The sequence below is a fragment of the Cygnus atratus genome, chromosome 4 (genome assembly GCF_013377495.2).
Source record: "Cygnus atratus isolate AKBS03 ecotype Queensland, Australia chromosome 4, CAtr_DNAZoo_HiC_assembly, whole genome shotgun sequence".
NCBI classification, from domain to species: Eukaryota; Metazoa; Chordata; class Aves; order Anseriformes; family Anatidae; genus Cygnus; species Cygnus atratus.
Genome location: NC_066365.1, coordinates 6222251 through 6466043, shown reverse-complemented (window position 1 = coordinate 6466043; position 243793 = coordinate 6222251). Strand labels below are relative to the sequence as shown.

Sequence of the window (243793 nt, the reverse complement as noted above, 5' to 3'; positions counted from 1 at the left end):
CTAAATGCCAAAGCTATGACACATCTTTGCTATTCACCTTCACAAGTCTGTCAGGAGGAAACGGTTATATACTCATGCTAAGCTCTGTACACAAGATTGCACCTTGCAGTTCCTGACTTAGATGGCAATAGGGCCTGGGCTGTGCAATAAAAAGTAAAGTCACATTCCAGAAAGTTGCCTTAAAACTCAAGACAGGACTCATGACTACATGAGTGCGGTTTTCTTTCAGACTTGAATCAAATGTTGTAAGGTAAGAAATGCTGAGGCTTACTCTGGTCAGAAAAAAAAAAGAAAAAGGCTTGATTTAGAAACAAGCATCAGCTTCTCTTTTCCTCAGCACAAATTAAATTATCCCACTCAGTGCCCCCCTATTAATCAGGTACAACCACAGATCAAGGATCAGTCAAAAGCAACCTTGCAGAAACTGTTGTCGAAAAACACATTCTGATCAATGTTACAGGTCTCCTGATGAAGCTTCCTTCCCTCATATAAAAGCTTGCCTGCTTGCATACAACATTGAATTCTCCCAGTCAAGCTTTCCCAATGGACAGGAGAGAGGGAGGAATAATAAAAAAGACAGCAGCTTGTGAACTATTGCATACACACCTGCAACAGCTCATCTGTCTACACCCTGAGTTATTCTTACTAAGACAGGTCTGCACTGGCATTCTTCAGCAGGCTAACTTGGACACTTAAAGTAACAACTTACCAGCTATCTTATTGCAGGTTATTTTGAAGCCAGTGGACTTTACCCTACATCCCGCTGAGTTCTGACAGCAACACATTTTCACCTCACAGTAACATGGGCAGCACATCTTTACCTTATGTATCTTCTCGTTACATTTCCGCAGTTTTTTTTCCTGCTTTACCATCCTTTCTCTGCATTGCCCCTGCACTGTTCCCAGTGGATAAGCCCTCAGCCTTATACTCTAAATACTTTAGCCATAATTTCAACTACCATTTAAACAAGCAATCGCCTATTGAGGTCAGAATCCAACACTTCTCCAACTTATTTCTATTCTAGGTTTGTGTTAAAGGCACTGGGGTAAAATACCATCCTTTCAATTACACCAAGAACCACAGAGCACAAAACAAGCAGGTTATTCCTACCAGCAGCAGGGGGGTTGTTTTTGCTTTTTTTTTTTTTTTTTGGGGGGGGGGGGGGTCGGGGGATTGTTCAGGCTCTGGGGATTACAGTATAGTCTATGTTCTAATGAAACCTTTATACCTTAAGATCCTTTATTGATCATGGATTATTTCTCTCATTTCATTGTTCTTGTGCCAATTTGCTTCACTTAACTCACTAAAGGAGACAGTTCCCTTTGCTTCCCTAGTCTTAATGGATAAAAATTAAATGCTTTTTTATTTTTGATGTTCTAACGCCTATAAACACAGCAAGAAATCTTCAGCTGCATTCCGGCTTTTACCATGTGTTAAGCGTTATTAAGGACTTGCAGTCTGGAGATTTCCTTTGAATCACTAGCCACACATCTGATGTACCTATTGAATCTGCTTCAGATTACGATGCTTTTAAGACTTTTTTTGAACAATGAAGAATTTGAAGTAAAATTACTAGAGAACAACAAATGGAGGTTGCAAAAAATAATACAATAAGTTATTTAGACTGCTTCTGCTTGTGACTGCTTAAGTCATTAAATTCTTTTTGTTAACGCTATTTCTTTTTTACATAAGCAGTTATCAAATCTAACAGTATGTCTGCACACTTATATATTAACCTGTTGTCTTTTAATCATTTGCCAGGCTGCAGTTCCATCCCTCCTCTGAAATCAAACCTCACTGTCGTGGTCTGCTTAAAACCAGACTTTTGTTTCAGAGCTAACATCTACAATCTTTGTATAAAATAAACCATGCAAGGTGCAACTACATGTTTTTATACAAACATGTAAAAATGTACTTACACTCATTTTCAACCAAGACAGACAAAGATGCTGTATGCAACAATACACAGGGAAAGAAAACGAACCTCTCTAATCAATTTTACAGATCAAATTTTTCTGCAACTCTGAGAAGACTCAGGAATATGCTTGAAATCACTAAAAGTTTTTCAAGTAAAATTTGAGTAACTGACTGGAGCCATGTTGTCAAATTCAAACTCCATTTAAACATAGCAAGAACTCTTCAAAAAAAAAAAAAGAACACTGATGTACAACTTTCTTTCCTTGTTACATGCTTTTAAACTTAAGTACCTTGGCTTAACTTGTTTTCTATGAATACCCTCAAATAAAAGCCATTTAAAAATTTAGATTTCCATTTCAAGACTTTAGGGTGAACCTAGTTCCTGCATTATGAAGCTATTATCGTATTTATCATCCTAAAATAAGTCTTTTAATTAAGAACTGGACAGGGCAACTCACTTCAATGCTTTCCACAACCTTCAGTTTTCAGAAGTTCAAATTGTTTGTTCCTCCGTATGTTTCACTAAAATCAAGACCTACTATGTACTTCCTAGACTTTCAGTAGGTAGATTACTCATTGAGGTAATCACTAATTAACCTTTCTGTTTTGGTAGAAGCTCTTAACTTCTTTCATCTCCTCACAGGCCCACACTAACCAGCTTCTTCCCTCAAGCCCCCTGCCTCCTTCAAGAGTGAGGCCCAAACACAACTTCCACAGACAGCCTGCGTGTGATGCTACCCAGGACCACTTCAAGTAGAAAACACTTGCTATGTCACCTCACAAACATAAGATTTAAGTCTTAGCATGACCTCCGGCACGGAGTTATAACATCTACAATTCACCCATCATTTTTTCATCAAAAAACATGTTTTCCAGTTACAGAAAATTACCACAGAAGTACCATCACAGAAGTACAAGAGAAATACATAGTGGTCCAAAGAACACTTCCATGTAATATTTTACTATCTTCCCCTTCCTTCACCCTCCCTCATCCACACCCCTTTTAGTTTTACAAAGTCCGGTGCCTTACATCTCACAGAACACCTTCCTAGTTGACCACATAGGTGATTTCAGTGGCTATGGCTCCAAGACAAAGCAATAAGCATTAGATTAACACAATTCCCCAAAAGGTAAGAACAACATGTTCACCAGCTTAAAAATATAAGCTTTCACCTCAGTAGCAATGCTATTGGCAGCTGTATTTCAAGTATATCCAATTCCAGCAAAACGGTGCAAGTAAAATCCTTTGGTTAGCATGGCAGAAATGCTGCATGAACTGCAGCTTCATCAACAAATCTACAAACACATCATTTCAGTGAGGCATGCACTGTTAAATACAGCCCAAGTTTCTTAACTTCAAGCCAACTAGTTCACTCTCATATTTTAAAACCAGAACAAACCATGTCCAAACTACATGTGCAAATTTTTATAAAAATTAAGGTTTAACATTTATTTTACATCTAGCTTTCCACATCCATGTGGGGACAAGGAATCAGAATGTACATAACTATAAGCAGTGCAAAAGTGGTGCCAGTGTGAAGTCACAGATGCACAATAAACTGATAGTACAGGACTACAGAAAATGAAGCTATGGATGTTAAGAATGGAGACCAAAAAAATTAAACAAGGAAAAATATGAAGAGGGCAGGAAAGAGGAGAGCCGGATGTTTAATAATGCCCTTGTTGCTGCAAAGATAAACTAATGGCACAAGACAATGTTTCTTGTAGAACAAAAATCCAATAGCAATGAGTCTTTATTCACGTTTAGTCACCTGACATGAGGAAAGTGTCTGTTGCATTAAAATAGTCATTAATGTAAATGGCAGCATGGCTGAACAAGTCCTTTTCAACGGTAACGAACATCCCACATAGTAAAGTCACTTCAACACAGCCTCATGACAATTCCCACATCAAAACAGTACTTTATTTTATATTTTTTTTTGCCTCATCATTACTCCCACATTAAGATCTTTCAGCTGTCAAGTGTACAAGGTGAAGAAAAAGGTTCTCAGTCAGCAAACACAGGTGCATCAGGAAGTGTCTCCACAATACACCACTTCAGATCTGCTGGGTCCCCAGTCCATCCTTGAACGCTGGGCTCCCAGCACCATGTGTAGCACACTACTAAGGCTACACTACTAGGTTAGCTTATTAATTCTGCATACATCAGGCCGAACAATGTGTCAACCTGCAACAGACTGAGCATTATAACTGAAAATGGCAAAAGATTCACTCTATTGAACTTCACATCATTATTTGATGTTAAACAATGAGGCAAATCCCAACAGTATATACAAAAACCAGCTTTGCTTTTACAAAAGATTTTGTTTCCCATATTGATTAATCCAGGCAGCTAACTCATTGGTTTATGCAACTTTATTGAAGAAAATAAATCAATTACTAGTAGAGCTATTAGTTGATCACTCATCCATTGACAACTTGCATCATTTATTCAGTGCTATATTAAACAGTGTTTTGGAAGACAGATTAACTAATAGCTCCAAGCCTCCTAACAAAATTTAAATGAATTACAAAAATGTTCTTAGACCCTATTTTGGAATACAAGGGATGTTTGACTTCCAATTTCCATTCTCTGTAAAACAAGAACTGGTCATTCCTTTATTGACATGCATAAGATACATCACATTTTCTGTTCTGCTGATGCTATAGATTCAGTACCAATTCTCCAGACACATCAGTTATGAGCAAAAATATATAATAAAACCTCAGTTCTCTAACACTGGAAGGTTTGGAACAAGATGGATGTTGCTACAGCGAAGTTACTTCTTTGATGGGTGAAAACTGAACATCCATCTCCCCTCCCCCCTTTCAGGTGGTATCTTCAGTATCTGTTAGAGCAGTGAGGAATGTTTGTTTTTTAATCTCATAACCAAGTTAGAATGAAGACATTGGCCACATAATACACATGCTCCATTAAAAAAAAATATTCAGAATCTTGGGCAATCGTTCTTGTGTAACTACTTTACAGATTCTAAAAGCAGTTATTGTCCAAAGCTGGAAGAACTAAAGTCTTCTCAGATGAGCATGTGCATGAATGGAAGGAGGTAAACAAAAAAATAAAAAAGATGAGGTCTGATAGGGGAGCAGCCGGATAAGAAAATCAAAAAAGGAACAGTAATTTAAAGTTTATTCCAGCTATAATGCAGGTTATTCTGACTTTAAGGTAGCATCACATGGCATACTTCTGAGTCCATTCCCGAGATATTCTGTTGTACCTGCAAAGAACAACAGGAACTGAGTTAGTGCCATCACGAAAATAACAATTTCCTAGAAGGTTAACGATCAGGTATTAAGTTATTCCCATCTCCCTAATCTCTTCACACTAACAGAAGTCTTTCTGTAATAACATTTAGTTAAACTGAAAAAAAAAAAAACTTGAAAAAATCCCTCCCTAGACTAACCAGGGTGTTCTTAAGTTTATTTGAAACAGTTTGGCTTCAAGGCAAGCAGATTTGCTAGAAACCTCCTGTGAAAAACTACCCAAGGGGAAGAAACAGAGACCACTTGGAGTAGGAGGGGCAAGGGGAGCGTTTTGTTTAAATATTGTTCTTAGATAAAGATTACAGGGGATCACATGCCATAAGTAAAGATTACTTGGTTAATAATATCATTGGATACAGAATTTATGTCAAAATTCTCATTTTAGAGTAAAACAACAGTTAACTTTCTTCATACTTAATATTCTCTTTCCACATGAACACATCACTGAAACATTTTTTTAAAAAAGATCGTAATATCTTTATGTACACTACTTCCACAGGAATTGAGCTGAATTAGTTTATACTTAACTCCATGCTTGTCAGTAAGAAGTTAATTTTCAACTATACAAGCAGAACATAATCCCCATACATTTTCCTAGCTTAGATGTAGAAGATGGACACTACTGAATAATGAACAGTTGAAATTTGGATTGTCCAAATTCATGCATGTGGTCTGATTACAAAGTATTGCTTCCAGGGCATCACTTTTAATGAAATTCTGGCAAAATGTGTGTAAATACTTACCAGAACAGGATGACAAGCTCGCTCAACCTTGGTAATTATTTCATACTATCTTTTTTTTTCCCCCCACCATGCAAGAGCGGTATCTGTGAGAAAGTAACTAGCCAATACATTTCACACTAACCACAGAACAAGCTGTTAAATATTCAGGTTCAGTAACTGGTACATCCATTATCTGTTAGTTAATCCAGTGCCTTAAAGCATGCAGCACTCAAGTGCTGACAAGCCTCCATTTTGTTAAATGCACCATAATGTGCAGATATTCTTACCCTACAGCATAGCGTATTTCTCTGTCCACTCTCTTGCTAACCTATTGTACCTAATTGGACAAGTATATTTAGCATTAATATATATATATATATATATGTACACACATATATATATAACAAACAAGGGCTACTTCATATAGCTATCTGTGCAAAATGTTAAAAACACGTAAGGAACAAAAACAGTTGTTTCAACACAGATAGGAAAAAAAGTTACAAAGCCTTTTTCAAGGGGAGCTCCAAAATTAAAGTCCAGGCTGCTTCTAAAAAGAAAAAAGCACTGAAATAACAAAGCTGTCTTTTCCTCAATCTAAATATATCCTATTTATGCATAGTAAGCCAATAAATGGGCAACACGTACTTTCAAATATTGTCACACTTTGGGAAAAAGATGAAGTTTCCTTCCCCCTGAACTTCAAAGATACTAAGCCTCGTTGTTTTTAAGTTATGCACTACCAAGAATAGGTACTTGACACACAACTTCTCTCCATCCCAGATTTTCACAAAAGGCTCACTCAATACAATTGCAGTCTGACAAAGCACTCTTCATGAAGTTTGTTAAAATATTGGTCTTATGCAACTCCGTACTTACTTGTCTCTGTCTGTTTTATAGATACGTGCAATCTCTGGCACTAGCGGGTCATCTGGATTTGGATCACATAACAGTGAACAAATGGATAAGAGAACTGTAAAAAAAAAATTCTCAATAGCAAAACAGGAGCAATGATCTTGGAAACAATGGAGCACAGTTCTCTGCATTAGCACGTCAGCACACTAGAGAGTCCAAATAACCTTTTCCTGACACATGGCCAAAATAATTTTGTAGCCCACTTGAAATTAAAAAACAAAAACAACAAGAAAAACCCCACAGAATAAGTTAAAAGTTCCTAAGAACTATTTCCCAATACTCACAACGTTCAGTAAGCATACATGAGAACAGCACTGTTGTTTCTCCCCTGCATTATGATGCAAGGTAGCAGGCAACTAAAGCATATTATTATGCATTCTAATGACCAGCATATTTGATAATTTTAATTATTAAAACCAGCATTTATTTATTTATTTTTGATCGGGCTGAATTTTTTCTCTGTAGTATGTAAGATGGTATACCCTGATCTGCATTGATTAAACTACATATGTTATAAGTAAAGGAGTAACGCTCCTGCGGGCAGCTGGAAAGTCTGCATCCTCTACTCTCACAGCCGCTTTAAAAGAAAAACATAGTAACAACATTAAAATGTAGGGAATCCACATTCAGATCACAAGCCTACTCCTCACACAGACAGGAATTACAGGTTCTATGGACAAAGCAGCACTTTGATGGATCATTTTGAAGCCACAGTGACCAGCAGCTTCGAGGAAAAACAAAATTTGATCATCATGAAAACATTTGAGAATTAAATGTTATTTACTATACTAAAATGAAGAAAGCAACAAAGCTCGTATTGCAGGACAACATCAACTTATCTTGAAGTATATAATCAGTAAGCTGAGTTCAGGAAGTTAATGTAATACAATGCCAGGGCAGGGCAGCAAAAAGCAACATGTATCAACAACCATTTTCTTTTGTTTACCGCAGCCATGTGCCAATATAATTTTCCATGGAATTCTGGACAGACTCGGTAAAAAAAACAACCAACAACATGAAGACTTCACTACTAAAAACGGAAGTCATCTTCAAATTGATATGCAAGAGTATTTTTACATGGAAAACAGCAAACAGGCAATTCCTCAGCCTTAGGTAGTTTCACAGGCCTGCTTCAGTCCAAATGCTGGCGGTTTGCTCTAGGACCAAGCTAGTAAGCTCTCCATGAATACCGGAGCAAATAAGCAGCCAGATAAGGTTGGCTGCTACAGCCATGTAGCAGAAGGTATTTGAAAAAACAAACTTCCATTAAAAAATGCCGTAAGATATTATTATCAAATTGGCAAAAACACAGGCTAGATTGAGTAAGGGAAAATTCAAGAGATGGGCAGAAGCTCAAGACAATCAAAGCTAAAAGCACAGTATTCAACACCAGATGGAAACATTTCTCCTTCACAAAAGTTACCTTTAGAAATAGTTAAAGCAGGAGACCACTGTGATCTTAGAATATCGAGACAAATGCTGCCATTACTGTTAATATTTGGATGATAGATTCTTGTTGTAAATGCAACCTGCAACAACAAAAAAACAATACTAAGAACGTGTTTCGGTTTATAGCCACAATGATGTCACCCTCTCTCTTCAGTCAAGCTATTAGTCAACTCCTTTTGCTCTGAAAGAAAAGAATTAAGCAGTTCTACTCCATCGCGGATTCATGGAAAAGCAGCCGAGCCACAACCTCTCCATTTCCAACAACCAGGCATTCTACTTCAAACAGAGAGAGGGCAAGTAGGAAGCTGCAATTTAATCACAGGTGTCTGCACCATGATGAAGACACTTAACACAAGTGTTTGAACCATGGCAACACAGCCATCGCAGGGCTAAAGAATATCAAAAATTATAGTTACTGCCAGTGTGCACCTTCACATTGCCTGAAATTTGGAAGACAGGCTTTTGTTGTAGTTTTACTAGCTGCTTGTCTTATTTTGTAACTACTGCCAAATTCTAACAGGTACTATCACCTCTGATTTCAGGCACTCAGTAAATTAATCTCTGTCCATGGGGTCACATTTTTACAGAACCCAAACAGCTGTACTGAGAGACCTGACAGCCCCCTTCGCAAGAATTCTGTTACAATAGCACAAATCTATTGAGTTTTCCTAACAATCAAGAAAAACAGAAATAAAAACAAACATAATTCCAAGACAATCAGAATTCACATGTATGAATTTGCTCCTAAGAATATATGCCAACACACTCATTTTGGTGATAGGAAGGCATATAAGATATTGTAAGCACATGAAAGAAGCGAGACCTTGACAATATTTGAACACAGATGTTGGCATTTTCTGTCCTGTATTTGGTTCCTTAAAGAGTGCTAATATCACAAATGAGAAATCAATACTTACCTTAGGTGGTTTGAAAGGGTAGTCTGTAGGAAAGTGAATTGTCAAGAAGAATACACCACCCTGATATGGACTGTCATTCTGCCAAAGTAAACAAATAATTCTCCTATTACCATCTTTATTAGGACAAATTTCATTGAAAATATTGCTTTTAAATAATGAAACTTATTTAAGTGACCAAACTGTTTATTCCACCAATGTAATGGACACAGTAAAAACTCAATTACTACTTCCTCAGGTGAGTGATACTGAACAGACACAGGTCACTTTCTGGATGGACCTCTGAGTTGATACTTCAGAGAAAACTTCTCTACCAATCTGAACGGGGCAATGTGACAAAAGCATCCAAGCCTCTCTGAGGTGGCTCCAAGAAGTAATGGTAACAGAGTGGAAGTCCTCTCTAACAAGTTCAAAAATGTGAAGTTCTGCATTTGGAGCTTATTTGTTATCACCACCCAACTTGATAGTGGCCAAGGGCCTCCCTCTAAGTTCTATCCTTCGCCTAGGTGTTGCTTAGCCCTCCAAAAAACCTACCAATACACAGCTAGCTCCTTGTTCCTCGGGGTGGGGGGCACAGAAAAAGAAAAAACATCAAGATTGAAGTGAATCCTTCCTCCCTTTCTCTAATAAAAATTCACCATGATCAGATATAGGGGGAATACGTTCCCCTGCCCCATAGAAATAGCTAAAGGGATAATTCACTCAGGCTTTAACTATTAGCAGTAAAACAACATTTGGATTTTTGGAAAAAGCTGATAGGAAGCATGGGATAAACGTGGTGACTAAAGACTAAATATGGACTGCCTATGTTACTAATTACAAGAAGAAATACGTAAGAAGTTTTTACTTGAAACTACAATTAAATTTCCAAGATGAAGCAAATATTTTGTTGTTTAACCTGAAGACTACAACACTCTTAATTCCACGCTCATGGCTATGAAAAATGTATCTGAGACAGAGTACACTTCTGAATTATTTGTAAATTCAATCTTCGTATTCCTTGTAAGAACATCTCACCAATGTAAGCCGAAAATAAATCTTTCTTAGCTAAATAACAGCAAATTAAATTCTGCAACACAAGACAAGGGACTGAAACCTGGAAACACGTAGGGCATATCCTACGCAATCTCTACCTGAAACCTAGCAAAAAAGATGTAACTTCTTGCAGTTGGTCAAGGAATACTCCGTGAGGATGCATTTTAGCAATTGCAGGAGCAAACTCCTCCCAGAATCTGTTAAAACTGAAGATAAACTAATGCAAGCACCCTTACATCTTACGAAGAAAATCACAGCCTGTATAATATTATATTGCAGAAGGGGAATGCTAAATGATTGGGTACTGCAACCCTCGTCTTTTATTAAAGGCACTAAGCAACACCACGGGAGCACTAGAGCTACTAACACCACACTGTCAGGATATTTCCAAGGCCTGGTTTTGAAACAGGAAAGCAGGCCTTTTTGACTGGCACCACAAAAACCACATGGGGAAAGAAAGGAGCTGTACATTGTTGAACCAGAAGAAGCAGCTAAAAATAATAATCCCATTTTTAAATTTGACTGATGTTTTAATACCTTACAACCCCACGGACACATAAAATCAAACTCAGTACAGCACAGAAAATACCTTGTATTTCAAACATGAATACAGCTGTTAAACAATTTTATCTTTGAGACACCTAGTTACAATCAATGAGGACCAGGGACTTGGGAACAGAAAGCCATTTTTCCAGTCAGGTGAACCTCTAATACACAAACTTTCAGTGATCTACTTAAACCCTACTTGCAGATATATATAGAGAGAGTCTGGGCGATGCTGCATCACCAATATTTAATTCCTGCTCTGTAGCCTCACCAGAAGCATCACTTAGGGGCTCCAGACCTACTGGCATCTCGTATTGGACTCCTCAAGTTACAAAACGTTTTGTTTCCTAAATATAAATAATCAGCCCTGAGAACTCCAGATGTCAAGTGTTTGTCTTCACTAAAAGCATAAATGGAAACATTTGCCTTCTTTAACACGGAAATGGCCTTGTTCAGGTTTCAGATATGTGCCGTACATTTAACACACACTCTTCTCTTCAGTCATAACCGGAACCTCACATTTCAGTGACTTACCCTCTACTCCCAAAAGCACTCAAGATCTCAGTACATGACACTAGATCAAATAGATTCCCTCATCTGCTCCAAAATCTCCACAAAAGCAACCCAAGTAATTACTAAAACCAGGATGAGCTCTTACTACAAGCAAAATCCACGCTAGATTCAAATAGCAGAAACAGTTAAACACAAAGTTTCTAAGTAAAGTGATAACAGCTTACATTGTTCTAGAGATTATTTCAGCTCAAATACATGTCCTGGTAAAACATCACAGCAATGCAATAATCAGACTCATTTTTTTTCCCTCCTTCATTCTGTGTTACTGTAAAGAGTATCTCTAGAGCTAAAGCCTGATAATGGGAGTTGAAAAAAAGCAAAGCAAAACAAAAAAACACACAAGTTCTTCCTGAATCAGAACTACTAGTTCAATATTACATCACAAGAATTAGAATACTTACAGGTCCCATAATTGTGGCTTGCCAATGAAACACTACAAAAGAAAAACTCCGCATTATTATCTAGGCATGGTATGCTTTGAGTTAGTAGAGCAAAACATAAAACTTAAGATTACTTACTGTCATCTCCAACGGGACCTGCTGAACACTGTGCTGGAGGATCACGGGCTAAGTCACTAAGTTCCTTTAAAAAAAAAAGAAAAAAATCTGTTCAGAGAGGGAACACTAATGAATTCAACAGCCATTTTCACTTGATATCCAACAAAAAACTTTAACAGTTTTTCCATAAACAAACACAGAAGAACATACAGTAACAACTATTAGCGCCAACAGATCAGTATCAGAAACATCTTTGTAAAAGATGACGATTCCCAAAACTGGCTATGAAGCTGAACAGTTACAAGGACTGCTTTTCCAAATAAATGTCATTACTTTTTGTTCCTGTCAAGACAACCCTGCTGGAGAAGGGACAGAGACAACAGGAGGACACAGCCTGAAGAGGGCTAAGTCTAACCAGTTTCTGATCAAGATTTTTAATGATCAAGTCTTAGCTAGAGAAGCCTTAAGCTGGAATTGAGAAAGCTACTGATAAGTCAGTCTTCATGGCATAAGAAGCATGAAGTGTATAAAATCCGGTACTAAAATTCAAAACGATGACAACAAGAACAGAACAATGCCAGAAACTCAGTTTCTTTTTCTCCACTACCTCCAGCAGAGATAAATCTTGTGTATAAATCTTGTATATATTAAAGAAGACAAGAAAGCTGGTAAGTATTGGAACCAGGCAAAATATCTGCATTTTTTAATTTTAAACTTTATATTTATGATAATTATGCCTTTAAAATTCTGAATTAACTGAAATGCAGAAACCAGTCCCCTCCCTCCCTGTTACAGGGGGAATGAAAACAGAAACTTAGAATGGAGGATTCCTTGTCTAGGATCAAGATTCTGGTGATGAATCACTCAAACACATCATTAATTTGTTTAAACACTCTGCAGTTTACTTGATTGGATGGTGTCCTTTAAAATGAAATGTATGCTTTCAGTTGAAGAATGTAAGAGATACCTTCCTTCTTCCCTGCTCAGTTTTGAATCTAAAAATGGCTTCAGGAACTTCTATAAATCTGCACTTGTCAAGGCATCTAGAAGTCACAAGAAAGGGGAAAATCTTCAGTTCCTCTCCCATATATTAACAGTCGCACACAAGTTATTTTACTACAAGTCCACACAAGCCACTAAAACAAGAACTTTCCATTACATTCTCAGACATTTAAGAAACCCAGGCATCCCTGTTATGCTGGAAATATGCACATTTGGACCAGACAGCTAACAACTCAGCCTAGGAAGAGCCTGATGTATATCCTCTGCATTTGACAAATTCCACAGTTGATAAAAATGTAGTATATGTAAGCCAACGCAAAACGAGAAGAAAAATACATTACTTGGAGCTTGAACACCTTTGTTCTTGCAAACACAGAAAGAGAAGAGAACACTATTTCAACGTGTAGAAGTCCATAGGTTATATATAAAAACCCTTCGTTTTTAGAAGTCCTTGAGCACACAGGTTTTTAGACCCTCATTTCACCACCCTACACAGGCCAATTTTCATCACCTTCCCAGTTAACCAGATCTGACTTTTGCACTGGAATGAGACTATACTGCAAATTTGAATTGTACCAGTTTTCAAAAGCAATAGCACAGTGAAATTACTATTATGGTCCATTTCACTGCTGCTGTTACTTTCAAGGGCGGAGAACGGCTCTTTCCAGACCACAGTACATCTCTTTACAGGGCATTCCTCTACCATATAGCACTCCCCACCTATTACTGGTGTTCCCTGTGAAATCCTTATTTCTGCAAGTAAATATCACTTATTAGGTCCATATATTGTTCAGTAGATTTGCTAAGTTAGACTGGTATCACTCATGTAAAGGCAAAGAAGAAATGTGAAAGAACTTTCAGATTGAAAGTGGTTTTTTTTGTTGTTTTGTTTTGTTTTTTTAATTTTCAGGGTCCCCAGTTCCTGCACTTGGCAAATCAAAAAGTCCTGTTAATCAGGCTTACTTCTCATCTAAAAGCCTTTCCATTACAAGAATGATCAGTCAATTATTTCCAATACCTGGAAGCAAGAAGTTCCACTGGATTTTTTGTCCCTTAAAGTAAATTGTAGCAATAGAATGAGCAGAAGGACAAGTGTTTGTATTTTAATGTAGCTGTGTAGTTATTACTGGATTATTTGATTTAATCAGGGAAGAAGATTGGATCCTATTTTTGGAAAATTGTCATGGGGACTAAGAAGTATGAAAAGGCTCTTCATGCAGTTTATCAAAATTATTAAAATGAGTAGTATGAAGAAGGGCAAGAGAAGACCAGCATAAAAGCGTACTGTTGAAGATATGTGCAACAGCCTTGAGAGCTCCTCTAAAGGTACTACGATCTTCAGAGAAACAAGAAGTCAGTACTCACGATAAAAAACAGTTGACAAATAAGGTATTTTAACATGTCAGGAAAAAAAATTAACAAGAGTATGTCAATAATCCAAGAAGGAAAGGCAAATAAGTAGAATTTCAAGTGTAAGAAAAATATTTAAGAAGTCCCAGTGAAAAAAATCATGGGTAAAAAAAGAAAAAAGGTGTCAGTAACATTAAGAATAGTGTACAAGCTGAAACATATGAGTTTTAATATTCTGGTCATCCAGACTCAAAATATACGTCCATAGAGAGTTACCTCTCTGAAACATTTAAACTAGCCTGGAGAACAAGCAAGCAGTGACTTCAATGAGCTAAGGGGCTGAAGTTTTGTCTGGCCCAAAACACTTAAGTATAAAAACCCTGATGGTACTAAACAAAGCAATTCAAACTATAGGTAAGGCTAGGAGCACCCGATCCACCACCCAGCGCTTCAGCCACAGCACAAGTGATTTACCCACTAGTCAGAAACACAGGAGAGGCAGCACCCATTCTTCAATTCTCTTCTTGCACCCTTTGCTATTGCAGTCAGAGGAGTAAAATTTGTAGCAAAGCTCTTTGTTTCAGCAGAGTTTAAAATGCTGGGGAAGAACAGAGGCAGGGGCCAAACAAACACGGGCAGGTTCTTCCTGCTTACTGTAACACCGGGTCTATTTTTACCTCGCCGTTAACCGTGTGACACTCGGCATCTACACAAAAGGAGGGAGGCTTTTCTTCGCAGACAGGGAGCAGAAAGTTCTCCGTGTGGCTTCAAAAAGCGCCTGCTGCTGAATCCAAGGGGCGAACTGGAATAACTGGAAACTCGGCAAGCAGAGGCATATGGGCTGTGACATTCGGAGCGCAGCTGAAGCATTTCATGCAAGGAAAGGGAGGAGCCTCCCCCCCAAGTCAGCGGCGGAAAAACAGACTTGCCTTCTTAGCTTATAGAATAGCTGATCTTGATTGCTACCAGGCAAATGTTGCATCTGAAAGTATTTCTAGAAGCAGAACTAAGCTTGGTAATTGCCATGGGCTGATAGAAGTCAGCTCAGAATTGTTCCCCTGCTTTCACCATTTCTTACCAAGAAGGTAAGACCGTGTGAAGTTTGTTAGAATTTAAGTAAAACGGTAAAAAAAACAAGTCCCCGGCACTGTTCTGTAAAGTATCTAAGCATAAGGGCTTCATGCTGCTTGTGCTGCAGTCCCTCCACCTTTGCTCCTTCTTGTTCCCAGTCAGTCTCCGCAGTGCTTTCTTCTGTCAAAGGATCCCAAGCTACATCCCAAACTTCCTTAAAAATGCCCAAAGTAGAGCCCACGCTTTCCTGGAGTCAGCTGCTGTAGCTTTTCATTTTACAGGTGGCTTAGGAAAAAGAAAAAGCATTCCCAAGAAGCAAATTCCCAGGACTTCGCACAGAACCGACCGCACCAAGCTGGGTTCAGAGCGATGTGCTGCACGCCTATTGGGACAGATTAGTCTCGAATTACAACCGTGACTCCCAGGCTCTGGCTCTGCCGCAGGTTTCCGGTACAGCTCCGGCGTATCACCATTCCTGTGCCCCAGTTTCCAAATATAAAGTCGTGATAGTGCCTACCTCGCCACCGGGTGGATTAGTCACCCGGCATTTTACAGATTTAAGCACTATTTAAGGGCCGAGGACCAACGCTGCCGTCAGAGGACAACAGCAATGAAGCACGCAGAGGAAGGCATGCAGGTCCATCTTTGCACCAGTTTTGGAAAACCGGTAGAGAACTGGAAGTGCAGCCACTATACCTGCTCCTACAACAGACCAACCTGCTTCAACACAAATTCAGCACCACGGTATGCCGCCAGGTTCACATCAAGTATGCGGTACATGTAGTTTTTGTGGAAAAACAGATGTATTCTTGGCTCATCTGTCTCCTCTCTGTGAATTCAGCAAAACGCTAGCCAAAAAATAAACCAGTAACTTCAAGACAGATATAGTTTAAGAAGCTAAATGCTTGTTTTGCACATACGTAATCATAACTAACAGAATATATAGTACATGCTTCAACTGATGAAGTGAAACCTTGGCATGTGACTGTGAATGCAGGACTCTGATCCTGGGCAATATTATAAACCACCAAGTGCCTTTTGTTTTTTTCCTGACAGAAAAGCTGCTAAAGAACCCTCAAACAATTCCTCCCTGCCAGCTGTTTAGAAAGATTACAGCAGTCATCTGAAGGGTGAAGAACATTTAAAGAATGACGAAGGATGCCTCATCCAAATACACATGAGCAGGACCACGAAGGGAAGTACTGAAGGCAACTAGTTGCTCTCCTCACAGTTCTTCACAGCACTTCTTCACGTTTCCAGGCCTCAGCAAACCCAGTAGCAAACGGCAGCCTGCTGCCCAGGCAAGCTGCCTTCTTTCAAGGCACCGAGCAGAGCTGTCAGTGGCAGCAGCTCCTTTGCTTCCCATTTCTCAGAATTCATGTTCCCTGCAGCTCCACTGCTACATTTTTCTAGTTTAAGCTGGAAATAGCCAGGGCTTATTTTTAATGATAGTAGCAGCTGACTTAAATACAGAGTGGCAGAACATCACTCATCTTCACAGGCATAAATGCATAGCTAGATTTAATATTGGTTCGTAACACGATTACTTGTTAAAATCATAAATTGCAGCTTGCTGGTTTCTAGTCAAGAGAGCACAATGAAAAGAATGAAGTTTATTTGCTTTAAGTTTCCAGACACTGACTTGTTCTACACTGGAGGGAGGGAAAGGTGATATGCAGTTAAATCAGAAGCCTAAAAGAAAAGAAACACCACACATAACAAAACAAAATCACTAAGCCAAAAAAAAAACAGCATTTGAGTGCTTGTCTAATATAGTCTGTCATAAACAGGACAGCTCAAATAACTAAGCATCCAAAAATTCACTCCATTAGTCTTTACTCATTAGCTCACAGCTGAAAACAGCTTTAAAAAAGAAAGGATTGGAAGCAGCTATAAAGGGAGGGGAAGAACATTTAAGCCTGTTTGAAGATTAAGAAGTGTCAGCCAGCAAAGAACTACTGCTTTATCCCACACACCTGCATCTGCAACATTCGTTTCAGCATGAAAATTAATTATCCCTGGAAGCAGAAAATAACCATTTGAAAAAAAGAGTCTGTGGATTTTTAAGCTGAATAAGACAACACTGGCACAACACACAAGCGTAACCAACAGAAAACTGTCAATTTGAAACAAACGGACCTTATGGCTAACGCTTAAAAATATGGATACAAACTACGTATAATGACAGTGCATAATACAGAAGAATGTAGGCTGTTGTTTACAGAAAACCAAGGGCCAGAGAGCAGAGCGCTTCTTAACAAACCCAAGCTACTATGGCCAGGAATGTAAGACTTGGGATCATCTGCATCTTGATCATTTCGCTTGTTCTAATCTTCAGGATGTCATCTCCGTGGTATAAAAGCTTTCAGGCTACCCACTGCATCTAGGTTTTACAATGTCTAGCAACGATATCATGATGACGTATTAAAAAACGGACATTGAAGTATCCAGGTTTTAAACCTAGCAGTCGAAGGAAATGCCAAACTGCTGTGGAGCTGTAATTAAGTCACTTTGTGTGCCTAGACTGATGCAAACTACTCGGATGACTACATGCTATCTTGCCAGAGAACCTACCTTTCAATACCGAGACCTCTGTGAAAGGGGCTATTGTCTACAGCTCTTCTCACCTGTTCTGAAATTTGGAAGGTGTACAATGTAGGTAATGGTTTCCAGCAAATTTCACTGTTACAACAGCTAAAATATCACTCTATTCTACTCCAGCCTTTCCCAGAGCTCACCCCTGTAGCTGGACAGATCTGACTGGAAAAGGAGGTCACTCACCAAAAAGGCATTCAGAACAAACTCGAAAAAGGTGGCAGCAACTCCTACAGTTGTGCTTTGGACTCGGAAATATGGCTTGTTTCCCCACAAGTAACCAAAACCCACAGCAGCTGTCTTACTCAAGACGAATAAAATCTGACTGCTTTACACACACGAATTCTGGGCTATTACAACAACTACCATTCTCTGAAAATAACACGGTTACTAAAACACAAATGCACATCAGCACAGGATGAAGGCTGAACACTGCCTAAAATATTCTGAAGGGAAAAGTGTGGTGTGAAGTTTGGGTTAACTTCCTGTTCGTTCAGTGATAACTGGGGGTTTTAATTCTGCCATTCCCAAGCTTCTGAGTGCTGGATCCTGAAACTCGACATACTTTCACTTACAAGCTTCCCCTGTGAGAACCACAGATCATCAGTTCTGCAACCAGAGCAGCACTCAGACACGAAGGTACGCAGTGGAAACTGTCCACAAGAGAAGTGAGATGTACACAGCTAACTGAAACAGAACGGCTGCGGAAGGAAGGGGCAGATTAAATTCAACATAAACTCAAAATGATACACTTGGAAAAACAAAAACTAAAAAACTATATTCAAAGTGAGGCACCCTAGGCCAGACCACTCCTTGCTTATGAATCCCAAGACGAAGGCGAAAGCAGCTGAAATATACCATATGGGTATATTCCACGGTCGTGCCCCTGCGGTCACAGCCACGACAGTGATTACACTATCTTATCTACAGCTGTACCATTACGCTACCATATTATGCTATTGTGCACAGCCACCCTTCACAATGGACCTGTGTTCAGAACAGCTAGTGGCAGGGATGCAGAACGGAGGGCTGTAGGATTAGGTACAGTTAGGCACAAAATCAGCTCACGCTGAGCCAACGACGTAAAAAAATTCCCAAGCTGTTCCCGAGGTGAACTGCAGATGCTCGTACTGTTCAGTTTCACCTCAGCTACCTAGAGAATATTGGTGTCCAGAAGGGTCTTTAAGAGCAGAAGAGGAAAAACAAACAAACAAAAAACAAACAAGCAGCGTTTAAAAGAGTATTTATAAACAGACCGCGACCACCACATTGAAGTGGGGGAACAGAAGGGGGGCATTGTCTATCTGGCAAATCATCGTTCAGGAGATTCTCCTCTGCTACTCAGGGAAAGGACAAATTAAAACCAAGTCCAAAAGGAAAAACAAAGTTTGCAGTCATCCGATTTACAGTACTGGCTGGCATAATTACTCGGATAGGCGAGCAAAGGTTGGGAAACACAGCCTTAGAGCAGGGCACTCGTGTTTACCAGGAATCTGAAGATGACGGAAGCGATGAGCACCTGGCCAACCTAAGCCCAGGTCGGAGAGAAAACTCCCCATAAAATCAGCCGAGTGCTTAGCAGTCCTTGTGCCCCCCTCCACCAACATTGACCTACACCACTCGAGCATCCGCCCTCAGTTCAGCCTCAAGCTCTGGTGGCCAGATGCTCAGGGAAAGGATTAAACTTTCGTCTCCTTCCTTTTTTTTTTTTTGTTTGTGCTAGGCCCTAACATTTGCAAAGCAGCCTGAAATCCTCCCTTCTCTTTCTTAAAACCAGAATAAAAATTATCACAATTATAGTGAGACCTTGAAGATGCCTAACCTATCATGCATCTTACAGGAACAAGGTTCAGAACAAAGGCTTCCTATAATCAAAATTTTAATATTGAAGCTAACTTTTGATACGAATGCACTGAACAATGTTTAAAAAAAATCCTTTCCATTTAGCTTTCAGTCCTGAATCCTGCAATGCCCATTTTTCAGTAAACCCTGTCTACACTCAAGTGTTTGATGAATAGTTGCCAAAGGCATAAACGCTAATTTAAACTTGTGAATGTAATTTTAACTAATTTTTTGCATGGCTTCCCTCGCACAACCTACCACATTTAACGTAACGGATCAGTGCCCCATAAAAAGTCCACTGAAGAGAAAGTTTTGTTTTAAAATATTTCTTAAAAAAAAAAAAAAAAAAAAAAAAAAGGAAAGAGAGCCTTCAGTAGTTCCCGTTTAGAGTTTGAAGGATTAAATGTAGGTTCAAGAAGTTCCCAAAATTATCCAGCTTGTGCAACTCAACATCATCTAAGGCTCTCTACCGTTAAAGCCAACTTGACAGAAACAATTATGTTTAAGAACGCACTACTGACTGTGCTCCTATATACATTATCACAGCTGCTCTCATTTCTTACCCTGGCTAGTTTATTTCTTCCTGCACGTTGTACCGGCCGATTCCTACAGCATGTCAGTCACAGGAGAAAACACATGCCTGTAACTCAGCCGTTTCAATGCATAGTGTGTTAGCCTGAACTACCAACCAAAGTCAGCTTATACTGGGGTACCAGCCCGAATGTTGGAGCACTAGGCATGTGTTCCCACCTGCCAGCTCTGATGCACAGGGAGGGACCCACAGGAGAACAGAGGGCAGGCAGTTAAAGCAGCAAAAACCGTCCTATCTGCAGCAGAAAGATTTATCTGACATTGTGTATCGACACCCTAATCCGAATTACACAGAGGCGCTACCCCTTCCACTGCTCCTTACCAGCCGCCACCCCACATCTCAGACGAGGCCAAGGACCTCCATCCTCTCTCCCTCCTTACGCAGCTCAACCCAGGTCCGCTGGGAAGACACCCGCCAGCAGGGGAGCATGCCAGGCTGGAGGTGGCCTCCGCAAGGCACAGAGATGCCTTTGGCAGGAGGCAGTTCACTGCTGCGCGTTCAGCAGCTGTTGCTACAGCTGTTTGTATCCCCCCCCCGGCCACCCGTCCACGTAGCAGCGCGAAGGAAGGCATTAGCGCTTCGGAGCTGCTCAGAGAGCGGGGAGGCAGCTGAAGGGAGCTCATTTTGCAGAGCTGTGCATCGGCTCTCCTGCAGAAGAAGAAACTCGTGTAGGGAATAATACCAAAAGCGTTGGCTTACTTTCAAAAAACAGATCTTTAAAAGCTAGAATGATCGTAAAGAAAACGCTGGCTAGACAACCTTTTACCCGGTGCATTATCCCACCCAAATCCTTCAACATACCAGAGAAGTCTGTTTTTAAGGTATGCAAGAAGTACTCATCTAATGGACTATTGATCCCCGAAGTTCTGTAAATTACCTAAGCGAGATTACAACCCCGATTCCAGTGCACACACTTAAAGACCTACGCTGACCAGCAACTTGTTTCACAAGCGCAGAGCCCAATTAATGGGAGAAACCTTCAAGTTCCTGCAGCTTAAACTTCCTAGGTACGGAAGCATTCATTTTCCACTCTTAAAAAAAAAAAATTGACCAGTTCTTAGAGCACACTCAGGGCCTTCATAGGAAGCGCTGTACTTGAATGTGGCTGTCAAACCTACCCAATTAAGAAGCATTATTTCCATTTTACTAACATTCAGTTTGTAGGATAAATGTCACTTCTGACTATTCAAGTAAGCTGAATCCTAAACAGAATTTAAGCGATGACAGCTTCCAGGTGATGCTGAGTAATTTTGTTCTGTTTCTCAAATAAAACACCGAAGGTGTTCAACACTCTCTCCTCCCAAACGCTCCATCCTGAAATGTCATGACTCAAAATCCCCCACTGCCCTCTGGCTACCCATGACCCTTCTAACCACCAAGGCCACATGGCGTTACCTACTTGACACAAGACTTATCTATTTTGAGTACCCCTGGACAGGCTGAGGTGAATTAACAGAGGTATTAAAAAGGTAACGCAACACACAGAGTGCATTCACAAATGTTTAAAGCATTTAAACTAATCTTACAACTGCATTTCATCAGCTAATCCATCTCAACTTCCTGAGCCCCTAAACAAATTCAGACTTATTTCTAGACATTCACTCAAAGTGCAAGATCAATCACCTAACTTCAAGGTATTTAATGATTTTGAATGAGCCCAGCAAATTAAGACGGCCTGCAAAAATAAAGTAATGTAGGTTTCATACAGCAAAGCTTAATTCCAAACAGTTAGCTTTTCTCGTTAGGCTCACTTTTAATTTTTTGTCCTAAGCTGAAAACAAACTAGTGGTAATTTCAAATGAATGTAACAAGTAGGTTTTATAACATTTCAATTGAATCACCTCTACGCAAGTTACACCTTTGGTTCAAGTGATGCAAATTTTCATGCTGCCTTCATCCTTGCACATTGCATCCAATCTCCTAAAAATATTATGAATGCCTCCAGCGTTTGTAGCATTTCTTATTTTAAGCATTTAGAGGAGGGCAGTGGGGGGAGTGTAGTTGCAATTAAATATACATCTAGGAATAGTGCTGGAGGCTACAACCTTGAGGAAAATTGTTATTTAGTCTCCACTCTACTCCTACCAACAGGAGCCTCCTATCTGTACTTACGTAGCAGTAAAAGGTTTTGCCACCTTCAGCCTTCAGCTTCCAGGATGCCTGCTCCACTTAATTTTTCCTAACAACACCCCCTGACATCATGATGCTGGCTTGCACCGTGTTTAACCAAATGGACATGAAACACGACAGGCACAAGTTTTCCTAAGGATTTCACAGATGAGACATTCCATACACACATCCCCACCTCCTGTATTTATTCTATTTTTAGGCCTTTCATACCACTTCACCCTAACGGATGTATACAGCAGTGATAAAACGGATGCCTGCCAATGACGTCATCTCCCTGAGTTTTACCCGTTTTACGCACTCCCAGCCCCGTACTCCAATGTGAAAGTTTCTCCTCGACAGAGACGTGATGCCATTCGAACCCAAGTGCCAGCGCTGCAGCGATTATGGGATGCACATTTAGCAGCTACCGCTCAACGCTTCAGACTGAGACAACGTGCAACGAGCATGCATCGAGCATTTACATACAAGCTCATAAACAGATGCTCATTTGTTCCACTGCCCTTGTGCTTATTTGGGGAAAAAAAGTCATCATCCTCAGGAAAGGAACCTACGTCTTAATTTTAGCTGTTTCCCATTATTCCATGGCAAAAGCAGTTTATTGGTATAATAAAACAACTGCCACTCTTTTGCAAAGCGAGCCGTGTCAATAAAGCCGAGTTTTGCCAACCGAATGCAGGCCACCCTCAGGGCAGATGGCACAGATGTGAGGATGAGATCCAGCATAACGTCATCTTTCTGGGACTGGCTGTGTACCTGACGGCTCCTTCAGCTGGAAGAGCTTAATACAGCATGTTCCAGAAGCAGGTAACGCAACGCACAACACACGAGCACTCATGTGCTTTCGTTTCCAAGTCAGAAAGCAGACTTTGCTAGTTAGGCTTTAAGTGGGGGGCAGCAGCACTCTGAAGGTGCTACATACTTCAGATTACATTTACACACACTAACGCCATCTGAGTCTGATTTGCCATGTATAATGAAGGATTTTATTTTACTCAGAACACTAGTCCATAAAGAAGAAGTGGGTCAAAGACCCTGAAAACACCTTTCCAGTATGTTTGGGATGTCATCAGCTGCACAAGACAATTGAGTTCCAGCCCTGACAGGTAATGCCACGAGTCAGACTAAACCAGCTACATGTGATTACAATGTTGTGAGGTCCTGGTCTCTCTTTAGCCTGCTCTGATCTAGTGCCAACTACGTACTGCGAGGAAGCAGAGTTTCAAGGTCTGATCTGTGACCTTACTATTGGAAGACGGGGGATCCCAGATCACCAGTGACAGAGTGCCATTCCCTGGCTTTACAGGTCGGTAAGATTAAAATCCAAATTCAAAACAGCCTCGTCATAAAATTGGTCCTCCTATTTTTGGATTTCAGCCTCAATCTGAGTAAATGCTTTTATCAGAAACCGTGCTTCAGGAGAAAGCACCTCACAAGCACTGGTTTCAGTCTGGCTGCACATCACCATTTTGACTTTCCTGGTCAGCAAAAACAAAATCGAAACTGTAAACCCCATGTGAATTTGGAAGCGTATCTTGTAGCAGGGTGATGAAATAGATTAAAAATAGCACCCTTAAAAAAAAAAAAAAAGAACGACAACAACAAAAAAAAAACAAACAACCACCAATCCTAAACTCCAGAACCGGGTGAGGGAAGAAGCTCGCTGCTACACGCTGCCATAGAGCACAAGGATTAATACAGGCCCGGAGACCGCACACAACAGGCCCAAACCGTGAAGTCAGGCGGATGACTTATCGATTCAAAAGTTATGATGAATCGTTTCAAGGCTTCGACCGTCAGCCCGATAGTTGAAGGGAGGCAAACCCTCCCTCTACATAATAACAATCCGCTGGTTTTAACAATAAATTCTTACCTGCAGCGCCCGGCTGCGTTTCATAAGCATGAGTTGATGACAAAGCATACCAGGGAGTATCCTAGCCGTGCTTCAACCCAAGTGATATCACCCGCTCAACACAGGGGAACAAGTCCTGATGGCGTATTCGAAAGGGATCGTTTTGCGATCTGAGGACGATCCACTTGGCCACACGACCCCACAACACGTTTTGTGTTTCCCGAGCTAACAGGGAGCCATCCACCGACGCACGCCTGACGAAGCGGCTCGCTCCGACCGAAACAGCCCCGGAAGCACGGCCGGGGAGGGAGATCGAGCCCACGGCGGGGCCGTGGAAGGCAGCAGGCCCCCGGGGCGCCCCGAGGTGCCGGGACACGCCGACTTTCTGCCATCTTGCCGAGGGCACCGGGGGGGGCCGGGCTGCGGGGGCCGCGATCGCTCCCGGGAGGCAGCGCTGAAGCAGCCGGCGTGCCGAGGGGCCCTTCCCGTCAGCGGGCAGCGCTTTAAACTTCCCTCACCTCCGCCTTTTTTTTTTTCGTTTTTTTTTTTTTTTTTTTTTTTTCCTTCCCGAGCGCGCTGCGAAAGCCGCTCCGCCCGGCCACGATTGTGCAACGGCGCAGAGCCGGGGCCCGGCGCTTCCGCGGGGAGCCGGGGCGAGGCCGGCGGGGGGTGGGGGTGAGAGGGGCTCGGAGGGAGCCGCAGCGGAGCCTCCCCGGGCTGCGGGAGCCCGGCAAGGGCCCGGCCCGGCGGGGCCCCGCCGCCATCTTACGATGCGGGGAACAAGTTCCGCGCCGCGGGGGGGGGGGGAAGGGAGCCGGGCAGAGAGCGGGGCGCAGCTCCCCGGCCCCAGGGAGCCCCGGGCAGGGCTGACACCGGGGCGGCCCCGCCGCTGCTGCCTCGCCTCGGAGCCGGCCGGGTCGGGCCGAGCCGGGCCGGGATCCCCACAGCTCCGGGCCGAGCCGGGCTGGGTTCACCCCACCCCCCCAACCCCGGTCCTAGCCGTGCTGGGTGCCCGCCCCCCCCCCAGCCCCGGTCGCCGAGGGGAAGCCGGTGTGGCGCAGCCGCCACCCCCCAAAAAAGAAAAGGTTAATAATAATAATTAATTAAAAGGGGAGGGTGGGGAGGGGGCATGGCCTAGGGAACGGCCTCCTCACCTTGTTGATGCGTTTCAGCGCCATTGTGTGCGAGTGCCGCCGCCGCCGCCGCCGGGCCCGTCCGTGCGCCGCGGTGAGTCCGGAGCGAGGAGGAGGAGGAGAAGGAGGAGGAGGAGGAAGGCGGGGAGGGGGAGGGGGCAGCCGCGCCGCTCCTTCCTCCGGAAGCGGCCGAGGGGGGCGCCCGAGATGGAGCGCCCGGAGCCGGGGCTGCCTGCGGGCAGCGGGGCCGTGCGCCGGGAGGAGGCCGGGGACGGGGAGGAGGAGGACGAGGAGGGAGCCGCGAGGCGCCGCCCGCCCAACACCGAGCGCAGAGCCCGGCCGCGCACCGCCGCCGCTGAGCCAGGCCCGGCCGCCAGGAGGGGACGGGAGGGGAGGGGGCGGGAGGGGGCGGGGCCTTCCCCGGTGGCTCCGCCCCGCGGGCGGGGCGACGCGCGGCGCACGGCGAGAGGCGGGGAGGGGCGGGGCTGCCGAGGCGCTCGCTCCCCGCCCCCGCCCGCGGGGGTGGTCTCGCGAGAGTTCGCCCCGCACCCCGGCGCGGCTGATGACGGCGGGGCCCCGCCCGGCCGCCGCCCTGCCCCGGCGTGGCTGCGCGCACACAAAATGGCGGCCGCCGGGCCTACAGGGCTGCTCTGGGGTGGCCGCGCGGTATCCCTCCGCCTGACCGCGGCTTCCGTCTCCTTCCGCGGAGCGTGTCCTGAGCGCTGCCCCTGCGGAGGGGGCGACCGGGGGGCGCAGGGCCCCGAAGCAAAGGGGGGCTGCTGGGGAAAGCGGCAGTGTCACACTCAGCTAATCTGTGTTCTTCCTACGTTAGGAAATTTTGGAATTACTTCTTTTGTAAAATCTACATTTTCTGCTTATCGCTTTAATTGTATTAAACGCTATAGGCAGGAAATGTAGCCCCAACTATTGCATTAATGTTCTTATTGTCCTAATCAAGCATATTGCTGAAAAACACCTTACTGTTCCTTGCCCCAATTTGGGTTAGCGATATTATTACACTGCTCCAAATCTTCAGTATAACTTCCTTTCTGTCAAACATTTCCTCTCTCTTAAATTGCTTACAAACTTCCTGAACTTCTTTATTGTCATCTCAGGAAACTGGGGTATCTAGTAATATTTCAGTTCTACATGTTTTAATTATTATTTGAGATTAATGACCTCTATATTAAGACTCTAGATCTACCTTATAATTATCATTTTGCAGTACAATTTAAGGAATAAAGAACTGCACAAACGTGCTGCTGAGAGTGTGTAGTTTTCCCTGCTAATTTAAGACAATGGGTATTGTTCATTTGGTAAACCGGGTTTTGTTTACGTGCATTTCAGCAGTTACATGTTAAAATCAGTATCTCTGTAGTATAGTTCTTGGTTATAGCCATTTCTCAGAAATAGGTTTGCATAGATCACTTTAGTATACTTTTTTGGAGAAACACTTTGTGGTGCTTAATAGTCATTTTTTCAAATACATCAGTTTAAATACCATTAAATACAATTGGGAAAATGAATTAAAAATAACAATTTGTTTAGGTATGAAAAACAAGTGTAGTTACGGTGCTGGGACAATTTCTGCAAGTCACAGCACACAGCCCTGCCTGGAGAATGTTACACCCTCATCTCCTTTTCCTCAAACTGCAGGGTGAAAATCATGTGTTTTCCCCTCAGCTTTTGGATATTAATAAACTGAAATAAATATTTTACTTCAATAGGAATACCCATGCAAGAAAGGCCTTGTAACCGTAATACATTGATGTGCCACGCACACAAGTTTCTCACCTTTACCATATGCAGTAGGTGTACTGCATGGATACCTCATATTAGTAATATAAAATGCAAGAGGCACAGATAATGGTTGCTGAATATGGGCGTTGCAACTTACTGTGGAACTACCCGGTCCATTGGGGTTTGTTTCATTTTAATTTGATTTTTGAAGCTAATCCTCAGAAGTGACTGAATGGAGGTATTACAATGTCCAATCCTTATATGCCAGTGGAGCTGGGTTAGGTTTTCAGAGGTTTATTATGCAAAATAGCTCAGTAGATGTGGCATGGTAATGAATGGTTTGCAAAAATACCGGGAATAGGCTACTTGACTGGAATTCTCTCCCTAAATTGTATTTGTTTTTTAAGTACAGCATTACAGGGCCCTGTGCAGCCAAATGGTCAGTAACCTCTGAAGGCTGATTTTGCCAGTCCCTCTCAGCCGTTTCACGATGTTCCAGCAGTGCAAGCACGAACAGAGATCGCCTTGATATATTGTTATAGCACTTCTCTCAGCATAGAGGGGACTCAAGGGAAAAGCAGCCCAGCCTTAGTTAAGTGTAGCTGGCTTGCACATCAGTGTTAAATTTTCACTTCTGCTTGCTTTAGACCAGCCATTTTTACACTTATCCCATTCTACCTGTCTCCAAAACAGGTGGATCAACCGAGCACCCAAGGCTCCAAGCAGCACTCCATATGCAACACTTCATGTATCTGAGAGGAAAAAGGAAAATGTCTTCCTTTTCAGGAAAACAAAAAATTACTTTGAAAAAAGAAAGACACCCTTCTCATTAGTGCATCCAGTAGATCATTATTAGTTTCTGTTTGGAAGAGACAAAACACAACAGCTTCTGCTGCTGGAAAACAAAGCACTAAGAAGATGAAAAACAACAACAGCTTCTCCCTGTTTGCACGTATTACCAGGCCTCAATTTTCTCTTCAGCATCCTGTCCAACTTGTTTTTCCTTTAATTATCATAAATCGAGGTTGCAAGTCAAATCCCTCGTCAGTCTGAGCAAATCTCACCTTATTGGGGGCCCATTTGATTCAGTGGAGACCATGAGGAATAAGATCACAGGGGAAAGCTGATAAAATAAGATTGTTCGATCAATTATTTTTATTGCAACAAATCAAAAAAAGAAAAAAAAAGACTGAGCTTGCCAACCCGAGTGCCATTACATGACAGTGGAAGAAAAACAGGTTTGGGGATGTCACTGGCTTCCATCTGATCCGTGTTTTAAATACCAAAGGCCAGCAGCCCTTCCCGTATAGCTGGGGGCTTCTCCCCTTCAAGAAGGATGGCAAGGCACAGCTCCAGCCTTCGTAGCACGTGCTCAGCTCCCGGCTGCTACCTCCAGGGCCATTACTTCATTTTCTGTTGGGAAGACGTAGTAAAACCCTTTCCCATCTGGAGTCCAGCCCAAGGTCAATGTGTGAGGCAGCAGTTACCTTTCTAAGGAATATAAGATCAAAGATCCAGCTTGGCATCTCTTAATCTTCCATTGTTTCTTCAACAGCTTCTCTGACATCCTCACTGAAACAATTTCCAAGCTATCCCACATGTTCCCTTTGTATAGCAGGGCTTTCTGTCTCACTGCTAGGTCATGGGGCAAAGCACAATAATCTATTTTAAGGTTTTGCTGCTATATGCAGGGAGTTGTCAGATCTAACATTTAGGTCCACATACAAGTCTCGGTGAAAAGCTTGAGCGTTTTATTGAATAATAGCACGCTGAGGTTTCAGAGCTCGCACAACACCGTGTGGGATTCACAAGAATTTAAAATACTTCAGTAACTTACACCAATATCAACAGACCAACAATCTCCACAAAATCTTTTGGCCTTCAGGATTTTGCTTAGCGCTTCATAGTTCAGTACATTTTTAGTCTTGTAGTGACAACATATTTTTTTTCAGTTGAAGATTTTTCTCTTCTCCTGAAATCCTTAGGAAAAGCAAGAGCTATTTTACAAGAAGAAAGTTTTGACAACATAAAGTTCATTATGTTATTTTCACAGACCTAAACAACTGAATGTCTGAAAACTGCTACAGGATATTTATTAGTATTCACAGAATTTTCTTCTTTTTTTTTTTCCAGAAAAACTACCATTTGATCTAAATGAAAGAGATATTCCTTTCAAGTCAGCAGCAGTTTGTGTCAAAAGGAATGTTTATTTTCTGTGCTGATTCAGCTTATGGGTATTGAAGCATGAAACCTCATAGGTGGGCATATGCACGGTGCAATTACGATGCCCATTTGGAAAAAAAGTTGTGTTGCCATGTAGTTACTAACTACGTTAGGTTTCTCCTTTTGTATGAATTCTTTACATTCATGAGCAAGCACAAATTATACATATACATATATATATATGGCAAAATAGCATCCTAAAGTAGGGGTGTGAGGGGCTGAGAGGGTAGGCACAGTTGCTGAGATAAGCTAACGCAGGCTGAACTGAGCAGGTGAAACACCTCTCTGGAGCAAAGCAGCGTTATCAGCTCCAGTAGGCTGGGTTACATCACTTGGAGATCCGTTCAGAAAGGTGCTTAATGGTGACCTACTTTACCCCCTGACTTCGGAGTTGGTTGTTTTTCCTCGTTATACCTGCTTTTTGACCCCTCAGGCTGCCATCAGACTGAGTGCTAAGGCTGTAGCACTCTTACTGAAAATGACCGAGCTCTTACAGCAGCTGACAGCAGTACCTAATTTGGCCTATTGTGTTTACTAAAGGAGACATCAAAGGAGTCTCTGTTGCACTTTCAAGATATGTCTGGTTTTTTATTACTTTGAGGTAACTGATTACTAGTCAGATTCAGACCATCCTAATTTGGTTGCTCCTCCAATGCCTGTTCCAGGATGCAAACATACTGAGCAAACCACAGTCTTTGAGGAGCATTTGGGTTCGACAAATGCTTTGAACAGTTTGCCTAATACAAGGTAAAAGTCCAGATCAGATGATCAGGATGAAAGTTTATTATTCAGACAGGCTAGGTAACGTATTTCATGGGCTCCCTGGTATGTGTAAGGCAGGTCAGGCTTCACAACGTGCTGCATTGCTTGATCAGAAGCGTAGGCTTCAATTCACCTGGCTTGCTACATTCTGAGTTCAGTTTTCATTGTTTGGTTACTTACAGGCAATTAGTTAGCCCGTGCCAATCAGGACACTGATACTGTACTTTATACTTGTGTATTTAATGCCCTTCATCTTAGTTGAGACAGGAGGTTTTATACAAACTAATGCTGTTTCCCTGGCAGAATTATTACATAGCTTTGTACACTGCAGTGTTTTAATTGTCTGATGCTATATTGACATACTTCACTCTAATGATTTAAGTAAATAGGAAAGTCCACAGAAATACTTTAATGTTTCTTTGGTTTGTTTGGTTTGTCTTTGAACTGACAGAAGTATATGCCGTGTATTTGGACAATGGATCTAACTAGCCAAGTATTGTGTTACTACGACTCATTTTACTTTGTCCTTTTGAGCAACCTCATCTTTAAAGATTTGGCTGATCTTTTCAGGTTTTGGTATGTCCCAATTAAAATGTCCAAGAGGTTGCTTGGAGTTCAAATGCCCAGGTAATTACAGCCAAATATAGCTCTTGGAAGGAAGGAATATTATTCTAGTTTGCTGTCAGTGTAATTTGGGAAATATTGCTGATGACTCTAAATCACCGATACTGAAATTAGCCAGTTGTTACACGATTCATCATTATGGTTATGGGGATGGATCAGGGCAGTATTTCCGGGCGAGTGGGTTGTGACACACATGATAGTCATGAAACATGGTTGGCACGTTGTTGAAAATTTTGCAAAATAGAAAGCAAGGGTAACCTTGTTTCTCCACTCCTGAAAACTTTTTTTCTTCTAGGTCAAGCATGCTTTGCAGCCTCTCAAGAAAAAGTGACAAATCTTTTTTTTTTTTTTTTAGTAATGGGACTTCATCTGGAAAAAAATACCCCCAAACTGAAAAAAATACTGGTTTAAAGACTTGTTAGTGGCATCTAGAGATACTAATTTTCCCATCATAGCAATTTAAATTTCAAGTTAACTGGGAAAAAGAGAATTTATTAGTCCTTCCTGAATATTTGGTGGCCTTTGGTAAGTGATTTTGTGATCTCTGCATAGCTCCTGTATCAGAAAAACAAACACGGCTGCAATTAGGCATGGAGGACTCAGGTACTCTAAGACTAAATGATGTGCTCACCCTTACATAGTTTAGGATATTTGACAAACCAAGTCTTGTTGAACAGACATTCTGAGGGATGATGTGTGGCATTCATTTCTACTGTACCTGGTTTCTGAAAAATTAGAACATTTCTGTCCCTGAAGCTATCAAAATAACATCTTGTTCAGGCACCAAATGCACATAAAAGTGTAAAAAAAACGAAGAAAAATAATTCAATTCCTCCTGGGGAAACAGCTTAAAACATTCTCAAGTATCTTAATAAACCGAATATAGATACTTATGACAAGAATAATTTTCAATAAAAGACTTTTTTCTCTAAAAAGAAGGGGCACTAAATCTTTTTCTGTTTTCCAGGAGCACTCTCCTAGCATGTTGATCAAGACAAATGCCTCTTAATTACTGTGTATTTCTTTTTCATTTTCCATTTAATTTTTATCTTTCACAGTCATTAGGCTCACCTTTCCTGTAAAGTAAGTAAACCTTTTAAACTTTGATGTGATGTGATTATAGCCTACTTTTCGTGTTGGTTGCTTTCACTGATGATTAGAGGGGAAAAATAAACTGATTTTTACAAAATGCTTTTACTTTGCAGATGTTGTATCTCCCTGTACTGGGGTGATGTGCAGAACTGATACTAGATTCTGATGGTATCTCGAAGGGCAAGTGAGAAAGTGACTTAGAAATCTTCGAGGAAACAGCCAACTACCTAGATCTCGCACAGCTTAGCCTTGAGGAGGGAGGCAGGCTGAGAAATCTCCAGAGCGCTGCTGTTTCACAGCAGCCTGAGAAATGATCAAGTGCCGTTTTACTGCGGTGTCAGTGGGCAGCATGACACAGGAAGAAGTTAAGAGCAGAGTGCAGGCGTATTGCAGAGATCGTGTACTCTGTCCTCGGGAGGGGAAGCCGGTAGTTTTTCTGTGCTATAATTAGGCACTGCCAACAAATGCATGTTGCGTCACAGGAATCAGTCTTGTGGCACGCTCACCTTTGCCTTCCAAAATGAAGGAAATATCTTTCAGTGACAGCTATTACACCAGGGAGTAAAGTACTCAGGGGACAAAGACAGCCTTAGCTGTCTGGTCAAGGATACAGTCTTCCCTGACATCAGAGATCAATGCAGTTCGAAAGGGAATAGCGTGCAGTTGGTTCCCTGCTGAGAATGCACGGACACACGGTGCTTCTTTTCCCTGGAATTCCCATGCTAAGAGAGCTGGTTGTATTTTTTGGTAGTGGTGTTACTCACAGCTGTCCGTGTAGTAGTGTGCCGCTTATGTCGGCTTTGTCCTCTGTCGGTCCTTCAGCGCAGGGGAGGAGGTATCTGTTTTTCATCACTGCAGCTTCCTCCCAGGGGACAGTCTGGGGATTTTGTAGTCTGTTTTGTTGCAACAAACCAGGCAGAACCTGCCACAAATCAGTAACCTATCTGGTCTTTTTTGAAGTTATTTGTGTATCCTAAAGATACTTGTTCTGATATGAGTAAAAATTTGAATTAGCAACTCTCTGGAAACCAATAAAGTTCCAAACCTGTGCAATTCTTTACACAACCAGGGGTCGGCCTGGATCCTCGTGAGCTGTTATGTATTGGATCAACTTACTAATGCGGATGGAAAGATTGGATCAAAGTTTAAAACTCGTTGCAATGTTATATTTAGTAGTGCATCATTAGCACTACTTCACTGATGCTACCTACAATAGTGTCATGTCATACAACTTCAGTTACTTCCTCAGCTTTATTTAAAGGCAACAGGAATCAGTAACCTAGCATTTGGATAGTTTTATCCTGCGTTATTTTTGCAAATATTCTAGCGACTGTGAAAGCCACTGTTGTGGACTAATGCTAACCATTGCAAAAAAGACAGTCCTAGCTTGTAAAAATCTAACAATGTAAAAAGAGACAAACTGTACTTTATCTGGGGATATCTAGGAAATCAACACTGAAGACACCTATTCCTTCTTGGGTTGGGATTTTCTTCAGCTTTGTTTCATATCCTCAACCATAACTTATGCACAGCACTTCCCCAAGACACTCCCCAGCAACAGCAGTCAGAAGAAGAAATTAAAATGTTAAACCTGTGGCTGAGAGATCAAAGAATGATTATTTCTTATGTACAATTGCACATAGGCTCTGGTCTTTCTTGCACAAAGTAGCATTTTGGAATTTGATACAATTCTTAGAAATCTTGCCATTTTTCTTTACATTCCTGTTTTCATTCTTTTTGGAAATGAGTGCTCTACAACCCATGACAATAAACAGCATTCTGAGCCGCAGGGACATTTGAAAATGCAACAATAATACATGCTACAGTAGGACACTGCAGCTACTTAGGCAATTACAATAGCACCTGCTTTCAAAACATAATAGTTACATTGTAAAATGCTTAGACATTAGCTAGATTAAAAAGTAATACCAGGCTAACTTCTTTCGGTCTGGATTCTCCTTTCATCCCCCATTGATTGTAAAATAATTTAGTATAATTTTATAATATGATAATTATGCTATCACAAAATTACCCTCCTGATTCGTTTATAAGTGATTTATTTTCTCTATCCATTTTTCTCTCAAGCATGGTGCACACTGCAGAGGAGCAGATATTTTCCACAAGCTCCAGCAGAAGCCACTTCCAGTGCCAGTTCGGAGAGTCAAGTGAAAGCACGACAGTCTCAGCTTTCTTCTAACGGCAATTAAGCCTCTGGATGTAAAAATAACAAATGAAAACCTAACTTGGCTGCAACGCAACGGCAACTCACTCACAATGTTCATAAAGCAGGAAAGTAACCTTATATATACATATGGTCTTATGGATTATGTGTTTTAAGCCAGTTTACTTATTCTTTGAGACTCGTTTTTTTAATACTTGGGTGTTGACAGTGCTGCATACTGACGGAGACCACATGAAATGAATCACAGTTCCTGCAGCCCTTCTGGGGTGTCATGATTTTGCTTGCTTTTGGGGAAGCAGAAGAATAAGAGATCTTTAGAAACAGCAGGAACAGCAGCTAATCAACCCCCACTGTGAAATGATTCAAATACAAAGGGAGAGATCTAGCTTCCTCCTAGATAGAGCCATGCATTTGCTGATGCCAGAACCCAGCCCTTTGGCGACAGGCTAGTTTTTATTTGACAACAGTAGTTTTGCCTGCTGCAGAGATTATTCTAGGCGCTCGGTATGGATAATGGCAATGCCAATTCCAAGAAAATGGTTTTAACAACACAAGACATCCTGTTGATAGAAAAGCTCATAAACACGAAAGAAAGCTGAGCAAATTACTGCGCTACTTAGGCTTGTTTTAGAGATGGAAGGATTGTGTGTCTGCTACCTTGGAATATTTCATCTTTTATCCTTACAGGTATGTACTTGGTAAAATAAAATACATAAATATCATCTATAAATGTTCTTTTCCTTCGCAAATCTTAATGTGTTCTAGACAGACCAGCACGCATTACCTCATTTTGCAGCTGAATTAAAGGCACAGGGGCATTAAGCAATTTATGCAGGGTTAGAGAGGAGGAACACCAGCAGCTTCTTTTCACCTGCGTTCAGATGGAGCAGGGCTGACCAGCTTTTGGATGCTGAAGGCGACTCTTACTTCTACTGGGAGCTGGACAAATGCAGCTATGTTTTAGTAACATTGCACTTAACAGAACAAGCCCCACCAAACATGATCTGCACCTCTGCCATGAACTTTTCCACCATTCTCACCAAAGCATGCATAGGAGCAAGTCCTCTTGCCAATTCTCTTTTGAATTGTATTTTGGGAGTTCCTTGTAGCAGACCTGAGCTAGCACTAATGATGTAGACCTCCTCACGTGGCCTCCAAGCTGCACCTTGTCTGTAATGTACTTAGTTGCTGAAAAATCTTAGTGATAGAGGATACTTACTGCTGAAAGCAACAATTATATTTCAGTATTGGTGACCTAGGTTCTGTTCCAGTAGCTGTGCTTGGGCTTTTTGTGCTGTTTTTATTACAGCAGCTCCTATATTCCCTGCCCAACACCAGATTTTCAGTGGCCGTGTTCAGTATGAAACACATAGGCAGAGGCAATCTCTACTTTAAACATTCACAAAACAAAGCTAAACATGCAACAACAAATGACCCTGCCCTTCTTCCCAAAGTGCTAGAAGATTTTCCAGATACCCAGCAGCACTGAGATTTGAGGCACAAAGAGATATGGACTTGTGTCCATATATATGTCCACACAGGGGGTTAAATGTCTATAACAGAAAGAAGATGTCACATGCCTGGTAAGCCTCTTGATATTAACCGATCTTAAGTCCTTCCCCTGTAACTAGGTCCCTAAAGATGGACAACTGCGTAAAACCCTCTTCTTTTCTGCAGGACTGAGCAAGCCTGCAGCTTACATTTTTCCCCTTAAGTCAAACAGGAAGTTTGCGGCCAAGTTGGAGAGTGAACACAGATCTCCCAAGCCCCAGTTCAAACCGGATGTCCAAAGACCATCTTTTGCCTCCCCTCCAGCTAATAACCTCATTCAGGCTTCACTTTCTTTATAGTTTTTCCACAAGCAATGACATCACCCTTTCATATACCAAAACTACTCACGCCTCACGTCAAGTGATGCCCATGCAGACAGGCAAGGCGCAGTGAGAGCGGTTCCTCTCTGCAGCATGTGCAGAGTGTCTAGCGGTGTGCTGAGTGGAGCGCAGATCAAAGGCGGTGCAGCAGGGCTCAGAAGCTCAGTGAAATGTCAGCTGTGCTCCCCATGCCACAGCAAGCATCCAGAGGAGGCTGAAAGAGCAGAGGAAAGGATGGAGGGAAGGACAGGGACTCTCAGCCTCAGCGTGAAGTTGTTTGATTCATAGCTGAAGGATTTACTTAATGTATCTTCAGCCTTGCGTATTTTTTCTCCAGAGTTTCACAAACAAGGTTACATCATGACAGATCTGATTTGCAATCTTTGCAGAATAATCAAACATTTTGTTCTTTCATTATCTCGTCTAAGAGCAGGCATTTGCCTGCATAAGAAGGAATCATCTTAGGACATCAGACATAGTCATTATCAGACTAAACTTAGATGAGGCGGGGAACTAAGATACTCTGAGATCACAGGAATATTCTCACTAGCTAAAGATGATTCATCAGGAAAAGTTAATGTAGGGTCACAGGTAGGAAAGCAATATTCAGGCCAGAAGCACAAACAAGCTGCATTTTTTTTGTCTTAAGCCTGGCTTCGAGTATTTAGTTTTTGCCTTAGTTCTTCCTGGTAATTTTAACTTTAAATTAATTAATTTTGATTAATGTTGTCCAGGATCAATTGCTGAAGCAAAATAGTGAAAGAAAACTAGCACTGCGCTTTTATATCCCAGCCAATCGAAGGCAAAGAAAACTGCCAAGTAGATGCAGCTAAAGACAGCCGCACTGCTTCAAGAAATAGGTGCAACTACTTTGTCATTGCTTTGCTCAACCCTACTCACTTAACCCAAAATGTAACAGTTACAAGTTCTGGGGTGGCAGGAAAAGAGCACAGCTGGTACAGGCAGCAGTGGTGTGGTTTCTATATGCTGAGGGAGGAGAGAGAACCGTGTTCCAGTCAGGATCACGTAAGGAGGCAATGGGTCAAGAACAATCATGCTCTTTCAGCTTTCCTGGAGATGCTCGTGTTCCCCGCTGTATGGTGTTAGCACTTGATGGACGAGCTCACAGTAGCATTTTGACCCAAATGGTGTTAGGTTTGTGACCAAGGAATTACCACAAGAGTTTCCAGGTCTGGCAGGACTGTGAACTGGCCTGGAATGGCTCCATCTTTTCACCGGCTATACAGAGGCAAATTTTTATGCCCAAATGACCAGTCTCCTTGCCATAAAATTAGAGAACATCGGATAACGTGCTCAGAGATGCACAACCCAGGACAAACACCCGTCCATCCCCACAGACCCCGCCCGGCCGCCTCCCCTCAGCAGCGCGCCCCCCTCCCAGCGGCCGCCCGCGGCCCCTCCCTCCCTAACAGCCGGCGCCGCCCGCGCGCCCCCCGGCGGCTGCAGCGCCCCCGCGCGGCGCGAGCTTGAGGGGGCTCTGCTCAGCCGTGCGCGGCCCCGCCCGGCGGCGCATGCGCGGCGGCGGCGACGGTTGGCGGCCGTTGCCCCCCCCAACGGGCGCCATGGTGCTGGAGAGCCTGGCCCGCATCGTCAAGGTGCAGCTGCCCGCCTACCTCAAGCGGCTGCCGCTGCCCGAGAGCGTCGGCGGCTTCCTCCGCCTCACAGGTAGGCGGCCCCGGGCCCTTCCCTTAATTCCCCGGCTCCTCCGGCTTTCCCCCGGGGGGAGAGGGACGGGCAGCCGGCGTTCGGTCGCCGTTAAAGCCCTGTGGAAGGAAAGCCACCCGACGAAGCCGTGTGGGGGGGCCAGGGGAAAGGAGGCTCCTGGGCCGCGGCTGGCTCGCACCGTGCTTCACCTCTCCGGCTGTGCGAGTAGGGGCGAGCCAGGGGCCCCGCGCGGGCAGGACGTGGGGTTTGGCTGCAGGCCCGAGCCCCTGCCTCTGCCTGAAGGGTCCGAGGTAGCCTCTGTGCAGAGCTGACGGACACAGCTGGAGAGGGCTCTGTATGGGAGTATGGCTTGTACATGAAATTAAGCTTTCTTAAATGTCCTTATATAATTTTTTTAATAAGTTTTTTAATTTTTTCCTGGGTGAGGGAGTGAAAATATCCATCTGTTAGTCATAGCCTTATCACAGAGCGAACAAGAAAGAAAATGCTACGTAGCATTAAATCCTTAGGTGGTCAGGGCATCTCAGTACTTTGCAAACTGGAACTGTGTGAGCTCAGGCTCTGGCATGGTACTGCAGGCAGAGCCTCAAATAGCTCGAATAACAAGATTAGTTTGGCAATAATAAACAAGAGGAATGTTCTAACAAGAGCTGTCTGGAAATAGAAAACATCTTCAAAGTGTAGGATCAAGCCCATGTGTTCTTGCAGCACCAAGCTGTATGACTTCAGTAGTGCTGGGAAATGGTTTCATTTAAAACTAGGTCTGAGTACTTTTTACAGTGTGTATGCTCCTTGTAAACTTAAAAGCCCCATTATCTTTCTCAGGACAAGGAAACCTGTCCTTCTATCCCCGTAACTACTCTTTCATCTGAAAATGCTGTCAATTATATTGACCAAAAGAGAAGCTCAGCTGCTATAAAGTTGGAGGAAAGGGATGTAATGAGATTCAGAACAAAGCAGGTTCTCCTACCCCAGCTTTTGACAGTTTCATACTTAAGTCATTGTCTTTTTAACCACGAGTGGTACTTAAAGTTTCTTAAGCTTAATAATACCTGAGCGTACTATCTTCTTGCTTCACATTTCCAGACATACGTTTCTGTAACAGGATTATTGTGCAGCCTCTGTATATGTTCACACTACACGGTCTAGTAATTAAACTTATTCGGAAAACCTCTGGTCAGAGCTTTCTTTTTTTTTTTTTTTAATAGAAATGTTTTGCTGTCATGTTGTTAACCCCCTTAACAGGTACTTGCTTGAATTTGGAGGGAGAGGAATAAGTAAGCAACTGAAACCCTCAAGGGGAGACCAAATGTATGAAATGTCAGTCCCAAAAATATTAAACATAAGTAAAGAAGGAACAGAGTGGGAAATTGCTTTGAGACCTTTTAAAAATTCAGTGGGCATAGCAGAAAAAAAAGCATTACCTCTAATTATTAGTGATTTCTTTGACTGGTCTCGTGTTGAACACTGAAAAGTGGAAACAGAGGGATAATTAAAAATACATAGCTATTGAGCCAATGTTTTGACACTCTTCATTTTTTCAGCAATCAGCTAGAATACGATCTGATGTCCTGCTTAGATATCTTCCTCTAAAGTGGAAATGAATGAAAATAGGAGAAAAACCAGCAAAATTTTACAAGGTGCTTAATAAGGCATAGGGTAGATGCAACATGTTGAGGCTTTTCAACAGAAAATGCTAGGATGTTATACCCTAGGCACATAAATTAAAAATGATCCTATCTTAATGCTATTAAAAGTTATTGAAACTCACTGAAACCTCACTGCTCATGAAAGATTTCTGTACTTACCCGCACCCAGAGCTGCTGTCAGTCTCAAGTTTTGTCTAATAAGTGTGCTTCCGCAAGCATCTCCTCTTCTGTGTTGTTGTTGTGTTCTTAGCGTGCCCCATCCTGAAGTTGTAACCCTGTAAAAGTAGGGGATTGCCAATTCTGGGAGTTGTTTTGCAGCAGTGACTTAGAGGTACTTCCGATAACAGGGTAATGGTAGCACCAACCATACTGTAAGTGGCTGTATTTTACATTGTTGAATAGTAATTCACCATTTCGTAAAACAGATACGGTTTCTAGCTTTAAAATCAAATTTCCAGGACTGTTGAATGAGTATAGTGCAACTTAAAAACTGGAAGGAAAATGGTAATTATAAATATCTTTAATTGAATTAACATCAGTGAATGACTCTTAAACATTAGTGAAGATTAGATTTAAATTTCCTTTTGTGTTTACTACTACTACTACTAGAAGTTTTAGGGCATCATATTCTTTGGCAAATAATACATCACGCATTTTCCTTTGCTTCATTTTGGAAGGTCAGAAATAATATTGATCTTAAATCATTTAAAATGTGTTAGTATTTGTCCTTTGGCATCTGTTGAACTTAGGGACCGGCACTATAAAGCACTTGCTGGCATTGACTTTGTTCACAAAGTCGGGCCAGAACTGAAATTCGGAACGGTGCAGTGCTTTGCTTGTTAGTGCTTTTATTGCTTCTATAAACCTTTGGTAGCTTCCAGGCAGATGCAGCTTCAGTTCCTGTGGTGCATCAGTTGTAGAAACACCAGACCAAAAGCCCAGGGAAGAACCTTTCCTGTAGGGTATCGTTAAGGTGTGCTGATTATAGACCTTGAGACACCTGGTGTTTGTTATGACCTTGCCAGACCACAGTGGAAAACTGCTTGCTTGGAGAGAGGAAGACTCTTAACGTCCAGTGCAGAACTCCTGAAGGTAAAAGCAAGGAGGGAGGAGGGAATTAATGTGTTTGACCTTGGGTTTGAAAACGGATAGCTGAATTATCGCACTGCTGCTGCTCAGAAGCCTCTTTCAGTTCCTTGTCATAGCTGCTTTACCCTTCCCTTCTCAAGTTCGCTAAAATGAACAGTGTTGCCGTCTGCTGGCTTTGCTTTCTGTCCTGGTAAGTTTCTTTAAACTGGAACAGCAATTAACCTCAGAATAACATGTGATCAGAAGTGAGAAAAGGGAATTTCAAGGTCTCTCTAGGTGCCAGTCTCCTTTCCATAAACATGATGCATTCCTGTGTGGGCTGTCACGCACCTGGCATACATGTTACGAGGGATGTGAGTGTGACAAGCTGCCAGGCAGAAAGAGGACGGTTTTGTGGGTCATCTTGTACTGGCGGAAAGAAGGAGGGCTGACATCATGACCAGAGAGTCTGCAGAGCTCATTTGAACAACGAATTTCTTGTTTGCAGACTAGCTTGCTAACCTACCTTTGCTTTGGCTTTCTGCTTTATTATTTAGTGTGCTGTGCTGTTAAAAGGACGGTCACCTCTCCACCTTCCCACCTGCTGAGTAAGCTAACATTGAAGTGGTGTGCAGAGTCCTTTGATTTTAGTTTGTTTAGCAATGACAACATCAATAAATGATCAAGCAACCAAACAGAAAACAGGACAGAACAGCTTATTAGTTCTGAAGAGAAAATAGTCGGGTCAATATTTTGAACCTGCGTGAAGAATTGCAGCAGTTTAGAGAGAATACAACCACAGTTCCAGTATTCATTTTGACCGGTAGCTAATACTTGTTAAAACTTTGGCTTGCGGTTGAGTTGTTATCTTCAGAAACTGCTTTTGAGTCTGCACAGGGTCATTTCCACGTAAATGAGCTAAAAGAAAATCAAAGTGAAAGATAAAGAAGGGCTGGTGAAAAACATACAGGCAGTAAACACTGGCTTTGATTTGACTCAGTGGCTGGTCGGTCCTCTTCTGCTCACAATGTTTGTGTTTCTTATTTTTTGGACTTGTTACTGTTGGACTAAAAGTTAAGACAACCTTTTCTCAAAAACCTAACACCATGGCCAGTGGTCCATGGCCTCAGCTTCTTGCAGTTCTCTGGGCACTCCTGTTTCAGTGATGTTCCTGATACTTTCCAGGACTTATCTTTGGGATTGGTCTCTATCCTAATACAAGTCAAGTTTGAAGACTAACCTCTTCGATCCTCTGCTCTCCATTTCTGGCTCCAAAGACTGCCTCTTCCCATGCAGCAGAGCTGATAAAGAATCTCCAGAATCAATGTAGTTGCTGAATTCTGAGTATCAGCTGTGAAAATAAACAGAATTTTGTGAATTGCCTTACATCTGCTTCAGAAAGGTATGACTGGCTTCAAAACCACCAAGCAGCTTGCGGTTGTAGGAAGATACCTTTGCATTAGTTTGGGTGAAGGCTCCCCTGCTCCCCTACCCCTCCCAGTCCAAAGGTCTGGGACTTTTTATTTTGTGACAGTATCTTGTTTCTCATGCCCTAGAAACATGGTCAAGTTGTTTTTTTCAGTCTAAAAGTATGAGCCTGTGGCATTCTTGTTGACAATAAAGTCAACTTACGATTAAGATACAAGTTGGTATAACTTGGGGCTTTCCAGAGACTCCCACAGTAGTGTTATCTTCAATAAATCATTGGCTACTGAGGACAAAAGTCTTTATCAGCACTTAGCACTGTACAGATGCTAAATAATACCCATGATAAATAATATCCCTGTACTTTCTATTCCTGTTTGTTTCTAGTTTCCTTTCTAAGAGGTTACAGCTGTCATGTTCCTCTTTCACTCGGATGAACCCAACTGGTTAGGAGTCTCCCACAGACACAACTGGTGCCCCAGTGAGTGTTCTGACTTCGAAGTCCTATCAGGGAGTTTCAAGCTGTACTGAGATGCCACTTGCTGTTCAGTTGCTGGTCTCTTAATAACATTTAATTCTGGTCAGAGTGCTCTTTTTTGTGTGTCAGTCTTAGTCCAGTGGTATTTCTAACACTCGATAGGTATCCTGCTTCTCTTTGTGGTGCAGCTGTTGGGATGCCTATTCTGTCTTGGAGTTCAGTGTAGCTTCGTAGATAGGCAGCTCTTTGCCAACAGTCAAGTTAAATATTGAATTTGATTTTTTTTTTTTCAGTGACCAAAGCTTTTTCCCTGTCTTCTAAAGCATGTTTTAAGTCAGCCCTTCACATAAAGTCAGAAAGCACGTTCAGATGACTGTTGAAGGGCTGTTCTGGAACAGTGCATCTCAACTGATGTTACTCATGATACCATTTTTACTGTATGAATGATAAGGCTGGAACATGGCTTAGTTTGTGTTGTGTGTCTGTGATTGTTATCATTTACCTCTTAGCTTCACAGTCCCACCAGAGTTACCACCATCTCATGAAAGTTTGAGATGTTAAGTCCTTTCTAATATGGTAACTCAAAGAGTAAATGATGCTATGCCAGCAGCTTCTAAAATGGAGTTTGGCCATGTATGGTGCAAGGCCAGAGGGGCTGCCTGGTTAGCTGGCTGTCCAGACCTCTTTCCTCAGGACACCCTGTGAGAGGTTTGCCTTGGTGGCTCCCGTCGTTATCCTGTCCTGTGTCTTTTCAGACGGTGACAGGGAAAGGTGTCTGTGAGAACTAAATGGTCAGCCTTTTTGGGGGACCACGCTGTCTGTCCAGAACTTAATATTTCTCTCTACTGGAATATTCAGGCAACTTTCATTTTTAATGAGCATGTTCACTACGTTATTGAAGGAGAGTAAAACTGCTTAAATTTTTTGTCTTACTGTTATTTACGGTAATGATAGAAAAGACAAACAGTTACTGCTGTCCAGGAAGCCCAATGTTTTGTGTAGTATTGAGATACTTAAATGTTTCCAGATAGTTATTAATTAGGGCCCACAGCTTGTTGAGGGAACAGAGACCAGTCTGTTGTGGTGACTCCTAGGAAATACTGTCAAAAATTGTTGTGCAAAGGAACCACTGCAAATGCAGGCGTGGAAAGACAGTACTGAAAGTTCTTGCAGCATCTTTATCATTTATTTATTTGTGGCGCATTTCCAGGTAAATGCAGTAAGCATGGTTTTCACATCAAAGGATATAGAAAGCCCAGAGAACATAAAGCTATTCCTGCAAAGTATTTTTGTTACATGGTGTACTTCCAGAACCTTCAAATTATTAAGAAAGAAATACTGCATTCTAACTGGAAAAGTTAGACTGGAAAAAAAAAAAGTTCCAGTCTAACTGGAAAAGCATGAGCAAGCTCTTTATTGTTACAAATAAAATTAAGCCTCACAAAATAATGTGATTTCTGAGAGCTCACAGTCTACCTAGCATCCTCAGCCTGTTCTATTGCATTCAAATTGTAGAACAAAATTTTGATATGTTCTGATCCTAAATCATTTAAAAGAGGAACTTGATTATTGTTTTCTCTTACAAAGTGCTTGTGTAACTGTTTGTGCTCCAGCTCATTCAAGTTCTTTGTTTCTCAATTTAAAATGTTTTGAACACCCTTCTATTTCTTTATGACTATTCAGATTTAATGTATTCTCCAGAAATTAAAACCAAAAAACCTCTCTCTATTGCTACATGCATTGTTAAATTACACTGGAGTATTGTCACAGCTTGTTTTGTTGGAAAAGCATATCAGCCTTTAAAGTATATCCTTTGCCGGGTGCTGAATTTATTTCAAAGTTCAGTAAGTCTTTTTTGTACTAATATGTCTTACCTGTACTTAAAATAAATGTCTCAGATTGGTAAAAAGCAGTTCCCTGGGGCTTGACTTATGTAAAGGTACCTAGCCAGTGTCAGGACTCCTTTTCTATGTGCATTGTAGAAGCTTTTTGTGGGTCCCTGAGCAAACAGAGCTCTGAAAAATAAAACAAACAAACCAAAAGCAATGGTAAAGGTTTTGTTAGTGCTTATTTGATGATAGGCATTATATCTGCCAAAAGTTTCTAAATACAACTTGTGGAACTAAGCAAATGAGGAAAACTTCAAGAATAAAAATCTGAAATGAGCAATTAAAAAAACTAATTATAAAGCATATTGAATAGTTCTTCATATACAGAATGTAAGATACTGGCGCTGAACCATAGTGACTTTTTACTAACTTCCCACATGTCATCATGCCCAGTTTGCTACTAGTTGGTGGTGTTTTATGTCTGGTGAACAGAACCTCTGTAACTTTAGTTCCTCATTTCAGTACACCTTTTACTTGTTTTAATTTTTGTTCCATCAAGTCATCTTCTAGAGTGTTAAAAAATTAACTTCAGATGAAATTCCAGGAGTCCAGTTTGTTCCTTAGCTACAGTAAAAGCCAGATTTTCATCTGGGGCTTCTTTCATCTTATGATTTACCCACAAAGTCTCATCTGCCCTCAGAGCCTTGCTGACTGAGCAGTCCCGTTCCCTACCCTAAGCCTAAATCATCTGAGAATAGCTGACGCTGCACCAGACTGAAGTGGTGTCAAGAGCCAGTCTGAGTTCCACCTGTCTTTAGTTTCAGAATGGCTGCGGTTATTGCCTTTCCTGGGCGTGCTGGCCTTGCTGGGTTACCTTGCTGTTCGTCCATTCCTTCCCAAGAAGAAACAGCAAAAGGATAGCTTGATTAACCTCAAGATCCAAAAGGAAAATCCAAAAGTAGTGAATGAAATAAACATCGAAGATCTGTGTCTCACTAAAGCTTACTGCAGGTGTTGGCGTTCAAAGACGGTAAGGTACTTCGTGCTACTGTAGGATTTGAGGTTGAAACTTGCATGTTTTTATCAGTTCTGTGGTAGTGAGTTGCAACAAGGTGACCTCTTGCTTTTCTTTGGAGGTGGAATAGCATCCTGGTTTCAGAGAATGGCACAGTTCTTACTTTTCTCTACTGTAAACCTAGCTACATGCAGAGAGAAACTGTTGAAATCTGTAATAAAAAAACAACACACACTGGGGTTTTTCCTAGAAATAGAGTGACCGTCTGTGATTTAGATTAAAACAAAACAAACCTTAAGGTTTGAAAATATATTTCAACTAATTAGAAGATAAGTTAGAATCATTACGGTTGGAAAAAAACTATGATTCTATTCTATGATGGAAAAACAATCCTTATAAAGTTGTTCATATTAGAATGAAAGTAGAGTGGGGCCTCTGAGGGAAAGCATATCCCCACCTGGTCCAGAGCAACCACTAGGTGACTGCTTTGGATGGTCCGTGTCCCCTGCATCAAACAGAAGTAGATGGGTGATTTTCATCTCGTTCTTGCGACTGTCCTGATGTCACTCTGATGTTGGCCTCTCTAGACTGAATGATTTCCTGTTTTAACAAAAAACAATGCCTTGGACCTAGAAAGCTCTCTCAAGTACTTTTTGTTCAGAATAATCACTTCAGAAAAATATTTCAGTTTTGCTTAAAAGGGTACTTACTGGCTGAAAATGATCTGTTGAGAGCACTTTTACTGGCTCCACAATAAACCTTAAGCCCATAGTGGCTGCTTTGTTCCCTGTTCCTTCATGGCGAAGGCTTCATCTCTAAATTTGTCTACGAACAGCTATTTTAGGACCTCACAAACTTAGCTACCTGTTAACAATGTGTTTTCTTTTTTTTTTTTTTTAGTAATGCGTCTGATAGGGGACAGGGAGTTTGACTTTGAAATGGGGCATAGTAGGAGGAATGGAGAAACTAGCAGCAATTGCTATACAGAGGTGTACTAATTTCTCGTTTGTTTTCTTCCAGTTCCCTGTCTGTGATGGCTCTCATAACAAGCACAATGAACTAACAGGAGATAATGTAGGTCCACTAATACTCAAGAAGAAAGAAGTATAGCGAATGCTTAATCCAGTAGATCATGACTGATAAGTCTTTTATACTGTTGTAGTTGCAAGGGGCAGCATTTTATTATGTGATTGGTATGATTTAGTCTAATGATGGCTGTAGATTTCTTTTTGGGATAAACTGCATTTAGACAGTGCTAAATCTGTCACTGTTTGATACTTTATTCTGAGAAGAACTGTCTGCTTTGTAAAACTGTAAAGTAACTATCTCTGTATATAAGTCGTTTATTTCAACAATAAAATGACTTCCTACAGTTAAGCCTTGTTTGTATGAACACATAATTGCAAAAATGTCACTATTTCCAAGGGAACAGGTCAGCCAGTAACATTGCCCCTTTATTCTGAGCTCCCGTTTGTCATTCATGCTCTTGTGAGGAAAGAGATTTGCTCCTTGCAAAGTTCATATGCACTGCAGATGCTGCTACTGGTAGTGGGGACTTTTATGGGTGGAGTTGGTTAAATGACAGAACCACGAAAGGGGAGGTGAACTGTATTCTTGGCTTGTTACTGATTCAGAACGGTTATTAGGGCAAGTCAGAACTTTGCTGTGGTAGGGCTTAATTTCAGATGCAGGTAAGTAATTAAGTGCTACTTATTTAACTGCTAGACTCCATATTAATCTTCTAAAGTGCTTTATTCTTCAGTGAAAAACTGTATTGGTCTGCTTAAAAGTACAAGTTAGACAATTGTCTAAAATCGTGGCACAAATCTAAGGGAAGTTTTGACTGTTCCTTAACAAGCATTTTGTTTGGCTTGTTGTTAGGTAGGTGGGAAGCCCCAGAGCAGCATGCTACTGCCAAAGCTTATCACCAGTGCTGGAACAAGTACAAGTTAAGAAGCCGTTCTCACACAAGGGCTGTCACAGCAGCAACAGAACTGAAGTAATCCCTGTATTTGTAACCGTTGTAGGTCTCGGTACCTAAAGCTCTTGCCTTGCAGCAGAACGTGGCAGATTAGGATGTGACTGTGGGTTACCTGACTGCTTTTACACAGCGTGTAACAGAACCGTGGTACAATCTAGCTTTGTTTAAATGCCTCACGGGAATCTTATCTTAATAGATGAAAGCAACCTGTAACCGCTACCCCATTAGGATATAACATTTATAACAGAGGACGATCCATAATGATATTGTCTTGTATTGTACTGTTTTCCATTCTAGATAACGTATAATGAACACTGAGCCCATTTCTCGGGCTTGGTGGAGAAATTGCTAGATGAAATATGAAAAACATTTTTAGACAGTGCTTTCCAGCTTTTCAATCCACAGCCTAGTGCAGCAGTCAGTTATATACAACTGTGTGCACTTTTAGCTTTTATCAGGATACTTCTGCATTCAGGTAATTTGATTTCTCCCTAAGTTTGAGAAGTAAGCTCTGTACATCATCCTGTTCTCACTTCCATTGCTCCACTCAGACAGATGCTGTCAGTGTAAGTAGTACAGCAAAAGTGGTTTAGTTTCTCCCAAAACGCTATTCTAAAAGGAGAACGACAGTGTAAAGCTTGGCCTCTCGCCTCTGGTTCTAGGACAGTTTGTAGTGTTTTTTTTCTTCCTGCTTGCTATTAGAGGTGACTGCTGCTACACTATCTACAACTAGTTTTTCATTTGTTTCTGCTTATGTTTATAGGGGAATGGAGCATATTTGGAACTGCCCTGGCAGCACTCACGGTTCCTTTTTAGAAAGGACATTTTAATAATTTCTACATGATACTAAAATTAAGATCATAAGGAGGATAGACGACCATTTCCTTGCATTTCAGTCTGTGAAGGGAATACTATCTCTCATGGCCTCAGTTAAATGGGAAGTGAAGGAGGTGCCCATCTTCCCTCACACGGTGTTGAAGCAGGCCTATGTTAGGTGCAGTGAAGAGCCCTAACATACATGGATTGTACATTCTTGTAGGTTTAATACCCTTGGCAGAAAAAATAATTTCATCTTCTGCAAGTATCACCTGCAAAAGTACAGCTATAAAACTGAAATAAACAAAAACTTAACACTGGCTATAGTATTTTTGCTGTAGAAAATCCAAACCAAAATTTCTGCTGCTGCTTTGGTTATCAAAGTAAGAGTTCAGTTTTCGCCTACCTGCCTTGTGAAAATTGCTGTGCAATGCATTAATGTTCACATCAGTCCTGAGAAGGGCAGCAAAACACTTCCCAGGATGAAGGAGAATCAGGAGAATCTATCACCAACAGCTACCAGAGTCATTTTCATTCTCTTTGCTTTCAGGAGTCCTTGGAAGTTTGTTGTCTGTACCAACAGCTCTCACCAAGTAAATGAAATTTACTTGGACCGCCAAGTTCACAGCACTGGATAGGACTGGCTTATCTGATCCTGTGCTGCTTGCAGCTTGGATTCTTCATCTGCAAGCCACATGCAGGAATTTTCCCTCTGAAGTTAAAATGATGTCCTTGAGAAGACAGATGCCAAAGTAAGAAAAAAAAGTCACTGCTGACTCCTTTAACAGTTAGCTTGCGCTCTAAGTGCAAGTCTGTCCATTTAAGCAGACACCCCTCCTCCTCCCCCTCCAAGAAAACCCACCACAGTTTACTTATCTGTTCAAATTATCTTCTACGGGTCTACGGGGTTAGCTAAGAACTAAAGTGTCAGCAGAGCCCTTTATCTCGGTTGACAAGAGTTGAACCAATTACCTGCTAGAATATATTTGGTCACATCTTGGCACTGCGTGACTTTTCTGCCCTCATTTGGAAGCTCTACACAAAGGGATAAATTTGCCCAGTTGTAAGAAAGACCAGGACTCAGGCAGTAGACCAAATCTTCACAGTCAGGAAAAAGCAAAAGCCAGAAAAGCAAGACATGGCATGCTGCAACATGCCTTCTTTACGCAACTCAAACGCTGGCGCTTACCTTTCTTTTGACTATGAAGACTTGTTGTAATGAACTACAATGAAACATGTAAATGAATAAATTTAGAGAAGGGTGTCTGATTTGAGTTGACTATTAGACAAAGTAAATGTGAAATGCATCTGGCACAAAATTTCATCTCTTGCACTCTGTATTTAAAAAGCAAAACGCAAAAACTGCCGTTCACCGTTTTGCAGCCATATTACATCCCCAAGTGTTTCACAATTAATTTTAGACTTCATCCAAGTTCTCTAGAATGCGCGGTTTGGCTGTAAAAGAGAGAGAAAACAGTGATTATAATTACACTATCATTGCATCCCCAGCTTGTGTGATTTCCTGTGTCCAGATGGCCCATTTCTGTCTTTTCCCATATGCTGCCTGCTGTAACTGCCCACCGCCTGCCACCAGGACCACGCTGTGCCATCAGACTGTTCTGCTGCAGAGGCTCTCCTCCACCTTCTGGTGCTGCACGTGCACACAGTGCTCAGTACTCCTCCATGTTACCCTGTGATTGTGTCTGTGTGACAGCAGGGCTCTGTTGGCTATCGGTTACTGCAGGTTGCACCCTAATTTTATTTCCTCCAAGTAAGAGACTGCTTGGCACGGCACAAAGATTTTATTGGCTTGAATTTATGCATTATTCAAGAATGATTTCGTGGCATTTTGATCAAAGGGGGGGTGGCCTTGTGACTTGACCCATGCAAACTCTAATATAAAGTGAAATTGTATCTCTTTAAATTAACAGCTATTTAAAATGAGCTGAAATTGTCAGTCTCAGCCCTAATGTTATGTTTCTTCTCATGAGAAGACAAGTGTTTTGTTCCTGTCTGGAAAACAAGGAGAGGAGCATTATAAAGCATTAATGCTCTTCGTACTACATCTGCAGGACTATGTAAGAGCTTCAGTCTGATTCTCGTTCACGATTTAATAAAGGTCAAGGAAAAAGGGTCTTGTAACAAACAGCCACACGCAGTGGTGAGGAAAGGAAAATTGAGTTTGGATTAGAAGACAGAAATGCTTTCATTGGTACAGCTATTCAAGGTCTCAGAATAGTGGGGGGAGTGATCTTGACGAATAAATTGAGAGTGCACAGAGGTTAAGGGAACATGATAAATCCAATTTATGAGATGCTGTTATGATGGTGAGCAAGTATTAGCGGCCATCATGAACAACTTTTCGTCAGAGGTTTGCTTGCATGTTTAAGGTCGTGTTCAAATCTAAAGGACTTTAATTGTTTACACTTCTGTTACTGAACAGCCTCCAAATGTGGCATAATGATGCCTCCCTGAAAGAGGGTTCTAATTTGTATAAAACTTGATGAAAAAAATGAACTATGTACAGCTTCCCCTTGTAAATTTTACTCATGTAGAATGTATTATGTGATAGTCACTGATGAACTAAACAGCTTATTCCCTCACAGTACCAATTAAGTCTACAGACACACCAATTTCCAAATACAATTAGCTCCTTCTAAACTACCCCTGTTTAAGTAACTGAGTGCCTCCATCAGCCACCTAAAGCAGGCAGCAGGGGCACAGAAGTCAGTGGACACAGTAACCACCAAGTGCAGCACTGCAACCATGCATCAGTCTGTGCAGTTTGAGAGCACCTTCCTCTGGTGAGGGAACAAACGGGAACTGAGGACTGTACATTCCCTAAAGAAGTGGAGAGAACAGCAGCGTATATGGTAAGGATGCCTGGAGAACATGAAATTATAATTGTACTTGACAACTGTTAGGGGGAACTTACCAAAGACCTTCTTGGTGTTTTTATCACTGTGCTCGAATTGCAGGCTATAAACCTTAAATATCTATATATTTTGGGAACCTTGCTTTTTGGCTTGGAAAGGAAGCCATATGAAAAGGCACACATACTAAGCTGTAATTATTCTGTATACAGAGGCATACACGCACTCAGCAAATCATACAGTTTCAGACAGCTTTCTTTTAAAGGTATTGTCTTACCTTTTTGTGTTGCATAGTAACAATTCAAGAGCTAAAATAGGATTGGTTAATCCTTGCTTACAGATGCCAAAAATCTCTGGACACAAAGATATTCTATACGGTATCCTGTAAAACAACCTCAATGAATTGCAGTGTAGAGCTCCTGCAGACAGCCCTTGTCCACCTCGATTACAACCACAGTATAAAATCCTTATTTAAAAAATAAATAAATAAAACTTAGATTCTGAGGAATGCTGTACTGACTCCATGTTTCTGAAAGGAGCAGAAAATGACCTACTTAGAGCCAGTTACTCACCCAAAATGTAGCAAAGATTTGTCAATATCTGTAACAGGCAGTACCAAACCCAAACTGATACCAAACCTAAAGGCAAGCGCAGGGTTTTGATCAACAAAGGAGGTTTATTCCTGGCTTTTGGACAGTCAAGAAGATAAAAAAGTGTAACAAGTCATATGGGAAAGTCAAATGTGAACTATATTGCACTGACTCTGCAGGAGGCATCTATATTAAATAAAATGAAAACAAATCAAAAAACCAAACCAAAACAAAAGAACACCACCACCAAAGCTCACTTTTTGTTCTCCCTGGTGAAACATTTTGGCAAGAGATTAAAAATGAGCACTGCCACTCATTACCATCATCCACAGCTTTACACAACTTGTGTTTTCGGAACACATGAAGGTGCTAGTGCTGTCACACAGCAGCCTTTCTGAAGGAAGGTGTGGTGAGGCTTCTTTCACTTTGTACCATCCCTCTCAGCACTGTTTTTTCCAGGCTGTTCAATTCAAGTCTATTACTTTTCTGTATTAATTAGAGGTTAAAATGGCACGCCAAATCTGAGAGGCCTCCAATCCCCAAAGCCAACCCAGCCATCCACCTCTTGGAACACTGAGAACTAACTTGTTATTTTTTTGGTAAATACTTGTTTTACTTTTTTACAATTATCCAAATGCAGATGTGAGAAGGACCAGATCATTGCATTTTCTCAGCCAAATCAGTAAAAATTTAGGACAGAATAACAGGAGATACCTGCTGACCCATAAATCCTGGTTGGAGGTCTGCCGCAGAACTCTGCTGAGTTCTCCAGAAAGAGCTGAGGAAGAAGAGGACAACTCATTGCTACCTTGGCCTTGTCCTGCCAGCAACCCCATCCTAGGGGAGCTCTCCCCTGTCCTACAGCAGCCAGGGCCAGAACATAACCGCTCTCAGTGGCTGAAGAGCTGACTTTCCCTTGCTTGACGTAGTGTTGCACAAGAGCTGAGGTACACATGTGAAGCAGCAGCTGTCCCAGTCCCATATAACCCTCTCCCAGTCCTCACAGCCTCCTTGAAACTCTCATCCTATTTTCAAGCTCAGCCCTTTCTACCAGCACCAGATACTCCTGTATTACCACAGCCCTGATGGACCCTGGACCCAACTGCCTGCTCCAGCACACAAGAACAGCTTGCTGCTCCTTGCTGGGACCAGAAATGACAGGCCCTTGAAAGCAGGCACAAAGGAACGTGTGCAATGTATGGGAGAACAGCAATGGGAAACAGCAAATTTTGAAACCTGGATGAGGAAGGAGAGGGAATCACCAACCTATGGCAGGATTCGTTCACTGTGCGTCAATCCTCTCTAATTCAATAGTTGCATTCTTTGAGCTGTTGAACTTGTCATCTTACAGCCCAGTTTCAACCATCAAGAAGTTATTCACGTTAGTCTCCATTTTCTTCTGTTTATCTACCTCATGACTCCGCTCCATGCCTGAACAATTCTGATCCTCTCCCTGGCCTCACACCCACATGTTTCAAGTAACTGTTGACTGCTAACTTCTGAGTGACTCATGGCCTGGCCAGCCTATTCACTGCGTGTTTAGCTGGTTCATCTCTTAAGGCACTATCAACACTTTTACATATTTTATAAAACTCCACCAGAGCTGCTTTTGAAATAGCACATATAACCAATACTTGTTTTGGTTTCCTCCACAACGATTACAGGCACAACATGTTTACTCAAAAGCGTAAGGGCCGAAGGACCATATTCCTGTCGATGTCCATCTCACGAAGGTTCACAGGCCTCTGCCTCTTCTCCAGCTTCGGCACTTTCCTCATCTTCCTTGCTGTTTGTCTGCACCTTCTGCAGAAGTCTGGGCCCTGCCAAGCCAATAGCCAGGGCTCCAATTGGAGCAGTGATCAAGATAGCCAAGAAAGCTACCGTCAGTACATCCATTCCATACTTTTCCAGTTGCTCATCCTGATGACTTCTTGCTGTATCCAGGGCAAGGGAACCTATTGCAGCCTGTGGGAAAGAAAGCACTGTTGAAATGGAGCAAGTAACCTTTACCAGTGAAACAGGGAAAAAAAGGTCTAATCCACATTTAACATGAGGGTCCACATTTAACATAAATTCAAAACTTTTAATATATTCAAACCCCTTAGTTTCTAGTACATAGAAGAGTAAGGGTTCTATTAGCCCTAAAAGAACAATTTTCAGTTAGCTACACTTTGAATTTCCTAAGCTAATGAATTTATCCAGGTGGTTCCCTCCTGTAGAGAACATTGCTTAGCTGACATGTTATGCCATTCCTGGAGAAGGCACAACCAGCATATTGCATATTGGAGCTCTTAAAATTCCTCACCTTGAGAATGTGTCCTGACAGCAGGCTGACTAGTAGTAGCAGCTTCTGAATATTTAGTTTGCAAATCTTGCAATAATCCTTGCCTGTTCTGATTATTAACTTCTGCTTGCAAATAATCATGCTATTGAGGCAAAGCTCTAATGACTGATCACTGAGCAGGAATGCAAACAGCCTGAGGCTTCTCTAGCAACAAGCCTGTCAGACCACCCCTTACTGAAGTGACCACAAACTGAAAACCCTATCTGAGCCTTTGGTGTGGCTGTCTCAGCAGACAGTATGTGGTTTAAGAGGGAAATGCTTTTTACCTTTGTTTTGAGAGTCCTCAAAACCTGTATGTAAAGGCACAATGATCTGCAGTAGCAGAGAGAAGGTTATTCCCTGTTGAAGTATTTGTATGTACAATTCACTGTTATTAGTACAACTTAGAATGTAAGCAAAACGCCCTCACATGGAAGGTCCCCTACGCCCTTTTCAAGCAGACTTAGCGGAGAGTTTGTATTTTAAATTGCCCTACTACACTCTGCTGCTAAGAGGCCTGATCCTCTCCCTGATTACTGCTGTGCTAGTTAGGAAGAGCTGTGCTAAGGACAATAGATTTAGCCTCCAAAGAAAGTGATGATGCACTGTTTTACCTGGACAGTGGCTTTGGGAATCCATGCCAACGAGACAAATACCTTCTCCTTGAAATTAAACCCAGCAAAACACACCATCAGGAACGTTGCTATGATTCGCACAACTAGGGCAATGCTTAATGTAGCAACACAGAGCCCTGTAAAAGACACATACTTATCACTATTTTTGTGCAAAGGTACCTGAGGAGCATAAGGCTCCTAAAAATGTAGCTTTACAATGGTTTCACTTTTTACATTTTTTTTTGTCAGCTATATACTGCTTTACTTCAGATTCCTTCATAGAGATTTTTTGGAAGCTAGTTATGAAAGTTGGATAACTAGTGAATGATCTTACCAACAGTTTCAGGTCTAAGAGATGTTACAGATACTTCTGCTCCAATTAAACCAAAAAGAAAAGGTTGAAAGATATTCCATGCAACTGCGACAATTTTTTCTACTTCCCTCTGCAATGAAAACAAAAAATAATCTTGATATTCACCAAAAAAATAAAAATCAAGCACACACATTTAATTAATCAAAGGACGAAGTGAAAACTTATCATGAAGATCGTCAAGAATTGCTCCTCAGACAGTTTATGGTAAACTGCTACTCTGACCTAATACTAAATGATTCAAAATCAGTTGTGTACCATTTGAAGGTCAGAGTGTGTCTTGCTCTGTTAGAAAATAAATGTTTGCTATCTCAAGAAGAGAAATAAAAGTTACTGATGTTTGAACAGTAACAAAGCAGTTTGCAGACTAGAAGAAGAAAATAAAGCACAGTTGATTTCAGGATTTAGGAAGATGCAGTTTCAGCTGTTTTGCCATGAAGTTTCTGAGCCTTTGGTAACTGCATGCTTACACTTGTCCTTCTGTTTGTACCTGAGCGGAGTCAGGCCCTCAAAAATGTCAGTAATGACCTAAGTCTGCTCATACTACACTCAGGCCTATCTCCATGTGAGCAGGAGCAAAACTAGACAGAGTAAGCCTGAAATCCCATACCAATAAAAAGTGTTGGAATTCACAGTGTGATGTACTATATAATTGCAAAGCCATTTTTTCTGCTTGTGCTTGAACTTTACACCTGACACTTTTCCTAAAACAACTTGCTGCCAAGGTAAACAGGAACCTTCCATTTATACAAAGAGATAAGTGTAGCACATCTAACAACATTTCTTTTTTAATTAACTGGGTTCTGCAACAGCAAATGAACATACAGGCTGGAGTCTGTGAAAATGCAAGTGCAGTGCTCTGTCACTGAATCAATCCAGGACCCAGATGTGTCCTGTCCCTCACGTTCTCTCTGGGACTGATCCTGCAACATGCTCTTCAGTCAGCGGAAAGGTAGTTAACTGCAATGCAAAAACTTTTGTAACATTAGAGAAAATAAGGTAGAAATACATGGATCTGTAAACATTTTTCTTTATTTGCCACACTTCTCCCTGTTACCTCACCCTTTGCTTTTTTTTTGGAAGAGAAGCAATCCTCTTTACAGATGTTAGCATTGTTTCAGATTGTTTACGGCCCACTGTACCTATTGCTGAAGCAGATAAATGTTCCTTGTTCTCTGTGGACATTATTTGTTAAGTAACTTCCACTGGGGACAGCATGAGGCAGTGGCCTTTGAGAGGCTCAGAAGGAAAATCTTGGTAAAATGCTGAGTGTACAGTAAACAGACATCTCTGGCTGTTTTGACAAAAAGAGATATGGCATTTGAAATCATCATCTTTACAACCAAGAAGTCTCATCTACAGATCAAAAGAATTTAAGCTAAGCATTTATAAACTGCATACCTTCTTTTAAGGACCTTCCTTCTGAAATGGCTTAAAAGTGAGCTTTATGATTGTACTGCTCTTAAGTAGTTAAGTCTCAAGTTTCCCTTCCTTTAAAATTGGACAACAATGTAGTATTTTAAATAGAAACCATGGTTTCTTGTTTGTTATTTTAACAAACCTTGAGATCTTACTGAGGTCAGGGTCTAGATGGGAATAATTATATATCTGATTCCCTTTCCTTTCTTCTCTTCTCACCTTCTTTATTGCATGTCTCAAGGCTATACCTATGGAGAGAAAGATGACCTCAAAACATGAAGTGTTGGTGGTATCAAGCAAAAGAGGCAGTGAGATGTGCCAAGATACAGAAATGCAGCGGAGCAGCAACAGTAAGAGGAAGCAGGCTTCATAGCTAAGATGAAGTGGCTCAGAAACAGTCTTCTGTATGGTTTCTGTATGGCTGTATATCACCATTTAGTGTGGGCATCCTGCTCTCTACATGTGTTCAGAATACACTGGCAAGGATTTTGGAAAGATAAAATATGGTTAGATAATGCTTTCCATTTCACCTCCCAAAATCACAAGGAACAAAAGCTCAGGGTATTCAGGCCATGTGCACAACTGTATTTAGATACCTGTTAGTAAATCTTACCTTAAAATGACCGCTTAAGGTTACAGAGACCATCACACAACTCTGGGACAAAGCTCTGGACTCCTAGTCAAGTGCCATGACAATTAAATCTCTGTGGGGCTTAAAAGGCATTGCACTGATGTCTAAGGAAAGCTTGTTAGTATTTCACTGTCAGTATTCGTTACCTTATCCACATACATGGTAAATTTCTGTCACATTAAATGTTAAAGACTTCCAAAATAAATGCAGATTTTTTTTTTAATCTGTATTCCCCTAAAGTTTCATAAATGCACTGCTACCACTTCTGACAGAAATTCAAACTTCTGTTAAGCTGTGCATTCAAACGAGTTTTTGTATGGTATGCTTCTTTATGTAAACACTCACCTTTTCATCAGACCATCCCACACCGGCAACAAAAGCTAAGACTAATGTGCAGAGCCCTCCTGATCCAGGGAAGCCGAAGTGGATGCTACCAAAAACAGCAAACATGGACAGCCCAAGTACAAAATATGATCTCTTCCATGACAGAGATGCCTGCAATCAAGGAAAGAAACAAACAAACACAGTAAATTTCTTTTTAGAAACTGAGGAAAAACTCTATGCTTATTCATTTGAAAGCAATAAAGGGTACCGTTGTGAAGGAATTGAAGCTTTCAAGTGAGACTTGAACTCCTCAGTTGTGTTGAAAGTTTTATTTGGACACTTATTCCTAGCAAACTAAAATTTCGGAAATCCAACATTTCTTTTCCTCTGACCATCCAAAAGTTTATTGCCAAAATACTTTTTGTATCACAAGGAACATGATTCTAACCACCATGCTTCAACTCTATGATAACAGGATTTTCTGCTTGTACAGTCAAGCAGCTGGAACAGTTTATCCAAGGAGGGGTGAAATCCATGCCACTAAATGTTTTTAAGGACAAGTCAAATGTCTGCCAGAGTCAGGCTAGTTTTATTTGTTCCAGTTTCATAGCAGACATTTATATCTCTTCTGTTGTCCTCCATTTCTATTTATTTGATTAGCTTCCGTGCCACACTTTTCATGTTATTTATTAAGAAAATTTGGTCCCACCAAGGGCAATAGGTGCTTTGGAAATTGACTTCAGTAATCCAGAACGTATCTATTTACTTCTACAATTTTCTGTTCATTTAATTATCCTTGAAAGTAAATCCATCTATCACTTTATATAAGCATAATTTTTAATCAGAAGTAACACATTCTAATTGATGTTAATATGCCCGATCACTTGAAGCCCGTAATCTGTCTATTTTATCTTAGGCCCAATGGAAACATCTTAGAGAAGTAAATGAGTTGCACATCAATTTAATTGATGATTATTCTACTGTCTGAAATAGGTTTTCCCTTTATATGTGAACATTACCACCACCTTCAGTGAGCAGGATGGTGAGCTGGGCTCCAAGCTCTGCATTAGGAAGGACTGTGAGATCACACATTGCTATTGTTGCAGTAAGCAAGTAATCGTCTTTAAAACACATCCTTGCTCCATAGGCTTTGAAATGTTAGAAGCTGTTAGAGCTGTACACTGCTTTCCCAAAAAACAGCTTCGTATGAAATTTGAAAATGAATAACATAAGAATAGCATCCCTTAGCGAAGAATCTCTTATATAACAGTTTTTTAAAACTATATATATATTTTTTACCTGATCATGGCTTGGGAAATACCGAACAAACATTCCCAGAATCCCCCCAGCTGCTATGCCAACAGCAACCTCCAGCACTCCCCGGAGCACATTGTATAGAGTGGAACCTATTTGACAAAAGAAAAATGTGTTCAGTAACCCTTAAACAGACCCTTCACACAGAAACCACACTGTAGACCTGTGAGGGTGATTCCAGGACAGTCTCTGCTTTAAATTACTTGGGGGAAGGGGTCAGGAGAGAACCCATGGGCCTGAAAGAACCAGACAGTGCAACTTTCTCTCTCTGCAAGTTCATGCCAAGAAAGTGTGCTAGAAAAGCCAAAGAAAGAGCCACTGCTAGAGCATCGTTAAACCCTGGAAGACTTTGGGAGCACTTGTATTGGGCACACAGGGGCCAGACTTGGCAGCTGAGGGAGTAGATGAGGGAAAAAAAAAAAAAAAGTATTTTGAAAGTTGACCCACAACTCAGAGTGGATGGAGTCACATGAAGACTTTTTTGACCACAGGTAATTTCTCTATCAATATTCAAGTCCATTCATGAACTTTACAAGGAGATGTCATTAAGATACAAACTAGTCAGTCATAACAGAGCGTAGATTCCTCAAAATATCACAGTTTGTCCTGGATGTCACCACCTACAGATTAACCAGCATACCAGAAGAGAAAGCCATCCCAAGGCAAGTGTTGAAGCCTGTAATAGCCAGAATGTCATCAATGCTGCCAGCTGCCATTAGCAAAGTCGGGACACCTTTCTCCACTCCATATCCCCCAGCCTGTAAAATCAGCATTGAGGGAACCACAACAGCAGGAGAGACTGCACCTAGAACAAAACTGAAAACACATGGTGTCAGCCTCTCTTTGAAAGAAAGCAGTGAACTTCAAAACATTCTGATCCCTCTCCTGAAGTTTACATAGACCTTTACATAAGATATTGTCCTTACTTTTCCCTGCTAATTACAAGCAGGGATATTTTCATGCAGATTCACAGTCAGCTTTTACTTTCTGACTGTGTAACTCAATGTTCAAAATAAAGGGTTCCACAGACTAAGATTTGACTTTACACAGTTGTACTCCCTGACACACACCTTGACCGTCCACTTTAGGAACCTGGTCTAGACACGCCTACAATTTGAGCGCCTAGTTCCTTCTCAAAATTCAGCATGTGGCATAGGAGTGCATCCATCTTGCTCTAGTATGTGGTCTGGACTGAGTCCACCAGTTTAGACAGAACCTAGATTGAAAAGGTTTCCTCTTCAAGGATATTACTCCAAAATTTAACGATGCCATATCCTTAACTTGTGACAGAAGGCTGTCCTATGTGCATCTCTCAAAGGGGAAATTCCGAATTTGAGCACAAAACTGTGGTATCATTTTCTTTCCCTAAAAACCCTTTGTGTTGTGGTTAAAGACCCAGGGATTGCACCATCCTTCTTCCTTCTGTAATGCCCAGATCACAAACAGAGAAGAAAAATGATGCAAGTACTCCTCCACAGCTTGGAAATGTGACCTTTAAATTAGCCACAGACCCAGACATGAATGGTAAGCAAACAACCACATGGGCTAAGCACGGCTTCCTAACTGGCATTAAATTGAGGTGTCTGCTTGGCAGAGAACTAACTGCATTTGGATCATCTAGCCGTAGCATGAAAATAGGCACCTTTGTCACACAGGAGAAAAGAGAGTACATTACCCTAATATAAATCCCCATTGCCATGGTAAATGCATGAATAAATAGGCGAGAACAGCAGCTGTGCATGTTTCTGAGAGGCATGGTCCGAAAGAGAGCCGTAAACAGACTGCTTTGAGTTTCTTAAGAGCCTACAATATAAAAGCAAATTCAAGCATTAGCATCAGTACCCTTAGCTTCATGGAGAGGAATAACTTTTGTGATCTGATTAGTTTATTGAAAGAATTCCCTTTAAGCCGCAGTGCGGGATATTATTTTTTTACATGGCCTATGCCAGAGATAGGCTCAAGCACAACTGAATTTGGGTATCAAATTACAAGCGTGGCAGTGAAACCCACCAAATACACGTTTACTAATGTCCCTCCACATTGGAGGAAGGGGAAGCTGAGGATTCTTTGGCTTCTTGTGCAGTGCAAACAACATAGGAGAGGCTTGAGCAACAATTCATTTGAAAAGTGCACCCTTAACCCATCTGACTCACCCACGGTTACTTCAGGTCATTTGCTCTGTCCACAGAAGATTTAGCTATCATCCCATAAGTTGCACGAGCACCCCAAAAAATCATCCCCAAATCTGAACAAATGATGAAAAGTTAAAACTACATGAAATTAGAGAAAGGAGCCAAGCATTTCTTTCAGCTGACTCTCACTCGATACCCAGAGTAGAGTACGTTCCTTTTGGCTCAGCAACTTCTGTCCAAAAACTTCTCTAAAACCGAGTATCCGATTCTAAAAGCAGCCTTTAACAGTTAGTCACAAACATGACTCTGCTAGGATGAGTCCCTAAATTTTGACATGGAAAAAATCACAATGAGTTGCAGTTTTTACTGGCGCAGTTTATCCCAGCATAATTAGGGCTGAGAATCACCAGAGCAACTGACATCTTTGTCTTCACAGCTTCAATTACACAAGGAACAATTGTAAGCACATCAAAGCGTTGCTACATATGGAGTCCAAATGACAGTTTCGATTGCCACATGGGAGACAAATGAGTCAAAGATGAAATTCCTTTGGCCAAAAAAGTTGTCAGGGAATAGAAAGAAAAGCAATCTCATGTAACTGGACACTCAAGCTGTGTGTAACAATGCACAGGACACGCTAATACAAGATATACAAGCTTCAATATCTTCATAAAATGGACAACCGTAACATAAGAAAACCATTTTTCAAGAATGACAAAACCCTGTTTTCCTAAATAGCTGAAAAATCACACTCCCTAGTTTTCATTGTGGGTAAGAAAATCAGATTTGTTGACCTGAGCTAGCTATAATTAAACTAAGTTTGCTATAAACTTTAAACAGCCACTTAAATAGATAGGGGCTAATATGGCACAGCTTTATTTCAGTTGATTTCGATCAAGCAAAACCTTTTATTAATTAATTCAGGGAATATAAATTTATTAGGGAAAATAACATTATAAATTATAAAACTTTATTATAAATTATCTATTATAAAATTATAAATAATTTATTAGGGAAAATGAATTCCTCAAGCATGTGGAGGAAAACTATTTTGTTCACAGAAGCATTATGGCCTTCACAGTGATGTGAAGCACTGTTTCTGTAGTACATCTGGAATCATCTTTAAATTTAACATATTGGCATAAAACCTGCAATGATTAAAAAAAGAGAAAGGAAAAAACAAAAAAGACAAAAGTTTTTGTTTGTTTGTTTGATTTGTGTCAGCACAAACAATATTTTTCTTTCAGGACAGGGACTCCCTTCATTACTTGTTTTAGTTTGTCAGTGTAAAGTGACAGGTAGTTTGTCAGGCAGTGTGAACTCCTCCTGACAGACTATGATGGATTGTCTGTCCTCAGGATGTCCTGCTCACAAAATTAAGGACATTTCTTTAAGGCAATGGGGGTAAATAGTCATAAAATCAGTTTCCTTCAGGTGTTTTTTGGATTGCTCACCACCTCTACAAATCCAGTCACCAATATTGATTAACATGACTATACAAGTCAAAACTATGCTTTCTGTAATGCTCTAATTCAAAAATCCTTTAAGACCAAACAGTTCAATAATTTTAAATAATTAATTATTCAATTTTTAGAGGGTTCTTTTATGCTTTATACCCCAGACAAATGGCTGGTGCCATACCTTTGGATCCAGGCCAAGTCCTGCTCGAGTCAGGATAATTGAAAGAGAAATATTCCTCAGTGCTGCAGACCAGCGTAGGTTTATCTGGACAATGTCACTAACGAATGGGGTATTTCGGATGAGAAAACCAGCAAGTAGCATCCCTTAAATGGAAGCAAACAAACTGCTGTCAAATAATTTGTTTGACTGCAATAAAAACTTACCTCAAATTGTTAAAATAAACACTGTGTGATATATAAGAGACAAAGAAACAGCTCCGATTCTATATTAGCCTTGTTTTAAAGATGGGTACTTGGAAACAGTGATGTTTAAAGCAATGAAAGAGGTCTAGAACACAATAAATAAATTTAGCTGTAGCTAATTTTTAACTCTAGCAAGAGTCAACAGAATTCAAATTTGTTCACTAAGTGCAGGTCATACTTACCATGAGCAAAACCACCTCTGAATCCTTAAACATATTTTGCTTGTCAGCTTGTTTTAACATGAAAAGAGTAAGATCATGTAATAATATTGTATATTTATCTCAGACGTTAGAAACTGTTAAAAAAATCCTTTTAGGTATAAGAAATGTAGCGATCACAGGAACCATAATGCTGAATTCCTTGGAAAATTAGCTAAAACAGCTGACCATGGACTAACTCAGATTTTAAAATGCTCTGGCAATACAGCTTTTATGCAAAGGGGAAAAAAGGGGAGAATATCAGGAACTTGCTCTTATCTTTTATTTAAGCTACTTGTAAGATCCAACCTTTTGCAAATATTAGCAAAACTTTTTAACCAGAGACTTCCTGCAAAGCTATCAGAACTGGAGCTCTGGAAAGATACAGGTAAGTATGGAAAAGGGTAACTTTACCTATAGGTCTGTAAAGGTTGATTGTATCTTTGAGTCATTGGGACCTACATTTTCATGGTGTAATTTCATATTAACCATGTTAACAAACAGGAAATCAAAAAAAAGGCAGAAAGTAAGTAAATACTGTGCTCAGGTTGGTCACAGCTTGGTGTGAGCCTGTAAGCCTTGGCTGTGGAATTGGTTTGTCCTGGAACACGCTAAACTTTTGGACACTGTTCTTCGCACTCCCTCTCAGAAAAAAAGTGGCATTATTAGCCTGCAGTACCTCATGACAATTATATCAGGCTAGCATAATGATCACATGCTCTTTGCAATTTTTTTTTGTGTGTGTGTGTGATATCCAAGTACTGGATCTACACAAATTTGGAAGTCTGCTTCACAAAGAAAAAAACCCACCACCTTAAAAGATACCTTCATTGTTCTGCTTCACCTTGCCAGCTACACCTCTCTGCAATGTATACCTAAAGTATACTATGTGACTGTTTCTGTACCAATTTCATTCCTTTTTTCCCCTCATGCAGAAGCTCACTATAAGGTGCAGAGTGCTAAGCCAGCCACAGTGCACTTAATACAGATTAAATGCAAGGATTCCTATGCAAGAGTATAAGATTTGTATTTTTAGTGGGGAAAAAAAAAAAAGACTACATAAAGACATTGTCTATTTCTTCCTTTGTCTCAGATTGCTCTGATTTTCCTCAAAGACCATGGATCTGAACAATGAACTCTAACACAAGCAGCTCGCCAGACATGTGCCATCATGCTTAAGTTGCTGTTGTTCATTAGTGCTGGTCAGACAAGCAGCTTCATGTTCAACTCAGCTTTCAGATACAGATGTAACTGAAAAAAGCAGAATCCAAATGGTCAGAAACTTTTTTTTTTAAGGTGGATGTTTACTTAGAGCAGACTCCCTGCTTGTAAAAGTCTGTTTGTGTTACTGCAGGCAAGCATGCCACATGCAAAACCTCCCTCCCTCTCATTTGAATTTGCTCTCACTTGTGAAGCTAAGCAGTACAAGAATATGCACACTGCCTGAACAGTGCTACATAGGAAGCTATCCAGCCCTTCCCCTGTAAGAGGTGCTAACGTGTGAGACACCACCAGCTATGCAGGTTACAAATCATATCAACACACTACAGGCAGATATTTTTAGCCCACTCTGCCACAAAGACTTCCCTGTATCAAGAGCTCTACTTATTTATAGACTAAGCACAATAAGGGGGCAGCCTTTTTCAGTTTCATTGGCACTACAGTACTTCACAATATCATACTTGATCTAACCAAGAGGATAAAGAGGAGACTCGGTAACATACAGGCCATTTCACCTGAGCCAGTCTGGGACGTTTTGCACCTTCTCCAAGAGGACCAGGCACAAGTCACTTAGAAAAGCTACAGATCTGGGGACTTTGCAGTTTGCATATTCCTAATCCAAACATATCTAACATGCAGATGTTACTTGTTTAAACAACACTGCTATGCAGGAAGAAAAGAAGGAAGGGTATCTTACCCAGAAGAGCAGGGAGAGGTGGCAGTGTTCGTATTTTAATAAGTCCAAAAATTTTACCACCAATGACAGCAAAAAAATAAAGAAACATAATTCCAAACAGGTTTCCACCTGGGAGACATTCAGTGCCAGTGATGGACCAAACCACAGCCCAAACCAGGACCACGAGTGCAACTAGAACAAGAAAAGAAATATTCATATGTAATCATTTCTAATGCTAAAGTTCACTATGAGGTCACATTTGTTTTTCCACTGAGGAAAAAGGTACAATTAAATCCCAGAATTAAAACTTCTTACCTTAAAAATGAGTTGAACCATAACAATGCATTTGATCTTTAATGCTCCCTAAGCCGATGTTCTGATTTTGTAGACACAAAGATACTTCAGAAAATGGTAACAAGAAAATCATTAGGGTCCAAAAATCATTGAGAAAAATCTTAGGCGACTGTGGAAAGCACTTAACAGGTCCCAAACAAAGCCAAGACTTTCACAAAACTTATCTTGCATTTCAACTATCTTCCTTCAGCTACTTAACAACTGCAGTAAGAACCTGCTGCTGTACAGCCTGTCAAGTCTTTGAGCTAATGACTGCAGCTCTAGGCTCATTTCTATAGGAACTGAAGTATCTCTTTTTTGGCTAGATAGGTTCATACAATGCATTGCTATCCCTAGGGGAAAAATATCTGAAGAAGGTCATGTGTCCGGTCAGCCTAAGGTAGTACAGATACTGCTCTTGCTACAGCAATCCAACCGGAATAATACAAAGAGCAAAAAAAAAAAGATATGTGAACATGTTACAGAACACGTGAAGATGTTACTCTCTTTCCAGGTTTCCAAGTCTGTTCCTACAGTTATGCAGCAAGAACAAACATGCATAGATATAAAAGCAGAAGAGGGAAGGAGAGAGAAAAAAGTTTGTTTTATAAACCCCCCTTCTCAGAATCATAAGAAAATATATTGCATTTTCAGGGTGGACTTTTCTTAATTGTATTTGAGAGTGATAGGAGACCAGTAGTTTTCCAAACATAATATCAAAGAATCCCAACTGAGAGAGAGCAGAGACTGTAAAAGCAGTCAAAACCACAGAAAATGTCTTTTGCTAGGAAAAGCCTGAAATAACTGGTTAGCCAGGCATTCTCTTACGTGAGATTAGAGTGCAGGACAAATCTTACGCAAAATGAATTTATTTGTCTTGGAGTTAGGATTCTTGGCTTTTAAAATATAGGGTATTCCATACAGAGAAAGGTATCACCACAGCCTCATTTTTGTTGCCTTAATTCAATAAAAAGCCATCTAGTGTGTGGAAAATGCACTGTGTTTATAATCATCTTGATGTTCTCACACAAAAAGAGACTATTAAGACGAGAATTAGGAGGTCTTTCTTCTGATGAAAACAATTTGCAATGCAAAGACATATCTGCCACATTAAACACAGAATACAGGATAGAGGAACAAAACTAATACAAATATTTGTTTTACCTCTGCTAAAATGTTTAAGGTATGATGTGCAAAAACATGGCTATTTCCCTTCATTATCTTCAAGGAAAATAGTCAGAAATCATCACATCCAGAGAAACAAGTACTTCGTTTGCCATTTCTCAGTTTAACTAAACATTTTGTGCTGTCACTTTTTTACATACCGTTCGTCACTATTAGGGCCAGTAAACCCTGGGGTGGGCAAGCAAATATTTGCCTCCATGTTCTTGTAGATGTTGAAGATCCTGGTATCGGTGCTGGAGGTTGCTGAGCAGAATGATTCAAGAGAGCAGTTTCTTCTGTTTGTATATTCCCATCAGCACTTTTGGTGTCTACTGTTGGTCTCTCCTGAATGAAAGCAATAAGATCCTCTCAGAAGCAGCACTGTCTGTATTTGTAGTGGTGTACCAGACATCTGCAATCAGCTGTGATGTGGTAGGTCCATCCTGTCTACTGAAGACTACTTTAAGTAAACTATTGCTGTACTACAGGAAAGGTCAGAGCTTTGTAGCATATTAGGCATTTTCTGTTGTGTTTGTTTTTATACCCCACAAAGATCTGCAAATGAGAAGCTGCAGGACATTTACCTTTTATCTGTGACTAACAGAACTCCTGTTGCTGAACACATAGCACCTGTTCAGCTGAAGAAGAATACTTGAAGAAAAACAATATTAACAACCGGGGTTCAGATTGTCTTGGGTATGAGCTAAATATATATCAGTATTTTCTAGAGTTTGATAACGTCCTGCTTCCACACTGGACTCCACAAAGAAGTTAACAATTAGCATCATCCTAGTGAGACAGTATCTTTATCATAACTCCTAAATAATTTCTGTTACAAAGCCTTAAACCAAAATAACCAAACCCACTCGTTATTATATAAAGATGAAAGAAACAGCACAGGTGGCTTGTGCAAGCATCACTCACGTGATCCATTGTTGGAAGGCTCAAGCTGCTAAGTCAAGGTAGAGGACAAGTACTACGCAGGTTTCCTGGAGCACAGTTTGTTGAAGCTGCTCTCTTATACTAATTCAGCTGCTTATCCATATTCATAGCCAAAGCACTTTTTGACCATTTTTGGATATATGCCTCACTTCATTTTAGGGTTCTTATTTTTGACAAGTTAATCATCTACCTTCCCTTAGAGTTATTCCGCTTCATGTCAGCTCATTGTCATAGCATGGACATGGAATTCTTGCCTATACTGTGGTTTGGCTTTCATCCAGTAACAGTTCCACGTTTCCCATTATTTGTCTGTCTCATATATATATAGCCCTTACTCAGAGTCACAGTTGGAAAACCAAATCTTGTGAGCTTTTGAGTGTGGAGCTACTTGGTTTTCTACCCTGTGATCCTCCTATCACCAACCACATACGCATATAAAACCATGCCGTACAGTACTTATATTTACAGTCAATACCGTGCGTTTAACTGGAAGTGCCTTTTCTATGAAAAATTTTATTCTTCCATTTACTGCAAGTTTTTTTTTTTTTTTTTAAGATATAGAAGTCAACACCAGAACCATGCATAATGGAAGTTTAAAACTGTGATTTTAAAATTTTTATTAGTTGAGAAAAGGGAAGAGATGCATGAATAACTTCAGCAATCAGACTGATAGGCACAATTTGAAAGCAGAGAAGCAATCCCAAGTCCATTTAATTCTCTTCCATAGCTGACTGTGAATCTTACAGTGATTTATTTTCTAGTACAGGCTGAAATTGTAGCCAGTGATTTCCAGCAATCCAACATAACACACTTTTTAAAACTGAACTTTTGTTAATGATAAGAAATTCCCACAGAGATTTCTCTCTGCATTCTGTTCAGCAGTTTAACAGATGCAGCAAGAAAAGGGAAAGGAACTAAAGCTGTACTTTGAGATGCTAATTAATTACCTCACTTTTCTCATGCATGGGAATCATGCCATTTCTCTCACATACGGATGGTTCAGAATCCTCATTCTCATTTAACCTATCTCCTTTCATCGTTGTGGCAAACCTAATGAAAGCAATGAAGATAGAAAAGTTACAGAAGTAGTATTATTTTCCATACACAAAACTTTTCAATGCTATTATATTCTTCCTTATAAAACAGGTGAAAAAAACAAACCTCACAGCCCAATTTGAAATTAAATGGTTTTTTTTTTGCATGCCTGTGTATGCTGTAAGACAAAATACAGAAGCTAATAAGAGAATAGCATTAGGTTTACAAAGTCAAGCACTAAAAAACCCCTAAGTTTTAGAATCTTTGTGCTCTGTACTAACCTCTTATACCTTCTATAAGAGGTATGGTTGTAATACGTACCTATATATTTATGCCTTCTATCATTGCAAGAGAAAGGTCCCTTACTGCCTACACCTCTTGCCAGGACCATCAGTTCTGAAAGCAACACAGGGCCCATGCACATGCTAATACAAGTGACCATTTCTTAAAGCTAGGAATAACAAGCGTAGCTTCCGAAGCATACGCACAAAGGGACACTTTTCCCCCTAGCTTAAACCTGACCAGATTCAGTTTGATTTTCAGCAGTTTTCAAGGACATAGCTGTTAGATATCACTATTCACAAACACATTGACTGAATATCTAAGAAACAGATGCCTATCTGAATAAAGATTAGAAATATATACAACTTGCATTCTACAAGGCTGAGAAAACATGGCTCTTTTTTACAGCTTATATCCAATGAGAGATACTTCTCAGAGAGAGGGATTGTAAGCTCCAAGCTGATTGTGGGTAATTATCATTGTATTTACTCAGTCTAATTGGTCCATTGCTGGTTCTGTTGATGGTAACAAGAGATACGTCAGTGTCCTAAATGAAATTGTGTATGAATATTTACTGTAATTTCACAAGTCTGAGTTAATAAGAGTTGCATGCGCATGTCTGAATACAAGGCTTACTAGAGTTCTTTGTCACAGCAGCTTCACCGACTACCTATCAATGCTAACAGCTTTTTCTTGAAGCCCTGTACAATACTCTGGCCATATAAAACACAACTCAAGTTGTGCCAGAATGCTTGAGCCAAGAAATTCCTTCCTTGATGAATTGCTGGAAGCAAGTCAGGGAACTGATTCTCACAATTATCAAGCCTTCGGTTTATAATATGTTTGAGATCTGGGAAAGATCTCTTGAGCAAAGACAGGGGCTGTTTTAACACCTAGGTGGTTTTATTTGAGCTGTTCTGATATGAAACTGGCTTGAGACATAGCTAAGGCATAGAGAAAGACTACAAAACCACAGTTTCAATGTATTCCAATGTAATGGTTTTGCTCTCTTTCCTTTTTGAAATGAAGATATTTACTTTACTTTCAGTACCTTTCTACATTTTTAATTACTGTTTGTGCATCCAAATAGCAGTGGCAGTCTTTTTTTTCTTTTTTTTTTTTTAAAGGGTCGTAAGTGATACTTCTGTTTTTCCTCAGAGGAAAGATTCAAGATTTAAAATTCCAGGAAAGATTCAAGATTTTGCCTAGGCACTGGGGCCAGGAATCCACAAATGCCAGTCTACTAACTAGACTAGAAAGCATCAGCAAGCTACCAGCTCTTCCCTCCTTCCCTTCACTAACCATTTCCTCAGGGTATTTGTACTTTGTAACTCTGAAAGGAGTGTGTGTGTGTGCATAGTAAGGGATGGAAAACATTTGCTCTCATCTGGCTTTGGGTGGGTGACAATCCCAATTCTTGGGGTCATGGAGTTGTTGACAAGAAATACATAATACTTCTGAGGAACAGGAGCCCACCTCACAACTTCAGCGCCTGCAGGTGCTGCTCACAGTAGCATAAAGGAAAGGAAAGATTGACTGAGCAAGAGGATGGGGTTCTCTGCTTCTGCTGGGCAGGGACTGTTTCAAGGTGGGAATGGAGGAGTGTGATAGTGTGTGCTCTGCCTTTGGGTGTTGTGTGACAGGTCTTCATCCTGTCAGGTTCTTACTGCTGCTACCTTTGAGCAATAGGAAGTGGGATGAATGAGATCAAAGCGAGTAGTTAGTTCACAAGCAAAACACAGGCCGATTTTAAAAGCAATCCACCCCCCAAAAAAAAAAAAAGACAAAACCCAAAAAGCCCCCAAATACGCAAGAAAAAACACATACACACACAGGAAAAAGCAAACAAAATGTCACCCACCATGCAAACAAAATCAGAGGGATTGAGAAACCATGTGGCAGAACTCACAGCCCCCTGTTAAGGCTTGTATTGTGGAAACCAGCCAGTAACAGGCTTATTTCAGTACATCTCTGTAAAATATACTTCCCTTATTGTTGGAAAGAAAGGCTTTTTATAACAGTTTTTATTAGATCCTCTGATTTTACTTGTTTTTAATAGGAGGGAGAAGAAAAGAGATGGAGAGCAGGGCTCAAAAGATGACTGACGGGCAGCATGTGCATGCCGATATTTTTAGCCCTATTGCCCTGGTGACGGTCAACATTCTGCTCTGCGCGCACGCAGTCCAGAAAGGAACACAAACAGAATGCCGCAACCACTGCCAGAGCAACTAATGTTCAGAATTAAACAAAAAGCGACAGCCGTCACCCAGAAAAAGGCGTAAGTAAACCCTGATGCAACCTCCTTCCCCACCTCCCCCACCAGCTCCCTCCCTGCACAGCTGGGGAGCAGTCCCTGGGTCACTCCTCCTGCTGCATGCAGCTGCAGGGGATGGAGATGCAACAGGTCGGAGGGAAACTTACCTGGGGAATGGCAGGATTCAGAGAAAGACCATGCCCCTGCGCAGCCTCTCCAGCACACGGAGATGGAGAGGTGCTAATCCGCTCCCTGTAAGCAGGAACAGCTCTGTGCCAGCTCTGGCTCCTCCTCCCCTGCTGCTGCCGCTAGTCCAGCGCAGTCCCTCCTCCACGGCTTCACAAGAGGAGGCAGCAAGGCTCTCAGTCTGCAGCTTGGGGGGACCTACAAAGGCTTCCCAGATTTCACCTTATCTCCTGGCGCTGTAGATAGCGGTCCACCGGGGCAGGGGAGGGGCTGGGGTGGCAGGCAGGTTTCGGGGGTGTTTGGGCAATGGATCAGCCCCGAGCCCACAGCACCTGGGAGGAACTGCACTGGGGCAGGCAAGAAAGTGAAAGCGTTTGCACATCTGTGGTGCTCCCGCGAAAATACTGCTGCTTCTCAAAGAATCGAGTGTGCCCACCTCAGCTGTAAGTACCCCGAGAGGATAAGACAGACCTTCTCTCGCAATCTCATTTTGCAAGCCACGCTGGGAGGAGCACGTGAAAGCAGATTCAAGTGCAACGTGTTGCTACTTTGCTCCTTGTAGCATTACACAGAGCAAAAGCCACTGCGAATATGAAGGAAAAAAAAAAAAGCTGTTTTTTGATCAGATTAAATTTCCCAGAAACACTCAGAAGGTGGGACATCTCTTAAACCCTCCCCAAGAGAAAAGCTTGCCCTAAAATCTGAAGAGTCAAACTCCTCTTCATATTATCACTGGGGTGACAGGAGACGAAATGAGATAACCCACTTCCATAAAAACAGACCAGGGAATTAAGAAGTCACAGGGGTATTTAAAAACATTCTCCTTTGACAATTCTGGAGAAAAAGCCTCCTAGACAATCCATGACATGGACATGCCCCCTAGACATCCATGAAAATATATGGATGTGTGAACAGTTCAAATTCTGAAATGCAACACATGCTCTGCTAACAAAGCAAGAGACAGAAATATGCTTTTTTTTTTTTGTTATCGTGTTTGTTTTTGACAACCAACTTCACTGAAAAATGCATCTCCCTGTGCTTTTACTGTAATATAAGTGGATGGCTTCTCCTTTTCTTGCAGGTGTGCTTTATCAAAAAAACATTTGAGTAGCATTGGTGTATGCCAATCACCAAAGAGCTTAGAAATGTTTACTAATAAAGTTCTCTATGCAATAAGTATATTTAAGTTTCTCTCAAATTCATAATTCTATTTTCAAAATGGACAGTGCAAGTTTCCTGACCTGCTGCAGCAGGGAGATTCTTTTCAAGGTAAGCCTTCTGTACCAACTACAGGACAACAACTTTGGCCTTGGTATTAAGCTCTGAAAACACTGAAACTGTATCCTGTTGGCAGGATACAGTTTGAAACTTTCAGCATTTTAATTTAGGTCAGTGAGCATCGGTGGAGCGGTTTTGGATAACTTTGGATTTTTGCCTCAACTTCATCCTGCTTGGCTGCTGGGTCACTTTATTGAAATACTAGAAAACATGCCCAAAATCCCATGAACAAACTACACAGATCAGAATGTCCCAACCATGATTAAAGCTAAGAGTTAAACCCATAACAAGTCTGAGGAAGCCAGCCTCCACAACGCTTTCTCATTTTAAAATTGTAAGTAACATAGCTTTTACAAACAAGAAGCCTGATGTTAACCAGACATGTTCCACATCTTTGAAATCAATCTGTATTAATGCTTCAGCAAATATTGAAAAACTTAAGCAATCACTTAAAAACATGGCAGTCGTTGTTACAGAAAAATGCATAAAATAGAATACATTTTCCCCCATGATTTCTGATTACTGACCAATCACACTCATTTATCATTTATTCCCCCCATATTTATACCAATTTCATAGACATGAAAAAAATATGAAATTGCATACAGCTTCATTCACAAACTAGATTCATAGAGCTATGTTCAATTTCTTAACATAGCCATATTTATAGGAAGTCAGCCCATGTCATTCATGTAAATTTTAACGGTATGTTAGCATACCAAAAAGCTTTGGAATTCCAATCTGTTGCCTTAAATCTTTGGGTTGTGATTTTTCCCCCCTCTCCAGAGTATGAGTCTTTACCACAATAGATTTCTGATTCATAATCAAAGCCTCAATGTGCTACCACAATAAAAATATCAACACAAATTCTTGTAGAAACTTAGTCTGTGTTTTAGCAAGACCAATATTGGTATTTGAGAATTCACCGATAGATTATCTAAGCCTAGCACCTAGTCTACAGAGCCGTCAATATTTGTCCAGTATTGGTACATTCATTAGTGAATCCTTTTGGAAGGGGAATATATTGGCTGTGGATAGAGTGGTAAAATCCACTCCTTTTGCTTGCCAGAAGTCAAACGTATTCATAAAGATCCACCTGTCTTTTTCAGAATACTTCTCTATGTATACACTCCTACCAGAGTGACATCATTGCACAGTACTTTCTGTACAATGCAGACAGAAAAGACGCAGTGAAGAATTCCAAGACAATTTTAGGATTAATCTATACTATTAATGACATATTAATGGTCATGTCATTCTCCTAGTGCAACCTCTTTGGTACCAGCAAATACACTAATTTTCATACTGATTGCAAAACTACCTATGATTTTCTATGCTCTTTACGTGCCATAAGCCTTAGCCTTTTAACAGCTATTACAGCGGGTTCATCTGCATCATTTCTACTTCATGAAGACAGTGTCTATAATCTTTGTATGCTTGAACAAAAAACCCCAAACCTCTGAAACTATACAAGGCTGCTAGTTATACTGCTTCTAATTGCAATCTGTTGTTCTGTATTTTGGGCTATGATTTACTATTTTTCCAGATTCCAACAGCCTAACTTCCCCAGTATGTGGAAAATGGATATTGCAGTTGCACAAATCAGCTGTGCATGTACACCGACTCTTTACTGTATGCGCAGGAATTTCTTGTGCCCATATACTATGTATCTACATTGTCCCTGACCATCTTGCACCTTCCACTTTGAACTTCTAAGTGTTGTCAGACTTGGGACAGATTCTTCTCAACAATTCAACACAGATCATTTTTCTACAGTTATTACAGAGAACAGAAAAATTCACAATTTGCAAAGCAGGATGGACTTTAACATATAGTTTGCAAGAACTAGTATGCTCTCTAATATAGACACATCTATCGACAGTTCCAGAATGATTCAAACATGCTATTATTTCTGCCTTCTTCTGTTGTTTGAACCATACTTAGTTCAATAATTGTACAGCTGGTTTAAAAGTAGTCTGTTTTCTCTGGATAGCCCGCTAATACTGGTAGGAAGTCTAATCGTGAATGTTTAACCTCCAAATATTTTGCAGACTGAGAATAAGGGTAGTATTTAATTTCTTTAATATAGATTTGCTTAAAATAAGACTTATATTTTGTATCTTAAATAATATTCTTTGCACTTTGATATCTGAAAGGCTAAAATCCTGCTCATGCTCCAGGAGTTACCAGAAAAAGAAGCAACATGAAGTATGTTTTACTCCAATGTTTCACCATTTAGGGAAAAGTGAATCTGTAAGATCAATCTAGAAAGAGATCACAACCATAAAAATGCACCAAATTTGTATGGATGACATCATGTGAGTGATTTAAATCTTTGCAAACTCTTAACTGAGAAACATGATCCTCACTTCTTGCCTTTAATAGTATAAGTCTCCATCTGCAGGTAGAGTTGATCACAAGCTCCATCCTCCATCAATGATGAGTTCGTTGCCAGTCATGTAGGCAGACTGAAATTACATAAAAGGTAACAATTTTTCATTATTTTATATATATAGATATATATATCTTACAGCTGTTAAGTATAAGGAAACACTTTTTTTAAAACTCAAAATACTTTCTTCTCATACAAAGACTTTTCTGTTGCCTGTTTTACAAAGAGGTCTGGATAAATACAATATAAACAAACTTAGAAATGGAATCCTTCTGATTAACTCAGAGGAGTGTAGCAAAAATAGTATTAGAGGCATTAAGATGAAAATACATCCTGGATGTGCAAAATCACATAAGCTAGACTTCACAGATTTTACCTGCAGGAATAATATCTTACACTATGATACTGTTAGTTCCATTCAGCTGAGCAGAATATGACTAGGTCAGCCAATAATTACAAGGAGAGCTAAATGAAAATTGAGATGGTGCAGAAAAATGAGGTAAAGAACTGAGTTGGTACTTTATTCTCTATATCAGTACAGAAATATAATGGAATATATTACAAAACTGGAATTAATTACACATGGTTGAAAACCCATGACCAGACTGGAAAAAGTTGGTAGCTTTACAGAAACACTGGAGAAAGAGAAACAGATTACTGATAGATAGAAATATTAAGTCTGAATTAATTACATTAAAGCATTCTGTTATGCTCAGTAGGACTGCTGGACAAGTCCAGTGGAATCCAGTCCAGTTTTAGATCCATAATAAATTTATAGCACCTGAAATAAGCTTGATGTGAAATAAGTTCTTTAAAATTAATGCTATTTGCAGTGATCATTAAGAGCGTGGTCTAAAACTTCAGTAAGTCTGTTGTTTTCCTTATGCCAAAGTGGCAGTCTGAGCACTAGACCATTTAGCTAAAATCACTGGTGGGTCTACACAAATATTTTCTCTTGCATAATACAAGCAGATGATGACTGTATTAATTTTACCTCCTTAAAACATCATCTAGCTGCCATGCAAACAAAGCAACTTGCAAGAGCAGACAAGCCCATTTTTCCTATCACTCACAATGATATTGCTCAGATGGCATGAAAACAACCTCGTTATGGTACCAAGTACATAATGCCTTAACAATCCCTGTCAACATTCAGGGTACTTTTTGTATCAATAAAAGATGGACAAGGGTTTTTTCATTTGTTTATACATACACACACACACACATATATTGGAACAATTTAGCTTGAAGACAATATAAATCCTCTTAAAACATGTTCTCTCTATTGTGAAGTAGCACAGAAGCACAGGATTGTGACAGGAAATTGTGTCATCTCATACTTACTTCATCAGAGGCCAAGTACACAAAGAGATGAGCCACTTCTTCAGCGGTAGCCATCCTACCAGTCTTCTGTCTGGCTAGAAAATCTTTCAATGCCTAGACATACAAGACCATTTCATATATCAAAAATATAAAAATTATTTTAACCCAATTAGTGTGTGACATGTACAAAGCAATACTGGAAACAGGCCATATATTTTAACTTTTAGTATACTGGGTAGGGGGTTTATGCTAGAAAAAAGAAGGCTCACAGTGGTACGAATGTTATGTTGAAAAACATTCAACTGGACCTAAACCTCTGGTTCCAGAATAAAGCCACTGAAGCCATTCTTCCTTTGGTGGTAGATATTCCTGGGCCCTTCAAAAGAAGGCTCACAATTATCTAGTTAGTATGATCAAGGAACGCGATTCATTTTTAAACACACTGACCAGAATGCCCTTTCTATTGTTGTTTTGCACTGGTTCATGGCTGCCATATGGCAAAGAAGTAAACGTCATCTAATTTTGCAGTAGATATTGTAACCAGTGACAGACCCTCTGCACTCACTTGAAATGTCCTTCCAATGCATTTTAATACTCCCATCCTCAGAACAAACTGACCAAATTATTAAAGACGATGCTACTGTTATGTTACCATTGGTGTTCTGAAATACAAAGTATTTTTGAATTTGGGCAGAAGTGCTGCCTTCTTAAAAAAAAAAAAGAAAAAAAGAAGAGAAACATATGTATGTACATGATCAAAATAATAAATTGCTTTCTCACCTGTTCTGGGTTAGGCTGGGCTTGGATTCTTTCCTGTAAAGATGGTGTGTCAACAGTTCCTATGCAAAAAAATTAAATTCAATATTAAAGCTCAACTTCATCAGCAGTCATAATAAAAAATGCAGTTCATGAGTTCCATTTATATGTCATAACACTGATGTATAACTTAGTAATAATGTGATTCAGGAGAAAGAGTACAAAATCATCAACATAGCCTAGGAGCCTAAATTTCAATAAAATACAAGACTTGCAAATTAGATTCAGCTCTTTCCAGATGGTTGAACAATGGCTAGCCTGATGGCTAGGCCTCACCCACTTCTAACTTTAGGACAATAGCTTTAACAATAAACACCCAAATACTGTGTAACACATGCATAATGTGCATGTGCTGGGCTAACAGACTTAAGTTAAACATGCTGTTTATATTAAGTAATAGCTATTCTATTTTTAAATCTCAGAAATGTTTCAAGTACAGCATCCCTGCCTTGGCATCCCTGCCTATGGCAGGGGGTTGGAGTTAGATGATCTTTAAGATCCCTTCCAACCCAAACCATTCTACGACTCTGTGATATGATTCTATGTTCTGGTGTGGGGTTTTTTGTTTGTTTGTTTGTTTGTTTTTGGGGGGGGGGGGTGGGGAGAAAGTTATTTGCCTTTTTGTTGTTTTTGATTCCTTGTAACTTTAGTTGTCACTTGCAAGTCATTCCTTGTTAATGATGTCAAACTAAATCAGGCCATGTGTCTTTTAGCATCTGCTCATGTTTACAAAATACTGCAAGAATACTTACCAGGACATACGCAGTTGCATCTGATGCCTTGTTCAATGAAATCAGCAGCCACAGACTTTGTTAGACCAATAACTGCTGCCTTTGAAGTACTATATACAAATCTGTTCACAACTCCTAACAGAAGGTCAGTGTGAAGGCAGCACAAAAAAAGAAAAAAAAGAAAAAAAGAAAAAAAAGAGAAGTTTATTCAATACGCATCTGCTTCTGGACTCCAGAATTTCCTGTAGCCCACTCTCTCCATGACGACGGGCTAAGTAGAATGCTGGCTGCCAGAATTCTGCTCAGGTATACACCAGAATAAAGCACAGTATTCTTCAATAGTATGAATCTGGGGAGTAGTATAGAAAAAGTAACAAAGAAAGCAAGCAAACAAATGTTTATGAAGAGTAGAGACCCATCTGTTAATCACTGACAGTTTTTCTTTGGAAGCATGGCTATAGTGCTTATGTAATTGCCACTTCATTGTTTCTCTTAAGAACATATGTAGCAAGGTATCACTGAAAGTAATTACTTTTTACTTATTCCTTACAGGTAGAAAGGATTCTACAATACTTTCATAACAGGTTTAAAAGCTCAAAGGCCAGGACTTTGGTGTTTCTGGAGCTTTATGTCTATGTTTTTGTGCATATTTAAGAGTCAACATATTCACTTTTTATTTTTACTGCATTCCTACCACAGGATTGGTAAAGTCCTTTAAACGCTGACCAGCACAATATTTATTTTTCATTCCCATTGTTTTTTTTTACCCTCCACAGGTTAATTGGTAGCTTTTTAGCTTTTTTGCTTAGTTGTTATACATGTCACCTCAAATTATTATTCCTGTTCTTAGGAAGACTGAAGTCTTTCTTTTCATAATACTGCTGTGCAGTTGCAACATCACTTCTCTCCCCCTCATATGTGATTAGTGAGTCAGATTTGCCCATTTCAACTGCCCTGAGGAATACTACATACCAGAAAAAAACACACACACACACACAAAAAAAACAAAACTACCAAGCATTAGGGTGTTTACATTGGGTCATTCGAAACCAAGAATCAAACACCTAGGCAACTAGAATAGAAGCAACTTGCCGTTAATAGAAGTAACTCGAGCATCAGGTCCAATCCCGTAGTAAATGATTAGGAGGCCCTCTGTTCCTGTAATCCTCTGTTTTGATCACAAAAACTTATCTACAACAAAGTATCTATAGATCATTCACCTCCTTTTACAGCAAAGCTTTGATTTGTTCACCAAGAATGTCCCATTTCCCATGTTGAATGAGGAGTTACTATTGTACACAATTTAACTACAGCATGCTTCATCAGGCATACGCACAAAGGATCAGTATCAAGGGCACTCACTACATACAGCCCTATAAAACTTTTCTCAAAAATGGATATGCAAATTCTTTCAGGACGGGATTGTCAACAGGACACTTTAAGACTGTGAAAGATTTATACATGAATTTCTCTAGAAAGCTACTGACCTTTAATGCTGGATGCCACAGAAGACATGTTTATAATATTTCCAGATTTCTGTTTAATCATCTGCAAAAAGAATACTTATGTCATTCAAACACAAACAGCTTTATTATCTGCAGGCCCAGCAGAACAGCCCATAGCAACCAGCAGAACTATCAGCCCTACTGATATGCAAGTGATATGCCAGATAACAGAGCGTCAGTGGCATGAACATGCACTCATCTTTTTGATCTGTTGACTGAAGTAGTAAAGCAAATTCTGAAATTCACACTAAGTTCTCCTAAGCCATTTCAGGAATGAAGATGACAATGACAACAGAGGAGGATTTTGTTCTTTCTCAATATACCTACAAAGCTCCTAAAACGTGAAGGACTAGCATCATCTCTGTTGTGGAGCACCAAGGAATTTGTGCACCTAAAATAAAATCAAGAGAAACCAGCCTGAGGACAAGGTGTAACATTCCTGCTGCTTGCCTGCCCCTAGGATTTACCTCCTACCTAGTTGATAGAATTATTAAAATGACATTACTGTTATTTATCTTGTTCCAACTTGCATGGTACGAGAGAGTGACAAAGACTTTAAAAAACAAAATAAACCAACAGCATAACCCTGACTATAGTTTGTTCTGTATAATCCCAGCATAGCTATTCAGTCAGTTAAGGTGAAGCCACCTTTCCAAGTGAATCTAAAATGATTGCTTACCTTTGTAAAATGCTACTGATCAATACTCTGTGACGTGAATCCCCACATGCAACATGATGTGCTCTTCATATGAAACATCCCCCTCAATCACTTTTACAGTGAAGGATCACTGATCTGAAGTTGAATGCTTTGCTGACAAATACTCATTGCTATGAGCTGGTATGTTGGTGGTAGTTCTTAAGGTACATACTATCCACCTTGCCATCTTTGTCACCACAGTAAGTCACCCTACATGGGCATCTGTCTCATCCCATCTGCCAACGTAGCAATTCACTGATCCCCTCCAAACTCTTCTTGCTTTGGAGAAGAATAAAGCACAGCTCTCTAGCATCTTTGAATTGTAGCTAAGTTATAAACTTTTTAGGCATCACAGAACCTCAGATGCCTAAAGTTGTTGCAAGGAACCTTTGAAAATGAAGATTGGCTATGAAAAACAAGGACTGGAGTAACACTGAAAAAAGTAGTAGTCATCCAGTCATGGTCACAGCTACCACTTCTAGCCTTTGCTTTTACAGGAGGAATACAAACCACCTTATTCAGCCCAGAAGTTTCTGTAGTCTAGAACAGAGCTATTACTTCACAAACAGTCCTTGTCCTCAAGCTGCTCAATTGTCTAATTGAACTGTTGTTGCCATATAATGAACATGTATTCATCAGTGGCACTGAATTGCTCCATGAGATTTCTGTGGTTGCAGAAAGTCTATGTTAACATATGTTATTTATAGATATTTTTAGCTGTGGTATTATTATACAACGTGCAGCTGTTTGTTGTAGTACAACACAGTAGGATAGTATTATGCTCTGTATTTGAAGGATTTTAGTTGTAAATTACATAGGAAAAGTCCTGAATTAACCTTCTCTATAATATTTTTAGATGGGTTTTGTACAATACAGACAATGCTTTAGAGTACAGGAATACAATAATTTAAGGGCCTTCCCTATCTAAAGCTGCATACTTGCATCTTCTATCTCAAATCCCAAGCTGTCACAGTGGCAACAACTTAGACCTATCACACTTAAATGCAATGCAGGAGAGACTAAGCATCACAGGTGATGAAGGCTTACCATTGGAAGGAATGTCTTGATCATTAGATACATGCTGCGAACATTGAGGTTCATAGTGAAGTTCCAGTCTTGCTCCTCACATTCCAGAATGGTTCCATGATGAACAAACCTGGAATAAGTGGATGAAGCAGATTGCTATCTGGGATTTACATTTCTGTGGCTTTTTAATCCACATTTTTCCACTATTATTTTGTTATACCCTTGCAATCTTGAAAAGCAGGAACAAGAGCTCTTCTGAAAAAAGACAGCAACAGTGTTTTTCCCTCAATATGCAAAGAAATGTTTGCCAGTAGGGAAATTAAAAACCAAATACATTAAAGAAGCATTGGTGCAATTGGTGGTCTACCAGGAAAGTGAAAGCCAGCAGTATAGTGCATCCACAGAGCAGGGAAAACCCTAACAAGTTCCACAGCCATTCTACTTTGGCCTGGGTAACACTGCTGCACACAAAAAGCTCAGTTTAATGAAAACACATGTAAATTTATGTTAAAGATACTAAACACATTACAACAACAACAACAAGCATTAGGTAAAAGAAAGTAGTTCAGGAGGACAGGAAAAACTGGAAAAAGAAGTAGGATCAAATAGAAGTTGGTTACCCTGCAATATTACAGAGGACATCTATCCTTCCAATCTCCTTGGCCAGATTTTCTATCTGCTCCCTTTGGGTGACATCCAGAACCCGTATTTGAATGCCTGGAAAAACATGGTTTTAGTTTCACAGTATTTGGCTAAGGATCAGCAGCTTGTTTTTCTGAAGTGCCGAGGACACTGCACCTCCCACTCAAGTCAATGGCTTGCCAGGAACGGTCTCCTGTCAAGTGCTGAGCCAAAACACGGAGACTCACTGAGCTAGAGTTGCACTTAATGATTAATTAGTGTAATGCTTAAATCAGGACAGCAATGGACAGCATGGCTTGCTTCTTAACATTTCAGAAAGGAATTAAAAATAGATCAACTGATTCAATTACAATACAGCATCACACAAGCAGATGAATTAATGTAATTTACCATAAAAATCATTTCCAATAAATTTGAATTCCACTGTGCCATTCCACTTGAATTACAGAGCCTGTATAATCATAACAAGCTTTCATGCCCCCTACTAAAGAATAGTTACTTAGAATTAGTTACATGTCTCACAATCACATTACATACCATCTATCCATTTGTAGTTGAGGATACTATGAATCAACTTGTTATTTAATTAATGAGGAAAAGTGATTTCACATAAGCCATAGACAACCTGAGATGATATAACTATGACAATACAATTTAAGAGAAAGTGTAGCAAGTGGATGGCTTCTATCGTGAAGACTAGTTCAAATTTATGATGCTTATACTTTTGTAATTATTTATCATCAAAAAATGCTTAGAAACTTGCTGCTTTTCACTATAACCTCCTGCTTATTACAGCCTCTGACAGCTGTCACCATCAGTGCTCGTAGCACTGGCTGTGCCTATGCTGTACCTTCAAGATAGCCACCGATAATAGCAAAAAAGTAAACTTCTCTAAACAAAACAAAACTATATATTTGAAAGATTGAGAAATCCTAATTACTACAAAACAGGGACAGGTGCTACTCCTGAGAACAGTTTTCAATAGAATCAGCCCCTTTAACAGAACTGCTTCAGGGCCAACCACAGCAGTGCCACCCCCTGGACAGAAGTGAAAAGAGCACAGTAAATGAACTACACATCCAGATGAGCTGTAACATGACGTGATATAATCTACGTGTCATTTCACCTCATTTTATGTTAAGTAGTTTCCAGTAATCTACTGCAACTAGCTTCTCTAACCCCACGTCAAGGCTGAATCCTTTCTACAGAATTCAGCATGCTTTTTGATACAGCCTGGCTGCAACCTCACTCCCTGCTGTGTACCTTCCTCTAATAAAGCTTCCCACCCGCAGGAAACCCGAATGAGTGTAAAAAGAGGAGCACTGGAGCTGTACTCCAATAGTGGCTAAAATTAGGCTCCAGGGCACTAAGACTTGCTGTAGATCACACTTGCCACAGCCTTGCCATGGCTCATCCTGAATCTAGGACTAAGGGGTATCTAACACAGGACACCTGTACCCCAAAACATTTTCTTTTTAAACACAGTTTAGTCACATGCAGCTAAGTAAGACATTGTCAAATAGAAGCCTAAAACTACCTACTATGAGGCTGTAGAGAAGATGGAGCTGGAGTTCTCAGAGGCCCGCAGTAGAAGGATTAAAGGCAACAGAAAAATCAGAAAGTCCGACCAAATGCGAAGAGCAGTGTGGGATTTTTTGTTATTCTTAAAGATTATTACTTTAAAACCATCAGTGTAGTCACATGGGAAACAGCAGCCTACAGAGGTCATGGAATTTCCATCTCTGGAGATATTCCTAACTTGGCTCCGGGCAAACTGCTTTAATTAGACCTGCTTTGTGCAAAAAGTAGGACTTAATAGCCTCTGGATCTCTCATCCAACCTTACACTTGGGTCTTTTGAAGCAAACTGACAAGTCCATGAACATGCTTAATTAAATGATACAGACACTTTTGAAAATATTTGTGTATGATGTAATTAGTAACACTACAGGCTGGTGATGAACAGTGGAATTACATCTTCTGGAAAAAATTCAAAGAGCACAATATGCCAAGCCTCAGTGAATGAGAGTTTAATTAATATATCAAAAAGATAGAAATGGCCAAAAGTATATGAAAAAATTATCTTTTTCCTTCTGAACACACTAGCAGATGGAAAACAAAGCACAGTTCAAACTGTAACACTTCCCTAAACAGAATAAACCTGGAAAGTCCCAAAGTTCTTAAAGAACTGCAACGGAACCGCTTGCAGTGAACTCTTGTCAAAGGAGAGCGATGTTCACTTAACACTGTGTGAAAGAGAAGTAGTTTCATGGATTTTACTGTCCCACTCTAATAGGAATTGGTAAAGCCTAACAATCATTTCCTTTCATCGAATTAAGCTGGAAGCATTTTCAGTTGTGAGATATACCTATGCCTTATTTTTTCTTTCAAGACTGATTTTTTTTTAAAATAGTATCCCACACTCATGTGTCTCTAATAATAGAGAAATACAGGTGTTGAAACCATTCTCCCTGAAATATGTTCCTGTGCAACCTTCAGGCCTGAGCATTTGTACAAATAAAATAAGCTCACCTTGTATTGGTGGAATTTGTTTCTGAAGACGTACCAATTCCTGCTAGAAAGCTATCCTTTTGATGTGCTCCTTGCTAAGTATGGACCATGGACATGCAAAACACTAAATCTGTTTGTATAGCTGTGTATTAGTTCTTGTGATCAGAGTAAAACATTTGAAGCTTTTTCAGTCTGACAGTCAGCCTGGCAACTCAAAAAAGGTAATACACCATTCTGGGAAGAGGTAATCTACTGCTTCTGTGACAGAAGAAACACACAAAGTTACTCCACACTCCTAGAATATTCTGTCTAAAATCAATCCTGACATTGCAGCATTTTACACGTCACCTCTGCCATTCCACACCACAGAATAAAGTAACGACAGTAACTAGAGAATTAGTCTCCATGTTTTCCATTTTTTTCCTGGTCTTTTGAAGTTTGCCCTACCCCTAAGTTATATTTTGGCCAACCTACAACAAAACTTGCAAGGTTTGAACTAATGCCTACAGTAGATCATTTACCTGGGTATTTCTCCAGCTCCTGCAGCTTAGGCTTATTGATGTCTGTAGCAATGACTTTGGCTCCTTCTTTAGCAAAAGCCTGAAGAATACAGTAAGAAATGTAGTTTATATTTAAATATGCTAGATTTTAGCAAAAAGTCTGCTTTCTTTGCATTTCCCTTTTGGCTTGAAATAAAAGTTGACTGAAGGCAGCTAATCTCCCCCTTCTCTTCTCATTCTGGGCATGTGAGGAAGTAACAGACATCAATTACCAAACACCCTGGGGATAACTATTATGGTGGTACTGAAATAACTCCATAGTTCCTCTGTCTTCCTATGGAAAAAGGAAGCAACAGGAGCAGAACTAGTCAAAAGAAATTAGGCATTAACCAAAACTAAAAAACAAAAACAACAAAAAAATCCACATTTTAATTCTGTTTTAAGAGTAATTAAATATTTTTTGAAAGGTTTTTCTCACAGTTGCCTTGTAGCTGTGCTCTTCATCGTGTGGAATTGGTTACATCAACTACCAGCATAGTTGAAACATCTTGGCTTTACCATGGGGGATCTTTGCAGTATCCAGCCTTATCAACAGGAAACCTTCCCTATATCCTTATTTTCTCCCAGAAAAAGCAGCAGAGACATTGGATTAAAAGGCACAGACAGTACAACCATGTATTGTTAAAAGTAGTTGCAACTGCTCCTAAATCCTGCCCACATTGTTTATCGCCACTCCTGTGCTTAAGACTTTCAGAAGTTAAAACTCCAAACAGCTTACCTAACGCAGTGCAGTAACTACATCATTCCCTGATTTTTTCCAATAAGTAGTTCTGGCTTAATCTGTAGTTTATTAATTCAAAAACTTGTTTGGTGCAGATGATGTTGGGCACTCTAGCATTAGAGACCTAGCTTAGGTACAGAAGAAAAATATTTTTCCAACTTACGATAGCAGTGGCTCGCCCAATCCCTTGTGCTGCTGCAGACAGCAGTATTACCTTCCCATCGAGCCGACCCATATTGCTGACCTGCGCAGACAGAAAGTGTCACAATCTAACAAAGTGAGCTAACATCACTTCCAGGGAATCAGATACAAGTGCATTCCAAAAACCAAACATAATTCAGAGCACCTCTACTATTCAAGTCAAAGCATTCTGATTAGGTGCTGAGTCAGAAGAGAAGTAAAATAGGTTGTAATCTCCACTGCCCACTGTGTTCTTAGAAAGCAGGTCTCTCTTTCTATTCCTCTCATACTGTAGACTTAGCTTCCCAAACGGCAATAAAATCTGCACATTACCCTGTAGGGCACTGCAAAATGTCTTTTCCTTCCATCATGTCCAAGACCTGGCCTTTGTGTGCTCTGAATCGTTTCAGCAATCTTCCAGCACAGCAGATTCCCAGCTCCACAAGGTGAGGGGGTAAAGGGAAATGCATCTGTCCTCTCATCTTTATCACAGTTCGACCTCTGAGAACTACTGAGCATACTCAGGGCAAGGTGTAGGGGAATAAAAGGATTTATTTTTCTAGTGTTTGACAATGCAAATAATATTCTTCTTCTAGGAGGTTCCACGTTGCTTATGGTGTATCAGCCAAAAGGCAAAGTGAGGTCCTCTTTTTTTGCCTAGACATACTGCTTTCAAATGCAGTATTATGTTTAAAAAAAAAACATAGCACGTAAAGTTGCAAACAAGCAAAAGCAAATGCCATCCTTTGCACTCCTATGGGTTCAAAAAGTCCCTAGTAGGCTTTTTGTTTATTCAAGGCCTAAATTACTGAATAGAACGTTTCAAAAAACTACCTAAGGTCACCGTATCCCAGTGCGATCTGGTTTTGTTAACTGAGTTCCCAACAAGCAAACATTTATACACTTTTAAAAATCACAGAACAAAGTTTCTCTGTTTAGCTATGAGTGTAGAAAGGTTTCCCAAGAACCTTAAGTTTTTAAAATACATGCATAAACCCAACATGCTGAGTACTTCATTCAGAAGTTAGATGCAGACCCACAACTTCCCCTAGGTTAGCAGCCAATGCTAGCACCTGGAGATGCTCAAATCCATCCTGTGATTTGTTAGTTGAGTTTAGTGTCCTACATCTCAAACCAGACTATTCATTTCTGATTTTTCTGAGAAAGCAGATAGGATTTCTGGTCAGTTTTTCCCAACAAAATCTGGGGCAAAAGTAGCATGTTTCTCTAAAAGTTACAGATTCAACAAACTGAACTTATTTTTAAACTGTTAGACTAAAAAATTATTTCCACCCTAATATAAAAACATTATCTCATTTGAATTAAGATTGGACTGACTTCCAGATTGTGTTTTGAAACACTGAAATGCCTGCCTGTTTCAATGCACTGAAATTGTAAGTTTTTCCCCCTATAACCAGAGGGAAGAATGTACAAAAACAAACCTCAAAATGAAACTAAGGAAGACAAACCACCAAAACAGTCCACTACCCAATCTATAACTAAGATGCACCTTTCTAACGCGGGGAAAGAACAATACCTAAAAATTGTTTTACAGGCTGGCTAGTAAAGCAGTGTCTCTTAGGATGCCTCTGATGGAGGCTATTTCACATTACATGAGACTGGGCCTGTGTTAGCAGAAAGTTATTGTGCTGACAGGTGAAAATTACCAAGCTAAACCGAGGGAAAGGAGACTGCACGTGACTAGGTGGCACTGTCTCTCTAATGCACCAAGCTTTGCAAAACACACCTCCCGAAATATAAAATTCTGGGAAAAAAAATATTCATTTTGGCAAAAGTCCCAAGTATCCCAAAAGTCTGGTGTTAAAGTGCCCACTCGAGGCAGAAATTCTTGTTCTTTGCTGTTACATACATATTTTCCAGTAGAAAAAAAAATGGATCGAAGTACTTCCTTGAATCACCATATGATTTTGGAAGCAAAATGCACTATACTTTTTTTAATCTAACAATCATTTTTAATGAATATTTGACACACTAATTCTATGAAACTTTTAAAAATAAAGATTAGTATAGTCACTCACCAGAAGATCTCAACCAGCTTGTTAGGTTTACTGACCTTTGTAAAAAGGAAGTTTTATGCTTATCTGTTTTGCTGTGCTTGTTGGGAGTTGTAGTCTAACTGATAAGTTTCTATATACGAATGTAGTTTCATTTTGAAACACCAAAATGCTGCCATCTAGTGAAACTCAAGATTTTAAGTGTGATTTTCTCCTGCACAGGTTAGGAATAAAAAAGGATCATAAACATTAGCTGTCCATTCCCCCTAAAGAATGCAAGAAATCAACAGGATTCCCACCAAAAAAGGCCACAAGAATGTTCTTCCCCAAGCAATTCCTCTTTATCCATCATCAAATTTTAAGCTAGGACAATACTTGAAAAATAATTTTTTAATTGTTGATTTACCAAGGTATCTGTTCTTAAATTTGTATCTAGTGTTTTAACTTATATCTGTTAAGGCAGTTAACATCATGAGACTGGAAAATTCTAGGACAAAATTTAATTATAAGCTCACACCAGATCCAACACTACCCTAATAGCTCTTAATGAATTTGGAATGCTGCCTGAATTTCAGCTGGGCACATTTCTGTGGGTAAACTTGGACACGCACACAGGCACGTTCAGTAATATTATGCCACTCTTGAACTGTAACAGCTTTCTAAGGCTTTGAAAATCAGCTCTCCAGTTAACAAAGTGTTTAATGACTAGGTTTTCTAGAATCATTTAATTCTCCTGTCCTTAGCCTTACAACTACTAAATTCAGGCACAAACAGGAATACACTGCAACAGCTCTATCAGCTCAAGCACCAGAAAAATCTCTAAATCTAGAAATGTTCTAGCAAGCAATTAATAAATATCCTGAAACTGTGTAAAAAAAACCCACAAGGCAGACACCTTGCTTTTCTCTTCTGGAAGGAAAAAGTCAGCTTAAAATTTATTCTTTTAATAAAACACCAGAATGAAAGAAAGGAAAAAAGTGTGGTAGCCAAAGGAAATATTGTTCAACAATAATGGGAAATTGCAAAGAAAAAATGGAACAACTTGCATTTATCACTGTCAGGAAAATGAATTATTGCTACCTATCTATGGCTGTAACAGGAAAGGAAACAGTGCAGTGCTGAGTTCAGCAATGGTATTTAGAACTTGTGTATTTTTAGCTAGCAATCTTTAAAAGCTTTCCATGACAAAGATTTAGAAATGTGAATGTTCACAACTTCTTAGTAGTTGCAGTAGGTGGCAGTTTTCAGCTATTCAAGGTTGGATCTTCAGTAAGGATTTCAGAAGTACCCCTGTCAGGTAAACAACCCTTGTGTTACTCTTCCAATCCCACTAACTGCAGTGCATCCAGAAAAATGATGATGTAACCATTTGCTTATCAGTCTGGCTATCCCAAAATAAAGTGCTTAGGAAGAGATCTGGTAACATTCAGAGCTTCATTCCTATAAAATAAAGACGAGACTTTTGATACAAAAGTCTTTGTTCAGTATGACACTGACGTTTCATGATGATGATTTCATTCTTAAAGGAGTTCATCTCAGGTTTTCAGTGCCAAATTTCTTCTAGCTTGGAGGAAGGGAAGGATCTGTCTTTTAGACTTAAACATTTCACGATAGAGCAAAGATTCAGTTAGAAAGAATTAAACAAAACACTGGTGACACAGATTTGTGCAACAGTAATTCGCTGCACAGACTGACTGCAGAAAGCTATAAGACAGACAAGAAGCATAATAATGATGAAAGTGGTGAGATTACTATAAAAGACTGTTTTTAGACTGAATATTATAATCAGCATCCTCAAATCATAGCATCATGTCTCCACAAAACTGAAGTGACCAGCAGAAATATTTTGAAATACTGAACACATTAAAGTTTATTGTCAAAACAAACCTTCTTATACAGGACATAAAAAATAAGTCTCAAAATTCATGTAAGCAGGATAGTAAAACAGTCTGCCATACAGCCCTGATCGTACAATTTGTTTTTCACTCACTAGAGTAACTGAAGCATCAACTAGATCCATTGCTTACTGTTTGGAAAAAAAATCCAGATGTCCACCTTCAAACAGGAAGTAGAAGTATACTCAAAGATGATACAAAATACAAAGTTACTCCTGGCACCATAATTGACTGAGCTGCAGAAATATTGTAAAGAGTTTAAGAGAAATCCTTGATTTTGTGCCTTACAAAACAGAAAACGAGCAACTTCAGTTGCAGTGCCCAATACAGAGGTTAAAGTTGTGGTAAAAATGCAGTTTCCACAGTCTCAAAAAAAAAAAAAAGTATAAAACTTCTATATTGAGAAGCAAAAAGTAACTAGTGAGAACAGTTCTTTCCAAATCAACAGCTCTCTGAAGATAGAAACCACCCAGACAGGACTGTTGCAGGAACGCCAGAGAAGTTTGAGAAGTTTCATAGTAGATTAGTTTGTGATTCATTCCTGTGTCCATTTTTCCTCAGTAAGTTAGCTTTTCTTTCTTTGCTATCCAGAAAATAACCAAAGAAGAACATCAGCAGCAGTTTGCAGGCAATATGACTGCTTTTCAATTTTTGTTCTTGTATTGCAGCTTTTCCAGCTGGGAGAAGCAGCAGCTCCAGGACAACAAGGGAATTGCATGCTGCCAGAGCTCTTCCCACAGTTGATGATTTAACCTGACGGAACTGTCTTCCATATAGGCAGATTCTGGATGTTACCACTGCAAAGGCAGCTTACAACAGAACATCTTTACTGGGTAGTACAATCAGGGGCTTTATCTTTCTCTGAAGTTCCAAACCACTGCTTAAGATATTCTTCTGTGGGCTCTATTCCTGCAGGTCGCGTATCTGTACAGAAGACAAGAATATTACAGTAATGCTTTCTCAGTTTCACAAGTAGTAGGAATACAGCAATTTAATCTTGACTAGGGTTTTAGGAGTCAGCTACCAAAGCTGGCCTCAAAGAAGCATGGTGTTGCTAAGAAGTCTGTACTATTATTAAGTTGGCTATTATTAAGTTGGCCATCACAAGAAATGGCAATGAGTCATTCTTCCTGGAAGCCTGCCATTAATACCTTGAAAACTTGTTAAGTCTTTAATATGTCTGCTGGGGTCTTATAGGAGCTTCTAGAAGCGAGCTGATGAAGGCAGTAGTGTTAATATGCTAGCACCGATCACTAGATTTCCCCAGAAGTTACCAGGCCAGAGATGAGACAACCTGACTAGGGCAGCTGTCGCCGTAGCTGGAAGCTGCCAGACTAGCAGATTTCATGTCAAAGACTAAAATCGACCATCTCAGCAAAGAAATTTAGAAAAAAAAAAAGTTAACCAGCAGTTAACTCTGAATGGATGACTGAGCAGTGTATGAGAATCAGTTTTGCCAGAAGCAGGTACTTAACTCAGATAATGTTAAAAAGCAAAAGAGTCTATAGCATCATCGATCTGGTAGGAATGACACTCTGCCTAGTCACTTTTTGAAGTGATCGATCATCAACACTTTCACTGCAACAAAAGAAATAGAACATTTGCCTAATCTTCATGAATGTTTTAAGTATTTGGGTGCTGTACAGCACATACAATCTTTTTGGCACCAGCTGGTCAGCCCTTCAACGACATGCTAACTAGGCATTCAAGAACACCGTTTCCATAAGAGTTTCAGGACTGAATGCAGAAAGTACAGGACACCTACTTTTACTTGAAGACCACTCCTTATATTTTGCCTCTCCTAGTCTTAATCGGACACCACATTACATACCTGTTAGTGTACCTAAGCTGGAATTATCAAAGAAATTTGTTGGACACGTCAGTGGCAGAGGCTTTGATGCATCTTGAGTCACAGTTTCCTGAGAAATAGGCTCTTTGAAGGGTGAATTTTGCTCTCTAAGGGAATATGACACTGTCTTCCTTGGAGACCTTGGTACTGTCTCTCGAGTAGTCTCTCTCGAAGATCGTTCTTTCAATTTTAGGGCTCTTTCTTTCCATTTTCTAAGTTCCTCTTTCAATTGAACCTCATTACTGAACAGGGAAAAAAATCACTAGCATTTAATTACAAAAAACATTAAGCAATTCTTTTAAGTAAAGAAAAATTCCTGACAAGACAGTTCCTGTATGTTCCTGTATGACAATTCCCTTGACATACCACAGACATGGCAATGCAAGCCCCCACCACTCCCAAACGTGTATTCTTAGTTTTGGAGGCATAATTTTCTTTTTTCCTTCCCAAAAGCTGAAGAGATCCAAACAAAATGCATTTTCCAGTTATTGATAAAAGCATTTAAAATTCCGTTCTTATAGAAGAAAACAATTTAAAGCTTAAAAGCCATCAAGAAATATATATACATACACACATCACTACCTTTAAAAGTTTAGATTTGCTAGATTCTTTCACATCTTAAAATGAAAAATTATTCACTTCTACAGATTTCCAGGAAAGAAACTGTAACAGCATAGGTTAAATAGAAATGACTTAGTTAATATGGTTTTTATTCTCTTTATGCTTACCTTAGTAGAAGGTCATTTTGTTTCTTCAGCTGCAAGTTCTCTTTCTGTAGCTTCACTTGTTCAGATTTTAAAACAAGCATTTGTGTGCTCTGAACAATACCACTGCCACCACCACAAGTAAGGGGCATTTGGGATTGCTGAGGAGCTTCTTTTTTAGACACCACTAGAAAATAGTTTTATACAAATGCGTGTGTTACTTGGTCAGTGTTTAAAACCAAGTTGATATTTATCTTAGCCATGCTTATACAAAATTCCTTCCTGTAGCTTTGTATGTAAAACCTCACCAGGTTACAAGTATCATTACAACAGCTATCTTTTAAACCCACCATCAGAAATCACACTGCCAGGGAGATATTAAGAAGCTTATATGATTAGTTATATCATGATTAGAACTAGAGAACTAGATATGGGAGCATAACCCACCACAACTGCAAACACAATCAAAGAAATAACAAAAACAAAACCAGACAAAAACTGCTGTGATTCTAATACAGTCTGTGTGCAGGTACTGTGTTTTAGCCTTCCACCTCTTCCAAAGCATCCAAGCCTTCTCATGTCCTTTTGAGGTAAAAGGCCTGCATCTCAGCCTAGAATTTAACCACACAACCTTAAAACTGGATGTTTAATATGAAACAATCCCTTATATTGATCCGGAATTTACCAGTAACATCGTGATCTTGCTGTGCTCTTCTAAGTTCTTCTTTTAGCTTTCTTAACTGTTCTTCTTGGTGTTCTGCAAGAGCTTTATAATTAGCAAGTCTATATTGGTGGGCAGGGAGAGGGAAGAAAAATGTTAAGCTTAATTATTAAAGTTGCAAGAGACTTAGTTTGATTTTCAAATGCGTTAACAAATACAAATATATTTGAAGTAAAACAAAACAAAAAAACTACATCTGGCTGTCAGTTAGATTTTAGCTAAAGTACAGAAAAGCAGAAGTTAAGCTTAAATTATTCTCTGTGCATCCTTTCTCTCCAGTGAACTACAGAGTGCTCTCCATTGATGCTTTCCCCTCACATTCATCAGAACAGTTGTTTGATTTATGGCTGAGCATAGGTTGGTTGAGAAATTTTGGTGGGTGCATGGGGATGGAGTTTATTTGGTAATCAACCTGACTGAGATGCATACGGCTTTTACTTTCTCTGGAATGCAGCTATAATAAAAACCTAGTAAACCCAAAGCTGAATGCTCACTTCTCATTCAGGGGTGTGGGGGTTAGGGAAGAGCTAGCAGTTAAAAACTCAAAAAAAAATTACACTTGAACTTACTTCATATCAAAAGAATTTGATTGCTTCATTCTTTCCATATCATATTTTACCAATTGTGTTTTGAGATTATCAATTTCTTCTTTGTACAACTCCGCACCTTTATTTAATTTTGCCTGAAAATAAAACAAGACACCTAGTATGAAGAAAGGATTGCTATGTAGCAATGAATATGGGGACTGCTTGCTTTGCACCTTTACTGCAATCTGCCAGAAGTTGCAGGACCGAGCTGGAAGCAGAAAGTTATTCTGGAGTAAGAATGCCCATATCACCAACTAGTACCATAGTACCAGTTGCTATCTTAACTCTGGTGTAATGAATGCACTCACATTTTTAGCAAGTTTTGCTGACCTGCTTGCAGATGTAATCTGGGAATCTTGAACTAGCATGCAAATAGATTATGTAGAAAAAAATAGCCCATGCTTCGGTTTCAAAATTTGAAGTTTAAGAATGTTTCAGAAATACATCATAAGTGATAAATTTAGCTTCTAATACCATAACATGGGTTCTAAATTTTGTCTCTGAAAGCTGCACTGGTAGCATGTGAAGCAGCATGCTACAACAGGTGAGTAGAGTGCTTTTTTCTAACAATACCATACAGAACTACAAATCGACTTTACAGCGCTCTCTGCTTGCCTTGCTGTGAGAATGAAAATAGAAAATAATTTGACTCATACCTGGAGACTCTGATTTTCTGTTAGGGCAGTGCTGAGGCACTTCTCTGTCTCATTCAGTTTGGCTTTCAGCTGGGTGAGCTCACTTGTAGCTGCTTTTACTTTTATCTGTGCTTGTAACTTATTTATCCTGTCATCTTTTTCTCTGACATTTTTTTCTGCTTCATTTATTATATTTTCCAACTTTTGGATTTTTACTTCCATAGCCTGTTGAGATATACCAACCAGCAGTTACACCAAACCAAGAGTTATAACAATGTCACAGCACAGCACAGGGTGATATTCTTAATAAAAACAAACAAAACAACAACAAACAAAACCCGAATTCCTATACAGTCTATATAGCATTGTTCTGTTTTATCTGTTACTATTCTGGAACATTCAAGTCTAAAAAACATGCTTTGAACACAAATAACTTTTTCCCTCTGTCCATACTTCTAATGTCAATGAGTGTGCAATCCCTAGGAGTCATGACAATTTTTATCCAGCTTCCAGTTTGACATAGAGAATGCTACATATTTAAAGAATATCACACTATTGGAACCTATACTTCAGAAATAATTGGGTGCATTTAGAGAGTTTTATAAACTAACATCTGTGTGTGTGTGTGTGCGCACAGAAAACAGCCCATTAAATCACATTACAGGCAGAGCTCAAACTTCCCAAACTTCCACTTTTGGAAAAAAAAAATGTAATCTACAAAGAAAAGTCCATTGCGGGCCAGTGTATTGTGTGACAGATTTACAGTCATTAATCTTCATTTTCTTTTCAGTTTAAAGTACTCTCACTTAGAAAATAATCATCAAGTAAGTTTTCTTTAGAAAAATATTTGCACCTTTTTATCTTGTTCTGCAGCCTTTAAGTGGTTATTAAGTCTGTAGTTTTCTTCTTCTAACAGAAGATGAGCAGAGCCACCAGGGGCCAGTTGTTCCTTAAGGGTGTTTAGTTCCTGAAGCAACTCTTCAGTTTTCTCTTTTCTCTGTTTCCATTCAATATCAGCATTTTTACAGTAGTTGGAAGTTCTGTCATTCAACTCTGAAGTAAGCTGAAGGAGCGCCTGAAAATAAGTAATGAAGAACAGATTTTTGAACCAGCTAGAAATAAGTGAAAAATCAGGAAGCTTCTTAGCCTGTATTAATTTCACATTCTTGTCTCAGTGTCACATTTGAAGACAGTTATTACCAAAAATGGAATTACTAACACTCAAATGATCAGAGGGCTGGAGTACCTCTGCTATGAAGATTGAGAGACCTCGGGTTATTTAGCACAGAGAAGAGAATGCTATTTTTGTTGTTGTTGTTTTTGTTGTAAAAGCTTTGATTCACAGAATGTCTATCAAAGAATTCTTCCTAACAGCCTGTCAGCATTGGGAAATCCTGTAGAAGTCAAGGCTGACAAATAATTCTACAGAAGCAGCTTAACTCTTTTTCAATAGGCTGAGAGTGAGTCACAACACGTGCAGAAGGAGGATGATGAGCTCTTCGTAATCTAGCTGAAAGAATAGTACGAATAGCCTGGTAACGAGCGTACGCTGGAAGTCAAGACAACTGCTCTTAAGAACTAGTCAGAAGGTAAAGGATTCCCTCCCACAGCCTGTTTTCCAAGAGGTGTCTGATGTGGTTATTAAAAGATGTAATCTCATGAAATGCTCTTCATGATGCACCTCAGAGAGCAGAACAGACTTTTTTCCAAATTGTGGGTGGTATAAGGAAGAAAGAAAAGGGAAAGTACAGCTGAAAGACCTCTAGGATAATTTAACTTTCTGAAGGTAGAAAAGGTGTGAGAATGTTAATTACAATTAAGCTTTATCAAAAAAAATACAACAAAAACCACTTCAGCCATTTTAAAGGTGGTTTGAAAAGAACGGAATCTTGTAGGCAGAAAGCCTTGAGAATGTGATTGCATCAGGCTGCCAAGTTCTGCAAGGAATGTTGTAGTAACAATTATGAACCTACAGTTTCTAAGATTCATTCTCTTTAAGAAAACCACACACAAAAATACCACCACCACATACACACGGAAAACTATCACCCCGAAAGTCTTTTTAAACACAAGTTTCCAAGTTTGACTGCAGGAGGAAGAAAGCCTGGAAAAATCTTCCACGTATTCCTACATTTTACAGCTAAATATGCCTATATTAAGTGCTGCTGAATAAACTAAAAATAATTAAATGAGTAAACTTTAAAATAGCCTTTTGTGTTTGTTTTCAACCAGATTACAGAGGTACTTGCAGACTGCTTACACAAAATGTATTTCTTATTCATTAAGTTAATTTACCTTTACTTTTGGAGTCCAGAAGTTAATGACTTGTAAAAGCCTTTCATTATCTTTTTTTAACACTTCTTTAAGTTCTTCTGCATCATAGTGGAGTCCTGAACAAGCTTCCCAGAATTGTGTTGTTTCTTTTCTAGCACTTTCTTCCTGCTGTAACTCTGTCTCTATGCTGAGAAGTTCACTTTCCATTTCTGATATGTCTTTGAGAATATTCTTTATAAAGAAGAGATCAAGTTTAAGCATTACCTTGATAACTACATGTTTAATACAAATTTTGCCCCCTTAGGTATCCATATTTACAGTAAGTGTTTTAACATCTAATTATACCATATTTGCTAAGCTAAAATGAATTTTGCTATGCCTTCCTGGGAAAATTAGAAAACAATCCACGTTCCTGGGGGCAGGTGGGAAGGTGAAAGTAGAAAAAATGTGTTAGTAAAAAGTTATCTAATTGCTTCAAAAATCATCTTACGATCAGGTAGTATGTATTCTAAAGGGCAAATCAGTAAGAAACTTTATAAAACAGAAAAATCATTTTATAGAACTGGTAGCATTAAATAAATGTGAATTCTCTGTTTCCCTCACCAAATGAAGTTTAAACAGATAAAAACAATGCCCATCACACTAGCACAACCACATTACACCCCGTCTCAAAATAAACAAGTCTCTGTCTGAAAAATTGTTTCAAACGCTACCTCTGCATCCGAGTGCAAACTCTCCAGCACTTCACCAACATTTACCACTTGAGAAGGTATTTCATTCTGGTTCAAATGAAACTCCTTGAGACACCGAATTTGAGCGTGTAGCTGATCTTGTTTTCTCTTTTCCTCAAGCAATTCCATTTCATACTTGTTAACAGTAGCATGATACTCCCTTTTCTTTGAGCAAACATGAGTGAAATGAAACTGTTGTAGAAGCACAGGACATATCAGTGAGTATGCTTTAAAATGCTACCTTGCATCCAGCTAAAATTCCATATTTTATAATTCAGTCTATTTACTCTCCTAGTAAATAGATGTTTAAGACAACTGAAACATGACTATGAAAACTAAGTTCTCATGTCATATAGCAATGGCATGTGAGACTTTCAGCTGGGTCAGCATTTTCTTTTTTAAAGGAGTCCACAAAAAAATAGCTTAAAAGGCTAAGACAGCCTTCCATGCATCTAGACTTTGAAAACCAAAATAGTTTTGTTATACTGATTTTATCCTAGAGTTGTTAAAGGTATAGAATATCACTGTGCTAATTTAAAGCTTTACTCTAGCCGAGATGACTTAAATCCTAAATATCTCGAGCATAAAAGTTGAAAAGCATCTATTGAAAAAAGAAAAACATTAAACAGTCTACATGAAGTTAGGAGATCATGTTCTTCAGAATATTTGTTAATATTTTTAGTTAATAGATAATTCTAAAATACAACTATTTGATATTTTTATTACCATTGTCGCCCCATCATTGTTCCACACCCCCACCCCTCCCAACCTAAACTTTCATGGTAAATAAATAAACTAAAACAAAAAAAATACTATATAGTTTGATGTGCTTCTGTTAACGACAACAAATTCTCTCTCAATTCACCTTAATTTTTCCTGATAACTGGAATTTGTTTGTCCATTGAACTACAGATTGGGGAACGTCTGCAAGGCCATAGAAGTTAAACTATTTGGCAATTTTGCAGAACAAACATACTTCTCCAAGGCATCTTGCACATCCTTCCTCTCCAATGAAATATGTACTCAGGGGTCCATAATTTCATTTACAGAGCACAGAATACTTCTTTTCACACCAATGGAAATGGATTAACACTAATGAAATATTGCTGTGCAAAGCAGCTGAACTATAGTCAAAAATTAAGGTTAGCTTATCTAAATAGCTCCAGTTTTCCAGGATTGTAATGGGCTTCATGAACGCGTGCCTTACGGAAAACAAAAATCAAAGCTTGAGCATATATACAGAATCCTTGCTGTTAGTACTGAGAGCTTATTGGAAAAAAAAGCATGAAACAAAGCAACATGAAGCATCCACATATTCAGCATTTTAAGTTGGTACCTTGAGTCTGTTCAATAGATTCTGGAGATGACTGTTTATTTTCTCATTTTCCATTTGAAGTCTTTTGACTTGCTTACTTTGTTCTGATGAAAGCTGAGTCAGTATCACAGCTATCACTGCTTTCTGGCTATTCAGTTCGTTCTTTACATTAAGAGACATTGTGGAGAGACATTCATACCTCTTCTGCATACTTGGGAATATCTCAAGAAGCTCCTAAATACAAATTAAGTAAATTCAGTCACAATAAAGAAAAAGAGTCATTAGCTATGAACAGCAGCTTTATATCAGATTCCAGGTTAACCCCTACAGCATGTTTTGGTTTTACAATAAAAAAGTTAATAGGACTAAACATTCAAGTTTTGACTTGCCACAGGAGCATGACAAAAGCACTAAAGCTGGGTCTGAAATGAAATTTGTTGCCTGTTCACAAGTTTGCCACCGGGACTGCCCTCTGAATGGGGTTTGAGTTGGTCTCCTGGGTCCTTTTGTGCAAGTCATGAGCAGGCCACATAGGGCAAACAAGCTTCGAGGCACTCCTAGTGAGCTGCAGCTCAAATATGAGATATATGAAGCTAGATTACACTTCAAGGCACACGTAAAAGCCTAAATTCATTGGCCAGTAGTACCCGTACTAGAAACGGACAAGATCTTTCTCATTACAATACCTGTTTTCCCCCCATCTTGTGCACTGAAGTAACGTGTGCTTTTTCAACATTAAAAGGAAAGAAAGCTTTTATACAGCAACCCAGAACGTTTTCAGCAGCCCTGAGTGGCTCAGTCTCAGAGTACCACTGTGATGACTTCTGTGGCAACAGTAACATTTTACAGAAGAAACTCCCCCAGGGTAGTTAAACTTTCTAGCATATATTCCCATAACCGTGGAATCCTTTTTTTTTTTTTTTTTTGTACTGGTACATGCACACACATCCACAAACACTAATAAGGTAGTGAGAGAGGCTGTGCTAACATAGGTTTAGCGAAGTAATTTAATTTTTTTTCCCCCTCCCCTAAAGGAGTTTCAGACTCATTGTTTCTACCTGCAAAAGAGGTAGGAGCTCCCTAGTGACCACTAGGAAAGCTCCCAGCTACATGTCAGAAGGGGAGACTGCAGTTAAAAGGTTATCAGCAGTTTTTTTTACTTCCCTCATTATTAGTTCCTACTGCTGGTATAGCACAGAAACAGTGTGAATGGAGAAAGCTATGTGACTGTTTCTCACTTTCGTTCCTTTCTTTATCACTTCTGGTGCTAACTAAAGCAGCCCTCAGGGTGCTTCTGGCAGGTATAGAATGATGCCTGATTGTGCTGCACAGATGTGCAGACTGCAATACGATGGGAATCTCTAAAGTATTTCATACCTTCATAAAACTGATTTATTTAGGCTTTTGATAGTTTAGTAGTGGCTCTTGCATTTGTGAGAAAACATACTCAGGATTGTTAATTAACAAAGAATTAGAGGAACTTCTTATTTTGATGAGAGAAGCTATTTAGTGAAACCAATTTAATGGAAATCAATTTACTTTTGGGGGTGGAGATGCACAGAAGAGAGGACTTGAGGGATTTTGAAAAAAAAACCAAACAAACAGGGAAGCAGTTCCAAACAAAAACTAATTGGTGATATAGGTGACTGGACAGTAAATCAAGCGAGATATCTCAATTGAGAAGTTCAATTTAACATTCCCAGGACAGGATGCACTGTCACTGAAGAGCAACCACATACCAACCAATCCTCTGGTTTGTAGTATCTTAGCAAGACATGCAATCCCATTAGCACATGATGCATAGAAGCAAAGTTTATGCTCCGGAACAAGTGGTACTAAGTTTTAACATGTACCCTTACATAAGCAGGGTAGTTTACCTTAATTTTCAAGGTTTTTGCCTTCAGGCTGTCATCATCCATCTGTTCTGCGTTATCCAGTGCATCCACTTGAACAGACATGTCGCTCAGGCTTCTCTCCTTCAGTTTACTTAGAGCACGTTCCAGTTTAGCACTTGTTTCAATATACTGAAATAAATATATGCATATCTAAGTATCATTCAAGAAGATAAATTATTCATAACTTAGGTATGCAACTTGCGACACCAACCATCTCAGAGCTTTTTTGCAATTCCATCTTGAGCTGGTCCCGCTCAGACCTGATGTCCTGAAGAAGTTTTTGTAGCTCATCTTTTTCTTCATTAATTGATGAGATTTGTTCTTTAAGTTGAAAAGAATGACTAGTTCTTTCAGCCAATAACTGGTCTTTTTCACTTGATACACTATTTAGTGTCTCAGTTAACTGTTGAATCTGTAGTGATGGAGAAAAACAAGAAATGTGTTTGTCCTAGTCCGTACACTTCACTATAAAGTACTAAAATTAGTTGTGTCAAATACGATTTCCAGTAATTCTAAAATTCACATTGGCAGCAAGAGAAGTTTAAAAATAAATTTCAGTTTTCTAATCACTCAGAAAAAATAAATAAAAGACAAATAGCATTACATCCAGAGAACTCTACTTTAGTCAACTCTGGTTTCCACTAAAGCAAGAGGAAAACATGAAACAGTCAAAATGCATTTACATTACAAGAAAATAGAAATAGGAAAACTAGCAAAAGACAAAGACAATTCCATTGTCCATCTATCTGTTCTAATCATTTGATCAATAACACATACGCTAGCTTGAAACAATCCTTAGTTATACTGTTTGATCTACAAAGGAAGAGTTTGACAGGTCAAAAGCAAAGAAGTGAAAAACCGCAGAAAGATTGAGCTGGGAAGAGATAAGTGGCAATATTTGCTGAATAACAGACAGTTTGAAAGTGTGCAAAGCACCAAAGATTCGAAACCCACTTAAGTTCAAAACAGTCTATGTGGTGCCTTTTAAAGTCTCAATGAACACATACAGAGTTACCATCATATTAAACCTGTACAAGTTGGACAAATCTGTGTCCATTCTAGTGGAGCAGCCAACCCAGCTGGCTATAAGGTTGACATGAGTCGAGAATGGCACTTCTAAATATCACTAAATAAACATTTACAAAATCTTCTCTCGTGTTCATGCTTATGTCGCACAAAAGTGATAGGCTGACAATTTAAAATTAAATAGGGTTTGTCTTGAGCAAAAAAACTTAGCTCTTCAGGGATGAAACATCAGAAAACATAATTGTGGAGTAGCTAGCTAAAAACCAAAACTCCTCACCTTATTTGTTAGGCTGTCCTCTAGAATCTCTGACCTCCTCTGAACCTTTAACAGATGTTCCTCCCTCTCTTCAGCTTTGATCTTCTCATTGCTGAGGAGTTCTTGCTGCCACTTCAATTCCTTTTCTGTTTCAAGAATCTGGAGTAAAAATAGAAAGAAATTTAACATATCAAAACTGAGATATATGAATCTACTTCTAACACACAAGACCACTCAATATTTCATAGGAGTCAAAATACTTCACAGAAACAGAAGGTGCTTTAGTTTAAAAAGTTGCAAATTTTGTCTTTGAACGTTTCTCCTAAATAAAGCCTACCAAATTAGAATATTGATAAATCCTCAGTATTCAGTGTCAAGAAGTATACAAAGTATGCTACAAACATGCTTTGACTTATTTTCTGCAATCCCTGTTTCAGAGATGAGGAACACAAAGCAGAGATGTAACATGAGTGGGGTTCACATTGAGAACTATCTAGAAAATAAATTCTAGACCTAACATGGAACAACTTTCAGTCAGACAGTTGCCAAAAATGCTTTTAAATTACCTTTGATTAGCTATTACAGGACTAGCACTCCTTTCATTAGATTTCCAAATTTCAAATGAAGTTCAAGTTTTACAGCAAGGCAGCAGATACACTAAAATAGATGAACTGGAAAATATTGGTAGCACGCGTAAGAAGATTCTCCGCCTACCACAGATTTGAATCAACTACAGATCACTGAGGTGATTTCCCTGTCTGAACAAAGACTGCTGCTCAATGGACACCACCCAACCAATTCAATAGTCATCTTCATCGTTACAAAGTCAGAGTGGTTGAGGGTGGAAGATGATCTCTAGAGATCATCTAGTCCAGCTCCCCTGCTCAGGCAGGGTCACCTACAGCGTGTTGCAGAGGACCACACCCAGGCAGGTGTTGAATGTCTCCATAGAAGGACACTCCACAACCAGTCTGGGCAACCTGTTCCAGGGCTCTGTTGTGAAGCTACACCTTAACCAGAAGCAAAATAAAGATACATAGAGAATTTGTCTGTTTCAGTGTCAGCTTTGGAACTCAACTACAAAACACACCACCAAATTCATAAAAATGCCCATTAAGCATTTTGGTAGTTACTTCCATGTTTTCTGGTTCTTCATTCCTTCCTAAATAAATAAGTCTCAAATTTTTTGAAAGAATACATCTTTGCATAAATCTTTAATAGAATTCCACAAGACAGGAGTTAAAGCACACCAGTATCTTCAATTTGTACATATAACAGTAATACTTGTAAGATACTTTTTCAAGACAGCTTCGAGAATCAGCCAACCTTCTCTCCTAAACATTTATCGTTATTATACTTTAATCAAAAGATAAAGCACCTTATCAACACTCTTCTGTAGGTCAACCTCCAGTTTGTTCTTCTCTGCTTGAACACCTTCCAGCATTTCCTGGAGCTGATCTCTCTCCTGTGCTAACAAATCACATTGTTTCTCTAGTTGTTGAAGTTCATTGTCTTTATTGTTTTCACTTTCAGTCTTTTCTTTTAGTTCTCCCAGCAGCTGTTGCCTTTCCTCGGTTACCAAATTTAAGTCCTCATTCAACATGTCTATCTACAAAAGTATAAAAAAACAGTACAAAATCAGCACATAGAATTTATCAACAGGATGTCACGGTCTACTAGCAAAAACTCATCTATCAGACCTGCAAAACAATACAAATTAAAACAGGTAGGTACCTGTTATTCCAATCAGTCCTTCAGGGGACATTCTCTAAATCAGTTTTAAGAGTTGCTTTTGTTAGGGTACTTGCCTTTTCTTTCAGTTTGTTTATTTCTTCAGTTAGTTTTTCTTCAGTGTTTTGCAGTTTCTCTTCTCCTTCTGCTAGCAAGTTCTTCTGAATATTAGCTTGCTCTTTATGATGCTTTAGTTCTTCCTGCAGACTTTCCATTTCTGTCAGAACTTTTAACAACTGCAGAACAGAGTGTTACATGGCTGATCACCCAGTATGTCTTAAATTTTACTTACAATTTTTGCGGCAACTGTCACCAGTTAAAGGAATATTTTGTCAAGCTGTGTTGTAGCAAGATCTACAACTCTGAAGAATTGATGTTAGTTAACTGATTTTAGTTTTTAGAACAGTTGGTCTATACATACTTAAAAAGAGACCAGAGGTTCTCTCTGAAGTTTGCTCAAATTCAAATGAAAGCTTTTAATTCTCATGAAAAGCTCTGCAAATCTTTTAGGAAAGATTTACCAGACTTCCTTTTACTTACTTACTAGCTTCATTTTTGTTGACCGCACCTCAGGTTAAGTTTGTCTGAAATACTGTGTCAACATAAACATATTTTCATGCAAATACTTGGATCTTGAAGTGCTACTCTGCCCCAAGAACAAGACATCAGGAAGGAGAAATGCATTAGATGCTTTCTTTTCCAGGTTTAGCTTTCTCTTTGTCAATTTATTCTGGACTGAAATAGGTAGGAGACTTAAGCCCTTTGATTTCTGTAAGCTTGTATTACCTTTACTGTTCAGTGCTAAATGCAAAGCTACTGGAGATGAAAAACGTAACAAACTTGTGGAATGTTTGTCCATCAGGCAACAAACAACTGTGGCTAAACCCAGAGTGGCACAGTGACCAAATGGGTGGTGAAGGAAAATTAAGAAACAAGTTCCAAAATCAAGATTGGATTAGTAAACTAAATTTAGTTTACTGCTTCTGAGAACAAATGAAGAAAGGAAGAGATACTCAACAGGCTTCATGACTGAAGTAATATAGTAGCATAACATGTCTTTCAAACAAAGTTTTAAAGAGATTTTAATACATACTCTCTCCTTGCTTTCCTGACAGTCAGCCTCTAACTGGTCTCTTTCTGCTTTAGAGACCTCTACCATTTGCTGTAGTTCATCTTTCTCCTGATTAAGTAGAGCAATTTTCTCAGGCTCCTGACAGACGTGCTCATTCATTATTCTTTCAGTCTGTTCTTTTTCTGCAAGTAGCATGTCATACTCAGAAGAGACACGAGTCAGGTTTTCAGTTACTTCAGCGAGCTGAAAGAACAAATATCTGTTATTAATACTGCTGACCATTTCCAGCACAGGTGGAAGTAATTTGTTAGTTTGGAAAAAACATTACCATGCTAATTTGTTTTATTTTTTTTTGTCCCAGTAATCAGGTTGATATAAGAAAAGTGCTACTGGCTCACATTTCACAAGCATTATCTATCTATATGTGTTCTTATAATGGGATCATTTTACAGAAGACATGTCCATTAGTTTACTAAGGTAGAAAGCAAAGGATGAAAACAATTTTGCTTAAAATTTAGAAGCACTGAAGTTTGATTATCTCACTGGCAAAAGCGTGTAAAAATTTACAATCCACTATAATTCTATAAAAACAACTCCATTACTGTATCTGCAGCAGATAGGCTTGATTCTAACAAGCGTTAATGTTTTCTTTAAAGACCCAGTAGCTTCAGATATGAAAATAAGTAGACGCTAAGTTTATGAATAGCTTGTTCTTGAACTTGCTGCACTAAACTGCCATTCAGTTGCTCAAGTATCTTCAGAGTCGCACAGCTGAAAGACAGCATGTTATTAGAGAAATGTTAAAAAGTTTAAGACTTAAAATAAATTGAAGTCAAATAGCAGCATTGATGTCTAATGTTCCACCCTTCAGTACTAACGCATGATTTTGTTATAAGGGTTGTAGCTTACAGGTCAAATTGCAATTTGGTCGTCTTTTCACTGCCTCTATTTTTATGGCTTTCTTTTGAAAAGCAATACAGGAAAAAAAAAAAAAGGGAAAAGCTTTTAATTAAGTTTTATTACTAGATTTATTGAACCCTTTCAAACTGAAGTCTGCAGAGGCCATGGGTTGCCCAATCTTGATAGAAATTTTATTTGCAAAACTACATCTGACCTTCTGCTTCAGCTCAGTTGTTTCCTTCAACGCCTCTTGCACTTCCAGGAGTTGACCTTCTTTCTCTGAAATACTTTCTTTCAGTTCCACAATGGTCTCCTGGTGTTGTCTGATAGAGTTATGAGCATATCTCAACTCTTCCTGCACAGCTGAATTCTGTGGACACAAAATAGTTAAAGTACATTGAAGCCAGAACAGCACCTACAAAAACTAAGATGGAAGTTTACTAAAGCTATTGTCCTAAAAGAATAGGATAATTATTCTTACCACGTTAATGGTCTCCTGTACAGTGTTTCTCAGCTGGTCTCTCTCATTTTGGAGATTTTCCAGTTGCATTTTAAGATCATCATCATAATCTCCTCTTTCTGTCAGAGTTCCCATTTCTTGACAGTCATGCAGTTTTCTAGTAAAATCTGTTCTCCCCATTTTTTCTGACTCCCTGTTAGATTCACTGGCTTTCATTTCTTCCATTTCACGCAGTTTCTTTTGTGTCTGGCTCAGCTCTTCTCTTAGAAGTAGTATTTCCTGCTCAATGGACTTCTCTTGAGTCTCAGATACCTATTTTATACAGAAACAGAAATCAAGACATCTAGCTAAGTAACTTAAGAGAATCATATCTGGCGTTTGACAAGTTGATTTATATAAAATAGAATGTTTTAAATTCTATAATTCTGCATACAAATATCTTTGACTGAATTCAATATGTAATTCAAGTTTCTTGGAAAAAAAGAGATGTGTATAAGTACAATTTGACACGATGACTTCTGAAACAAGTTGCCAGAAGCAGAACTTCACAGCCACAGTTTAAGCCTGAGGAAAAGCGATCACTACAGAGATCTTGTTCATACTTCTTATCTCAAGAGCAGGTAATAATGGTGTCAAGACAATTATTTCCTCAAAGTTTGTCTGCCCTCCCATAAATATTAGTATATGCATACACTTTATAGACAGTTTAAAATATACATTTATGTTAAAAACACTCACACAATCAGCATACCCAATTATGGAAGATGTTAGCTGTGAAGTCCCTTAACACACATTGCCAGGAAAATAAAAAAAATAATTTCTATGCTTTGAAAAAGCAGAACCACCCCTTCCAGATGAGCAATTTTTAGCTTTAACTACTTAATTACACAACCATGTCTCTGTACAGATCAACTCAGAACAAGATAACAAGATAAAATTCTATTTACAGCAAAGTTTGTCATATCCTACTATTAGTTGTCTATATCCAACTGTATTGGTTGAATAACTTTCAGGTAAACAGTAATAATTGTGGAGTCCAATAGTCTGCAGTCAAGGACCCTTCTCTGGTTTGCTTTTGCAAATTGTTTTCACTCAAGGTAAAGTTTAAATAGGTAGGTTTTCTGTTACAAACTTAGTATAATATTTACCAGAGTTCCTTCCCCATTCTCTTCTTTTTTCAAGTGTAAGTTGTCCAGCTTATCTTGCAATGAATTGTTCTCTTGTGTAAGGCAAAATATCTGTTCCTTTAGCACTTGAAGCTGATCACTTTCGCTACGTTTTTTTTCTGTTTTTTCTTCAGCAAGCCGGTCTCTCTCTGATGTGATGTTTTTAATTTCTTCTGTCATTTGTGATATCTACAAGGCGTGCAAAGATAGCATTTCCATTAATTCAAAACCAAAATTAAATAGAAAAAATTTGATTCATTCTTCTACAGCATTTCTAGTATTAAACTGCTGTAATTAAAATAGGAAAAAAAATACGGAACAACCTTTGGCCTTTCTGTCACCTGTTTTAAACAGTTAACTTTTCAGCAATCTCTTCTGCAACTGTCCACATTTTGTTTAGAAAATGTCTGGGAGAAAGAAGCCAAATAAGAGAGAATCTCTTCACTTATTTTTATGCATCCACTCAAAAAAACCTGTGCAAATACTGAATTAACGACCACTGACTTATTGGGTTTGGCAGCTGATATACTTCAAGCTAAAGTCCAGTCTCATATATTACAGATTGTCCTGCCAAAGAAATTGCCACTGAAGCAACTGCACAAGAAAATATTCTCAGCACCCTTCCTTGCAAGTTGTTGTACACAAGCATGAAGACATGGGATCAGTTTTCTGCTATGTGTTTGGAGCTCAGCTGCCATTTACAACCACTTGCTAGGCTTCTCATTGGGACCTGAGTGTTACAAACCATAAAGCTTATGGTAACTCATCTCTTCTTCCATTTGTCATCTAATGCCACCACTCACGTCGGCAGCTCTGGAACACTCTAGTTAAGCACAGATTTATTACTGTACATCAGCAGATGCTGATCTCTCTGTAGAGCATCAAGCTGTGAAGACTTGGATCAGACAGCACTACTTTGTCACACGCTTTCTACCAAAGGTGTAGAAATTTAAGGGCAAGCAGAAGAGACTGCAAGGACATTAACCAGGCTTATTTTCACATATTGGAAAATGCTTTTAACAATTAAGTTTTGAATGATCACATATCATCTTACCTGTATTTCAAGTTCACTAATGGTTTTCCTTAGTGTCTCCTCAACACTCAGCATCTGAGACTCTTTTTCAGAAATACTTTTCTCCAACTTCTTAACAGCTTCCTGGGACTGCTTGAGAGAACTCTGTGCATTTCTCAGTTCTTCCTGTGCTAAAATGTTCTTTAGAATAAAAGGAAGAAAATCCACAAGAGAAAAGTCTGAGGTGTTTTGCCACATTAGTAAGTACTCCTTGAATAAAAACAAAAAACTCCACAAAAAACTCCACTCTCCTAATCCCCTATGTATTTCAATATTGTTTATAACTGTTCTTACATTCTTTCCCCTTAATATGTATGCTCCACTTCAATAAAGGCAGAATTCCTACCATTGAAACGGTGTCCTTGATATCTTCACTGAGCTGGTCCTTCTCAACTTGGAGAGACTCCTCTTTTTGTTTCAGGTAATCTCTTTCCTGAGTGAGAGTTTTTATTTCTTCCCAACATCCACTAAGCTGTTGAAGAACTGCCTGTATCTCTGAATCCTTGGCCTCCAATCTTGATTCCATAATCTTTTCTTGCTCTTTTAATTGTTCCATTTCATTTAGCTTCTGCTGAGTCTGAATAAGATCTTCTCTTACACCAAGAAGATGGTCGCGCTCTGCTATCTTTTCTTCCAATTCTTTCATTTTGTTAGAGAGCTTTAGTTTATAAAGGGAAAGACCAGACACTTTCATTGTAATGCAAAACAGCATGTTACATGCTCTCACAGACTCACATTAGCTTAGAAAAGCTAGCATCCTCTCACTCTTCAACGAAAGAATAGAAGTTCCACCGTTTCACTTTAAGCCTCCACTTACATTCTTGCCCACATTAAATAAGCATCTGTTTCTGGAAACCTTATGATGGTTTCTCCTTAGCAGGAAAAGCCATGCTAAAACACAAGAAACACACATGAAACTGTAGCCTAGCTTAGGAAGCAATCAAATCTATAGCTGATTATGACAGCCATATCACTACCAAAAGGCTTGTCAGAAATATATGCATCTTTAATTTCCTTTTCTTCTAAAACAAGTTCCTCCCCCCTTGTATTTCCCAATTAATGCAGTGGTTTTCTCTGGTTTGAAAGATCTTCCCTTTTGTTTCTTTTAAAGCAAAATCCTAAACATTTCCCTGAGGCGAAAGCTTTGTTTCTGCAATTTCAGAGTCATAGCTACATATGTAAAATATATTTTCATAATAAATAAAATTTGAATAATAAACTTAAATACAATTTGCACAATAAATAAACCTAAGAATGGGAAAATAAGAATTAAAACTAGAGTACAGAAGGAGAACACATAATCTGGAGTAAACTATGTTTCTTTGCCCATGAAGGACCACTGAGATGCATAAGCCTACAACTTTGTACATCTGGCAAAGAACAAGTAATATCCACTAACACTACAAGAATTTCAACTGCAATGTTATTTATACATTCAAGATCACTTCTCCAAGTGACTTTAATACTATGAAAGAATTCTTTGTGTCTTACATGTCTAAAGGATCAAGATGACACTGACCTCTAATTTCACATCATCCAAGGCTGTTTTGGACTGTTCTGCTTCTTTAGATAGATATTCTATTTGGAGTTTCATTTGTTCATTGTCCTCCGATGCAGCTACGTATTTTAGTTCTAGTTCTTCATGCAGTTGTTTAAGTGCTACATATTCCTGATCAGAGTTTTCATATTTAAGCTGTGCATCTGCTAGATCTTCTTTTGATTTTCCAATTTCTTCAGTCATATACTTAAGTTTAACTTCATTATCTGCTGCCTCAGAGAGCAGCTTTTCTCTTTCCAGTTTTAGTAAGCGTAGCTCCTCACATTTTTCAAGAATCTGCCAACAGAAGAAAACATTAACAGCATTTTCTAAGTCAGTATTTATCACAGCTATATAATGAAAAAAAAAACAAAACATGTTCATATGCAGGCTTAGGAAACAAATATAGGCAAACACAGAGTGCAGTATGGTGCTAGACTTCCAGACTCTCCCCCAACAAAATAAAACCCAAACAAATCTTCAAATAAAAGGGATGACGGCAAGCCCCATTGGGTCCAAAAAGCCAAACTAATTATTTTCTTAGACATTTTAAAAATATTTTATTTTTCTATATATCTGAGCTAAGAATGGATCAATACTCCTAGCTATAGCTTCTAAACTGAGTAAGTATGCTGATGTACCAACATTTTATTTATGATATGGATTTTATAAAGTTGTTAACATCTAATTAATGTTTATTATATAAGGGGGTTGGACCTGATGATCTCTCGAGGTCCCTTCCAACCCCTACAATTCTGTGATTCTGTGATTTGTAGAAGTAGGCCACTGAAGTTTTTGGAGCTTTCTGCTAAGTATTTACAATCGAGTTTTAGCAAAATTACTTGCACTGAGCCATTCTAAGTTCATATACTTAGCAGCAGGTATTTGAGGATTAAAAAAAACAACAACAAAACAAACAGAAACAAAACCACACACCACAACTTGAAGCTATTGCATAAAAGTCTTCAGACACACTTGTAGGAAACAGTTTACTAAGCCCTGCCCTGCCAGGAAACAAGAAAGCTTCCTTGAAAGTTGTGGAAAACTTGAGTTAAATCTTCTACTTCTCAACCAGCATTTCTACCCAGATGTCTTAAAATTTACTCCTCACAAACAAAAATTCAGTTTTAGAACAGTGAATGAGGATCAAACACCATTATACCTACACATGCAGTTATCAAATAATGACCATGGTAAATAAGCAAACTTTGTACTAGAAATTCTTGATTAGTTATAGCAGCCTGAACACGTGATCTTTGATTTTTTCTTGAATGTAAATAATCAGATACCTGAGGAAAAGCAGCTTAATGGCTTTTTTTTGAAAAATTTCATGTTATTTGATTCAAGACTACTTTTGTCTTTGAGAGGCCTATTGGATAGGAAATTCTAATGTGTAACTCATGAAGCACAATATAAAGAACACGTAAGGAAGTCCAGCTCCAGAAAATTTAATTTTCTCCAGAAAAGTCATTTTTTTTTGTTTACCTCTCTCTGCTGTATCTCAACAGTATTTGGTAGAGACTGAAATTCTGATAGCTCATTTACTTGTTTTTGTAGGAGTGCATTCTCTTCCAATGCTTTTTCTAGCTCCGCTTTTACATCAGATGCCTTTTTTTCCAGCTCCACAACAGAAAGCAAATCTAGAAAAATGAATAAATTTAGATCAGAAAGTGTGAGAGAAGAAAAGCAGGTTTTAAATTAAGCAGAAGAGGTATAATGCACTCTGAATGTCATATTCATTCAAGTCTAGAAGGGTGTATTTTGTAATGATCAAAAATTAAAAGATGAAACTACTAGTCTGAATTTGGTCATGACTTAGATGAACATCCAGCTTATTTTAGGTTCTCACCAATAGTCTTCACTCACATGACTGTCTTCGTGTGAAACAAAACATTCTAGAAGTCGCAGTTTTCCAAATAATTTAAGAAAGTGCTGAAGTAGTTGGTATGTGCCAGCAGTATCAGAGAGACAAATATTTTATCTTGACAAATGCTCTAAACATTTGGGAAAAGAGCAAAAATCTTCCCTACCACCCACCTCAATGGGGAAAAGGGAGAAGGGGCAAGGGAGGGGAAGAGAGCACCAACTCAAACTGAATAGTACCTTTTGGAACTTTACCCTCCATCAGTGAAGTTAACCTTGTGTTTTCTTGAAATACAGACTGCAATTCTTTCTGCAAGTCAGCTTGCATTTTTTTGTAGCTGGCTTTTCCTGCTTCTATTTGACTTTGATAGAGTTGCACATCCTTTTGCATTTGCTTGTAATTATTTAAGAGTTCATTCTTCAGGAAAACAAAACAACATGCAGTTCACACACAAAATACAAGCCTACTTGCTTAACAGTTAAACATTGCATCCATCACATTTCCTATTGTTGCCCTGAACAACTTTGATCATGACAAATACAACAGAAGAAGTCGCAGTTAAAGAACTTAATTCCTGTTAGAGTGCTGACCAAAATGTACCTTACATTAGAGGTTGAACCATAACCACTTTACCCATTTCATTTTTACTCCATCAAAGCTCAAAGTAAGGTCCACCCCACTTTCCTGAATTCATCTTACTGTTTTATTCCCTGGTAAAAATCAGACTTGGAGTCTTCTGTCCCAGGAACTCCCCAAAGACTATTCATTTATTCTCTCCATACTGATAAACTGAACACTTACTCCTGCACAACAAGCCTCTATTATCTTTTCATCTTTCTCCTAAGACCTGTTTTCCATGAGTTCCAGAGTGAAAACATCACTTGGAGCATGAGTCATTAGCCAAATCTTGTATTTACTGATTGTAAGACAATAGTACCTCAACCGTATTTGCTTCAGCAACAAAAGTAGTTTAACGACTACTTGCCATTTTCTCCTTCAGCTCCAAATTTTCAGTTCTAAGAAAAGCAGATTCTTTTTTGGCATCCAAAGCTATAGTTTCACTATCTAAGAGGGATTTATTCAGCTGTTGAATTTCCTCAATTAGTTTATCGGAATCTCTCTGAAAGAGAAGAAAAATAATAAAAAAGCTAAAAAAGGCCATAATAAAGCAAACATGATCATCATAATATGGTTAAAGTACAGAAGAGACTTAGAGAACATGGTTCATTAAACCATCTAAAAGGAACAGTAGAAGGACAGAGCTCTGATAAAGTGAGCTTTCCCATAGCTTTACTTCACCAGAGTATCGCTGTATAAAATAAGCTTCTTGCAGGAGAACTGTTGATGTAGTAAATTAGTGTTTTAAGCTTCAAAAAATAGCTAGTTTGCTTAACAGCAGATTTCAACTAAACTAAAGCTATAATTATATTTAAACCACACCCAACAAAGTAAAATCCAACATAGCCTCTCAACCCCAGAAGAAAACTCACGTTTACAACTGAAAAAGATGCATCCTTTTTTTCCACTCCTGCTTTCTGCAATTCTTCCACACGATTCTGTAATGTCTTTATTTTGTTCTCTTTCTCTTTCAGCTGTTCCAATTTGGAGCTTATTTCTGCCTAAAAGTTACAGTAGAAAAGGGAAAAAAAACAAAGGAAAACCTAGTTCCTTTTTTTTTTTCCAGGTAGAAATCCAACAGAAAACTCAATCTTACATAATAAGCGTTACTAAGTTTATAACTGGTAAGTTATAAGTTTATAGCTGGTAAGACTAACCAGAGCCCTGTAAGTCTAGACTGTCCATAGTAGATACGAGTATAACCAACATAAACTGAACAATGTTCCATAAAAGTCTTACTGCATGCAAGTTTATGAGACAGACTCACCTCAAGTTCTTCATTGTACACTTCAGCATTTGAAACTATATTCTTTAGGTTGGTAATTTCATGCATTAGCTCTATCTGTGGAGCAAAATGAAGCAAAATTGCAGAGGAGGTTAGAAAGCGCCCACACCAATAGTATTAGCTGCCATTGCCATGAAAATAAGCAAGGTCTACCTTACCTTTTCTTTTCTATTAGTTAGCAAACCATATGTATGTATTTAAACAGGTACAAAGCAAGTTGCTACATTCTTTCAAACTGATAGATAAGATGCAAAGCTCTATTTCAGCTTCCCAGCAAATTGAAAGAATTCAAGTACAACTTAATCTGCAACAGCTCAAGAAGTGAAAGCAATGTGATCAAAGCCATTTCATGCACAAATCTGTAAGACATCAAACTTTAAATTGGTCATGTTAAGCAGCTTTTTACAACACAGTGCAGCTATTTGATACAATCTATTCAAGGACAAGAATTAGAAAGTGTCAAAACTGAGGTGAAGTAAGCAAGCCATGAACACATTCAAGTTGCATCCTCTGAAAGGAGGCAGAAGTAGAAGACTAGAGAGAAAAGCTACACATATAGGGAGGAGGAAACCTAACCTGTAATTTTCAGGTCAGAGAATAGCTGTAGAAATAGTATCAAACTATCTGTTAAAAGTCCCTTTATGTCATTATTCACAGTAGAGTTTACCTCTGTGTGTCTGCTGGCTGAAACTGATGATTTCAACTACATGTGCTTAGTGAAGTATGTGACCTGTCACTTATGCTGTAATTACTTTGCTACACAGGTATCAAATGCTTACATTTTAGGGAGTATCTTCAGATATGGATCTGAAGATATGATTTGTTCAAAAAGCAGTTCTTGCAACTTAAGGTAGTTTAGACTATTATTCGTCATTAGACACACAGGTTTTTCAGGGACAACTGTAACAGGATTTGCTAAATGTTGGCTTCAGAATATACCTATAAATCTTTGTGGGGAACAGAAATAATAGGTGAGGCTGTTAAGTTGTAACCTGAAACAGCGTGAAAGGATGCAACTTCAGTTCAACCTTAGCATCATGGTAAGAGGATATCAAACAGCCTAGGGTGTACAAGCAGTCTGCAGCCAACACAGCAAAGCATCAGTTCCTTCTGGAAACGGTATTGGGTAAGAAATGGAATAAAGTACACCCATGTCTCAATACCTCAGAAGTCTCTTTTCCTTCTGTAACTCATTTGACAGTCTAGCCCTTGGGCAACTAGAACGTAATACCTAAATATAAGTATGTATTACTTGTAACAGAATTAGAGCATAGAAAAAAACAGACATCTGGACAAAAAAAGTATATGTCCACAAAAAGCACGAGGAGGTGAAAGGAACTGAAAGTCTGCATGTCCTATATCATATTATCCACTAGATAGAATTTTCTGACTTTGTGGCACAAAACAGCTTTTATTTTTTCCTTTTACAGACATTACCATTCGCATTATTACTGAGTTAAACAATGTTTTAAGTTAATGCTGACATAGCTCTGACTTTTGTAACTCACTGAACTGTCCTATACAAGAAACAAGTATGCTTATTAAGCCATACTTCACTAACTTCAAAATATTCTATAGCATATTTAGTAATAGCGCATTCATTACACATTGAAAAGGGAGAATCTCTTGCAGTAATCTAGACCATTCATATATTACATATATATGCACACAAAAAAAGAGTGTGGATAAACACAAATATATACATATGTTTAACTAGACTTCATCTAGTTAAAATTCAAAATTTAAATATGAATTTTACACTAAGTCCATTTCAAATCCTGGATTCTTTCATTCAGCTGTTGAGTGCAACTTAGCACCACCTGTGAATAAACATCCAAATATATGTATACTGACTTAACTCTCAAAAACATTTGAGTATACAGAATTCTTATCTATCTGTATTTCAGTGCACCTTACCTCATGATCTTTTTGTGTTTGTTTTTCCAGCACTTCAAATTCATCCATTTCTATCTTTTCCTTCAGTTTCTCCTTCATTTCATTTATTTCTAATTTCAGCTGTTCATTTTCTAATACTAGGTTATCGAAGTTAGCTTGTAGGACACTGAGTTCATTTACAGCAAGATCCTAAAAAAGATGACAAACTTTAGAAGAGGTTATTGGAATTTTGGTCTTATTTTTAAGACAATAATGGACAGGCTTACCTTTTCTAGTGCTAAAACCTCACAGCATTGCACAGATTCTTCAAAGTCTTTCTGAGTCTAGAAAAAGAATCACTTTTAGTTAACTGATCTACAAGCTGAAGCAAATTTATTATATTCCTTGTTGCTTGTCTTTTCACTGCTAGTCCTGTTTAAATACCAAAGCTCACTAGCCCATTCTCCACAAAAACATCCCACAACTTCACAGAGATGACAGAGACTTGCTTTCTAACTAGTTAGACGCAAAAAAGAATGTCGATGCCTTAAAGAGTAAGGCTGACCTTACTGAGAAGCATGTAATGTGTATACACCATGTAAGGCCAACTGAAGAGATTATGAAGTTACCCAGTTCATGTTAGGTCCAGCAGTCCACTCTATATCCGAAATTTGATCGGGAACAGTTAAACATTGGTTGTCATGTTCAGAATTCTCAAAAAACGTAGCTGAAAAGGAAGATGCATTAAAAATAGAGTGAGAGTAAATTTTAAACTAGACATCGAGAGTTCTGTCAAAGATTTCATCACATCAGAAATAATCATTCAATGGCAATGATGTAGCACAGCGAGTAGCATTTCTGAATCTACAAATTTAGACTTATAATTAAGGGATTATTCCTCATTTTCAGGTCTTCATTTCAAAGCTGCCTTGCAGAATTTTCTTGTTCCCCTTCCGCCCCACAAAGAAACTTACAATCCTCTCCATCTGGTAGTGAAGACAGAGACACTTTCATTTTTTTTGTTTCAGTCAACGTTGTTTTTTCAAAGTCTTCAAAATAATTCGCATTCTCCTGGTTTATTTTACCAGGAGCCCATGTAACTCTTCTTCTTTTCTTGGCCTTAAAAAAAAAAAAAAAAAAAAAGTATTTACAGAAAATGGTAATCAAAGCATTAAGTAGAGAGTAGATGTTGCATAAGTTAGTGCTACAACAGTTCTGCAGGCTAACCATCTGCTTTGCAGTTTCTTCAACACTGAACCACAGCATGATCATTTGTAAGCAAAAGTCTTGTTCACTGCAAGGCACCATTGAATGAATGCTCACTCAGAAATTATTTAAGAAGTTACTCCTTAAAAAAAAAAAAAAAAAAAAAAGGTGTGTAAATTGGACACAAACATTTACAATTGGTCTGGGCATATTAAAACTGAAGACTCAGGACTGCTTAACTCAAACTTATTCTTCATTTTCACAATGACTCTATGTAAGATTTAACAAACAAGATCTATAACATCTGCTCTTACTTTAATATTCTGTTTCGATGAAAACGAGGCAGAAGTCACCAGCATCTCAGTTAAGTTTCGTATCCTATCCTCCTGCACTTTTTGAAGAGAATTTTTTTCTTCCAGCAACTGGGCCAATTGATCTTTTTCCATCGCGTGAATTTGAGTCTTCAGAGACACCTTCCATAAAAAGATTAATCATACTGACATAAAGAGTACAAACTACTGTTACAAGAGATAAGGAATTATTAGTAATTAAAAATGACACCACGTATATATAATCTTCTAAGTCTGGAAGAGTTGTTAAGAGTCTTAAGAGTCTTAATCTTTAAGAAAGCAACTGACAATTTAGTCCACAATTTACCCATAAACTTAGTATTTAAAGTCTGTATATTTACGTATTTAGAAAAGCAAAACAATATAGCTCCAAACTTCTCTAGGAATTTAAGAAATAGAAAAAGCATGCTTTCAAATATAACAGTTTAAGTTCACCTTTCTACAGAGCCTGAAGCTCTTTCATAGCTATGATTTAATTGTCACATAACAATATGCTTCTCTAATGCATGCGATGTCTCAAAATTTTGGGTACTGATGATTTATTCTGTTGTAAAGCAACTGCATTACAGTAACTAGTTATTTGACAGCTTCATCATGATCTTGCGATAATTAAGTATTTAGAGAGAAATACACACATGATTTTCCAATAACATCTTCTGTACTTTATAGAATTACTTTCCTGACTACGTACTATGTTATAACGAGCATACCACTAGGTGGAAATCTATACTTCAAATTAATTTTTTAAAGCCAAATCTTTTCTTTAATATTTTTCTATAACTCCTCCTGCCCCCCCCCAAATATTGCTTTGACTTAAATCGTTGAAAGATGCGTCATGTCCGAAGTTGCGATTTTCCTGTGCTTTACATATTATGATGCATTCTCTTACAACACTTGCAGGATTCTCATCAACGTCGTAGTTTTTTTTTTTTTTTTTTGAGAAAGATGAATGAGACTACACTGTTTGGTGGGAAGTTGCAGTCATCCACTTTTAAAACATATCTTCAACCTACACATGACAGACTTTGCCACTGATCTTATGCAGTTAGAGCTTAGGCTGAACATCAGTTAGGAAAGAGGAAATAATCCACTTGGAAACTTTAATTGTAATACAAGAAGTTATCGAGTGTCAGTTAATTATTGCTTTCATTTGTAGCACTATTGAAGCGTACTGTGAGGCATGATAAGTTTCTTAAACTCTCTCACCTACAAAAATATTCGTCAGTCAGTTGGTCTCATTTAGTGTTAGTTTTCACAGATATGTTGGTCATTATCAATTGCTTTACGTTTCACTTTATGTTTTCAATTTCTATTCTCTGAATATAAGCCACAATTACCAGCTTAAAAGGTTTCCCCACACCTCCAGATTTAACTGGTCTTGGTTTAAAACAGTTTCCAAATAGCTACCATTATAAATATACAAAAGTATGTGTGCGTGCGTGCGTGTGTATATATATATATATATATATATATATATATATATATATATATATATGCCTGTGTGCATGTAAGTATAAATTTTAGTATATTTATTACATACTTCCTCCAGCTGTTTTTTCAAATCCAGAATTTCTTTGCGACATCTCTTCAGGAGGGCATCATCATTAAGTACTTCATTGACTTTTGGAGTATTCTTCATTCTTTTGGCTGTATTGGCAAACTGGAAGAGCAACCATGTTCTCTCATGGACAACAGCAGTTAAAGAACAAATACATCAAGAGACTTATTTTTTCCTCTTATTTCCCAACAGAATTAAGGGAACAGTTGAATGAAAGAAAAACGTGCTTAAGCAAAACCACACCTAATTATTTTTCAATATAAAGATCTAGAGAGCACCAAAAGGAAGACAATCCTGCCTAAAGTTCACCACTAGTTCATTTACCCTCTCTTCTTGTAGAAGCTGTCTAAAATGTTGTCTAACTGCCAAAAAGCTTTAGGTAGCCAACCTAGTACAATAATGTGACTGAGAGAACATGCAGAGTACAAAATAAACACATTTCGTGTCCCAAGTGCAGAGGGCCTTTAGAAGATTGAAGTGACTAAAGACCCCCGTCCATCACATTTTTTTTCCCCACCCCAAGCCATCAATATTAAAGTCTAGAGTCAGAATAATGCTTGAAAACAGGCAAGAAGTTTTACCTGAAGAGTACTGAGTGTTTCATCAAAAGAAACAGGAGTAATTGTACAGATAATAACCGTCTTAGCATTTCCTCCAAGAGAGTTCTGTAGAATTCGAGTCAGCTTGCTGTCTCTGTAATTTATGAAACTGATGGGAAAATGAGAAAGAAAACAGATAAAAAAAAAAGTCATTTTTCTATGAAAAAACAGTATTTTCTTAAGGTGACAGAACATTTAGGAGAGTTATATAAAATATTATTTTATGTATAAAGAGTTTTAACTTCTTAATTTATTAGTGACTTGTCCTAAAAGAGGTATGTCAATACAGGCACTTACCCAGAAGGGTCGTCACAAAGCTTTTTGATAACTTGACCCAGAATGAACAAACTCCGATTTATATTGCAGCCTTCTTTCAGTCGGAGACCTAGGTATTACACAGTATTTTTTTTCTTGAATAAAACAACATTTAGATACATTTTTAACATGTCAAGGTGTTGTGTTATGTTATGCTCAGATGGATTGTCCAGAGTTAAATCTCAAGTACCAAAATGCACTGTGACACATCAGCACTCAATATCAAATCTTTTAGAATAACCAAAATGAATCAAAGTCTATCACAAATGAGCATTAATAATCTTCACTTAGTAGGTAGTCAGGGCCAGAGGAATGTGAATTTTGTTTACAAAGTTTATTTCATATTTAGACATGTAATTAATATTGGCATTTGCAAAAAAAATTTAATAGAATCTAAGTGTACCAAACCAGCCTTAGATTCAACTTTCAGGGTAGTTACACCTTTTAAGACAGGATATTAACATGTGTTATTCTCAGATTACCTTTTTTTTTTTCTTTTTTTCTAAATAAAGGCATTTTTGTTCTTCATGCTGTCATTTTAACTAAGCTTGATTGTTAACACAGTGAGCTACCTACTTACTCTTCAGCTTTATATGTATACAACAGTCCGTATGAGCTTCTAATGATTTCTTTACTACAGACTATTCATCTTCATTATATTAGTACAGCCTACAACTTTTGCTGGACCTGCTACTCTAGAAAAGCCATACAACTACACAATTGTCTGCACTTTATAACTTTTCTGTTATTTTCTTGAGCAGATCCTGCCCTACCAAGTGGAAAATACATTACTTATAAATAACAACATCACATGGATAGTAGCTTCCTTTCCATCATAGCCTCTCGTTAAACCTTAATTAACAGAAATGGTCATGAGGAGAACTTCATTTAACACTCACCTTCAGATCCTGTTTGACTAGCTCTTTCACTGCCTGCCAGATCTACCAAGTTCTGCAAAATTAAACATTTCACAGATTAGTTCTGGGGGTAATTTAATTTTAGATCCTCTTAATTCTAAATCTGTGCTAAGAACTTCATAAACTGTAGCTATGCTTAGGAAAAAAAAAATAGGGAAAAAAACAAACAAGTGGTCTCTCATTACTGGAAGTAATACATAACTCCACAATACTTCAAAAAATAATTTCAAAGTGCCTAAGGATATGAAATAAGATCATAGGAACTCTATTAATATAATAGAATTTCTATATAGAATTTCTATTAATAGAAACTCTATTAATAGAAGCCTTAATGTTAGCTACTTCAGAATTATTTCACTAGGTTTGTCAGTGATCAGGAACACTCAGAAGGTAAGCTATGTTTAACAAAAATGGGGACACACACTGACAATAGTCCCTTACGCTCCTGGGGAGGACATCACACTCCCCAGTCCAGCATGTATTGTCTAGGAACTCTAACCACATCAAAATTCCCTCTGCTGGGAGGATATCCTCCAGATAACGCCCCAGGAGTCTCCCTCTATACAGATGATCAGAAGCATGATTTATGTCTAAGAAGCATCTGATAGAAATTAACAACAAAACGTGCTTGCAATGTCATTATAACATTTTTCTCACAGGCAAGCTGTAACAGTAAACTCCCTGCTTAAATGCCTACTTAACTTCTTAGAGTACTTCTTACCAAGTGGGACACCATCACTGCTCCATCGCAGTTTGCATTTGCAAGGTCACTTCGTTCTCTGCTTTCAATTATCTAGAAGAAGCAGGCACAATAAGCTTTTGTCACTCAAAAAAAATAACAAAACAAAACAAAACAACCTTCTCATAGGAAAAGGCTTTTACCATTCTGAAGATAGTGTGAGAACGGCTGCTGTGTTCATTCATTTTTGTTTCCCCATAATGGCGATTTTCTGTCAAAAAAGAGTATTAGAAATACTTCTGTTTCTGAAATACACATGTAGAAATACAACCCAATAAACTGGAGATAAAAGACAAGGACAGCTTTTAAACTCGCAAACAGCAATTTCTGAATATAATCTCAAAGACACCCATGACTCTAGACGTATACAATTCAATACTTTTCTAAAATATCAGCTGACATTGGTTAAACAACTTACTTTCTCCTTTCCTGATCCATTCCATAACTTGTTGTGGGGAAACAACCACCTCTTCAATCAGGTCTTCTACATATGTATTTCTCTTAAAGGTAAAAAGCAGTAATAAATAACTTACTGAAATTTAAAATTCACTTGAATACATTAACATTACCAAGAATTATTACTGTACTTTTAAAAGGAAGCAAGATTAGTTGAATGTATTTTTGCTTTAATTTGCCTCTGGAAAAAAAACGATGAAGAAAATTTAGACCTATAACAGTACTATAACCTAAAAAGACAAAAAACAGAGATCTGGCAACCATCCTAAAAATTAAATTGGTAAGGGAGATTCCCTCAGAAAAGGTCCAGAAAGATATATCTGCAAGTGTTATCAGGCCATAATCATAGAGCTAATAAGCCTTCCCAGATTCTAAAAGCACTGATCAAAATAATTTAAAAAAATAAAAAAATAAAAACAGTTCGTCACAAAGCTTGATATCAAGAAAATAAGGATGGCATTACTTTATTTTTCCCTACAGATTATCTTACTGGATAGTACTAGTCTGATAACTTTTCTGTGATTACAGTAGAAGAAAATTGTATCCACTTTGTAGATGATATACAGAGTTGGTTTAATAGCATCTTTCTATCTTTTGAAGACTTCTAACACAGTGAGCTAGGGAATCAATACCATATTTGTAGTTCCATTAGCTAGAAGACTCCCAAGTATTCACTGTTTTAGTTAAATAAAATACACTCTCTTGGAAAACTTCAAGGATGAAGTCTACATTTTATAAACATTTATAAAGATAAGTCAGCAACAGCAAGCCCAGCTTCACTGTTGCTATTCTATTACATGAAGTGCCTTTCTGCTATCTTTGAATATAACAATTACAGTTTGATATGGAAATGTTTTCAACTAGATGCCTCAAAGCTTTTTTTTCCCTCAAGCAGATAAAATTGTTACGTCTTCTTACATTAACATAATATCCACTTACATTAACATCCTCACGAATTCCTAGAGGCTTCTTCTTCCTGATATCACAAAGCAAATCTGTAATGGTTTCATTGTAGATTTCCATGTAGGAAACTCTTAACAAGAATTCTCTATCTGGAATCTAATGATCACAGGAGGAAATAAAAATAATATTAAGAAAATTAGATCAGACTAAACAATGAACACCTTTTAATTAAAGTATTCTGAACTCAAAGCTATATGCTTGGATATCATTCCACAGACTTCCTTCCCGCATCTCTTTTGCATGTGAACGTCTACAAATACAGATGCATTTCCTTCTATTCCATCTCCTTCCTGCTGCATTAACGGTGTATCACGTTTATTAAGTCATAAAAGCAAATTAATTGGTCTACAGAAGTGTGACAATAGGTCAACTCAACTCCCCTTTCCATATTTAATTCTCTTCTCGGTGTAGCTTGACTTCTCTCTCTTCTTACTTGGATCTACTTTGCTAGGAAAGGCCACACACTAGACTACAGCACCACAGAAAATTTAGTTACTTTTTTTTTTAATTACATGGCTTTAGTTACTTTTGTACACCCTAAGGTATTCTGCACCTCAAAGCAGCAGTGATCATTTCGCATAACCAATATTGGTAACCCGAAATCCTCCAAGCAGAAGCAAATACTCTGCAAATAATGTTTCAGTTTGTACTTTCTCCTTACTTCCTATCACGTAACAGGATTTGGGCCCCGGGGGTGGTGCAACGAGTTGCACGGAAGCCTTCCCAACTTAACAATGAGGACATGATACATATTTGGTTATCTGATGATATGCTATGCGATATCAATCCAGCTGGATCTCATGCATGTCCATACAGATGACAGCTGGACAAGAACCAGACATATCACAGCCACTTCTCTTTCTCAGAAGAACCAACAGGGTTGTACATTCAAAGCCAAGGGTTAATGACAGCCGTCTCTAGTGGACTCAAATTACCAAAAAACCATAAGGAGCAGTTTTGTAACCTGAAGTCAGTTCCTTACATACTGCTCCTGCTATGCTCACATCAATCTGCTATTCCATTCCCCAGCACAGAGGGCTTCAGTGTCCTATGCTTAGACAGCCAGTGTCCTATGTCCTGGGTGCAGACCCAGGGAATCCTTTCTAGTATGGTTCTGGACCATGTTATACCTAGATTCCCAGACGACTCTGGAACTATTAGCATTGACCAATCTGGCTTATGATTCTTTTGAAAGCCTGAAGTAAGTAAATTCAGTTCAATATTCTTCCCACTTCAAAAAAAAGTCTTTAATATAGTTAATATTTTGAAGCTAAGTTTGAAAATAGAAGAATAAAGGACAAAGCTTCACATCACTTTACCTAAGCTTGTAATTCAAATGTAATATATTTGCAAGTTTAAAAACAACTGTTTTGTTACTGATTTGATTCCAAGTATTCCACATTTTTTTATTTTTTAAAACCAACCACATCTCTGCAAGCTTAGCAAAGTGAGTGCAACTTATCCTCCAATATAAACTGTTTATTTTCTTCATAAACTCCTTAATGCTAAAATTATTTTTCCTGTAACATTCAAAAATATTGCTAGTCCTTTCAGTCACTTCAATTTCACGGAGTTACTCACCTCACAAATAATTTTGAAGACATGTTGAATTGCGTTAGGGATAATGCCCACAGAATCTTCATTTCCCATCATTGTGTACGTCTTCCCTGAGGCAGTCTGTCCATATGCAAAGATTGTGCCTAGGAAGATGATTAAGTTTTACTGATTATTTCTAAATTACATTACAAATAGGATTAAAACACAATTGTAAAACCTACCGTTGTAACCTTGCACGGCTGACTGTATAATTGGAACAGCTACACCTTCGTATAATTGCTGTGTGTTGTCATTTGAGTGAAAGACACGATCTTAAAAAAAATAAATAAGAAATAAAGCACGTAAGGACTTTGCACTGCAAAGTAAAAACAAGCTGTCATCTCATTCAGCAACGCTGACTCCAATTGTTGTATCATGGACAGAGTCTTTATAGGATAATTTAAACATAAAACACAATTGTGTCACTACTGTGCCAGACTTAAGGAACAAAAGATTAAACTCAAAACCAAAAGAGTTATGATGCAAAGACAACAGAGAATCAAAGAAACTAAGAATGACAGACGCAGTTAATCAGTCATCCCATTTCACCCTAAAAATGGTTAAGGCTAATTTACGTATCAGGACTGTAAGCTTGACAAGACAGGCAACTTCTTAAAGCTGTAGCTTGGGACATGTTCATCTGTACACTTTGGAAAAATTGTGTTTGGAGGTGAGTACAGCGGATCAGTAGGAAGATGCTTAAAGTAAAAGAGCTACAGGATCTCACATTCACGTTACCCCAATGCTCTGGGCTAACCATAGCCATTTGTAACTGAAATGTGAGTACGCTACAGAGGGCATCTTCCACCTTACTTCCATATAAACGGAACCCAGCTCCTGTGCTCCAAAAACACTTTGCAGTGCAGACCAGCACAGGAAAAGTAACTTATAGCAGGAAGTTGACTTCAAAAGGTGAGTTCCTGGTCTGCACTACAACAAAAACACCGTATGCCTTAATGGAATATCTGAAGAATTATGAGACTGGGGAAAAAAAAAAAAAAAAAGAGAACTATGATGTTGCAAAAGCTATGGTAACCAGTGTTAGTATGCATTCAAGTTGTACAGTAACGAAGGCCCATGTAAACTCCAAGCTGCTTATTTCCACATACTTACCGTAACTGAACACTTTGGTGCCATTCACTTCCGAAATCGTATTATTCTCACTCCTCCAGTAAAGCGACGCTTTATCCTCCAGAGCGCTTTCCCTACAAGGCAAAACACCCCGTTATCCTCATTAGCTCCGACCCGCACCCCCATGCCGCGGGTCTACCGCCCCCCTTCCCCTCACAGAGCCTCGCCCTCACCTGGCAATGAGCGGTCGCAGCCGCACGCAGACGGTGACGGCCCCTTCCTCCGCCATCCCCGCGGCCTTCAGGCGCCCCTCAGGTGCCGGGCGCTCCCCCTCGCCCCCGGTCACGCAGCCCGGCCCCAACCGCCGCCGGAGTTTGAACTTGGCCCGAGGCCGCTTCCTATTGGCCCGCGCCGCGGCGGAGCGCACCACTCGCTGACGGGGGGAGAATGGCGCCCGTGGGGGCGGTGACTCAGAGAGCCGTGAGGGAGCGGGCGCAAAATGCCTGTCCACACGGATGGGGCCGGTGTTAGCCCCCTTTCTGTCGCGTTTATACGGTTTATATCGGTTTTGAAGCGCCGGTTAGAGAAGTATCTCGAAGCTGTTCAGCTCACAGCTACGTTACTTGAGGAATCAGAGGCAGGCAGTCTCCCTTTTCGCCTGGAAAAGGCTCACGGTGCTGCTTTCCCGTGGAAGCCAAGGGGGCTTTGTGGCACTGCAGGGAGAGAGGCAGCTCTAAGGAGCCTACAGAAACCCCCAAAATAAGGCATCTTCAACTCACATTTAAGATGAACTTGTTTACGATCTATTTATTAAAATACTATTCATCTTTTTGGGAGAGGCAGCTCCAAGGAGCCTACAGAAACCCTCAAAATAAGTATCTCCCGCTTACATTTAAGATCAACTCATTTACGATCTATTTATTAAAACCCTATAAATATTTAACCTTTTTAAGTATTCTTGTTTCCTATATTTTAATCATGTCTTCCTCTTCATCACCCTCCGGTTCTTCTTCTTCTCAGCTGCAGCTAAGGCTTTCTCCTTTGCAGCCTTGAAAGCCAGCTCCTCTTCCACTGCTGGGTCCGTGGCCTCGGTGATCTCTGGCCCATCAGGGTATTCTTTTTGCACTGTCCCAGGCAGTGCAGGTGTATGGTTTTCTGGACTGTACTTGTGACCCCAGCCAAAGTAGATATTATTAAATTTCCTGAGAAAAAAAAAATAATGGTGAAAAGTTCACACAATCTCCCTGCAACAAAATATCAGTGCAGATACTCTCAGGGTTCCTTACTCTGCTGTGCAAATAGAGCGCAAGCTCCCTATAACACGTTTAAACGAACACATCTCTTTCTAACTGTTGGATTCACTGCATCCAGCTCTGGGGCCCCCAGCACAAGAAGGATGTGGAGCTGTTAGTGTAGGTCCAGAGGAGGGCCATGAAGATGATCAGAGGGCTGGAGCACCTCTCCTGTGAAGACAGGCTGAGAGAGCTGTGGATGTTCAGCCTGTGGAAGAGAAGGCTCCAAGGAAACCTCATTGAAGCTTTTCAGTACTTAAAGGGGTCTTAAAACAAAGATGAGGAGAGACTTTTTATAAGGGCATGTAGCAATAGGATAAGGGGTAATGCTTTTAAACTGGAAAGAGGGTAGATACAGATTAGATATGAGGAAGAAATTCTTTGAGGGTGGTGAGGCACCAGAACAGGGTGTCCACAGAAGCTGTAGATGCCCCATTTCTGGAACTGTTCAAGGCCAGGCTGGTCTACCTGGGCAACCTGGTCTAGTGGGAGGTGTCCATGCCTATGGCAGTGGGGTTGGAACTGGATGATCTTTAGGTCCCTTCTAACCCAAACCATTCTATGATTGTATACCTTCCACTTAAAAATCCCCAAGTGCTAAAATGATGAATGCTACACTCTGTCACTGTGTGATATTGCTATATGACTCCAACTTTACATTAGTAACATAGAGCCATTTCTGAAACCAACTCCAGTGCTCATTTAAAGCTTCTAGTGGTAGTGACTGTACTGTGTCTAATAGAAACAACTGAAAATTAGAACAAAAGAATTAAGCTAATTTGTAGAAAGCACCACAGACTCAAGAATACAGGTTTTAAATCCAGGACTGTGGCCAAACACTAACTGGACATTTACATGCATCAGTTTTATGCTAGCATTTCCAAAGATTCTTCATTTTCAGTCTTGAACACATACTGATGCTGTGCACACTTAAGTGGCTTTCTCTATCAGTCTCAGGAATAGTTATAATTCAGTCAATAAATTAATAATAAACCAAATTTGACTTCATCGGGCATGTATGTGTTCAGCATATAGTCTGTGTTGTAACCATGTCAACTGGCTACTCACATGCCAGATGCAAAGGCATATGCTCCAGGCCATCGGTTAGACTGAAGGATTGCAACAGCATATTGAGGGATCAGGTTTGTAGAAGGCTGAGCTGTCCAAGCAGGGATGTTTTGAATTCCTGCAGGCAGCCAAACACACACTATATGAATAAATTGACTTACAAGCCACTACAAAATATTTAAGACCGAGCTACAAGGCTTTCACAGAACTCAGGCAATGGTTATATTAAGATGCATGTTAGAAGAACTAAGTCACAAGCAACAAATGTAGACATTGTGTTCAGACAGGTGGTTTAGATGCAGGGGTAGGTATCACATGGATGCCAACAGAAAGGATCATGTTCTTGAAATGCAGTAGTACTCACTGCTGTTTCTTTTGTCAAGGATTTTTTATCACTGAGGGATAAATTACATACGTATTTCACCCTGATCAAAGAATGGGGCGTTGAAAAATAATTTGCTATGGCTACAATCTAATATTTAGGTTTCCATATCTCTATGATTTGCTGCAGTAATATGCTAGAGGATATAAATTCTTATTTGTATATCTATGCATGTGTGAACATATATTTATTTTTGTGTGCACGCTTTTCTTCTGTCTATAAAGGTGATGGAAAAATAGCTGAATGTATTTCAGGTGTGAGCTGTCTGGAACTTCCAGTAGCTTGACATATCTGAATATTTTTTCCCTTTATTCTCAGCAGGATTGTTAACTAGTAAACCCAATCATTTCAGTTTTAAGGTCAATTCTGTTAACCATTTCACATTTGATTAATTTTGTAAAAGAATGTGGTTACCCTACAACGGCAAACTACATTGTTCTGTGAAGCATCAGAGGCCTATAACTTCAAATATTTTCTATCTAAACACCAATATTCCCAGTGGCTCTAACAAAAACTGTATTCTATGAGGAGTACCTTCATCTTCAGAGAGTGGAGTGAGAAGGGGAGGTCCTATTTCTTGCTGTAGTTCATCTGGCTCCTCATCTTTCTCCTCCTCCTCTTCACCTTCTTCTTCTTCCTCCTCTGATTTTTGTAAAGAGTTAATCCAAACACAACGACCCTATAATCAGTAAGGGAAAATAATAAATACATGCAACAATCAATGAAAGAATGCAAGCCAGTTAAAACAATTGGTTCAGGCACGTGCACACACAAGCGCAAGTGGGGGGGAAAAGAAAAAAAATATATATTCCATAATTGGTATGTTGTTGACAGAGAGCTGTATGTATCCTCTTGGCAGAGTGCTCTCTTTATCCCTCATTCATTCCTTATCCCTGCTTATTATTGCAGAATGACCTCATAGCTCTCTGATCAGCTTTCAGCTATTTTGTAGTTTTCAGTTCTTTTAAGTACAATCAATCCATGCTGATGATAGACGCTGGACTTCATCAAAAAGACAAAAATCCTATACTTATTGACTGGGATTGTATCATTAAGCAAACATTTATTTCAATATTCATCTTGCGAAGAGATAGTAACTTGTTGCTGGCCTTTATTGGTCACAAACATGCTGGCATTATCTGTCTCTTCCTTGTCAGGCACAGGCTGTGAATATGCACAGAAGACAGACAGAACATCCTGTCCCTGTGCACCTGGGCGCAAGTCTAAACAAGCTTTTGAAATGCGTGTGCAAAGTCTTACCTTGTACTCTGTATTTCAGTTCAACAATTACAGAACACAGAAGGCACAAGAAAGACCACAGCATCCCATGTGTTTTTATGCCAAATTATGTTCACAGTGAACAGAAGCTCCAGAAGATAAGAATTTAGTTCAATCCTTGCCTGTTGGGTTTGTATCCTTGCTAGATTACCAGTTATTGCAAGCTAAGAGATGAACACTTACAGACTTTTAAAGACTTACAGACTCTTACAGAATTCCTTTTAAAGTCTGCCTTATTTTTTAGCTACCAGTCAGAAGAACATTACAAAATGTTCTTAAAATTCTAATGATAATAGATTTCATTTTTAGAACTATTGCTTTGCTGGTAATAAAATTAAACTTTATTTCCTAGCACTTGCTGTTATTTTACACTACCATTCTTAAGTTGGTATCCAGGAAAGATGACTGCATTAGTAAAACCTCTTTCCAGCACTAACCTGATATAACAAATATTTTATGCTACAATTTTATTTACAATGTTTTGGTTTTAAGTTTTTAAGCTTTTTTGTTTGCATGTTTCACAGCAGAAAGCAAGCAACAGAAGGTAAACCAGAAGAAAACACCAAACAAGTTTTGTTTAGCATACAATCATAAGCTATCTGAAATTTAGCATCCTATCCAAGAAAACAGAATTAAAAACATTTTTGTCAAGTGAGGATTTCAAGAGAGGTAACCCAATATAGAAGACTGCCAGAAATAATTATCTATCAAGGTCTAACCCTACATGGTTATCTAAAGATAGGTTTGCACCTGAAGACTGAAAAAATCATGAAACATATGTATATTTAGGAACCTTCTAATATTTAAATATATGCAACACATTTATATATTATATAATGTATCTAATACATTTTCTGTAGAAAATCTTTTCAGTCCAGTACTATTTCTGGTGAATAGTTCAAATGAGTCGGTGAGGAGCTTCATTTACATTCTGAAGCACTACTAGTACTACAGCGAGAATGGTATCTGAGGTCAATGTGACCTATGTGAGAACATACCTGCTTTAAAATACTCGGTACATAGTGTACCCACGTGGAGAGAGACTCCACCATTTCAGCCACAGAAAGAGGCTGAAAATCAGGGTTTTCTTCATATGTATCTCTTCCTCCTCCCCCTTCCTCATCTTCATCTCCTTCTTCCTCCGCAAACCGGTAAAATCCAATGGGACAGACGTGGGTTCCTGCTGAGATCCGAGCTATCTGTGCACGCAGGTAGTTGGCCTCAGTTCCAGGGAAAGGAGGGAAGCTCACAACAGGAGCATCCAGCCTACCAGTGAAGAACTTCTTGATTTTCCTGGCACAGACAATCTGTGCTGGTGTCACTGGAGGCAACTTCACCCAGGGTTTGCCAGGCTCATTGCAAACAAAGTAGACATATTTATTAGCCCCAGTTCCATTTTCTTCTTTTGGGATGACAGGTGGGGGCTTATAGGTAGACTTTGGTGGTTCATCTTCTTTTTCTTTCTCCTCATCTTCATCTTCGACTTCACCCATCCTTTTCTCTCCTTCATCAGTAACTTCTTCCTCTTCTGTTTCCTCCTCCTCTGCTCCCTCCTGGAATTGTACTTCAGCTATAATATAGTTCATCTCCAGGCCCAAAATTTTGCCCCAGAAGCGACATGTCTGGATTGGCTGAGCACTAATTAGTTTTTTAAGGGCAAGAAATATGTGATAGTATTCATCTTTGCTCAAGCCAATTCCAGCCTGTTCAAAATAAAAGGCTGTTTCCATCACGTTAGGTAGAGGAGTCTCTCCCTAGTAAAGAAAATCATGAGATAGAGCTGAGTAATAATAAAATTATCTATTTGAAAGATTGAACAATTTATCTACTGAAAGTCATACTTCGCTTTCCTATAGTGCACACTCTCAAAAAGCTCTGCTGACATTCATTTACATCTTCCACTATCATTTAGAAAAATTAAAAATGACATTGTAAGGATAAAGAAGAGAACACAGACGAAGTGCAGCTTTTAGAATACAAGATCTCAATTTTCAAATTCACTTTTAATTATTGCAAAGTACAGAAAGAATTCTCACAAGGGATCTACACAGTGCTAGCGCAGGTTTTCTGTATAAGAGGCCTTGATGCCTGCAAAGAATGCTGCTGTGTTGCCTTGTGTTTGTGTCAGATGCATGTGGGGAAAGCAGAAACATATTTTATACATTTAGACACCAGGGCAACAATATTTCTCTGGAATGAATGTTGTTCTTTTGGATACTTTGGCATAAAGCTCCCTTCATTATTTAAGATGGAATCTGTTACAGTTAGTATGAAATATTGTCCCCTACTCTTACTGAAGTGAGTAGTAACACCCCAGCTGGATTCAAGAGGGGCAGAACAATGCTGATAATGAGGATTTTATTAAGTGTTTCCATTTGCTTTATGGCCAGTCTCTCATTTCATGGGTGTAGGTGATTAAAACATACTAAGTTGCGCACAACAGGGTAGGGAATTTGGAAGAAGTAGTGCTGGTTTCACATGGAATATCCCTAGATCTTCCAGGTTTATTATGTCAAAGCAAGGTAGATACAAGTATGAAAAATTCCTTTCTGAAACTCCCCACTGTTGTCCATTTTCTACCATTACATACTGTATACTGTTACTGTAAAATTAATAATAGGCTATGGAAAAGATGCAATAATGTATTTTCTATTGTTAGGATTTTTATTCTATGATGGCAATTCATTTGAATATATCCTGGTAACTTCACATGAAAATCAATGTCTTATTATCTTTTTTTTTCCCTTAGTTTTTACAAGAATTCTCTTAATTTTTCTTTGAGTACAAATACTTCCATATATAACCAACTAAATACTGAAAATTTCCCTGTTTAATGAAGTGGCTTTTTGATTCTAATAGTTTTTTCTTCTTGTAACTATATATTTTTTTTTCTAGTTGGAGAAGGAAGGACTGGAACTGCAGCTGGAGCTGGAAGGCACACAAAATTCTCTATTTTACAGTAGCAACTGTGCATAATATTCTGAAAGAAGTATCCAGAATTATGGTTACTTTAGGTAAAGAAATATCAGGTTTAGATAAAGAAAAGAATTTGGGTGGAATATTCCAGGTTGAACGAGCGTATGAGAGATACTGTACGCTTTCCTTTCTATTTATTATCTCCAGAACATCTATGCTTTTAAAAGCTCAGGATACTAGATATACTGCAGCAACTAAATTCCAAACTAAGTAACCAGCTGTGTTTTCTTCACAACTTGACACAGGACAAACTTAACTGTGAAGAGGGTACATGCTACTGTGGCTGTTAATCATTTCATGCAATTATGAGAGGCCATATTATGAAGGAGACCACAACTTCCACCTTTTGTCTTTTGCCTTCCTGCCACCTGCCACCCATCTCTCCAGTATATTTGATATCTATTGTTGCCTGATAATAACTCACTATCTTTTCTTCTAGTTCTTCATCTCCTTCTTCATATGCCTTGAGGAACAAAGTTTTATGCCTTTCTGCAGATTCAAATGTTGGAAGCATTGCAGGTTCATCTCGAAGAGTATCCATTTTTTTCTGAAATTGAGCCCACTTCACATCCTTGCTGATATTCTCAATTATGTCTACCGCATTTGTGGGCTGTTCATCCAGGATCTTTGTTAGCGTATTAGCAAGATGATCATATCTGTCATATAAATATAAGTATTATTATTGACCTACTATTACAGAAGTCTTAGAATATTGTTTTTAATATCAAAAGTACAAGCTAATCACCTGGGCTTCAGAGAAATTGGAACGGTTAGATGAAAAGGGATCATGCAGCATTTTGGGAAATTAGATTTAAAACTAGCCTCTTTGTAACATACTTAAGAGTAGCCTCATCTTCCATTTTTCGTTTATCCCATATCTGACCAAGGAGCTAAAGCAGAATTCAAATCTGGCCTTAATCTAATCGAAGTCTCTTTGAACACCATAAATTCCCTTTGGAATTTTGATTGAAAGGGGCCAGACACACAATTATAGCATAGTGATTAAATACTGCATTTATAACATGTTCTGCTTTTCTATACTCCGCTATCCCTGATAGCATAACCCTTTACCCTTTCACCACTACTTTCATCTCCACTAATACTTCCTACCCCTTTCACTCTTGTCTCTTTTGCAGACTTACAAGTTCAGGCCAGATGTTGTGCTGCTCGTCAGCAAGTAGGCTTTTGCATTCTGAATTGCCAGCATTCGGGCTTCGGGATCTGGTATTTGATCATCATATGGGCTGTATCCTGGCTGATAGAGCCCATAACCGGGTTCATGTGGTTGATAGGGGCCATGCCCATCTTCATAGGCTTGGTAATGCTCTTGTCCTACTCCATATGTCTGATAGGCACTTCTTGGTTCCTGTGTTTGGTAAAGGTCAAATCCCAGCGCTTTGGACTGATTCATGCTTTGGCTTGCCTCCTGCGCCTGGTGAGAGTCCTGTCCCTCCGCATATCTCTGGCTGAAGCTTATTTCCGGTACCTGGTGCTCATTAGAGGCTTGTTCCATCTCCTATGGATGATATTGAGTCACGGTCAGTAATTTATAGGGTGCCTGACCGACACTTTCTCGTCAGTAGGGGTCTCAGTAGGGTACCTGCTGCTGAGAGACCCCCCTTTCTAGCTCTTGGGGCTGATCAGCCCCCAACCCTACCTCCTGGTGTTCCCGGGAACCTGCACCCGCTTCTGACATCCCAGACCCCGACTCCTCCGAGAGACCGAAAGAGTCGGCCGCCGTTGCTAGAGGCGCGGGGCCCGGAAGAGGTGTGCCCGGCGGCGGTGCTGAGGAGGGGCCGGACACCCGCCGCCATTTGCCGCCGCGCCCCGCGGGCGTTTGGAGTCAGCCATTACAGGTGGGCTCCGAAGGGGGCAGCGTTCGGGGCGTCCCGGCTTCCCACCAGTAATCAAATGTTAAAACGCTAAGGACGAGTTTCAGTGTTACAAGGGAAGAACCTGCTGACTTTGTAGTTACTCAAGATTTGCTTGACAGAAATGTGGTAGCACAGTGGGGCATGCTTTTGCAGTTCCATCAGGTGTTGTGCTACAGCACTACCAACTACAACAGCTGGTTGAAGTTATGTTAAAGTTTAAAACCTTCATTGTATGTCAAAAAGTTTCTCATGTAAATCATGTCCTTCGTTGCTTATGATCAACCTCACATCATCTTAATTGCTTATGACCAAGTCAGTAAAGAACTCTTACTAGTCGACTAAACATGTACCTAGTATTCAACAAGGAGGCTATAAAACAAGTAGTTGTTTTTTTCTTAAGCCTTTAGGTAAGCACATTTAAACAAACGTCTAAAGCTGGCCGTCCCAAGAGTAAGTGTCAAACGTTTTCTAAAAATTCGACATGAAAAATAATACCATGCCAGGGTACCCGAGTGAAGAAATTGCAGCTGTACGCATCTCTGCAAAATGCCCTGTTAACGTTGTAAAACAAAATAGCGCAGCTGTTTGAACGGTAAAATATTCTTAATCTGTGATCAATGGATGAATTAACATAATTTTTTATAAATACAGCTTATTTTGGATACTTCTTAGAAGTAACCAGAAAAAAATAATTCTGATGAGGCATTGCAAATTGCTTTGCAGTTCCAAGAGAGTGAATGCCAGAAGTACCACTGAGGAATCTGACTTTGAACAGCAGCAACAACAAAACAGCTTTCCACATCCTTTCATAGGCAAGGCATTTAGAAGAAGAATTTAAAAGTTCCTGTACAACGTCCCTGTGATGCCAAAAAGTAAGGTAATATCATGAAAATGTTAATTGTGCTGAGTTTCAACATGAAGAGGTTTTGACTTCCTGGTATTTGCAAGGAGTGTGCCGAAGGTCGCAATTTTGCAGATGTTATTTGCAGAGCTTACACATCAACTGCAGAGGGCGCTACAGTACTTGTGAATTACTTTTTATTTGCTATCCGTAATTCTTATTTGGAGGAAAACCTTGATTTGTTGTTTAGTAATTAATTTCTATAAAATGTATAAAATTATCATTATTTGTGTAATGTTTTGTGAGGCACCTGCTCAAGAAAGGCCAAGTGCTTTATCTTTAAATCTCTATTAGCAAAGAAAGAGAAAATTAAGAGCATGTGTATTTTGCCATAGTGTTACTCTCTGCCTTTACTATTATATAGATTATTAAATCTACAAGGGGCTCAGGGCAGAGAGTACCTCAGTGCAGAAGGATGTTTTATCAACATGATGTCATGGTCTCTTACCAATAAAGAAGAATAGCAACTGAATATATACAATAATACTGCAGAATCTCACTGTGGCAAACACAATCAGTAGGATGTGTTAATTAGCTGAAGAGTAACTAAAGTATTTCCTAATGTTTTTTCAAGGGAGACATGCTAATGGCTTGTGTTGATACCTGACCACAGCAGATGGTCTCTCTTGTACTATGAATTCAAGACATTTTTTCAACAGCACTTTTTAAACTGAAATCTTGTCGTCTGCTGACTTCCAGTCGCAGATCCAGAGGTGGTATAAAATGTCACATGTAGAACTGAACATTTGTTGCATTGCAGTACAGTTTCATTGCTGAATTTTGAACACGCTTGCACTGGTAGGGGAATCTGAATAGAGCTTCCCATTTCACATAGGAATCCTTCTGTGCTCTGTTAATTTGAAAGCAATCATTGAATTAAAAAGCCCAGTTGCAGGTCCCACATGTGTGTCTTCCCAGAAGCATGCTTTCACCATCAGACTAATAAGTAGCAGCTGTAACCAGTGAGGTGGTTCCTGTGAAGTGGGCAAGCAAGTTTATCTGCATTTTGCCCTTGTCTTAGGAGCTGGGTGCTAATGCTTTCTGTGCAAAAAGTGTTCCTGCAAGCAGCTGCCAGGTGTGCTGTCTGTCAGCTCGCTAGAGAGGAAGGCCTAATTAGTCAATTTTTAGGTTGCAAATCATGTTTAAGACTGAAGTGCCCCTGAGCATGTGAAGATGAACTTTACCTTTTCCTTTAATGTATGTTTATGAATTAAATATGGTCAATCTGCGTGTAACTAAAAGACTTCAAGAAAAAAGGTATGAAAAGATTGTTAACTACAAAACTGCTACTTATGTTTTTTCTCTGTTCAGAAGCTAGCAACATTAATTTCTCCTCAGTTCCAAAGCAGTTTCACACAAATTTATACTCCATTAAATACACAAGTGGCTTTAACTATGTAAATTTTATCTTTTTTTCTTTTTTTTAACCCAGAGCATCAAAATGTATTTCAGCATTATTTTTAGAATATAGTTTTACATTTGATTGAAACTATTTGTAATTTTTAATAGCAATTTCCTGGTAAAAATCTAAGTGCTTGTATACACGGAAGCAAACGTTATTTTACAAGTCTTAGATGTATATTGTACAGAGAGGAATAGATGCTTGTACAAGATCTTCTTAAAACATGGCATTGACTTAATTTCGTTAGTTACAGGGGTATCATAGAGTTGTTAGTGTTGGTGTGTCTCTGGTTCTTCGATAGGGCTTGATTCTTTTCTCAAGTCAAATGGTATTCCTCAGGTGGTCAGAGAAGTTAAATTAGTGCTGGCAGTCAGAGGTGCTTTTCTATGAGGCAATATTATTAGGAAGCTGAGAGACCATCATCCTTCTGGAGGGGTCTGATGGGAAATGTGTAAGGTGCTTTGCAGAGAATAATAATAATTTGTAGAAATCTGATGCTGTTTTTTGCTCTTGCTGAAGTCAGGGGGAGCTTTATTATGGACTTCAGTGAAAGTAAGATTACATCCTTTGTTATTTCATCAGCATTTGACTCCCATAACCTGGTTTATGTGGATGAACAGATTTTAATCCTGATTTGAAGGGGAGAGTTGCCATGGCTAAGGCTGAGCATGACTTTGCACCCAGAGGTGTCAGTTCTGTATTTTGTATCCTCTGAGTTCAGAAAATCACCCTGAGTTACAGGAAAATGCTGAATAAATGCATTTAATTATACATGGCTATGATTATGTTGGTGTAAGGCAGTGAAATTTCAAGGTGGGAGAAAATCTTCTATCACCTGGTAATCTGAGTGCTAAGCCTATGTTGTGAACAAAGCTCTTGCTCAAGCTACGTTATTATAGCGACCTGGTGAGGATTTTTGTTGTGAAAAATGCAGGATATGGAAGTTTTTCAGATACCGGGTTCTAACATCTCTGTGATTGATTTCTATTTTTGGAGGTAATGGTATTTCTCTGTTTTGGGGAACTGTGAGACTGACTAAAAATTACAATTTGCAGTGGACACCGTGATTAGTGCTTTCTAGGTGCTGTATCTAAACTTTATTAGAATTTGCATTGATTTTGGCATGTCATTTCTTTCAGTACCATCAGAGAGCTGTGGGTTTTGATGATATTTATAAGGAGAAAGCATAGTTTTCTGGCAAAAAGGGTGTTAGCGGTTGTGCTTCTTTTAAATACATCCTGAGTTTAACCACTGTCAGCCTAGATGCTTTGTCCTGTTGCTCAGAACTTGTCCGTTTCTTACAAGTTTATTAGATCACAGCTGCTGCAGATTTCACGGGCTGTGTGGAGCGATAATTGCAAGGGTGAGGTGAAAAAAAATAAAGTTGGTCCTTGCTGGCACATTACAGCTGCGATAAGGAGCTCAAGTGGGCCTGTTCTGGATCTATGCAGGGCCAGCTCAGCTTCTTTTCGGTGTTTTTGTAGACTGTTAAGTGGAGAAGTCCAAGTGGCTGGCTGGAGCAGTGCCTCGCCTTCAAGTCTAACTCTTCTTAAGTGTATGTTCCTGAACTATTCTTATCAACTGAACCAACCAAATTTGTTGCGTTGAGCCGCACAGATCCTCATGGTTGTGTTGTTGAAGCAATGGGAAAATTTGGTGGTTGGAATCTAGGGTCTTTGCTTGCTCCAGGTGTTACTATGTAGGAGTGGTGTGGTGTGTGTGGGGGCAAGACCCTGTTCTGCTCTGCCTCTCACAGCCTTGAGTGATCTTCACTGGCTTCTGTCTCCTTGCTGGGCTCCTGAAGTTCTCCTGGGGTGGTGGTGGGATGAAAAGGTGGGAAGGTTTTGTTCAACAGAGAAATTCTTGGGCATTTTGTTTCTATTGATGTTAGATTAAGAGAAAGTTAAAATTATCAAAATGGAGCAACAATTTATAGTAAATAAAAAGGAGGCTCACTTTTCACATTTGTAAAAACAAACAAACAAAAAAAACCCACCTGTATTTCTGAGAGTGATAAAATGAACTGTTACATTAGGTACTGCATTGAATTTATAATGATTATATGCAGTAGTTTTGTTCAGTTTCAGTGTGAGAATAACTGCGATCGCTTTGAAAGGATTATACATTTCAGTCAGTTCCTATTTTGCTGTTCCCCGTCTATGTGTGTTGTAACACTTCTCACTGTAGAATGGATTTGATATTTTTTTTCCCGACTGTGGTAAACCCTCTAGTCTGCAGCAGCAGTGTAAATCAGGGCATAGTGATTCAGCAGTATTTTACAAAAAATGAGGAAATGGAGAACTGGGCCTGGCATTTTACCCTTTCAAATGACTAGGGAAAGGGCTGTGTAAACATATACTGTGCTGTTTATCAAATACTTATAAAATAGTCTAAAATCAAAACCCTGCAGAAGTGTGGATAGCATTGTTCTCATTATGGACTCTAGAAATGCCTAGGAGGTTCTGAGGAACTTAATGATGTACAAAAGTTATTTCACTAGGATTACATATATGTGTAAAAATGTTCACACAGGAGAAGCTTGCAATGTTAGGTTCAGTAATAAATATGAAATTCTGCTCAAAAATCCATCTTTATATTGTAGTCCTGTCATAAAATCAGCATTACTGAATTGACAAGCTTTGGATCAAGCACATTAGCATGAAGAAGTATTTGAAAAGCATATTACTTTTTTTTTCAAAAATACAGCTTTTCAGCCCATATTTGTTTAACAATGTCCAAGCTAGGTGCCCTGTATTTTGCCATTTCGACTGTGTGATGTGTAATAATTGACTTGTTTGATGATAGCAGCAAGCTCAGAAATAGTGTTTTTAATTTGTCTGCTGAGTTCACATTGCAGTTGTGATCTCTATCTGAAATATAACTCAAAGCATAATGAGGAGGCAAGTCTATAAAGTTCACTCTGTGATGTTTTCCAATAAGGAGAAATCCGGCTATATCATTGTTACTTTATGAAATACCGTTAGATCAGTCATTTTCTCTGGAAATAATTTCTAGAAGTTCAAATATTCTTTCATTGTAAATTGGCCACCTAGGTTCAGTTTGTATTGTTGCAGATAACTGTCTTATTTTCTTCTTCCAGAGATGTAGAATTTCCTGTGAGTTCTACATCTTGCTACCTTTATTAACTTATTCTAGCAATAAGCATGTTCACTTGAAAAATATTTTCTTCTTCTTTGCTATTTTTTTCTTTTTTATTACTTTGGATATTGTTTCTATTTTCACTGCATTTTCACTTTTTTTTCTGTGAAAAACATGACAAAAGGCAAAAATTTGCAGCAGCAATCAAAAGACTGTATTTAGGAGAAGGTAACGGGAGTACATACAAAATATTTCTGAGGTTTGTTTCACTGTATTATATACCTGTAACTTTTGCAAATATCACCAGATTTCTGATACAATGGTTTCCATCTTATTTTACATATAAATAAGTTTTCCATAGAAAATATGCCATGAATTTAGATAGTAGATTCTATTAGTCTGTTTTTCCTGCAAAATATTTATATAGCCATTGTAAACAGCATCTTGATCACCTGGATTTGAAATTTGCTTCCCTCTTTTATACTGTTGGACAGAACTGGTTCTGTAGCTGTCGGTGATGTTAATATGTTCAAAGCATCCGTATTACACCATATATTTATTTGTATTTCTCTGTCAAAATATGAAAAGGAAAAAAAGTGTCCTTGTAGGAAACTCTAAGGGCATCCCTTAAGTATGTAAAAGTTAAGGACTAAAACATTTTAATTTTAGCTGTCTGGAGTGAGATTGAGAACTCTTTCTAGTGCTTATAGTTAATATACATAGAAAGGATAAAAAGTTTGGGAATTAAAAAGACGTGACAAACCATGCACTGAGCAAGGGATTGCTTAACTGTATGACAGGGAAGTTCTGTCATGGTATGCTATAAGTGATGCATCTCTTTAGGCTTTAATCACCCTTCTCAGAACTTAAAGGGGTCATTATTACCTTTTTTTTTCAGGGGTCATGATTATCTTTTTCACATTCACAACTTATACATCTCCTGAAGTAGAAAGCAACTTTTTCCTTCGCTGTCTAAAGGAATAGTTAGGACTTAGTTCCTAAAGAACATCTGCTGGGGGCACGTACCCTTCATATTAGCCTAGATAGAGCTTGGGCAGGGGAAAATCTGAATTCAGCTCCCTCAAATCATATTCCCTGCTTCTCCAGAAAGACAGCTGGGTCTGTCTGAGGGGGTGCTGGTTCAGGGCAGAATTCTGCTATCTATTTTGCTTAATACTGAAAACATGCATTTCAATATTTTTTTTTTAACCTTTTATAAAGGAAAACCACAACTGTAGAACATAGCCAATGAGTTGCTTTGTAAGAGGTTCCAAGTGAGCTACTACTTAAGTAGTTTTCCAGGATACGGTAACTGTAAGCAGAAAACACGGGGAGCAAAAACTCAAGGTATCACAATAACTCACAATAGAGTTTGAGACTTCTCTTTGAAGAATCTAGGTCCAATCATCATCAGTTAATCTGACAGTGTTTTGCTTCTTCAAGTGACCATCACTTTATTCAGAGGGCCAAATTCCATTGTGAAGTTAAGTACTGAAGTTCTCCGTACCTTATTGAGACAGTTATGGCTTAAATTCCTGTATTCCATCAATCAGACACACAGACACAGATTTCTAGGTTGGAAGAGACCTCAAGATCATCGAGTCCAACCTCCGACCTAACACTAAGTACTCCACTAAACCATATCCCTAAGCTCTACATCTAAACGTCTTTTAAAGACCTCCAGGGATGGCGACTCCACCACCTCCCTGGGCAGCCCGTTCCAATGCTTAATAACCCTTTCGGTAAAGAAGTACTTCCTAACATCCAACCTAAAACTCCCCTGTCGCAACTTTCGCCCATTCCCCCTCGTCCTGTCACCAGGCACGTGGGAGAACAGACCAACCCCCACCTCGCTACAGCCTCCTTTAAGGTACCTGTAGAGAGCGATGAGGTCGCCCCTGAGCCTCCTCTTCTCCAGGCTGAACAAGCCCAGCTCCCTCAGCCGCTCCTCGTAAGACTTGTTCTCCAGACCCCTCACCAGCTTGGTCGCCCTTCTCTGGACTCGCTCGAGCACGTCCATGTCCTTCCTGTAGCGAGGGGCCCAAAACTGAACGCAGTACTCAAGGTGCGGCCTCACCAGAGCCGAGTAACAGCATTTATTTAACATTTATTTAATAATATAATAATAATAATATTATATAAATATATAATATAATATATAAATATATAATAATAATATTTAGCATTTATTTAACAGTATCAGCATTACACATTTTTCATTAATGGTATTCTACAGAAGTTCTAAGTTTGTACGTTTAAAAAACAATCTTTTTGCACAGATATAGATGTGAAGCGCTAAGAATCATTCTTCATGTTTTAGAAGAAAAAAGGCCCACATCTCTTACTTTCAAAGTAGTGAGTGCATTTACCAATTGAAAATAAATTACAACACACAAAAATTTAGCAGGGTTAATATGCCTGCCTGTGCTACATTTCCAATCTCCTTGACAACTCATGGTAATCAGTATTTTAGGTGGAGATTTAATAAATACTGCTCAGTGTTGTTATGAGGTTTAACTACTGCTTTGAAACAAACACGAAACTCAAATGAAAATGTTTGCTCAGTTTATGTTATTGGTATTCAAAAGAATATTATGGCTGTGTGGTTCTGAGCTAATTAACAGGTTTAATTATGTACCATTTGGCTTCAGTTTTGCATCCCTGAGCCTTAAAACACGTCTTGTTAACATTCTTCTTTCTGTGGTTATTGTAATAGTGTCTGGTGTGCATCATTGCCTTTTATGTGAGTGGTGTACTTGCTAGAATAGGGACGCTTCCTCAGCCTAAGATCTTAAAGTAGCTCTGATTCAAAACTTCCTCAAATCCCTTATCCAGAGTTTGAACTTTATCTAAGTGATGTGATGACCCTGTATTGACCTCTGTGGAATGATTAATTCAACACTTCTTCCCATGTACTCTTAGTCAATCTTTCGCTTTTCCCATTTATTCAATAATTCATTGACCAGACTGTTAACTGGGAATAATTAAAGCCAGTAATAAACCTCCTGGATTGTTGTGAGATAGCTCGCAGAACATTCAGGTCCAGTTTTAAATGGTAATGTTTACATTGCCTTTCTCTTCATCTGCTTAACATTGAAGTACCAAAACCAGAAAAAAACACACAACAAAACAATGTCAGAGGGAAAGGCTTATAAATAGAAGTCTTCATTCTTGATGAGTTCTCGACTTCTTAATCTTAAAAGTCTTACAGGGCTTCAATCTGTAAATCAATGAAGCAGTAATAGTAAACCCTACCAAGTACTCAAGAGATGCGGATATTAGAGTTACTTTTGGGAAATGGTATCGTTTCCAAAATTCTATATCTATTTTGTAAGTTTCTTCCCCAAGCCTCATCTCCCCCCACCTCACTCCCTCTCCCCCATTTTTTTTTTTTTGTTTGAGAGCTATCTGTGTAGGCGTATCTTCCATATGCGAGGAGGAAAAAGAAAATCTCTGTATGAGATTTTTAATGTTTAGCAGCTCCGCTGTTAACGCAAAAGTAATTCCGATACCTCGCCAGTTTTCATTCTAGTGTAGTTGTAAAGAAGTTGCTGCCAGCATTATGGCACAAAGAGAAGACCACATTTTGGCCAAAACAAAACACACGCAAACCCCCCACGCTTCTAAATGTGTCACTATTTGAAAGTATTGAATTTAACTGAACCCCAAAAGTAAAAGTAAAGACTTAATTTTTTTGGACAAAGGTGGTGACGAAGAGCAATAATCATCATACTGACTTTCTAAATAAGACAGCTGTAATTACAAGGCTATTCTCAGCTGGTTTTAATCAAATCAGTTTTATTGCAATCCATGAAACTGCAAGCTTTTGCTACTTGAAAATCTCTCGTGGTGTGTCAGGATCTTTTGATGGTTCACGATGCTATCTTCCCTTCCAATTTTCTCTACCTGTTCTAATTTTGAAAGTGAAGGAACAAGAGTGTTTTGAGATGAGCAGGTAAGATTAAAAAGTGTCAACAAGCAGTGGGACCGCTTGCTAATCAACGAGTTGATTAACTATTAGGGAAGGCAAACAAATTTGGCTAATAATATGCCAGAAGAAAGAAAACACCACATCTGAAATTTAACAGTTAAAGGTAAAATTCATTTCACTTGTGGAGGTGCCACTCTTGAAAGAGGCTGGAGTTGCAGTAGCAGCAGTTTTGTTCCTGAACTGGATTTCCTGAATCAGAGCTTTTTGCCTAAGTGATGATTGCAAGAGAGGATGCTCAGATTTTCTTAATAGGTTTCTGAGATCTAGCCCAGAAAGATGTACAGTCTTTTAACAGGCAAAAATGTGGTAAGTTTAACAGATAGAAAGAAAAGACCTATTCTGACAGTATTATTTCAGGTTTATATTCCTTCAGTTTCAGCTGGCTAGATTCCTTCCGGCTCTGGGATTTAAAGAAAGAGCAATTGACATAGGAGACAAAATTTGTAGAAACCATTTATCTACTTAGGTGCAATGTACTTCCAGGATTAAGAGTTTTTTCTAGTAATATATCTGTTTCTGTAAACAGGCAGTAAAGTGAAGTAATTGGGTTTAGGAGCAGCCATTGCTCAATGACAGGAGAACATAATTTATCTGTTGTAATAAATAATAAAGGGTCCATCATGCCTGGTTTGTATTATTCAGGTACTGAAATCTGTTAAACCAGTAGGTATGTGAGAGTGAAGAATGAGAGGGAAACATTAGTTTTCTTAGTTATTTTATTCATTTCACCTGAGATGTATAAACTGTGCTTATCAAACAATCCCTCAAACTCCCTATTAAGTGCTACAACTGCTTATCTCCATTATTTTATTAAATCCTAATGTAAACATCAGTTAACAACCTCCCTCCTGCCTCTTTTAATTATGTTTAATGAGTAATTGATCTGAATTAACAGCAGGAGATGCCATGTCATTCCTATATTTTTAACAGATCTGTAAATATAATTCTGTGGCTGTATTTGGCGATGAAGGGAATCTGCTATCTGTGATTCACCAGTCTGGGAGATGACTCAGGGCACGCGTCTTAATGAAGCACTGCTACTTCAGGCCTCTGACACTCGTGATGATGTTAAATAATTGTTCATTAGTTTCTGTTTATCTAACACTTGAGCTGATGAAGATTTTTCATTTTCGTCTACAAGAAGGGCCTTTTAAATTCCTTCTTGAAAGATTTTTCTGCTAACATCTTCGGGGGAGAGAATGAAAAATACTTTAACAAATGCATAGTAAATAAATCATACAAATCTGAAACCTGAAACACCACCGATCAGCTTGTCTGAAGTACTCAATTTTCAGTTAATACACTCAACAATAAATATAACAGGAATTAGTTATGTGAGAAACTGTTTTGCTTGTCATGGATTTTAGTTTTGACGTGCTGTTTTAATTAAGTCTGGATGTTTAGTGAATTAGAATCTTTGCCCATGCTGCCCATCCATGACTTCATTGTGTTCGCTGTCTTTGTGTTTATCTAACGTTGGGCACTGTCCATTTGCTTTATGTGAAAGAGTTGTATCTAAGGCAACAAATCTCCAGCTTTATTGATATGCAAGATTTGAGTCTCCTAAAAGTAGTGGAGCTCTGCAGATTAACTCCAGGCCTAGATTTAAAAATGTGCAGTGATTCATCTATGTTTGAATGAGTTTTGTCATTTGAAAACAAATCAAAAGCTAAATGAATGTTGTAAGCTCTGTGCTTTACCCACTTGTAAATAACGCGCACCAGTAGGAGTACTTGCTCGCTAGCTGATTGGGTGTGTCACAAATGTTGACGGTATAAAAGCCTCATCAGTGGACAGTTGTTCAATCAACCTCCTAGGAAGAGCAGATAAGATTCCCTCAAATGATGGGAGTTGCATATTTATGGCATATAATCTATATGCCATCTGCTAAGAGACAGGTGAGAAACAAAGTGAGGGGAGAAAAAATCAGTTACAGGGAGGGAGCATTTAGAGAATTGACTATTTTTATACGTATGTATTTCCCAACATGTTGAATTGCAGCAGAAGGTAGTTACATTTCTGCAAAGCTGTGCTTCTGAACTTCATATAGAGAGCAACTGGGAACTCTGTAGCTCTCTGGGAGCTACAAGAAATAAATATTTCTTAAATGGCTCAGTGTGCAAAATCAAGGAACTCTCCCTTCTGTCATTAAGTAATTGCGGCTTGTGATGACAGGTGTATTGGCTTTGTTTGTGGTTGCCAATATGCAAGCAAATGGCATCAGCAGCCTGTGTCTTATTTACAGAGGGCAGGAGCTCCTCCTTCCGAGAGCTGCTGTTGTGACTGGCATCTGTTCTAGCATATGGGGTTTTCTTGCATCATGCTTGTTAACTACGGCAGGAACAGTTTTAGTGTCGTTTAGGAAGAGCATAAATATTCTAATAAACTATTTCTTTGTAGAAGAGATTTTATATTTGAAATACATCTTTTCTGTCACTTGTCTGAGTATTTAAAGTGAGCCAACTTTAATTTGGTGAGTGGAACATTGTCACAATGGTAGCAAGAATTGACTTCTAGGTTAGATGGGTCAACGTGTTTCAAGTATCTTCAAGTCTAATTGTTGAGAGGTACTGTAGTCTAATGTGAAGAATAGATTGTTACCCCCTATGTGTTAGGCAAAAATTTCCATTCGTTGATACGCTGAACTTATGAAATTAAAGATATATATATATATATGTATAATGTTTTTTTCCTGGAAGCTAGTGGGAATGATTTCATATCTGCAGAAAAGCTTATATAGATACCAGGCAAGAGCTGCCCCGATTTCCTGTAGCAGCCCACGGTTGCCCATGAAGAACAGCTGTTGCCTGAAGCACGCCAGTTCCCTTGGTGTCCTGAGATACAGTTTTCTGCTACAAGCCATGAATCACCGTTTCTGTTGGGTATGTGAATTACTGGTGGCCATTGTTATGATTTTGGCTGTGATCTTTAGGCAAAACAAGCCCAAACTTGGTATGAGCCATTTGGCACGGGAAATGGGTAGATTCCCAGTCATTAAGTGTTCAAGGCATATGGGATGGCAGTGATATGGAGGAGCTTTCACTGCTAACAGCTTTTCACTGCTAACATGAAGAGCACACTTGGGAGCATGGAGTATCCAACAGGCCTTGCCAAAGCATCTGTATATCACCTCCAAGGTTTCTGGGTGCTCAGAGCTAATGGTAAATTAATTGTGTACGGAATCATTCTTTAAAGCAGACAGTAAGCCGTACACATGCTGTGAGTGGTAATTTATCAAACTGAGCTGATTTTTAAATAAATGCTCCTGTGCAATTTGTAATGAATGTGTTTTTTGTTCATATTGATATGATTGGATCTGACATAGTTGTTATGAGTAATTCAGCTTAATTAGAAGGAAGCTTAATCCATTTCTGTTTTTTCCCCTAATTCAAAATGGAAGTGCTTTCAAAATCACCCTAGTAAGAAAAGGGTTTAAAATTTGGTGCCTGTTTTATTCCCCAGGTTTACTCAAGTTAGCAGCCCTCACTTCTGGAAGACCTGCTTATTTCTTTCAAAACCAAACCATTTCAAAACACCCTTGTGCTTTCCTCCTTAAGGAAAAAGCAGGGATTTTAAAGTCTTTTCTTATCATATGCCTGTCTCAGTCCTGAAAGCCACATTTAAATCTCCATTCTGAGAGGAAGGATGGCACTACTGCCTCTGAGGTGACAGTGTGCTCCTTCTAAATGGCAGAAGTGTAGAAGATTCTGGAATGTGACTCTACGGGGTTGGTACATTTATTTCCCTGCCTTGAAAAGTCAGTGCTGTCAGTTGAACCTAGTTATGTTCCAGAAAAAAACACAATTGGACTAACGTGTAGCTCCAAAATAAAGTGTTCAGTCTGCTCTATGAGTAGCAGCTGTTCTTTATATGCAATGGATAATTTTGAAGTGTTCATTCATCTCCTGGATTGAAGAGATGACTGTTTTTCAGTCGGTAGGAAGGTTTCAGGTTATAGGAAAGGCTACTCCATTTTGCCAGAAGAACAAGCTACTAATAGGTCCGTCTAACAGAGGAAGCCATTTGATATTTCATTGTCAGAAATAAGCAAATCTGCAAAATTTGAATCAACTCAAAACTTCAATGAAACTCAAATATAGGATTTCCTTTCAGTTCTGTTAAAAGATCCATACTAGCTGCAAAAATGCTAAAAAAAAAAAAAAAAAAAAATCCTAAATCATGTTCCCAACTCCCTCAAAATTAGGGATTATTCTAATGAATCTAAAATTGCTCTACTAGAATACTTTTTGGTATTGATATTCGTAATTGAGTTTAACACACTTAAGTTCTATGCTTATAGTGACTTGGCTTTGCTTTTTAGAAAAATGAAATTTCCGTGTTTTTTTTTTTTTTCCTATAACTAACCTTTCTTTGCAGGTGTTTTCTTTTGGTAGCTCTGCTTCTGGTACTAATCCTTCCTCATAGGCTTGGCAGCCAAGTCTTGCTATATTCATTGCACTGAATTTCTTCTTCTCAACATCAGCTAAATTTAATCACTCCCCTGAGCAGAGATGGAAATTGAACTTGCCTCAAGCACACATGAGCTTGGTAAATATTGGTGTGATAGGAGTGAGAAAATGGAAAAGGCTGCAAATCCCACTGCACTTGATTCCTTAATCCAATATTAAGGATCCTAGGTCTGTCTGTACAAATATTGACTGCTGTCCAAGAACATAAAAGAAGTAGTTCAGCGTTAAAAGAGATATGAGCACTTTTCTTTCTGGGAAGAGTATTTAGAAAGAAAATAGGTTTCTTCCATAGAAATTAGAGATGTGCGTCACCAGATGGTATTTATTTGTGCAATTATGATATGAAAATTTATTTGATGATGCCATCCTAGTCTGTCTTTCTTTTGGCCACAACTGTCCTCTGGTTAGATAACATCTGCCCTATAACACAATTGGTTTGAGTTTAGAGTTTGAATGATCTGATTATTTCCTATCCTTACCCATGTTGGTTATAATCTCTCCTCATGATACAGAGTCCTAATTGTGCACCGGAGCTGAGGTCAGGAGAGGAGAAGGGGCAAAGAGAGAAATTTTGTTGAGGTTGAAAGATTATTTTGTAGGCAGATATTTCACATTTGTTTCCTAAAGCAAACACGTCTGCTCCACTTATGTAGAAGATGTAATGAGAAAACTAGAAAGCTTGTTAGGTAAAATCATGAAATAAGAACAGAGCCTCTGAATGGATTTGATAAGCCAAACAAGTAATTCTGAAATATTCATCCTTTATTTATATCAAAATGCTTTTCACAGAGCTTTACAAAACTGAGTATGGTGCCACTGATAAAACTTTTCTCTCACTGGGTGGAGATAGAGGCACAAAATCTACACTAGCATGTATGTAAACTTTGAGGGTGAGTGGGGGAAACCCCATCTGATTTCAGGACTCAACTTTCACATACCTGATAATGAGTTGGCAGTAGTTCTGTGAGCCGTATGATGATCCTAAAATGTTGAAGTCCAATTCTGCCCTCATCTGTCCAGTCATTAATCTGGAATAATTCCACTGAAAATAGCCTAGTCACTAGGGTGACATGAGTATGGAAGTAGTGCAAGAAAGAAGGGAACTGGCTGTTCATTAGACATCCTACTCTTTCCTTGTGCATCAGCATACTTAAAATGGAGGACAGTCATTTACCCCTAGAGTGGCGTAGGAATGTGGGATGTTTCCATCAAAAACTTAGCCTGTATGCACGACTGAGGATGTGTCCTCTAATTCTTCTTCTGGGGATTCTGTAGTTACTCTTATTTACTTATTGATTTATCCTTTCTCGTGTCGAGTACTGGAGGAGGTTTGTGCATGTTTTTCTATGGTGGGGGATTTGAAGAACATTTCAGGGTTTCTGTGTAAAGGGGCGAACTCATTCAGGAATGAGGATTCCAGACACATACCAAGATAATTCAAGACCAAGTTAAATCTGTTTAACCTGCAGGTCATATCAGGTTAGCAGGATTAAAAGTTTAATTTCTTTCTATGCATACTTTAGTTCTCAGCCCCTTTCTAGACCTGTACTTTTGATATTATGGATCCTGATGTACTTCGCTGGATGTGTTAGAACGCTGGCTGGAGGAAGCCAATTCTTAAATTTTTCTTTTTTGATTTTTGATTGCTTGTTTTATTGATTTACAAGGTTTTGATTACTTAAACCTCTTGGTTTTTAATCCAGAAGTCTTACTTTATACATCCGTTATGTTGTTTCCTTCTTTGTTCATGGAAATTGTAGTAAGGGATTTTTTTCACAGCTTCTAGTCACCCTAAACTACCTGAGCAGGTGTTTAGTGGTGTCAGATCAGGGTTACTTTTTAGTGAAACAAATCATAAGGTTCTCTTATCCTCCTGGCTGCTTTCTCCAAATGAGAGAGTTTTCATGGGGGCAGTGCAGCATGTAACTTCAAATAGCACAGAAGAACATTGGATATTCCTTGATTGGTGGTAGTTTAAAAAATGTAAAGGCAAAGGAATGATAGTGCCTGGTAAGAAACCAAAGGTTCCCAGTGGTGGCAGGTGGATAACTCTTTGAGGCTTTTAACGAAGGCTTTGCAGCTGCAAGATCTAGGTGTATTTATGTTTTTGGCTGGGGAACAATGTTTGTGAAAGCTGGAGTTCCGATTTGCAAGATGCTGGATGTTCTAGTCTTAACCTAATACAGTACTCTGTTCCTGTTATCATTTACCTTCAGATACAATCTTATCCCACACATAGTTCAGTGAGCATTGCTCAGAGCTTGAGCCAGTAATTTTTGCTTAGGAGGATACTGACTAAGCATCCTTAGGGAGCTGCACCCTCGCGTTTTGGGGAGCATTGGACATGGCATAGCCAGCCTGTCTGACCAGGGCATTCTCCCACTGTAGTTAGCATCGGTGTGGCCTCACCTGGAGTGCTGTGTGTGGGTCAGGGCCCTACAATAATAAAGGATGTTAAGTAAAAGGGCTGGAGGGCATGTCCTGCGAGGAGAGGCTGAGGCCACTTGAGAACAGGAGGCTGTGAGGATACCTCATGGCACTCTGCGACTTGCAGGGGAGGGGAAGTGGAGTGGGAGATGCCGGTGTCTGCTCCATGGGAACCAGCTATTGGAGGCATGGGGATGGCCCAGGGAGGCTCAGACTAGACATGAGGAACAATTTATTTACTGGGAGAGTGGTCAAACAGTGGAACAGGCTTCCCAGCGAGGTGGTTGATGCCCCAAGCCTGTCAGTGTTCAAGAGGCATTTGGGCAATGCCCTCATTAATATGCTTTGACTTTTGGTTAGCCCTGAAGTGGTCAGGGAGCTGGACCCGATGATCTTTGAAGGTCCCTTCCACTGAACTGTTCTATTTTAAAAGCTGCACACACAGCTGTGCACATTACAACTGACTGCCTCTAAGCCGAGCTGCCCAGAGACAGGTAGAAATGTCAGCCTGTGAGAGATCAGTCAGACAGCCCCTCACTGCCTTAAATTTAACATAACAATAATATCACTGAAGCAGCGGGCTGCAATGAAGGCATAAGGTCCCCCGATGAATACCATTTTGGAGCGTGTCACCAGAGTGTTCAATAAAGAACACTGGGCCAACAGGGTCATTGGCCAGTGACTTCTCTTCATTTTGTTTGCACGGGTTTAACACTCTTCTTCCTTCCCTTTTGCAAATAAATCAGTCAGCCTCTTTGCAGAAAGTGGGTGTTCATCAAAAGGATAAGAGAAGTAAAATTTTTAGCAATACTTTGTTGCTAGTCTACCTATCTAAATGTTCCCCTATTCCCTATGTTACTGGGAACTTGCTCCATCTTTAATCATTATTTTAGTGTTGTTTTTTTAATGTTCACATGGAAACGCCCTAGGGAAAAAATGTACTTATTATCCATTCACCTTTTTGTACTGAGCAGGAAAGACAGGTCACTTTGCTGTGGAGTTGCATACAATGTGTGTTTGCAGTTCAGTTAGCAGAGACCCGCCACTGAGTTGGAGAATTGAAGGCAGACAGAAACTAGCTGTATAGCATTCTGGGGAGGGGGAGGAGAAGTAGTTATCCCCATTTGCCTGATCACTAGCAAATTGGGATCTGTTTTTGACTGGGTCTTAGGCAAAAGTGTAAAATTCTGGATGAGTGATGTGCTTGTCATCCAGTTTTTATTTATTTATTAGCTTAAAAATACTCTGAAAAGGAATGTCTTGTTTTCTAGGATGAGTCTCCTCGAGAGACCTAACGGTCTTTGTCAGTTTTCAGGCACAGAATAAAATGGGATGTTACTGAGATGTAAGGATGATCCAAAATGAGTTTTTCTCAGGAGTAGGAAATAGTGCTTTTATCTTTTGTCAGCTTTCAGGTTATCTGTATTTGCCACGTCACCTTGTGAAGTTCTTGTGTTTAATCAAATCTGCAATTTTTCGTATGCAATTTATCAAAAGAACACATACAAACCTGACAGGTTTTCTTTGTCTGTGGACTGTAAAGCCTTTTTAATTTGTTAGTGTTTTGCACTGTTCCTACTTAAACCTATAGCTGAGTAAAACCATGCATTCCTTTGCTTGTTACTTCCATATAGGTGTGGGGTTTTGGACTCCAGACCAGGTGTAAGGTGTTCCTAAGTTGTGTTGGTGGTGTCAGGTCACTTAGAAACACATCAGCATTGCAAGATACAGTTAATGCTGGTGATTACATACCTAACTGCTTTCTCCTCTCTGTTGATGACGAATTCATGTACAGTGATGGTGTTAAGCATAGGTCTCTCAATCAGAACTCCAAATGGAGCTTGTAACTATGAGGAGTCTTTAAAATAACAATAGGTGAGCTGAAAAGCATAATATAAAAGAGCCTGTGAGAATTGGTCTCGAGAACTTTGGGCTCAGTCTGTAAGAACAGAGCTATGAACAGCTCTTGCCATAATCTCATTTGTATGCAGCATTTTGCCATCACTCCTAGGTCTGGTTCTTAAAAATGTAGTTGTCTGCTACTGACAGCAAAGTAGGGGATGACAGCAGCTGTGTTAGACAGGCTCAGCTGCTTCCAGTTGTCCTCACTCCCTGAGCCTAACTTACTCCTTTTTTCTGTTCCTCCAGAAGGCTGCTCCTGATACCAGGGTCCCAGGAAAAACATTGTTTTATTGCAGTTTATTGGCTTTAGAAAGAGATCTATGCAGAGTTTGTACTAGGATATTGTAAAAGTTTTCTAAGCTTTTATCCAGATTCATGAAGAGTTGATAATCTCTTAATGCATGTTACTTTCTATAGGGTTCCCTGGGATACGGAGAGGTAGGAGAACAGAGCACTCTTTACCTGCAGCTGAAATGGCCCCATAAAACTGTAGGTTATTAGGAGCAGGCAGGTATCCAGCACTTTTTTTTTGTTTTGAAAAATCAATATACTGATTTGTCTTTCTCTGCTCCCCTCAACACATTAAAAGCATGTCAGATAAGTACTGTCAGCTTCAGATTGAATTATGCTTTGAAGCATGAACATAAAATTAATACACAAAAATTTGACTTAAGATTTTCACACCTAGTTTTACTTTGTGTTAAACATGGAAATTGCTTTACCTATCATCAGACTTCGAACTAAAACCAAAATTTATTCCTCAGCAAGATGTCTATTAAGCCAGAGCCAGCTGTTCAGCTCTTGGAATGCCAGCGCAGAGTACGCCTACTCTGTTCAGGTTTTTTCATATTTCATTTCCATGTTTGAGTGACTACCTAATACATCTTGGCTTTGAAAATATGTAAAGAAACTGAAATGTTTGAAAACTAGCAGTTAGGCTCTTCCCTTACATTTCCAGGTTTGATCAACACACAATCAGATTATGCCAGATATTCAGTTGGCACTGATTGTTCCACTGTGTAGGTTGAATATGGTGTGTAAACAAATTAGTAGTGATTGTGTTGTACCAGCCGGTTGCTATACAGCTATATATTTTGTGTATTCATTTGTATCTGTCCATAGGCAAATCAATGCAGAAGCTTTATGTAGATCTTTGTCAGTGATTAATTGGCAATGTCAACACTGAAATATTTCAGTTATATTTTTTTTGCCCCCCCTATAATCTTTCTCACTAGCTTAGTTAGAACTTTCAAAATTATGTTTCTGTATGTACAGAGGCAAAGCAGGCAAAGTTGGAGTTGACAGTGGTTTGGTTTTACTGGGGGTAAGGTATTTTATGGTAAGTTACAAGGTGTTAATTTTCAGTGCAGCAAGGTCATAACATATAACCAATTGCCACAGCTCTCCTCTCTCAGCCTGGAAGAGGGAGAGGTAGCTTCAGAATTTAGCATTTCTAGAAAATCTTGAAGTTACTGAGATTTTTGGATGGAGTAATTACTGGGAGTAGAAATCTAAGCTGAACAGAACAAGGAGCTCTCTGAAACATTCAGGACAGATTTCTGTTCTCTACTAAAAAGCTCAGAAGTTTGATAAAGTTTTGAAATAAATTAATGAGGTTCCATGAGCTGTACTTGGTAAAACTTTGTTTCATGGCATACATATATAAGTTTACCTTGCTAGTCTTGTACAACCTTTCTGCTTTGTTTTCCTTCCTGCCACTCCTTATTTGTAGACACATTTAACTCATAAAGCTTTCAAGAATATTCTTGGGAAAACTAGTGTGACTATTTTCCATGTGGTAAACTTTGCTGTATTATCAAGATACTACACTTTTGATGCTTTTGTGTAGAATTATTTTACACAAAGTATTGGCTTTTTTCCTCCTTGGTGTATTTTGGTGTGTGTTTTTATACCTCAAGTTGAAGACATTGCTGCTACTTAAATAACATTTTTTTTTATGCTTGAGCTTGCCAATTGTGCAAGAATGGTCTCTCCATGACTTTCCAGTCCTCTGTCAACAGATCTTTAGTCAGCTGCAATTTCCCACACTATACATTTCTTCCAAATCTGTAGAGCCCAATTTCTAACTTCACTCCCTTTGCTAGGCTGAGTGCCCTGAAGTTCCCTGCACTGTACATGCCATGTTTTCCTCAGCTTAATTGTGGCTGGTGTGCTGCTAATCGACGTGTGGGCTGTTAAGTCTCACTTGTACTGAGGTATTTAAGAAAATAACCCCGTCAGTCTTAGTCAGTCTTATCTTTGGATAAACATAGAACTGTGCTGAACTGCCTTTCCAGAAATGCATAGACTGGATTCACTTACTTGTAGATTGTGGCCCAGGAGAAGCCATGAGAAGAGACAAAGCTCCCTGGAAATCAGAAGCATCTCAGACCTGGAGTGAAGCCAGGGCTCTGGGGTACTCACTACTGCCCAAAGCAATTGCTACAGTGACTGCACTGCACGATGATGGGTTCTTTATATTACGATTGGTAAACAGGGAGCTATGAAACATGTCAAAGTGAAGAGTTGGTGTGTCTGCATTCAGGCTACTCTGAAAAAGGATCGTACTCAGGGTGCAGGAGTGGAGGCAGAGGGCAGTCCCTGTGCCTAAGGGGCAGCCTGTCTCTCTGGCAAGCAAAATGGCCCAGGAAAGGGGCCCTCAGCCCCCCTGACCATCCTCCTCCTTCCACACGAGGGCCTCTTTCAGGCCGCAGAAGCCCCCTCCCAACACGGCCATGTTGGGTCTGGGGCGTGGCGCGCCATCATGGCAGCCATCACAGTGGCCTCCTGATGTCACAGTGGCATCTGCCCCCCCCCCCTTTGTTCTGGGGCCTATAAAAGCCCCTGCGCCTGGCCCACCACTCGCTGATCTCCCAGGCCCTCTGGCGACTACCAACGATGGTTGGGATTAAGAGGTCCTGGGGTGAAAGCTACCCACCTCTTCGTGGGATAAAGGCGAATTGGGTTATGGAACCTGAGCAGAAGTGCAGGCGGAGGAGCGCCAGTGGAGACGGAGCGGCTGTGGCGGTTGGTGTGGAGCCCATGGAGGAGGAAGAGCTGATGGAGGTGGATCCACCTCCAGCCCATCTGATGTGGCACAACACCATCGTGCCAGGGCTCCCACCAGCGAGACCATACCATCGTCATCGCAGAACTGCCCGGACCGCTCCGTACTCCCGGCCCTGCCTCCGCAAGTAGGGGGAAGAGGCCATCCCTTAACCGTCATGCCGGATTGCCTGCACAATGGCCTCTTCTCCCACCCCCTGTTCCCCCTCTCCCCATCCCCCCTCCCCACCTCTCCTGTAGAGGTGTCACCTCTTCTGCACGGAGTCCTAAGCGCTGGGCAAGAGCGCACTCGGTTTCCTCTGGGCTGCTGCACCGGGCGACAGGAGAAGGCCTCCAAAGGCCACGCCTGGCATGGGGTGTCTCGGTCTAAGGACGAGAAGGCTGCCAAGAGGTGCTTGAAGACAAACCCGCGCCCTGCATGGCGGTGCACAGAGAACAGCAGCAGATCCCTCGAAACAGGCATGCAGACAGCTGTTCCTCTGCAGAAGCAGAAGCCTTCAGGCCTGCCAGGAAGCAGCGTGGGAGTGCAGCGTAAAGACCCTTCAAGGCGCTTGGTTACCAGCTCTTCCCAGGACGGGGCAACAAACTGATAAAATAATCATAATAAAAATAATAATAATAAAAACCAGTCAATCCACTTTCCTCTCTGATTTTTGGTGTCATTTTTGCGACTGCACCTGGACTCCGGGATCCCTTTCTGGTCTCCCCCAGACAGGAAAGATACTGATGGGTGTGGAGTGGGCCCAGCCCAGGGCACATGAGGGAGTGAGGGGCCGGGGCACACAGCATACAAGGGCAGGCTGAGGGAACTCCTTTGGTCAGCACGAAGGAGAGAAGGCTCAGGGGTGGACCTGACAGCTGCCTGCAGCTGCCTGCTGGGAGGGAGTGGAGAAGATGAAGCCTGCGTCTTCTCTGAGGGGCTCTGTGGCAGAAACGTGAGCAGCACCAGGTCCACACTTGCAGGTGGAGACAGCCCAGGCAGCAAAAAGGAAAAGATTGTCTGAACACCCATGTGGGGACAGAACCGGTGTCCAGAAAGGCTGCGAAGTCTCTGTCCTGGGGGATAGCTGACCTTGAGAATATAAGGCTGGGTGTTAAAATCCTGGAATCACCAAATGTTGGAAGGGACTTAAAAACCATCCTGTTCCAACCCCCCTGTCATGGGCAGGCACAGCTTCCACCAGACCATGGTGCCCAAAGACCCATCCAATCTAGCCTTCAGCCACTTCCAGGGATGGGGCATCCGCAGCTTCTCTGGGCAATTTATTCCACTGCCTCACCACCCTCAGAGTAAATAATTTCTTTCTAATATCTAATCTAGTAGTTCTGTTTTGTGTTCACTGGGTTGAAAAATAAGGGATTTTTGAATGTAATTTGCACAACTGAATATCTTTACTTGGAAGAGAGGTGGAATAGCATTTGGAAGGGTGGAGAAGGTGAGTAGTATGGGGTTTGTGATGAAAAGTTGGTGGAAGAACTGATGAATTAACTTAAATTCAAAGGCTTCTGCTTGATGGTATAAACCAACTTGTAGATCCAAATTTAATATTTTTTCACCATACTTGGAGGTTACTGGGTAATTGCCTGCTTTGGAATTTCATGATTTGTCTCTGAAGCATCATCAGGTACAGAGCTAGTCCACTAATCCAATTCCCCATGACAAGTATTAAAGCAGGTATGCATTTAAAAATGATGAAAACTGACTGACCATAGTTTATATGATGTGAACATACATTAGCGTTAAAATGCTCTTCCTGAAAGGTCGTCTTGCTCTGCAAATTAGTAATTACACCACTCTGCTTATAAATAGAGCAATAAATAGTCTCATTAATGAAGCTTGTTGTTGAAGTCATTGAAGTCCTACAGCTGTAGAGACTCTACGTTGACGCAATGTCATTGATGAGGATGGAATTTCTTAATGGAAATCACTATGGAAAAGGAGAATATTTCTGTTTAGGTTGTTCATTTAATCAAGGGAGATCACCCAGCAAATACTTCCATGCTTCCTGGCAAAAAGTTGTTGATTATTGTGTTACTGTAGTCATCTCACCAGAGATGTTGTTCTTGTGTGAGTGGACAGCTCAGAGAATACATGCAGAAAGTGCAATTCGAAAGGATTGCCTCTGGAAAGTCTCTTACTTCACAAAGAGACTTGACAGGCATTGACATCAGGACATCAGTCGTAGAGCATACTGGTTACAGTGGTGGAGAGACTTGTCTGGTGTCAATGAAGTGTCAGCAGGCAAATCCATGAAGCATCATGGCATGAAAAGCAGACCTTGTCTTTGGATGAATAGTTGTGGGTGCTTTGATTCTCCTTTAGTACTCGTTGAGGTAATAGGGCTTCTTTGTTCCTACACTGCTTGTGTGCAGACAGTGAAATATAAATTAGCGGAACTATTCTTGATGAGCAGTAGCATAACTAAGAGTCACAATTAGCAATATTTTGGATAATTAACTTCTATGATGCTAGAGAATTCTGTGATTGCATTTGGAAAAGTACTAGCTAGTGCAATCCTTTGAAATCAAATGCTGGGTGCATAAACACTTTGTAGTCCCTTGGGGAAATAATCATGAGAGTTTTTAAAGGGGCTTTTATTAACATGTTTTAGTTCAGACATGATTCAGATATTTTTGTTCCCTGTCCGAGTGATACATCTACTTGTCTGTCATCAAATAATTTGGGTTTAAATGCAGAAGCACGTTTGGGGATCATAACTTACTTAGTGGACTGCCTATTTTCTTAAAGTTATGACTGTACATAAAATAAATGAAGGAACAGTACTTAATATTGTGAGTTCTTCAATGCAGAGCCATATTTTATTTGTCTATGAAGTTTTCTATAGTAAAGGTCTGATCACTGATTCCTCTGTTTGCATTAGAATGTGTATAAGAATCAGAATTATATATATATATATATATATATATATGTTCCCATATGTAGATAAGTGTTTTTTAAAAATCTGTCTTCCACAATTTCAAGTACCTTAATAATTTTATATATCTGGGTACAGAAAGCCTCTGACTGTATCAACACCTCTTGAGTCCAAAAGGCCACCTTAATAGTTGCATGGCTATTCCTCCAACTATTAGTTGCAATAATCTTAGCTCTATAACTCTTATTTAAAGAGTTTATTTCATAAGCAACATCAAACAGATGAGATTATTTTATCATTTCCAAACTTGAGCATACATAAATGCAGAATTCAATAAATCTTGAAAAACTACTTCATGATTTTTTATATAGAACTTATTGCTTTTCTTCCTCCCTAAAATACTTGCTTTATGGCCTTTTTCTTGAAATAATTTATTTTGCAATTATGTGCAGGGAATTTCAGTATAACATACAATGAGGTGTGAGAATCTTTCTTAGTACAATTAGTGAACACAAAATGAATTCAGAGTCTTCAGTTGTGAATTTCACATACTTAACCCCAAACCATCAAGTGGGATGTTTCAGTACAAGTGCTTTAAACAGGCTACACCAAACTGAAGAGTAGTGGAAAAAGATCTGACACTTGCATCACAGAGCAGACAAGTTTCCATGTTCACAAATGGTAGATAGAGCATTATCATTTGGACACTGGCTGAAAAGCATGATTAACAAGATGCTGGCTATTGAGTCTGGGCCGTTGTTATTTTACAGGCCAAGAGAGTTGAATGTTAACCCCCTTTATTATTTTTTGTTTTATATAGCCTCATCTGTGACAGCCATTTTATTTAAAAGCAAAAGGTCGTAGTCTGAACCAGTATTATAAAATCACAGAATGGTTTGGGTTTGAGGGGACCTTAAAAACCATCCAATTCCAACCCCCTGCCATGGGCAGGAACACCTCCTACCAGACCAGGTTGCTCAAAGCCCTATCCAGCCTGGCCTTGAATACTTCCAGGGGTGGGTTATCCCCACTGTTTCTGCAGTCCCCATTTCCTTTGAGAGCACTTTTCCAGTCACCTTCTAGCTTAGCACTTTTTCTTTATTAGTAGCTCAAGCCCTGGGCTGACCTGTAGGCCAGGAGCCCCCGGCCACTGGCCATGTTCCTTACGGGAGTGTTCTTCAAGCAGCCTTTGACTACGCTGGGCAGCTACGTTCACTACTCTTACAGCCCCGCTCCAGTTACAGTGCTGTGCTCACTCTGACCTCTGATACCTGATCATTTCCCTAAACCTAGCCAGGTATCCCCTCCATCTAAATACTTAATATTCTTCAAAGAAAAACAACTTTTTGCAGCCCCTAAAAGTTTAACTGTACTTAAGTGGTGTAAGAAGCAGAAAGGAGAGGCTCACAGATACGATGTGGCTTGCTCTAAGACAGGAAGGAACTCTGAGGCAGAAGAAATTATTAAAGATTGAGCCTTAGGGTCCCACCCATGGATTCCCTTTTCTTTCTCAAGGTCCCGTTGCCTGCTACCTGCGGGGTGCATAGCTACCTGTCTCATTGTAGATTCCACTAAGCTATTAAAAACTGAAGCTAAATGGTTATTAGATAATGATAAGAATTGTATAAGGCTTTTGGTTTTTCTTTTGTTTCATTTGGATGTGAATGAATCATCTGTTTTGTATGACTTCATATGTCTTTTAGTCTCTTTTTAACCTTTTGTTAGGCGTGAGTTCTCTGCAGAGTGTACAGAAACTGGCCAGTAGGCTGCAGGAGATTATGAAAAAGAAGAATTAATCTTTTTCCCCTTACTTCCCTTTCACCCCTTGACTGTTATTAGGGAGAAGAGAGCTTAGACCAATTCCCACTAGCCCTGCTTCATTTGAATGAAAACATTTCTAACCTTTGGCTTTGGCAGTGGGCTGTGTGTCCCTGTTCAAGTTTTGTAGGTAGAAATGGTGCTTGTCACCTTACTGTTCAAGCATTAGAGTCTGGTTGTAGGGTGGCAGTCTTGCTGCTTCTCCAGGACATATGGTCAGCTCTTTTATAGGTGCTTTACGAATTACTGGGATAAAAACATCCGGTCAGAAAGGGATGCTATATAAAGCAGCAATTGAATGGGGATATTCGAAGTCTATCTGAAAGTACAGGAGAAACATTAAAATACCAGTTCAGGTAATTAGTTTTACTTCACTGGACAACACAGGGAAATGATAAACCTGATTTTATACAAGGTGTTGTGTCAGTTGTCAAAGTGAAAAACCGCCTGACGGCTCCATTGCAGAGGTCTCAGCATGCATTTCAGGAACAGACGCTTAGTCTCTCTGTCTCTCTCTCTCTTTAAAGTAGTGATAAAGGCCAAACCCTTCAGTTCCCGGAGTGCCAACATGTTCCTGTTCCTCCAAGACCTCCAAATTATGAGAAGTGATTCTGAATCGAAGTAGGCTGCTGCTGCATGCTAAATATATAGCCGTGTTGTAAAGACACTGGCAGGTATGTTGTGTGACTTCATTTGAGTGAAGAACGTGTGTTTTTGTTCTACCTACAGTTTTCACAGATCAGCCAACAGAAGAACAGGTAGTGACTAAACCTTGCAAATTAGTAGCTAAGAGTAAAGACCACTTCTCTCCTATATTGCAGAATATTATTTTGTGGAAAATCTAGCAAGACAATTTACTAACTCCAGACGCGATCCATGCTAATAAACTTACTTGCTACAAATTTTGTTGATGTAGTGTACATTATTTTCTCTCATGGAAGCGCAGCAATAAATATTGACTGAATTAAATTATGGACAAAGGGATGTAGTGAAAAGGAACTTTTAGCCAGAAGCTATCAGGCCTGTGAACTGAGCTTATGATTGAAGTAATCATTCAGATATGTTCTAGTGACTTGGCCTATGTTATATTCCCACATGTCCATCCCTCACACTCCCTAATGCTCCTCAGCCTCTCCACCTCCTCCTTCAGGTCAGCCACGAGGCTGAGTAAATAATTCACATGGTCGCATCTTGACACAGGTGTTGTCGCTGTTGCCCTGCACTGCAAAGGCCAGGCTCTGGCACTCGCTGCAGCCAGAGACCTGTGCATTTGCATGTTTCTGTTGGGCCTCTGTCTAGGTCTCCACATTTTTCTTGGCAACAGTCTTCCTTGTATATTTGTGTGGGGCCTCCGTCTGGGTCTCCACACTTTTCTTGGCAAAAGCCTTCCGCTGGGGTGCAGCCATGGCAAATCAGCAGGCTCGCTAGTACTCTCTACGGTAGCTTCCTTGCTAAAATTATAAGTTTTAAGAGGCAGAGTTCCCAGAGGAGAGGATCCTCCCTGCCCCATTTGAACTGCCTGTGCTAACTGCCAAGCCGGTCCTGTTTGCGGCGCTCCTAGGGTCTGCTGTTATACAGCCAGGTTGTTGGCCGTCTTGGCAAGTGGCTGCAAAATGGCGGCGACGCCCGATGTAAAGGGCCCGCCACTGCTGGCTCCACCTGTACCTTGTCAGCTGCCCTCGCGAGGCCTGCTGGGCCCTGGCGGCTCCCTCGGCTGCCTCGAGTGGCTTCGATGCCGGAGAAAACGGCCTTAAAAAAAAAAAAGCCCTGCCCGCCTTGATTCCCTGCTCCGCTGCAGAACGCATCTGCCTCAGAGCCGATCGCCTTGGCGAGAAGTCAAAGGGAATGCCATTTCTTGTTTCCGCTTTCCATGATGAAGAAAGGTGGTGCTGAAGTGTTCGACTGTGAGGGACACAAATACTCCACTGTTCTTGAGAGCTCATGACAGAAGCACGGTTGTAAGTAGTTCTCAGTTTGCCAGCTCAAGTGGTGAAATCTGAAGTCATCATCTTTATCAACCCTTGTCTGAAATGCTTGTGGAGGGATAGACCTTCTGGTTGTTTCCCAGCCTACAAATAGAAGGTGCTAGAACAGACAAGCTGATGTTTGCTCTGTTGTTTGCAGCCCCCTTAGTCAAATTATCAGAAGCAGAGGCTTTTGATTAGTACTGAAATTGCCTGTTTAAAACAAAACTTTGTGTTTTAAGGACTACTTATTGGTATATGTCAAATCCCACACCCCCAAATGTACTGTGCGCTATTGTTTATTTTCCTAGCATTTTCATTGGGTGGGGCAGATCTTACAGTAGCTTAGGGGAAGTCCAGAACAGCACCAATTTTCATCTTGCATAATAACTTCCCCTACAAAGCTTAATGATTATGAATAGCGTTGTGTTACATGATTTATTGTTGCAGTTTAACAGGTCATTGGGAGTGTTTTTAGTAGTATAGGCAGGAATGCTTCCTACTGACAATAAGCTTAATCTGTTAAAATAATTCAACTTCCAGCCTCTATTAATAAAAGAAAAGGTTAGTAGATAAACTGCCTTTATAACTAGGTGTTGGAGTCTTGCTTTCTGTTAAGGTGGACAAAGCCACAAGTCACTAAGAGAATTGGGCGGAAAAGATTCTGATGAGAAAGGCTAGGATAACTCTTGCATCGTATGCTCCTTAAAATCGAAACAGACTAATGATAGCTTGTAAATTTAAAAGAATATACAATTTTAGATGGATATATTAAGTACAAGCATATTTAATGAGAGCATCACACATAAGACAAAAGGAAGACAAAATGTTTAGTAAAATCATTAGAAAATACTGTTCTAATCTGAAGGCTGGTTCATTATGAAGCCTTCTGTGCTTACATATGGCTAAGTTGTATGGAAGCTGATGGTTGTTTGTCAGTAGCAATGGTTAATGCTGGTAGATGGGCTGGTAGGACTGCACCCACAGATGTTTGAGATGGATGTTGCTAAGCATGGCTATACTGTCCGAGAGTGCGGAGGAAGCTGTTGAAGAGATGCAGTCATAAAGTGGTCAGAGGCACTTAATCAGATGTAAGTATTCCTATTTTGTGACTGTAAGGTAATTATTGGCAATACAGTGTAACAACAGATTATTTTTTTTGTGTGATAGAAAACCATACTTTGCATGGGAGAGGAAAGGCAGATTGTCATTATGTTGGCTTGGTTATAACTAAGTGGAAATTTGCTGGAATTTTAACGTACTACAAACAAGAAGTTGCACTATGTTTATGTTCTATCTAGAACCTTGCAAACTTTAGCTGGATGCATATGCTTTGTGGCCAGATCTCGCATTCACGGAATCCTATAAAGGTGTGTCTACAGAGGCGCCTCTTTGTTATTTCTGAGGGTGACGTGAGGATGGTTTTTGTGTGATGTGACCATGTTATCTGAAGATGATCTCTATTTTCATGAGGCTGAAGTACAGTTTTGCAACAACAGGTGCTCTATTGAAAGGTTTTGGAGCAGATCACCTGGCTGTGGAGGTGGATGTGTTTCAAACCGCAGAGGCAATGATGAACCTCCTGCCAAGGACTCTTTTTGGGGGAAGCAAGTAGTTCTTGCAACAGACTGCTTTTAGACAGTGTGCTGCTTTTCAGGTATTATACACTGATGAACAGGGCTGGCAACTCTCAAATATTTTCACAGTTTAGAAGTGAAAATGGAGTGAGGAGCCAACAGAGATCAAATGTTCACCTTGGCAACTCTGTTTTATCACAGACCTATTTAAAGATTTTGAGGGCACAGGAGCAGAACCTGAATATGTCAATCCTAGTAATTTCCTAAGATTTCTTAATACCTGTGTAAGAACACCAGTGCGATGCTACATATTTCCCAGATGTACTACATGTGCATTTACTTTTTTTTTTTTTAAACCCTACTTACTCTGTGTTCAACTTGTGGTTCTTTTGATCTTCAGTATCCAGTAAATGCTATCACAAGTCTGAGATTTGTCCGTCACCAGTTCAGTCTTTTGCTGTAGCTGAATGAACACTGAGGCAATTTCAAAGCTCATAAAAGTCTGCAGCTGTGACAGCTATGAAATTCCAAATAAACACTTTTTAATACTTGTGTTCCATCTTCAGTTTCTACTAAAATCAATCAGAGTTGGGAATGCTCCACTCCTTATGAAGATACTATGAGACCAGCAAGCACATTATCAGGATACTTCCTGCCTGGATTAAATGCATGACTAGTTTAATATCTGCCATTTCCAGATAGGCAGAAAAGAATTTTGTCAAATCCCAAAAGCTAGAATGAAGACCTGAGGTCTTGGTTAATGAGGAAAAAAAAATGTTGCCGTTGTAGTTCTATTTTGCATTTTGTTCTAATAAATGGAGAGCAAGGGAGGCAGAGGAGACTAAGGAAGAAAATAAGGGGTACCATGCATATTCCAGGTCTATTTTACTTTTTGAGGTGGTATCTCTGGAAGAAGAGGAGAGGAAGTGCCAGCAGGAGGTATTTAATGACAGGCTCAAACTTTATAACTGCTGCTCAACAGTTGGATAAATGTATTTATGGTTTTGCAGATTTGAAGAGAGTGCTTTTATCAATAGTATTTGTCCCAGTGGAATAGTTTCTGGTGGTGGAATAACTATTCAGAATGTGTGTGTTTGTTGTTTTCTGGCTCACAGAAATGAATCAGTTTGCATAAAGTCTTGGATGCACAGTAGATTTTATCTCTTCCAGTTAGAGGCAGATTTAGTTCTTTTGTATGGTTTCAGAGGAAGGATAAACCTCAAAAGTTCTATTGCAATTCTTTACAGCTGATTGCTTATCTTTTGTGATTCTGAGAGCTTCTGTTTCTTCAGAAGTGGTTATTATTTGTTGTGCTCCAAGTGAGAAGGGGAGCTGACAAAATCTGGAGAACCTGGTTCCCCATTTTAGTCGTGTGATCTCGTCTTAGGTGTGGCATGGCAAGTAAAGATAACGAACGTATGGGTGCATAAAAGGCAAAGCTAGCTGCTTCTAGTACTTTTACAAGCCGTATAATAAACTGAAAAGGGGGTATAACTTTCCTTCTGATTTCCCAATTCAAAGTACCCTGCGTTGCATGTTCCTTCACCAAATCTATGGACGTTGTGGGGGGGGCAGCATATAGGTGCTCTGGTCCAGGATTTGCCTGCAAGGTGAGTTATGGCCCAGGCAGCCAGCATAGCCTCCCCGTTCTTTTCTTTGCTCTAGCCTTTAATTATTTTTATCACAGGGAGGTGGAACTACACATAGTTGTAAAACAGGTGTCAGAATATGGTTACATTGCAAAACACAAATTTCCATTAGCTAAGTGAGGGGAAAAACATCTTTTGAGTTCCTCTGAACATGTGATGGAATAAGGTGTTTTGTTTGTGAATCTTTCCAGCCAACCCCATGCTGAAGTTTAGCGTGACACCATTGCGGAAATGCATTTCCTTCCTCAGCCATTCTCCGTGCAGACAAAAAAGGGCTCTGGAGAGCTCCTCCTGCTCTCTGTTGTCATTGCACTGGCGACAACGTTCTGGTTCCGAAGCACTAGGTTGGATGTAGAAAGTGTTACTTTTATTAATCAGGTCACAGTCTTGTGGTATGAAATGAAAAATGTGGATAATAAAGGCAACGTTATTTTCTTTCAGAAGGAAAATTTGCTTTTGCTAATGTTGGAACATTTGATTTAACTGTCACTGACACCTGTAGTAACTCTTACCATAAACCTGTTGAGTCAAAACCAGCTGACGTTACAGCAAAATGTGCCTTACTTATCAAAATGATGTGGGAAATATCTGCAAATGACTTGGTTTGGCATTTTAATATTAAAAACTAAGTAGAGATCAGCATAATGTAATGAAGTGTTTCATGTTAGTAGAATTACTTTTTGGGGGGATAGCATTCATCCCTGGCTTCAAAGGCCAGTATGTAACGTTCACATGCTGGACCAGGAAGCTCATTATTTACTATGTACTATGAAGAGTTTTCAGTGTACATTTTTTTAAAAAAAAACATTTTTCAGGAGAAGATTTTGTGGTCTGTTTGCCTGAATCCCTGGCAATATTCGTCTAATCTGTAAAATATTTCAAAGTACCATGCCTGTAGCGACTCTAAAATCTACTTTTCCTTGAATAGATATTTGTCTTGGATAACCTTTTAATTGCAACTTTTCTACAACTTTGTCTATAGAAATAAAAACCCTTTCCACCACAAAGTTGACTCTCAAAAGGTACAAATATCTTTCTGATCCTCTTGAACTACATTTAATTTGCCATCTGATGTTTTGGGCTCCATAAACACCTCAAATGAGGCCATGTAAAACTGTTGTGAGATGCCCATAGGCAGTATATGATTTACTGTAATTGGATACAAAGATACACAGTCCAAAACTTTTAAATGGCTGTTCAATACTCCTTTGTCAGGAGCACAGTTCTTCCAGAAAGTGCCTGGATTTATCAGCAAATTGTATATAAGCTGAACGTGAAGTTATTTTCAGTTGCATAACTTATGCAAAGGCCAGATGATAGATAATTTTGTAGACAGAAGAAATTTAAGGCAATAGTGGTCAGTGTTTTAAGGACGCAGACTGCCATTCAGCAGACATTGTTCCTCTGCATTAGCAAGAGGAGCAGATCTGTACATGCATGCACATTGCTGGTGCATCTGACATTCACACTTTGTTTTTAAGTAGCACTTTGGGGTAGTTTTATCTAGTCCCGTTGAAGGAATGTCCATTAACCATTGGAGCACATCTTTGGGTTCGTCTCATCTAGGAGATGAAACTGAGACCGTCTGGAGTGGTTGGTAGGAGTGGAATGACAAAGAGGTTTGTTTCAAAAGCAAACTCCTGATCCAAGTAAAAATGCTTAAGTAGCATTATGAGTCGCCTATGCATCAATTCACGTACCCATGAGTATTTTTGGAAGTTGCAGCATTAGTTTGAAATGCGGGAGTCCTGGATACTCATGTTAAAAAGCAGCAAAGGAGTATAGGGACCTCACAGCAGCTTAACAGCAAGAGTCTTCAGTCTGTAAATAAGAATTTACCATTCCTGACATCAAGTCTGTCTTAATGGTCTTCAATGAAGGCATAAAATCTCAATTATTTCCATTGGAAAACAAAGAAGGTACAACAAACAGAGGGAAAATTATCAGTTATTAATTCAAATAATAATGAAGGAGGAAGGTTTGATTACATTTAATTCAGAGGGGCTTGATGAATAGCCTCTGTTTTTTACTGGAGCTGTGGGGATGCAGAAAGAATTTATTAGGCTTTCTTTTCAGAAAACTGCTGGAATTTCTTGTACAATGGAATGCTGCTTATCTTCACATTTCAGTGATGCTGCAGGGATCACCAACAGAGTGCTCTAGCCTTTTTCATTGTAGGAGAATCTAATTTAAACTATTTTTCTGTTGCTGAAAGCTAAATAGATGCACAAAGGCATACATTCTAGATGGATCATCTGACACGTGGCAAGTTTTTACCTTATGGTAACTTGCTCATGTATTTCACAGCCTGCCTAGCAGTATTTCAGTAGCAAAGTGTTAAAGCAGAACCTTTGGATTCTGCACCCAGCTTTTCTATTCTGGTAAAACCAAAAAAGATCCTGCTCTTTCTGGTTGCATCAGCAATGAGTGGCTCTTTATGCAGAAAAGGTTTTGCAGATTATACTGGTGGAACTGACGGTTAAGTGGGGAAGCAGAGAGGCTTGATTACGTTGTCAGAAAACTAATCGTAAAACTTAGTAAATTGCATGACTGGAAAAACAAACACAGACACAGATCTATGGGCTTAATTTAGCATTTAATCTGCTCAGGATTTGGCTCCATTTTTTTTTTTTAAACAGAAAATTTCAGAAATCATCTATCTAACATGTTCTCATGTTCTTTTGCTTTCAACATTTTGATACTGTTGGGCTAGTGCTTTACTTTACAATTGTATTCCTATTATATTAATTCTAATGACAGAATTTTATAAAACCTGTACATTCTCAGTGGTTTTAAACTGTTCTCGTGGAATTCACTTACAATTCGGACACTTTGAAGCAAAATAAAATTAGTCACTCTAGAGTGAGAGGTGAAATGACAAATTTATGAAAGTTATTTTGATCAGAATGGTCATTCAATAGTATTTCTCTAAAAGTTTAGCTTAAATTTGCTCTGCTCAATTAAAAAGAAAATATCCAGATGTGTCAAAAGTTCCATCTTCTTTCTATCAAGAGAAATTGATGAAAAGAGGCAAACACAGACATGAAAAGAGGAAACAGTTCTTGTACTATTCACATTTTTTTGAGTGTAGTGATTGTCTCTCTTCATGACTTCCCTCTGGTTATTAGATGTTCTCTGTTGTAGGGCAATAAATATTTCAGAATTTATCAAGCCTTTTGGGAACTAGATTTGTATTGTTTGTTCTTCTCTCTTCCTGCTCATTTTCAAGACTGTCCTTAATTCCATCTCAGTATTTTCAGTAGTTCAGACCAATATTTCTTTTTGATTTTTGATCACTATTTGCATTTTCACCCTTTTTCCTCAGCTGTGTATAATTTTCACTTCAACGGACATAAGGCTATTCAGCTTTTCCCCAGTGCAGTGTGTATAGCTGTTTTGTCTGAATATATGTTGAATGTTTGTTTCTTAGGAGGTGAAACAAAATAGATTTTGCAATACTCCTGCATAGGCTTTGCAGACTTTTTGATGAATGTGACTTTGATGCATTTGCCTGTGACATGACGGCAAATTCCTCCAGTGTGTTACTGGAAAAATTGCAGAGATGAAAATGGAAATATTTCAAGTCCCTAATTCAGGAGTAGTGTGTACATGTGTGTATTACACCCGTAAATTATGACGTGCTCATATATCCAAATATGTATTACCAGGTTGGTCATATACACCAGCAGAGGCTCTGGCAAAAGTAATCTTTATTTTAAAGTGTTCTTTACATGAATTTAGATGGAGGATAACATGGAGCTGGTGCTGATGAGCATGCATTCTGGAAGAACCCTTGCCTGGGCACTCCTGCCAGTGCTGACCACCAGTTAACAGAGCTCCATCACATGCCACAGCAGCTCTAGAGGACAAACTGTAAGATTAAACTTAATTTCTGTTGTGGCAGTAGTTCATTGTTTGCCTCTCCTGGGTGGTGTATAAAGAGCTAAAATGACTGATAGTTTAGGTTGCTGTTGAGACATTTTTTCCTGTGACAGTGCCCTGTTTTGGTTCTTACTGGTTTTTCATTGCTCATTAGAAAAGATGGGAACAACAAGATCTGATGAAATCAGTAATTATTGAAAGATAATTCACCAGAAGACTTACAGGCATAGCTTTTTGCCAGGTCTGGTATTCCAGACTGAAAAAAAGATTTATGACTTAACTAATGTTATAAAATGACTAACTTACGAAAAAGTCAGAAGACTGTGGATTAAAAAGTTAAAGGACTAAAACGTACAAAAAACAGAATTAAAGCACACTAAAGTGGGATATCAGTTTACGTATTGATGTATAAAGCATTCTTTTTGTGTCAGATTATATCTGTATGTTCTCCATTTGAGCCTTAAGCTTTGTTTTACTTTGGAGTGTATTTTAATAATTGCTACTCTAATTAAAGAATGCCTGATAAATATGAAGTGTATTGCCTCAGAAGTCTTAAATTGCATCAGAAAGCTTGGACTCCACCCCCCTCAAAACCAGACAATATGGATCATGCTCAAATAGATGGTGTTTAATAACAGCCCTGAGAAAGCAAGGCCTATTAGACAAAATACATTCTTAACCTTTAATTCAGAAAATCTGAACATTTTGATTGTAGAAAGTATCCATAGTTAAGTATTTACAACGTTTTACACGGGAAAAAAAAATCCCAATATATTGTTTATGTTTCTCCAAAAAAAAATGTATTCAAGTTACTAATTTGGATTATCTATTTAGCTATTTTAATAACTCAGTGTTGTCCCTTCTAAGGACAAAGGAATGATATACTCCCAAGACAAGCTTTATACTTATATTCCTGCAACAGAGCTGAGCCCAAACAATGTGACACTCTGGGAAGCATATCAGAGTTTCCTGATTATTTAAATTGTTTTTTCTTTAAAGAACCTAGTGCAGAGGTTTTCTATCCAACATTTGTAACACTTCTAAATTTGATGATTAGGAGATGGCAAATATATTGATCATATATACTAGATTTTTCTTCTCCTGATACCTTTAACCTTTCTTTGATCCTGCTGATGGAAAGAGGAAAAGTGAACAGCATATTAAAAGCATCACTCACAAGAGGGCTTTTTAATATTACAACATGCAGACAAGAACTGGTGTCACTAACCTTATATCTACTATAGGTAGATACAGGTGCATCATTCAAGGTGCATCTTTCTTTTGAAATTACTAGTTTTGGTCTATTCTATTATTTCATGTGAAATTTTGTCAGATTCTCTGCCAGAAGCTTTTCTGTAGTCTATAGGGAAGAGGTTTGTATTTGTTTTTCTTTGTTTTTCTCTTTTCTAATTACCTTTTACTCCTTTGTCTGGAGTGCTTGATGCAGCAACTGGTTGAAACAAAATAATTCTGTTAGTATTTGTTAGTGAAGGTTCTGTGTATGCTGACTCTTCTGCTAATCCTCTAGCCCTGTTCTATACTTTGAGTCTAAAGGCAGGCTTCATTTTTACAGTGTCAGGGGTTAGTATTAATTTCCTGTAGGAAAAGAAGCCATGTCTCTTGTTTTACCTCACAGCCTTTTTTTCACTGTTGCTTCACACCCGTGTTTCCTACTTCCTTCCCTTAGAACGATGAGCACTCAACCTGATTGCAGATCACATCTCTTGTGCTGAAGATGTGAAGATCTGATAATAATTAACAGAAGTTATCTTAAGAACCTTGACTGAAATATTTCACCTCTTTTGCCAGCCTGGTGGAAGTTGTTTTTTCATCATTCAAATGATAAAGCATTGCAACTTAGTTTTGGCTTTTTACTGCTGTGCTTGGAAACAGCATGTTTTCAAAAACTTTTGTCAAGATAATGTATTTGTTCTGTCTTTCAGACTGTTACTTGCCTGGGAGTTCTGGAAAAAGAGCAAGAAAGAACTCACTGCTCTTTCAGTCTATGAAAATGTATTTTTCTTGAAAATTGGTCATAACAAAGTTATGGAAATTATTTATTCTTTATAACGTTTTCTCCTGTGAATTATGCATGAGACGTCTGCAGGAATGTCTTTCCCATTTTCCTTTCTGAGAATCTTTTCCCAGACAAATTGCTGAACATCGGTCTTTGCTGTAAGTATCTGTATTCATTCAGAATAGTGAAGTAGCAACATCAACTCCTTGAGCATGCATTAGTCTGCAGTGTAATTACTTCTATCAGGTTATAGAAGATAAAAAAATTTTGTGATTCTCTAGGGACTGTCATCCAGAAACTAAGCTGTGAAGCAGAGAAGGAAAACATAGGCAGGATGTGCAGGGAGCTGGAACAGGCCAAGTCTTAGCGTGGACAGTAGTTACTGAAGGAATGTAAGGAAACAGCCAACACAGGCACGGGCCCAATTGGGTGCTGAAATGTATCAAATATGTTTGTTTAAAGGAATTCAGGAGTGTCACCATCTTCCAAACTGCTTTTCAAAGAAAATAGGATGGAATTTGAGAAGCCCAATGGCCTGTGAAAATGCTGTGTATATATGCAAATGATACTACAGTTTTTAAACTGTCTGCCACTACAGTATCAGCACAGTGCCGATCTAGATCGGGTTGTGCAATGTCAGCCTTGTTTGATGCTAGATGGGAGCACCATACATCCATTTTATGTGATTGATGGCAGCAGAAGTGGATTGCCACATTAACTCAAGGGAGTGCAAAGCCTCAGTGCCTGTTAACACAAATTTTATTGTGCTCTAAGAACTCAAAAAACTTTTGTCCAGTCTCTTAACATTGCTCAGCTACTCTGTCTGTTCCTGCCAATTCCTCCTGCAGTCTTGAGGATTTATTATTTCTGAGATACTACACTCATGTGGTACCACTCATCCAGCGATCTCCATGCCAGTCCCATTTCCCAACCTGCTTTACCATTTCTCCACTGCTAGCTCCTGGCCTGTCATTCTTTATCTCAGTGGAGTCCTGCCTGTGGTCTAAACCTGGTATTTTTTCTTATCACTGTACTCATAGCTGTATAATAATCCTTGTAGATGCCAGATGCTGAACTGAGAGTTAATAGTTGCACCTGATTACAAGCCAGAGAGGGCTTTACATATGCAGGGCTACCTTTGGGGCAGGCAAATGAACAGAATTTGTTTGCAGAAAGCAAATTGGCTTTAAAAATAGTCCAGCTTTTGATTTCAAAAAGTAAATGGATTTTCAGGAAAAAATGCATGACCAGAAAGTTGCAGAATGATGGTCACAGCAGGGGTAGCTACTCATTCAGTGAATTAAGTAACTTGCAAGTATTCCCTTCTTCTTTGTTGTCTTTTTCACTGATTACTGTAAAAAAAGCCTGCCAAACTGAAAATGAAGAAAGTAACCCCTGAAGTAGGAATTCATTTACAGAAGATGTGAGAAATACACAGAAGGAACAATTTTAATAAGTATAAAAAAAAGAAAGCAGTCTCAACTGACTGACTACAGAAAACATCAGTTTTAGGTTTGAGAGTTTTCTTTTTCAGTCTCTCATCTCTCAAAAATGTTGCTGTTTACCTGAAGAAAAATCTGGAGGGAGATCACAGAATCACAGAATCGTCTAGGTTGGAAGAGACCTCCAAGATCATCTGTTCCAACCTCTGTCCTAACACTAACAAGACCTCCACTAAACCATATCACTAAGGACTACATCTAAACGTCTTTTAAAGACCTCCAGGGATGGCGACTCAACCACTTCCCTGGGCAGCCCATTCCAATGCCTAACAACCCTTTCAGTAAAGAAGTTCTTCCTAATATCCAACCTAAACCTCCCCTGGCGCAACTTTAGCCCTTTCCCCCTCGTCCTGTCACCAGGCACGTGGGAGAATAGACCAACCCCCACCTCGCTACAGCCTCCTTTAAGGTACCTGTAGAGAGCGATGAGGTCGCCCCTGAGCCTCCTCTTCTCCAGGCTAAACAACCCCAGTTCCCTCAGCCGCTCCTCGTAAGACTTGTTCTCCAGACCCCTCACCAGCTTCGTTGCCCTTCTCTGGACTCTCTCAAGCACCTCCACGTCCTTCTTGTAGTGAGGGGCCCAAAACTGAATGCAGTACTTGAGGTGCGGCCTCACCAGAGCCGAGTACAGGGGGACAATCACCTCCCTAGACCTGCTGGCCATGCTGCTTCTTACAGAAGCAAGGATGCTATTGGCCTTCTTGGCCACCTGAGCACACTGCTGGCTCATATTCAGCCGACTATCAACCAATACTCCCAGGTCCTTCTCGGCCAGGCAGCTTTCCAACCACTCATCTCCCAGCCTGTAGCTCTGCTTGGGGTTGTTGCGCCCCAGGTGCAGGACCCGGCACTTGGCCTTGTTGAACTTCATACAGTTGACCTCAGCCCATCGGTCCAGCCTATCCAGATCCTCCTGCAGAGCCTTCCTGCCCTCGAGCAGATTGACACACGCACCTAACTTGGTGTCATCTGCAAACTTACTGAGGGTGCACTCGATCCCCTCGTCCAGGTCATCGATAAAGATATTAAAGAGGACTGGCCCCAGCACTGAGCCCTGGGGGACTCCACTAGTAACCGGCCTCCAGCTGGATTTGACTCCATTCACCACAACTCTTTGGGCCCGGCCATCCAGCCAGTTTTTAACCCAACGAAGCGTACGCCAGTCCAAGCCACGAGCAGCCAGTTTCTTGAGGAGAATGTTGTGGGAAACGGTGTCAAAAGCCTTACTGAAGTCAAGGTAGATCACATCCACAGCCTTCCCCTCATCCACCAGGCACGTCACTTGGTCATAGAAGGAGATCAGGTTCGTCAAGCAGGACCTGCCTTTCATAAACCCATGCTGACTGGGCCTGATCGCCTGGTTGCCCTTCAAGTGCCGCGTGATGACCCTCAAGATAATCTGCTCCATGAGCTTCCCTGGCACTGAGGTCAAACTAACAGGCCTATAGTTCCCCGGGTCTACCCTCCGGCCCTTCTTGTAGATGGGCGTCACATTCACTAGCCGCCAGTCAACTGGGACCTCCCCCGATAGCCAGGACTGCCAATAAATGATGGAAAGCGGCTTGGCCAGCTCCTCCGCCAGTTCTTTCAGTACCCTCGGGTGGATCCCATCTGGCCCCATCGACTTGCGTACATCCAAGTGCTGTAGCAGGTCGCCAACCATTTCCTCGTGGATAGTGAGGGCCACATCCTGCTCCCCATCCCCTTCCACCAGCTCAGGGTACCGGGTATCCAGAGAACAACTGGCCTTGCCGCTAAAGACTGAGGCAAAGAGGGCATTGAGTACCTCAGCCTTTTCCTCATCTTTTGTAACTAAGTTTCCCCCTGCATCCAGTAAAGGATGGAGATTCTCCTTAGTCCTCCTTTTTGTGTTGATGTATTTGTAAAAACTTTTTTTGTTATCTTTAACGGCAGTAGCCAGATTGAGCTCCAGATGAGCTTTGGCCTTTCTAATTTTATCCCTGCACAGCCTCGCAACATCCTTATAGTCCTCTTGAGTAGCCCGCCCTCTTTTCCAAAGATTATAAACCCTCCTTTTTCTCCTAAGCTTGAGCCACAACTCTCTGAGATGATCCTTGGGATGTAGTGGAAGCATAGTGTGTAACTGTGAGAAGATTCAGACGGCTGTCCCAGGCTGACATCTGGCACCATTGGTCTGGGGTTGCAACTGGAGCTTTGACAACAGTGCTAAAGTGGACTTAACCCTGCATCTGCTGCTCCGTGGCTTTTGTTCTTGCCTCTCTTCCATCACCTGCTCAGTAATGGAACTGATCTTTCCACAATGATTCAATCTTGTCGTGTCTTTGAAGGAAAAAAAGAATCTGCTAGAATCGTTTTATTTTTAAATCTAATCAGTTCTCTAATAACCTCTTCAGAAGACGCCTGCAGAAATAGCCCTGCCAGAAGGGGTATTTAAAAGTAGGAGATACCTTTTTGGCAATAGCAGTAGCTTAAATTTAAGTTAAGCATTTAGTGTGAATGAATGACCCAAGTTATTTGTTGCTTGGGTTGTTACCTTTGACTCAGTAAAACAGAAGGCTGACCAATTTTTTTAATGGTTAAAGACTGAAAATATAATTCATCTTCTCTTCGATTTTAGTACTCCTACACATTGCACAATGAAACAGGATAAATGCAAAATCTGGGTAACTAAGACCATGTAACCACAAAAATATAATTACAGCAGTGTCATGACTTAATTAAGAATTGCAGTCTAGGAAGAAATCATCAAAAAGTTGTGACTCATTCATTTGAATGAGGATTCAGAGTCTGAAGCCTTTGATGGCACAGAAATTTTCTGCCAGTTTAGGCTGGATATTTGTCACCATCAGATGTCAGACTCCAAGTGTCCTGTGGTCTTGGTGAGTTGGCTGGTACAGTACAGAAAACAGCAGGCTTACCTATTCCAGGTGCTACTTATTTGAGTTTCTGAGGGGAATGGTACCAATTTATAAATAATATGAGCATTTATAGCAATTTAGTTTGTTCTTCACATAAAATATCCTCTCCCTGAAACTCAAATTTTGAGGAATTGAGCCCAGAGAAGCATAAAATTAAAGACAACACCTTAAAGAAAGAAATGTCACAGTATACTTCTCTTTTATTAACACTGCTGAGTCGGAAGTCCTCAATTATATGGGTAATCATTACTGTCCTGAGGAACTGTGCTGACATCAATTTAGCCTTGTTAATTAAGACTGCTTGTAGGAGTGACTGGGTCCTTACATGCATCCTTAGGGCTTTTTTAACGTAACTCTGCTATTGATTTTTGATGTCACCTCAGCTCAGCAGCAACATTATAATATCAAGAAATAATACAAGAAAAAAGATTGCTTTTATGGGTTGCAAAGAGAAGAAGCACAATAATACAGTAGACTATTATTTTACTATGTGGTTAAGTTCTATAGACCATGGGTTTATTGTAAGAACATGCATTTAATTTATGACAATCAATACACAAAATATAGAAGTAATACAGCAATGCATTAACTTGGATTGTATTGTTGAATTAGTCTTGTCTCAAGAACGTTTGTTGGATTTTCTGTGCCAAAATGAACTAAAGACATTTTTGAGGAGAGACCAATGATAACAGATGCTGAGATATAGGGAAATCTTAGAAGTATTTTCTACCTTTATGATAAAACTGAAGTTGGAAGTGCTCTCAGCATTGTGAAATGTTTCTGTATTGAAGAAGTTTTTTAAATTTTCCAAGGATGAGAATGAGTTCCTTTTCCTCAGAAAATGCCATTTACTCACAACTTTCATTCATGCTTTTGTATGAGTTTTGAAGACAGTATTTGTATAGATGAGAGTCTACACATCTACTGGCTGTTTGGAGTCTGCGATTCACTGTTGCATTTAGCATATTTAGGAAGATACTGTTTATGCAAGTTCAGTACCAGTTAGTAAAAGGCTATTTTTAAAGATTATTTTCATGTTAATTATAATGATTCTTTGGGCTGTGGGAGATAATATATCTTCACTGGTCCTGCAGCAGAATTCCTATGATTTTACATTATAATACATAAAGGATAATTTTTAAGGAGCTTGTCTCTAAACTGGGCTTTTCCAGGTAAGAGAACTCAAGTACCTTTTTCAGGGTTCGCGTCACTTATAATACATAGAAAGCACCCTTCATTTGCTTGGGAGTTAATTTGCAAAATGTGATTAAAGTAGAAACATAACAGTGTATTTATTAAGCAAAAGCTAAAAGAAGCTGTTATGACACAGAAGACCTCTGCTTTAATACTATAGTTTCAGGTGCCCAAAAATGAAAGCAGAGTGTGAATCAAATCTTACAAGGTGTTTTATTCAAGTCCTTTTCTTTAACTTATGATGGAAGATACATACAGTGATTGTGATCAGGCCAATCTCAGGTGGCGATGGTTATTTCAGGTAGAAGCAGTAGACAAAATTAAGTATTATTTATTCTTTACATCTGAGTTCGGTTCAATTTGTATAAAAATCACTTCTAAACCTAATTATCAAAGTTGCAACACAGAAATCAGAATGTTTAATGACATCTTGCATAAAAAAAGTGATGACTGGGTGATAGTGCATTCAGAGTGCCTGTTGTAAAAATAATCAATACTTCTATATACATATTGAAATAAAAAATAACGAACTTTGATATGAGATGCAGCAACATTTCAACAAAAATTTCTGTCTCTCTAGTCTCATGCTGTTTTTTGGAGGTAGGCTATGTAAGGTATGGATGCCAAAAAGAAAAAATGAGCGTATACTAACACAAAAATCCATAATTATAAAATTGCAGAGCTTTAGTGATTTTCGCAGGTATTAAAGGTGATATTTTTATATCCTGAAGAATAAAGATTTTACTAGTTTGAATAAGTACTGACCATGTAGTTCTAAATACCCATTTCGTAACATGCAAAGCTTTCCTCTTTCATCATGGTTTTAGTAATAATCTTTGCAGCAAAGTGTACAGTGCTGGCTTAGGCATTGCTGGGAGTTTTGCCTTGTGCTGTCCATGCTTCATCCTTATTAAATGACTCAAACTGGCCTAAACAACTTTCAGTTGTAAAATTCTTTTAATCAGGAGTGAGACTTCAGTCACGGGCTTGTTCCTATGTTGCACATAGGGCAACAAGAGAAGAGTTACTCTGAAGCCAAACAAAGTGAAGTCAGCTCCTGAAAACTTGTTCAAGAGCTTCTGGTGTTTCTAGGAGGTTGATTGACTCCTGCCCTCAATCAGCCCTTACACACTTCTCGTCTCTTCCCAGCACTTTGCAAAGCTTGGGAAAATGGTTCTGACAAACGTCTCCACACATGCACACATTCTCTGGCGAGATAGGGAAATACTTTTTCACAGAAGCACAGTGAGTAGTTTGCTCAAATTGTCCTTCAAGCTGAGAGTTGAACAGAATTCCCTTTGTGTCCTCTGCAGCCTCTGTCATTGCAGATGCCATGCATCCAGTAGGACTCAGCTTCTCATTTTTTTGTAGAGTATTTCTTCCTCCTTTAACACAGTCACGTAATTTCACAGTTCTGCTCTGTTGTTACTGCTATTGTTATTACTTATTGAGTCCAGCTCTATACAGCTGCTCCACATTCAGAGTCAAAATTGCCAAGATACTGCTATCATATCTATCAGCTTTACACCTTTTCCTGCTGGCGTAGCTATACTTTGAACTCCTCATTATTCAGGTAATTTGTTTACTATTAACAGTAAGGCACATTCAAGATAGCTGATAGTAAAGATTTAAAGGCGATACATTGTGGCAGTGACATAGGCCTGTCCTAATGTCCAAGTAATTTTTTTCTGATGCAAGTCAGCCATAATCAAGTGAACAGATGCATGAAGAATAGCCAATGAAAGGCCTGACTTTGAAACAAAAGGTAATGAGGTGTTTTTTAACAGGGGTTAATGAATCCAGATTCTTTAGGAAAGAGTTGCCCTGCAGAATACTAAAATGGAATTTTGTTCATTTTTAGTCTAGAGATACATTCTTCTGTCCTAAGTACTTTACAAAATACAACTGAATACATGTCAATACAATACAATTCAGTGCTTTGAAGAAATGTGCTGATTTAGCTCAGAATATGCTATCTAGTTCCTCCTGGCAGCATTACAATTATGGGTTTTGCTATTAATAGTAAAACCTCTCCCCAGTAACCAGGGTGGGATAGCACTCTGCAGTTACACCAGCTAAGCAAAAAAAAAAAAAAAAAAAAAAAAAAAAAAAAAAAAAAAAGTGGAAGGAGGTGGTAGAGGTGTTTAAGAAAGATCCAAAGACTCTAGTTTGAGGATAAAAGAATCTAATAACAAGGGAAAGATGAAAGAAAGTAAAAGATCCTTCTCTTCTGGGGCTGAGGAGGGAAGGGAAAGCCTTTTCACAACAAAGATAGGCTCTGATTTCATGTTAAAAAGTTATCACTGTAACTGAGATAACTAAGGAGAGCAGCCAATAGGCAGACACTTGATCAACTGTAATCTGAAATGGTTAGAAAAACTTATCTTTGGAATTGTGATATGAAGGAAACATGGAGGAAACTCTGTTCATGTATGGGAAAAATGGGGTAAAATTAACGTGAGAGATGGTACTCGAAATATGATAAATTGGTCTTGAAAAAGAATCATTACCACTGCTGAATATGCCTCGTATCAATTATGCTAGCCTGCTGCTCTGTTTATTATAGTTAGGTGATGCTATCTGATTATGATCGGAATCATAAAAAAAAAAGAATTATTTTACCAAAAATATTTCTTGGCTAGCTCGTTGCTTTTGACAGAGATTCAAAGGAGAAGGAATTGTCTTCATTTTTACTGGCTCATGTCCCACTTTAAATTTAAGCAGAAAACTTCTTCAATGAATGGGGAAAAATAACTGAACATAAATTAATATTTTGTCTGTATGTAGGCATTTTAAGTGTTTAAATTTTGTGTATTTATTAATGCTTACTTTTTAAAAAATGATAGAACAGTATGGTTTTCTGCAACATGAGGAATAGGAACATGTAAAATGTTGCCATTTTAAAATTAATGATTTCACAAATATTCTTTTTTTGTTTGAATAGGTGAGAACTAGATAAACAAATATTATTAAAGAGTAAGGAGATTCTTGTTAAAACCCTGCTTGGAGGAAAGGCAATCTCAGCTTGCATACTGTACTCATCTAAGTTAGGAAAAGGCTGAAAATGCTGGGTGAAAATGCTCATAGGAATCTCAAACAAACACCAACCTAGACGTGTATGTAAGCTGCATTGAATTTTTTGGCAGTAACTAGAAAGATCATTAATATTTTTGTGGTAACTTTGGGACACGGATGGCTTTTTTATTATAAACAAGCAATGAAATTTCTATTAGGGAGAGGCAGCTGCTTGATGCAATGGAAAACACTGACATCGGATCAGAACTTTTATAGAAGAGGGAACAAAATTATGATAGAATAATTCTCTACTGGTGAATGATTCTGCAGTCCGTGAGAAAAGCATCTCTCATTTCATATATATAAATATGGTTACATGCATATTAGTTAACTTTTTCTTTCTTTTAATTAATTTTGACTTTCATCTTTAATTTCTGCTCCAGAAATGTTTCTGGTATATTTTCTCAGTAGTCTGGGAATCTGCAGGTAGCTGATTTTTTTTTTAAGACCTCACAAGTGATTCTTTGTACTGCAGATGTTCATTGATTTTCATGTGGAAAGAGATCCCAAATGCACTTGTTGCCAGCTGTTAGGTTAGCTACAGTACGAAGCTGTATGTATGGAAGCCTGAAGGCTGGATAGAATGGACAGTTTCATTCTCTGTGGTACACAGCACTTTAATATTACTCAACAGCAACACTAAAAATAAAGTATGCATTTGCACATGACTTGGTGGAGTTGTCTGTGCCTAAACAAGGAAGAGTTTTCCTAGCTTCCATACGGATTTAAGTTCCCCCAGGAGGAAGTGGTATTCTTCTTGCAATGGATTTAATGGAAGTTTCTGGACAGAAGCCACTTTTTATGAAGCTCAAGGAACACGTAAGCTTTCTATCTATGGTTTTTCATCATATACAGGTGTGAGCGGACAAGTCTTCACCACTGGAGACAGTGGAAACATCTTTAAAGTGAGCAAGTGCTCACCATTAGTGAGATAATTTCTGCCAGCTTCTGAATAGCCTTTGGGCACCAAATGGCTTACTGCCACTATCTAGCCTACAATGAAGAGATGTTCAGCCTCTTTTTATCTATCAAGTCTCTGGAGAGAAGCAATGTACTGGCCTTAGTGCAGACAGTATGCACAGAAATGTGCAGACGTACTGATGGGAAGATAAACTTCATCTGGAATTCTTACTCTGTGCATCTCTAACAGACATTGAGACAGTATACAATTTTCTTGGAGACAGACAGTGTCTTCTATTATGTAATACCACATAAAGTCACCAATGTTTTACAAGCACCCAAAAGAAAAAGAAGGAAATAGAAGCAGTGGCTCAAGTAGTGCTCTCAGCTAGGGCCGTAAAACTGGAACGTGATTTTACCTTTCTGTTTGCTAAAGCCAGATCATAAAGGAAACCTGTGGAAACCAGATCAAACATTTTATCATGTGTATCCAGCCAAAAGCATAGACCACTGGACTGTTCCCTCGTGACAAGGGAAGACTTCTCATTACTTTCCGAATGCAGGTTATTTTGTCGGAGTCAGTTAACCCAAACATCAAAATGTTTGTGACATGAATTCTTCCCCTGGCTACTGCTGTACTGTATTATCACAGCAGCCTCACCATTATGTGTGTTGGATATGGGGGCATGGGCATTGTTCCCGTTTTCTTCTATAATCCTTATGGTGCACTGTTTCATCTCACAGTCTTGCTACATTGCACAGTGTGGGTCACGGCTGATTTATTTCAAGCTTGTAAATCACAACAGAGTGACAGTCCTGGATTATGATATTTTAGTTATTTTTTTTATGATAATGTGTGTTTACTGTAGCCTCTGTCTATGAATTAATGAGATTAGGGACTCGAGCTTTCAGTTGCTGCAAGTTATGTTACACTGATGGCAAGTAAATATCTGAAAATAGAAGTTTTCTGGAGGTGGTAATCACTGAACAGCAGGACTTACTTTGAAGTTCAGTGCCTAATGTTGATTTCTGAATGACAACCCATTAGCAACCATCAATGACAGCTTGAAATCTATCATGTTGACAATGAAAGACATCTCAATGAGTAAACCACTGTCAAATCTACTAACGTTTGCCTCACCTGTTGCAAAATAATGAGAATGGCTTGCTGACATATATAATTATCCATGACATGTTTGATTATTTAAAAAAAAAAATCATCACTGAACACAGTTTATTTCTGTTTGCAAGGGCATGGTTCTTGACTTTTTAGAAAATAACCAATTACTTGAGTGTGTTTTCTGTAGGAATCAAAACCTTGAGATTTGTTAGAAACTGAAATAAATAAATATTTGGTCTAATATATCTGCAAGACTTCCCAAGGTCTGCACAACTTGTGCCATTATGTAAGAGTTCTTAAACATTTAAAAACCAAGAGACAGCTCCATTTCCCTCAAAATCTGTAAAACAACAGGCTCTCTCCTCATAAGACTTCAGGCTGAAAAGGCTGCAAAACTGAGTACACCACAAACTGTGGCTGCTTAAGGTTGGGGAGAGGGCATTAGTGTTTGGGTCACTGTCTTGAGAACCCTGGGAAGTTGCAGTGTGTTTTGTCACCCATTCCTGTCCGTTTTACAGTGAGTGTGCCATGGCTGGTGCTCTAGCACAGGGTCATGCTGCAGAAGAGCAGCGCATAGAATTCCTCGTGCTCCATTACTCCTTTTCTTTGTTCAACCCAGTTGGTAGAGACAAGCAAAACTAGCACATAGTGATTTGCTGTTGGGCAAAGCAATTGGAGAGGGTAGAGGTCTTTCCAACTACAAAGTGAGAAAAGAGGCAAAATTTTAACTAATAGAAAAGATTGTCTGACAAACAGATTCACCGGGCATGGAAAATTTCCAAAGGCAAATGCAGGAGATGGTGTTTATTCTGATTTTTGAAAAAATATTACAAAACAGGTTGTAAGAAATAGCGCTTTTTTTTTTTTTTTTTTTTTTAAGTAAAGCAGTAGAATGGGAGATTTAGTGGGTCTATAATTACTTATATTCATAAATCAATTACTTCATTACAATATTAATTCTGCTTCTTTTACTTGTTTTGATATAGCGTGAGAAAAGTCCTCATTACCTTTTGGTTTTGTTTGTAGCATACATGTCGAGAAAAAAGGAAAAAAGTGAACCAATCAAGAAGAGTTGGATAGAATCAAATCTAAGAAGACTGTTCATTTATTCATTTTTCTGATTGTTTATTAACTGATACAGACATGTTTCCATGGTAGAAAACTGGCAGTGGTCATTTGTAATGCACCGCAGGTGAAGTCAGAATACTTGTTATTGCCAGAGACCCTGCCCACATGTCCTTTCCATTGGTGTATGTCACCGCTAGTTTGGCAGGCAGATAAATTGAGGTACAGAGGCTAAACAAGCAGCTGGGAAGGGCAGCATATGGCACTCCACCTCATCTACGAGACCTGTATTTCCATTTGCTCTGTGAATCAGACAGGTTTTTTTTTGTTTTGTTTTTGTTTTTATTTCATCTTGTATTCTTTGGCTTAGTCATGGCTGTGAAAGTAATGTATGCTTCCGAAGAATTCTCTGAGCCCTGATGTTCCCTGTAACTACTTGAATCAAATGCTACGGTAAAGTAATTTTTCTTGCTGCAACAAAACCAAAACTTTTAACAGGTGCCTCTGAACTTTGTGGTTCAAAGCTCGTGAGGCTTTGCAATTCGCTTGAGTGGGGTCATTTTAACTAAGAACATTAAGACTCAATATACTGCACCAGCTTTTAAGAGGAAAGGTATTGACTTTAATAAATTGATCTTAACTTTTGCTCTTAATTTACTGAGGCCAAAGATTGTTGTTACATCAGGAAGAGGGCAGGTGTTCTTGTAGTTAGGTATCTAACTACTGGGTTATGTCTTGGGGTACCTACATATGTGACCAAATTCCTGTACAGGAACATGCATAATATACATGCGCAACTAGATTTTGAGTTAAAGCTTTCTTGAAAATATGGAAAGGTCTAAATCTCTGCAATTCCTTGCGGTCATTTTGTGCGTTTCTAACCTTCCTTGTGATTTGATCCGTATGTTTTGTGTTCTTTTAGTTGCCTTGTAACTGTAGGGTGTTCTGGTGCATAATATTCTGTGAAGTGAAATTATTTGGCCTTTGCTTAGTTGGGAAATGATGCCCTGGCCTGAATCGTGAACACTAGCAATCACAAGAGAATAGGTGAGGATGAACAAGTAGCTTTCTCTGATGCTCATTGGACTGAGAAGTATGTCCCAGATACAGGGATGTTAACTAATACCTCTTGGTACATAAGGGAAGTGGCTGCTGTACTACTTGTTCTTGTAGTGACGGTGTGTGTGCATTTTGCAAGAAACCTGCCCCAGAGTAATTTTCAGTGATACTTTTGTTAGAGAGCCTTTCTCTTTTGTGCCTGTGATTCATCCCTTTCAGTACCTGAGTTGCTCAGAGAATGTACATTATGCTGTTCGGCTTCTCTGCGTTTCAGGTTTAGATTAAGACAGCTTTCTGCCTTGTCTTCTGCAATATAATGGTTTCAATTATATGTACTTAAAAGTTTCTGATTTTTAAAGGTGGCATTGTTTGGTGAGCTGCTCAAATGCCTTTAGGTACAGACACAAGTATGGGACATCGTGTTTTTTTGTTTCTTTTCTACCTGTGGTCTTGTGAGAGAAAGGTGGGATGAATTCTTGATTGAAATAAAACTAACATGCAGATTTGCAGTCTGTTCTTACACTGCATTGTGCAGGATTGATGGAAATATGTACCTGTTAAGTTACTCATAAGTACTGGCTGGACTAAGGAGTAGAACTGTACAAAATCTTCCTGAATTTTTCCATTAATTATAAAAAAAAATATACTAAGCATATCTCAGATATTATTATTTAGTACCTGGTTATGCAAAAATCAATGTGATTTTTTTCCAGCTTAGTCAATCCCCTTCCTGTTCTTCCTAGTGCAGGCTTCCCTGCACACAGTATTCCCTTCAAAGTTGGTCTAATTCTCACTCTCCTAATTAACTTGAAATTACAGATTTTCTTAATGGCCGTAAAGTGTTGCTTCAAAAATAATAATCCAGTGTTTCAGAAGCTCATCCTTTCTGTCCCAGAAAAGCTAACAGCATTCATCTCTATGAGCAATCTGAGCACTGGCTTTCAATGAATATTTAATTAAGTTAAATCAATTTCTCTTGCTGTCTCTAGAATGATGTACTTTATTTTCATGAGGCTTTCATGGCTGTCTGATGAGGCAAATGGAAAAGGCTCCCTTCTTTCAGACAGGAGTCCTTTTCCAGTCTGGCACGTTGGATAGGTTGTTTCTCTTTCTTGGTGCGGTGCTAGTTGCTTTATCAAGTGTAGTCGCTTTCTTTCCCTCCTCTAAAGCTGAATGTTCCAGTTAAACGATGGTCATTAAGGCAAGCTGTATTTTAGGCTTTCCATTTAGAGACTTTTGCAGAACAGCAATTGTGTGGATAAAAATAAGTAAAGGTTCCTTGAATCCGTTTTCTGACACATGCATCTGAGGCCTGTTTCACAGAGGTTAAAGCAAGTATCTTATGACTCTCCTCCAGTCTATATCCAAGTCATTGAAGTAATAGCTTCCTTCTGGTGCATTTGGAAAATATCTCCATGGGCAAAAAATAGACTGATCTGACGTATTTTCCTTTTCATCTCTTTTTTTTTCGTAATGTCACAGCTTATACCCTTTTAAGATCTAGGGTGGGTAGTGTTGAATGCCTTGGCAAGATGCTCAACTACTTTACAAGTGTCTCCCTTGACTTTGACAGGAATCAGAGCTTCTCAACACTTCAAAGAATGAAGCTCTTCTGTAGTGTGAGAAGACCTTCCTTGGTGTGAACTGAGTGACTCAAATACAGAAGGGAAGATGGCGTTTTGTTTTAGACCTGTTGTTTCAGCCCTTGGTTTCTCAGCTGAGGAGGTGCTAATGAGTGCCGACTGTAATGGAGAGGATTTCTGTTTAAGCTCAGCTGTAGTAGGTCCACATCATTCAACCCATTAAACTGTCCTCCTATGTCAGCTGTGGTATCAGGGGTATTTTGAGTGGCTCTGTATCTTTTTGATAGTGTCAAGTAACATCCTGGACTGAAAACTGTAGACCAGTTACAGAACACTGCGAGTGAATATCTTTTAGGGTAAGTAGAAAAGCAGATCTCTTGGGTGTTGGGTACATTCAGCTTTTTGGATGATTTTGTCTTAGAGATTCTGCCTATTACATGTTCTTGCTTTTATGCACCTAGGAAGCAGAAATTGTATTTTTGCAATATACGGATTGTGGCTGTATTACCTCACAGTCAGGATTCCTGTGCATGATGCTAGCATTAGTATGCGCTGAAATATAAACATCAGTTAGCTGTAGAATAAAAATCACTTGGGAAAGATCTCTGTTAATAAGATAAACAAATGCATTAAAAGCTAGTAGTTCTAAGGGACTTAGGCGGGATGAAACAAAGACAAAATTGTTGTCACAGTTTAAATACTGCATCAACAGAGATCATCGAGCATAAACCATCAAAGGCCAGACTGGATCAAGGGCTTAGATGGAAGTAAGTATAAATAACTAAAATAAATCATTTACAGATTGAAAAAGATAAAGAAAAAATGACATTTAATGCTGCCTTTCAAATGGCATGGAGCCACTGCAACGCAGTGACACCACCCAGGGTCCTACAGCCAGGTGTGTGTGTTGTTGCCATGCAAGTTACTCTGGGGCTGTTGGCGCAGAATGAATTGTATGGTTCTGGACTGAAGCTTTTATTTCCTACCACACATCTATCTTGGATCTAATATATACTATATGAACTGCTCGTTCAGGCAAATCAGGTGGAATTTCAGATAGTGAAAGCTGGTATGGAATTGCTCAGGTAAGAGCTATTGCAAAGCCAGAGGAAATGAATGGGGTTTTCCACTTCAGTTTGATGAGGACTATAGTAGTCTTTGGTCACAGAGGCGAATGAAATAATAAGAGTTGCCAATAAAAGTTGTTTGACAAAGAATCGTGGTTAATGGACAAATCTGAGGTCATGTTTACTGCATTTTAGTCTTATTTGTGCTGAAATGAATCCTGCAGGCCCAGCAGGGCCTGAAAAAAATACCTTCCAATCTTTTAATCTGGTTTTAGTCACGCTTAGAAGAAACTTGTTTTTGTCCTGAAATTTTAAAGCCTAACGGGAAGATTTAGAACAAAAGATGGTAAAAGGGGCATAACTTGCTGAGTATAGTGTCTGAATAAGCTAAGACTTACGTCTCTTTTACCGCATTGCTCACTCAAAATAGCAGATGGAAAATAAAGCCCAGTTCATCAAGCATGTTGTTTGTCAAAAATTATTCATAGAAAGACATGGAACCTATTTTAACAGACGTCAGAATATCATTATGTGTCCATTTTTTTACTATGCCATTTTGTTTGGTAACTTTTTGTATTTACATCATCTTGGATGCCTATTTTTTAGTACGTATGTGTGAAGTTAGTAATGTATTCAAATCCATAGCTGTTAATTCTGAATGGTATGGGAATGCCTGAAACCCATAAAGCTGCAAGGCAAATGTATCAAATTTATTTCTTTGGTACTGACTATTAAATAGTTTAGAAATACTTCCATAAACCTGTAACTTGAAAAAGTTTTAAGCAGCGTGCAACAAGAAGTGTCCAGAGGTGAGTATTCAATTCCATCTGTAAGGCACATTGTATTTCTAAAATGTCACAAGGTTTAGAGAACAGACTCTGTTACATTTCTGATAATTCTAAGATTTCTCTGCAAACAGCAACTGTTACAAATCAGAAAAGCCTTTCCTCTTGCATTCAGGAGATTAAATTATTTAAATAGTTTAGAGGAAATACCTAAACTCTCATTAACAATTGGAAGCTAGCAGTGCTTTCATGTTTAATCTTTTTTTTTGTTCTCTTTCAGAAAATCTTCTGTCACCTATAGCTATATAATTTTAACAAATATTCAGTTTCTGTGTAAATGAGTGCCTTAGGAACAAAGCTGAGAAAAATAATGCTTTATGCTCTCTTGTTTGTACCTGAATGAATACAAATGAAATTCTGTAATGAAAATATCCGTATAATTTCTGTTGAGGAGCAGATGTGCTCAGTTATGTAAGAGTGAACCCTGAATAATTTAATTAACTTTCTTGCATGCAATTGAAAGGAATACAGTATTTGGTCCCCTCTTGCAGATCATCTTGTGAGTTCAATGTTAACCTTGCAAGAGGAGAAGAGGAATTGTGCCTTTTCCCCCTGAGAGAACCAGGAGACGTTTTTGAAAGCCTTGTCCAATCAAGTTGACTAATTCTATTAGCTAACCTATTTTCTGACTGTCATTTCTTGTATTGCACACTTTCTTCTGCTGCATGTGAAGCATGCAGCACAGTAGGTCTTGCTCCATGGCAAGAATTTATGCTGCTAGTGTAAGAGAAATAAGTACAATGTTTATATATGATGATTATAGAATAATATTTATTTTCTCATACTGCTATCTCTAAGGTGAAACGTCAATTCCCTAATACAGTTTTCAGTGTTTTGTTTTCCCAGTGCCTTTTGCATGCACACAGTTGGATATATAAAAAGAAGCATCTGTTAAGCATTTTGGGGGTTTCTATTGGTTTTCCATATTAGAAGGATGCAGACATGTTTCTACTTTGGTAGTATTAGGCCGCAAATGACTGAGGAGGTGGGAGGGGGAAGCTTTATTGGAAGTTGTAGGAAGACAAGTTAAAAGGCCATTTTTTTTCCTGCCTATTTCCAGTAAAAGCTTTTATGGTGTGCTCGTTGAGGAAAATGCTGAGCTTTAAAAATGTACACTTAACGATTTCTATAGCTTAGGGAGTGAATGCTTTCTCTCAGGATAAGCAAGATGAAAACCCTTTTTTTCTATTTTTTTCTACCCCTTTCCCCACTTTTTTTCCTTTTCTTAAAGGTCTTTGAAATAACTAAAAGTCCCATTTAAGACATTTATATTAATTGTTTAAGGGTACAATGTACTTTTGGGAGAAACATTGTACAGATGCATAACTGCAATCACCAGCTGCTGTTTGCTGCTTTGCAGTGAATAACTTTTTTCTTTTTTTTGATTATTGAGTACCAAAGCATCTCCTGCAAATCTCATCTTTAAGATCATGAACAAAGCTCAGTTATCTCATGCCCATCTGCAGTTTCTTACAGAGGTTGAGGAAGAGCTGGAGACTAATATTTCTCAGTTATAGCAGCCTAACTGTAAAACACTCTTCTTATGGGGGTCACTAGTTCAGTAGGGCCATTTTCAGGCTGCCTTACAAATAGAGTCTTCATCTAAGAGCCATGGAGAAGAGCAAGAAAGGAAAAAAGGTGGGGAGCAGGTGGAATTTACATTATAAGGACAGAAACACAAAATTGATGGCTCTAACGCAATTTGATCTACTGGAGAAAAGCAGGAGAATTCAGATGTTTGCAAGGGATTGAATTTCATCACTTTCTTACGCTACAGTACTTTGACTTTTATGAAGCACTCAGCCAAGCTGTGGAAGAACAGAGCAAAATGCACCCTTGATTGTTAATACCATGGTTAAGTCTGATCCACTGCATCCATTACTTGTGATAACAAGCTCATTACATATGATAATTTAATTTGCGTGCATAGTCCTGGGTTTTTAAAAGCACCCAGCTGATGCTCAGCTGTTACAACTGTCAGCTGCTCTCAGGGTAGCGATGCCACTTGTTTGGGGATTAGCTGGTTTGTAAAAGCTAATCCCAACATCGATGGCAAAATTCTGTGCCTTCCTCTTCAGTGTGATTAAAAGTAAACCCAGAAGAGAGAGCGGAAGAAGCTTCCTATTCAGGAAGGATCTATAGGGATGCTATACAGCATCAAAAAAAAAAAAAAAAGAGAACAGCTTGAGAATCGTTAGCAGTACTACAGCTGAGGGCACCATCTAGAGTAATTTGATTGCTTGCTCTCTGCCAGGGAGACCCAAGTTTGAGGTTCAGCTGTGGGGCAGAGCCTGGCTTCATGAATGGGCATCAGGCACGTGTGTGATGCACACGCAGCAGTGTGCAGGCTTCTCACCTAAGAGAAGCATTTGAATCGCTACCTTTGGTGTTCCCCAAGCCCAGTACACATCTCTCCATTGTTTGCCAGAGGCAGCTCCTTCCAGAATTTCAAATCCATGGCTAGCAGGCAAAGAATAGCTTCTTATTCCAGACCGTTCCCTTTCCTTTAACTCTACCCTCATCTTCAGGCAGCAGCCTTGCAGAGTTAACAGCTATGCTGTGTGCTGCGCCCCCTCAGCAAGTTAAATTAGTGTTTGACTTTAATTCCTAATGGCTCTGGCAGTGATTGGAAAGACAAAAGTAATGTTAACAGTGCTTTGTCAATTAAAACCTCAAGACCTGTCCTAATATACCCAGAAACACATGGCAGCCTGTGTAAGAAGAAATTAATTCAATTTCTATACTCAATTACCCCTAAAGCCAAGGGCTCCTGGGTACTCTGGTGCATGACCTGCAAGCTCCTTTATCTCTTCCTCAGAGGCCTCAAAAGAATTAAGGCTCTTCTGTAGCAATTAATCCCCAAGCCAAATTTATCCAGTAGAATAGGAACGTGCATTTTGGGCTGAAGATCATATTACATTGATTAGGAAAATAGTGACCTAGATCCCTTCAAAGCCGTACATGAAAATGGAGTGATGGAGTGAAAATGGAAAGTGACACTTTCCTCATTCATACCAACCTCTGACACATCCCCATGGTTTTCCATTGAAACAGTCATCTGCCAGTGGGAGAGGGAAGAGAGTATTAGCATTTAACTATTTGGCTGTCCAGCATCTCCTTTCTTAACTCCCTTAACTCATTGGGTGTTTATTGTACCTTGAAAATTCTTGCAAGGATCTTAGCTCTGTGAATGGGCCCCGGAGCTGCCATTCAGAGGCCAAGGTGCAGTGGGAGATTTCAAGTCCTTTTCCATGAATAGATTTTCTATTTCATAGATTTTGTTCAAGATCCTTCTTTCCTGGCATGTGCCTTATCCTCTTTCAAACAGCTTCTGTGTAACACATACCCTGGTGTATCACTGTGACAGCTAAGGCAAATGGAGTTGCTTGGTGAAAAGCGGTTAGGACCTCTTCTCCTGCCTCGTTCAGGTCTCTAGGTCCACGTTGAGGTGAGAGCTGCCTGTGTCAGAGCTTGTAGAGGCTCAGCCGTGCTGGGAAGCTGGATGGTTTGCATCACAGCTGCCTCCTGGTCTCTGGGCCAGACTTTTGTGTGTAGAAACAAGAGTAGGGTGCCCAAAGATTTTGTTATGGCAGGAAGATGGGAGGTGGGTAGGGTAAGTGTGGAGTTTTGCCATCTCCTTTGGAATAGGAGAAATATAAATTATATAAATTTATATTTATATAAATACATATAGTAAATATATTTATTTATATGTTTATATATATTTCAGATAAATTTAAAATTTAAATTTAAATTATAAATGATGTTGTATAAATTTTAAATGTAAATGTAATAGTTTAATTATAACTTCTGTTGTGGACCATAAGTGCCATTTCATTTGCTGGCTTTCATTGTATTAAGCCCTTCACCACTCAGGCTTTCCATTCATGCTTATGGGCATATCCTCAGAAAGGGAAGAAATTATAACTTATTTTGGTGTTTCCACTAGTTCTTGTATATCCTCTAGTAGCTGGGTAATCTCTGCTCTAAGGCTCATCACTTTTGGCACATACTTACAGCAAGCTTCTGAAAGGAAAACAATAAATGGGTGCATATAGCTAGGTTATGGGGCAAATTAGTTTAATCCTCCTGAGCTGTTTACACCTTGCATAGAGCTGTAACGAGCAGACTTCCAGTTGATCCCACCACTGTACTGGGTGACATAATGTCATCTGGGAGTGGGAGCTGGCCAGGTGTGTAAGTTAGCCAGATCTCTTCCTTGCATGCTGCTTTCTGCAGAAACTGGCACAACATAATCATGTTAGCTGAGTAGGATAGACAGCTTTGCTACAGACACTTGATTAAAGTTAAGTTCCTAATCAGCTAACCCTATACTTGAGAATAGAGGCCATGGGTGCTCAGGCTGTTTAAAGTTGATCTACCTTAAATGATATGTAGCAGAAATGCATTAGAACCTTTTATAGGCTCCTGGATTTGTTTGGTAATATATATTTTTTTTCTTCAATTGTTCATGCTATTTTATTTTTAAAACACATTTATTTTGAAAATGTTTCCTGTATGCTAAAATACTTGCAGGCTGTTGTTTCTAAGCTGTTTGAACTATCCTTTTTTTTTCCTTTTTTTTTTTTAATGTTCATCATGGGTGGTTTATTGCACAATATAGACATGGAAAGATGCTTCTGATATGAACTTCCAGACTTATTATGATGTATGCCAAAATTCAGAGCATTCTGTGCTGTGTGAATTCAGCATTCAAATAACAAATAACACAGCTCATAAGAGCTAGGGCAATTGTTTTTCCATATTTGCAAAAATATTAGTGGAACTCCGAGTTGACAAATTCTGCTTATCAGTATAATTTATTTATAACTGCTAAATCTGGGCTCTGGATATGGACAGTTGTGTTAGATGTCTGGCATACTCAAATAAGATTTTATCAGGGAAATGAATTTCTATTCAGTTGCTTTTTTTTTCCTCCAGATTTTTCCAAGGGTGAGATATAGTTCAACGAAATAGTCTCTTCAGTTGATACTCAGTGAATATTTTTCTATACTGTTTACTTAAACATTATTAAACAAGTGTTACCAACTGTCAACCTTTTATAACAGAAGAGAGAATTATTGATTTTGAATTATTTTACCTTGTCTTTGGCTACTTTGAGTGATAGACACTGTTTTCCAAAGACTAAATACATTATGGATGATTTCTACATAACTAGTTTTTCAACCTTTCAGGGCCAAAGAGTCAAGCTTCACATATGTATACTTTATCTGTTTGGCAGTATTTCTGAATTTCTGTACAAGATATAGAAGGTGCTAGTGCAATTAGTCCGTTATACTGCAGAATAGATCACCAAGCTGTAAAACTAAATTTACAAGGGATGTCTGTTTAAAACTATTTACCTTATTAACAGTTCTGAACTTTTTTACAGTCCCAATGGGGGACTGTTGTCTTGTTTGAGATGTAAAGCAGCTATATCTCTTCCTTGTACAACGTTAAGCACCTGCAGATGGCACTGAGGCCTATAGCCACATGATCATGAGTATGCCACAGGCTACATGTTTTTAGGTGCAGTTTGATGTGCTGCCAATGATGACTGAAAAGTCAAATGCACAACATCCTATGACTCCTCTGTAGTTTCTTTGGATAAGGCTATGCTATCATTCTGTGATGCTGTTGTGGTTTAACCCAGCCGGCAGCTAAACACCACACAGCCGTTCACTCACCCTCCCCCCTCCCTCTCCAGGATGGGGGAGAGAAATGGGAAAGTGAAGCCTGTGAGTTGAGATAAAGACAGTTTATTAAGACAGGAAAATAATAATAACAATAATAATAATAATAATGATGATAATAGTACTACTAATAATAACGTGTATGAAACAAGTGATGCACAACGCAATTGCTCACCACCCGTTGACCGATGCCCAGCCTATCCCCGAGCAGCTGGCCCCCCACCCCGGCTAGCCACCCCTATATATTGTTCAGCATGACGCCAGATGGTATGGAATACCCCTTTGGCCAGTTTGGGTCAGCTGTCCTGGGTCTGTCCCCTCCCAGCTCCTGCTGCACCCCCAGCCTGCCCGCTGGCAGGACAGAGCGAGAAGCTGAAAAGTCCTTGGCTTGGTGTAAGCACTGCTCTGCAACAATTAAAACACCACCATGTTATCAGCGCTCTTCTCATCCTAATCCAAAACACAGCACCCTGCCAGCTACTAGGAGGGAAATTAACTCTGTCCTAACTGAAACCAGGACAGATGCTTGTGAGGAAGTGCTAAGAGTATGTTTGATCAGTGGCACCAGACAAACTACTTTGAGTGCTGAGCTCATTTGTGGTGGGGGAACATCTGGAGTCTCCTGAGACCACCCAAAGTTGCCAGAAGGCAGAGCACTCTGACCACACTATGTGAGGGACAGAGCGAGCCGGGTTAAGTTTTGTATGAAATGGAGGTTACCTCAAAGAAGAGGCAGTCCCCTCACTGCTCACAGTTTTCGCCTCAGGAGCAGACAAAGGGAATAGGAACAGGGACCTTGGGTTAATATGGGGAAACTATTGAGGAACCAAAAGATCTGGTGGAAAAAGAGAGAGTTATAAAAGCCTGCCATGAGGAGAAATATCTGTTTTATGTGACAGAAGTTCACAATAATTGGATATAACTATACCCAAGGCTTTCCCCGGTTATTCAAGTTGTTCAGCCAAGAAGCTATTCAGCTGTGTTCGAAAAGGAGAGTTTGAAGGTTTCACTTGTTATTTTCGGCTTGTGACATTCACCTGGTGACCACGGTGCTGTGATCCTCTTTATATGAACCTTACTGAGCTCAGGATGACCTGGAGGTGGTGAAAGAGGAAGTATTTCACTGAGGGAGAAGTCTGAGTAGGCATTGTGTGAGAGACATTTGCTAAAATGGTACTAGGGAGAAATGCTGGAAGTGTTTTGAGAGCATGGCAGATGGTTACACTGATTTTTCCTTAGTATACACTGGGATAATAACTGCTTTGTAATGTGGGGGTAGCTACATGAACCGTGTGTGTGTGTATGTGGATCTGCGTATTGGAAATGGTCTGGCCGTGGCAGCATGGACAAGTTTACCCAAAGTAATTTGTTAGTTCGGTAATTTTGAGGTAAATTTTAGCCCTCACAGAGCTTGATGTTAGCATGTCTGCACTCTCTCTTGTACCTAAGCTTGTCTGCTGCTAGCTCTGAGGTGTCTTTACATCCTACTAGTATGAGGAGGATTGCATGCCTAGCAAGCTATGAAGAGTAGTTTTGGACTACGTGACAGTAGTCCAAAACTACTCTTCATAGCTTGCTAGGCATGCAATGTGTCCATGTGACTGATGTCGGTGTCCGTCTTATTTTGCATCACCAGTACTGTAGTGAAAAACTTAGTGCTGGGAAACTCTTGGAAATAATGGTTCTGGAGGCTATGTTACAGAGCACTCCTAACAGGCAGGTTAGGTATCTGTAAATGTAACCATTTGCTTTGGGAAATCTGATTCCAGCTGTGATCTGATATGTATGCTTCAGCGTTATAGGTAGGAGAGTGGCTGGTATACTGTATAAAGAGCAATCCACTTAGGCAGTAACTGTATTCCATGTGATGTATGAACCCATCTGAAACAATCTGAATTTAAATACCCACAGCAACTGCTCATGGACTGATAAAGAATTATCCTTGACTGGACTCAACAAATCATTTTGAATAATGAAAATAGAATCACTTAAATCCTTGTGAACAGGAAAAGACTTCAATTGAACTGAAGGCATTCATTAATACCAGGAGCTCACTCAACGTTTGTAAACAGTGGTGTATCCTAGGCAATCTCCTGCCTCTTCCATAGCAATGTGTGGAGGTATTCATTAATAAACAGCACGTAGTAACTGGGGCTCTACATGTAAATCTCATCTTGAACTGAAGGAAATAGAACAGCAGATTTAAATTTTTACCTGAGCTGTTGCAACTTCAAAAATATTGAAATAAATGCTTACACGCTATACTTCATGCAGAGATGAGTTGGTCAGGTTTTGACATTTATGTCAGTGAAATAAGAGGTTCTTGTTAACTGCTGCCACTGAAAATCACCAGTAGTAAAGGAGAACTATCCGTGTTCTAAACAGATATGAATGTTTTTACCTAGACTTGAAAATGACAGCTTTTGAAACTTGAGTCTTGGTCCCTTTCTCTATGCTAGTTCCCCTGGTATATCATTTTGGAAAATGTGTATTAGTAGTGGTCAATGAGCTTCCTCAACAGACAGAGCTATGAAATATAAATATGCTGCAGATAGCTCATGTGTCCAGTTCTGCCAATGCATCCTAATATTGGTAATAAAACTTAAGTGGTCTGGGAGGGCAGCTATCAAGGGATTCCTGCCAAGCAGTTACTGGCTGCAATCTCCCGAATGCATCCTGTATGAGTACCCAGAGCATACTTTGAGTTCAGTTTTCCTCTCAACATCATGCTTTTATATGCAAGACTTGAGACAAAGACACAATAAATCTCTTTTCATGAAATGAGGTTTCACGGTCTGTGTTTAAATTTAGTCATGTTTAGCTTTTAATCACAAGCATAGTCAATGTCAAAGGAATGACAGAGAAAAGTGATATTGAAGATAACGTTTCTGGAGATGTAAAAGTGAAACCTGTCCCATAGCAGGGGAGCTTCCCTGCAAATGGCAGGTCAGGTGCCAGTGAAATTTTCTCACCAGACAAATATTTTAGAGGCAGACTCCAGAAGGAGCCTGGGATGAAGCAGTAAGAACTTTTTTGCATGAGAAAGATTAATGTCTTAGAAGATCTTTGAGATGAGAAGAACCTTCCTGATGCTCTTGAATTTTAGCTGCTTCTGGAGTATTATTATGCCCTTCCCAGGAGGAAGCCAGCTCTGTATCTGTTTTCCTTATTTTACCTCTCAGTGAAAGAGGAACATGGATTGGAGCCTGCAGCACAGGTACAAGACTGCTGCAGGGCTGTACCAGTGGTCATGCGAGGCGTGTGCCCTGCGTGTAGGTGACTGTTTTGAGCGGTCTTACTCACACAAACTGAAGATGACCTGATTTCTTCCACCCTCAGTGAGGGGTGTCAGGAGGCCTGTAACGAATTTAGTAGGGAGCAGGACACTTGCTGAAAATGTTTGTTCAGAAATGGTCATTAAAATGCAGTCTGCTGTAGGTCACAGCTTTTGCTGTGCTACAGGTTTATCTGTGTAATCCTTTATGGTTTTTGAGACTGGGCTGAGATCTGGGTTAGCACCACGTGTCATTGCAATGTTTCGTTACGAAAAATGCTGTGATGGTGAGCACAGATTCCTTCATTTGCTGAGTACAGGAGTAACATGTAACTTCAGAGGAGAGCTACAGGAATGCTGAGGCTGGGCTTGGACATCCCCACCCCACCAATGTACAGTGAGATTATCAAGAGATTACTTGTTCAACAGGTCATATCCTAAAACACTTAGTAATGGTGAGACTGCTTCACTCATTTAAAAAAAAAAAAAAAGGTGTGAGGAAGCTGCCGTTTCTGCCTCAATATATATCAATCAAGGATAATTAAAGTAACGAGTATGATGTTTTGTACACAAATTAAGATGACTACAGTCATAGTGTTCAAACTTACATTCATACATAGATTTTATCAACACTGATTTTATAATAACCACATTTAGAAAAGACAGTTTATTTAACAACTACAAATTTTCTGTACGTATGTTGCTTAACAGTTGTGTGTAAGCAGCCAGAAGACTTCATGACATGTGCAGGTAATATATCACCGCCAGGTTAATATGCTTATGTTCATTTTTGTGTGTGGCGGTCCTGAACCTCCTCAGCTGAGATTGTAAACACCTATGAAGATTTTATATCCTTAAAATAGAGTATTTGAGGGAAAAAATAAATAAGAATGACTTTCATAGGTACTGCATAATATTTACTGTTGGCTTCTTTTTTTTTTTTTTTTTTTGAAAATAAGGTAGGTGTGCAACTATGGCATGAGGGAAATTGATAATGGAGTTGTGGTTTTTTTTTTTCTTTTTAATGAACAGTCAGGAGAGCCATTAATGAACAGAATTTTTTGCTTCAGTGGATTTTAGATCAGGTCTTGGATAGGAAAAGTGAGAGTCTGGAATTGTGCTGCACTTCATGTAACAGAGCAGACTGCTCTATGACCAGGTTCTTTCAGTTATTCTGTATGTGAGTGTTTACTGTTTAATACCGAATGTACTTATCTGAGGATATTTGATGTTACATGGGATTTTGTTTTAGCCTAGTGATACAGCAATGCACTGAAATCACAATACAAGTTACACTTAGCAGAATATAGGAATTGCACTGTACAGGTGAATCACAGTACAAACATGACTCCAATGACTGGTCTCTATAATATGCTCACCACCACGATGCTGGGCATCCGTAGTTGCTGGGAAGGGATACGTATGTGGGTTGAAGCCAGCTCAGCTTGGCCCATACCAACTCCCACCTTGCTGGTCTGGCTGACTCAGGAAGACATTCATTCACACTTAAGTTTTGATTCACTGAAATCAAACATTTGCACGAACAGTTGACCCATGAAGTGATGAAGCCAGTCGATCCACCCAACTGATGCAACCATTGATCTAAAACAGAGGCCTCCCTCTGGTCTCCTTTGGGTTAAGTTCAGCTTTGTTTGCAACAGCCGTGGTCAGTCACCCCCTAAATTCCTGATGGAGGTGTGTCAGTGAAACACTGCGTCTACTGCGGAGAAGACAGTTCATGGGCACAGTTTATTTTTTTATCTGTTAGCCGAACATTCAGTTTAAAGTCTTTTGGGGGAATTTATCACCTTTCCAACCTTTTCTGACCTTTGTAAATCCCAAAGCTCCTGTTAGGGTCGCTGGAGGAAGATCTTACCCTTGGCACTAAAATACAAAGCTATGGGACATTTACCTAAGCAATACATCCTCCTGGAAGTATGTGTTTGATCAGAATCTAACGTTCAGTAAGATAGGAACTTTTGTAGAATTTAACATAGCCTTAGAGATTTTCTTCTTCCTTTGAAAAACAAAGCAAAACATTTCACATATATTTGAAAAAAAATATTGTTACACAGAGCTGAACTTCATTCATACGAACTTCATCTTATCCATTTGCATGGGGGTGAGGCGAAATTATAAACCAATAGAATAGGTTTGGGGTTCATTACATCTTCATTGTAAAGAAAAAAGTTTAAATCAGGTCTTACGTAACTTTGTTATTGTCAAATCAATGCACTCAATAGAAAACCTCATACAATTCAATAAGTGAAGGAGGCTGTTACGTTTCAGTAAATGAAACAGAAATGCCACGGGTCAGACACAGCTGAAACAATGTTTTTTTATGCTATTGGCTTGTTTCAGGTAATGTTTAGATTGCAAACAATGCTGTGTATAAGGTTTGACTGTGCTTTTGGACTGATGAATACATATGTCTTCAAGTTCTTCTTTCTCTCCAAAGCACAAACGTAAAGTGATGCCTAAAAGCCTTATGATATTTATAGCTAGGCTTTGTTGGCTGAATTGTGACTGTTTACTGGTGATACAATTATCTAGTTCCGAGTTGGGAGAGCATTGCCTCTCGCCTGTCTAGCGCTACCCTTCCAGCAAGTGTCACCCTGAAATGCTTAGGAATAATCATCTGCTGATGTGTGCGGAGAGCTGAGGAAACTCGAGGCTGCAGAGATGGTCTTGGAGTTCCTCCGCGAACAGCCATTGAAACTCGCGTCCCTTAGAGCTGCTTTCTTCTTGCGGCTGGCGTGGGAGTTGTCTCCGTCATCGAGCACTACGGTCATGCTGGACTCCATTCGGGACACGGCATAGAGGCTGCTTTGCCGGGTGGGGTGAAACCTGGCTGCCTTGAGCTCCAGCTCATCATGGCTGGACACCTCAATGAAGGGGCACCAGCGGAAAGCTCGTTTGAAGCCAGCTCGGAACCTGGAGAGAAAGATACTTGGTGAAAACCAGCCTCAAGCCTTCCCCTGAAAACACACACAGTGCTGGCTTAACACGAGGACCTAGCTAATTACTTTGCCCCTGATCCTGTTTGTGGGCAAGGCAGTCAGAGTTTATTTGACTGAAGTCTTCTGAGTAGGGGAAAAATGATAGTGGTAACAGCTCATTTCTAGTTCTGATATTTTTATTTACTTTCCCTGCTTTGTAACGTGGATATTTTCCTGATACTCATTTTCCCTTCACTTGCCCATGTCTAAAAATAAATATACAAATAAATAAATGCCAGCTTTACTAGCACTGTCTTCACAGAAATTGCTGTGATCTGACTTGTGATGAAACCTGCATCTATGTTTTAGTCTTCTTCAGCAGAAACTTTGTAGCATCCTTTTTCTTAAATAGCACCTCAGCTTCCAGATTCCAATATCCCAGCTGTTTTCCCCTCTGTCAGAAACACTGGAATGGGAGTGATGTAATGCCTAATAGCTATTCAAACAAAATATTTGGAAAATCATTCATAATAAAGATCCTAGAAAACTGAGAACTGGATGTGAACAATATATGAACAGCAAAGAATTTTGGGGCTTTGGCACATCAGTGCTCGCAATACTCATAAATGGGTACTTTTATTAGTTCAATTCAGAACTGGAGATTTAATATAAGGACTATTATTATTTTTTATGTGTATGCCTTTGCAGCATAGAAATTAAATTTATTAGAAAAACAATTCACTGTATATTTCTTGTAACCTGAAAAAGAACATCTTTTCACCTTGACCTAAAACTTAGCAGGCTTCCTCATTTCTCTTGCTGCTGTGGGTTTTGTTGCAACGATGCAGCAATGTTGCTTATTATGTCTGTAAGCTTTTTGGAGCATTGATGACCAGAGATAAAATCTTAGATGAATTTTTCAGTGAAAGCTGACTGATCTCACTGAACTAACTACCTTTCCTTCTCAGTTTTTAGAGGCTAATAAATACGTTAAACTGATTAAAAACTATTCTTCTTTCATACTTTGTCACAGAAATGCCATATGATGACAAATGAGCACGTAGCTTGCTATTCAGCGTTCCTCTGTTTAGATGCAGTCTAAATATAGAAAAAGTAGAACAATAAAGAAAGAGCCTCTAATGGAAAGAAGCTTAGTGTAGGAAAACGTAAAACCCAATCATCTTTAGACTGTATTATTTTTTTCATCTCATTTTCTGTGTTCTTCCTTGTTCAGGGCTTGTTTTTTCTTCCTCTTGAAATAATGTTATCTCTATTTAGATACATAAGTAATATCCTAATTAGCCTGGAAGATAAGGCTGGGCTATTATAACCCTGTCTGATACCAGATCCAGCAGAGGTAACAATATTGCATGAATTGTCCTGACTCCCAGCAACAGGCTATATTTTCCTGCTATGTGAAAAGGAAGCAGACGCTCAGGCTTCTTGATTTCAATATGAAACTTGATTATAAGAAAACTCTCACCATTATGTCATTATTGTATTGAATTCTGAACCAGGTGACCTTTAATGAGCTTCAAAATTAGGAATATTTCTGTTGATTTCTATTAAAGAATCCAGACGTTTAATGTTGCAGTGTATGAGTGTCAAAATATACTTAAGCCACATGAGCAGTGTTAATTTCTTTAATGAGTAACATCTTCTGTAGCTGCCATAAAAACATGACCTCAGAAATTAGTAGAAATATAATGGTTAGGTATAAAATACACAGTAAATAGCATTTTGTTATATCCTTCCAGTATTGCAGAATAAAACTATGGCTACAGTTAGTGAACAAACAGATTTCACTGTATATCACTAATAACTGTCTTTAATTCCTTACTTTGCCATGTTTTTGCAAGCTAAAAAATAGGACACTTCTATAGATGTCAAATTTTGCAATTGGAAACAGGAAGGGTTGGTCTCTGAATACTGAATTTTATTCTGAAATTTTAAGTATACCAAAGTATTTGCTGGAAATGTGCATTTGGTTCTGTGCATTCATGTCAAGTACAAACCTAAAGGATTTTTTTTTCTTCCCACTCATTGAAAAGTATTCAAGTGAAAAAATTGTCTTTTATCACATTTAAACCGTTTACGTTCTCATTGAAAACATACACACCAACTGATTCGTAACTAGCTCTTACCTCTTATTAAGGCAGCAGTAGATAATGGGATTGTACATGGTAGAGCTCATGGCAAGCCAAAAACTGGCCAAATAGATTTGCTGAATGTATTTCCACCGATTTAATTGTTGATAGATCCCAGTAACTATGAAGTAAGTGTGATAGGGCAGCCAACAGATGGCAAATGTCAACACAACCACAATCATCATTTTTACCACCTGAAAAAGGAAATGATAATGCTGTTTAATAATATATATATTTTTATTTTTATTACGACTAGTATTTAATGCCCATTAATTCTGGTATTTGGTCATTGAAGTTAGTCACAGCAAATATGAGCATGCCTTTGTATCATTTTCCTTTTAAACCGACTTTTCTATTTTTTTTTTAAATTGGATTGAATCCTCTTTTTGCTAATTAAAATAATATGAAAAGCTTCTTTAACATATCTGTGCTGATTCTTACAATAAATATTTGCTTACTTGCATTTGGCTATCTAAATATTATTTTATTCCATGATTAGGTGTCTAGAACAAGGTTAGAATGCCTTTAATTTGGACACCATACGGTGGCCTTTATTGACCCTGGTGACTTTTTGTGTTGCGGTCCACAAGTATATTTCTTGTTCCCAATTAGTAGATGTGATTTGAGTAAACACTAGGTTGTAGGAAATGAGCAACTGCAACATCCTCTTTAATTTTAGAGGCTAACAGTTTCCTTGGCTGTTGTTCCTAATTTGTTGTTTTCTGCAGGCAACATAACATCCATTAGCTTCCATAGCTTCCATTAAGCACACAAGAAGAGAAGTTGAGTCACGTGGAGTTTTCACTACTTCTTTCTGCCTTCAGCTATGTGAACTGCTAGCCTGGCTACTATTTTCAACACAAGAAGTCACACAACAGATTTTTATTCTGTGGGTGAAATGAAACCAGACATGATGGGTCTGTGCTGGGCATACGTTTGTTCGTTTGTACTGTGAATACTGAAGAATAACAGGGTTTGCTATCAACAGTTCCTTTCATTTCTCTGTACAAGGTGCTGATTTTTCTGTTGTTAATAGTTTTGCCAGAAAAAAAAAAAAAAGAGACCTGAAATCTCCTATGCCTATGTGTCTTAGGCTAATATTTTTAGAAAATTTCAGCTAATTTAGTTAAATAATTTTACAAATGAGTGTCATGGCACTATCCTTAATTCTCATCTTGTTGGAAACAAACCAATTTTTCGTTTAACATCTGGCACCAATTTATGAGTTTACCGGTAGGCTGGGACTGTATTGTACAAGATGAGAATGCATGTTATTGCAGATAAATACATATCAATCATCACTTAAAAATACAAAAGGTACCTTTATCCGTTCATACAACATTAATAGTTGGTTCTTCTAAGGCACTTTTCAACTGTTAACTGTAAATCGTTGCAGAAGGAAGATGAGTATTATTATAAGGGAAGGCAACACACCAAAACATAGTGTCACATACACCTGCTCTGAATGTGCATCTGTATGTCTGTATCTAGGCACATATAGATGTATATGGAACCATGTGTGAAGGTAATGATGGATTTTTTTTTTTAGGGGGGAGGAGGTACCTGATCAGACATTTCTGCACTGAATTTTATATCTGAAACGATGCCAAAAATATACTGTCAGATCACAGTCTTACAACATTAAATGGGATGCCTTTTCTACTCCCTTGGATTTCCCATATTCTTCTGCTAGGCATTTACACCTGCGCCTTGCATTGTATAGGTAGAAGACTTAACTCCAGAGTTTCACCACTGTCCTTAAGCTCTCTGCCCACTGATTTACAGGTGCACTTTACTTGTTGCTGTGCTTTTCTGTCTGGTTGGAGTCATTAGTATTACTTCAATGCTGTCCAGGAATTCTGTAATTTCAGAACAGCTGAAAATTGAATTACTTGCCTTCACATTTAATTAGCAAATCTTGCAGTACCAGCTGTGCATGTGAAATTATTCTTAGAATTATTTATCATCAGAAAATCATAGGTACAAAATGGAAGGTTTTGAGGCCTGATTTTTGTCTCAAGTTCTTTTTCTTAAAACACAACAAAACAAACCAAAAACAACATGAACAAAGCAAAACAACACATATCACACTCATCTTTATTAGCAGTGAAAACAAAAAAAATGTTTTTGTCTGGAAATTTGTGCTTAAATACTAAGTCATTATCAAGCACAACTTTCTAAAGCAAATAGTTAAACTAGACAAGCAAAAGATGATTTGAGATGGCCATTGGGGTTTGATTTCATTTGTGAACACAAGTCACTGATATGACGGACAGTAAAGCTCGTTACATTCTGAATGATTCAGTTTTGCAACTGTTCTTAATAAATAACAAAAATTACCTAAAAAGTAGCATTTTCCTCTCAGATCAGTCTATATCAATTTGAGTTTCACTGATCTGAGGGATGATATACTGACATATGTATGTTTAGGGGAAGACTTGCAGTGGAATTTCCTCATTAATGTGTAAGGTATTTTTTCCTAGAAGAAAAAAGTACTCGTTTTTTCATGCAAAAAAGGACATTTAAGAAAAGTCTTTCCTTTAATGTCAAGTATAAGTTGCCATTATTTTGAGTATTTACAGTACAGTGCCCTCATTGGCACATTGCCTAAGGAGATGGTGATAAGTGAGATGTTGCAAGGCTGCAGCATCCGTGGTATATAATTGTTGGAAACACAGGGAAGTTACAGTTGAATTTGAAGTCAACCACAAAAGTTGTAAGAGAAATCAAAAAGCAGTGCTTCGTCCTCATTCATGGGCTAAGAATGCTTATGGGTTGGCAGAAATGTTGGAGAAGAACAAGAGGAAGCTGAAAAGGAGGGAGATTATTCCCAACTTCTTTTAGAGACAGGCATTCCCACTGTGCAAGACTGCACCTTACAGTTTATAGCTGTGGTTCCTGTCTGTCCCCTTGTTCTTTCCAAAGAGTTCAAGTTCCATTTTTGATGCCATCAGTGCTATGAACAGGGACTGCCTTCCAGGTCTGTAAACCCAGGGCACCTTGATTTCACATGGTACGAGTTCTGATGAACGAGTGCCAGTGAACAGTTAAGCTCAATTAATTAGGGCACAAAGAAAATAAATGAAATGGGCCGAGTATGAATTTGCTGCAGAAGCTTGATTGTCTTTGTACTGTGTTGATTCACTAAAAAAATCTCCAACGAACCTTTGCAAGTTCAACTGCAGAGTATAAAAGAAAGCCGTACCTTTTTTGTTGTTGTTGTTTGGAGTATTTAGACCTGTGGTTCTGGCAATACAAAGTTCTTTTATTTCATTTCTTTTTAATATGCCTGTTCTCCTTTTTCTATTTCCTGAGATATCACCTCTTTTTCAATTGCTTTCTCCCTTGTTCTGTGTTGCATAGAATTCAATAATATGTTTGCTTTTGTGCATTAGGAAACATCACTAAAGTAAGCAAACCAGAAAGCGACTGAATTCAGTTGTTAGAGCCTAGCTCTGCTCCTGGCCCCATTTTACAACGAAGTTTACTGAAATGTGTGATCCTAATGGGTGTCTCCAACCTGTGTCCCAGCGGCACCGAGTTCCCCTGATGCTCTCTTCAACCTCCCCTTGTGTACTCTGTGCAGTGTGGCTGGAGGAAAGGGGGGATCTTGCTGTCCCAGGACTCCTCCTTTCTGTTAAAATTAGTTGTACTGAGTCCCTCAGCAGTTGTGCAACCTCTAGGGAAGTCCTGAGGCTAGATTTGGAATCTGATGGAAAATCAAAGTATTATGTATTTTGATTTTCATCAACATGTTCTGCTGATGTTGATCTACTTCTGCCTGTGTCAAAGAAAAGCTACATCTATAAAAAAAATTGTTCTTTGCAGTGTTGCCTGCTCATTTAAATCCTTCCCTTCTGAATTAGAAGCATTATTTCATTAATAAACGTGTGTAATGAGACAAAATGTATTTAAAAGAACAAAGAAGACATAAGTTTATTGGAGTTGGAGTTTGTGGGTTTGCCTGTGTTTTGAAACATCTGAAGCAGTACAAGTGAAAAAGAGCTAACAGATTCTATTACACCAAGAAACAGCAGCAGATACAGATACTTTTTTTTCCTCCTGTATTTATTTTGCATGAAAAATAGCTAGAAAAATGAGTCTGAATTAGATGCAACAGCTCTTGCAAGATTAGGAATGAAAGATACTTTCTGAGAGGCTCAAATGCTGCTGGGGGGTGGCCGTAGCAATTCACTTTGCAAAACATTGATTTGTTGTCAATGCCTAAAACTTAGGTCAGGTCATCATCTCCTTTTCGATCTGCTTTGCAACTCCTTATTGCCTTTCTAAGTCATTTTTGATATTGCTGCATCTACAAGGTCATGGATTTGGCTTCAGATTTCATTTGCATCAGTTTCAGGTGCTGTAATGGCATTGATTTCAGAATTTTTACTCCTTTTTACTTTATGCAGAAGTAAATGAGCAGAGAAAATAATTTAACTACCCAAACCATGTAAGAATTTCCTCATTTACCCACTCATGGATATTATTTATCCATGAATACAACTTGAACATAGCTCAAGACAATCTCTGGGAGCCATAATGTGTTCCTTTTTCTGTTCTGTGCTCTTTTGGAAGATGTAAAACACCAAGCTAACATTATGCTAAGAATTTCCCCTTAGGTGTTAGCTTGCAAACAGTAAATCCTCTTCCCAATCCTGGGGACATACATAGCACTTGTGCACTAAGCACCAGAGAAGAAGCAACACCATTACATCCTTTGCTTCTCCACAACACTTAGCTGGAGTAAGATACCCATCTTTTGCAAGAAAATTAAGTAACTACTAATTCAAAGGTAACTACTGGCTTTAGGATAGAGATTGGACTGTTTTCTGAGATACAAGTGCTGTGGATTTTCATATATTTTTTACAAGCTCAGGTGTTTTCTGTGCTCTTTTAGAAAGGGTAGATTCTTAATATCTGAAGTAGATGCAGATTCAGGAGAAAAAAATCAGCGAGCTTAAAAGTGCAGGAAGTCTTTCAATCAGATAATGCACATGTCAATTCTAGTGCTCCGCAAATAATTTTCTTCTCCTGACTTATACTTCCCATCCATTTTTTTCTCAGTTGCTTGAAATAAAGTAACTACTTTTCATTTCAGTTAGCATAATCCCTTGCTGCAGACCGAATTCACAATCACTTGCTTTGTTATTTAAGCTGTAAAGTTGAAAAAGATTGTCTGTTCTTGTATGAAGTAGCTTTGAATCAGATTGCTGTCTTACAGATGCTAAAATGTTATTTTTTTTCACAAAATCAAAGAAATTCTGACATTCTTCATGGATGGTCTTAGCTACTGCTATTTTTATTTGTACTTTTCTTATGCTGCATGTCTCTCTACTTTTCTTCAAGATGGTTCTTCTGAATTTTGTTAAATGAGTTTCCTAAAGAATTTTTTTGAGGCACAGCATTGAAGGTCTGCGCATACAGTACACAGAGAAAACAGAGCAGAGAGAACGGTTCATAAGGTACACTTTAAGTTCTTTCCATTTTTCATTGTTTGAGTTAAACTCCTGAGGTGGCCAGGGATCATTGTCCTGCTCTTCAGCATGGAGGAGCATAAGGAGTTTATGTTCTTGAGAAAATGACTCAGAGTGGCTGCTGTGGAACTGGCATTACCGAACATGATTATCCAACTAGTGCTGAAAAAGAGTGAAAAAAATGGCCTCGTGCTTATGCATTTTAAATTCAAACTATCGTTCATTTTACAACAGCTTTCTTCTGTAAATACGACCTGGAACAAGTGACAGGGGACACTTCAATTTTGTTTCTCCTAGCAGAGATGAGATTTGGTGCAGGGGAAACAAAATATTTGTATCTTTGTTTGTTTTCCCAGTAGGAATAGTTGGTTCTTAAGTCTACTTTCTGCTGCGTTTCTGAAAATGTTCTGGGACCTTTAATCCTCACTGAAAGGCTCTCCCAGAACCTTGCCACTGTTCTAGGACTCACTTGAATTTTCTATATCAAACTGCAGAAGGATTGGTACATGTGAATTTCCTCTCTTTGAAACAAGACCTTGTACTGAACAGTGCAATAATAAACAAATAAGGCAATGCTGAATTACACTAATTAATTATGCACAAGCATCCCTATATTTTGACTGCTTTATGTGGGCTCCTGTCAATGGAAGTGGTCTCTAGAACCTAAAATAAGATGAATACCCCTGGTTATCTTCAAAATACTAGCACAGGCTCTTATGTTGTATGGAAAGCCTACAGTCTTTTGGATTACTTTATTTCCAGTTCATTCACTTAGGGGTATTAAATAAGTGATTTATGTAAACCATTTAATGTTTACCATATCTCTCTATAATTTTGGCATAGAACATAATGGGAAAGAATGCATATTATTTAATATATGGTTAAACAAAACTTTTTTCTTCTCTTTTCTGTTGCTAGGACTAAAATTGTGTTGCAAGAAGATGAAACGAATTGTTCCTGGAGAGTAGTTACTTAAAACACATGGCAAAACTCTGTTCAGAAAAAAAAATAAAATAGTTATTTTATTGCCATCATAATCAGGCATTTGCAATGGCAGTAGCATTTTAGCATTTTCCCTTTCAAAAGTCAAAGCAAAAGTATTCATTATCACCTATGAAATAAACCAACCAAAATGAATAATGTCCCCAAATCTTATTTTAATTTAAATTGAGTTAAAAAGAAACTTAATGTCAGTGATGTCTGAGGTTTATATTTTGCATTTGATGCACTTAGTTTGTTTTTATCATTCCACAAACAATTGCACAAGGTTATGAATTTATTAGAAGTAGATTTGCCTCTAACAGAAAGTTTTGGAAATATTTGGTTAGTAAAAGGCCAATTATGCTTGCAACAACATATCAGGAATGTCACTGTCCTGACAGCATCTGCTGCTTCTGCTTTCACACCGGCATTTTAGCATTAAGGTACCAACGACTTGGCCATGATGCACAGGTTGGGTAGCCCTTGTGGAACAAGGGATAAGCCAACCCAGGGCAGGGTGGCTGAAACAGTTTCCTAGGAAACCTACTCCAAAGCCTGCTGAAATCAAAGAAATTCCTTCCACCTCCCCCAGACAAGGAATAATGGCATGAAGGTGCTTTGAATGGGTTGTACGCAGTGTTGCAGTACAGAGGCTTCTAAAGCATGAAGTGCTTGAGTTAAAGGGTTAAATTTGTTGGGTGAAGGTGCCAATAGACATAACACACAGACCCCTCTGTCTATAGGCTATGGTATTCTTCTGCTTCTAAAAACCCCATTTGGAGGATAGCAGCTTCTCCACAGTTTGCCTCCTGCCACCATTTGTTATGACCCTGGGCTGTTTCGTCTGGTTTTCCCTCAGTAAGTTTGTGCTGTAGCAGGAGTTTGGTGAGCTCTCTTCCTCTAAGTCTTAAGGAAGTAATCACACAGCCTTCTGCCTTAACTCAGAAAAAGATGCGCTGAAATTGTTTTATTTTAAAGGAATAGCAACACGTAATGAACAGTAATGAGAGAAGTTATAAATGCAGTGCTGGATCTGCAGTTCTGCTGGCCTGGGTGTGCAGCTCTTGGCACTGCAGTGCTTCAAAACGACTGATCTGTAGCAGGCCTCCTGGACTCTTCACCACACAGGTGCAGAGCACCAATCCAGGAAGCTCAACAGACTCAAAACTCAGGCTAAAATTAATTTGTTTCTGATTTCCCTCCAGGAAAGGGCTTCCTGTGAGCTCTGTGTTCTCTGCAGGGCTATGCGTGTGGTCACAGTTTATTATATTTTACAGGGTAACTCAGATTGGATGCAGGGTAACTGCAGATTGGATGGGCCACATTCAGAGGCAGTAAAAGACCTTTTGAGGTTTTCAAGGTGTGAGTGAGTAGTCTTGCATGGTTTGTGCTACTAGTGGAATTGGCCTAACTCTGTAATTTCTAGTCTTGCTCCAGATGCTTATTGTTCTTACCACCTCTATTCTTCTTTAGTATAGTCATATATGTGGCTTTCCAAAATTTACAGTGCAAGGTTTTTGCTTCAGATTTTGACTTAGAAGGTGAGAATTTTGGAAATACTATTTTAGGAGGTGTTTTTCCTCAAAATGACATCTGAGTCACTAAGGAGAATAACCATTATGTAATGTATGTGGCAGTCATCTGATTAGAAGACTGTAGCATGATGCTGGTATGACACATAATTCTATGGATTCGTTCTCTGGGAAATAAATTGCCAATTTTAGTGTATTTACACAAACTGTATACATATTTGTTGGCTGTGCTCTATCTCAGAGAAATCCTGGCATTTAATTCAGACAATACAGAAGTTCAGAAAACTAAAACAGCGGGTGGAGGGAGAGAGAAGGACCATCTGTAATTAAAAAAAAAAAAAGAAAAGCACAATGGAAGATATTCTAAGGTATTACTATTCAAATTTACTTCTAGTTTTGAAAACACTATGAAAACTCAGTAAGAGCTGCAAAAACAAAACTGGTACAAGGGAGCAGAAAGAGATGACAACAGGAGTTTATACAAATGTAAGAAAGAGAGGTCTCTTTGTCATAAATGAAAAGGTCTAAGGTGTGAAATGCATGTAAACAGTCTGGTGTATTCATCAGCTTTAGAGGTGTTAGAGGGGAAAATCATAACTGGACTTGAAACAAAGAAACCTTTACCAGATTTCAGGTTCATTCCACTTGGCTTACGCTTGCTCTTTAGATCTGAAATTGCTCCTGAGAATTCCTTCTTCTTGGGTTGTTTATTTCTTTTCTTTTAGCAAAAAATGTGCCAATGTCAAAGGCAAACACAGATAAAACTGATTTTTAAAACTCGCCATGTTCTGAGTGACACACAATCACAATCTACAAACTGATTTTGTTTTTAGAGTACTTTCACTCCAAAGTCTAAGATACACCCAAGTATAAGATGTATGACTCAGTGACTCAAACTTCAGGCACGACTGACTTAGGAGTAGGAAATCATAAATTTAGGCTAGTTTTACAACAGGGAAAACAGTGAGAGATTCAGAGACAATCACTATAGAAACTTTTAGTTCAGTTCAGTTGCTTGTGTTTTTTGTAGAAGAAAGGCTGTGGATGAACGTAAGAGGTGGTATTTTTGTCTCACCTTAAACTGCCTAAAGAGATGCACGTTTACATGTAAGGACTGGAACTATTAAAAAGTATCTTTTTTTCTTTTTTTTTTTCTGGTTGTTGAGTTACAACAAAGCAGTGGAATGCATAGAATTGCTGCTAGTTGGGGAAATCATCTTCCAACCTGTTATTAGTTAGCCTTTTTGCTTTTTGAATGTGCTGAACAATACTTGCTAAATTTTTGAATGGCTGCACTGAAGCATGGTCACGGCATTCCGCCATCATGAAGCTTTGGCCTAAATGGTGCCTGCCAGTAGTGCATTAGTATTTCCGATAAATTATAGTTTATCTGTAGCTATATGAAATTTCAGATACTCAGGCAGTAAGTAGATTACTGTGGCAGTAAGGCAGTAAGTAAGATTACTGTGTAGTAATCCACACAGTGTAAGCCACAGTGCTATGTCTGTTAGGTCAGTGAGACCACCTGCTGATAAAATAGAGTTTAATTCTTCAGCTTCCTCTTCTCTCTTATTTCTGTTCTAACATACCCGTCTCTGTTTTTCTCCATTTTACGTTCATTATCAAACTCTGCAAGGCCGAAGAGTAGACCCATTTACAGAAGAGGACTACTGATGGACCAAAAAATTACACAGGCACTTATTTTTGGCCTGAGGCATATAGTATTTGTAACAAATTGAATTTCTGCACCTCATTACACCATGATGGGATGGATAGGTTGTTTCACTCATCGTAACTTCTTGGAGACTGAAATGCTGATTCTCATACTGGGAGAAGCTAGGAGAATATGGATTGCTTAAATAACTGGGAAGATATTAAACTTACCATGTCTTTGTACAGTCACCTGGGATAGCAATTATCGTCCAGCCTTGGAGAAGACTAAACAAATGTCTAGGAAAAAAGTGGGTTTTCAAGATGGTGTTTGAAATAGGGAGTCACATGCAAGACAACTACTTGGATTCACAATGTCAGAGGTTTTTTTTTTTATGGTTGAATGCAATCTTTGTGAACTTTTATGAACAGGTTGGTACCTAAGTAGTCTGTTTGTCTAGACTTAGTGGTTGTGTGTTAATAATAAAGATTTTAATTTCAGAATTACTTACCATGTGATATGTGAGTTCAGTGTGATGTTTTCATCACCTGTTTTTGGTGACTAAACTTTAGATTATGAGTATGGTCTTGTTTTTTCCTGTCTTTGTCAGCCTTAGCAGGTGCTTGTAGCTTCTTCAGTGTTCCACCAGTTTTGATGCTATACCGTAATGTTTTGGGCTTTGACTCTTGCTTTTTCTTTCTAATTTAGCAAAATCTGCCCCTTAATAAACTACACCACCCTGACACAGTTTATCTTCTTTCTTTCATTGTGCCCTTGTCAGCTGCCATTTAATGTCAGCAAAAGTATCATTATTTCCAACTAGACTTTTTCTTACTTCATCCACTGATTAAAAAATGTATATTAAAATAATTTCATGTCATGTATTTGTATGTGCTTAAAAAAAGAAGTCTGCCTTTTTAGTTACACTGAAACTCAGTGAGAAGCCAGGAATAATGTGCTGAATAACTGAACTTTAACAGCTGAACTTTAATAGCTGTACTACTATTTAAAACAGAAGCATAAGGACATAAGACAGTCCCTCTTGGATAGGACAGTTGTCCATTACCCTAGGTGCTTGTTTGGGGAGATCCCATGAACCATTTTCCATCTTCCATTTACTAATACTGTCCCAGCATCCAGAACTGTATTAGAGGAGGGGGGATCCCTGCTTCCTTCTTTCTGTATCTATGAATTTATTAATTTTTAATTTGACTAATCCCTTTCTGAACCTTCTGATATCATAGCGTCTGTAAGGATAGAAGCTCTGTACAAATGAATTACTCTCTCTCTTTTACCTGCTTCAAACTGCTGTCTGACTAGTTTCATTGGGCACCTTTTAGTTCTTGCATTTCAGGATATGGTGATCAACAGTTCTTCAGTCACTTTATCCAAGACCTTCATGAGTCTGTAAACCCAGATCATCTCAGCCCGTGGCCGCCTCTTCTCCAAATGAGAAGTCTGAGCCATTTTAAGTCTCTCTTCATAATACCCTTGATCATTTTAGTTGCCCTTCTATGGGAAATCTCTAAATCTGGGGGGAAAGGGGGGTGGGGGGGTGGGAGGAACATGCCCAAAACAGAGAAATAAGTGTGAATGACTACGTGTGAAGTGCTCACACCACATACTGATTCTTACAGAGACCATTTGTTCAGATCCTGTTTGTTGTTTACTTCTGTAGTCTGTGAAAAAGGGGAATATTCCATGTATTCGTTTCCAAAAATTCTTTAAAATTGTCGAGATGTCTTTCTGTAGTATTTATTTGTAGTCCTTCCAACACTTCACCTGGCTATTCCTGTTTATCTACTAAAAGCTTCCCATATAGTAATTTTCAGTGACTTTTCAATTTACATGTGACTGTTTTGGCTCCCCTGACATCATTATTTTTACAGTTCCACACTGATTTCAACATATTTTTCTTTTCAGATGGCAGTCTCAAGTTTTCCACTTCTTCATTTTCTCCTCCACTGTGTTCAATATACTGTATTAACTGGTTAAATAGATACATTTGACTGTAAATTGATACGGGATGTCTACTTATGTCAAAAAATATATACAAAGCTTTGCAAATTTTCTTATATAGCTAGGCTGGTAAACTTGACCATCTCTTTAATGCTTTCTGTAATAGTGTGAGTCACTCGTAAATGTATTTTTTCTTATTTACATGCATATTTACAAAATAGTTTTGATGTTGGAAAAATGTGATTTTTATTCAATCTTCATTGCAGTAAGAAGCAGAGATGACACCTGACTGTGTCAGGAGAAGCAAAGAATACAAGAGGAGGCATAATTATGGAGGAATCATGAACACTGCCAAAACAGATGCACAGTGAAGTATTATCATGAAGTTAACAGAAGTAAGGAGAAATGTAAAGGTAAGATTTAAAATTAAAAGAGTGTTGTCTGTTCTTCCGTATTCTTCCTGTTGAGTCAAAACAATGGTATCTTCTGTTGGGAAACATTTTTTCAGGAAAAGTTTTATCAGAACTGTATCTTGTGACAAAGACAGTAACTGATTAGTTTGATTTACTGTACATAATTATTCCCTCTTATAGGTTAAGTAAACTCTGGAGAGGGATTGGAATAAAAGTTAGATAGAAAAAACAGTGGGGAGACAATATCTAAGGGCAGGTCTACATCTGCCTTGAATGTGAAGAACACTGGCCTAGTAAAGCTGATAGCAACATTATGAGACATGTATAAACTTCCTTTATATATAACAGTATTGAAATTATAACTCTATCTTTTGAAAATGGGAGTTACAGGAGAATAAAGTAGCTGAAGATCAGTCAATATCGTGCCAGGAGCTTTAAGAAGGGTTAAAGTCTGCAAAGTCCCCACATGTAGTGGGTGGATGTTTGAAAGTTCTAAAGACTCACATTAGCGTCTTAAATGAGTCAGTCTATGAGACATCTGATCTGTCAAAGAAAAGGAAAAAGAAAATGAAGAGGAAGAGGAAAAAAAAAGTGGTTCAAATGTTGGAGCATGAATTAGGACAGAAAGTAACTGATAATGGACTGAGATCTGAAGCCACTGGTGTAATGCTTAGTCTAGCCCTGAACTGGCAAATTGGATGAAAGGTAGATAATCAGTTTCTGTCATGAAATAGCTCCTCCCAAAATGTTTCCTCACACTAATCTTATCATTCCTATCCACTCCTGAATTTCTAAAAAATTGAAATCTTTGACCCCCTGACTAAGTATGACTTTCTGTTGTCCAACCTGTATAGTGTGGAATGAAATTCTTTGAATTCTTTATTCTTTGTGGTTGGTTTCAGAAGAATTCAGGGTGCCTTGCACCATCACATAGACAAAATGATGAGACTATATTAACAACTTTCTCAACCTTCAAATCTTTTCTTGGCAAACTCAGTTTCTTTAAAAGGTCTTACATGGAATGTTCACTAACTTGTTAACACCAAATACCTTTTCAAACAATCCTAATCAAACATGCTTTGCACTGTATCATTGCGTAACATGGAAGATACAGTCTGCTACTTTATAGTTCTCCTCTGTAGTAAGTGCAGCCAGTACAGACTTTTCATATGCTTAGACACCTGCATACAAAACAGGAGGAAAAATAGATGGTTTATTTGTTCGAATAAAAGAAAAGCCATAGCTTTGTTATCAGAGGCTGGCTGAGTGATAACTTTATTTGGATTCTAGTCTATTAGTTTATCACCCTGAATGACCAATTGTAATTCATCTTTCCAAATATGAGTTATTTCATAAATCCTGTTGAAGAGAACAGCAGTGGAACTGAAGAGCTGCCATGGAGCTCTGCCAGTGAAGTCAGAGATGCAGTTACAATATATCTGCGCATAATTTAATCCCCTAGTTGCATGGGTTGAAGGCATGAATTCCAATACTCTCACACTTAAAACGCTTTAATTAAGGACTCCTTCTCTTGCATATATTTAGAGTTCTTAAGGAGTGCTGTTTTAAAACTATTCAAGTGATTTAATTGGACATTTCATACCATATTAAGAGCCAAATTTTGTCTTCAGAGACCTTTAGTGTATATGACATAAGATGTTTATTTTACTTGGTTATTATGATAAAAAGTGCTCCTGTTCTGGGATCTTCTGCTTCTACAAGTTACTGCTTTTAATAGTTACTGCTTTTAATACCGCTTTCCACACTTGCTTTTGCAAACTGTATCTCTTACACAAAATGATTCCTCAGCTTGTCTTCACAATCAGACCCCAGGCACCCTCCACTGAGTATTTTCTTCCTTTTTTTCAATGGGTGAAAGGGCAGTGTTGGTAATAACAGTTAATTGACCAGTGAAAACTATTTCTGATTGTGTTCTTTAGAAAAGGTCATTCCGTAACTTTGAAAATACACTTTTGGTAAGGGATAACATGCATGGCAAAAACTGTAATGATAATATTGGACTTTTATTGATAATGTTAAGGACTAAAATGCTGATCTTGTGACATGCTTTCAGTATTTCTGGAAATGAGTCTAATAGTTTAACCTTGGGGCATATATTCAAAGCATATGGATTAGTTTTCCGTGATGACTTTTCATCATTTCCTCTCAGTTCACATACCAAAATATATTTGAACTATTACAACACAATAGTAGTGATAATATAATCACTTCCTATGGAGAGGCTAACACTTTGCCCTCTTAAAAGAGCTACATGAAGTCCAAAATAAATACCACTTCTGGTGTCATGGGAAGCACTGGGTGTCATACAGTGAAGATGTCTAGGCACATCTACTATTGTGAAAACTGAAACTTGGTATAGAGCCTTTTGTATGTCTCTTATGAGTATGAAGAAGTATGAATGAGAAAATCCTAATCTTTCATGTATGCTCTGTCATAATAACAAGTATAGTATCTGGAAATAAACACTTTCATATTCCTGGCAGTGTCCTGAAAGAAATGGAAACATCAATGTTCCTCAGTATTGACAGAAAATTTCCTCTTGTCCCAGGACCCAACAAGTTGCATTCTGCTAATGCTGCAATATGGTGGCATATACAACAGGTTCAAATATATTAATGGTATCATGATTCAAAGTGGGCATTTGAAAATATGCTCATCACTGGCAAGTTAGACTCCATGTTTGGGTAACATTTTTACAAATCCTAAAAGTTAAATGTGTTGTAGTATGAAAAATTGTTAGAAATAAAAAGCAGAAGGGCTTGCTTATTGTTTGCTCTACATTTTGTTGCTTTTAAAATATTTTTCCTGTGCAGTTAAGAAAAAGATATAAGAAAGAAGCCTTCATAGCTCTGAAACATCATGAAATGTGAATTGGAAATAGGCAAATGATCAGGTCATTAGTAATCCACAGTCCTGTTAGACTAGGCAATATTTACAGTCAAATAAGTTAACAGAAAAAATACTGGAAAAAATAGTTTTGTGTATTTCTCACCAATAGGTATTTATGTAAAACCTAGAACATTAAATATGAACAGGCTGATCAGTACTCATCTCAAAGCTGCATGGTCCTTAATGTATTGAAAATTACAGTAAGATTCACTGTTTTTTCAGTAGGGTGAGAATCTGAGCTAATGGTTTGCTAATCCATTGTTCAGAACTAAGTATTTTAGGTCTATAAAGGCTAAGAATTTGGGCTTCGTTTCCAAATATCAGACACACTTACATGTCACTAGATAGGGAATATGAAATTAAATTCCAAATGTTTTTATTTAATGAGGAACAGTGAAGTTAGAACAACTAGCCAACATAGAAGACAACTTGTCAAACATTTTTTTATTGAAGTAGATCTCTTATGACTGTTATTTCTAATCACTTTACGTTTCTGAAAGAAAATACTGGAATACTTTGCAACACAACTGCAGATGATGTTATTAAGATTCACTTAGTGAGGTTTAATGGAACGGTACCTTTCTCTTAGCTTTGAGTTGCTCATGATATTTGTCGGATGTGTCGCCTGGTATTTCTCCTCCCCAGAGAGTAATTCCCACTATGGAATAAGTGATGCCCATGACAAGCAGTGGGAAACAGTAGACCAGCACAATCACAATGACATGATACCTGCAATGAAAAAGCATTAAGCTGATAAGTGCTTTCAGAGCTGATGGAATGGGCTGCTAAAAGTCAAGTGCTGTTGTAACGCGAAGCATGTTTTATATTGATTGGCTAGTCCTTGGTGCTTTCACTGTCTTTTTGAAAAAGTCTTGAATTGCACTGCAAATTTATTTACATTTTAATGCAAGTGCTTTCTGGGGTCTCTAGCTCTGATTCTGAACTTGTACTAGCATAGATTAAGAATGGCTCTATAGTAGTCATGATTACTGACTGCAGAATAAGTTACCTTTGTCCATCGCTAGCTGAATTGATTTATTTATTCCACAGTCAAGTATCCTAAGGGGAAGCTAAGGGTTCTGAGGTCTAGTCTTGACCATAAATGAAAGAAGAAAACCAATATTGAAATGCCAGTTTTATACAAAGACACTGATAAGCGTCCTCTGTACATGTACTTCACATGCCGTATCTGTTGTGCAATATCGGCATCTCTGCTGATTTAAACATTGGTAAAGAAAGGTAATTTCTTTTGCCTCCTGTTAGGTCCGTGTTAAATGCCATCTTCTCATGAAATCCCAGTGAATGATCAGTGAAGAATCCCCAGCTGTCTCTGAGAGTGGCCTTACTGCCCTAAAGATAAATACCTGTGGATGGCTCCTACAGTGATAAAAATTATATATGATCAGGGCCTCTTTCACCTGCCCAAAGGAAGAAGAAAGGTCAAATTCAATGATGTATGGTTGCACAGGTTTTCAGCCTTGGACACAGAGTTCATCTTAAATACCAATGAGGACATGAAAGGGCAAATGATGTTTCTGTGCCTAGATAACCGCTTATTCCTAATTCTGCCAGAGGGACAAATAGAGAATATATTCAATTTAAGTGGCTGTTATTCTACACTTTCAGAAACTGGAGTGAATTACAAGATTTACAGTTTTCTTATCCAAACTGATTTTTGAGATAAGTAATTGTGATAATGTAACAGAATAAGGCGTGAAGATCCAAACCTCTCACAAAAAGAACCAGAGGAAAAAAATCTGATTATGACAAGGAGAGACTGGAAATGCTTGTTTTCCTGTTAGGATAAACTGGAAGCTTGCTTTGAATTGGAAATTCTGTACCCATTTCTGACTAACTCTGTCTGTATAGAAGTAGTAATTTTAAGTGAGGCAGTGATGGTAAACATTGCGGCATGGAATGGAAAATGCTCATGGAAGAGAATAAATATTTTTTTTCCACTTATCACTTAAATGCACTATCTTCCTAGCTTAGAAGGCCTGCTCTCAATGACTGATGCTGTTAGTTATTCTCTGTGTAGCATCCATTGCAAGTGTAGACATCACCATGCACAAGTGTAAAGGAACAAAAGCTTACGTAAAATGCTGTTTTGGACCACCTGGCCATGCTACATAGCAAAGAGTTCTCCCAGGCATCACCTTGGTTATGGAGTAGAGGCACTGAGGAAAGGCTAACAGGAAAGCCAAAATCCAAATGCTCCCAATGACCACCTTGGTAGCAGTTGCAGAGAGCCTGGGTTTCAAGGGATCAATAATGGCCATGTACCTGTAAAAGAAAGCAAAAACCTGTGCATAAGGAACCTTCAGAGATTTGCGTGCATCTAGAATCAACCAAAGCTTAGGACTGGGAGAAGGATAAAAGCAGAGATATTTATCTTCCATGAGTTCTGATGGCATTGTGCTGTTTGGGTGGTTCAGCTACCTTGCAGGCAATGCTGGAAGAAACAAAAGGCTCACTGAATTTCTGAAAACTGTGGGACACCTGGCCAACCATGTGTATACTAATAGAACAACAATATCTCAAAGAGTTAGTAATCCTGCTACTGCAGGATTCAGAACTACCTGACTGAAAAGCAACAAGGCATCTGGATCCTCTCTTACTCTGCTACATAATACAGGATTTATCTCTAATTAAAAATTAACAGCCAGGCTGTCAGGATTATTAGTCATCTGTCGAGTAGCTACAGGAACCTCGTAAGTTCTCATGCATTTTGTTCAGTAGACATTGACTGACTTCAGATCATTGGCCAAAGAACCCCAGGCTGCAGCTGGTTCATACACAGATGTAGAAAGGAACCATATGAGCTTTGCCTCAGGTAGTGAAGAAGGGATAAGAGCATCAAGAGAAATATATGCATAAAGCATGAAAACATCTCATTTGCTTTCTCAGTTCCCATGTTCTAGGGAGGGATAGCATTCTTATTGCTGCCCTATGATTGTATTGGCAATCCATGTATATCAATAATTTTAGAAGAACATGTAAAATAATTAAAATATTACTCTAAATGATTACAATTTTAAAGGTTAAAAGAGAGTAAAAACATCAAGACAGACAGTAAGAGAAAAGCACATCTTGCATTCTGTCCTTTGATCTCTGTACGGATGCAAGGAATGCAGGAGACCCAGAGGTTTTGTATTTTACATACTTCGTACCACAAACTCCATGTTTTTTATATTTTCTTACTATGACTACTGCTTCGATTTTTAGACTCAACCCTAAATTGACATCTTTTCAACCAACTTCCCTGATCACTCTATGTTGTTTCATTTATCAATGACCAAATAATGACCTGCCAAATTATTAATAGTTTTAGTTAAACAGAAACAGTTCCCAATTTCTTTCCACTGTTGGTAAGAATACTGTTAAGTATCAACCAGAATCACATTTAGAGAAATTTGTGTACTTCTGTAAAACTAGGGAGATACTGTCTGCATCACTGTTATATACACACAACAGTTACGTACACTGTTATGTACACATAAATATATGTATACTGAAGGAGCATACTGAATAACTAACTACATGGTTTTTAATCTGACACACTAATGCTTTCCAAAAGAAACACAAATAAATTGTTTTTACGTTTATGTTTTGCTCCAGAGCCAGAGGGTTCCCCAGGCATATTAGAAAAATCTTTCTATTCAATATTGAAATGCAGTGCTCTTTGTGAGTGAATGTAGGAGTTAACAGATCAGCAGTTTAAATCAACATATTTCCATGGAAGTATTCAATGTGTCTGTGCTTATTCATGAGACTGGAGATCTGCCTTCTGCAGTCATTGATAGCATAGACATTGTACACTGTGTTTCTGGAATCAGAACTAGAATGGTGATATTGTAAGAAGCTCCTGAGGAAAAAACTAGGACAAGTCAAAAGAAAACAAATTTTAAATACTCTTTTCTGTGTTTCCTTGTGTTTGTTTGTTTGTTTTCATATAGTATGAAAACACCTGAAGCAGGCAGGAAACCGTGATGAATATGAAAACCAGCTTGAATTTTTCACTACTGACAGTTTTACAAAATTCTAGGAGAATGCCTGGATTAGTTTCAACAGTTTGTCATCAGTCACAGAGATTAATAGTGATTCAGGAAGAAACAAACTCACTACCAGGGAATAATTATGGCCCATATACTTCTACGCTCTTTCACAGTACGTGTCTAGTTATCTGATCATCTTTGACAAGATTATTGGAGTATATCAGGGGTTTCCCAAAGGCCCTCTTGTTTGTGACTTTGTCTTGGCTTTCACTGTAGGTCTCCAGTCTTCTAGCCTGGTTACTCTCATTTTCCCTGTCTGTTTCAGGTTTTAAGTGCAATTAGAAAATCAAACTACACCTGTTCCTGCCTACGTGTGTAGATAAAATATTTTCACCTCCTTCCAGTACTGCTTCTCTCCTCGTGTCATTTATACCTTCTAAAGAAATTGCAATAAGTAGTACTATGATTCTTCATCTACTCTTTTTGTACATTTCTATCTCATATAAAGATGGAGTGGGATAGATCCAGAGGTTTATTTATTTTTTAATGGGAAATTATGTACGCATTAAAAAGCATTGTATGGCAATACTGTATCCTGAAGGTATCAAAGAGTGTGGAAGAGAATCACTTTTTCTCATTGTATTTGTATATTTTTTTCTATTGTTGAGACTTTACGTGTTGCTGTGGGGCTTAGAAGTTATAACACCAATTTATGCTCATAGGTAATGAGTGTAGGTAAGGTTGAATTAGAAGATCCTCTTCCAAAGTGACACCTATATGTGATTACTGTTATTTTTCTTGTCTATATTTGTCCTTTGGGCATTCATAGATCATAATATTTTCAAAGCCATTCATGACGTTTACTTTTTGTGTTCTTATCTTTGCCTTCAGCTTTAGATCATGAAAACCTTTCTTATAGTGGTAGGTGATTGCTTGGGTCTATTCACATCCAAATTCATAGAGTTTGCTAGATTTTTAGGAAGGGTTTGAATTGAAGTCCATTGAAATCAGTGGAGAAGCTTCCATTGATTTGAATCAATCCTTTTTCTGGATCTACTGATCTACTCTGATCTACTACAGTTACTCATTTAAAACAAAGGAAGGTGTGATTTTGATTTGTCCTCATTGTTACATTACACATGTAAGACTTGCCCAAGTCTTTAAGTACAAGCCACTAAAAATAATATTTATAGTAGAAATGCTCTGGATAAAAAAACATGCAAGTAATCTTTTGCATCTATATTTACCTTCTATGGCAAAAAAACTTCAGTTAAGATATTCCTACTTTTTGAAAATTTCATACTTGAGAGACAGGTAATTATAGTATAGACATGTGTTTTAGCAAAAAAAATCCCTCAGTTTATGGTTAACCATCAAACACATGATAAATCCAACATCTGCCATCATTGTGGCATTCAGCCCCTGATAGCATTAACTATGCTAATACCTTAAAACATCTAAATGATGCTGTCAGAAACAGAGTGATCGAAAACAACTTCAGTTCTGAATCCTCAATTTCCATATCTAGAATTTCAAGCCTATTCTTTTTTTCTTTTTCTTTTTTTTTTTTTTTTGGGGGGGAGGGGGGAGCTAAAGCCAATGCTTTTGGTATTGCATACTAACTTTATGAGGAAATTATTCTAGTGCTCGGTGTTTTGTCCTCAAATAGTAGCAGATCTCATGAAAATACGCATCAATTGGATTGTTACCCTGTACCCCTTAGTTCCATCCTCCTCTCTCCCAACCTGGTAATGATAACTTTGTAGTCATGAATCCCGACTCTCAAACTGGTCTAGTTTGAGTGTGGGTTGCCATATACTGTCCAAAGTGCTTGATCATCTGTACCTGCAGTAGGTGGTAACCCATAAACAAGTCATCATTTTCATATGCCTGTATGACTCTTAAGGCAGCTCCTCCCAGCCTGGAATCATTCCTTTCCATTGCTAGTTTTCTTCACATTGCAGATTGACACTATTTTATGTACTATTGTCAGATGTTTATTACGTCCAAATTACTCTTATTCCCAGATATATTATTCTTATTCCCAGTAGGTACCAACAATACTTCTCTTTGGCTAAGATAAAATTGTGTTGTTATACCTCCCTGTCTGGTGACTGCCCTTTAAAGTGCTGGATTGTTTGTGTGAAATGACTCATGCAGCTGTGCTAATAGAAATTTTAGCTGTTGGCTATCTGAGCGAGATAAACCAAAGGACAGGGATCAGAAGAAAAGCACTCTGCTTGTCTTCGTTGATGAAGTTTGAGTGATGAGATAACTGCCTAGCTTTTGCAGAAAATGGATTACAAAAACATAGCAGTCAGTCATTCTAACAAACAAAATGAAATGGGAAGGAGGTGGAGGAGCCTTGAGTATTCCTTCAATAACACCTTCGTGTAGGACAGGCTTAGGTGACCAGAGAGTATTGACAACTCTCCGTTACTGAACCTTTGATAACAAATCTGTTTTATTCTAATTTACTAGTAGACTAACAATTACAATTAAGTATCTAATGTTCCCTGAGTGGCTTTTCTTAGAAACAAAATTGCTTAATTAACATAGTGAGATATTGCTTTATAGCTGCAATTGTTACATTTGTTCAAATTTTGTCATATGAGTTTGGTAGTGTTTTTCTAGGGAAAATTATTGTCAGTCAAAATTTAAAAAATATCTGAGTTGCTGAGCTGTCTCCAGATGTTAATTTATGTAGCCAAAAGATGCCTAAAAGAGAAATGAGTCCTTCTCAAACTGTTAGCTGTCATTTGTGAAGGAAGCTTACCCCCTCTTGATGATAATTTTTCTTGCTGGAAATGGTACCTAGCCGTTTCTGGTATTGAGAGGTGTGAGTTGTTTGTCTATCTCCTCAAGGAGCAGTCGCTATTTTTTCAATTGGCCCTTGCCTTTGCTCTGTGTTCATTTTTGCTGGGGTGTTTCATAGAATCATAGAAAGGTTTGGGTTGGCAGGGACCTTAAAGACCATCCTGTTCCAACCCCCTGCCATGGGCAGGGACACCTTCCACCAGACCAGGCTGCCCAAAACCCCATCCAGCCTGGACCTCCAGGGATGGGGCAGCCACAGCTTCTCTGGGCAATCTGTGCCAGTGCCTCACCACCCTCATAGTGAAGAATTTCTTCCTAATATCTAATCTAAATCTACACTTTTTTAGTTTAAAACCATTACTCCTTGTTCTGTTACTCCACTCCCTGACAAAGAGTCCCTCCCCAGCTTTCCTGAAGGCCCCCTTTAGGTACTGGAAGGCTGCCATAAGGTCTCCCTGGAGCCTTCTCTTCTCCAGGCTGAACAACCCCAACTCCCTCAGCCTGCTTTCACAGGAGAGGTGCTCCAGCCCTTTGCTCTGTTTCGTGGTCCTCCTGTGGACTCGCTCTAATACATCCATGTCCTTCTTGTGCTGGGGCCCCCAGAGCTGAACAAAGAACTCCAGGACGCTCTGAGTAGAGAAAGAGAATCACCTCCCTCGCCCTGCTGGCCGTGCTTCTTTTGAAGCAGCCCAGTATACGGTTGGCTTTCTGGGCTGCAAGCACATATCAAGAATGAAAGCTCCTGCTAGAATGGGCTAGAGGTGCTGTGCTTAGGTGTTGCTTGGAAAATGAGTGAAGGTGAGGAGGCTAACTGTGGGATAATGTGTCTGTATGATGCAGGATATTGCACCTATACCATCCAGTTACACATGGCTGACAACTGCCTTTCTTCTTCCATGGTGTAGCTATATCATTAGGGCTCACTTCTTTACTGTAGTTCATATACTTTCATACATTTCATATGGCAAAGTGCCAGAAACAAATGCCGAAGTGCCAGTTACAAGGAAGAGCACCAGAAATTCTGTCTGAATTGTTGACTGAATGGTGATGTTTAAAATCTACTAGAAACAGGATTGTGTGAGGAGGGTAGGAATAAAAGGGAGAATGATAAGATACAGGATCTGGAGCAAAAGCAAAAGAACGGAGGTAGGGAACAAGCTGCTGAATGCAAATGTATAGGAATAGAAGTGAAACAAGAATGTCAGGAAATTAGAAAGAGGAGAAGCAAAGAAAGAATTTGGGTTGGGAGAAAAAAATGTGGTGATAGCCACATCACTGAAGGATGATTTATGATGACTACAAGCAACCGAAGACTGGTTACACTGCTGAAACAAGGTTCTGTAGCCACACAAATATTATTCAGTGAGTTGCTGTGCCCATTTGCTTTGCAGTCATTGGACTTTTATTGTTCAGTCTCTCACTGAGATCTTCAGTTTCAGGATTGGACTTCTGATGCTTTCTTACTCCAGAAGGAGCTGGTAATAATGCCACAGATAGCTTGTTCCACACAGTAAGGGGGGGGGGGGTTGGAGCTGAATCTATAGTACATATCAACTGAGAAGAATTATCTTATTATGCTCATTTATCACTATAAGCAAAAACCATTATTACCCTATCCAACATAAACACTAACACTTGCAAGGTAATTATAAAATGGACTATGCACATTTAGAAATTTAATAATGTAAATATGTGCAGGTGGAGATTCAAGCCAACACTTGGAAGAATCTCAATTATTCAACGTCTGCACTGTGTTCTGAGCGTGTGCATTCTCTAAAGAACTTTTAGGTAGCACTTTAATCACTAGATCACTAGCCTTTTCTTTTTTTATTTTTTTTTCTGTGATCACAATATATCCCACTGACATCACTCTTCTTTCAGCTTTGACTGGTGTTACTCTTTGTTCCTAGCTAATTACTGCTGAAGTCACCAAGAGCCCTTCCATTGAACTTGATGAGAAATCAGTCAGGCTGCAAGGTGTAGCGGCTGGCGCATGATGATGTGCTTGCTGCAGTGCTCCCTTCCTTCAAGACTGTTTTTTTATCTGCTAGGGTTATGAAAGATCAAGTTTCTTTCAGATCTGCTCAGTTTGGCTGAAGTCCACAATTTACTGTTTGGTACTTGTTTCTTAGGTTTGTCAAATAAAAAAAAAATCTGTTTTCTCTGAAACCATAAAACAATCCTCATTTGAATAACATTGGTAAACCCTTTAAATTACTGTTTATAATGACAGCATAATCATGTAGCTGTGTGCTTGCTACAGTTTGCAAACAACATGAGAGACAGGTAGCTGGTTAAGTACTATAAAATCATCCTAAATTTGTGTATTATGGTCCTGACAGTAGAAGGTAAAAAATAATCCTAATTTAGCTTTTTGTAAGAATGCATGCATTGGTTAATACAGACAGGAAAATTTTCCCTTTTAACACATTATTTAGAAAATTGTTGCAAAAATACATTGGACACTTACAAAAAATGCTGCATTCAAAACTGGATCCTACAAATTCCCATCTGGAGATACAGCTGGAATCCTTTAGTCATCGTAAGTGATTTGTTTCACCTGTTTACAGTGTGTTTATAAAATCAAATGGAGAAAGAAGTCATCAGTTCAGCCCCAGATTGTAACAGGAAATTTGTCAAAGGGAGGGATTGCTACAGGGATTTGGCAAAGGAAGAGACTGAGAGAAAATGATAATGCATGCATATAAGTGGCTTGTCAATGGCAGATAGCAGAGTGCACTTCATGAACACACAGATGCTGTTGTTCCCTAAAAATAGCTGATTTGAAGCTTTGTCTCCTATCATTGCATTTGGAATCAACTGGTAATTAAGAAACTTAGTTACGGAAATTGCTGTGATTCCCTGTCCGTTATTTAAAACATGGTCATTGAAAGTCTTATAAAATGTCTCTGTAAGGTGGGTAGAGTAGATTAAAGGAGACTGAATGAACGGTGAGATTTTAGAGGCATTTTTTGATTGACGAAAAACAAATCTGCAACTTCTACATTGATTTCTGCCTACCAGTGCAAGTCCTCAATCTTTTCTTGTGGAAGTGATCCGTGTTCTTCACTGAGACTAACTTTCTCTTCAAGAAGCATGGCTGTTGGCATTTTTATAGGACTGTCTTGGTTGAGTAAGGCTGTTTTATCATGGCCAGAAAAATCTGTAAGGAGCAATGTTACTGTTATGCAGTGTTCACCTTAGAGCTAACAGCATAAAGAAAGAGCATATGACAGTGTGATAGATAAACAAACACTTTGTAGGTTTGAGAGGTCAGTGAGCTGTATCCTAAAGGGGTGACTTGGACTTGATTTACCCAGAGACACATGTGCTGCTTGGGGGAAATGGCTGACCTGCTACAAGCTGTGGGTAATACCGTAGTTTGTGTAAAATCAAGGCTAATGCCCAGTGCTTTGCTTTTGGGTACATCATACATATCAGAACCCTTAAAAGAGGAATACTGGTATTCAGTATTGAACACCCTGGAGGCGTTCAAGGCGAGGTTGGACAAGGTCTTGGGCAACTTGATCTAGTGGGTGGCATCCCTGCTCATGGCAGGGGGGTTGGAATGAGGTGCCTCTAGGGTCCCTTCCAACCCAAGCCGATCTGATTCTATGATATTCCTCAGTATGGCTGAGTCCTCCTAAAAAGTGCTTCCTACTTGAGGAACATTTCAGTTATTGACAATGTGTGTAATTTTTGTCTGTAACTGATTTTATGGGAGGTATGCTATAGCTATGCATATTCTTTGAAAAGGGATAACAGTTTTCGTTGGTCTTTCTCATAAATTGGACTAAGGGACTTCTCCTGACAGGAGAGCTTCTGTTTCTCCTTTTCTTTGAGTTCAATCTACCTGGGCTATGAAGAACCAATTTGTATGCAAAGTCTGAAAAAACAGCTCCATCTGCACAGACCACAGCCTGCTCTGTTATTGCCTACATTTCTGACATTGCCATCTGAATGGCTTTTTTCTTTCTCCTTGCCAGGATGAATAGCTAGGACAGATATGGAGACAGATAGGTTATTCCATTCTCCATAGTTAGTTCAGACGCTGTCAGATTATAAGAAGATTGTTGACACCTTGGTTCATTAACTGACTATAGCAATTGGTAATGAGTCATTTATTATGAATCAAAATTGAATTATTTCAGTGCAATGTATGATAAAGAACCCTTACTTCACAACAGTAAAACACACAGCCCTGTTACAGCTGTCATTTATCTGCCTATGTGTGAACACCTTTTGTGATGAGAAACTTTCTGCTTTACATTAGGATGACTTCTGCAGGCTAAGACCAAAGGAGAAATCCCATCAAAATCAGGGTCTTTTTATGTGGTCAGCAGAATGTATCCCTAGGAAATTTCTGTTCTCATCCCTAAAATTGATTTAGAGGCCAGTGATAGTTCATTTTAAAACTTTGACTTAATCCATGTTAAAACTGTAAAGATGAGTGTAATACAAAACAACCAACCTAGTTTATCCAACCGTGAGTTATACTTAGGTTCTTGTCCTGCTATGGGGTGGTAGGCTGCATTTGTTTTGAAATAACTTTATTTTGGCCAGACATAAATATTGTGAATGATACAAATTCGTCTCTTCTTTGCTAAACAATCAGAAATACATGTATGTAGACAATAATATTCAAGAAAAACAAACAAAAACAAAACAAAACCAAGCCCTCAACTATCTTTGGAAAAGTGCTGCAGGTTATATTCCACAATAGACTACAGATGTATCTTTCAATAGTTTTTATTAAGCTATGGATAAGGGCACTTAAAAATGTATTTAAGCCTAAGAGACTGTCTAAAATGAAATTCTCATTTGAACATATGGTTTGAACTTGTCAGATGTTGTTTCCTGCCTTGGACAGGAAGACTTGGGGTTAGTTGCTGTTGTAAACGTTGCTTGGGGGCTGGAATTAGATGATCTTTAAGGTCCCTTCCAACCCAAACCACTCTATATGATTATGCTGCTGGAGAGATTGGCTTATCAACCTCAGTCTTTTCACTGCACTTTATGAAGCAGCTTGTTAAATCGCGTATTTTCTCAATGCAAAACAAGCAAAAAAAAGCTGTTGTGCCTGTATTTATTCCCAAGCCGTCTCAGTATGTTACCAATAATGTAACTCTGACAATAATTTTGACAAAAAACCCAAAGGTTCTGTATTTTTGCTTGATCATTGTGAGCTTATACCACAGCAAGAAATGGCTTATTTTTCCTGTCTCTGACAGTCTGAATCCTGTAGCAATTGGATCAGGATATTCTGCTGAAACCATTTCACCTCTTTTCTCAGAAAGAAAGAAAGAGAGAATTGTCAAACCAAGAAAATCATTTCAGGGCCCCAAGTCATGTGGTGTACTTATAAATGACATTTAAAACAGAATCCTTTGTGTTTCTCCTCTTGATTTTTGAACCCTTAAAGCTCTCCTGTTCAACTTTTTCTCTCTAGTTCTGAAAACTAATATTTTTAGAGGGCATCCTAGATACTGGAATCCAGAAATATCGCATGATTCATCTAAAAATATAAATTCCGGGAACCCAGAGAATGGGAAAGGTATTTCCCATTTGAATTCTATTGTCTGACTGGCAAAGTAGTAATAGTAAAAATAGAAATAATAGTAATAATTTTAAAAGCATATATTTGCATTTTTCTCTTCATGATACTCAACGACCAAGGCTGATGCAATACTATAAAGTCAACCATTAGTTTGGACAAAAAACTGCATTAAGCTTTAGTTTGGGGGAAAGGCAGATGGTATTTTGTGTACAGTTATAGGATACCAGAGGCAGGTAAAGCTAAATAACAATCAGATGTGAGAAAACAGCATTGTGAGGTTATAGAATCTCCCTTCATCCATCTTTATGGATGAAAACGGTCTCAGACATAAGGGGGTTCTGTCTGGGGAAGATAGTTTGTAAAGCACAAGAAACCTGGAAAGAAACCCATCTGTCTTGTTTCTCATCCCTATGTTCATCTCTACCTGGTTTTCAGTGCAAGTTCTCTCTTCTCTTCCCTGTACATGGAAATCAATTCTCTGAGACATCTTTCCTTTGAATGACTTTCAGAGAGAAGGGGAGTGAGAGGCCAAAGTCTGCAGGTCTGTTTGGGCTGGGCTGTGTGCAGGCAACGGCAGCTGGCTGGGCAGGTTTTCTTCCTGCCATTTCTTCAGCCTCCTCTGTGCAGTGGTGAGCCAAGCACAAAAAGCTTGGTACCATGCCCCTGTACGAGTTCAATTACCAATACAAATACTAGCATATATGTTTTTGGCATGCGTCTTTTGCTGAAGCTGCTACCATACGACCACAACATGCTGTCATGCCCTGTGCACTCCATATCCTAGCCTATTAGACACATTTGATGTCATTATTTCACATACGCATTCCCCTATTCTTTGGTGTTTCTGAGCACGTGGGACAGGTGACACTCAGGCAATTAACTACCAATTGAGATAATGTTATTCTACAACAAAGATGCAAAAGTACAGTTTGACAGGTTTATCAGTTTTAAAATGTTTAAGGCACGTGAAGGCCTTGAACAATTTATCCCAGGAATAGAAACTCATTCAGAGCCAGATGCCAAAATGTATTCTGCTGGAAAGAACATGCATTTTTCAATGTGCCAGCTGCCTACTTCAGGATTTCAGTAACAGATTCATTTACAGGGCTTGTGGTACTGCTTTGTGACAATAGCCCTTCTGGCAGCGTACACTTACAGAGCTTGAAGAGCCTAGGTGGTATTTGAGTGATACCATGTACACATGATAAATTCTGGTTTTGTTTGATAAACTGAATCATGTGCTTACAGCTTGCAATTGTCTTCTATTACAAGCTTGTATCTATCGCATTACTTATGCTGAAGCCTAATGACTATATGACTATATAGAGGAATTATTAACAACCATTAGTAATTGAGCAATGTTACTGGAAAATAGAAAACCGACCCATGTATATGTGTACTTCTGTAGATATATTAGAAGTCTAAGAAATAAGGTAGAAAACAAGACCGACAAGTTTTGAATAATGATATTGATGCAAAAGATATACTAGGAAATTGGTAGGGAGAACCTAACACTGTAATATAAAGGTTCATAAAAGAAGAGGTTAGAGCATTCATTAAGAGGAATGAAACAGAATTCTAAATATAGTTTAAAATCAAGTCAGATAAAGCAAAAGTATTTATAAACAATATAAAATTTTACAGTTTGAAACTCCAAATGTGACTGAAAAAATAAACTTTAGGATTATACACTCAGCTAATTTACAGTAATAATGGTGAAATGCCAAAGGAGATTAGAAAAGCTGTGAGAGCAGGTAATGCAATAATAATAGAAGATAATAGTGACTTTGGTGTAGACATAAACTAAATGCTTAGACAACATTAATGACTGCTCTGTGGAGTATCTACAAGGAGAAGCCCAAAGTAGACAAGAGGCTCTTGAGATGATCTCACACAATGCCTAGAATCTGGCTTAAATATTATTTTTCAAATAGTGGTTAGTGTGTGCCCAGTTTTAACATCTTGGAAGAAACAATAAAGGCCCAAAACCATCTGCTATAGTAGTGTTTGATGTAGAAAGGGGGAACAATGAGAACTTAAGGAAGCTTATTAAAAAGAAATGAGAAGGGCAACCAAAAGGAAGCAGAGACTGTAATAACAAGACTCAGTCATATTCTGAAACACAGAGATTCTGCAATTATCCAATATTTTGTTAGGAAAGATTGATTTGATTTTGAGTTTGATTCATGTTCAGCAAAATGAGTGTAGGGGTGCTGGGAAAGAGAAGGTACAGCCCATAGCTCTTAGGTTCTGATTTTCCTTCTGCTGCAAATCATTTGATTGTTGATTTGATTCTTTGTTTGAGTCTGCCAAACTTTAAAAAAGACCGTCATTTTCTGATGCCTCATATCAACCTGTTATCCAGGCCAACCACATGGTGCTGTGTAGTCCTGCTTAAACAGGCTGTCTGAGGTACCAGGAATAAGAGTGCCAAAGTACCTGTCTCTCAGCTCTAATTTTAATAGCCTCATTCCTCCTAAAAATATAGTTGCAGACACAGTTCTGTGGAGGGCAAGAAAAAGTGCATTTTGTTCTATCAGAAGGACCAAAGAAGATGAAGTTATTATTGAAATCATAATGGGACTTTGGTACATTAAGTTTAAAAAATGGTGATTTACTTCGATAAGCTTCTGATTTGAAGTTAATTATGGGACTGTCATTATTAATGGCTCTCTGAGGCAGCACATTGTAACAGCTCTGAAGCTTATGTGAACACAACATGTGAGGGAAGTTCTGGGATTAAAAAAAAAGTCCACGAAACTTGAATTCTCTTTAACATAGGACTTTATTTTGTCATTATTGTACTGTAAGATCTTTGACACTCCAAGTAGCAGACCTGAAAAATGGGCTAGGACTTCTTCAGAGTATAGGGCTAGGATAGATGGGTAACATTTGGCAGACTCTGATCTTTAAAAAGATTAGGTGAAATTCATGTTTTTTTCTTTTTTCTTTTCCCAATAATTGGTAAAGAATAATTACTTAGAACCTTGATACCAGCACACCATTTTGATGCTACTGTGTTCACCTGTGTTGAGCAGCAGTGAGCCTTGTAGGGTGTTTTGCAGTAATGCAGAATTTCAGTGTATTGTAAATGTAATTTTATTTATATTTGTATGATCTGTGGGCATATTTATATATAATTCTTTTCAAGTGCTTTTGCATATGAAGATACCTAATACCTAAGTAATAGTTCTTCAAAAGTTTGTTTACCTACTAGGAAGAAAGAAGTAGTAAGATGCGAACAGGATCAGCAACTACTCACTGTCACTGTTGGAATACCTTGTTTAATTCCACAGCAGTTGCTTTTACAAAGAGTTAAACTTAATGAAATACAGAAGTCATTGTGGAATTGCTGAGAAAACAGTAACTGAGGAAGTCGTTCTGTAGATGTGCTAATAACAGGAAAAAAAAAAGCATAGAAAAAAACTAATGTTCTACTGAAGGCATGCTATTTCATGCTATGTTGCTACATCTCCAAACTTCCACTGTAGCCCTCAGATATGGGCAGAGCTTTTCTAGGCCTATATACTTAGAGCTGGTCCTAGAAAGAGACAGTCTTGGGTCTGGACATAAAATGTCAGCATACATGAACCACTACTTTTTGCATACTAAATGCTACTAGGAATGGGACAGTGGGTCTTCAATGGATGGATCCAGATAGCCTATCCCTTGCTCAGTTCATTTTAGGAGTATTTTAAGAGTTTGTCCCCAAAAGGTAGCTAAAGGAACTATAGTGACCACTGGAAGTGATGTAACTGTGGCACTGTGCAGCTCTGGGCATGAGCAGAAGGAGCATATGACTGCCTGTGGAGCAGTGCAGGGTGAAATCTGTGCTGCTTCTCACACTTGAGCTGCCTTGGTTAAAACTGCCTGTGTCACTTTTGCAGTACACTGCAAACAGCCTGTTGGAAAAGAAGCAGAAGACCATGAAGAAGGGGTGGTCAGAAATGTGAATAAACCCACACATTTGAGTCCGTGTTCAGTGGCCAGGCAGCCACATGTTAGACAGGATAGTAATCTTGGATATTTTCATCCTCAGCACCAGACCCACCACATCCTACTGTAGGAACTGCCTACTCCACAGAAGTCTGTGTCAGCCCAGCAATTTCACGGTGTACACATTTTAGACAGTATCGTCTACAGAAACCTGATGCACAGAATCAGGCATGAAAGGAAAATTGTGCTGCCTGTGACCTCTGTTCAGTAATGTCTAAAGTCGCAGTGACTCATTCATTCTCTGTGAATGTTAATATGGTCTAAAATGATCAAAAAAGCAAATCTTTCTGATGAGCTGCAAACCATGACTTTTCAGTATTTTGGGATGTTAACACTTTCTACTGCTAAATCATCTGATGTGATCCCATTCTTTCAGCTCCCTTGGTAGCTTAACCCTGATTTGTAGTATTATTATTTTTTTCAAATGAATATAAACATGTAAGGATGACTTTACTGGGTCAAAACTAAAGCACAGTCTCCTGTCTGAAGCATTGGCTGAACTTTTACAAAAGGCAAATAGGAATCAATGTTTTAAAATATATCCCCCCAGCAGATCTGTGCCATGGAATAGGGCAGACTGTACATCCAAGGAGATTTTTCAAGTTTCATTTTGACCATCAGTTTTCCTCTTGACTCTGCAGAGAGTTACCCAGGAAATGGTTAAAGGTGCTGAATACATCAGATGTGATTTGGTATAAAAGGAAAAGTAATGGCAGTGTGAACCAGGAAGGAGTGTCAGAGTGCTTTTAAGTTTGTCTTAAATGAGGCTCCTTACTACTACAGAGAGCTTGCCTAAAACCAGCCGGGGTATTGTTCACTGTGCTCCCCCAAGGGAATAAGGGAATGTTTTGAATTGTCTTTGTCTGGGGGCAGGTGAGCTTTGAAATTGTGGTGATGGTGGGAAAGCTGTGATTCTTTCTTTTCTTTTTTTTTTTTTGAGACAAAAAATAGATCAGAGGAAGTAGCAGCAGTAACTAACTCGCTACTGAGCATCAAGTGTATGACACTGTTAAACCAAGGAAAACATTCCAATGTATTTATATCTGATTATTGCACTTCTAACAGTCAGCGTGGAGCAGAGCTGTTCTTCGCTCACTCCAGAAAAGCATCTTTCTGTATCCCAAGGAATTGTATTACACAAAACAACTTCTCCTTCATTTCCAGTTTCCTAGCATATTTAGGAACTTTCAGGATGGTACATACTACATCTCTGTTGATATTTTTGTCAGAAAAATGAAAAGACCTTACTCAGAACATCCTAGAAACTTGGCTCAGCCAAAACACTGACAGCTCCAGCAGCAACAGTTAAATCCTCAGCATCAACTAAAAAAAATTAATCTTTCTGAAAAGCTCAAACTAGGTGAGAATCTTAAGTTAAACCTGAATTGGCAAGAATTGGAAGAAATCTTTGCCTGGCTAAAGATAGTATCACTGGCTTTACACTACCTCCTCCTTTATTTGTGGAAAGTAACAGTTGGGAACAGTGCATCACTAGCAGGAGGAAAGTGCACTGATCTCCTCCTGTTTTCACCCATCCCAAGAGCAGAGAGGTAGAAGAGCTGCTACGAATCTCATTTCCAGTAGCATTTCCAGCTTTGCAGAAGAGGAATTCTCAGCATCTGGCTGAGAATGCCACCTAAAATCTGCAATTAATACAGCCAACGAAAAATTGTTAAGTCTTTGTGCACAGCACCAAGAAAAGTGCAACATATTTCCCAGTCTTTGCACCTGGAGACAAGACGTTTATAAAGTTTTGGAAGATGGGTTGAATCTTACAAAATCTTAACTACCGTCACCTGAAAGTTCTGCAGCTGTGCCAAGTCACTTCATGTAGGACGCATAACATGATTTTGGTATGTGGAAAGGACTTTTGTGAGTAATTTCACTGCATTGCTAAAAACAAAAAAAGAGATCTGAAGTACAAACAATCTGTTTTTCAGAATGAAAATGCAGGAATTTATTGGTTTTCTGAAGCACGTGTAAACTTATCCCTCCAGCACAGCACGTGTGAAAATGATCTTAAAGAAAGGAAAATTTCCTAGTGGAGAATCACAACATCTTCTAAGAAAGATGGTCCATTAAGGCACCTCTGTTGGAAATCTGACAACTCTATCTCCCCTTTGCCGTATGGAGACTACAGCTGTCTTATTCAATTACTGTCAAGAGCGCAAAGGTAAAGTTTTTTCCCTGTCCTGTTTTTTTTCACAATCTCAAAGGCTGCTTTGCCGCAAGTAATCAGAAAAAAATCAAGCACTTTGAATCCATGTTCTTAACAGACCTCTGGGTATGCACAGATGGCAGCCTGAATAGTCTCATTAGTTAAAATCAGGAGGAACCAGGCAGCTCAGAGCTTTCTGTGAGGAGAGCTATTAAAAACAGAGTCTGGAGTGATTTCTGAGGAGGAGGCAAATGCCTCTGCCAGATGCAGAAATACAAAGAGGAGGGAAATTTGAAATTCCCTCCCTTCACATGCAATCTCTACAGCTCCTCATCATTATGAATTAGATGGCATCAACTAAGGGAGAGATACTGTTTTGGCAGGTGGGGAAAGCAAAACCCCGAGCAACAGCTGTTGTCACAGAATTAGTACTAGAAGATGGAACACAGAGAGCAGCTGAAGTCAAAGAGAGGGAGCATTTGTTGTAAAAGAAAGCAAGAGAGTAAAACAAATGAAAGGCTGAAGGAGAAGGACCAAAGACAGGGAGAAAAACAGTGGTAGGGAGAGATCTTGAAGGAGAAGAGCACAATCAATGAACTATTGAGGGCTGTGCCTCTCATCACTTAATAGTTGTTAACTTTGAATTTTCATTTCAGCAGCAAATCTGATCCCAGTCTCTCACCCCTGCGCTTTTCCTCTCTTTTCTCACCTGTCCACGGCAATCGCCGTCATGGAGTAGATGCTGGCGAAGACAGCTGTGATGGGGAAGAAGTTGTGGAAGCGGCAGTAAGCCTCCCCAAAGTACCACTCGCTGTGCAGCGCGTAGATGAAGTTGATGAGAGTGTTGAATGCAGCCATGGAGGCATCGGAGAAGGCCAGGTTCACCAGGAAGTAATTGGTCACCGTCCGCATGCGCTTATGAGCCAGGATGATCCAGATGACGATGAGATTCCCAAAAATGGCCACTGCCACCACAGTGCCATATGCCAGGGACCACAGGGCGATGCGCCAGGAGGGCTGCACAAACTGATTGGAGAAGTTGGCTGTCACGGGGGTAGAAGCATTTCCAGCTGGGGCTCCCAGCGCCTGTCCCCAGGGATCACCCGCTGCAGCGAGGCTGCTGTTCCACCTGCTGCTCATGCTCCAGTTGGCTGTGGGGACAGAAGTCATCTTGGATGTTCCTCTCCTTTCTTCAGGGAATGTCTCTCCCACCTCCCTCTCCCGACCCTCCAAAATCCCCCCCAAAGATAAGAGGAAAGAAAGAAAAAAAGAAGTTAGGCAGCACAGCCAAGTACTGGGGAGGAGAGAGCTGTCAGAAAAAGCTTTGGCTATGCTGTTCAGACTGTTAGAAATGCTGCACTAGCTGAATCAGTAGAGCTACCTCTGGGTAGAACAGAGTCCCATTCCTCCTCTGTACAGCCACCTCTTGCTTTTGGTTTTGCTGAAGGAGAAGGGGACCGGGAGCTAAGGCACGTTTTATAGGCTTAGGAGTTGCCAGCGTCATGAAGGGAGTGGAGCGATAAGCTCCATCGGCTGGTAAGATAACACCTCTTTCTCTCTGTTCTCTCTCCTCCCCTTTTATTTCATTCACTGTCAGCAGCAGACACTTTCAGGAGCTGTGGAAAGCACCACGGGGAGAAATGAATTCTTGTCTCATTTCTGTGGAGATTTGTTTTATATTGCCTTTCTTTAAGTCATTATTGCACATCCTTCTTAAATAGCCTTTTTGCTCTGTGCAAAGCTAATTAGTTGGCTTAGTTGAACATCCAAAAGATCAAGACTGCTTTTTATTAAAACTCTTTCCAGATCTGCTTTTCTGCTACTGTCTTTTCATTTAGTGCATGCTTTCCTTGTAATCATTCTGTTAATTACAGGTTTGTGACAGTGACCTCTTTCAGATAAAGAAATACATCTTGTTGCTCTCTAATTTCACTTTGCAATCTGTAATATGCAATTACCATCACAAACATTTATAAAATTAAAATGTGACTACCTTTTACTTACAACACTGATGTTGGTGCCTGTAGACCCGTTTGCATATTCAACAGACGCTGTTTGTTGAAATATTATGCAGCCCTAAACATAGATGTTTGTAAATATAGGTAAAATAATAGTGTTTTGTTTTCTTTTTGTGTATGAAAAAAAAATATATTTTGACTTCTTTTTACTTACTTGCATTTACTTCACACTTAATTCTATTATTATTTTGAGCAAACAGTATTTGTATGTCCAGTGATTTCTATACTGGTAGAAAAAGTTAAATGAGTAAATGTAATACCTGATATTTTCACATCAAAGAAATCAGTTTTCTTGTTAACAACAGCTGGCACAAAGATTGCATACTTTGTGCAAGGGTTGACTGCAAAGGACTTCAACTAGCAAATCTTTGCTATTCAATAGGCTGCAGTCTTCGGGGAGAAAATGTGTTTTAGTGCTGATCTGCTCTGTACTTCAACAATTTAGAGCTACTACTTGTCATCATCAGAGCCTTCAGCTATGACAGCAGTGGAAACTGTTCAGTACCCCTATTAGCAATGACAAGTTCTACCTTTTTTGTTTGTTTGTTTTAATAAAAGTTCCATACAAAAATGAGATATTCCCACGTGCCACTTCTTCCCTGTTTTATTTACCCAGTGGAAGTAGTGCCTGCACTTTAACTGTCATGTCTTCAGTGCAGTTTTAATTTGAATGTCTGCTGTTATGGACATTTCTATATTCTTCAGAGGTCTTACCAGCTGACACGATCAAGTGGCAGCCCACCCCAAGCTCTGAAGCTCTGCTGAAATCCACCCTTTGCTACAGCATATCTAGAATCTATCCATCCGGTGCATGGCCTTGTCACAGGCAAGCCACTGGAGTTAATCCCACGATTCCCTGTATTGCATTCTACATCTTCCATCCGCAGTATCCTTTGTCCTCTCCCTGGGGGTAAGTAAGAAGGAGGGAATAGTAGTTTGCATGCCATTTCCCTAATAGCCTTTGTGCCATATTCTCATGAGATACCATAATGAGAAGCATTGTGCCAGCTGTAGTACCGCTGCAGTGGGTTGAACTACTCTTTAAGTTGGCTCCCCAGTGAACCATGATATGCATTTCTCTGCCCTTTAGACATGTGTAGAGGCGTCTTTGGGACGACAGTGAAGAATAAGCAGTTGAGTAACTCAGGTGCACTTTCCTAGCAAAACCAGTGGGGTGCTGGCTAGAGGGACCTGATTTCTTGCACGTGGTACTGCCAAGCATGCAGCAGAGTGCAAACATACAGGAACAGCACACTGTAAGGCACGTGCAGTAACAGTTTCCCCAGGGTGGAAACACAAAGAACTGTGTTTGAACTATTTGCCCTGTGAAGTTCATGGAGTTACACTCCGGTCATGTGTGAGCTATTCACATGTCAAACAATGTACCTCACAGGGAAAATAAGGCCATTGTGATACCTTAAACTCTGTTCCCTCATTTTGTTTCAGCAATTCTGCGATACAACCTTTACAAACACTTCCACTGTTAATTATTTTTCTCTCGTCTTAGCAAATTCTGTCTCAGTGGTAGATTCCCCTGAAAAAGGTGCAATATGCAGTAGTTCTGGACTAATGCTGCAAATTAGGGTCCATATTATGACTTTGGGAGCAGCAATCCAATCTTTTGTTCCTCTTTTCTCACAGGAATTAAGATTGTTCTAGCACTCTGCCTCGGAAAATTGTTAGCCATTGCATACTGGGTATTCTGGAGAGACCATTTCCATGTATCTTTCCCCTGTCCTTTACAGTAGCCCCAGGGAAATTGCTCCTCAGTATATTCCTACTCACAGTGTGTGAGAAGTCAGTACAAGTCATCATCTCATTACATAAGCAAAAAAAGCTATAGGTAAATTGAGTCCTTGAGATTTGGTTGAAAAAAAATAATAATCTGGAAGCTTTTTGTATTCTATTTCTGAAATGTCAGCCAGACCACCAATGTGGTATGTGAATCATAGAACAGAAGTGTCAGCTTTGTAGCATAGAAATAAAAGTGTCATTCCTCTCAGTCTTCCTCTTCAGAGGAACCCTGAGGAAATACTCCACTCCTGTAGGGAACTTTTTAAACACTCCTCCTAGAGGAGCAGCCTGGTACAATCAATTGGAGCAGAACCAGCTCCTGCTACATCCAAAGACTACAACTGAGGTAGAGGTAGGTTAACCTGTCCTTTAGCTCCTGTCTTACTAGCATTTAACTTAACTGATTAAGAAAATAGGTTAGGAAGCCAGCAATTGGCTCTTGCCTGGAGGAAAAGTTCACTTGGACAGTGAAGTCAGCTGTGCTTTACTGTCGATATTTGTATTGATTGAGGTTTGGTCAGCTGAAGTTTATCAGCATTCACGTTCCCAAATAAGTTGTACAGCAACTTTGGTGAAAACATTTGTATTAATAACTTCTGTGTAGCAAAACCTGTCTGACTGGTGAAACTCATGGAAAGGAGCAGTACAAAAGACCAAGATCAGAGTTTATTTTTCTTGTTCTCCTGTAGAAAAATCAAGAAGTTGTAAAGGTATCTATTCTATCATTTTCTTCTAAAACTGTTTTCGGTATATGATTTCTTACGTTAAGTTTTGCCCGCTCCAGCTTATGCATATTCACAGTGGGAATGTTTCACTTTTGTCTAGGGAATACTGTAATCAGTTTGAGAGTGCCTGCTTTCTGATCATCTGCTATTTGCTGCTCTCTTTTGCCCTCCCACTGATAGCTGCTTTGTGTTTGTACAGTCACTTGTGGTTAAACTCGTGGTTATTAGTAGTTTCCCATTCCCAGCTTCACAGAATTACTCAGCGAAGTGTAAGAAACATCCAAACTGTGATCAGGGAAGTAGCTGTGACTGTCTGTAGTTCTTTCTTTCCATTACATAGCTTGAAGCTATTTTTTTACAGTTCCAGCCAAAGTTCTCCTACTGAGCTCAAAGTGGAAGTTAAGCTCTTGACTTAGCATTTTGACTCCAAGATAGATTTAGAAATTTTTCTGTTCTTTGGTATTTGTGGGACTATGATCTCATTTTCTGCAGGTCTTATGGCGTACTCAAAGTTTTCATCTGAAGTCACTCTTCTACTAAATTCACATGTACACTATGAGAAAGAGCCAGAGAATATCAGCAGGAGCGCACAAACAGGGATTTATAGCACACTTATGTAGCATGAATGCTAACCTGCATCATTGTAAATTACAGCAGCTTCATTTCACAAGACCCATTCTGTGTGGTTACTTTCTTTTGTATTTAGCACCAAGGCTATTGCTAAGTTGTTTTTTGTTTTCAGATTTGCTTGCTTTCTTGGGCTTAGCCTTATGACTGCTTCCTCCAGCCGGAAGCTGGAAGGGATGATCCTTTATCAGAAGCTGTGGTGGTCCAACATTTTTTCTTCATTGGGATGTTACTTAGCTCCTTTGATATCTTCTGTTCATCAGTCAGTCATGCAAAGTTTTAGTTATGGTTAATTTTTGCAATTTAAGGATATTCAATGCTATGTCATATTTGTTATGACTGTGCTAGTATTTGCTCCATATTAAAGAACTAAAGAAGCAACCAATTATCATTCAGACTTACTAGCTCAGTAATTAAAATCATGCTTTCTTACAGTGATTGGAATTATATTTTTCCTTTTCTTTTTACTTGAAGGAATTCTACAGAAGCAGATAGGTTTCCGTAACTGAGAACTTTCCCCATAGACTGAGGATTGCAACTAGGTGAATACTCTTGATGGATGAATAATAAATTAATTAAAAAATGAAGTTTTGGGCCACCCAAAGATAGCTCTTAGTAGTTAAATGCAGTTAATAATTGTAGCCAAAAAATGTGGAGAGTAGGGGAGTTTCTAGTGTGAATATGGTTAGAAAGAAACTCTTAAACTTTGTTTTAGAAAGTTATTTTGCTGAAAAGAGAACACCTCTCCTTCCACTCTCTGAACACACTGGCTACATTGGAATCAGTGGAAATTGTCCTGTTGATCACCATTTTTGGTATAAAACAGATTTTTGCTATAAAAAAGGATTGGTCACAAAAAGTAGACTATTTATATTATTGATTTACGTTTCTTGCACTCATGGTTGAGAATCTACAACATTCCTTACATGCATTGTGCATAGATCTAGTCGGTGCTCTGAAATGCATATTTAAAACTACCAGATATTTCCATTACTTTATGTTTTTTTTTTCCTTCCTCTCTTTTTCTTCCCTTAGTTTTCTTTTTGTTTTCTTTTTTCTGCTTTTTTTTTTTTTTTCCCACTCTGATATATTTATGCCAGCTGCAACTCGTAATGAAGATTTTTCTGGTATTTCCAGTCTCTTTCAATCTCTTAAACTAAATACAAATAGAAGATAATTAGAACAAATAATGACCATCAAATTTTCTAGAATTATGTTTTGTGTATAAAGAAGTATTGAGAGAATAGCTGTGTCAAGACTCATAAAAGATCTTGGTAGGCATTACTGGTGTGGTACGGTAGGGTTGCATCAGCTGTTACTGTTTTTTTTCAGGCTTGGCGTATAGTTTTAAAGCTACTGCTTGTGCCAGGCGCTTTTATTTTCCTTTTAATTTATCTTTTTACCTCACATGTAAGAGAACTGGTAGGCTTCTTCGGTGCACAGACGTCATTTCCCTGTAGTAGGATTGTAGAAAACCATCTTCCAGAGGCCTTTGTCCTGCTAGGCAGCTGTTCAAAAGAATTTCGTTTTCAAAGCACCTTTGTTTTCTGTTTGAAGGGTCATATCTGAAGAGGTATTGACTAAAAGTGCTTTCCTGTCTGTAACTTTACACGCTTGCTAGAGTCACTTTCATGGCATTGTATCTTGATGTGTGACATGCTTTTGGTACACAAAATTTTGAAGTGAGAATAGGCATAGACTTACAAGACTGTGAAATGTAGTGTAAAACATAAAAATTCTAACAAAATAATTGAACAAAGATATTTTCCCAGTATATTTAATTGTCCAGTATTTTTGTATTTGGAAGAGATCAAGAAAATTCCAATTTGGAGCCTTCAGAAAAAGGATATTACTTAGAGTTATGTAGAAGTAACGTAAACAGTTTGGTTGAATGCCTGTCAGCCTTCAGCAATTGTTCCATCTTTTTCTCAGTGTGAAATAATTAGAATTTAACATGATTAGTTCTTGCAGTGAGGACTTGACTTGATTAGACACCAGGGTGGACCTGAGGCATTCTGTTGTTTCTGGCTGTTGTAAGACATGATGCCATACTTAATACGTTATCCCATTTCTCACATAGCTGCAACCAATGCATTTCTTGATGTATAGGTTATTTCAAAGAGTTTTTCTTCACTTCAAAAGATACCTTTTCAAGCAACATAAAAGATAAGGAATTGGAATACTTTTCATAGTGCCACTTCCCTGGGAAGTGTTTCCCTCATTGCCTTCGTTAGAACTACTTTCTTTAAAATACCTTGCAAATAAATGATTTACCATCTGTAATGGCTCTGCACTTATTAACTGCATGGGAGCCTAGAGGATTATGCGGTCCTCTTGTGAGCAAGAGCACCGTAACAGTGTTATCAGATCATTGTGTTAGGCCTTGCACACATAAACAAAAGGAGTATTTTAAATGGATGTAGGATTCCTTCTAGATTCAAACAGTAATGCCTTTTGATCACCTTTCAAGTCCACTGTATAATAGGTATGTTAAAAAAAAACACACTGGAAAGCAAGAAGAACCCTTTCATATTGTTGCTAAAGATATTATGCCTGCCATTTGGGTTCACACTGTGAGTTGAATCAGAGGTTCACATAGCCAGTACCTTGTTTTCAGACACTTCAGGAAGAGAAACCTGCAGCAGGAAAGAGTAGGACAACGTAGATCTCAGTTGGATGTTGAATATTTAAAACTAGCTGAAATTCTAAAGAATGGGTTTTAATATCCTTTCTTAATGCTTTGCTCATTATCGTATCTGTGGATATAACAGTGCAGTTTCTTCTCTCACTGTGTGGTATTTTTGGACTCATCAACTCCACAGTCTAGTTATGCATTGTATGAGAAAGTCTTTTATCATTTAAAACGTCAGACTTTTAATTTCATTGTGTGCTACCCTAAATATTAGTCATAGTTTTTCTTTCACTTAGGCATGCCTAATCTGAGATTTACATAACTGAAAAGATAATGTGCAAAATTACTCAATGACCTTGCTTTGTAACAACTCTTTGTTTCTAAGTCTTTCTTCATCTATTTTTTGTTTATTGCAAATAGTTTCCTTTGCTGAAATTTTGCAAGAGATTTTTTTAAGAAAAACAATACATTTAATTCCTGATTTGAACTCAATTTTCATTTTGTGTAGATTGTTTTCCCTCCCACACCCTGTGTCTTTTTACCAGCTACAACAGGAAAAGATTACCAGTAGCGTTGGGGCGATGCAGTCTAATATGCTCAAGAGTGCATGGGATTTAAGTGCATTTCCAAGAACTTATCCTGGGATTACTTATTGTCAGGATTTGGACTTTACATCACGGTATGTCCCAGGGTCTTCTTGGTCCCCTGTGGTCTGGATCAGAGACCACATTGAAGCACGCAGCTGTTTTCTTCTACCGCCTGTACTCAGCTGCAGTTTGCACCAATTCCTGAGTGGAGGAATGGGTGAGGAAGTGCTCGATGCCCAACTAAGCTTGATGCTCATACATAGTCATGTCTTGCTCAGATCGTGAGCCTAGGCCCAGGATAGCAGAGCTAAGGAACTGATTAATGACAAGCTTTCTTCTGGGATATGATACTGAGGTACAATTGCACTGAAACTACTTTTAGAAAAAAGCAATACTCGGCATGTATCAGGATGAGTTATTTCTGGGAGATTAACTAGCAATAAATAGCATTGAAGACTATTCTGAATTAAAGATATGTTCACAAATTGTTTTCTAAAGGAAAACTTTCTCTTTGATGAAAGAAGTAGTAGTAGTGTTTCTTTAGATTTGAGAGATTGATCTTTGGATCCTACAAAGTACTTGGCTTCAGGTGTTATTTGGATTTCAGTTGTCTAGTTATAGTGCTCTGATTAGTTGTGACAGTGGTGTGTGTAGGTATATCTGTAGCTCTCCTTTCATTCTTGTATTTTGGGAATACGTAAATCAATGATAATTTGAAATAGTATTTTGAAAAAAAAAAGCAAGAAAAATTTCATGAGACATAGATACAGCTACTTAGTTAAATTAGTTACATAATACTAATGTTAATGTGTCCACTGTACCAATTTTTCCTTAATATGTATTACTTGTGTTCATTTTAAAGAATGAATAAAGATTTCAGACTTGATCTGACAAGCAGTTTCCCTATTATCTTACTTTCACTGTTGTATCAAGAGAATACTCAATGTTACTCGCTTCCTTTGTTAGAAAAGAATTTTTATGAATCATTCTCCATACAGCATTACAGGCAATTCGTGGATTTGGAATATTATCTATAGAGAATTTCTAAAAAATAGTATCATCATTTTAGAAGACTGTTTGATTGGAACACTTGGATGAGACTATATTATGGTAGCAGAGGAATAGTTTGTTACTCTTTTCTTTGTTGTATAAGGAAAAAAATTACAAAAGTATAAACTTTGATGTGATATTACTTCATTCTTATCAGTTTTGTCAAAAAAAAATTCTAAATTCTAAGTGCTATAGTGGATTCAGAGTCAAGTGAGTTTTGTAATTGCTTTTGCAGGAAGCATATGATAACTAAGTAGAAAAGCTGTATCTGCAAATTCCATATCAAATATAGGAGGCAACATTTTAGCAATGTGGCTGATTTTGTCTTGGACTGTATCTTCTTGCAATGGAAATAAAGGGTATAAAGAAAATGCTTTTGTCTGTTCTCTCGA

At 39.1% G+C, this 243793-nt stretch overlaps 7 protein-coding genes across 14 annotated transcripts; 1 reads left to right on the top strand and 6 right to left on the bottom strand.

Moving 5' to 3' along the window:
• Positions 1-3819: 3819 nt before the first annotated feature.
• On the bottom strand, positions 3820-25838 carry UBE2D3 (ubiquitin conjugating enzyme E2 D3). Of its 4 annotated transcripts, none has more exons than XM_050710505.1 (8): positions 25433-25667; positions 12815-12890; positions 11869-11932; positions 11752-11783; positions 9200-9277; positions 8257-8362; positions 6798-6891; positions 3820-5153 (listed from the first exon to the last, which is right to left on the bottom strand). In XM_050710505.1, coding segments are annotated over exons 3-8 (357 nt in total). In that variant the 5' UTR covers positions 11870-11932; positions 12815-12890; positions 25433-25667; the 3' UTR covers positions 3820-5107. The 4 variants fall into 4 exon arrangements, with proteins under 4 accessions (XP_050566462.1, XP_035395711.1, XP_035395728.1 ...); XM_035539818.2 differs by lacking the exon at positions 25433-25667 and adding an exon at positions 14877-14920; XM_035539835.2 differs by lacking the exon at positions 12815-12890 and having other exon boundaries at positions 25433-25838.
• Positions 25839-37418: 11580 nt separating this feature from the next.
• On the top strand, positions 37419-46432 carry CISD2 (CDGSH iron sulfur domain 2). The gene is made up of 3 exons (XM_035537776.2): positions 37419-37591; positions 44859-45070; positions 46076-46432. The coding sequence occupies exons 1-3, from the start codon at positions 37438-37440 to the stop codon at positions 46163-46165; spliced, it is 456 nt and encodes a 151-aa protein (XP_035393669.1). The 5' UTR covers positions 37419-37437; the 3' UTR covers positions 46166-46432.
• Positions 46433-52933: 6501 nt separating this feature from the next.
• LOC118243577 (sodium/hydrogen exchanger 9B2) lies at positions 52934-71107 on the bottom strand. Of its 2 annotated transcripts, XM_035537754.2 has the most exons (12): positions 70597-71107; positions 67806-67908; positions 66078-66261; positions 64441-64611; positions 62084-62226; positions 59986-60113; positions 58951-59126; positions 58296-58402; positions 57018-57167; positions 54587-54695; positions 54253-54389; positions 52934-53280 (listed from the first exon to the last, which is right to left on the bottom strand). In XM_035537754.2, exons 2-12 carry the CDS (start codon positions 67893-67895, stop codon positions 53041-53043), a joined length of 1635 nt encoding a protein of 544 aa, XP_035393647.1. In that variant the 5' UTR covers positions 67896-67908; positions 70597-71107; the 3' UTR covers positions 52934-53040. The 2 variants fall into 2 exon arrangements, with proteins under 2 accessions (XP_035393647.1, XP_035393658.1); XM_035537765.2 differs by lacking the exons at positions 67806-67908; positions 70597-71107 and adding an exon at positions 66841-66864.
• A 959-nt stretch (positions 71108-72066) lies between these two features.
• On the bottom strand, positions 72067-87114 carry BDH2 (3-hydroxybutyrate dehydrogenase 2). Of its 2 annotated transcripts, none has more exons than XM_035537779.2 (10): positions 87036-87114; positions 84980-85060; positions 84057-84135; positions 81004-81100; positions 80405-80513; positions 78643-78703; positions 77177-77290; positions 76389-76447; positions 75630-75722; positions 72067-74361 (listed from the first exon to the last, which is right to left on the bottom strand). In XM_035537779.2, exons 2-10 carry the CDS (start codon positions 85049-85051, stop codon positions 74308-74310), a joined length of 738 nt encoding a protein of 245 aa, XP_035393672.1. In that variant the 5' UTR covers positions 85052-85060; positions 87036-87114; the 3' UTR covers positions 72067-74307. The 2 variants fall into 2 exon arrangements, with proteins under 2 accessions (XP_035393672.1, XP_050566505.1); XM_050710548.1 differs by having other exon boundaries at positions 87071-87100.
• A 1745-nt stretch (positions 87115-88859) lies between these two features.
• CENPE (centromere protein E) lies at positions 88860-124829 on the bottom strand. 2 transcript variants are annotated; one of them, XM_035541480.2, is made up of 44 exons: positions 124483-124829; positions 124292-124383; positions 123361-123450; positions 123164-123282; positions 121559-121678; positions 120582-120663; positions 120307-120374; positions 120146-120217; positions 119407-119458; positions 118490-118577; positions 118175-118301; positions 117576-117695; positions 116000-116158; positions 115454-115598; positions 115109-115206; positions 114767-114823; positions 114522-114689; positions 112587-112661; positions 112192-112320; positions 111687-111821; positions 110941-111118; positions 110323-110477; positions 108820-109134; positions 107647-107958; positions 107283-107441; positions 106211-106417; positions 105084-105374; positions 104817-104972; positions 103724-103945; positions 102708-102866; positions 102278-102508; positions 100921-101058; positions 99829-100029; positions 99600-99746; positions 97744-97956; positions 96390-96599; positions 95698-95907; positions 94256-94477; positions 93424-93627; positions 92750-92862; positions 92145-92242; positions 91484-91646; positions 90738-90997; positions 88860-89830 (listed from the first exon to the last, which is right to left on the bottom strand). In XM_035541480.2, exons 1-44 carry the CDS (start codon positions 124536-124538, stop codon positions 89733-89735), a joined length of 6714 nt encoding a protein of 2237 aa, XP_035397373.1. In that variant the 5' UTR covers positions 124539-124829; the 3' UTR covers positions 88860-89732. The 2 variants fall into 2 exon arrangements, with proteins under 2 accessions (XP_035397373.1, XP_050566503.1); XM_050710546.1 differs by having other exon boundaries at positions 88876-89830; positions 102278-102504; positions 102704-102866.
• Positions 124830-125029: 200 nt separating this feature from the next.
• Positions 125030-133039, bottom strand: LOC118243962 (radial spoke head protein 6 homolog A-like). The gene is made up of 7 exons (XM_035538614.2): positions 132903-133039; positions 132388-132761; positions 131670-131901; positions 129268-130023; positions 127526-127670; positions 126610-126727; positions 125030-125451 (listed from the first exon to the last, which is right to left on the bottom strand). Exons 1-7 carry the CDS (start codon positions 132939-132941, stop codon positions 125226-125228), a joined length of 1890 nt encoding a protein of 629 aa, XP_035394507.1. The 5' UTR covers positions 132942-133039; the 3' UTR covers positions 125030-125225.
• A 63427-nt stretch (positions 133040-196466) lies between these two features.
• TACR3 (tachykinin receptor 3) lies at positions 196467-235421 on the bottom strand. Of its 2 annotated transcripts, XM_035538629.2 has the most exons (6): positions 235350-235421; positions 234678-235119; positions 217540-217728; positions 216024-216174; positions 200520-200716; positions 196467-198370 (listed from the first exon to the last, which is right to left on the bottom strand). In XM_035538629.2, exons 2-6 carry the CDS (start codon positions 235106-235108, stop codon positions 198061-198063), a joined length of 1278 nt encoding a protein of 425 aa, XP_035394522.1. In that variant the 5' UTR covers positions 235109-235119; positions 235350-235421; the 3' UTR covers positions 196467-198060. The 2 variants fall into 2 exon arrangements, with proteins under 2 accessions (XP_035394522.1, XP_035394518.1); XM_035538625.2 differs by lacking the exon at positions 235350-235421 and having other exon boundaries at positions 234678-235138.
• Between the last annotated feature and the right edge of the window lie 8372 nt (positions 235422-243793).

What these genes read in the sequence shown, in the direction of transcription:
- UBE2D3 (XM_035539818.2), bottom strand. Translation starts at nt 14,905, where the DNA reads ATGCCGAGTGTCACACGGTTAACGGCGAG. An exon ending in ACCCTTTCAAACCACCTAAG is followed by an intron (nt 8,363 to 9,199) that starts GTAAGTATTGAT and finishes TTGTTGTTGCAG; the next exon opens with GTTGCATTTACAACAAGAAT. An exon ending in TGCTTTAACTATTTCTAAAG is followed by an intron (nt 6,892 to 8,256) that starts GTAACTTTTGTG and finishes TTTTTTTTACAG; the next exon opens with TTCTCTTATCCATTTGTTCA.
- CISD2 (XM_035537776.2), top strand. Translation starts at nt 37,438, where the DNA reads ATGCGCGGCGGCGGCGACGGTTGGCGGCCGTTGCCCCCCCCAACGGGC. An exon ending in CGGCTTCCTCCGCCTCACAG is followed by an intron (nt 37,592 to 44,858) that starts GTAGGCGGCCCC and finishes ACCTGTCTTTAG; the next exon opens with TTTCAGAATGGCTGCGGTTA. An exon ending in GGTGTTGGCGTTCAAAGACG is followed by an intron (nt 45,071 to 46,075) that starts GTAAGGTACTTC and finishes GTTTTCTTCCAG; the next exon opens with TTCCCTGTCTGTGATGGCTC.
- LOC118243577 (XM_035537754.2), bottom strand. Translation starts at nt 67,895, where the DNA reads ATGAAAGGAGATAGGTTAAATGAGAATGAGGATTCTGAACCATCCGTA. An exon ending in CCATGCATGAGAAAAGTGAG is followed by an intron (nt 66,262 to 67,805) that starts GTAATTAATTAG and finishes GCTTTCATTCAG; the next exon opens with GAGAGACCAACAGTAGACAC. An exon ending in TGGGATGGTCTGATGAAAAG is followed by an intron (nt 54,696 to 57,017) that starts GTGAGTGTTTAC and finishes TTTTCATTGCAG; the next exon opens with AGGGAAGTAGAAAAAATTGT.
- BDH2 (XM_035537779.2), bottom strand. Translation starts at nt 85,051, where the DNA reads ATGGGTCGGCTCGATGGGAAGGTAATACTGCTGTCTGCAGCAGCACAA. An exon ending in TCAAGACATTCCTTCCAATG is followed by an intron (nt 78,704 to 80,404) that starts GTAAGCCTTCAT and finishes TTCTTTTTGCAG; the next exon opens with ATGATTAAACAGAAATCTGG. An exon ending in TGTGGCATCCAGCATTAAAG is followed by an intron (nt 77,291 to 78,642) that starts GTCAGTAGCTTT and finishes ACCTTCTGTTAG; the next exon opens with GAGTTGTGAACAGATTTGTA.
- CENPE (XM_035541480.2), bottom strand. Translation starts at nt 124,538, where the DNA reads ATGGCGGAGGAAGGGGCCGTCACCGTCTGCGTGCGGCTGCGACCGCTC. An exon ending in TACAGAAGAGTGTTGATAAG is followed by an intron (nt 101,059 to 102,277) that starts GTGCTTTATCTT and finishes TTTTTACTCCAG; the next exon opens with ATTCTTGAAACAGAAAAGGA. An exon ending in GTTTGCACTCGGATGCAGAG is followed by an intron (nt 95,908 to 96,389) that starts GTAGCGTTTGAA and finishes TTCTTTATAAAG; the next exon opens with AATATTCTCAAAGACATATC.
- LOC118243962 (XM_035538614.2), bottom strand. Translation starts at nt 132,941, where the DNA reads ATGTCAGAAGCGGGTGCAGGTTCCCGGGAACACCAGGAG. An exon ending in TCCACTCTCTGAAGATGAAG is followed by an intron (nt 126,728 to 127,525) that starts GTACTCCTCATA and finishes GGCTGCCTGCAG; the next exon opens with GAATTCAAAACATCCCTGCT. An exon ending in TATGCCTTTGCATCTGGCAT is followed by an intron (nt 125,452 to 126,609) that starts GTGAGTAGCCAG and finishes TTTTTTTCTCAG; the next exon opens with GAAATTTAATAATATCTACT.
- TACR3 (XM_035538625.2), bottom strand. Translation starts at nt 235,138, where the DNA reads ATGACTTCTGTCCCCACAGCCAACTGGAGCATGAGCAGCAGGTGGAAC. An exon ending in ACGGCGATTGCCGTGGACAG is followed by an intron (nt 217,729 to 234,677) that starts GTGAGAAAAGAG and finishes TTTCTTTTACAG; the next exon opens with GTACATGGCCATTATTGATC. An exon ending in GGTCCAAAACAGCATTTTAC is followed by an intron (nt 216,175 to 217,539) that starts GTAAGCTTTTGT and finishes TTTTCATTGCAG; the next exon opens with GTATCATGTCATTGTGATTG.